This window comes from Pongo pygmaeus, chromosome 12 (assembly GCF_028885625.2).
Source record: "Pongo pygmaeus isolate AG05252 chromosome 12, NHGRI_mPonPyg2-v2.0_pri, whole genome shotgun sequence".
NCBI lineage: Eukaryota > Metazoa > Chordata > Mammalia > Primates > Hominidae > Pongo > Pongo pygmaeus.
Genome location: NC_072385.2, coordinates 44,546,440 through 44,834,797, shown reverse-complemented (window position 1 = coordinate 44,834,797; position 288,358 = coordinate 44,546,440). Strand labels below are relative to the sequence as shown.

Below are 288,358 nucleotides of genomic sequence, written 5' to 3'. Positions count from 1 at the left end.
GCTTGGCTGTTGGGATTTGACTTGGGACTGAGTGGCATGACCTCAGGTCTCCTTGCACAGGGACTTCACTAAACCTTTGGTGATTACAGACCTAAAGCTCTACTCATGACATTACTTTCCTGTAAGACTGTCAGTGGCACAGGCTCCACCCAGGAAGCCAGGAAGCAGTGCCTTCAACTCTGTGGTTCTTCACAAGAAACATATTTGGCCCCTTTTTGGATCCACATCATCAACTGCCATCACCACCACCAGCCACATCCCCACCCACCATAAGCCAAGGGAAGTTTATTGAACAATAGCTGACCTCTCCTGTGTTCTCTTCATGCTCCCATTCTTGCAGTCTGCCCCATCTCAAATTCTGAACTTTGAAAAATAAAACAGTTTACATCATCCCGTATTTCCTCAGTGATCTATGGAAAATATTACATCTTTAGTATACTGCATCTTCCAGTATATGCAGTTTGTTTTCACTTAAGATTGTGTATGACAGCAAAAATTTGCAAACAAACTAGTCATCAATAAGGGAAGAAATAAATTATATGATAAGTTGTAATAAGATCATACCACAGTTAAAAGAGATAAACTGTTGTGTCATATATCACTATGTAACTGTTCCTACATGTATTGGATAGTTCTTAAAGCATAATGTAGATTCATACAAGCAAATTTCACAACAATATTGTTATATTCTATAATATAAAAACACATGCAGTATATTAACAGATATTTTAAACTATATCTATGAAATGGAAAACTATATACCAAAATGGATAAATGGAGTAAAAGGCTATACACCTATGTTACACTTACTTTTGGGTGTGTGAGGAGATAATGGCCTGGGGGGAAGAGAGGATGATGATTAAAGTCTATATTAGCAAGATCTGCAATGTGCTTCTTTTCTCACAGTATCTGCTCTCAACCTTTTTCAATTTTATGAAGAATAACTATAGAAAGTTCCTACTTATTTCATTTAATAATTTATCAATTGAAGAGGCATTATTTTTTAAACAGACATTGTGATTGTACCTACTTATGGGGTATAATTTGGTGTTTTGATACATGCATATGTTATATGATGATCAAATCAGGATAGTCAGCATATCTATCACTTCATGCATTTATCATTTCTTTGTGGTGAAACATTCAAATACCTCTCTTCTAGCTATTTTGCAATACCTGAATGTTAACCATAGTCACCCTGCTGTGCAATAGAACACCAGAACTTATTCCTCCTACCCTGATTGTAACTTTGTAACTGTTGATGACCTCCCTCTTTCCTCGTCTTCAAAATCTCTGGTAATCACTGTTCTATTCTCTATTTTTATAAGATTAACTATTTTTTAGATTCCCCATATGGGTAAGATCATGTGGTATTTTTCTGCATCTGATTTCTTTTACTTCACATAACGTCCCATAGGCTCACCCATGTTACAAATGACAAGGTTTTACTCATTTTTATGACACAATAGTATTCGATTGTGTATATATACCAAATTTTCTTTATTCATCATCCATTGTTAGACACTTAGTTTGATTCCATATCTTGGCTATTTTGAATAATGCTGCAAGAAACATAGGAGTGTGGGTATTTCTTTGACATATTGATTTCACTTCTGTTAGATATATCCCCGGTAGTGGGATTGCTGAATCAGGTAGTAGTTTTATTTTTAATTTTTCTTTAATTATTATACTCTAAGTTCTAGGGTACATGTGCACAACGTGAAGGTTTGTTACATATGTATACATGTGCCATGTTGGTTTGCTGTACCCCTTAACTCATCATTTACATTAGGTATTCCTCCTAATGCTATCCCTCCCCCATCCCCCCACCCCATGACAGGCCCTGGTGTGTGATGTTCCCCACCTTTTGTCCAAGTGTTCTCATTGTTCAATTCCCACCTATGAGTGAGAACATGCGGTGTTTGGTTTTCCGTCCTTGGATAGTTTGCTCAGAATGTTGGTTTCAAGCTTCATCCATGTCCCTACAAAGGACATGAACTCATCCTTTTTTATGGCTGCACAGTATTCCATGGTGTATATGTGCCACATTTTCTTAATCCAGTCTATCATTGATGGACATTTGGGTTGGTTCCAAGTCTTGCTATTGTGAATAGTGCCTCAATGAACATACATGTATATGTGTCCTTATAGCAGCATGATTTATAATCCTTTGGGTATATACCCAGTAATGGCATGGCTGGGTCAAATGGTATTTCTAGTTCTAGATCCTTGAGGAATTGCCACACTGTCTTCCACAATGGTTGAACTAGTTTACACTCCCACCAACAGTGCAAAAACATTCCTATTTCTCCACAACCTCTCCAGCATCTGTTGTTTCCTGACTTTTTAATGATTACCATTCTAACTGGTGTGAGATGGTATCTCACTGTGGTTTTGATTTGCATTTCTCTGATGGCCAGTGATGATGAGCATTTTTTCATGTGTCTGTTGGCTGCATTAATGTCTTCTTTTGAGAAGTGTCTGTTCATACCCTTTGCCCACTTTTTGATGGGGCTGTTTGATTTTTTTCTTGTAAATTTGTTTAAGTTCTTTGTAGATTCTGGATATTAGCCCTTTGTCAGATGGGTAGATTGCAAAAATTTTCTCCCATTCTGTAGGTTGCCTGTTCACTCTGATGGTAGTTTCTTTTGCTGTGCAGAAGCTCTTTAGTTTAATTAGATCCCATTTGTCAATTATGGCTTTTGTTGCCATTGTTTTTGGTGTTTTAGTCATGAAGTCCTTGCCCATGCCTATGTCCTGAATGGTAGTGCCTAGGTTTTCTTCTAGGGTTTTTATGGTTTTAGGTCTAACATTTAAGTCTTTAATCCATCTCGAATTAATTTTTGTATAAGGTGTCAGGAAGGGATCCAGTTTCAGCTTTCTACATATGGCTAGCCAGTTTTCCCAGCACCATTTATTAAATAGGGAATCCTTTCCCCATTTGCTTTTGTCAGGTTTGTCAAAGATCTGATGGTTGTAGGTGTGTGGCATTATTTCTGAGGCCTCTGCTCTATTCCTTTGGTCTCTATCTCTGTTTTGGTACCAGCATCATGCTGTTTTGGTTACTGTAGCCTTGTAGTATAGTTTGAAGTCAGGTAGCATGATGCCTCCAGCTTTGTTCTTTTTGCTCAGGATTGACTTGGCATTGCAGGCTCCTTTTTGGTTCCATATAAATTTTAAAGTAGTTTTTTTTCCAATTCTTTGAAGAAAGTCATTGGTAGCTTGATGGGGATGGCATTGAATCTATAAATTATCTTGGGCGGTATGGACATTTTCACGGTATTGATTCTTCCTATCCATGAGCATGTAATGTTGTTCCCTTTGTTTGTGTCCTCTTTTATTTTGTTGAGCAGTGGTTTGTAGTTCTCCTTGAAGAGGTCCTTCACAACTCTTGTAAGTTGGATTTGTAGGTATTTTATTCTCTTTGTAGCAATTGTGAATGGCAGTTTACTCATGGTTTGGCTCTCTGTTTGTTGTTGGTGTATAGGAATTCTTGTGACTTTTGCACATTAATTTTGTATCCTGAGACTTTGCTGAAGCTGCTTATCAGCTTAAAGAGATTTGGGGCTGAGATGATGAAGTTTTGTAAATATACAATCATGTCATCTGCAAACAGGCACAATTTGAGTTCCTCTTTTCCTAATTGAATACCCTTTATTTCTTTATTTCTTTCTCCTGGCTGATTGCCCTGGCCAGATCTTCCAACACTATGTTGAATAGGAGTGGTGAGAGAGGGCACCCCTGCCTTGTGCCAGTTTTCAAAGGGAATGCTTCCAGTTTTTGCCCCTTCAGTACGATATTGGCTGTGGGTTTGTCATAAATAGCTCTTATTATTTTGTGATACCTTCCATCAATACCTAGTTTATTGAGAGTTTTTAGCATGAAGCACGTTGAATTTTTTCAAAGGCATTTTCTGTATCTATTGAGATAATCATGTGGTTTTTGTCTTTGGTTCTGTTTATGTGATGGATTACGTTTGTTGATTTGTGTATGTTGTACCAGCCTTGCATTCCAGGAATGAAGCCGACTTGATCATGGTGGATAAGCTTTTTGATGTGCTGCTGTATTCAGTTTGCCAGTATTTTATTGAGGATTTTCGCATCAGTGTTCTTCAGGGATATTGGTCTAATATTCTCTTTTTTTTGTTATGTCTCTGCCAGGCTTTGATATCAGGATGATGCTGGCCTCATAAAATGAGTTAGGGAGGATTCCCTCTTTTTCTGTTGATTGGAATAGTTTCAGAAGGAATGGTACCAGCCCCTCTTTGTACCTCTTGTAGAATTTGGCTATAAATTCGTCTGGTCCTGGACTTTTTTTTGTTGGTAGGCTATTAATTATTGCCTCAATTTCAGAGCCTGCTATTGGTCTATTCAGGGATTCAACTTCTTCGTGGTTTTAGTTTTAGGAGAGTGTATGTGTCCAGGAATGTATCCATATCTTCTAGATTTTCTAGTTTATTTGCATAGAGGTATTTATAGTATTCTCTGATGGTAGTTTGTATTTCTGTGAGATTGGTGGTGATATCCCCTTTACCATTTTTTATTGCATCTATTTGATTTTTCTCTCTTTTCTTCCTTATTAGTCTGCTAGCGGTCTATCAATTTTGTTGATGTTTTCAGAAAACCAGCTCCTGGATTCATTGATTTTTTGAAGGGTTTTTTTGTGTCTCTATCTCCTTCAGTTCTGCTCTGATCTTAGTTATTTCTTGCCTTCTGCTAGCTTTTGAATTTGTTTTGCTCTTGCTTCTCTAGTTCTTCTAATTGTGATGTTAGGGTGTCAATTTTAAATCTTTCCTCCTTTCTCTTGTGGGCATTTAGTGCCAAAAATTTCCCTCTACGCACTGCTTCAAATGTGTCCCAGAGATTCTGGTATGTTGTGTCTTTGTTCTCATTGGTTTCAAAGAACATATTTATTCCTGCCTTCATTTCATTATTTACCCAGTGGTCATTCAGGAGCAGGTTGTTCAGTTTCCATGTAGTTGTGCAGTTTTGGTGAGTTTCTTAATCCTGAGTTCTAATTTGATTGCTCTGTGGTCTGAGAGACAGTTTGTTGTGATTTCTTTTACATTTGCTGTGGAGTGCTTTACTTCCAACTATGTGGTCAATTTTGGAATGAGTGTGATGTGGTGCTGAGAAGAATGTATATTCTGTTGATTTGGGGTAGAGAGTTCTGTAGATGTCTATTAGGTCCACTTGGTGCAAAGCTGAATTCAAGTCCTGGATATCCTTGTTAACCTTCTGTCTTGTTGCTCTGTCTAATATTGACAGTGGGGTGTTGAGGTCTCCCATTATTATTGTGTGTCTAAGTCTCTTTGTAGTTCTCTAAGGACTTGCTTTATGAATCTGGGTGCTCCTGTATTGGGTGCATATATGTTTAGGATAGCTAGCTCTTCTTGTTGAATTGATCCCTTTACCATTATGTAATGGCCTTCTTTGTCTCTTGATCTTTGTTGGCTTAAAGTCTATTTTATCAGAGAATTACAACCCTTGCTTTTTTTTTTTTTGCTTTCCATTTGCTTGGTAGATCTTCCTCCATCCCTTTATTTTGAGCCTATGTGTGTCTCTGCATGTGTAATGGGTCTCCTGAATATGGCATACTGGTGGGTCTTGACTCTTTATCCAATTTGCCAGTCTATGTCTTTTCATTGGAGCATTTAGCCCATTTACATATAAGATTAATATTGTTATGTGTAAATTTGATCTTGTCATTATGATGTTAGCTGGTTATTTTGCCCATTAGTTGACACAGTTTGTTCCTAGCATTGATGGTCTTTACAATTTGGCATGTTTTTGCAGTGGCTGGTACTGGTTGTTCCTTTCCATGTTTAGTGCTTCCTTCAGGAGCTCTGGTAAGGCAGGCCTGGTGGTGACAAAATCTCTCAGCATTTCCTTGTCTGTAAAGGATTTTATTTCTCCTTCATTTATGAAGGTTAGTTTGGCTGGATTTGAAATTCTGGGTTGAAAATTCTTTTCTTTAAGAATGTTGAATATTGGCCCCCATTCTCTTCTGGCTTGTCGAGTTTCAGCTGAGAGATCTGCTGTTAGTCTGATGGGCTTTCCTTTGTGGGTAACCCGACCTTTCTCTCTGGCTGTCCTTAACATTTTTTGCTTCATTTCAACCTTGGTGAATCTGACAATTATGTGTCTTTGGGTTGCTCTTCTCAAGGAGTATCTTTGTGGTGTTCTCTGTATTTCCTGAATTTGAATGTTGGCCTGCCTTGCTAGGTTGGGGAAGTTCTCCTGGATAATATCCCGAAGAGTGTTTTCCAACTTGGTTCCATTCTCCCTGTCACTTTCAGGTACACCAATCAAATGTAGATTTGGTCTTTTCCCATAGCCCCATATTTCTTGGAGGCTTTGTTCATTTCTTTTTACTCTTTTTTCCTCTAAACTTCTCTTCTCACTTCATTTCATTAATTTGATCTTCAATCACTGATACCCTTTCTTCCACTTGATCCAATCAGCTATTGAAGCTTGTGCATGTACCACGTAGTTCTCATGCCATGGTTTTCAGCCCCATCAGGTCATTTAAGGTCTTCTCTACACTATTTATTCTAGTTAGCCATTCATCTAATCTTTTTTCAAGGTTTTTAGATTCTTTGCAATGGGTTCAAACATCCTCCTATAGCTCAAAGAAGTTTGTTACTACTGACCTTCTGAAGCCTTTTTCTGCCAGCTCATCAAATTTATTCTCCATCCAGCTTTGATCCATTGCTGGGGAGGAGCTGCAATCCTTTGGAGGAGAAGAGGCACTCTGCTTTTTAGAATTTTCAGCTTTTCTGCTCCGGTTTCTCCCTATCTTTGTGGTTTTATCTACCTTTGGTCTTTGATGATGGTGATCTACTGATGGGGCTTTGGTGTGGATATCCTTTTCATTGATGTTGATGCTATTGCTTTCTGTTTGTTAGTTTTCCTCCTAACAGTCAGGTCCCTTAGCTGCAGGTCTATTGGAGTTTGCTGGAGGTCCACTCCAGACTCTGTTTGCCTGGGTATCACCAGCAGAGGCTGCAGAACAGTAAATATTGTAGAAGAGCAAATATTGCTGCCTGATCCTCTGGAAGCTTCATCCCAGAGGGGCACCTGGCTATATGAGGTGTCAGTCAGCCCCTACTGGGAGGTGTCTCCCAGTTAGGCTACACAGGGGTCAGGGACCCACTTCAGGAGGCAGTCTGTGCGTTCTCAGAGCTCAAACACCATGCTGGGAGAACTACTACTCTCTTCAAAGCTGTCAGACAAGGACGTTTAAGTCTGCAGAAGTTTCTGCTGCTGTTTGTTCAGCTATGCCCTGCCCCCAGAGGTGAAGTCTACAGAGGCAGGCAGGCCTCGTTGAGCTGCGGTGGGCTCCACCCAGTTTGAGCTTCTCAGCCGCCTTGTTTACCTACTCAAACCTCAGCAATGGCAGATGCCCCTCCCCCAGACTCGCTGCCACCTTGGAGTTCGATCTCAGACTGCTGCGCTAGCAGTGAGCAAGGCTCCGTGGGCATGGGACACTGAGCCAGGCGCGGGATATGATCTCCTGGTGTGCCGTTTGCTAAGACTGTTGGAAAAGCACAGTATTAAGGTGGGAGTGTCCCAATTTTCCAGGTACCGTCTGTCACGGCTTCCCTTGGCTAGGAAAGGGAATTCCCAGACCCCTTGCCCTTCCCGGGTGAGGCGATGCCCCGCCCTGCTTCAGCTCGCCCTCTGTGGGCTGCACCCACTGTCCAACCAGTCCCCATGAGATGAACCAGGTACCTCAGTTGGAAATGCAGAAATCACCCGTCTTCTGCGTTGATCATGCTGGGAGCTGTAGACTGGAGCTGTTGCTATTCGGCCATCTTGGAATGCCTGCAGTTTATTTTTAATACCAACTTTCCAAATTTCAAGAACTCCCTATTTCCATCAGCAAGATTCAATTGTAATCAAAGAGTTTTAGTATTAGTATCTTGTGTCTGCTATGAAATTACAAAATCTATTTGACACTCACGACCAAGATGTTACTGATTGTCCTCAGCCAGCTCCCCCTGAGGAGAACTAGTGGAGAATTCTGTCTCTACTGTCTCATGGAGTGGAGGAGAATGGGAAATAGAACAAGCAGGAATTTAAAAAGTGGGAAAATACCAATTTTACATATAACCAAATATTTTCTTTAAAATTTACCAAAAATTGTTAAACCCTAAGATGTATTCAACATGTTATGCCAGAAATGATCAATTGTCTGGCTGTTTTGCTCAATAAATTTCAACAAATGTAGGCAAGGAAGGAGGATTCAGATGAGATTCCATTCTCCTTTTCCTTTTGTCCCAATTTTTTACTCACAGGGTCCTTGAACCTCTTCATTCTCCTGTTGCTTATGAGAGTGAAGGCTGTGTAAGGTGATAGGAACATAAACAGGGGCGCTGACCTGGCACAATGTTTCACACCTATACACTCAGCATGTTGGGAGGCAATGTCAGGTGAGTGGCTTGAGCCCATGGGTTTGACAACAGGCTGTGCAACATAGTGAAGTACCAATGCTACGAAAAATATAAAAATCAGCCATGCTTAGTGACATGCACCAGTCGTCCCAGACAGAGTCCTCAGAAGCATACTCTGACCTGATTCCTCCAACAGCCTCCTCTTCTGCAGGCTCAGAGACCCTGCTGAGCTGCTCCCAAGACAAGCAGGGCATGTGAGCAGCTGGGACACCCCAGCAGAGAGATTTCTGTTCAGGGCTGTACCACTGTGGGAGGAAGCTGTCTACTTTGCATGCAGTAATAAACTCCAACATCCTCAGCCTCCACCCGGCTGATTTCCAGTGTGAAATCAGTGCCTGACCCACTGCCAGTGAACCTGTCTGGGACTCCAGAGGCCCGGTAGGAAACAAAATAGATCAGGAGCTGTGGAGACTGGCCTGGCTTCTGCAGGTACCAATGCAAATAGGTGAATCCATGATCACTATCCATGAGGCTCTGACTAGACCTGCAGGAGATGGAAGCCGGCTCTCCAAGGGTGACGGGCAGGGAGAGTGGAGTCTGAGTCATCACAATGTTCCCACTGGATCCTGAAATAATAACGGAGAAGTGCATGGTTATATAGATCACTATGAGCAACTTTCATGATTTCCCTTAAGATTTTGATTTAGTTACATATTTTTTAAAGTTTTGATTTGTATCATAAAAAGTAGACTTTCTAAAATTAATCCAATATTTATTAGCCAGCAGGGAACCCTCTATTTTCAAGATCTTAATCAGAGCACTGGTCATTGTGCTCTACATTCACTACAGGAATAAGTGAATACTTATTCCTGACACAAAAATATGAATTCTGTTTTCTGGAGCACAGACCATGTGCCTGTACACATGGTTGAAATAAATATACGAAGCTGTGGAGCCACCAGAACTCACCCTCTCACCCCATTTTCCCACCCCATTTTAATCCTATCCTTACCAGGGACCCAGAGCATTAACAGCCCCAGGAGCTGAGCAGGGAGCCTCATTGTGAGAAGGTGACCTGTTGAATCCTGATCAGTCAAGGCGAGGCTAGAGCTGAGCTTTTATCTCAGACTCAAAGGGAAGGACCTCTCTAGGGGACAATATGCAAATCACCTGGTGGGTGCAGCAGTGTGGAAAAGGTTGATGGGGCAGGGAGAAGGTCTCTTCTGTGAACAATATGACATAAAATGTTTGTTGGAGCAAAACAAACATAGTTCAAGTCAAGTTTGCCTGCGGTCAAGGGAAGAAGGCTCTGACTGTGAAAGTTAGGACCTTAGGCAGGGACACATTGTGTAGTGCATGCCACACCGAGAAAGCACAAGGACCCTGACAATGTGGAAATGTGTTTCTAGGATGCATCTCTGGGAGGTGAATGCCATCCTGCATGGCCCCCTCCCAGTCCATCCAGAGAAGAAAACAGCCCCATTCCCACAAGCACTGACGGTCAGAAGGCCTGCAAATGAAAAGTGCTCCTGAGCCAGTTCAAGTGTTTCCTGGTATCTGCTGTTTCCAGGATAACTGTTCAAGATCTCGCAATGGAAGTGTTAGAATCTCCCCTTCCCTGGGATCTGGAAAGTTGGCCCCAAAAGAAAGCTCTGTCCAAGGGCCTCACAGGGAGAATAGTGTGGGTCTTTACGTTTAGAACCAAGAGCCCAGCATAAGTAAGAGGAAAGGGCACAAGAATGTTATGCCTCAGGCAGTGAATATAAAATTCCTGGTGACCAACTGTTCAATCTGGGATATATCCCATCATAATCATTTCACATATATATACAAGATTAACCAGCAGAATCTCATAGGTAAGAATTTCCTTGGCTAATGATACAGACCAATAAGAAATAACATTGCATGATGTTTTTCCTAGTGGTGCTTAGGAAAACTCTCCTCACACAGTCTCCCTGGTCATGTGGGATCAGGTCCTATCAGGGCTTCCAGGTTCTTGCCAACCCTGAGTGAGACCTGAATCACCCCAGCCTGGATGTGGTACAGCCACAGCCATGAGTCTGCAGTTGAGAAGGAAATTGTCTATGTGAGAAGAGCAAGGACTGCATCTACAGTTTTATGTCTTAAGGTTACCTGTACCTGAAAATGACATTTTTATGGTTTCATGTAAAGATGCTCACAGCTCAGGGATGTGAGTCTGCCCCACAGCGGATCATTACAAAAGGAAACAATCTCACATTTCTTCATTTGTTAGTGATGTGCTTATTATTTAATTGAACAGCTCCTGAATAATGGTGCCGACACCAAACACCATCACAAGGACAGTCACATTTCTGAAAAAATAAAATAAAAAATTCCGGGAACAATTGAATGACTAACTTGTAGTGCTTTGTAATCTTGAGTAATTTAACAGAAATTTATATTTAATTGCCCAAGAACGCAAACAAATTTAATTCTAGGTAAGATTCCAGAGGAAGGCTTGGTTTAAATATCTTCTGGGAAATCTACAAAAATAACATCTTTTCCAAGACTGGAAAAAATAATTGAGTAGCAATGATATTGATCCTTAAATATTGAACTCCATTGCAGTAATGTGGGTTAAGGAGATCGAATTGTACTTAAGAAACTGGATTAGAATAAAGGCTCATATTATACTATTTCAATTTTATTTGCTCTTTTCTCATTAAATTGAATAACTTTTGCCTACCTGATTTTTTCTTTTCTTATGTTATTAACCAATTCTAATCTGCTTCTAAGTTTTTAAAAAGTCAGACTTCTAATTAATGAAAATAGTGAAAAAAGAAACGTCAGAGGCAGAAGAAGAAAAAGAAAACACAAAACACAATCAGCCTAACTAAAATAGAATGAGATGGTGCATCTTATTGCAAGTTCTAAATAATTATTCTCAAAGGGTGTTAAAGGAAGAATCAGTTCTATCCATTATCCAATATGGAAACTTGAATTGCAGGAAAGTGAATAACAGTAAAAAAAATTGTCATGATTTCTTTTACTAAAAGTCAATTCTTTAAAAGGTTATTTTTGCAAAGCATTCTTTAAGGTGCTTGAATTTAAGATAGCTTTGCTATTTCCTGTGAAACTTGTGCCAAGGCTTTGACAACAGCAGACAAAGCTGGTCACTTCACAGTGGACACAGATCAGAAGGTGACAAAACAACCTCTATTCGGATCTAGGTGTAGATCCACAGGCCTCTGCCTCTGTGTCTCTGTCATGAACCAATGTCACCCGAATGAGGGAGGACTTATACAGGTGGGGTTTACTATGGCTGTGTCTCCTTCTCCTGATGCGGTTAGTTGTATGGGGTCCATAGAATTGGGAGCAACTGCATTATTCATAAGACTTGGGAAGAGAGTCTTAGAAGTGGAATTGTTTGTGTTCATGACCCTAGAGTCAGTGTTTGGGGTGGACACTGTGATCTGATTTGTAAGGGATTGGAAGGACTTGCAGGCTGAGCAAGGAAAAGAGATGGCCACAGGGGGCAGTTGCACACATGACTTTGTTGGGTGAGGCTTTGACAGGTTTGCAGAGACAAGTCCCTCCTAGCAGGAATCTTGCAGAGAATAAGGTGCCAGGGTTGCTTCTCAAAACAGATGGGTCACTGGACAAGGGGCTGTGTGTCTAGGGGATGCCGCACAGCAGCACAGTGGGGAGTTTCTGGTTTAAGGTTTTCATAACAGGGGTTTATCTTATTGCTGGCAGTTGTGGTTGAAATTTTCTGGACATGCAAATTAAGTATTTTCTAGAAGATTAAAAACATTCTTCCTTGGGGTGTTTTTAAAATAATTGCATTTAAAATTTGAGTTTGAAACAGGCCATTAAGAAGTAAACACAGTTTTGAAATAAACAACATAGGGGCCAGGGCACACAGGTCATCTTTAACTCATTTATATATCACTGTTTCCCATTCTGTAGACTTTGTTCTACAGATGGTATTAGTCAAATTGTCCAAACCAACACTACCATGGATGAGGTTGAGAAACACAGAGGCCTGTTCCCCACCTGGGGCACAGTGAAAGTTCTTTTTGATTAAAGGGGAGAGTTTCTCTTTGGTTAAGAATTAAGACCCAGCCACCTACTGAGCATCCCTTGGTGAAGCTGCAGACCCTGTGACTGGATTCCTGGCTGCAAGGTGTCTGGGGTTGAAGCTGTCTGCATTATCTCACTAACTGTAAACTGTCACTCACTGGAGCATAGATTCACAGATAAATACTCTGGAACACAGAAAGCACAGGGAATGAAGGCTCCGTGAATGTGTATCTTCTGCTTCTGAGAATCCAGCTCTCTGGCACTGGAAAAAACAGGGTTGTTTGTATGTTGCACCTTCAGGCCCTGTTCCAGACCTGTCTAAGCTGAACCTGTTTCCAAATGTTTGAAGTATTGTTCTTTACTTTTTCTCAGGAAAAAAATGATTAGAAATCCTGTAAAATTGTATGCACAGCTGTGGGATTAAGTGGTGAGCTTTTCCTCTGTGCTTGTTAACGTTTTTGCCGAGCCCACCTCACCCACCAACAAACTGCACAAAGTGAAGCAAAGATTCTGTTTCCTTCCTGAGAATTCTGTGTCCACGTCACTTCAATCTCTGTCTCTGTCTTCAAATTGCTTTCTCTTCTGCTGGGTTTGTAAAAATGTCTATCTCTACCTTATAAGGAAAATCTTGATGTCCTTATAATATGGAGAGAGGCAGATATTTAACAAAGAATTTTTATTGACCACCTGGGCCAAGGCCCATCTGGTGAATACACGATAATCTGCCCATTTCATAATCCTTAATTTACATGTTCGATTAAATTCTGATGAGAAAAGAAAATGGGCTAAAAACTTCATCTTGAAGGAAACATTCATGAAATGATGAATCAGCACAGAAACTGATCATGAAACCTGAGTTCTCCCTCCTCACCAGAGAGTTGGAAAAGCAGGAGGAAGAGGAGCAAAGCTGGGTCCCCACGTCCACGAGGGCCTCCTGAGGCTGCTCCTGCTCACAGAGGGTGGGGAAGGTGGATGAGTCAGTTTGCGCTGCCACACCAAAAAAACTGGACTGGATGGCGTAAACCACGGAATTTAATTTTCACATTTCTGGTGCCTGAATATCCCAGATAGATGCCCAGCAAGGTTTGTTTTCTGGTAAAGACCTTCTTTCTGGTTTTCAGATGCCACCTCTTCACCATGTCTCCACACAGCCTTTCCATAGAGTGTAAGGTGGTTAGAAAGAAAGAAGAAAAAGGAGAGCTCTCTGGATCTTGTAAAAACATAAATCCTGCTCGATCAGAGACCCTCCATTATGACCTCAATTGCACCTTGAGAGGTCCTAATTTCTACAGTCACATTGAAAATTAGGGTTTCAACATGAATCTGAGGACACAATTCAGTCCATAGCAGGTGAGACACAGCCCAGGCTGTGCTTCCAGTCTCAGAGCATGGGGCAGGTTCCCACAACTCAGCACACGGTGGCTGCTTCTAGGTGCCCAGGTCACAGGAAGGACCCGACTCTAACTCTAGGGCTCCCTGTTGATAATGGGACACCAGCGCTCCTACTTTCCCAGTGTTCCTGGGACCATGGTGCTGTCTTTTGTTTATTGTGGAGTGTGTTTGCCATCTTCAGGCAGGTCTTTGACATAGCAACTTACAGGACATTTGATTCTGTGATTGTGAAAACTAATTATTGATTAATTAATCATAAATAACAAATTAAACAACACATTGAATCAGAAAAAAAGGAGGGCCGAATGAAGAGCTTAAAAGAAGACAGTGTCTTAAAAAGACATATTTCTTTCAAACAAGAACAGTTAGAGTCACAGATTTTTTAAACAAATGACTTTTTAGCAGCAATTATGAAATAGTAAATGACAACTTCAAATAGGCAACCATAAATATAAGTTTATGGTCAAAAGTATTTTCAAGAATCATATAAACATATTTTCAGATTAAAACAAACAAACAATGAATGTGGGTTTATCAGCAGATCCACTCAATGGAAAATGTCTCAAATGTGTGATTGAGTCAAAACTACATTTGTCACTGATGGAAAGCTCGAGGTTTTATTTGTTTCTGTTTTTGTTTTTGGCCCTTGGAAGAAAGCAGCTTTCTCTCCACTCTGTTCCACCTCATGCTGCTGAGGATGACCGTGGGGGCAGTGACTGTGAGGAAGGAGGAAGGCTGTGTTCTCAGGGTGGTCGTGCCTCCGGCCCACTTGAGTGACCTCACGGAGCAGAGCCACCGACACCACCAAGGCCACCTGCCTGCTTCTGCACTGCCATGGCACAGACACAGAAACCTTGTCACATTAAGTCCACCATATTTTGAGGCTTCTTCATAATAAATTTAATTATGCTCTGATTCTCCTTGTATCTCTCCCCTTTCAGTTTCTGGAATCATTTATTTTTCACTATTTTGACTTGAGAATATAGACCTTTGGGATATCAGCATTATGTAGGTTGTACATTTGTTTGCTTTTCCTAAAAAATACATCTAACCACCTTGAATGGGTTTGGATTTTATCTCCTGTCTCACAGAAAAGCAGAAACTCAAGGTGACTAGGTGCTGTCAATCACAGGAGGGCTAAAGGTGACGATGGCATTGCTTAGCTCCTGCTCTTGCTACTTACATTTTATTTTCTTTTACTGCATTCTGTAATAGCATGTAGGCTCAATGATGCACTAATTAGTATTTTTGAATAAAATATTAAGTGTCTTATGTTTCTTAATGTGTGGGCTCCGGTCTGATAAATATCTATATACATTTTGCCATGGAACTTTTAAACCTAACAGAAATGACACATTGGAATTTTAATTGTACTTACTACGGAATCCATTATCTTGAAATAAATCATCTCAAGTATCAGGATCTTGTTCTATTGATTCAATCAGCCTTTTGTGTCTCTACACTGTATTATCACATGTAACAGACATCACTCTTTACTCAGATTCATGTGAATTTATTTCGTAGAAAAATCAGATCATGGATGTAGTAGATTAGTGGTAACACAAGTGGAATTCATGTTAGAAATGGCTGGTTTGGGGACAGTTTTCTACGTGATAACACTTGGTCATATTGGGAAATTGTTATCTTCCCACTTCCAAAACGTTCTCTCTCCTTTACCACTCACACGAAATTGCCCTGTCTAGTATTGTGATGGAGAAAGCACTATGGCTTTTTTAACAGAAAGCATTTCTGTTAGGTTTAAAAGTTGCATGGCAAAATGTGTACAGATATTTATCAGACCGTAGCCCTCAAATTAAAAAAGCATATAAATTTAGTGCACTATTCTCAATGGAATCTATTAAGGGCATAATTTTTCTATACATTTACAACTAAAAAGGGAAGATTCAGATTCATTTTCAGGAATAAAATAGTGTCATGTAAAAATAATGCATTTTTTCATTTTTTAAATCATTTTCTTATGACCACATAGCGCTAAATATTTCTTCTCTAAAATACTATGTCAGTAAAATACTTTTATAATTCTAAGAATTTGAGAAGGAAGTGAAAATCTCATGCAATTCTGCATTTTTCCTGTGGTATATTACGTAAACTTTATGTTTTCTACCTGAATTATTTTGTTAATTTTCAAACCCACTTTTGGAATTGCAAGAACTCCGTTTTCGGTCAGCAAAAGGTAATTGAGGCATGCCAAACTATTTTGGCATTATCATCTTATATTTGACATGGATTTAAAAAATCTGTAAGTGGAAAAAAAATCAAATATTTTATCTTATTATTCTTAGCCATGCTCCCCTGAGGACAGCTGATGTACAAAGCTTTCTCCATCATAATACTAGGGAGAGCAGGTTCGTGTGAGTGGTAAAGGAAAGAGAAAGTTTGGAAAGTGGGAAGATAGCAATTTCCCAACATGGCCAAGTGTTATCATGTAGAAAACTATCCCCAAACCAGTCGTTTCTAACATGTATTTCAATTGAGTTACCACTAACCTGCATCCATGATCTGATTGTTCTGCCAAATAAATGGACTCGACAAATGTGGACCAGACAGGGAGGGTGAGGATGAGCTTTCATTCACTCTCCCTTCATCAGAGTTGGTTGTTCCCAGAGCACATGGCCACCTGTGGCAGCTGATGGAGCCTTAACATGTGGGATTGAGGAGCAGCTGAGCCTCTCATGGGCCAGAGTCCTCATCAGCAAACTCTGCCCTGAATTCTCCAACAGCCTCCTCTTCTGCAGATTGAGAAACCCTGCTGACATGCTCCCCAGGCAAGCAGTGCATGTGAGCACCCCAGAAGGGAGGTTTTTGTTCGGGGTTGTACCACTGTGGGAGGAGACTGTACAGTTTGCATGCAGTAATAAACCCCAACATCCTCAGCCCCCACCCAGCTAATTTTCAATGTGAAATCAGTGCCTGACCCACTGCCACTGAACCTGTCTGGGACTCCAGAGGCCTGGTTGGAAACCAGATAGATCAGGAGCTGTCAAGACTGACCTGGCTTCTGCAGGTACCAAAAAAATAGGTGTTTCCATCACTGTAAACAAGGCTCTGACTAGACCTGCAGGAGATGGAGGCTGGCTCTCCAGGGATGACGAGCAGGGAGAGTGGCGTTTGGGTCATCATAATATCCCCACTGGACCCTGAAATAATATGAAAGAAGTGCAAGGTTATACAGACACACCATGAGCAACTTAAGTGATTTCCCTTATGATATTTATTTACAGTTACGTATTTTTTTCCAGTTTTCATTTATATCATGAAAAGTAGACTTGTTTTTAAATGAATGCACTGTTTGCTAGCCAGTAAGAAACTCTTTATTTTCAACATCTTAACCAGAGCACTGGTCATTGTTCCTTGGAAGAGGATCCTGATTACTCATAAGGCAAGAATATGAATTCTCTTTCCTGGAGTATAGACCATGTGCCTCTAACACACAGTTGAAATAAATACGGGAAGCTGTGGAGCCCCCAGATCTCAGCTTCCTACTCCATTTTCCCACCTCATTTTACCTCTATCCTTACCAGGGAGCCAGAGCATTAGCAGCCCCAGGAGCTGAGCAGGGAGCCTCTTTGTGAGAAGGTAAACTGAGGAGTCCTGATCAGTCAAGGCAAGGTTAGAGCTGAGTTCTTATCTCAGACTCACAAGGGAAGGTCCTCCCTAGGGGACAATATGCAAAATCTCTTGTGGGTGCAGTGGAGTGGAAAGAGCCAAGGGAAGGGTGAAGGGGCCTCTCTGGTGAGAAAAGTTCCTTAAATGGCTTCTCTGTTTGGAGGGAAACCAACAGAGATAAAATCTATGCTGCGTGAGTAAGATAAATTCCCTGTCCCTTTTGTCTCCTCTCTTAGATTTCTTGTCTCTTAGCACTTCCCATGGGGCATTTTTCACTTCTTAGTAAGGTTGAGATTCCATAAGTTATTGATAATTCTTCTTTCTTTGTTCGTATGTTTGAGTCTATAATTAGCTTTTTAAATTTTTTTTCTTGAGGTAATACACATACCGGGTAAAGGGCTGAAATGTTAAATAGGCAACTAAGTTTTATGTATGCTCTCCATCCCAGTGAATCTCTAGAGTATTTCAAATTCTCCAGATTCGTCCCTCGTGTACCTTCCCAGGCAACAGCTGCTTCCCCATTCCGATCAAGGTAACTGGAATTGAGATATTCATCACATAGCTTGGTTTTTCCTGGACTAGAGTTTCATATACGTTGAAGGAAAAACCTGTTTTTCTTTTGTTTTTCCTTGCTTCTTGCTCTTTTCTTTACTATTTATGAAATCTTCATTTATTTCTGTGCATTCAACTTACTATCTGCTCTCATTTCCTGTGATTCTGAAAAATTGCCTCTTGAATATATAGAGAGCATATCTACAAGAAATCATTTCTCTTCATTTTGTTCATAAATAAGTGTTTTTACTTTACTTTTACTTTTGAAGCATATTTTCACTGGATAATGAATCCTTGGTTGAGTCCCCTCCACCCAGCATGTAAATATGTAATCTCACTGTCTTCTTGCCTCTATTGGTCCCATAAACAGTTAATTGAGGTTTTATTACTGTTTCCCTGGTATAATGAACTAGTTTTTATTTTGATACATTTGAGATTTTCTCTTTGTATGTGATTTAGCATTTGAACTATAATCTGTATAGTGATGCATGTCGATGTTTATCCTGGATAAGTTCCATTTTTTTGATCTTATAGACTAATGTGTTTCATTACTCTTGACAGATTTGCAATATTTCTCAGGTCTCTCAGGTGTGCCACCTCCCAGAGATGCTTTCTGTGTGGTTATTCTCTGCATTTCACTCTACTGTGTTGCTGTACATTCTCTATTTATGTTATGTCTTAGGCAATTTCCAGAGCAGCCTCAGGGCCAGGCTCTGGAGTGTGGGTGCACTGGTGGTGACAGCAGCTCTGGGCCTGGGACGGGGCTGGTCCACGTGGAAGTGGCTCAGGATCTGAGTTGCCAACACAGGATGAGGTCCTGGAGCCTGGATCTGTGATGATGCAGAGTTGGGGCTGGGAGGCAGGCCCTTCCCAGGCCGCACTGAACAGTGGCTGCTGCTTGGGAGGATGTGGAGGTAAGGTATTGCAGCATCCTCCTCTCTGGGGTGATGTACGTGCCCATGGCTTCAGGTATTTTTAGTGCCAAAAACCACCAGTGTCCACTTTGGAGCAGGCTGCTGTGATCCTTATCGATGAACACTAAGAGACCTTCATCAGGAAAGTTGTAAAGTGGAGGCTGCCTGGGGGATACTGAGATCCTCAGCTGCAAAGGCTGCAGGGTCCTCCACAGAGCAGGCCATGGGGACTGCAGTGACCCTGCCTCCTGGCTGATAACAATTGCCTCCTGCTTCTTCGCTCCTAGATGTCTCAAAACTCAGGTTTGCCATCTCCCAGGAATTTTTTCTGTATGGTTATTCTGGGCTTTTTTGCCCACTGTGTTTCTGCACTTCTTTAATTGGACCCTTGAGCTCTCCAAGGGCTATTTTCCTTCTAATTGTAGATTTTGCTTTCTGTGTGTGTGTTTGTGTTTTTTTGGGGGTGGGCATGTGAAAACTGGTATCTCCTACTCTGTCATCTTGCTAATATCACTCCCCCAGGGCATCATGTTGAGGGTACCCTAACACTATCATGGCATAATACTTGAGCATGTGGATCTGAGAATCAGAGTATTTAGCATGTGGGAGGAATGTGAATTGCTTTGGTCACAGGGTGCACTGAAGCCTGTGGTATCCTCCAAGATGCCTGTGAGAAGAGCTCCCGTCATACAGTTCCTTCTAACAGTGTGATTTTGATGCTCCTCCCATTAAACCTACTGCCTTACAGTTCATTTCTGTTGACTCTTGGTGGGTTTTGGACAGTGGTAGAAGTAACACTATTTGCCTTCTGAGGCTATAAGATGCCATTTAGGGTACATAACTTCTGTCTATTCCTCTTAGGAAAATGTTGAGGAAACCAAGTCCCCGTATGAATAGGCAAAGAGCCCCAGCTGAGAACCCTATATCCAGCATCAGTCACCTTAGAGATGACACATTCCCCACCCACCCTCTGACTGCTTTCTTTGAAAAGCCTGGCAGAAAACTTGGTGAGCCCAGGCAACACCCAGAACCACAGAGATGATAGGCAGATGATTGCAGTTTACATGTGTCATTAAGTTTCAGAGTAGTTTGTATTGTTTCCATCAGTAGTACCCAGAATATCAACTTATAGAAAGAATATGGAAGTAGAAAGTCAACTGTTGATAGTTAAATGAATGTGAGTCCATTTTATATTTCTTATAGTTTTTTTGCAACTTGTTTCTATTTGACATAATAGTAAGATAAAAAGTTATAAAGAGAATGTGCAAATGTACAAAAGGTTATGGAGAAAGACTCGAGACACAATAAATGGAAAGTTACTTCATGTATATGTATTAGAAAACTTAATATTGTAAATATAAACCTCCCCAAATTAATTCAATACAGTGACAATCAAAATCACTGTGAATTTTGTTGAAATTTAAAAGATTTTTCTAATTAGATGGACAAGCAAAGAGGCAAAAAGCCGTGATGGTAATCTTACATGAGGAAAACAAGATGGAAGGATTAACACTTCTCACTACGAAATCCTATATTAAATAACCATACTGTGGCTGGGTGCAGTGATTCACACCTGTAGTTGCTGCAGTTTGGGAGGCTGAGGTGGGTGGATAGCTTGAGCTTAGGAGTTTGAGATCAGCCTGGGAACCATGGTGAAACCCCACTGCTACAAAAAGTATAAAAAATTAGCTGGGCACGGTCGTGCATGCCTGTGGTCTTAGCTACTTGAGAGGGTGAGGTCGGAGGATTGCTTGAGCTTGGGAGGCAGAGGTTCCAGTGAGCTGAGATCGCACCACTACATTCCAGCTTGGGCAACAAAGCAAGACCTTGTGTCAAAAAATAATTAATTTAAAAATTTAAAAATTATTGTTCTAATGAAGGGTGAGACAGATAACCTAGTCCAATGAATTAGAGAATCTGAAACCAACTCTGCATATATATAGTCACTCAATTTACAATAAAAGTCGTACAGCAATTGTCTCAAGGCACTTGTACTGAAAAAAAAAATTAGACTGGATAATTAATTAACAACACAAATTTATTTTCTCACGGTTATGGACACTGGGAAGTCCAGGGTCAAGGCACTGGCAATCTCAGTGTTTGGTGAGAGCTGCTCCTGCTCCCAAGATGGAACCTTGTGGCTGAATCATCACATGGTGAAGGTGGGAGGACCAAAGGGGTAACTTTATGTGAAGCCACTTTTATTAGGCATTAATTTTATTCATGAGTGCAGACCCCTCATAACCTAATCATGTAAAAGGTCCAACTTCTAATACTGTTGCCCTGAAAACTCACTTTGCACGGGAACTTTGGAGGGGACACAAACAATCAGATCATAGCAGTGATTTAGTAGAAAAAAAATTATAACTCAATTATATTGGATCAATTAGATATCCATATTAAATCAAAATGAATCTTTACTGGTATATTTTATGTATACATGGATACAAATATTAATTCTTAACGAATCATAACCTGAAATGTAAAAGTCAAAAATATGAAGCTTTTTAAAAATAGCATGAAGAGGTATTTCATGACTATACATGTAAAAACAGATTTCATAAAGAAGATACCCAAATCACTAAGCACAAAAAAATTAATCAACTAGTTCTCTGCTGAAAACTCAGAAAGCCAGGATGGTTTCTTTCCTCCAAATGACTGCATCACCTCTCCATCAAGGGTTCAGAACTGGGCTGAACATGAGCTGACTGAAATGACAGAAGTAGAAACAGGAATAAAGTTAATTGAGCTCCGGGAGTATTTTGTAATCCAATTCAAGAAAGCTAAAAATAATAAAAAATCATTTCAGAAGCAGACAAAACAGCCAGTATAGAGAAGCAAATAACCAGCATGATAGATCTGAAAAACACACTACAGGAATTTCATAAGGCAATCACAAGTATTAACAGCACAATAGACCAAGTGGGGAAAAGAATCTCAGAGTCTGAGCACTGACTTTCTGAGATAAGATGGGCAGGCAGGAGGAGAGAAAACATAATGAAAAAGAATGAACAAAACCCCTAAGAGATACTGGATTATGTAAAAAGACCCATTTTACAACTGATTGGCATACCTGAAACAGATGAGGCAAATGGAACAAACTTGGAAAATGTATTTCAGGATCTCATCTATGAGAACTTCCCCAACCTATCTAGAGAGGCCAACATTCAAATTCAGGAAATTCAGAGAAAACCAGTAAGATACTCCACAAGAAGATCATTCCCAAGACATATAACCATCAGATTCTCCAAGGTGGGAATGAAAGAAAAAATGTTAAATGCACCTGGAGAGAAAGGCCCGCTCACCTACACAGAAAAGCCCATCAGACCACCAGTGGATCTCTCAGCAGAAATCCTACAAACTGGAAGAGATTGTGGGTCAATATTTAACATTCTCAAAGAAAAAAATCCAACCCAGTATTTTATATCTGGCCAAACTAAGCTTCATAAGTGTGGAGAAATAAGGTCATTTTAAGACAAGCAAATGCTGAGGGAATACGTCACTACCAAACCTGCCTTGCAAGAGCTCCTGAAGGAAGCACTAAGTATGGAAAGGAAAGACCATTACCAGCCACTACAAAAACACACTGAAGTACTCAGACAAGTGACACAATAAAGCAACCACATAAACAAGTCTGTGAAACAACTAGCTAACATCATGATGACAGGATCAAACCCACACATATTCATACTAACCTTAGATGCAAATAGGCTAAATGCTCCAAAAAAAGACATAGAGTGGAAAGCTGGAAAAAGAACTAAGACTCTTTGGTATCCTGTTTTCAAGAGACTCATCTCACGTGCAAAGACACACATATGCTCAAAATAAAGAGATGGAGAAAATCTACCAAAGAAATGGAAAACAGAAAAAAGCAGCGGTTTCAGTTTCAGACAAAACAGATTTTAAACAAACAAAGATCAAAAAAGACAAAGAAGTGCAAAATCTTCAGGCTCCAGGCAGCTGATGGTGACAGTAAAGTCTGTCTCCAACCCATGACCACTGAACCCCTCTGGGATTCTAGTGGCCCTGCTGGATGTACCATAGATGAGAAGCCAGGGAGCCTTCCCAGGTTTCTGCTGATACAAGGCTAAGGAGCTTCCAATGTTCTGACTGCACTCACAGGTGAGAGAGTCTCTTTCCCTGAAGACAAAGACAAGGAGTCAGGAAACTGCATCTACACAACTTCTCTGGAGGTACCTGAGATTGGAATAAAACAGGAAAGTCACCATATAAACTGTATCAAGTGCACCATCCTCATAGGACAGCCACAGTCACTGATCTACATTGAATTATAATTACTGTTCTTGCTCAGCAGGGATGCCAGGTCAGAGGAACCAAGAAGGTTGAGAGAGTTTCAGTGCAGAGCCATTTCCTCTTCCTCTCACCTGGGAGCTAGAGTAACAGGAGGCAGAGAAGCTGAGCTGGGGCTTCCATGAATCTTTCTGGGTCCTAATTGAGTAGCTCTTCCCCTGAGGTCTGACCCAGGCATTGATATGTGCTCTCCACAGCAGCGTGGCTGGGAGGAACATGCAAAGAAGCATGGGAAGGTGCTGAGCTTCCAGCTACAGAAACCACCTGCCTCCTCTTCTTTTCATTGAGAAGCCCCTGCCCAGGTGGTCAAGTCAGAAAGGCTATTGACTTAGCATGGGGGTAGACCTTCTCCCCTCTGGACACACAATTTAATCCCTGTCCTCCTACCTCACCAATAACCCAGGCTCAGACAGATGGTGTGTAGTACAAACCTCTTGAAAGAAAAAATAAAAATCTATGGTTTCTTTTTCTCTTTCTTCCCACAACATGCCCATTCATCTTCCTTGCTGCATGATTGTACCTGGCTGAAGTCATTGATCAGAAATTCATCTTCTATACACACTTTTCCTTGGCAGCTTAGACATCTTTTCTATGAGCCCTGAAAACGTTCCATTCTATGGAAGAACTAGTAAAGGACATCACTTTGTTAGGCCAAGCACTGTGGGTGCATGAGCGACCACAGCTGCAAAGATAAGCACACTCCAGGCTCAGACTCATCATTGTGTGATTCCACTCCCTGTGCAGACAGATAATGGTGCATCCAGCTGGCCAGAAAAAATAGGGGTGGTATCTTATCTTCTCTAGAGCACTCCACTCTGCACAACACAGCCTTTCACCCAGACTCAGACTCTTCCCTTTAACAGTTTTGAAAACCTCTGTTCACACCACTGTTAGGAACAAGAATCTTATCTGGGGTTTTCTTGTTTTCCTCAGAATTGTGAACATGTAGTGGTGAATGAGGTTCCCCTGAACAGGCTGAGAAGCTCTTTAAATTACATTCCATTTAAAATTATTAATAACAATAGTGAAAACATGTTTTCTTATGTATATATCTAAGTAATGTATTCAGTTTTCTTTCTTTGCCAACAGACCTGAAATGTCAATTATCTGACTCCTGATATAATCTGATAAGTTTTGTCTTTTAAATGGAAAGTCAATAAATCTACTATTGTTATAACTTACATAGTACATATTACATGTCATTACATATTAGTATAATATAATCAATTAAGTATGATAATGTTATATTATTATTATATGTTTTCAGGAAATACAACCTAAAATACCACTTGAGACAAAGTATATAAGTTCTGAGAATTGTAATTTTCCTTATTTCCTAAAGACCGGGTAAGAAAAAGGAATAAAAAAAGGAAAAGGGAACATTGTCCGTATAACAAGCAGTTTAGTCCACTCTTTACAATCCTCCCCGACTTCTAGATATCAGACTCCTGGGAAGAGTGCCCCCCACTGAGCACCTACTGTTTGCCAGCTACTCCCATTACAGTGGGATGCAGCAATGCAAATAATAGACAATGGCCCCTGATCCCATGAAGCTCAAATTCCACTAGAGGGAGTCAGCCTATCAAGTGTAAAATCATAAGGAAATAAATTATATCATAAGTCAGAAGGTGAAAAGTGCTTCTGACAAAAGTGTGGAGTAGGGTGTCCTATGAACACATACAGAGGGATCATTAAGATGGGAAGCACAGGGTCGGCTTTGGGAGTGAGGGAAGGAACCCAAGGGTCTGGGGAAAAGCATCACACCTGAGGGAGCAGTGAGAGTAAAGCTCCAAGGGCGGGGCAGTGTGAGGCTTGTTTAGGGCAGAACCAGGAAAGCTGAGAGTTGGGAGCCCGGTGAGTCAGAGGTAAGAGCCATGAAAGGGTTTTTGTAATTAACAGGGAGGATTCAGGGAAAATGGGGCCAGGAAGGCATTGGAAGGAATTGGCCTTTTGCTCTGATCATTCTCTTTGGCTAGGTCTCTTTGGAACAGGACCCTTGCTGATCAACAGTTAAGCAGGTGCCTTAGAAAATCAGGCAGATTTTCCAGGCAGAGAGCATCAGCAGCCCCAAACCTGGGCTTCCCAGACATGTCTGAGGACCACATGATTGGCATTTATACCTTCTGAAGTGGCAGATACATTCTGGATTCACAGCGAGATCCAAAGAATCCCTCTTTTTTGCATTTGCATCTTTATTCTCATGCCACCAAGACTTTTAAAGACTGTAGTTTACACTCTCATTCCTGTTTTTAGAAAAAAAAATTCTACTTGGAATTCCAAGAGTGGTGCCTTCTTTATGATATTAATTCCAACTCACACCATAACTCAGACTTCGTAGGTGTAATCATCTCTGTTCTTAATGCAATCAGGAGAGGGTTTGCCATGTCTGTGCCACTGGGGATGAGGTGAAGGAAAGATAGTTCAGGTATAGAGTAGGCTTCATGGCACTTTCTACAGAAACTTCAAAGTGTGGATGCAATTTGGGAAATGTTCTCAGCAGATGGAGGCACCAGGAGGAGTAGCTAGGGCAGTGCAGACTCACACATTTGCTTCTCTGGGGGGTTTTTGTTATGGCTTGTAACACTGTGAACGAGGTAGCATAATCCTGTAGACAGTAATAAGTTGCAACATCTTCAGGCTGCAGGCTGCTGATGGTGAGAGTGAAATCTGTCCCAGATCCACTGCCACTGAATCGAGATGGGACCCCTGACTGCAAACTGGATGCAGCATAGATCAGGAGCATAGGGGCTTGCCCTGGTTTCTGCTGATACCAGGATAACTCATTGCTAATGCCCTGACTTGCCCGGCAGGTGATGGTGACTCTGTCTCCTACAGATGCAGACAGGGAGGATGGAGACTGGGTCATCTGGATGGCACATCTGGCACCTGAGTTTGGAAACATAAAAACAAACATCCACACAATCAATCATGTTATAAGAAGCCCTCCCTGAAAATCCAGCCAGTACTGAATACACCGGCTGAGTAAATTCCTAGTGTTCTCCTTCCTTACCTCGGAGCCAGAGCAGCAGGAGCCCCAGGAGCTGAGCAGGGACCCTCATTTCCATGCTGTGTCCTGGCTGGGACTGACTCCTGCACAGGGTGTAACCAGCCTATAAAATTCTTCAGGGCAGGGAGGGGGCTGTGCTCTGGGAACATGCAAATCAGCAGGGGATGGGGCCCACCGAGCACAGCTGCAGGGCTGGCTCATCTCAGTAACTCAGCACAAGGACAGTGTCCCCAGGGTCTCAGGTCGGACCAGGGCAACACAGATTTGTCTTTAATCTGTTTCTTGCTGGGGGTCAATTTGAAACGAAGAATATTTTTTGATAATTGAAATTTGAAATACTGCTGAGTACTTAGAGGGAGTAATGTATTCCATTGGCATATGGGGATTATTTGGGAGAAATTCTTCTCTGTAGGAAACTCAAAGTAAAGTTTTTAGAGTGTGGAATCAGCAGGTCTTCAAAATACTCTGAAAGGGAGGGGGGTAATTTGTGGTATAGTTACATTTCTATGAGTGTGTAATTGTTCCTTCTTAAAAAAAAGGAAAAATATCAAGATAATGCTAAATATATTTGTAAGTATTCTGTAATAACCTTAAACCATTCTTATTATCAGTATAAGGTCAAGCAATTCACTGCAGGTGCACAAAGATGGTGCTATAAGTCCTTAATGTGTGTATCACTTACAGTTCCACATTTATGCAAACCTATAGGCCTCAATAATGCCCAGAGATTATATGAGCTGCATCTTATTTTTGCTTTGGGGATCTCTATATTATACCTCCTTTCCTGTCATTGGGTATTTTCCCCAGGGTTTATCAGCAGAAAGGGCTGACTAGTGATGCCGGATCTGATTACTTCAAAAAAAGTTACTTGTTTCTTCCTCCAATTATAGGAGCATGGATTAAGATAAACTTGAAATTACCTAAGGATCAATTGTCTCTAAAGTAAGAAGACCAATACCATATCCACTGAGTAATGTTCTGAGCTGCACTGCCCACCAGCATGTCCCTGGGGGCTCTGGAGCCTGGATTTCTGGAGAACACGTAAAGGAGAGAACTTGGGAAAGATCAGGACAGTGAACCCTCTCTCCTAATGAGGGCAGCTGCTGCTCAGTGCATGTCCCTGCCTTGCACTATCAATGCCACTTTCCTCTTTCACTGTTTAGCAGTAAGTGGGGACATTCTGACCAAGATGCCAGCCTCCTCCTGTCTGACATCCAGGACAGAGAGTCTCCATCTCCTATCAAGCAAATGCCCACATATATGGAGAAATCACTTGGATTTGGATAAAACTGGACACAGATTCGGACTCATTATATCTCACATCATCTCAGCCTGGTTCAGCAGCAGAGGAGGTGGATCCACCTACAACAGCATCAGTGGCCTGCAGCCTGGGGTTCTGGAGAGTATTACTGATTCCTGAGTAGAAGTGGCCAAATCACTCTGGTGTAGCATCTGCACACACCCTCCTGCTGCCCATTCAGGGTCCTGAATTTTAAGGAAACTTGCTTGTGTAGGGTGAAATGTCAAAGTTTGATTTTGCCCTCTAAAGGTTTGCTTAAAATGAATGGACAAAAGACAAATAATACGAGAAAAAGGCAAAGAAATTTATTTAACATGCAGAGGAAAAAATCACAGGAGAGAGATTACCCAGATAACCCAGTGAGGTCCAGGTGCTTCTACATCCTTTATCGGGGAGAGGGAGGTGGGGACTGTAACCAACCTAGGGAGAGTAAATGATGTAAAATAAAATAAATGGATCCTCAAAAGAATAGGTAATAGCCTGACTGGATGAAATCAACTTCCAATCTCTTTTGAATTTATCTCCTAGTGCATGTTAATATTCCCTGATAGATCAACATTCCCAGGGAGAATTTTCTTTTTTTTTTTTTGAGATGGAGTCTCGCTGTTGCCCAGGCTGGAGTGCACTAGCGCGATCTCGGCTCACTGCAGGCTCCGCCCCCCGGGGTTCACGCCATCATTCTGCCTCAGCCTCCTGAGTAGCTGGGACTACAGGCGCCCGCTGCCTCGCCCGGCTAATTTTTTGTATTTTTAGTAAAGACGGGGTTTCACTGTATTAGCCAAGATGGTCTCGATCTCCTGACCTGGTGATCCGCCCGCCTCGGCCTCCCTCGGCCTCCAAAAGTGCTGGGATTACAGGCGTGAGCCACCGCGCCCGGCCATTCCCAGGGAGGGTTTTCATGACAGTTGGCTTCCTTCTGGAGTAACTGATGTAGGAAAAGAGCCTTTGTCCAATTGATGTTTTCTAAATGCTTTCAGTTTGAAATAAGCACCACACAAATGCAGCATATCCTGAGATGTTATTTCCCAGATCCCTTCTCTTGCAACTGACTTGCCAGGAAACACCATTCCAGAGGGATGCAACTCCAGGGGGAAAGTACAGGTGCTTTTTTCTGGATGGATGCATCTGTCCATGTCTGCATCCAGGACTTTTTCTTTCACTGTGCTTCTGCTGATTCCCCATTCCCATCCCTGCCCCTCACTGCTCTCTCTGAGAAAGGCAGCCCTGCCTGCACGCATGGCAGACCACAGGGCTTGGAATGAGCCTTCCCTCATCACTGTGTCCCCTCAAATCTATCTGCTGTTACCTTAATCCCCAAGGCAACAGAATTGAGAGACAGGGCCTAATGGGAAGTGTTTAATCATGAGGGCTCTGCCCTTATGAGTAGATATAAGCCACTATAAGCAGTGCTTATGTTATGAAAATAAACTGGATTTAGATCACCCAGTGTAGTATAACCAATTATCCACACTGAGTTTGCAGCAGGAGAAAGGAAGGCATTTATTTGCAGGGCATCAAGCAAAGAGGACCGGCAGCTAATGCCCAAGTCCTGACCTGCCTGATGGCTTACAGATAAGGGTTTTTAAAAGCAGAAATAAACTTCAGGAAATCAGAAGTTACAGGCAAAATTATAAATCATTATGTAGAGGTTACACATTGTTTTTGGTCTAAGAGGGCAGGATATCATGAAGCAGTGGGATATCTTACAAGACATCAGTAGACCCAAAAATTTTCTGATGTGCAATTGGTTTAGAAGAGAAGCTTTGTTTAAAAATTTGGAGTCAGCATAAAAGAATATTCGCTCTGGCCCATGGATGTGACTTTCTTAAGGCCCTTCAGGTAGAAATTTAAAACAAAGAACCAGGGTCAGAGTTCAGTCCCCAGTTCCCACTTATTTGAGATCTATGTGCTGGTAGATCCACTTGGTGGTGTTCTATGTTTCTGAAAAACAACTCAGAGATATATGCTAAGATGTATTCTTTAGTTTGTATATGGAAAGCAAACATCCCATGATTTTATCTTCTTTGGCTATTTTTTTAGGCTATGACTACCTCCTTGTTTCTCATGTTACTTTTTTATTTCTCAAGGCCAGCTAGGTGCCTGGAATTTCCTTCGAAGGGACCCAAGATTATCCTTTACTTCCATGCTTGGGGAAGATTCAGTTGCCCCTAAGAAGGGATCCCTGGTCTGTCTCACTTGTAGAAGTGGGCTCTCTCACTCTCTCTCTCTCTCTTTTTGTCTCTGTCTCTTTCTCTTCTGCTCTTCTGCTGTTCATTCCAGGCCATGGCCTTCCTTCCCTTTGAAGGACGCAGTGCTCAAAATTCCATCTTGAAAGCACAGATATTGGATGCTAAACTGCCAGTTCCTTGATCCTCGACACTTCCTCCAGAAATGTGAAAAAAAAAGTTCCTCTTTTTTATTAAGTACTCAGTCTCAGGCATTGTGTTATAGTACAAAACAGATTAAGACAGACAGCCCTCAGTGGGTAATGACAAGAGGACGCGTATACATACCCCAATTCCCTCTCCTCTCAGGTGAAATAGCTCAGAGGCCTTTCCCCCATATTTCCACATGGAGTTCATCTTTAGTCATCCTAAGAGTTAGGTAGCTTGTTGAGGTGACTTTTACTATCCATCTCTGGTCCCTGCCTCACTTTCCATCTTCCCTCCCAATGTAAATATGCTGCCTGCAAAGAAATCCTTCTTGCTGGTGGACACAACCCAAGACAGTGAACAAATTCCAACTCTTGAGAGGGCTGTATCTCTTGTGTGAATCCTTATTACTTCTCCCTTTTCGATGAGTAAAAAGAACAGGAAGCACTTAATTCCCTTTTGCCAATCTATCTTAGATTTAATTTATACAAAGAAAACATAGGCAATACCATTCAGGACATAGGCATGGGCAAAGTCTTCATAACTAAAACACCAAAAGCAAATGCAACAAAAGCCAAAATTGACAAATGGAATCTAATTAAACTAAAGAGCTTCTGCTCAGCAAAAGAAACTATCGTCAGAGTGAACAGGCAAACTGGAAAATGGGAGAAAATGTTTGCAATCTATCCGTCTGACAAAGGTCTAATATCCAGAATCTACAATGAACTTTAACAAATTTACAAGAAAAAACAAACAACCCCATCAAAAAGTGGGCAAAGGATATGAACAGACGCTTCTCAAAAGAAGACATTTATGTGGCCAACAAACATATGAAGAAAAGCTCATCATCACTGGCCATTAGAGAAATGTGAATCAAAATCACAATGAGATACCATCTCACACCACTTAGAATGGCAATCATTAAAAAGTCTGCAAACAACAGATGCTGATGAGTATGTGGAGAAATAGGAACGCTTTTACACTGTTGGAGGGAGTGTAAATTAGTTCAGCCATTGTGGAAGACAGTGTGGCGATTCCTCAAGGATCTGCAACCAGAAATACCATTTGACCCAGCAATCCCATTACTGGGTATATAACCAAAGGATTATAAATCATTCTACTATAAAGACATATGCACACTTATCATTATTTCAGCACTGTTTACAATAGCAAAGACTTTGAACCAACCCAAATGCCCATCAATGATAGACTGGATAAAGAAAATGTGGCACATATACACCGTGGAATACGATGCAGCCATAAAAAAGAATGAGTTATTGTCCTTTGCAGGGACATGAATGAAGCTGGAAACCATCATCCTCAGCCAAGTAACACAGGAACAGAAGACCAAACACTGCATGTTCTCACTCATAAGTGAGAGTTGAACAATGAGAACACATGGACACATGGAGGGGAACATCACACAGTGGGTCCCGTTGTGGGGCAGGGGGCAAAGAGAGGGAGATCTTTAGGAGAAATACCTAATGCATGAAGGGTTTAAAACCTAGTTGACAGGTTGATAGGTGCAGCAAACCACCATGGCACATGTATACCTAAGGAACAAACCTGCACGTTGCATATGTATCCCAGAACTTAAAGTAAACAAACAAACAAATGAAATGCAGTTATTCCTTTCTTCTGACTCACAAAATAAAGCTAAAAATTGATACATACCATGAAGACCACAGTAGAGGCAATGGAGTAAATTTCCCCCGCTCTTAAAAGCCACAGGTCAGAGGATCCCCAAATCACAAATTATTTCCAGCTCTCTTGCCTCATAAATCAGTCCTGTGAGTTTTCATTCAGCTTTAGGATTGGACAGTTGTGGGGATGATAAGAGTTATTTTAGGGACAAATATGGCCCCCCACACCAAAGATATTCATGTCCTAACATCTGAAATCCAGGAATGTTACTTTATATGTCAAGGAACTTGGCAGATGTGATTAAGTTAAGAAATTTGAGGCCAGGAGAGTATCCTGGATTATCTGGGTCAGACCAATGTAATCACAAGGGTTCTTATAATAGGGAATGCAAGACAGTCACAGTCAGAGAGGAGGTAGAACAATGGAGAGGGATGCTGGGGGGAGAAAGGATGGGGCCGTGGAGCTGGAAATGTGAAGGCATCTTGAACACAAAAGTATAGTATCTGATTCTCTCCCTTGGAGCCTCCAGAGAGAATATAGCCCTACTCACTCGTGATTTTAGTTCAGCAAGACTTCTGACCTCCAGAACAGTACAATAATGCATTTGTGTTGTGTGAAGCCAGTGAGGTCATATTTATTTGTTCCAACAATAATAGGATACTAATGTAAGAGAAAGACATGTCTTTTTTCTCCTGAGTGCCTGGGTGTTCTCTGTTCTCCCAAGAAAAGAGAACCTTGTCATCATTTGCCGTCAATTTTCACAAGAGACAGAACACATCCCATTGTGGGCTGCGAGGGAGGCAGGGGCATAGCACCAGAATGCTCCTAAGAATTCTCCTAAAATGTCTTGGGTCAGGTCCCTTGAATGGCTCTTGAACAAACTGGGTATCTGAGAGCCTAGTTGTCAGCTCTCACAGCACGCGAGAGGAGAGGGAATTGTAGGGTTTTTTATATATGTATATATATCAGGAGGGCAAATTAGACTTGCAGAACACATTCTGAGAGGGAGAGACTGACCCAGAGAGATTGGAAAAGAAACAGGAGATGTAGAAAGGGTCAGAGAAAAGAAAGAAGTGTTCTTCCTCACAAGTCCAAAATAAAATCATTCACAGTTGGTAAAGGCGTTGACAGACTTGTGTTTTTTAGAGGAAACTGCAGATGGGGCTAGCTTATGATTAAGGTCAGCATGGTGTGAGGCAGAGGCAGCAGGGAGCCCTGGAGTCCACACTGTCCCTACGGTGTCTTCTCCCTTCTTACAGCCTGTGGGCTCAACTATGAGATGAAAATGGCTACATGAAAGTAATATAAGGGCAGGCAGACTTGGGTGACATCCCAGCCACGCACTTGCTGATCATGTGACTTTGGGCACCCCACCCAGGAGGTCTGGTAATTGGTTTCCTTCCCTGTGAACTAGAGAACTATGCATATCATGGGGTGCCCTGAGGATTTAACCAGATGATGTACCTTGAAGTATATGTGTGCGAATGTGTGGAGATAAATATACATATATATGCATATACATATATGTACATATATTTATCAGATATGTATGTGTATGTATATATATTAACCTGATAAATGTATATAAGCTTATATATGTGTATATATGTATGAAGATTTTATATATATATTTTTTTATATATGCATGAAGCTTAGAGCCACTGCAGTCCTGCAGAGACCATGAGGCATTGAGCCAAGGCAGAAAATCCAATGTGGTCAAGGTGACAAAGCAGAAATGTGGACAGAATTGGGGCCTTTCTCCTGTCACCAAGCTGCTGTACCAACCCTAAATACTTCTTCCAAATTCCGAATATATATATATATCCAGTCCCCTTTTTATGCATGCTTGAATATCTTAGAATAAAGAGAGTATGTAAGATATTAGTAGCCAAATATCTTTTTCAAATCAAATTTTTAAATATTTATTCTACAACTACTAAGTGTTTCACTAAAAGCAATGAGGTTTCCTATACATTATTTTTACCATAAAAATTTCTACCTACCTTGTTATGTGTGGCATTAGAAAGATAATCAAAATGACAGTTGACTATAACACTTTTAGTCTGGCTTGTCCTTAAGCCCCATTTGCGTTACTCTTTGGCTCCAAAGGCTGTGGCCACCAGTCTGAGTTCTATGTCCTTTCTTCCCATATGCACAGCGTTTCCCAAAACACACTCTGGCCTCCTCCATGCTGACAATCCAGACTCAACCTCCAGCTACTCTGTTTTGAATCCAGCACTAACTGCCTGGAAGCCTTTCTTTGTAGTCCCTCCAAATGCAACCTCTGATAGAAAACTGATTGGAGCAGTCAGAATCTTCATTTCAGAAACACCGGAAAAAGAGGGGAATCCTGTAAACCTTATGGTGGTGTTGAGGAGATGCATAGACTCTCCAGACTTTATGTCTTCTCCAAGTGTTCTTGTCTCTTTCTTGACCACAATTCTAATTTCATGACCTTAATGGAAGGAGGAATTAAGGACAACAAGGGAATGTTCATGCTTAAGATGTAAAAAGAGAAATAAAGACAAGAAGAGAGCAGGATTTATAAACTCTGTAACGTTGTTGTGGTTTCCCTAGCCATGGACACAGAAGCACCAAGATGTCAGGGGAGGACATCACTTATTCTGGCTCCTGCTCTTCCTGCCTCTGACATCCACAAACACCCACATGCATAGTAATGCATTTCTTATTCTAAAGAGCAGGTTCATGAACCAGTAAAGCTCTTTCTCTTAAGTGTCATTTATAGATAAGTTAGGGTAATTTTAGAAACAAGTGAAAGAAAGAAAAGCAATGGTTTAAACAGTAAGATAAATTCTGAGAGTTGGAGCACTGAGGGTTGGTGCAGCAGCCTGCTGACAGCAGACAGCCTCCAGAATCTTTCTAGATTTCTGCTTTGTCACTTTGACCACATTGGCTTTTCTGCCTGGGGTCAATGCCTCATGATCTCAAGAGGGCTGCACGAGCTCTAAACTTCGTGTCCTCTGTTAACTGTCCCAGGAGTAAATGCAGGGCAAAGCTCTTCACCTTCCCTCTTCTATGAGGAATCACTGTTTTCTCCAGAAGCCCTGCCCATGCTTCACACTCCTGACATCTCACTGTAAAGCTGATCACATGTGCACCTAAAGGCTCTGTCCTGGCTGGGAGAGGCTCAGTGTCCTTGTCATACAAAACAGGACAGAGCCAGTGCCCTATGCGCTAAAAAAGGAGGGAGTGGCTGCTCTGTAGGTGTCAAAAGCTTTGCACTGCATTTTAAATTGCACTGTACCTCTAAGAAAAGTTGTATGAGGAGGAGACAATCTATGGGCATCTTCATCTGGCAGTATTAGAAGAATCCAGGCGCTGCTGATGAAAATAAAGTCAAATTTCAAATTCTCACATGACCTCATTAGCTTCAGCAATTGTGGAAACGTAGCCTATGCATTTAAGTCAGGAAAAGACTCTCAGTTACCGGAATAAATGAGGAGACATTTATGATAAGATCTTCAAACCAGGACTAAAGTCAGGCTTGCACTGCCTGAGAGCTGCTGGGCTTTGGCTCTGGGCTGTGGAGGAAGCAGTTGCCCTCCAGAGCAATGGGACTAAGGACCTGGGAGGAACAAAAGGCCCGGCCCATGGGGCTGTCTCAAAAGGGCTTCAGGGAAGGAAACTGCTCACACACTCACAGGTGCTGCGCCAAGCAGAGTCTACTGCCGGGGTGAAAGTCTCGGAGGCCAGGGCCTTAGGGCTGCACCTGGGCTCCTGGGGCCAGCTGCTCTTAGCTCTGTCCTCACTGGTCCTCAATGATCAGGACTGTGCTGGAGCCAAAGAGGTCAGTAAATGATCCCAGAGTCCCAGATTCTGTTAGTTAGAAGGAAAAATTAGCACATGCGAAATAAATAGTTATGTGAATATGTATATGTGTATTTGTAACAAATTTGACATATTAATTATATGTAAAATTTTAGATGTATGTTGTGTTGATATTTTTGTATATACTATGCATCTAAATTATGAATAAATATAATATTCAAATTTACATATAAATAGGTATCACTTTAATTGGTGGTATAAAGTACTTTGATCAATTGAGCATGAACAATGAAAACCAACAATGTTGTGCCACCCCATGGCCCCTTTCCCACCACAGAGCCCAACGGTCATAAAGCTGAGGATCCTCCCCAGTGTCCCTGCTGGGCCAACCTCTGATGGCCCAAGGCTGAGAATACTGAGTGACCCATGAGGGTTCTGAAGTGCTCAGAGGTGCAGGTGCTGGAGAGAGGAGTAGTGGATCTGGACCCCTAGGTGGAGGGATGTTTTATGCTGAGGATCAGCATGGGTAGTTCCTCTCCTGGGGACTCCTATCAGACAGAGCATCACAGGTGACTCAGTGACTGTGTTCACAGGAAGAAAACACTCCGCGGTTCATTGGCAGCCTCCCCTCTGACTGGAGAGACATGAGATCTCTCTGCCCAGCTATCATGGCTCACAGGACTGCCAGGACTCTATTTAGAATGAGCTGCCATTTAAAAAGCTCAGCTGCTGATGGACAGAGAGACGTCTGTCCAGATCCAGCACCCCTGACCCAGGCCTTGTGTACAGGGGCAGCACGAGCCAGCAGGAGCTCAAAGAAGGGCCCGTGTTCAGCTAGTGCCAGACTAGGACACTGTGAATACTCTAGCCATCCATGCAGGTGACAGTGACCCTCCCTCCTGGGACACAGAGAGAGGAGCTGGAGATGGGGTCCATACAATGTCCCCACTGACATCTACATGGAGACTCAATGTGAACATCACAAAATATTAATTGCAACAAGTCATTCTTGCAGTTTGAAGTAATTCTAATCAGAAACCAAAGCAGGCTAATTACCTGTTTGTGAAGGAAACATTTGTGTTTAATGCAACCAAACTGAGGATGAAGCCTGAGTGCTTTCTCCTCACCAAAGAGTCAGACAGCAGCAGGAAGAGGAACAAAGCTGGGCCCCTACATCCACCAGGAGACTCCTGATGCTGATTCTGCTCAGGTGGAGTGGGGATGGTGGATTACTTGGCTCCCCCTGCCATGCTAAGGTACTTCAGCCCAGATGGCTTAGACAATAGAAATTTATTTTAACATGTTTTGGTGGCTGGAAGCCCAAGATCAAGGTCCAGCAGGGTTCACTTTCTGTTAAGAACCTTCTTCTTGGTTCATAGACAATGATGGAGGGATGGGGATAAGGGTGGGAGCAAGAGAGAAAGAGAGAGACGGGAAGAAGAGAGCTCTCTGGATTTTATTCTGATAAGAACACTAATTCTGTTGGATGGGGTTTCAAGCTTGTGAACTCCTTTTAACCCATCTACCTCGATTATTTCCTGCAGCTACACTGGTGGTCAGGGTCTGGCTTCCAGTCTCAGAGCACGGAGCACAGAGCAGGGTGCCACAGCTCAGCACCCTGGCAGCTCCTTCCACATTTTCCAGGTCTTGCATATTTAATACATTCAAAAGTATTTTGTAGTGACCTTAAACATTCATTATTACCAGTATATTTTCAAGCAATTCCCTGCAGATGCACGGTAATGATGCTGTGATTCCTCAGTGCCTGTGCCATTCGCAGATCTTCCATTATCCAGAGCTATAGGTCTCTTAAATACCCAGGGTCTCAATGGGCAGCAGCTTCATCTTGGTTTGGGGCTCCCCTTATTCTGCCCAATTTCTGCCCTTGGGTGTTATTTCCCATAGGTCATCAGTATAAAGGGTTGACTAGTGATGCTAGATCTGTTTACTTCAAAAAAAATGTATCTGTTTCTTCCTCCAACTTTTGAAGGCTGAATCAGGATAAACTTGAAAATCTGGGTCAATCTAGACCCCCACATCAGTTGTCTCCAAAGGAAGATCGAGGTAATGCATCTTGCCTAATGCTCTGATCTGCTTTTCCCACCAGAGTGTTCATGAGTGTTCAGGTACAGCTCTCAAAAAACCTGGCTTTCTGCAGAGCAAGTGAGGGAGAGGCCCTGGAGAACGGCCAGGTCAGTGAACACTTTCTCCTCTGTGAGGGTGGCAGCTACTCAGTGCATGTCCCTGCCCTGCACTATCAAAGCCACTTTGCTCTTTGACTCTTTAGCAGTGAGTGGGGACATCATCCTGACTCAGATGCCAGCCTTCTTGCCTCACATCCAGGAAAGAGAGTCTCCATCTCTGGCCAAGCCCCTGCCCATGTACATGGAGAAATACTTTGAATCTGGATAAAACTTGGAAACAGATTTGAACCCCTATACATCACATGTCTGCCTCTGCCCAAGCATCCCAGCCTGGTTGTGCAGCAAGGGAAGTGGAATTAACTCCATGAATATGAGAAGACTAGAGCCTGGGGACTCCATGGAGGATTACTCATGCATCACTAAGAGTGACCAGACCACAGTCTGTATAGCCTGTACACAGATCTGCTGCTTTCCAGGGGCCTGAATTTCAAGGGAAGTTACTGGAAAACTGCTTGCTAAGATTTAGGTTCAGTGAGAAGCAGTTCTGGATTGAAATACACACTTTCGTGTGTGTGGGGGGGGAGGTGAATGTAGCAGTCACTCTTCCTACCCTTTTCCTTTCCCTTTTGTTGTACTTCTGCGGATTCCCGATGGCCATATCAGTTCCTCACTGCTCTATCTGAAGCTGGAGAAGACAGCCCTGCCTGCACACATAGCCTATCACAGCACCTAGAATGAACATCCTCGTGGAAAGCTCCAGATCAGTGAGGACAGGGGAGGTGTATACATACCCCAGCTCCCTGCCTTCTCAGGTAGAATGATACCAAGATATTTTCCCATGTTTCCACATGGGCTTGAGCTCCAGTCATCCTCAGCATTAGCTCCTTGCTGAGGAGACTTTCGGAGTCCCTCCTCTCTCACTGCTTTGTTTCCTCCCAGTGTTTCCTGTGCATTGTAAATATGCTGCCTGCGTGGGCATCATTGTCCCTGAAAGATCCAACCTAAGACAGCGGACAAACCGTCTTTCTTGGACAGTATGTTCTGAAGTCTTGCCAATTCTTTTTTTTTTTTCATGCATAAGGATATTCAGAAAATTCAGGACATATCTGAATTATATGGGAAAGACAGCATCATCACAAGGGTCTTTATAATAGGGAGGTGAGGGGCGGTCACAGTCAGAGAGGAACTGGGACAATGGAGAGGGATGCTTCAGTGATGAAGGAACGGGCCATGCAGCCCAGAACATGGATGCTTCAGTGATGAAGGAAGGGACCATGCAGCCTGGAACATGGGGCTATCTTTGAAGATGAAAAGCTGCGAATCAGATTTTCTCCCCTGGAGCTTCCAGAAGGAATATAGCACTACTGATGTCTTGATTTTAAATCAGTGAGACTTCTCACCTGCAGAACTGTGTAAGATGATCAGTAAGATCCTAGTAACTTGTTACAGCAGGAGTAGGAAACTAACACAAGGGGCAGGAGCGTCTTTTACCTACTTAAGGGCATGGTCGCCCTCTGTTCTTCCAAATAGTTCTATCTTGTCCTTTTTTAGTGTCAATTTTAACAAGAGACAGAACATTTCACTGTGAAGATGGCTAGCACCAAAATCCTTCCTGTGTGTAAATGCTCTTGGATAAATCATTTGATTAAATCTCTTAATCTCTGGATATGTGATTAATTCTTGTATGCTCTGGATATGAGAAAAGTAGGGGGCTATTTGTTCATTTGTTTTCATATTAGGGGGAGAAATCAGATTTACAAGACACAATTTGAGAGAGAAGGACTGGGTCAGAGAGATGAGGATGGTAGACAAGATGCAAAGTGTTCAGGGCAATGCAAGATGTGCCCCTGCCCTCAAATCTGGAAGAAAGACATTTAATATTTGTAAAGACTTTGAGGAAGTTTTGCTTTGTAGACAAAACTGCAGAAGGGCCTGAGTTTATAATTGGGGTAATCATGGCAAGGTGCAGAGGTAGCGGGGAGCTTGTGTTGAGAATTTCACACCACTTTTCTGGCTTTGTCTCTTCTTTGAGTTTAAAGGCCATTCAATCCTCTACGAAGAAAACATGGCTATGTGGAAGCAACATATTTAAGGTTATGCAGACCTGGGTTCCAAGCTCAGCTCTGACAATTGCTGACCACATATCTTTGGGCAAACCACCTCTGTGCTCTGATGACAGTTTACTCACCTGTGAAATGTATCACCGAGAGTATCAAGGGCTGTCCTGAGGGTTTCTCTAGTTGATGCAACAGGATATGTACCTGTACATATATATCTATGAAAAGACTACTTAGGGCCCCTTTGATGCAACCTTGAGTGTAGAATGAAAAGTCTGTATAAGATATTACTAGTCAGATGTCATTTTCAACTAAGAATTGGCATTATTTGTTCTATAACTAACAGATGCCCCTGCATACACTGTGGGGATTCCTGTGCAACATTTCCATCACAAAAATATTCTTCTAACCAGTTATGCATAACATGAGAGAATTGAAAGTGGAGACTGCAAATCATCATGGTATCTTTAGGCTGGATTTATCCTAAGACCCATGTGTATTAGTATTCTTGGGCTGCTATAACAAATTACCAGAACTTTGGCAGCTTAAAGCAACAAAAATATATTCTATTATAGTTCTGGAGGCCAGAAGTCGAGCATTAGTTTCAGGGACCAAGAACAGGCTGTCGTTAGACCAAGCTTCTAAGGGGACTCCATAGGGGGAGTCTATTTTTTTCTTCTTCTGGCTTTTGTTTGCTTCAGCTTTCATTGGCTTGAGTCCACATCACTCCAATCTCTGTCACTGTCTTCAAATTGCCTTCTCTCCTGCAGGCCTTTTAAAAATGTCTGTGTATCTCTAAGAACAATCGTGATGTCCTCATAAGATAGAGATAGACAGACATTTAACAAAGACAGGCCTCTTTAGGGCCCACCTGTTCAATATAGGATAATCTGCCCATTTCATAATTCTTAATCTACATGTGCAAAGGCCCTTTTCCTATATAAGGTACATGTATAGGCTCCATTGAATAGAACCTGATTATTTGAGCATCATACCCAGCACTAAACCATTACAGAACATACTCTCAGCATTGGTACTATACACACATCACCACCCTTCTCTCTCTCGCCTCCTCTCGCTGTCTCTCTTCCTTGTGATTATAAATCTCCTCACTGCCCTAAGTGTATCCAGCACTACCTACGTCCAGGACAGAGCGGCACACATAGGAGGGCCTTGCTGTGGTCTTGCTTATAGACCTGCTGTATCCCTCATTATCATTCAGAAAGAAGGACACAGCCAAAGACACCCCTCAGCCATCTGGGGAGAAGCTGTCCTTACAGAGGACAGTCACAGGCTATCATTCTCTGGACCTCTGCTTGTCTTCAGATGCCTGTGGTCCTCAGCCTTCAGTGAGGGTCTGTGTGGCCCCCGACTTGAGTAGGATCCAACAGGATCCTTATCAGAATATCTGGTTCACAGAAGGCAGCGAGTATAAGGTAGGAGATCATCAGGACTTGTATTTTGAGCACCAATCACAACATTGGTCATAACAATGCTGATCAAAACAGGATGTGGACAAAACAGATGCACTACAGAAACTGGCCCAAACCAGCTAGAACCAAGATGGTGACAAAAACGACCTCTAGAGCACAGTGTGAGTGGGTCTTCCCCCGGGGCTCCCGTCAGACAGGTTGGCTCCCATGGCTCAGTGCTGCGTGGTCATAGTATGAAACTCCTCCATGGTCTTTTCACAGCCCCCCTCTGACGGTGATGTGGGATTTCTCTGTCCAACTTTCATGGCTCAAGCAGCTTCTGGGACTCTGTTCACAGTGGGAGGTCATGAAGGTAGTTAGGCTGCTGATGGCCAGAATGACGTCTGTCCAGACTCACCCCCTTGACCCAGGCAGGAATCGTGTCCAGGGGGCAGTGGGAGCCAGCAGGAGATGAGTGCCAGCCTTTATTTCACACGGAGCTAGCCTAGGACACTGTTATTTCCCTGACTGACCCTGCTGGTGACAGTGACCCTTTCTCCTGGAACACAGGGAGGGGCCTGGAGATGAGCATCACACAATATTCCAACTGTCATATAAGTGGGGAACAAATATGAACATCCCTAAATACTAATTCTAAGTAAATACTTCATTCAGTTCTATTAAATTCTGTTGAGAAAGCAAAACGGGCTAAAAACTTCATCTTGAAGGAAACATTCATGTTTAATGCACAGAAACTGAAGACGAAGCCTGAGTTCTCCCTCCTCACCAGAGAGTTGGAAAAGCAGGAGGAAGAGGAGCAAACCTGGGTCCCCACATCCACGAGGGCCTCCTGAGGCTGATCCTGCTCACAGAGGGTGGGAAAGGTGGAGGCATCAGCTTGCACTGCTACACCAAAAACACGGGACTGGATGGCAGGAGCCACAGAATTTAATTTTCACATTTCTGGTGCCTGGAATACCCAGATGGATGTCCAGCAGGCTTCGATTTCTGGTAGACCTTCTTCCTGGTATGCAGATGCCACCTTCTCACCATGTCTTCGCACAGCCTTTCCATAGAGTGGAAGGCAGTTAGAGAGAGAGGAGAAAAAGGAGAGCTCTCTGGATCTTGTTAAAACGTGAATCCTGCTGGATCAGAGACCCCCTTCTTATGACCTCAATTGCATCTCAGAGGTCCTAATTTCTACAGTCACATTGAAAATTAGGGTTTCAACATGAATCTGAGGACACAATTCAGTCTACAGCAAGTGGAACACAGCCAAGGCCGTGCTTCCAGTTTCAGAGCACGGGGCAATTTCCACACAACTCAGCACACGGGTGGCTCCTCCCAGGTGCCCAGGTCACAGGGAAGATTTGACTTTAACTCTAGGGCTCCCTGTTGATAAAGGCACACCAGCACTCCTACTTTCTCAGTGTTCCTAAGATGGTGATGTTGTCTTTTGTTTATTGTGGAGCGTGTTCGCCATCTTCAGGCAGGTCTTTGTCATAGCAACTTATAGGACATTTGATTCTGTGACTGTGAAAATTAATTAATTGATTAATTAATCATAAATAACAAATTAAACAATACATTGAATCAGAAAAAAAGGAGGGCCAGATGAGCAGCTTAAAAGGAGTCTGAGTATCTTAAAAAGACATATTCATTTCAAACAAGAACAGTTCGAGTCACAGATATTTTTAACAAATGACTTATTTAGCAACAATTATGAAATAGTAAATGACAACTTCAAATAGGCTACCATAAATATAAGTTTATAGTCAAAAAGCATTTTCAAGAATCATGTAAACACATCTTCAGATTAAAACAAGCAAACGATGAATATGAGTTTATCAGCAGATCCACTCACTGGAAAATTTCTCAAATGTGTGATTGAGTCAAAAGTACATTTGTCACTGATGGAAAGCTCCAGGTTTTTTTTGTTTCTGTTTTTGTTTTTGAACTTTAGAAGAAAACAGCTTTCTCTCCATTCTGTTCCACCTCATGCTGCTGAGGATGGCCATGGGGGGCAGTGACTGTGAGGAAGGAAGAAGGCTGTGCTCTCAGGGTGGTTGTGCCTCCTGCCCACCTGAGTGACCTCATGGAGCAGAGCCACCCACACCACCAAGGCCACCTGCCTGCCTCTGCACTGTCATGGCACAGACACAGAAACCTTGTCACATTTGGTCAACTAGAAGTTTCTTTGTACCAGCCAATTCTGGTTCTCCTCGTATCTTCTCTCAGGTTTAGGGGATTGTTTACCTTTCACCATTTTGTTTTGAGAGTGTAGCCCTTTGTTATATCTGCATTATATAAGTTGTTTGTTTGTTTATTTGTTAAATATATCTAACCATCTTGAATGGGTTGGGACTAATCTTGTGTCTCACAGCACAGAAGAAATTCAAGGTCCTTAGATGCTGTCAATCACATAAGGGCTAAAGATGACAATAGCATTTCTTAACTCCGGGTCATACTACTTACAGTTCATGTCTCCCCCCGCAACGTTTTTTTTTTTTTTAAAAAAAAGACAGAGTCTTGCTCTGTTGACCAGGCGGGAGTGAAGTGGCATGATCTCAGCTCACTGCAACCTCCATCTCCTGGGTTCAAGCGATTCTCCTGCCTCAGCCTCCCTAATAGCCGGGGTTACAGACACATGCCACCACGCCTGGCTAATTTTTGTATTTTTAGTAGAGACAGAGTTTCACCATGTTGGCCAGGCTGGTCTTGAACTCCTGACCTCAGAGGATTCACCTGCCTCAGCCTTCCAAATTGTTGGGATTATAGGGGTGAGCCACCGTGCCCCACCACACCTTTGTGTTCTTTAACTGCATTCTGTGTAATGCCTTTTAAGCTCAATGATACATTTATTAGTATGTTTAAAAAACATGTTCTGTCACTTTTATTTCCATTTGAGGGCTCTAGTGTGATTGATATCTATATAAATATTGCCATACAATTTTTAAACCTAACAGAGATGGAACTTTGGAATTTTAATTGCACTTAACATGGAATCTGTTATCTTGGAATAAACAATCATCTCAAGCGACTTTATACCCTTAGCCTGAAGCGGATCTTCTTCTGTTGATACTGTCATTATTTTATGTCTATCACATGGTGTTGTGACATGTAGCTCACATGACTCTTTATGGGGTTCAATATTATCTAAAACACTATATTTAATAAAATCTGTGAAAAGCATAGATGGTCCATGCTTTACAACCGAAACATAGAATTCAGATTCATTTTCAGGTAATGATGTAATCATGTGAAAAGAATGCATTTCTGTATTCTTTGAAATCTTTTCTTATGAAAATACAATAATAAATTTCTACTTTAAAATAGTACTTAGCCTAAATACTTTCAAAATTTTTAGAATTTGGAAGATAAATAAAAATCTTACATAATTCTGAATGTTTCCTTTTGTACTTGAAATAAACTTTATATTTTCCATCTTTGAGTTTATGCAGTTTATTTTCAAAGGTCACTTTTGGAATTGTGAAAACTTGCTTTTCATTTGCCAAATAATCATTAGGAGTAATCAATCTTTTGACATTAGGATCTCATACCTGCCATGAGTTTACAAAGTCTATTTGAATAATCTAACATCAAACATTTTTACTCAGTGTCCTTAGCTATACTCCCCTGCACATAGCTTGTGTAGAATGCTTTCTCCTGTAAGACACTGGAGAGGAGGGTTTAGTGGAAGTCAGAGAGCAGAATTAGGGAGACGGGAGACTATGAGTTTCCCAATATGACTAAGTGCCATCGTGTATGAAATAAACCCCAAGCTGGTCATTTCCCATGTGTGTTCTGCTTGTGTTGTCACCAAACTGCATCCATGGTCTGGTTATTCTGACAGTTGCATGTACTTGACAAATGTGGGCAAGACAGGGAGGGTGAGGATGTGAGCTTTCATTCATTCTCCCTTCATCATAGCTGGTTGCTCCCAGGGCACATGGCCCCCATGAATTCTCCTCCTCCTGATGCCTTCCCCAGGCTGTGGCAGCTGGTGGGGATTTAACATTTGGGATCTGAGGTGCTGCTGAGGCTCTCATGGACCAGCATCCTCAGCAGCAAACCCTGGCCTGACATCTCCAACAGCCTTCTCTTCTGCAGACTCAGAGACTCTGCTCAGCTGCTCCCCAGACAAGCAGTGCATGTGGGCAGCTGGGCCAACCCAGCAGGGAGGTTTCTGTTCGACGACGTACCACTGTGGGAGGAACTTGTAGAGCTTGCATGCAGTAATAAACCCCAACATCCTCAGCCTCCACCCTGCTGATTTTCAGTGTGAAATCCGTGCCTGACCCACTGCCACTGAACCTGTCTGGGACTCCAGAGGCCCGGTTGGAAACCTCATAGATCAGGAGCTGTGGAGACTGGCCTGGCTTCTGCAGGTACCAATCCAAATAGGTGTATCCATCACTATCCAAGAGGCTCTGACTAGACCTGCAGGACATGGAGGCCGGCTGTCCAAGGGTGACGGGCAGGGAGAGTGGAGTCTGGGTCATCACAATATCCCCACTGGATCCTGAAATAATAACAGAGAAGTGCAAGGTTATATAGATCATTATGAGCAACTTTCAAGATTTCTCTTGTGATATTCATTTACAGTTACATTTTTAAAGTTTTGATTTATATCATGAAAAGTAGACTTTCTAAAATAAACCCATTATTTACTTTTTTTTCAAGTTCTTAATCAGAGCACTGGTCATTGTTCCTGGGAGGTGATTCATGTTTATTCCTGAGATAAAAATATGAATTCTCTTCCCTGGAGCATAGACCATGTGCCTGTAACACACGGTTGAAGTAAATATAAGAAGCTGTGGAGCCCCCAGATCTCACCCTCCCACCCCATTTTCCCACCTCATTTTAATCCTGTCCTTACCAGGGAGCCAGAGCATTAGCAGCCCCAGGAGCTGAGCAGGGAGCCTCATGGTGAGAAGGTGACCTGAGGAGTCCTGATCAGTCAAGGCAAGGATAGAGCTGAGCTTTTATCTCAGACTCACAAGGGAAGGTCCTCCCTAGGGGACAATATGCAAATCACCTGGTGGGTGCAGTGGTGTGGAAAAGGTTGATGGGGCAGGGGGGGAATGTCTCTTCTGTGAACGAAGTTATATAAATTGTCCCTTGGAGAAAAACAGCAATAGATTCAGTCAAGTTTCCCCACAATCAGGGAAGAAGGATCTGAAGGTGAAAGTTGGGACCTTTTGTAGGGATGCACTGCTTAGGGAATGACTTTAAGAAAGCACCAGAACCTTGACCATGTAGAAATGTGGGTCTAGGATGCATCTCTGGAAGATGAATGCCATCTGGCTTGACTTCCTCCTAGTCAATCTAGAGAAGGAAACAGGCCCATCCCCACAAGCACTGTTGGACTGAGAGCCTGCAAATAAAAAGTGGCCTGGAGCTGCTTCTAGTTCAAGGGCTGTCTGGTATCTGCTGTTTCCAGGATAACTGTCCAAGAATGTTCAACTCACATGTTAGAATCCACCCTGACCTGGCACCTGGTGAGTGAACCACATAAGAGCTCTCTGTCCAAGGGCCTCACAGGGAGAATGACATCAGCCTCTACATTAAGAGCCAAGAGTGCAGTATAAGGAAAAAGAAAGAGAGACAAAATTTTATGCTTCAGGCAGTGAATATAAAAGTCCTGGGGACAAGTTGTTCAGTCTGGGATCTATCCCAACCCGATCATCTCACATATAAAAAATTAACCAGAGGATCCTTTTATTTTAGTACAGTTGGGGTTTCACCATGTTGGCCAGGCTGGTCTTGAACACCTGACCTCAGGAGATTTGCCTGTCTTGGCCTCCTAAAGTGCTGGGATTACAGGTGTGAGCCACCGTGCCTGGCCCAGAGGGCTCTCTTAAGGGAAGACTCTTCTAGGTTAATGATACAGAACAAATAAGAAATAACTTTGCATGATGTTTTTCCAAATAGCGATTACAAAGTTCTTCCCATGCAATCTCCCTGGTCATGTGGAATCAGGTCCTGTCAGGGCTTCCAGGTTCTTATCAACTCTGAGTGAGATGTAAGCCTCCCCCAGCTTGGATGTGGCAAAGCCACAGCCATGAGCCAACAGTTCAAAAGGAAATTCTCCTTGTAGGAAGAGCAAGAACTGCATTCCCAGTTTTATATCTCCGGGTAACCTGTACCTGCAACTGATATTTTCTTGACTTTATGTAAAAATGCTCACCGTTTAGGGATGTGAATCTACTATACAGCTGATCATTAAACAGAAAAACAACCACCCTATTCTTTATTTGTCAGTGATGTGCTTAATATTCCATTGAACAGCTCCTGAATAGTGGTGCCAACAATAAATACTTTCACAAGGACAGTCACATTTCTGAAAAAAAAAAAAAAAATCCAGGAACAATGAAGGATTAACTTGTAATGTTAGGTAACCTTGTGTAATTTAACACAAAGCCATATTGAATTGCCCAAGAAAACAAATAAATGTAATTCTAGGTAAGATTCCAGAAGAAAGCTTGGTCTGAATATCTTCAGGGGAATCTATAAAAATATCATTTTTTAATAAGATCGGAAAAGATAATTGAGTAAAAATGATACTGACCTTCAAATGTTGAACTCCATGGAAATAATGTGAGCTGACAATATCAAACTGTAGCTACGAGGTAGGATTGGAATAAAAGCTTATATTTCACTGTTAAACTTTTATTTACTCTTTTCTCTTATTATTATTATGCAAATTTTGTGTACTTGACTTTTTTTCTTATGATGTCAACAAATTCTGATCTGCTTCTTGTGTTGAAAAGGACAGACTCTTAATCACGATAGTGAAAAAAGAGTCAGAAACATCAGAAGCTGAAGAATAGAATAAAGAGAGATAAAACATAGACAGCCTAACTAAAATAGAACAAAATGGTCCATTTTATTGCTAGTTTTAAATAATTATTCTGAAAGGGTGTTAATACTCAGTTTTATCCATTATCTAATACAAAAATTTGAATTTCAGGAAAGTGATTAACAGGAAAAAAATTGTCCTGTTTTCTTTTACTGTAAGCCAATTCTTGAAAATGTTATTTTTACACAGTATTAAGATTGCTTGAATTTAATACAGCATTGCAATTTTCTATGAGAATGAATGAACCATTAAGAAGGCTACCACTAGGATTTTTAATAAAAATCTCATGATTTGTCGCCTTACATGTCCAGAAAATATAAAAACTTGTACAAATCTTTTTTTAGTCGGAAAAGGGCTTCGAAATTACCCTATTTTACCCGCAGACTTAAAGAACAATATTAATAATTCTGAACATAAACCTCCCTCATTCATTGTAATGAATGTCTTTGTCTTTAAAAATGGAAGCCCCAAGTAGGACTTTTTTGGTTTCTGGAGGTTACATATTCTACCCCACGGAATGCAGGTTTGGCACACCTGGGGACATGTAAGTCTGTCAGTTGTGAGTGATACTCAGGGTAGAAAAGGGCTCTGCAGCAGGTCCAGGTTGCAGTGCAAACAGCCCTGCCCCTTGGGCCACCGCAGATACAGACAACTTGAACAACACTATCAACCATCTGGACAAGATTGATGCTTAGAGAACACTCCCCTAAACCACAGCAGATTCCATGGTCTTTTCAAAAGATTTGCTAAAGATACATTATATTTGGGACCACAGGATATTTCAATAAAATTAAGCTGATTAAGTCATACAAAATAAATTATTCATAACTGAGGGAATTGTATTAGAAATCAGCAACAGAAAGTTACCAGAAAGGGGTTGGTGGGAGAAAGAGGAGGAATGAAAAATTACCTCTTGGGGACAAGGTACGCTGTTTGGGTGATGGGTGACTAAAGCCCAGGGTTTACTACTATACAATTCATCAGTGTAACCAAAAATCGCTCGTACCCATAAAGTCACTGAAATACTAAAATTAATTTTAAAAAAATTTGTCAGTAAGAATCTAAATATTTTAAAACTAAGTAAAGTACTACTAAATGTAGTTTGGAGCAAAGAAACAACAAAAATGGAAATTACAAAGTATTTTGGTCTGAAAGTGAATATTGCACATCCAAATTTATGGGATTAAAAAAGCAGTTAATTTATAACAATATAAATGCATTTCAGCAAAGAAGTTTTCACATCAATCACTGGAAATGTAATTCTGACAAGCTAGAAAAAAAGAACAAATGATACTCAAAAGAAGAGTCTTTTATTCTTAGAAATGTGAGGATGTGACAAACACACATCTAGTATTCCACCATTAGAATCATATCAGTCTCAAAATGAAAACATCATTACATTAGCAGCTTCACAAGAAGAAAGTCTTAGAGTGGATGGGCAGAGTGGGTAACTTCAGAGAGAGTGAGGAACGAGGGAATGTTAAAATATGATTCCCATGTGATATTATTATGAGCTGCACAAACGTGAGACTACTGTGAGCTCTGACTTGCTCATGAGGCGAACATCGTGCAGTGCAGGCGGCTTTCCATTCTTCTGATGGTTGGTGAGAGTGGGGTCACTTGGCAAATTTGGGCCTGGAGAAGTGCCATGAAGGCCATCAGTGGCAGCTGATGAGAGGACACACTAGGTTCCCCTTACAGTGACATGACTGAGTATCCCTACAGCCATGAGAACAGCAGGGAACTTTAGTGGCTGCTCCAGAGACAAAGTGGCAGCCAACCCTGGAGTGTTTATAGGGCTTGAGCGCCCTAAGTCGGGATGAAAGAGGAGGCTTTGGAAGGTGTCCTAGAAGGCCCTGGACTTGTTCACATAGAAGAGGAGCCTGTGCCTGTGACTGAGGCCTCACGGCCTCTTCCTTCCTCAAAGGCTTTCCAGTCATCTCCCTGAGCCCTCCTGACTCCAACTGCTGGAGACACATCCCCTGGCATCGCACCTGCTCCTGCCACACTGAGAGGCTGAATTTCCTTTGAGGTTTGTGCTTGGGCCATCACAACGTGCAGGGACCTGGTGAGTGTCCTGCTCACAGGAGGCTGTGCAGCATTTCCAGGCTCCAAAGTGGTGTTTGTGATGGTGAAATCCCTAGAGTTTTGGCTAGATGTGTTTTCTCACTTGTGAATACTTTCTGTAGATCTGTAATTCTTTGTTTTACAAACTCTTTTCTGTAAATGATCTATTCTTTGATTTTGGACTTTTAGATTAAGAATGTAATTTTAATTCTACTATCTCTAGTCTCCACACTGCTGATTGCGGAAGTGAAATCAACAGATTTTTGGTTGGATGTGTGTTCTCACTTGTGAATATGTGTCAAAAAATCTGAAAACTTGTCTTTCTATGTGTGACAAATTCTTTCCTATATACCATGCTTTCATTATTTATTTTTGATATTTCTGATGGGGAATAGAATTTTAACTTCACTCACCATGGATTCCATCATCCTAGAACAGACAGTCATTTATGATGGGGTTCATTATTTTATCCTGAAAAAAGATATTTTGATATTTGGGTACAAAAAATTCTTTATGTTTATCATATCACCTCATGAAATATAACTGATTTGCCCATGATTATTTCATAAATATTTTTGAAGTGTTATTTTAAGTGACACCATGCAAAACATACTTTTTTCATTACCATCACTCTTAGAATATGAGAGTTAGATTTATTTTCATTTAATGATCATATCATGTAAAAATTATACATTTACTTATTTTAAAAACTTTATTGTTTTCTATGATAATTTAGTACCCAAATTGTCATTTCTAAATGACTAGTAAGTTTCAAAAGGAATCTTTCTATTCTGGGACAATGATGTAGGGGTTGAAAGGCTAAAAGAACCACTACAAGGGACTGGTTAGACAGAGGGTGCAGCCCAAGGAGAACAAGCAGAAGTAGAGTGGGGTGTTGCCTCACCCAGGAAGCGCAAGGGGTTGGGGAACTCCCTCCCCTAGCCAAGGGAAGCCGTGAGGGACTGTGCTGTGAGGAACAGAGGTATCTGGCCAAGATACTATGCGTTTCCCACTGTCTTCACAACCTGCAGACCAGGAGCTTCCCTCGGGTGCCTACACAACGAGGGCCCTGCTTTTCAAGCACAAAGCTGGGCAGCCATTGGGCCAGACACCAAGGTAGCTGCGGGAGTTTTTGTTCATACCCCAGTGGCACCTGGAATGCCATTGAGACAGAACCGTTCACTCCCCTGGAAAGGGGGCTGTAGCCAGGAAGCTGAGTAGTCTTGCTCAGTGGATCCCACCCCCACAGAGCCCAGCAAGCTAAGATCCACTGGCTTGAAATTCTCACTGATAGCACAGCAGACTGAAGTCTACCTGCGACACTCGAGCTTTGTAGGGGGAGAAGCACTCACCATTACTGACACTTAAGTAGGCAGTTTTTCCCTCACAGTATAAACAAAGCCACCGGGAAGTTTGAACTGGGCAGAGCCCACCACAGCGCTGCAAAGCTGCTGTGGCCAGATTGCCTCTCTAGATCCCTCCTCTCTGGGCAGTGCGTCTCTGAAAGAAAGGCAGCAGCCCTAGTCAAAGGCTTATAGATAAAACTTCCATCTTCCTGGGACAGAGCACCTGGGGGAAGGGGCAGCTGTGGGTACAGTTTCAGCAGACTTAAACATTCATGCCTGCTGGCTCTGAAGACAGCAGCGGACCTCCTAGCACAGCACTCGAGCTCTGCCAAGGGAAGACTGCCTCCTCAAGTGGGTTTCTGACCACTGTGCCTCCTGACTAGGAGACACCTCCCAGCAGGGGTCGACAGACACCTCCTACAGGAGAGCTCTGGCTGGCATCTGGCAGGCTACCCTCTAGGACAAAGCTTCCAGAGGCAGGAGCAGGCAGCAATCTTTGCTGTTCTGCAACCTCCATTGGTGAAACCCAGGCAAACAGGGTCTGGAATGGATCTCCAGCAAACTCCAGCAGACCTGCAGAAGAGGGGCCTGACTCTTAGAAGAAAAACTAAGAAAGTGGAATCAATAACATCAACATCAACAAAAAGGATGACCACTTTAAAACCCCATCTGAAGGTCACCAATGTCAAAGACCAAAGGTACACAAATCCACAAAGATGAGGAAAACTAGCACAAAAAGGCTGAAAATTCTAAAAACCAGAATGCCTCTTCTCCTTCAAAGGATCACAACTCCTTGCCAGCAAGAGAACAAAACTGGATGGAGAATGAGTTTGATGAATTGACAGAAGTAGGCCTCAGAAGGTGGGTAACAACAAACTCCTCTGAGTTGAAGGAGCACGTTCTAATCCAATGCAAGGAAGCTAAGAACCTTGATAAAAAGTTACAGAAACTGCTAACTGGAATAACCAGTTTAGAGAATAATATAAATGACCTGATGGAGCTGAAAAACACAGCACGAGAATTTCGTGAAGCATACACAAGTGTCAATAGCCGAATTGATCAAGCAGAAGAAAGGATATCAGAGACTGAAATCAACTTAATGAAATAAAATGTAAAGACAAGATTAGAGAAAAAAGAATGAAAAGGAACGAACAAAACTTCCAAGAAATATGGGACTATGTGAAGAGACAAATCCTATGTGTGATTGGTATACCTGAAAGTGATGGGGAAAATGGAAACAAGTTGGAAAACACACTTCAGGCTAGTATTCAGGAGAACTTCTCCAACCTAGCAAGACAGGCCAACATTCAAATTCAGGAAATACAGAGAACATCACAAAGATACTCCTTTAGAAGAGCAACCCTAAGGCAAATAATAGTAAGATTCACCAAGGTTGAAATGAAGGCAAAAATGTCAAGGGCAGCCAGAAAGAAAGGTCAGATTACCCACGAAGGGGACCCCACAAGACTAACAGTGGATCTCTCTGCAGAAACCCTACAATCCAGAATAGAGTGGGGACCAATATTCAACATTCTTAAAGAAAATAATTTTCAACCTAGAATTTCATATCCAGACAAACTAAGCTTCATAAGTGAAGGAGAAATAAAATCCTTTACAGACAAGCAAATGCTGAGGGATTTTGTTACCACCAGGCCTGCCTTACAAGAGCTCCTGAAGGAAGGACTACCTATGGAAAAGAAAAACCAGTACCAGACACTGCAAAAACATACAAAAATGTAAAGACCATTGACACAATGAAGAGACTGCATCAACTAATGGGCAAAATAACCAGCTAGAAACATAATGACAGCATTAAATTAACACATAACAATATAAACCTTAAATATAAATTGGCTAAATGCCCAATTAAAAGCACAGACTGGCAAATTGGATGAAGAGTCAAGACCTATTGGTGTGCTATATTCAGGAGACCCATCTCATATACAAAGACACACATAGGATCAAAATAAAGGAACAGAGGAAGATTTACCAAGCAAACAGAAAGAAAAAAAAAGCAGCGGTTTCAATCCTAGTCTATGATGAAATAGACTTTAAACCAACAAAGATCAAAAATTACAAAGAAGGGCATAACATAATCATAAAGGGATCAATGAAACAAGAAGAGCTATCCTAAATATATATTCGCCCAATACAGGACAACCCGGATTCATAAAGCAAGTTCTTAGAGACCTACAGAGAGACTTAGACTCACACACAATAATAGTGGGAGACTCAAATACCCTTCTGTCAATATTAGACAGATCAACGAGGCAAAATTAACAAGAATATTCAGGGCTTGAACTCAGCTCTGGACCAAGTGGACTTAATAGACATCTACAGAACTCTCCACCCCAAATCAACAGAATATACATTCTCAGCATCACATAGCACTTATTCTAAAATTGACCATATAATTGGAAGTAAAACACTCCTCAGCAAATACAAAAGAACAGAAATTATAACAGTCTCTCAGACCACAGTGCAATCAAATTAGAACTCAGGATTAAGAAACTCACTCAAAACTGAACAACTACATGGAAACTGAGCAATCTGCTCACACATGACTACTGGGTACATAACGAAATTAAGGCAGAAATAAATAAGATCTTTGAAACCAATGAGAACAAAGACAGACCATACCAGAATCTCTGAGACACAGCTAAAGCAGTCTTTAGAGGGAAATTTATAGCACTAAATGTCCACAGGAGAAAGCAGGAAAGATCTAAAAAAGACACCCTAACATTACAATTAAAAGAACTAGACAAACAAGAGCAACCAAATTCAAAATCTAGCAGAAGACAAGAAATAACTAAGATCAGAGCAGAACTGAAGGAGATAGACAAATGAAAAACCCTTCAAAAAAATCAGTGAATCTAGGAGCAGGTTTTTTGAAAAGATTAACAAAATAGATAGACTGCTAACCAGACTAATAAAGAAGAAAAGAGAGAAAAATCAAATAGACACAATAAAAAATGAGAAAGGGGATATCACCACTGATCCCACAGAAATACGAACTACCATCAGAGAATACTATAAACACCTCTACACAAATAAACTAGAAAATCTAGAAGAAATGGATAAATTCTGTACACATACACCCTCCCAAGACTAAACCAGAAAGAAGTCCAATCCCTGAATAGACTGATAACAGGTTCTGAAACTGAGGCAGTGATTAATAGCCTACCAACCAAAAAAAGTCCAGGACCAGACAGATTCACAGCTGAATTCTACAAGAGGTACAAAGAGGAGCTGGTACCATTCCTTCTGAAACTATTCCAAACAACAGAAAAAGAGGGACTCCTCCTTAACTCATTTTATGAGGCCAGCATCATCCTGATACCAAAACCTGGTGGAGACACAACAAAAATACAAAATTTCAGGCCAATATCCCTGATGAACATCGATGCGAAAATCCTCAATAAAATACCGGCAAACCGAATTTAGCAGCACACCAAAAGGCTTATCCACCATGATCAAGTTGGCTTCATCCCTGGGATGCAAGGCTGATTCAACATAAGCAAATCAATAAATGTAATCCATCACATAAACAGAACCAATGACAAAAGCCAATGATTATCTCAATAGATGCAGAAAAGGCCTTCGATAAAATTCAACAGCGCTTCATGCTAAAAACTCTCAATAAACCAGGTATTGATGAAACGTATCTCTAAATAACAACAGCTATTTAAGACAAATCCACAGCCAATGTCATACTGAATGAGCAAAAGTTGGAAGCATTCAAGGATGCCCTCTCTCACCACTCTTATTCAACATAGTACCTTCTGGCCAGGACAATCAGACAAAAGAAAGAAATAAAGGGCATTCAAATAGGAAGAGAGGAAGTCAAATTGTCTCTGTTTGCAGATGACATGATTGTATATTTAGAAAATCCCATCATCTCAATCTCAAATTTCCTTAAGTTGATAAGCAATTTCAGCAAAGTCTCAGGTTACAAAATCAATGTGCAAAAATTATGAGCATTCCTATACACCAATAATAGACAAACAGGGAGCAAAATCATCAGTGAACTCCCAATCACAATTGCTACTAAGAGAATAAAATACTTACGAATACAACTTACAAGGGATGTGAAGAACCTCTTCGAGGAGAACTACAAATCACTGCTCAAGAAAATAAGACAGGACACAAACAAATGGAAAAACTCATGGATAGGAACAATCAATATTGTGAAAATGGCCATACGGTCCCAAGCAATTTATAGATTTAGTGCTGTTCCTATCAAGCTGCCTTTGACTTTCTTGACAGAATTAGAAAAAAAAAACACTTTAAATTTCATACGGAACCAAAAAAGAACCTTAGAGCCAAGACAACCTTAAGCAAAAAGAGCAAAGCTGGAGGCATCACGCTACCTGACTTCAAACTATACTACAAGTTTACAGTAACCAAAACAGCTTGGTAGTGGTACCAAAACAGATATATAGACCAATGGAACAAAACAGAGGCCTCAGAAATAACACCACACATCTACAACCATCTGATCTTTGAAAAACCTGACAAAAATAAGCAATGGGGAAACTTCCATATTTAATAAATGGTGTTGGGAAAACTGGCTAGCCATATGCAGAAAACTGACACTGGACCTCTTCCTTACACCTTATACAAAAATTAACTCAAGATGAATTAAAGATTTAAATGTAAGACCTAAAACCATAAAAACCCTAGAAGAAAACCTAGCAATACCATTCAGGATGTAGGCATGGGCAAAGACTTCATGACTAAAACATCAAAAGCAATTGCAACAAAAGCCAAAGTTGACAAATTGGATCTAACTAAACTAAAGAGCTTCTGCACAGCAAAAGAAACTATCGTCAGAGTGAACAGGCAACGTACAGAATGGGAGAAAATTTTTGCAATCTATCCATCTGACAAAGGACTAATATCTAGAATCTACAAGGAACTGAAACAAATTTACAAGAAAAAAAACAACCCCATCAAAAAGCGGGCAAAGGATATGAACGGACGCTTTTTAAAAGAAGACATTTATGCAGCCAACAAACATATGAAAAAAAGCTTATCATCACTGGTCACTAGAGAAATGCAAATCAAAACCACAATGAGATACCATTTCACACCAGTTAGAATGGCAATCATTAAAAAAACAGGAAACAACAGATTCTGGAGAGGATGTGGAGAAATAGGAACAATGACACTGTTGGTGGGAGTGTCAATTAGTTCAACCATTGTGGAAGACAGTGTGGAAATCCCTCAAGGATCTAGAACTAGAAATACCACTTGACCCAGCAATCCCATTACTGGGAGTATACCCAAAGGAATATAAATCATTCTGTTATAAAGAAACATGCAGATGTATGTTTATTGCAGCACTATTCACAATAGCGAAGACTTGGAACCAACCCAAATGCCCATCAATGATAGACTGGTTAAAGAAAATGTGGCACATATACACCATGAAATATTATGCAACCATAAAAGAGAAGGAGTTCATGTCCTTTTCAGGGACATGGATGAAGCTGGAAACCATCATTCTCAGCAAACTAACACAGGAACAGAAAACCGAACACAGCACGTTCTTACTTGTAAGTGTGAACAATGAGAACATATGGGCACAGGGAGGGGAACATCACACACTGGGGCCTGTCAGGGGGTGAGGGGCAAGGGAAGGGAGAGCATAAGGGGAAATACCTAATGTAAATGATGGGTTGATGAGTGCAGCATACAACCATGGCACATGTATACCTATGTAACAAACCTGTACATTCTGCACATGTATCCCAGAACTTAAATAGTATAAAAATAGAACCACTACAAGAACATAGAGAGAAGACAATACAAAATTTTACATTAATAACATCAGAGAACAGTGGAAGAAATGAGAACTAAGTGACTTAAATTCCAAAGTGAAAAGAATCCTTTCTAGCTGAGCTGTTTATATGAATCTAAGTGTTTATATCCAGGCCATTTCTGTGAGGGTGACACAAGTTGTTATTCAATTGCAAGTAATTGCACCAATTATTTGGTAGAATGTAGGGAGGAAGTGGTGGTGTTGACAGTGTCGGAAATGAAGGGAGGAGGGCCTTGTTGAACATTTGTCCACCATGCATTGGCTAAAGCACAGCATTGAGGTTCAGTGTTTATGTTCCTATAAAAATAGGCACAGTACCTGTCTTGCACCTGTGTTGGTGAATTGCTGTTCATAATAATTTTATAGCTTTAGAAAAGTGGGCTGACAAAGGAGTAAAATATGGTATTAATAAATTTTGTTTTTTCTTTCCCTTTTTTGGCAGAATAAACAAGTCCTGGGAATTGGAAGTGGTTCTGCAATTGTCCATGCTGTGCAGCGAATAGGTATGCTCTCTCACTGTCTACTGGATGTTTTGTGTGTGATGATGGGGTAGGGAGGTAGAGGAGAGGGAGGAAGTGGCGCACAGGTTTAGCATTGCCCTTTTGGCTTCAGCAGTACAGAGCTGGAGAGAGGGACTATCTGAGGTCAGCTGAGTGTTTCTGCTCTTTTGTGGAGAGAGGGAGTCTTGGGCCTCTTTATCCAACTTTGAAGGATGCCCTTGCCTTTGTTTACTCTGCTCAGCTGGAGGGGAGGAGCTGACTTAGCTTGAGGTCCCAATATAATTTTAATCATGTTGATGGCATTCTACCATTGAGTTCTTTGCATGATCTCAGACTTCCTCAGGCAAATAACTGAGGCCACAGTGGGTTTGCCCTGTCCATGATCCTGGAGTGGATGTGAGACTCCTGCCATTGATGGCTGGTTCCTGCAGGTGCTCATTTCACACTGATTAGGGTGTCTCTATGCTTAGGAAAGGCTCAGAAATTATCAGCCCCTATGGCTGCTCAACAGGTTTTACTGCCCTGCTCTTTGTTCCTAAGAACAAAGCCCAGAAGAGAGGCCTGCCTGAATGCTGAATTCTTCTAGGTGCCAAGGGGCAGAGCCAAGGAGGGAAAGTCCAGGAACACCTTGTTATCAAGGAGCAGTTGTAGTGCTGGTGTGATGGATTCTGGAAGCCTTCTCATTGGCCAAATAGGAACTTTTGTGTTATATACCTTTCAATCTTAACCAAGTATCTGGAGAATACTTTCAGGGCACAGGGGTTACTATGGATTTTATAATAGTGGCACCCAAACCTCCCAAGATGCACTCAGTGATTAAAAAGACTTGAAGTTTTAATAAGACAGTTTTATCATGAAGCCTTTTTTTTAAAATCAAACTTCCCTGAGAGGTACAAATCCAAAATGAAAAAATAGATCTCCTTTAGCCACCCTCTGGGGCCTACAAATAAGTATATTTTTTACTAAAATGCAAAAGTAAAGTTCTGGCTTTTTCCTAGAACAGGCAATATAGGGGAGTTAAGACTGTGTGGCTACATGGCCTGGGATCATGTCCCAGCTGTGCCCCTTATTAGCAGTGTAACTACGGAGTTATGTTACCTCTCTGAACCTCAGTTGCCTTATCTGCAAAATGGGGAAAATAATTTAACTTACCTTTTGGGTTGTTAGGATTAAGAGTTCGTATATACGAAGTTCTTAGAATGTTGTCAGGCACATAACAATGGCAAACACTGACACTGCTTTCTGTGGTCAGTACTTACCTCTCCAGGCTTTCTTGTGTCCCTGTCTTCTGATGTGTGAGGTGCAGTCACCAGCTTTCCCACCAAGGAGGGGGACACAGGATGAAAGGCAGCTGTCTTTGGGAAACACACCTTCCCTTGTCTGTCAGATTTGAGCAAACACATGTGACAAGAAAAATAAAGTAAGGAGAGTGAAAAACTGCCAATATGGCTTTTGTTTCCACAGCTGAAAGGGTGAAGCAAGAGAATCTGAACCTCGTCTGTATTCCCACTTCCTTCCAGGTATGTCCTGCTTTCCATCTGCATCGTGACAGCTTCTGCTGTATCTTCTGGTTCCCTAGGGTTGTGGACCTATGGCCTTGTCTTGTACCTCAAGGTTGTTATAGGTCAGAGAGTCCAGGAATAGGAGAGTTTATTGACCAAGGATTCCTTCTTGGAATTGTAGCTTTAGGTGCATTTGTTTAATCACTCAGTGAATATTTCAGTGCATGTTGAGTTTAGGCACTACAGAGTATGCAGAGATGGCCATATAGTCTCTCTCCTCAAGGAATGTTATTCCTATTTATACGTGAAAAAAAAAATCAGGCTAGGCCAGGTGTGGTGGCTCACGCCTGTAATCCCAGCACTTTGGGAGGCCAAGGTAGGCAGATCACTTGAGCCCAGGAGTTCAATACTAGCCTGGGCAATATGGTGAAACCCTGCCTCTACAAAAAATACAAAAATTAGCTGGGTGTGGTGGCTTGTACCTGTAGTTCCAGCTATGTGGGAGGCTGAGGCAGGAGGATCTCCCTTGAGCCCAGGAGGTCCAGGCTGCAGTGAGCTGTGATTGTGCCAGTGCACTCCAGCCTGGGCGACAGAGTGAGACCCTGTCTCAAGAAAAAAAAAAAATCAGGCTAAAAGGAATTAAGCAATGTGTCAGTAATGCAATTATTTTCCCCATTTTGCATAAAATAGTAGGAGCTGATGGAGGAAACAGTGGAGCCAGTTAAATATATGGAAATATAAGGAAAGAGAGATTTTGGGAAGTGGAAGGGAAGACAGTTGCTCAGATGGAGCCAACTGTCATCCCTCATCTGGGCATTGCAGGGAGGAGTATGTGTATAATCTCTTATTGGATTAGTCAAGGTGATACTATGCACTGGGGTAGGAGATGAGATTTATGAGTGACTATGCTCCCAGAACTTTATGGACTTAGGCTTGGACAACTGGGTTTCTTAAGAAACCCTCCCAATCCTGGAGGTACAGAATGCTGGCAGCCTGCAGCCAGCTCTGGTGAAGGGAGAGAGGTTAAGATTCCTTCTAAACCAAACTGGCCTCAGCTTAATGGTAGGGAGTAAGGCAGAGATTCCAGGTAGACAGGTTAGGGAGTTGGATAGTGCATACTGTTGGAGCTTCCTTCATGTTAAATCTCTCGGAGACCTTAAACAAGGTGGATGGCCACCCAGGGGACTGAAGGCAATACCTTAAGTGTTTTATATTGCTTTTTTTTTTTTAATCCTGCTGTCTTGAGGAGACGCTTTTAAAGCCTCAGTGGCTTGTGGTGGATTTTCTCAGTCTTTTGAAAAGCTAAGTATCTAATTTTTCCAACTGACTTGATCATCAAGTATTTTTATTTCTTAGTAAATTACATTGGTTTTTATTTTTAAAGTTATATACGCACGTGGATTGAAGAAACAAATCATTCAAGTCTCTTTATTTAAAAGAAAAAAAGGCACTCTCCCCTCACCTTCCCCGATTTGACCACTACCTGGAAAGCGCACTCTTCTCACCTCCCACCCCGACCTCCACTATTTCTTGCTCTTTACATGGACATACTTTTAGCTCTTTTAGGTGATTGGATATTTGCTCCAGTATTTTGAAACTACATCCTTTTCTTGCTGTGTTGAAATTTTTCTCAACTAGGTTGACCCAAAAGGTTAAAATAACAGCCACTATAGATTTAAGTCAAAGTTAATTTTATTCTGAGCCAAGTTTGAGGACTATAGACCAGGGACACAGACTCAGAGCAAACTGGGAGTGTGTCCCTTTCTGCTGTAATTCAGTAGGTCAGAATTAGAGGAAAGAGTATGTTGGATAAAACAGACAATAGAAAACTACCTTACATACATTCTGTGGCCATTAGTTCAAATTGATGAGCTAACATAATTTTGGCTAGAGTTTTATTCTTTTGGTAACATTTTTGCAATATTTATAATATTTGTAACATACGAGTATTAGAAAAATAATTAACAATATGATGAGCAACTTAGAGGTCCACTGAGGTAAAGACAATGAAGTAAAGAAACAATTATCATAGAAAAGAATCTTGAACATAGATTTTGATAGTCAGTGATGACTAATTAAATAATTTTCCTCCCTTTGTATTTATACTTTATGATATCTTTGCATTTAGAACCGTAATTAGCTGATGATTTATAATGTCTTATTGCTTCTTCATTTTCTGCTGGGAGTACAATTTGAGGAGGGTTGAGTTCCAATTTTCCAGTTTTCTTCATTATCATACGTAGTATCTCATCATAAAAGTAACTTTCCTATTAAACCAGTATTGTACCAAATGGTAGTATAATTTAAATCAAATGTTGTCTTGTTGAAAATAAGATCTAAAAGAGCTATGGCCTCACTTTTCCTCCCTTTCCAACGAAAGCATCCTTTTCCCATTGTATTAGTCCATTTTCATGCTGTTGATAAAGACATATCTGAGACTGGACAATTTACAGAAGAATGAGGCTTAATTTGACTTACAGTTCCACATGACTGGGGAAGTTTCACAATCATGGTGGAAGGCAAGGAAGAGCAAGTCTCGTTTTACATGGATGGCAGCAGACAAAGAGAGAATGAGAAAGACACAAAAGCAGAAACCCCTGATAAAACTGTCAGATCTCGTGAGACTTACTCACTACTACGAGAACAGTATGGAGGAAACCACGTTCATGATTAAATTATCTCCCACCAGGTCACTCCCACAACACATGGAAATTATGGGAGAACAATTCAAGATGAGGTTTGGGTAAGGACACAGCCCAACCATATCATTCCAACCCTGGCCCCTGCCAGATCTCATGTCCTCACATTTCAAAGCCAATCATGCCTTCCCAATAGTCCCCAAAGTCTTAGCTCATTTCAGCATTAACTCGAAAGTCAACAGTCCAAAGTCTCATCTGAGCCAAGGCAAGTCCCTTCCTCCTATGAGCCTATAAAATCAAAAGCAACTAGTTATTTTCCAGATAGAGTGGGGGTACAGGTATTGGGTAAATACAGCCATTCCAAATGGGAGAAATTGGCCAAAACACAGGGGCTACAGGTCCCATGCAAGTCTGAAATCCAGGATGGACAGTCAAATCTTAAAACTCCAAAATAATCTCCTTTGACTCCATGTCTCACACCCAGGTCATGTTGATGCAAGAGGTGGGTTCCCATGGTCTTGGGCAGCTCCACCTCTGTGGTTTTGTGGGGTGCAGCCTCCCTCCTGGATGCTTTCATGGGCTGGCATTGAATGTCTGCAGCTTTTCCAGGTGCATGGTGCAAGCTGTCAGTGGATCTACCATTCTAGGGTCTGGAGGATGGTGGCCCTTTTCTCACAGCTCCACTAGGTGGTGCCCCAGTAGAGACTCTATATAGGGGCTCCAACTCAACATTTCCCTTCCACACTGCCCTAGCAGAAGTTCTCCATGAGAGCCCTGCCCCTGCAGCAAACTTCTGCCTGGACATCCAGGTGTTTCCATACATCTTCTAAAATCTAGGCAGAGGTTCCCAAACCTCAATTCTTGACTTCTGTGCACCTGCAGGCTCAACACCATGTGGAAGCTGCCAAGGCTTGGGGCTTGCACCATCAGAAGCTATGGCCCAAGCTCTCCATTGCCCCCTTTCAGCCATGGCTGGAGCAGCTAGGATGCAGGACACCAAGTCCCTAGGCTGCACACAGTTTGGGGACCATGGGCCTGGCCCACAAAACCACTTTTTTCTCCTAGGCCTCCAGGCCTGTGATGGGAGGAGCTTCCATGAAGACCTCTGATATGCCCTGGAGACATTTTCCCCTTGTCTTGAGGATTAACATTTGGCTCCTCCTTACTTATTCAGATTTCTGCAGCCAGCTTGAATTCCTCCTCAGAAAATGGGATTTTCTTTTCTATCACATTGTCAGGCTGCAAATTTTTCAAACTTTTATGCTGTTTCCCTTTTAAAGCTGAATGCTTTTAACAGCACCCAAGTCACCTCTTGAATGCTTTGCTGCTTAGAAATTTCTTCAGCCAGATACCTTAAATTACCTCTCTCAAGTTCAAAGTCCCACAAATCTCTAGGGGAGGGGCAAAATGCTGCCAGTCTCTTTGCTAAAACAATGAGTCATCTTTGCTCCAGTTCCGAACAAGTTTCTCATCTCCATCTGGACCTTATTGTTCATATCGCTATCAGCTTTTTGGGCAAAGCCATTCAACAAGTCTCCATACTTTTCCACATTTTCCTGTCTTCTGAGCCCTCCAAACTGTTCCAACCTCTGCCTGTTACCCAGTTGCAAAGTCACTTCCATATTTTCAGGTATCTTCTGAGCAGCACCCCACTCTGCTGGTACCAATTTACTCTATTAGTCCGTTTTCACACTGCTGATAAAGACATACCTGAGACTAGGCAATTTACAAAAGAAAGAGGTTTAATTGGACTTGCAGTTCCATGTGACTGGGGAAGCCTCACAATCATGGTGGAAGGCAGGGAGGGGCAAATCCCATCTTACATGGATGGCAGCAGGCAGAGAGAGAATGAGGAAGACCCAAGAGCAGAAACCCCTGATAAAACCATCAGATCTCATGAGACTTATTCACTACCATGAGAACAGTATGGAGGAAACTGACCTCGTGATTTAATTATCTCCCACCAGGTCCCTCCCACAACACATGGGGATTATGGGAGTGCAATTCAAGATGAGATTTGGATGGGGACACTGAGCCAAACCATATCACCTGTATACCATATATTATTTTGAGCAGGGAATATAAATTAAAGGTCATCTCTCTCACCACTCCTGTTCAACATAGTATTGGAAGTTCTGGCCAGGTCATCAGACAAGAGAAAGAAAGGGTGTTATTCACATAGGAAGAGAGGAAGTCAAACTATCTCTGTTTGCAGATGACATGATTCTGTATCTAGAAAACCCCACTGTCTCAGCCCAAAATCTCCTTAAGCTGGTGAGCAACTTTAGCAAAGTCTCAGGATTCAAAATCAATGTTCAGAAATCACAAGCGTTCCTATACACCAACAATAGACAAACAGAGAGCCAAATCATGAGTGAACTCTCATTCACAATTGCTGCAAAGAGAATAAAATACCTAGGAATACAACTAACAAGGGAAGTTTTGTTTTTTGTTTTTTGTTTTTTGTTTTGTTTTGAGACAGGGTCTCACTGTGTCACCCAGGCTGGAATACAGTAGCGTGATCATGGCTCACTGTGGCCTCGGCCTCCTGGGCTCAAGTGATCCTCCTGCCTCAGCCTCCTGAGTAGCTGGGACTACAGGTGCATGCCACCATGCCCAGTATTTTAAAAGTTTTTTGTAGAGACGAGATCTCACTATGTTGTGCAGGCTGGTCTCGCACTCCTGGGCTCAAGTGATCCACCCAACTCAGCCTCCCAAAGTGGTGAGATTATAGTTGTGAGCCACTGTGCCTGGCCAAGGCAGTTCTGAAAGCAAAGAATAAGAGGGTTCTGAAGGAGCAGGCAGAGGGGAGGAGGTGAGACAGTGGAAACATGAGACAATTTTTTCAGTCAAGAAACAGTTTCCAAGATCTTGTGGTTCCCCTCCTGTATGGAAGCAATTTTACCATTACTTCTTTTAGAAGCTTTTAAAAACCATTGTAGTAACTATCCCATTCTTTGTGTTTAATTTTTAAGCCACTCCTTCCAGCTGTGCACATAAATAAATCAATTTTGGGGTCTTGAATGCGCCCCACTTTGGCCAAGTTAAGCTAATTTCATTTTTAGTGATGTTGGTCCAATGAGTCAAAAAATTTATAACATGAGGTGCCATAATTTTTAGTCACAAGCCTAGCCTGTGTCTTGGAAGATGGTAACCTCCTTCAATAGCTTCAACTTCAGATGTCTTGTCTCTCCTCCCTTCTCTACTGTCTGCACCAGATTAAGAATGTGTTCAGGGTCAAAAATGTGTTGCTTATGATCTTTCCTCCTCAGGCTGTTATCCATGAGTTGGTCTGCTCTCTTACGTGTTTCAGGAGAAACTCGCCTGCTGACGCAGTGAGGTGCCCTGAACCCTAGGTGACCATGCCTATTATGAGAATTCCCTGGAGGAGCTATTACAACTTAAGTGTTTTTCTGTTGATGGTGAAGCCCTTTGGAACCACTGCATGTCATGAGGAATCTCCTCTGACCCTTCCACAAGGTTTTTTGTCACCTAAAAATACCTAAGATTCAGGCTGGTGGGTGCAAGCATCCTTTATATTCAGAGCAATTTTTATCTCTATTGCTCTTATATAGAATGTAAAGGATTGGTGCAGACAAAGGAGCTTTTGAAAAGAAAAATACTCAGCTAGTCAAAGAAACCACCACAAGGTGGTCAAGCTATAGCTTGGTTTTATACATTTTAGGGAAACATAAGACATCAATCAGTACATGTAACACGTACTTTGGTTCAGTCTGGAAATGTGGGACAACTTGAAGCTTGAGGGCAGAGTTGGGGCTTCCAGGTCATAGCTGCATTCAAAGATTTTCTGACTGGCAATGGTTGAAATAATTATTATCTAAAGACCTAGAATCAATCGAAGGGAATGTTTGGGTGAAGATAAGGGGTTATGGAGACCAAGATTCTTATTATGCAGATGACGCTTCTAGGTAGCAGGCATCAGAATAGATTGTAAATGTTTCTTGTTAGACTTAAGTGCCAGACTCTTTTTTTTTTTAGACAGTCTCGCTCTGTTGACCAGACTAGAGTGCAGTGGTGCCATCACAGCTCACTGCAAGCTCTGCCTCCAGGGTTCACGCCATTCTCCTGCCTCAGCCTCCCCAGTAGCTGGGACTGCAGGTGCCCGCCACCACCGCTGGCTAATTTTTTTGTATTTTTTTAGTAGAGATGGGGTTTCACCCTGTTAGCCAGGATGGTCTCGATCTCCTGACCTCGTGATCCGCCCGCCTCAGCCTCCCAAAGTGCTGGGATTACAGGCGTGAGCCACCGCGCCCAGCCAAAAAGTGCCAGACTCTTAATTAATTCTCCCCTTGGTCAAGGAAAAGACTTGGAAAGGGAAGGGGATTCTTTACAGAATGTAGATTTTTTTTTTTCCCTACAAGAGACAGCTTTACTGGGCTATTTCAAAATACGTCAAAGAAATACATTTTAGGGTAAAATACTTCCATTTCTTTCAGGACCTGCTGTCATGTGATTCTATACTAGAATCAGGTTGGAATTTGGTGTCTTATTGCTACAAATTGTTTGTTTTGTTCATCTTAAGATCTGTTTTAGCTGGGAGTGGTGGTTCATGCCAGTAATCTTAACACTTTGGGACGCTGAGGTCTGAGGACTGCTTGAGCTCAGTTTGAGACCAGCCTGGGCAACATAGTGAGACCCTATTTCTAAAAAAAGATTAAGAACAAAAATCTGTTTTAATGTTAATGCTTGTCAGTTGCGCCCAAATTCCAAAGGGAAGATGGTATAATGAGGCATATCCAACTCCCCTTTCCCATCATGACCTGAACTTGATTTTCAGGTTTTCTTTGGAACACCTCTGGCTGAGAGTAGAGATCCATCAGTCAGTTGGAAGGCATTGAATTTTGTTTCTGGTTTGCAATGTATATAGGGTAAAAAGTTAACCAGTATGCAGGTGTCTCAGGATCTGGAGAGAAATGATTGATTCTCTCCTGTCTTTGTGCATCATCTGACAGGTAAGAAGGTTACAGTCAGTGCATGTTAGTGAAATATTTGGCAAATTCCAGCCTTGCAAGTGAGAGTTCATCTTTAATTCATAGGCCTAGTTTCTTTTACCTGTGTTCAACCTGCAGCCATCTTGAGCTGCTTCTAAAATTCTTTCAGATTTTCTTTTTCTGACAACTTTAGGTAATTGTAATTCTGAATGGATAAATGGAAGATGAACATTTCCTTATTCTTTACTTTGCTCTCACAGTTCACCCTCCCTCTCCTCTCCTAATTGTCCCAGTGTGGTTACATTTTAGTTAGGTTTTGCTTGGTTTTTACAGAATTGTATTTGTGCAAGAACCACACAGTGTGTTATGTATGATTACTTTTCCTTGCCTGCCAAGTATTCCATTTTCCCCAAAGTGGTGAAATCTAAGATTTTTCCAGCACAGTGGGTATCCCACTCCATCAATTTCATCTGCTGTGTGAAGGCTGTCTGGGTTATCTGGGATGGTCGACTGTAAGCTGCTGTACTTTGCCGCAATCTTGGGGGTCTCCCTTCACAGTCAGGAAATTTCCTTCTTTTATCTCTTGTTTTGGATTGCCCTTTCTTTTATTGATTGATTGATTGAATGATTGATTGATTGAGATGGTGTCTTGCTCTTGTCACCCAGGCTGGAGTGCAATGGTGTGATCTCGGCTCATTGCAACTTCCGCCTCCTGGGTTCAAGTGATTCTCCTGCCTCAGCCTCCTGAGTAGCTGGGATTACAGGTGCCCGCCACCATTCCTGGCTAATTTTTTTTTTTGTAATTTTTAGTAGAGATGGGGTTTCACTGTGTTGGCCATGACATTTTGGATGTCTGAAAATATATATATATTATATATGTATAAAAGATATAAATATTATGTATATTATAAAATATATATAAATATATATTTCAAGCTATGAGTAGAACTTTATTTTATTGTTTTTTTTTGACAGTGTCACACTCTGTCACCCATGCTGGAGTGTAGTGGTGCCATCTCGGTTCACTGTGGCCTTGACCCCTTGGCCTCTAGCCATCCTTCCACCTCAGCCTCCTGAGTAGCTGGAATACAAATGTGTGCCTGCACACCTGGCTAAGAAAATATCTTTATGCGACTTTTCCTCGGTCAGTCATTTGACTCTGTAGAACACTATGCTAAATACTTAAGAATTTTGAAAGCATTTCTCTGTTGTCTTCTGGTTTTTAATTTGCTGTTGAAGAGGTTGATACCCTTCTGATTTGTGATCCTTTGTATGAAATCTATTTTTAATTCTCTAAGGATTCACATACGCTTTTATTATCATGTTTTTCTCCAACATTCTGAAAACACCAGATGTGTGTCTTGGTGTGGATCTATTTTCATCCAGTATGCTGGGCACTTGCTGGGACAGCTCATCATGCGTATTCACACTCTGCAATTTTGGGAATATTTTCCCTATTATTTATTTAATTTTTCTTCCCTCTGTTTTTTCTGGTTCATCTTTCTGGGACCCTTCTTGTGACTTTAGTGCTTGTGGACAGTCTTATTTTGTCCCTTTGCTTCATTTTTAGATTTGTCTTTTTCTGACCCTTTTATTGAGCTTTCTTTGTTCTCACGTGTTCAGTTCCGAATAGCTCTTTTTTGTTTTCTGAAAATTTTTCTTAGTAGGATCTCGTTCTTTTTTTTTTTTTTTTTTTTTTCAATTTCTTCTCTGAGGATGTTAATGATTTTTTGTTTAAGGGACTTCTTCTTGTACAAGTTTCCTCAGTTGTTTTTTCCAGTTCATGGGTGGTACACTTCACAGTAACATTCACTCCTTTTAAGTATAATTTTTAGTTTTGACAAGCACAGTCACGTAACAACCAACACAATGAAAATATTTTTGAATTGTTTGGTGTTTTAAATTATGTCTGTTCCCTATCTGCTCATTTTTTGTTTTTGTTTTTTGGTTTCATTTTTTTTAGACAGAGTCTCGCTCTATCACCCAGGATGGAGTACAGTAGCATGATCTGGGCTTACTGCAGCCTCCACCTCCTGGGTTCAAGTGATTCTCCTGTCTCAGCCTCCAAGTAGCTGGGATTACAGCATCTGCCACCACACCCAGCTAATCTTTTTGTATTTTTATATTTTTAGTAGAGACAGGGTTTCACCATGTTGGCCAGGCTGGTCTTGAACTCCTGGCCTCAAGTGATCTGCCCACGTTGGCCTCCCAAAGTGCTGGGATTACAGGTGTGAGCCACTGTGCCCAGCCCTTGTCTGCTCCTTTGAAGAGTGCTGGGCTGCTACCTGATTGTCAGCTAGCTCTCAGGATGAGGATTGTCTGTCAGGCCATTACCTTGGGGAACTCCTGAGGTCAGATCACTTGTCTTTCCCCTGGCTGGTCAGATGTCCTAGAGAAGGCTGCCCAGTTTCTTTTTGGGAGGTGTATGCATGGCTACGCATGGCCTCGGAGTCAAGTAGGTGAAAAGAACTAGAAGACATCTGTCAGTATTCTGGATGTAAACTTACTTTTAATTTTGTTGTTTTCAATACAATACCTGTGGTAGATGAGAAAAAGTGCCTACAACATTTTGCAGCATCTCCTGAACCTGGGCATGAACATGTGGCTTTTTTGTCAGCCACCGAGTTCTGGGATAGCTGCTGTGCAGCAGTAGCTCACTGATAGGGTACCCTTGTCCTCAAATGTGCTTGGCCACCCAGTCCTAAGACTAGCGTTTGACCTTCTCTAGAGAATCAGCATGCTGTTTTGGGAGTACAGAGGGAGGATTAGAGGTATAACAAGTTTTAAATTGCCTTTCAACCAATCTTCTCTTTTTTTACTCCTACTGTAACCACAATAGGTTCATTATTAATGCACACAGCAAGTCAATATGCAGAGACACTGGATTGCAGCAAAGAAAGATTTAATCATAGGGCCACCAATCAAGGATACAGAAGGAATCCTCAAATTCTTCTCCCTGAGTAGTTGGGGGCTGGGGATTTTAAGGGTTTTGGAATGGGTTGAATTGTGGAGATGATTGATTGGTGAAAGAGTGCAAGTGAAGTCAAGGGACAGGAGATGAAGAAACAGTATTTTCCTGCTGATTTTGTTCCTCTTCTAGGGGAAAGGAGGCTTCAAAGTGGTTGATGTCAGCTATTGAGCTGGAATTCAGGATCTGAAAAAATCATAAGCAATTCTTAAACAAAAGCCTTGTGATTCTAATGTCAGAGATTCCATCTATAAGAACAATGGGGGATGCAATTAATTCTTAAAAGCCCATGACTCTAATGTCAGAAATTCTATAGGAACAGTGAGGATACAAGTGATCAGTATCTAGAGCTACGTAACTTTTGGTTACAAGGAAGTGGGCCAAAGTGCAGCCTGATTAATGCCTAATTATAACTATATTTTTGTTCAGAATTCTTGTTAACCCTGTGAGGTTGGCTTCACATCCTGGAGTTGAAAATATCACTGCTTCCTGAAACTTTTGGGAGGTTCTATAATGTTTTAGTTACTTCTTAGCTTTCTTTAGTACTGGCCTAGGTTTTCTGTTTCTTATTCCTGCATTTACTGTTGTCCATCAGTGTTGCAGCTTTTAAAATTTGTTGCTATTTTCTCCTCTTTCATGAGGTTTATGCCTTTAAGAAAAAATCCTCTATTGTAGTTTCAGAGACGTTTTGAGAAGGAGCTGTGAAAGGAAAATAAATCTTGGGCCCCCAAATCACTAAGCCAAGGGAAAGTCAAGCTGGGAACTATGTCAGGCAAATCTGCCTCCCATTTTCTTTCTAAATAAGATAGCTACAAAATTAAAAAGCTGCATACCTCTCTCAAAATTTGCCCACAAGGAAATTCTTTGTGAACAAATGCAGACAGAACTCAAAGTCATCCCTCTGAGGCTCACCTGAGACAAATCCATATCTGATTGCTTCCTCTATCCTATTGTTTATGTAAAAATGCAGATTCTTTGAGCTAGACTAAATTGTGTATTCAGTGGATAGATGCTTGAGGACTCAAAATAATGCAGTCTTTTGTCTCTTATCTACTTACGACCTGGAACACCCCTTCGTCACCTCAAGTTGTCCTGCCTTATCAGACTGAACCTATGTACATCTGACACATATTGATTGTTCCAAATTTGGAACAATGGGGAAAAAAGAAGGAAAAAAAAAACCCTGAAAACATTATTTTGCAGGGTTGTAGCCAAGAAAAATTAGAATTTGGTTCAAATTGTATAAAATTATAAAATTGAAAAACATAGGCAAGACTAGAATCTAACAACAGGTGCACTATAGTTTTTGAAACAATTTTTCTCTAGTTTCCCATTTTTATTGAAGACAAATCATGGTAGGACTGATTTGCTTTATTATACTTGGCCTTATTATTTGTATACAGTACAGCAAGAATAATTATTATTCTTTTACACGGGCTTTTAAATTGGCTTTGATGGAACTTTGTTCCATAGAAGGAATCTCAGATAAGACTTCTTTTTTAAAGCTGAGCCCAGCCATCATGGATTTATACCATCAAATACCTACGAGTTGTGTGAATTCCTTTCCTCTTGAGGTTCCAAGATAAACTTGGGCCTCTTGGGCCTGTCAGAGAGTGACATTCTTCACTTAACACAGGTCAGGAACCCTGTACAGGGACTGTGTAGACGAAGGTATGAGGTCAGTTTTTCCAAGGGGCTTTTATTGGCTCCATAAGTCAGTTTGATTTCTTTATGGAAGACCCACCATTCAAGTTAAAGCCTTGGTAAAATAACCAGTTCCTTTAATTGTGCCCTGTTACAAATGAAAACAGATTCTTATTGCACTTATGAAAATAACTGTATTGTCATAAGGTAAGAATAGCCACAAATACTTCCCAAATTTTGTAGAAATCAGGTAGAGAAAAAAAACTATGCCCCAAATTTGGTTCATAAGAGTATACTTTACTAAATTGTTAAAGGCCATAAATAGCTTAAAAGTTTTTTTTACTCTGAAAAATAAAAGAAAGGATCAGCAACGTTTTGAGAAAAACGTTAAAAAGATTACTTCAGACTTCTTTTACTTTAGTCCATACAGTTAATTTCTGTTCTGCTTTATATTCATGAACATTTCAGCTCTCTGAGTCCTTAAACTTTTTTCTTTATTCCAATGTTACAATCTCCAAAGTTATGAGAAACTTGTACTCAAGAGCACCTGTTAGAGTTTTATAGCTGATTATAAAACCACCTTCTAAAGAGGACCAAACAAGACAACAATTGTCATGGATGACAAAAAGTTTTAGGGCAGCCATAGTCAAAGACACAATTGACAAGGAAATTTGTTACCTCTGTGGCACACAATAATTTAACATAACAATTATAATTATTCCCAATAACACACATTAAGTCATATGAGAACTATAGGAGTTTCCCCTTAATTTTGGAACACATGCCAATAACATTTATACGAATACAGCCGAATGAAAAGCAAACACCATTTCATATTTGACAATGCTTCCTGTGTAATTTTTATACCAAATAAGCCAAATTATGTCATTGTTTTGGACTTTAGGGAACCTGGTATCTTAAAGGATTAATTAGGTCAGAAAAAGACATAATTTATAATTTGATTTTGGAAATATTGTCAAATATCAAAAGTTTACAACACTTGATATCACAAAAGAGGATCACAGGTCATTGTAAAATAAGTCATGCATTTAACCAAAGTGATAACTTAAGGATTAAAAAAAAGTCAAAAACCTTTATTCTTTGAGAGAGGAGACTTAATTTTCCTAACAATAAACCCTAATAAAAACATGAAGCTAATTAAATTTGTTTTTCAAAATTTTATAAACAATTTATAAAATTTTAATCTTGAACATAAGATATAACTTCCATAAGCCTTTTATAGACTTTATAACCTTTATTAAGAAGTCAGTTAATGCCTTAAAATAACCTTGTTAATCTGACACAGGTGCCCATATGCTGGTCTTGCATCAGTGTGCTTTTGACATTAAGGATTAATTTATAGTGAAACTGAACTTATTTTATCTCTCAAAATTGGACCTTACAATCTCACACACCCATCTCTTCCATGATAGTCCCTTGGCCTTAAGGAGTTGAATAGCTTAATTTCTGGCCTGTGTCTCAGGAATGCAATTTATTTTGATTGGCATCTTCTATGGGGCTTGATGATGAAGCTTTAATTGCTGTCAGTATTTAAGATTTCACAGGACCTGGTATCCTTTTCAGACCCAGGAGTCAAAGCCATGTAACTTAATGTTACAAGAACTTTAAATGCATATACAGAAAGATACATGGATGTAATAACCTTAATTAAAAAAAATTAGTCTCCGTTTTTTTTTCTAAGCAAACCAAAACTTAATGCCATAGGAATTATTTCCATAAAATGTAAAATGTTTTAGGCCAGTTACCAAAAAGCAACAGGAAAGATCTTCTGCAGTGTACAGAATATTATGCTGGAAGAAAACATTTCCTTTAAACTTTTAAGAAATTATTGTTAGCATCAGGCCACAACAAATAGAACTTGATGGAAAAAAACTTATATAAGCTGAAAATGAGTTGAAGGAGAGCATTATTACTTTGCTTCTTTCTTTTTTTTTTTTTTTGAGACGGAGTCTCACTCTGTTGCCCAGGCTGAAGTGCAATGGCGCTGATCTCGGCTCACTGCAAGCTCTGCCTCCTGGGTTCTTGCCATTCTCCTGCCTCAGCCTCCCAAGTAGCTGGGACTACAGGCACCTGCCACCACGCCCAGCTAATTTTTTGTATTTCTAGTAGAGATGGGGTTTCACTGTGTTAGCCAAGATGGTCTTGATCTCCTGACCTCCTGACGGGTGATCCACCCGTCTCGGCCTCCCAAAGTGCTCGGTTTACAGGCATGAGCCACTGCGCCCAGCCCTTTGCTTTTTGTAAAAGGGGAGAGAAAACTGAAAATGGCGAGATGCAATAAATGTCAAACTTCTAAAACAAAATTTAAAAAATAATTTAAATTATTTTTAAATACATTATTAAATATATTTTAAATATATATTATTTAAATATATAGAAATATATTTAATAGTTATGAGATACCATCTCACACTGGTTAGAATGGCTATCATTAAAAAGTCAGGAAACAACAAATGCTGGAGAGGATGTGGAGAAATAGGAATGCTTTTACATTGTTGGGGGGGAGCATAAATTAGTTCAACCATTGTGGAAGACAGTGTGGCAATTCCTCAAGGATCTAGACCCAGAAATACCATTTCACCCAGCAATCCCATTACTGGGTATACATCCAATAATGACTGTATAACATTGTACTATAAAGACACATGCACACGTATGTTTATTGCAGCACTATTCATAATAGCAAAGACTTGGAACCAATCCAAATGCCCATCATTGATAGACCGGATAAAGAAAATGTGGCACATATACACCATGGAATACTATGCAGCCATACAAAAAGGTTGAGTTCATGTCCTTTGCAGGAACATGGATGAAGCTGGAAACCATCATTCTCAGTGAAGTAACACAGGAACAGAAAACCAAACACTGCATGTTCTCACTCATAAGTGGGAGTTGAACAATGAAAACACATGGACACAGGGAGGGGAACATCACACACCAGGGCCTGTTGGTGGGTGGGGGGCTAGGGGAGGAATAGCATTAGGAGAAATACCTAATGTAGATGATGGGTTGATGGGTGCAGCAAACCACCATGGCATGTGTATACCTATGTAACAAACCTGCACATTCTGCACATGTATCCCAGAACTTAAAGTATAATTTTAAAAAAAGAAGGAAATGAAAAAATTTAATAATTATACTTTAATATAATACATAAATATATAATTATATTAATAATATATTCATATTTTATTAATATAATAATTAGTATAATTAATATACAATATAGCATATTAGTATATTCTTTTATTACTACAATAAATTTATTGTTAATATAATATATAATAGGTATATATTTTGTATATATATACACACACATATACATGCACATGTATGTTTATTGCAACACTATTCACAATAGCAAAGACTTGGAACCAGCCCAAATGCCCATCAATGATAGACCAGATAAAGAAAATGTGGCGCATATACACCATGGAATACTATGCAGCCATAAAAAAGGATGATTTCATATAATATATATTATATAACTATAATTATGCATTGAAACAAGATTATATATTAATAACATTAAATGTATCTTTACATACATTTAAAAACATAATTAAAATCTCTAATAATTTATTAAGTCCCTTAAGAAATCAATCCCTTACTGTTCTAATAAATTATTTAGTGTATAAATGGTTTTTTTAAACCCAATCTCCAGAAAGACCATTATAATTTCCCTTTAATTATAGACAGCTTGATCATATAAAAGTTTTTTTTAATCCTTTTACTGTGCCTTAGACTCTTCATGACATGCTTGGACTTTCTGGTTTGTCCTGAACATACCTCTTTCTTAAACAAACAGTCATTTTATTCTAGGTCCAAATTAACCATACAAGATTTTTTCTTATATAAAATTATTTCTTTTTAAGCTTTCTCACCAAAAAAAAAAACTTTTATTTCTATAGCTTTCTTTACATCTCTCTTATTTCATGGTTCCTTTTACCTTGTTTTACACATAACCTTTAAATAAGCTTTGAATCAGACAAAAAGTGTTCACCTTTTTAAGAAGGATGCTTTTTCAGAATGTTTTCCTACAATATATTTTTATTGGAAAATACCCAAATAATGAAATAGCTATAATTTAATATAACTTTAGATTCTAAATTATGACGTTTGTCTACAAGTATTTATTACATTACATTTACCTATTTATTTTATTTTAATTGTTTATCTAGATTATTTATGAAAACTGTGATAGTCATTATTTAAAGTTATGAAACTCTCCATTGCAAAATTCTGAGACAGTGAAGAAGATAGGACCTAACTGACTCCATCTTGCTTCTAACCTTTGTGCTGTCTTTGTTCATTCCTGGTCTTTGGGAGGAACTTAGTTTGTAGTTTAGCTTTGAGACAAAGACAATAACACTCCTTTATCATGTCCACCATTATACAAGCCATGGTCAAATTCTCTCACAGTACAAAGTAATCTCTGGTACCCCCAAAGCCAAAGAGGTCAGGTCATGCAATACAGAAAAACAGAGCTTTAGACCTAAGAAGAATCTGCCCATGGCATCTAATTCATTTGAAGCCCTGTGTGTATTGCCCCTGATCACTTTCCTTGCCTTCCCACCATCTAATTAACCCCATTCCTGAATTTGGTGTTTGCCTGTACTGTTGAGCTTATTTACTTTTATTGTACTTTTTGACTCCTTCTTTCCAGGAAAGATTCGAAGAATCTCAGGGATCAGTGGCACAAGGGAATCCCCATCGAGGTCATCCCAATGGCCTATGTCCCAGTGAGCTGAGCTGCGAGCCAGAAGTTTGGGGGTGTGGTTGAACTTCGAATGGCTGTCAACAAGGCTGTGAGTGCCCTGGTTGGGCCAGGGGTGTGCTGGGTGCACTCAGGTTTTCAGTGTGGTGTCCTCCTTTCTGTTCCAGTTAGGTCCTCTGTGCCTCCACCAAGCAATTGGCTTTTATTTATTTTTAATTGATGTGTTTGTTTATTTTCAGAGAGTTGGCCTTGTTAGTTTCTGTATTCAAACTCATGTAGACAAGACCACACTTAATACAGTCGTGCATCTCCTCTGTACAGATAGGGGAATGATTCTTTCTCTGTGCCTCAGGTTCTGACATCCCACAGGTGATCTGACCTTTGTGCCTGAGGCCTGGAACTCCTCAGTTTACCCTCTATTTTGATGCTTGGATAATAATTGTCAGACATGTCGGCATCTAAATTCTTGCTAAATGAAGTTGTAGAATAAAAGTTAATCAGGAGAGAAAGCATTAAAGATGCTTATTTCTTTCAGAATTCCCTCTTCACTCTCAAGGTGCTCTTTAAAAATAGTTGCCTCACATATTGTTAGGAAATCTATTGTTAGGAATACTTTATTATCTTTTAATTTGGGTTATAGCTTTTGCACAAAACGGGCACTACATCTTAGCTGAGATCTCGATAGAACTAATTTTTGACATAATCCTTTAAAGCTCTCATGGCATGGATTAAATTTAGGAATAAAGATAAACAACAAAGTTAAGCAGAATTTCTGAAAAACACCTGCATATACCGCATCACATGTAAATGTTCTGTGGGTTTCACAGGCATTCGCACCTGTGATGGATCTGTAGTTCTTTTGAATGTCGATGTTAGGGTTTTCTTCTCTTGAAGAAAACGAAACACCTGCTATGCTTTAGGCACACATACAGCAAGGTACATTTTGACTAAAGATTCTTCATTAAAGCTCATTAAATGCGATCTTTCTGGGGAGTTAGATGGAATAAGTTAGATGGAAAAAACAATTTTGTCCTGTGACCCACATGCCAGTACATGTGCTTAATGATGAATCTCAGAGGCAAGGGTGAGCTGCAAGTTTGGTTTTTGGGAAATGTTTATAACCAAGGTAAGCAGTCACACTTCTGGATGGTATCAAAGGAGGAAAATCATTCCGATTTGAATAAAATCTATTCAATTTAGTTTCAGCTACAACCTCTCATTAAGTTTTTATATTCTTCATTAATCAGACTGTTTGAGCTCCCATCATGGGCCAGTTCCTAGTGGGCACTAGTGGGAGGGAGAGGATGGGACACAGATGAGTAAGATCCTCCTGTGCTCCAGGGGCTTCCAGCCTGGTGAGCCTGACAGGCACCTTGATGGAGGAATGATGTAGTGGAGGAACACAGTGGGCAGGTGGGCAAGAGGTGAGTCATGGGTGGGGAAAGTGGCTGACAGGTGAGTCTGGCAACAGCTTCCTACGTGGAGTCTTTGCTGGCTTTGACTCCATTAAAGCGCTTCTAATTAAAGTTAAATAAGCTGTCAGTTTATGGCAGAGAAAGAGGCCTGAATAGGATAAGTCCCTTGTCACAGACAGAGCTAGTTAGTGATTAAGCCAGCCCTGGAACCCCTGGTCTTCAGGTTGGGGGTTTTGTAGTGTCTGGGAGGATACTCTTATGTTGGTCTCTAGAAGTGCCAGAGATGGTGTGTTGTGACTTTTTATGGGAAAATTCTAATGGAGACAGGTGAGTTCCACAGAAAAGCTAAGTTTGGAGTAATTGTTCCAAGAAGCTACCTTATATTTCAGGGACTGGGCTTTGCTTTGATGTACTATTTTTATTGAGCTATTATATTTCAGTAGTTTCAAATTTTATCCTAAAGTGGCAAGGAGGGGAAGCAGGGAGCTATCATATTTGAACCTGAATGCGTGCCAGGCACTATTTGGGTTTTTGCCCTGTTAGCTCATGGCATCTTTACGGTGTTTGTTCTTATAATTTGCTGAGTGAGAAACTGAGGCTTAGCTTAAGTAACTTGTTCAGGCCACAGACTGGAAAGCGGACCAGTCTTCTCTGGCTCTAGGCGTTGTTCCTACTTCAAGGTGGTTATAGGGCTTTGAATAGCTTGTGTTCCTCAATTGTGTCCATAAGTTGTAACTTGCGTGACAAGTAATTTGTTAAAGTACTGGAGTTAGTGAATGATTGGGTTGCATGTGTAGGCTCTTGGTTAACCCTATAATAATCCATTTCTGTTTTCTGATGCACTTTCTTTGGTAGGAGGAAGGAGGAGAACATTGCACGTAGCCTCGGGTGGGCCGCAGGAAAGTGCCCTTTGTAGAAGTCATCTTTATTTGTCACTCTGAAATGGAACTTGACAACCATTTCTCTCTCTTATCTGTTTCCTTTTTTCCTCCTTTCTCCCTGTGATTTAGCCACAGTGGCTACCAGAAGCATTGCTAGCCTGCGAAGGGACATTTATGACTGAGGGCTGTTAATTCCTTTTAGCCAAAGACCATTCAGGAACACACACACAGTTGAACAAAGTTGGATTTATTTACCCATTGAATAAGGGAAATCACATGCCATGGGAAGCTGCAGTTATCTCAGTGTTAGGACTTAGAGTGTTCAGGCCCAAGGAAGCAGAGCTTAGCTCTGGATTGGATACCTTCAGGAAGTAAGGCTACTTCTATAACTGGATACCTTAACAATTCTTACCTAGAAAGTAAGAAGAATGGAGTGAACCTGAAGCTACCATTGGTAAAGAAGGAGCAGTTACTCATTAATGATGTTGGGCAATTTTTGTGATGTGGACAATATGTTTTGTCTGTGAGAAGACATGGTGGTTGCCAGGGGCTGGGGGAAGAGGGAAATGGGGAGATACTGGTCAAAGGGTAAAAAGTTTCAGTTATGCAAGATGAGTAAGTTCTAGAGATCTGCTGTACAACTAGGGCATATGATTAACAATATGATGTTGTATATTTAAAAACTTGCTATGGGGCTAGATCTTATGCTATGATCTTTTTGTTACCACAAAAGGAAAACAAAACAACACACACACACACACACACAAACAGAGATTGGAACGAAACTTTTGAAAGTGGTGGGTAAGTTTCTGGCATAAGATTTAGGTGATGGTTTCCCAGGTATATACTTAACCTACGAATACCTCTAGTTTATACACTAAATATGTATGGCTTTTTGTATGTCAGTCATACCTCAATAAAGCTGTTTTTTGAAAAAAAAGAAATTCTTTTTGTTTGTTTGTTTGTTTTTCAGACAGAGTCTCACTCTGCTGCCCAGGTTGGAGTGCTTTGGCACCATCTCAGCTCACTGCAACCTCTGCCTCCCAGATTAGGATTCAAGCGACTCTCGTGCCTCAGCCTCTAAAGGAGCTGGGATTACAGGCACACGCCACCACACCTAGGTAAGTTTTTGTATTTTTAGTAGAGATGGGGGTTTTACCATGTTGTTGAAGCTGGTATCAAACTCCTGCGCTCAGGTGATCCGCCCTCCTTGGCTTGGCTTCCCAAAATGCTAGCATTACAGGCATGAGCCACCACATCCGGCCTTAAAAAGAAATTCTAATGGTCAACACTAGTCTCAATCATCACATGTCATCATTCACACTTTTATAACTCAGAGCATGAACTTCACCAACTGTTAGTCCAGAAGTCTGTGTGGCCCCAGATTCTTCCAGACAGGTGCAGGTGCTGCTGCTGTGGTCCTCAGAGCTTCTCTGGAAGGGTTTCAAGAATGGGAAGAATGAGGCCAGGCTGACAGATCCAGACCAGGGCCCCTCAGCTTCCCACTCCAGCCCTTGTTATAATTCCCTGCAGGGTTCCTCACTGCGCATCCTTTTTTCCACATCATTGTCATCTTGTGTCAATTACAGAACCCAGCCTTTGATTGATTTACGACTAATATCTTTTCGGAATATCCTTTGACCCCAACAAGGTGACTGGTTTATTGAGGAGAGGAATAATTTGTGTTGCCTGCAGGATCTGTCCTTGTGATGGATTTAATAGGATCAGTTCCATGAATACCCATGGAAGAAGATTCACAGCCAAGACTCAATGGGACCCAGCATCTAAAATCCTCTAAGACGCTAAGTCACAAATCTGCCATTAGATGGCAGACAAATTCCACAATAAACAAAAGAGAGCTCCCTGCTCTTAGAAATACTAGCAAAGTAATATAGTAATAGTGTCTTATTATCACCAGGGAGTCCCTAAGGCTGGAATGGGTTCTTTGGTGTGACCTTCGACGCCTGGGAGGAGCTGCCAGTGTCGTGAGTTGTGCGGAAAACACGCTTTGTACCTTGAGACTCGAAGCCTGGCATTATCACTCTCCTCCAAGTTGGCTGTGTCCCCAGAGCCCATCCGACCCTCACAAGCAGGATCAGTCTCAGGAGGCTCCTTGTGGGCATGGAGACTCAGCTTTGCTCCTCTTCCTCCTGCTGCTCGGACTCTCTGGTGAGGAGGGAGGACTCGGGCTTCATCCTCAGTTTGTTGGCATTAAACAGGAATGTTTCCTTAAGGAATGAAAGCTGGACCACCAGGGGAAGAGCTGCCCATGCGGAGCTCTGGGTACAAAGTGTCCCTCCACTGGGGCCCAGACCCACTGCCTGTCCCCTTGACACCTTCTGCTCTGTGTTCTCCAGACCCCCTTCAGGTCACTCAGCATCCTCAGCAATGGGCTGGTCACTGCCTGGCCTACCAGGGACATGCGGCAGGGTCCTGAGCCTCACGACCCTTAGGCACTGTGGCGGGGAAGGGGCCATGGGGTGGTGCACCATTGCTGGCTTTAAATGTTTGTGCTCAATTTATCCAAATTTAAGTTAATAACTTGTATTAGTAATTAAAGTTGTATTTATTTATATAAATATTATGTTTATTTATAATATACATATGTAGCATATATAGATATGTATTTAATTCTCACACAGATTCTATGATACAAATGTTAGCAGTACTCTTATTTAGCAGGTGAGAAAATGAATTGAAAAATGTCTGAACTTGCCCAAAGCCATTCTGTTAGCAAGCATTGGAGCAGAAATTGGAACCCAGGACAAAAATTTAAAATCATATGTTGTACCAGCAATTAAAGCTATACATGATACTCATTTACAATATGGATATATAGTATTTGTAAACGTATATATTATAATGTGTATCTAAACTTACATATTACAAATACATTTATACATACACACATCTTTTTTTAAAATTATAGTTTAAGTTCTGAGGTACATGTGCAGAATGTGCAGTTTTGTTTCATAGGTATACATGTGCCATGATGGTTTGCTGCACCCATCAACCCGTCACCTACATTAGGTATTTCTCCTAATACTATCCCTCCCCTATCCCCCAGCTCCCGACAGGCCCCAGTGTGTGATGTTCCCCTCCTTGTGTCCATGTGTTCTCTTTGTTCAACTCCCGCTTATGAGTGAGAACATGCGGCGTTTGGTTTTCTGTTCTTGTGTTAGTTTGCTGAGAATGATGCTTTCCAGCTTCACTCATGTCCCTGCAAAGGACATGAACTCATCCTTTTTATGGCTGCATAGTATTCCATGGATACACAATCATTTTATGTTTATGTTTATTTAGCATGTGCTCATTTTCTTTCTAAGAAGAACAGCATTTGGCTGAATAAAGACTCTGGGGACATTTGCTGTTCCTCCCTTTTTGGCTCCAGTAGAGTCTCAATCATTCTGGACCAGTGAGGACAGAGCTGAGGACAGCTGGGCCCAGGCCCAGCCCTAAGGCTCTGGTTTCTGAGTCTTTCGCCCTGGCGGTGGGCTCTGGGCTTGGTGCAGTGCCTGTGGGAGTGTGAACAGTTTCTTTCCCTGAAGCCCCTGTTGGGCAGCCCGGTGGGCAGGGCCTTTGGTTCCTCCCAGGTCCTCAGCCCCATGGCTCAGGACAAAAACTGCTTTCTCCACAGCCCAGGGCCAGCACCCGGCAGCTCATGGGCAGCATAAGGCTGACCTTAGTCCTGGATTGAGGACCTCATTCCAGATCTCTTTCCCATTTATTATAGTATCTGGAAGTCTGTCCTGGTCTTAAACTCACAGACCACATTTTCACAACTGATGAAGCTAAAATTGTCATCTGGAAAATTAGAAAATTGACTTCATTGTCATCTTCAGTGCCTGGCTTGTTCCAATCCCACCAGATATAAAGGCTATTTGTATCTCCCCTCTCCATCCAATGCAACTTAGAAATATGATAAGATTGAAGACGTACAGCTCTTGGCCATCCCCCGGCCATCCCCTGCTCCTTTGGTGCATAGGCACCAGCTCTGTCCTGCTGCACATGGGGAGGACATGAGCCTCTCCCAGCCCAGGACAGGAGCAGGGATTTGGGGCATACGGGATCAGCTTCACAGTGAGATGTCAGGGGAGTGAAGGGTGGGCAGAATCTGGAAGGATTTTGGTATTTCATGAAAAAGAGGGAAGGTGAAGAGCTTTGCCCTGCATTTTTTCCTGGAACGGTTATGAGAAGACATGATGCTTAGAGCCACTGCAGCCCTCTTGAAACATGAAGCGTAGAGCCCAAGACTGAAAAGTCAAAGTGGTTCAGATGCAAAGCAGAAATACAGAAACAACCTGGGGCCTTTCTGCTGTCACCAAGCTGCTGCATCAGCCATAAATACTGCAAACTTCAAACATCTAGTTTTTTATTAAATCACTGCCATCGTTTCTTTTAACTGCTTCTAAGATTATTCTAACTTATCCAGAAAAGATACTTAAGAAAAAGAGCCTGGCTGGGCCATAGACCTAATCTTTAGGAGAAGAAATGCATTGTCATATGTGCGCGTGTTTGTGGGGGTCTAAGGAAGGAAGGGCAGGAACCTTAATAAGTGATGTCCTCTCCTGGCGTCTTGGTGCTGCAGCATCCATGGCTAGAGAAACCCAAACCACTTCAAAGAGCTTATAAACTTTACCCTCTTCCTGTCTCCAATTCTCTTTTTATTTTCTAAGCATAAAATTCTCTTGGTTCTCCTTAATCCTTTCATCATTTAATAAGTCACAAAAATAGAATCGTGCTTAAGTAGCGACAAGAAAAGTTGGAAAAGACATAAAATCTGGGAGTTATATCTCCTCAACAGCAAAATTGTGTTGTAGGTTTCCCCTCCTCCTCTGTGTTTTGTTGTATTTATTTATTTATTTATTTTTTTGCTTATTTATCCGAGAAAAATCAGGGGTTTCTGATAGAAAGATTCTGGCTGCTCCAGCCAGATTTCTGTCAGAGGTTGCTTTTGGAGAGTTTACAGAGAAAAGCTTCCAGGCAGTTAGTGCTGGATTCTAGAGGGTAGCAGGAGGGTGGGTCTGGTTTCCCGGCATAGAGGAGGCCAGAGTGAGTCCTGGGAAAGGCTGTGAGTGTGGGAAGAAAGGACTTAGAACTGAGGCCTGTAGCCACAGCCTCAGGAACCCATGAGTGGGAATCATTTATCAAAGAGCCAAGGGACCTGAGTTGGATTCTTAGCCAGGAAGCCCCATCTCATCAGTGGCCACCACCATCTGTGATACAAGTTGGGATTCACCTTCAATGGTGGATCCACATAACCCCAAAAGCAACGGCCATCAGGTCCTAGGTGGAGGATGCATGGACTAGTCTGGATGAAGGGAGCTTCATTCCAGGATGTGTGAGAGGAGCCTTGAGAGTGAGACACCAGAGTCCTTGATCTGAAGGAAAAATATATATATTATTAATGAAGCTTATTCCCATTGTACTAACATCCCTTCTAGCTTCAAGAGTCCCTCCACTTCCTGAGTCAATCTCCTCTGCAGTATTGAACTAATGCCTTGTCTAATTCTAGGCTGGCCATGAAGGTCAGTGTCACAAGAGATGTGTTTCTTCTTTCCTTTCCCTCCAGGTAGGGGCATCATTTGCTTTTTGGCCACTGTCAAAAGACAGAAAAGTTGTCTCCTTAATACTGCTGATTTCATCACAAGGGTACTGGGCCCACACTCAGGTCAAAACCTTACAACCACACAGGCCAAATGGGTCCTTGCCTTGATGCCTCTTTTTTGCCTGTGCCCACTTTATGCCTCTTCCCAGTCCAAGTCTCTATAAAGTCTCATGCCTCATGCACTATCCAGGCTCTGAGCATTGCCTGCCAGCACGTTCTTGGGAGCTCAGGTACAGCTCCTCTGGAGCCTGGCTTTCTGGAGGTCAGGTAAGGAGGAGGCCCTGGGGAAAGGCCAGGTCAATGAACCCTCTCTCATAAGTGAGGGCAACTGCTGCCTGGTGCATGTTCCTACTGTGCACCATCAATGTCACTTTCTTCTTTTACTCTTTGGCAGTGAGTGGAGACATCATCCTGACCCAGACGCCAGCGTCTCTGACTGCACCTCCGGGAGAGACAGTCTCCATCTCCTGCCAAGCCAGTGCAGATGTACATGGTGAAATATCCTGGAGCCAGATAAAACTTGGACAAAGACTTGAACCTTTTTATATGTCATGTCACTACCTTGGCCCCAGGTGTCCCAGCCCAGTACAGCAGCAAGGGAAGTGGTACCAGCTATGTCTTCAGCATCAGTGCCCTGCAGCCTGGGGACTCTGGGGAGTATTACTATATGCATGACTATGGGTGGCCAAGCCACAGTGGTGCAACCTGTGCACAAAATTCCCGCTGCCTGTCATGCAGCCTGATGTTCTAGGGCATCTGCTTGCAACTGACCAGCCAGGATCTATTCCAAAGAGATGTAGGACACATGGGCCCTCCAGATTTAACATACACACCTTTTCTCTGTGGATGTAGGAGTCCTTGTCTTTTCGCTTGGCCTTTTCCCTTCACTGTACTTCTGCTGACTCCTGAAGGCCATATCTACCCCTTGCTGTTCTTTCTGAAGCTGGGAAGGCAGCTCTGCTTGCACACATGGCAGATTTCAGGACTTGGAATAAGCATCCCATACGACAGCCCTCAATCAGTGGTGACAAGGGAGGTGTATACATACCCCAGCTCCCTCACTTCTCATGTGGAATAGCCCAGAGGCATTTTCCCATGTTTCCATGTGGGCTTGAGCTTCAGTTGTCCTTATGAGTAGCTTCTTGCTGATGTGCCTTTCACTGTTCATTTCCTTTTCCCTGCCCCACTTTCCTCCTTCTCTCTCAGGGGTTTCTGCAGGTTGTAAATGTGGTGCTTGCATGAAAATCTTTGTCATTAGAAACCCAACCTAAGACTATAGGCAAATCCTCATTTGTGGAGGTATCTTTCCTCTAAATTCTTGCCACTTTTCCTCCTATCATGGGTAGAGAAATTCAGAAGTTAAGAAACCATTTAATTTTCCTTTACCAGTCTCTCATAGATTGCGATTGAGTAGTGATTCTTTTCTTCTAGGTCACAAAATCAGAGGAGCCTGTAACAAATAACTCCACACTCTGATGTCCACATTTGAGCAGCAGTAGCAGAAGAATCCTCCAGCCCAGGAAACCCCCAGACCAGAGGGCCCTGACTCAGATCCCTCCCACTGTCTTGCTTTATAAAGCTGCTGGCTGCTCCCTTGTATCTCCTTCTCCCAGTCATGTGACTTTGGATCCTTCTTCCTTAGGGGAGGACAGCTGGGGGATGATAAGGCAGTTTGGTAGGCAGAGTAATGCACCCTCCCCTACCCCCCTAGAAGATATTTATGCCCTAATCTCTGTAACCCATAAATGTTAAGTTATATGGCAAAAGGAAATTGGCAAATGTGATGAAGGATCTTGAGATGGGAAGACTATCTTGGACTATATTGTGGGCCTCATGTAATCATAACTGTCCTTATAAGAGGGAGGCAGGAGGGTCAGATTTGGGGAGGATCTGTGACTATGGAGGGAGAGGCTGTGTGATGTGAGGAAAAGGCCATGGCCAGGGAGATACAGCAGCCTGTAAAAGATGGAAAAGGCAAGGAAACAAGCTCTTCCCCATGACGTACACAGGGAAGCTTGATTTTAGTCCAGTGAGACCTGTGTGAGATTTCTCCCTTCTTTAACTGTAAGGGAATAAATCGATGCTGTTTGAAACCAGTAAGGATGTGGCGATTTGTTACAGAAGCTAGAGGAAACTCACACACAGAGAGAGAATGCCATTTGCCTCTCTGAGGGGATGGTTTCTTTCTGATCTACCAACCCTTTCCAATTTGTCAGCGTTTGGTGTCAATTTTGACAAAAGATGGGGAAGAGTTTATCATGAGGAGAGCTAGCACAAGAATTCCTCTTAGGGAGAAAGCCTTCTGGGTAAACCCCTTGATTAACTTGTGTATATTCTGGGTATCTGAGAGCCGGGGGTTAGATCCCCCTGTACTGGAGAGGAGGGTAGGATTGCATAATAGGACAAATTAGATTTGCAGAACACAATCTGAGAGAGAAGGACAGGCTCAGAGATGGAAATGGATAGAAGACAGGAGGAAGGGGTTAGGGCAAGGCAAGATGTGCTCCTTCCCTTAAGTCTGAAAGAAAGATGTTCAGAGTTTGTAAAGGCTTAAAGAAAGTTGCATTTTGTAGAAGAAACTGCAGAAGGGGCTGAGTTTAATGTTAGGGTTCACATAGTATGGGGCAGAGGCAAAAGGAAACTGTGAATTTCACAGCATTCTGGTTTTGTCTCTTCTCCCATTTTATAGGCAGTGGGATCATCTGTGGGCTGGACTTGTCCATATGGAAGGAACAGACTTAACGTCAGACAGATGTGTATCCAAATCCCAGTCCCAGCATTTACAGACCATGTAACTTTGGGCAAACCACCCATGCCCTCTGATGAATGATCTTCTCATCTGTGAAGTGGAGCACTACAGATATCAAGGGCTGTCCAGAGGGTTTATCCAGATGATGTGCCATTAAATGTAACTTTATTTTTTTTTTTTTAGAGAAGAATACTCAGTGCTCTGTTTTATGTACCTCTGAATATCCTAGAATGAAGAGGCTGTGTAAGATATTACCAGACAGGTGTCATTTTCAACTAAAAGTCATCATTATTCGTTACACAAAATTTCCTCACTAGGGGCTACAGGTTTCACGTGCATTTCTTTCCACCATAAACTCCTCCACCAATCCACTTATGTGTAGCTTTAGAACATTGAACAAGGAAATTGCAAATGACCATTTCACCTTTAGTCTGGGCTTTCCTTGAGTACTTTTTCTGTATTTTTTAGAGCTGCTATAACTAATTCCCAAAACTTTGGTGGCTTAAGACAACAGAAATGCACAGTTCTGGAGGCCAGAAGTTTAGAGTCAGTTTCTCTGGGCCAAGATCATGGTGTTGGCAGCCAGGCTCCCCCAGAGGATCTAGGGGGAGACTGTTCTCGCCTCTTCCAGCCTCTGGTGGCTGCAGATTTCCTTGGCTGTGGCCACATCACTCAGGTCTCTGTCTCTGTAGTCACATTGCCTTCTCTTCTGTCTGTGTTAAATCTCTCTCTCCCTCTCTTATAAGGACACTTGTCTTTGCAGTTGGGGCCCACCTGGTTAATCCAGATAATCTCCTCATGTTAATATCCTTAATATACATCTGCAAAGGCGCTTTTTACAAATAATAATGACATTAATAAGTTCCAAGGAAGAGGATCTGACATTTTGGGGGCCTTACTCATGTATTAAACTGTGGAAGTACCAACTCTTTGTGTGCATACACATGCCACAGCCTCTCTCTATCCCCATCTCCCTTCCTTTTCCTGTTTCTCATGATCACAAGTCATTTCACTTCCTAAGTGAATCCAGTGCCACTTATGTCCAGGTCAGAGGATCACACACAGGACAGTCTTGCTCAGGGTTTGCTTAAAGAGCTGCTCTGTGGACACAGCCATAGACAGCCCTCAACCATCTGGGAGAAGCTATCTACACAGAGCATAGTCATGGGCTGTGATTCTCTGGTCCTCTGATTGTCTTCAGAGGCCTGTGTCCTCAGCCCTTATGGAGGGTTTGGATGGCCCCTGACCCAGATAGGATCCACCTTGGCTTACTATTTTACCCTTTCTACTCACTAGGGAAATATATTTGGTGTGGGCTGAGTGAGATGAGAAAATTGTCCAAAGTATAGAAATGACTATCATTTACTTTGCATATTTTTTAGTTAAGTTCACGAGGCATTTTTAATGTTTTGCAAAATGTATAACAATCAGCTTTCTAGTAATATCTTGCCTCAGTAGATGGGAGTAATCCCTAATTTAAGAATATCCAACTGTCTTTAGAATTGGGGATGCAAAAATCAAGTGTTGGCCTACTTGCCCCTCCCCTGGCCTCAGCTACTGCTGACGGCTGTTAGGAAGACCCACTTCCCTCCCACTTCTTGCATCTGTCTCCAACAGATTCCCATGGTGGAGGAGACCAGAGGGGCCCAGAGGCTCCCTGTGAATACAGGAGAGCTGGGGGCTCCTGGGATCTCTGACTGCCCTGTCTAGGCTCAGAGCAGCTGTTACCTTGGCATCCACTTAGAGCATAAAGCAGAACAAGCTCCATCTCCATAAGAATAGAATGTCCAGTGATCTTGCTGTAAACATCTGGCTGACTCTGCGATGACCTCTGTTCCAGCCTCTGGAGAGGAGCTCTGTGAATGGGGCAACATCTTGGCCCGGCTTAGTCCAGCTTCAGTCTCTGTGGGACCCGAAGCACCCCCATCATCTCCATCACCTCTTGGCAGCTGAGGGTAGAGTGAGCTCCCTGGAGAGGGGCTCTGGTTCAGGTCATCAGATATGCAAATTAACTCCATGAAAACCTGTGTTTATTTAACCCTGGAGGCAAGGGCCGTGCTTCTAGAGCAGCTGACAGGAACTACCTGCCTAATCACACACCCCTTGTCCTTAAGTCCAGAAGTAGCAGATCCCTGGACACTCCAAGATGGTCTTCCTGGCCTTGCTCCTCTGCCTCCTGGTGATGGGCTTTCAGGGTGAGTGCATTTTCCCTTGCAGATCATGAGCAGGGGCTTTAGCCCTGGACACAGGGATAATGAGCTCAGATGTGTTTTGGAAATTACAGTGTGACATGGAGAGGTGATATGCCTTAATTCTCATTAGGAAATGAAGGCAGAGAGCCCGAGGCTAACCATGAGGCAGAGGTGTCCACAGCCCTGAACCTGTCCTTTGCCTATCAGAAAACCTCTGTCCCTGCTCTCATCCCATGTCCACCTTTCATGAGAGCCTCCCCAAGGCACTGGTCAGGCTGTGAAGAATGGACCTGCCCATCGGCCCCTGAGGGTGGGGCTGCACTGTGCCATGTCCCGTTTCATAGCTGCCCTGGTCCTGAGGACACCTCCCCAGCTATTTCTATGTGGATTCCTGTACATAGGAAAGGGTGGGAAGGTCTAGGGGTGCTAATTTCTGTCACGTTTAAGCATGGCATGAGTCTTAACAGTGCAAGTTTCTTGTAATCCTTTGAGAAGTAATGCATTGTGCTGCCTTGATGGGGTGTCCTTGCAGGCTCCAGTGGGATTGTCCTGACTCAGTCTCCAGAGACCTTGGAAGCAACTCGAGGTGACTTTGTCTCCATCACCTGTAAAAGCAGCACAGATGTAGGCACCTCCATAGCCTGGTACCAACAGAGACGCCAGGAGGCTCCCAGGCTGCTCTTCTTTGGGGCTTCTGCCCGGGTTGCTGGAACCCCTTCCAGGTTCCAGGGAAGTGGCTCTGGCATTTACTTCTCTTTCTCTATCCATGGAGTGGAAGCCGAAGACGTTGGGGTGTTTTACTGCCAGCAGCATTTCAGCCAGCCTCTCACAGTGACAGGTCCTCGAACTAAATTACTCTTTCTGGGTGGATGACCCTCCCTTCGTGCACCTGCTTCCCACAAGGGGCGCAATCTGAGAGTGTGAAGGGTCCACACTGAAGATGACTATGTTCTCAGAGTCTGTGATTTCTCATCTGTTGAATCCAGGGCAGAGGAAGAGTCATTTCCTCAAATTTAAATAGAGGTACAGAGGAGGAGAGGCAAAGGGGAGTGAAACCAAGCTGTTTCCTAGACAGCTGCTTTACCTAGCCTGATTTGTTAATGTTTTCATTTTCTTGCAGCACATCAGAGCACTCCAGAACTTAAAAGACTGAAACCACAATTATTTGTTGTGATTCTATAGGCTGATTGGGAGGTTTTTCAGCTGCTTGGCCTGGGCTCCCTCAGGCAGCTGCAGTCAGCTGAGTCAGCAGGGTGGGCGGTTCCTGTTGGCCTCACCCACCTGCCTGTCAGTCAGTGTTTATGTGATGAATCACATTAATTGCTTTGCATATGTTGAACTAACCCTGCATCCCAGGAATAAAATGTACTTGATCGGGGTGGATAAACTTTTTGATGTGCTGCTGGATTTGCCTTGCCAGTATTTTGTTGAAGATTTTTGCATCAGTGTTCATCAAGGATATTGGCCTGTAGTTTTCTTTCTGTGTTCTGCCTCTGCCAGGTTTTGGTATCAGGATGATTCTGGCCTCATAGAATGAGTCGGGGAGAAGTCTCTCCTCAATTTTTGGCATAGTTTCAGTAGGAATGATACCAGCTCTTCTTGGAATGTCTGGTAGAATTTGGCTGTGAATCCATCTGGTCCTGGGCTTTTTTTGGTTGATAGGCTGCTTATTACAGATTCATTTTTGGAGCTCATTATTGGTCTATTCAGGAATTCAACTACTTCCTGGTTCAGTCTTGGGAGGGTCTGTGTGTTTAGGAATTCATCCGTTTTTTCTAGATTTTTCTAGTTTGTGTGCACAGGGGTGTTCATAATATTCTCTGGGGGTTATTTGTATTTCTGTGGGGTCAGTGGTAATATCCTCTTTGTCATTTCTAATTGCAATTATTTGAATCATCTCTCATTTTTTCTTTATTTCTTTATTAGTCTAGCTGGCTGTCTATTTTATTAATTTTTTTCAAAAAAAACATCTCCTGGATTCGTTGACCTTTTGAAGGTTTTTTTGTGTCTCAATCTCCTTCAGTTCAACTCTGATTTTGATCATTTCTTGTCTTCTGCTAGCTTTGGAATTGGTTTGCTCTTCCTTCTCTAGTTCTTTCTATTGTGATGTCAGTTTTTAAATTGAGATCTTTCTAACTTTTCTGTGTGGGCATTTAGGGCTATAAATTTCTCTCTTAACACTGCTTTAGCTGTGTTCTAGAGATTCTGGTATGTTGTATCTTTGTTCTCATTAGTTTCAAAGAACTTGTTGATTTCTTCCTTAATTTCATTCTTTACCCCAAATTCATTCAGGGACAGGTTATTTAATTTCCATGTAATCGTATAGTTTTGAGCAGAGTGCTGGCAGGCACAGGTCTGTGTGCGCCCTCTGTGCACCCTCAGGAAAAGCGGTGGCTGCTCAGGGTTGGGGAGGGTCCACCGTTCTCCATACCCAGTTTCACTCTGACGGCAGTGTTGGCACCAGGGTAGGGAGCTGGAATGGGCTGGGACGGAGGGTTCTGTGTCTGTCAAGGCTGTGACTGCAAAATGGTGGTATGGCGGGAAAGCAGGGGCAGTGTGCACTTTTGTCAGAAGCAGTGGCAGCACAGGGTGCATACACACTCGCGCGCTGGCGGAGTAAGGCCCCCAAAATCTCCTCGTGTGAACACGCACTGGCAGAATAATGCGGAGGGGGGCTGTGCGCCGGAGGAAGCTGCAGCTGGGGGAAGGAGAGGGCGGGTTGGTTTGGTGGCCACCGCTCTGGAGCTCTCCGCGGTCAGGCATGGTCCGCCAGCGCAGGAGATTTGACGCGGGCCCCCAGGGCCCCCGAGGGTGCAAAGCAAGCAGGCGCAGCTAGGCTGGGCCACAGGAGGGGAAAGGCCAGCATATCAAGGGGTGCTCAGGTCGGACTGGCCTCATCTGATGGGCAAGACCGCCCTGCAGAGTTCAGGTCCAACAGTTCCCCTAGGAGCAATGTCTCCTATAGAAGCAAGTAGAACCGAGGCGGGTGGATTACGAGGTCAGGACATCGAGACCATCCTGGCTAACACGGTGAAACCCTGTCTCTACTAAAAATACAAAAAATTAGCCGGGCGTGGTGGCGGGCGCCTGTAGTCCCAGCTACTCAGCTACTCGGGAGGCTGAGGCAGGAGAATGGCGTGAACCCGGAGGCGGAGCTTGCAGTGAGCCGAGATCACGCTACTGCACTCCAGCCTGGGCGACAGAGCGAGACTCTGTCTCAAAAAAGAAAGAAGCAAGTAGAACCTAGAGGGATGGGAGTCCCTGGCCTTGCTCTGCTACAGACCCTGTGGCACCAAACCCTCTGGGTTCCACACCAGTTGGTGTGCTGCCCCCCTACCAATTCTCTCTTTTTTTTTTTTTTTTTTTGAGATGGAGTCTCACTCTGTCACCCAGGCTGGAGTGCAGTGGCATCATCTTAGCTCACTGCAAGCTCCGCCTCCCGGATTCACTCCATTCTCCTGCCTCAGCCTCCCGAGTAGCTGGGACTACCGGTGCCCGCCACTTCTCTAAGCGGCTCTCCCCTCCAACTCAAACGAGAGGTGAGGAGGAGACAAGGGGTCTCCTCCCTCCTGGATTCCAGAGTCCTGTCAGGAGAGGGGTTTGCTCCATGTCTGTTCAATCCACCTGTTCCCTGGTAGTCACTGGGGGCCAGGAAGGAGTCCTAGTGCTTGGTAGCCCCGTGCAGGGTTCCTGGCTTCCTCCTGCTTCATCCCAGCTTCTATGTCTTCCGTCCATCCACTCTCCCTGCCTTCCCCCTGAAGATCTCTTAGGAATGTGTCTGTCCTGCTGGTCCCTCGGTGGCAGCTGGTCCAGGCGGCTGCATCTAGTCAGCCATCTTGCCTGAATCGCTCTATATTCTTTATAACTTGTCTTTCTTCTCCGTAATTTCTTCTATAAGTATTCTTCAAACAATATTATAAAATGTATTTGTTTGAAACTTTATGAAAATGAAATTGTTTGAGTGATAGCTCATTGACTGTTATTTTCCTTTGTGCTTTGTGCTATGTGTGTCTTCTTTAAGAAACCTTTTTCTTTACCTCTGTTCATCAATGATACTTCTATGCTATTTTCTACATGTTTTTGTTTTTATTTGCCTTTTATACTTCGGTTTATGATTTATTTAGAATTGACATTTGTATCAGTGTAGAGGTAAAATGCAGAGGCTAAAATTTATTTAGTATAATATAAATGTCAAATTGATTCAATACCATTCATTTATTATATATACTTTTCTACTAAATTGCTGCTATGATTTGAAAGTCTGTGTCCCCTCCTAAATTGATAATGAAACTTAATTCCCAGTGCAACAGTATTAACAGGTGGGGCCTTTGGGAGGTGATTAGGTCATGAGGATTCTGCCCTATGGAAAGGTATTAAAGCCTAATAAAGGTGACTTCACACAGAGTTGCCCCTTCTGCCCTTCCACCTCCACCATGTGAGGACACAGCCATCGGCGCCGTCTAGGAAGCAGGAGCAGCCCTCACCAGACACCAAGATTGCTGGTGCCTTGACCTGGGACTTCCCAGCCTTTGGAACTCTGTGCAAATAAATTTCTGCTGTTTATAACTTACTCAGCCTAAGCTATTTATTTATTTATTTATTTATTTATTTATTTTTGCAGCACAAATGCACTAAGACAATGACTGTAGCATTTTTATTGTTAGTTGCGTGACTACATATGTGTGGACTTCGTTTAGATTCTCTAACTAGTTGACTGGCTTATTTGTTTTACCCTCCACCAATAAAGTTTTATTTTTATTACTGTAATTTATCATAGGCTTTGATATTGAAATATACAGTTTACCCAGATCGTCTAGCATCAATAGATGACTTTCTACTTCTGTATGGCCTGTGTATTTAAAAGTTTGTATTCTAGGTATTCTATACAAAACAAATCACCCCCAAATTTTATGGCAGGTAAGAACTGCTGTTATTTGCCACTCATCTCTGTGGTTCTAGATGTTGCCTGGGCTCACCAATGTTCCTGCCAGGGTTTCTTTATGGACGCAGTCAGACGATGAGTGGAGTAAGATGTCATCTCAAAGGTTGCCGATGCCAAAGTTGGCTGGAAGTTGGCCAGACCTCAGCTGGGACTGTTTGCCTACCCATGTGACTGCTTGGTTCCCTCTACACTTCCCCAAGAGTACAAGGCAGAAGTTATGCAGCCTCAGTGGCCTCTTATAGCCTCAGAAGACAAATAGTATTACTTCTACCACAGACACATTCCCATCAAGATTCAATGGGAGAAAATACCGGACAGTAGGTTCAATGGGAGGAGAGTCCAGATCCCAGTTATATTGATTCTTATCAATATAACTGACAAGAATCCACCCTCTGGCCAAGGCAACTCACCTCCATTCCACATGTTAAATGCCCTAATTCTCACCCCAACATACCCAAGTATTAGTCCATGATAGTGTCAAGGCCAAGTCCAAGATCTCATCATTAAAATAATGTCCTGGGGCAGTGATGTCAACAAGATGACTGTGTAGGAGATACTAGCACTCCTTACCCCACAAAAAGCAACAATTTGACAGCTATCCAAGTAGGCAAATAGCCCTGTGAGGGGTAAGAGTCCAATTAAGAACGTGCAGCAACACAAAGGAGTGAAAAGCTGAGAAGAACCACACAGAGAGGAACTCTGGGAGATAGTATACCTGAGAGTTCTGAGAATAATGGCAAAAACTTTTCAGAAGCAATGAAACACATTAGTCTATAGATAAAAAAAATCAATAGTACTTATTCAGGATAATCACGATGATACTCATATCATGCTATTCTGTTCATAATTATAGTAAAAATGCTGAACCAAAGACAAAGACAAAGAGAAAATCTCAAATGCATCCAGAAAAAAACTGGGTAACTATATACAGGGGGACAATAATAAAGCCTTTATCTAACTTTTCCTCAGGACCAGTGGAGGCTAGAAGACAGAAGAATTACATATTTAAATGCTAAAACAAAAGCACTCAACCGAGGATTCAATATCCAGCTATAGTATGCTTAATAGGAGATATACCTAATGCTAAATGACGAGTTAATGGGTGCAGCACACCAGCATGGCACATGTATACATATGTAACTAACCTGCACATTGTGCACATGTACCCTAAAACTTACAGTATAATTTTAAAAAGGCAAAGTAAAAGCTTTTCTTGATTAAAGTAAAGATAAAATATTATTTGCAGACATGCTCTACAAAAAATTCAAGAGGAAATTCTTCAAAATCACAGGAAATGACAGCTGACAGTAACTTAGATCCACAGGAAGAAACGAAGGCCTCAAAAATAGTAAAGAAACAAGAAAGAAGCTAGAAACAACCAAACAACTTTATTTCCATTTACATGAGGCTCTAGTCCAGGGAAAACCAAATTATTGTGATAGATGTCAGAATGCCAGTTACCTTGATTGGGATAGAGGAGCCACGGCTGACTGGGCAGGTTTATGAGAGAAGAATCTGGAGAAGTTGAAATATTCTGCTATTTCATTTGGATGCAGGATATACGTAAAACTTTATTCAGTTGCACGTTTAACATTTCTGCACTTTATGTGTTTAATCTCAACTAAGAACTTTTAAAAGAGCAGATCTGGACTTTAAATATTTATGGAAACTCAACCTTATAAAGGAGGCTTGTAAAATGTACCTGAGAAGTACTAAGAAACACTAAATCTGTTAGAGAAGATAGAAGGAAATACTTAAATTTCTTTCAACTTGGCAGCATAGATTTTATGCCTATTGGTTTCCCTCAGGACAGAGGAGAAGATATTTAAGTTATTTTGCTCACAAGCAAGGTCCCCACCGTCCCCAAGGCTCTTTCCACATAACTGTGCCCACCAGGGGATTTGCTTATTGTCCCCCAGGGAGGACCTTCCCTTGTGAGTCTGAGATAAAAGCTCAGCTCTAACCTTGGTTTGACTGATAGGACTCCTTAGTTCTCCTTCTCACAATGAGGCTCCTTGCTCAGCTCCTGGGGTTGCTAATGTTCTGGGTCCCTGGTGAGGACAGAAGGAGATGAGAGAGGAAAATGGGGTAGGAGGTGAGCTCTGGGGGCCCCAGTGCCTCCCATGTATGTTCTTCCCACGTGTTAGATGTGCATGTCTTGTGCTCTAGGATGGGGCATGTGATGTTTACATCTGTGAGAGTGAGGAAGATTCCAGAAGGACGAAGGACCTGAGCTCCAGAGAAGAATCTGATTTAGAAACAGAAAGAGGATGTAGGAGAATTCTGGACACCCTTTTGTGCCTTGCATCCTTTGGGTTCTTTTTTGAAATTGGATATGTTTGGAGTATGAATCAAAATTGCAGAAACATTATATAGGCTGAAACAACAAATGAACAATTATGAAAATGATACATAACGTTTTTGCATAACCTTGTACTTCTCTCTCATTATTTCAAGATCCTGTGGGATCCTGTGGATATTGTGAAGACCCAGACTCCACTCTCCCGACCTGTCATCCCTGGAGAGCTGGCCTCTATCTCCTGCAGGTCTAGTTGAAACCGCCTTTGCAAAATTATGACTGAGACAGTGAAAGAGGTCTAACTTAATCTACTCCATCTTGCTTCTAACCTCCAAGTTGTCCTTGTTCATTCCTGGGCGTAGGCTGAACTAACTTTGAGAGAAACTTAGTTTATAGTTTAAACAAAGACAGTAACAGCCCTTTCCCAAAGCAGACCTCCTTCTTGCCTGGGGACTAGATTGCCTTTGTAGGACTAACATTAGCCACAAGATTGGAAATTCTGGTTTAGGAGTCATGCGGCTGGAGGCTACAAGATTCTGACCCTCCCTAAACTGCTCCTGAGATCAGTGTTTGAGATATGTTGCAGACCCTGCACTTGATGGATCAGCTGGCACCACCCAGATCAATAAACTGGCTCATCTGATCTTGTGGCCCCCTCATCCAGGAACTGATTCAGCACAAGAAGACAGTTTCGACTCCCTGTGATTTCATCTCTGACCAATCAGCACTCCTGGCTCACTGGCTTCCCCCCACCCAACAAGTTATCCTTAAAAACTCTGCTCCCCGAATGCCCTGGGAGACTGATTTGAGTAATAATAAAACTGTAGTCTCCAGCACAGCCTACTCTGCATGAATTACTCTTTCGTTATTGCAGTTCCCCTGTCTTGACGAATCAGCTCTCTCTAGGCAGTAGGCAAGGTGAACCCCTGGGGCAGTTACATAGTCAGAGCCTCCTGCTTAGTAATGGCATTACCTACTTGAGTCAGATCCTGCTGAGGCCAGGGAAGCCTCCACAACTCCTGTTCTATTTGATTTCCAATCGGTTTTCCGGGGCCCCAGACAGGTTCAGTGGCAGCAAGTGGGGCAGGGACAGACTTCATGCTTAAAATCAGCAGGGTAGAGGCTGAAGATGCGGCATTTATTACTATATGGAGCATACACATATCCCTCTCACGGTGGTACAGCCCCAAACACAAACCTTCCTGCTAGGGTGGCCCTGCTGCCCACATGCACTGCTTCTCTCAGGAGTAGCTCAGCAGGGTCTCTCAGTCTGTGTAAGGAAAAGATGCTGAGGAACCAGGAAATAGTTTCTCGCTGAAGACTCTAGACAATGTGTGTGTCAGCTACACTGCAGATACCGGCAGTTTATGTCCCTGTCACCTGTAACAGCCTTGACTCTCATAAGTAATAAGAGATGAGGGGAGCAAGTGCCCTGTGAGTAAAGAGGCAGGATGGAAGGGAGAGGAGAATGAAAGCTCCTCCTAACTCTACCTACATTAGTTAATTAAACGTAATCAGCAAAACAGCCAGACCTCTGACACAGATTGTGGCAATACATGTTGAATATATCTTGGGGTTTAAGAGTTTTTGCTATATTTTAAGATGTTTCATTACATTTATTTTTTATTTTGATTTTGATTTTTTGAGATGGAGTCTCCTGGAGTGCAGTGGCACAATCTTGGCTTACTGCAACCTTCCCCTCCCAGGTTCAAGTGATTCTCCTGCCTCAGCCTCCCGAGTAGCTGGGATTACAGGCCTGCACCACCATGCCCGGCTAATTTTTGTATTTTAAGTAGAGACGGGGTTTCACCACGTTGGCCAGGCTGGTCTCAAACTCCTGACCTCAGGTGATCCACCCACCTTGGCCTCCCACAGTGCTGGGATTATAGGCATGAGCCACCATGCCCGGCCTTATTATAATTAAAATAAATATTTTTCCACTTTTCTAACTTCTTACTTCTTCTACTTCCCGCTTAATTCCCACTCCATAAGGTACTAGATACAGCATTGTATGCTAGTTATTCTCAGAGGGGCTGGCTGGGGAAAATCAGTAAAAATTTTGCTTTTTGAGTGTCAAACAGGTTTTGTAAATTCATAGCAGATACAAGATTCTAATGCTAAAACTCTTTGATTAGCCTCAATTACTTCTTGCTGATAGGAAAAAAACCGTTCTTGAAATTCCAACTTCTGGTTTTAAAAATAAAGAGCACATACTAGAAGATGTACACATAGAATTTTCCCATACATGAGCGGGAAAATACAGAATGGTGTGAAATTTTTCATTTCCCAAAGTTAAGAATTTAAGACCGGCCAGACTGCTGGACTGTGAGCATGAAGGAAATGCAGGAAAAGTCAATTTCAATTAAACTCTCTTGGCCTATGGTGGGTAGAAATGTGGCTGCTGGTGGGGTTGGCAGTTCATGATGTGGACCCAGAAGGAAGTCTCATGTGTTTCTTGTGAAGAACCACAGAGTTGAAGGCACAGCTGCCAGGTTCCCTGGGTAGAGCCAACACCACTGCAAGTTTCATGGGAAATAATGCCTTGAGAAGGGCTCTAGGTCTGTAATCACCAAAGGTTGCACCAGTAAAGTCCCTGTGCGAGGAGACCTGAGATCATGTCACTCAGTCCTAGTCAACCCAACACAGCCGAGGAGAGCTTCTGAAACTCATTCTGCCCCTAGTGGAAGTCTAGCAGAGACCACTGGTTAGGTTGGGAGATGTCACAGGCACCGACATGCTGAGCAGAAGGCCCAGCAGGGTCTACACCAGCAGAGGGGCAGTGGGGATGGAGGCTGGTGTCCATGACTCAGACATGTATTTGGGATGCTCTGTGCAGCCTTGGCGATTGGGGGAACACCCTATGTGGGAGTTTTATGTCTTTCTTAGCCCAGCAACCTCAGCCTGCCTGATGACTCACACCTCAGCAAATATCCTATGGAGAACACGGGCCATATAGAGATGCTGCCCTGTGCAACTCCTGAGGCTCAGCCAGATTCTCCTTTCCCAGTAGAGTTCCTCTGCCTGTGCCAAGTCAGGGCTTGTGTCCACATGCAAACCTGGCAGATATGGCAGGAGGACAAAAAGTTAGGTGAGCGTCGGCTCAATGACAAAGGGTATTTGTCACCCTGGAATTTAAATCATCTACTCCCCTTTCACTACTTCTGAAGTAAATATTATATAACTTTAATCTTTTTATTGTTTTAAATTTTTTGTACCTTTTGCAGTGGTTGTTCTGGCCTTTCCATTCCTACATCATTGTACCTGGGAATGAAGGTTCCTTTCGTTTCTTTACTGAAATAAAAGTGACTATGTTAGTAAGTCATCATAAGAAAAATGTTTTCAAACAATAAGTGAATGCATTATTTTTACAATTAGTGATTTGTATATGAACATAAATCTGATTTCTACATTCTGTAAGTAATGGTATAGAAAATATTTTCTTTCAATATAGTCTGCTTAAAAGTTTGCTCTAAGAATATTTCTGAGTTAATACTGAGTGTGTCAGTTATATGCCATGGCTCGGTAAGAAAGTAGTAAAATAATGTTTGAATCAACAGGATAAGATAATCTTAATTTTGATTAAGGAAGTGAGTTACATTAGAGATGATTTTCTATTCCAAGATAATGGATTCCACGGCAAGTGAGATTACACTTATATTCTTAACTAGACAGACCAAATTTAAAGGGAAAAAGTGGTTTATATCAAGTGATTTGTAGCACATGAGATAAATGACAATTCTTCAGTGTATTTTTACACATATTAACAAAGAAGGCACGCAAATCCAATCAAAATTCCATCCATTTCACTATCACAGTCACCAGTTGGGAGCCTGGAGATATGGCACATCCTCCTGTGAGCAGGACAATCACTGGGACCCTGCACAGTGTGATGGCCCCCAAAACAAACCTCACAAGGAAGTGCAGCTTCTCAGTGCAGCCCGATCAGCTGCAGTTCCAGGGGATGCATCCCCAGCAGGAGGGCTTAGGTGGAGATGGCTGGAGAGCCTTTGAAGATGAGGCCGTGAGTCCTCACTTGCAGGCATGGGCTCCTCTTCTGTGTGCACAAGGCCAGGGCCCTCCAGGATGCCTCCCAGAGCCTCTTCCTTCCTCCTCGACTTAGGATGCTCAGGCCCCACAGACTCTCCAGTGAGTGGCTGCCACATCCCTTTTGGAGCAGCCCCTGATGTTTCCTGCTGTCCTCATGGCTGTAGGGGTGCTGTTATGTTATCGGGAGAGGACCCTAGTGTCCTCACCGGCTGCCATGGAAGACTTTCAGGGCACTTCTTCCTGCCTTTGCCAAGTGACCTCACTCTCACCAACCACCAGGAGGATGGAAAACCACGGGTACCGCATGATTTTTGGCTTTTGAGAACGTGAAAGCTCACGGGAGTCTCACATATGTACGGCCTATAATAATATCATGGCTATTTTGACTTTCCCTATCTCCCAGTTCTCTGAGAAGTTACGTACTCTGCCCATTGCCTTTCAGGCTTTTCTGTTGTGAAGCTGCTAATGCAGGTTTTTATTTCCAGAAGTGTGTGCATCACATTTCCACATTTTAAAGGATCAGTATAATTTGCTCTTTTTTTACTGGTATGTCAGAGTGGCAGCTCAGGTGGTTTAAAAACTTCTCTGCTAAAATGCATGAATACAGCTGTGATTTGGGGACTATAAATTGATTTATATTTGAAAATAGAAACTATAAAAGTATTTTGAACTGAAAGATAACATTGCATATGTAAATTTGTGAGATTCCTTTTTTTGAATCTTACAAATTTGGGTCTATAATGTTTCCTTTCAGTTCAAAATACTTTTGTAATTTCTATTTTTGTTTCTTCTTTGTCTCAAGCTTTATTTAGTAGTGTGTTACTTAGTATCCAAATATTTGGATATTTTTCTTTCTTTTCCCAATTTCTAATACAATTCCTTTGGTTTCTGATCATTTATTTTGTATGGTTTAAATTCATTTAATTTCTTTAAAATATCTTGGGGCCCAGAATATAATCTGTGTTAGAAAATGTTTTGAAATGACACTGGAATTGGCTGCATGGTGGAGCATTCTCTAAGTGTCAATGACATCTGCATGGTTGATAGTGTTGTCTATATCTTGTCTGTATCTGGACTGGCCCATGTGGCAGGGCCGCTTGCAGTGTGGGTGAAACCTGCTGCAGAGTCCTTTTCTGTCTTGGCTCCCTCTACTAAAGTCTAGCCAATTTCCACGTCACTTTGCAGGTGGACAAGACCAATATTCCAAGGTGTGGACTGTGTAGTCTCCAGAACTCAAAAAGATCTATTAGGGGCTCCGTTCTTTTCATGACAAAGCTACTCACTAAACACACTGGAATGGAATAGGCATTCTTTTCTCCTGAACTCTGACTCTCTCTGTCTCAGAGCTACGACTGCACCACATCCAGACTGGGGGAGACTCAGGTCTCACTCAGAGTTGACAAGAACCTGGAAGCCCTGACAGGACCTGATTCCACACGACCAGGGAGACTGCGTGAGAAGAGTTTCCCTGAACACCACTCAGAAAAACATAAGGCAAAGCTGCTTCTTGTTGATTCTGGGTCATTATCCTCCGAAATTCTTCCATTAAGAGAGCCTTTTAGGCCAGGGATGGTGGCTCACGCTCGTAATACCAGTGGAGTTTGCAGTGAGCCGAGATTGCGCCACTGCACTCCAGCCTGGGTGACAGAGTGAGATTCCGTCTTAAAAAAAAAAAAAAAAAAAAAAAAAAAAAAAGGCCAAGCGCGGTGGCTCACGCCTGTAATCCTAGCACTTTGGGAGGCCGAGGCGGGCGGATCATGAGGTCAGGAGATTGAGACCATCTTGGCTAACATGGAGAAACCCCGTCTCTACTAAAAAATACAAAAAATTAGCCTGGCGTGGTGGTGGGCGCCTGTAGTCCCAGCTACTCGGGAGGCTGAGGCAAGAGAATGGCGTGAACCTGGGAGGCGGAGCTTGCAGTGAGCCAAGATCAGCGCCATTGCACTCCAGCCTGGGAGACAGAGAGAGAGACTCTGTCTAAAAATAAATGAATTAATTAATTAATTAATTAAATAAAATAAAATAAAATAAAGCCTTTTAGTCAATCTGGTGTATGTGAGATGATTATGATGGAATTTATTGAACAACTGGTCACCAGGAATTTTATATTCACTGCCTGAAACATAAAATATTTCCCCCTTTCCTCTTACTCAAGCTGGGCTCTTGGCTCTCAATGTGGAGACTCACACCATTCTCTCTGTGAGGTCCTTGGACAGAGCACTCTTTTTTTTTTTTTTTTTTTTTTTTTGAGACAGAGTTTCGCTCTGTTGCCCAGTCTGGAGTGCAGTGGCGCGATCTCGGCTCACTGCAAGCTCCGCCTCCCGGGTTCACGCCATTCTCCTGCCTCAGCCTCCCAAGTAGCTGGGACTACAGGTGCCCGCCACCGCGCCCGGCTAATTTTTTGTATTTTTAGTAGAGACGAGGTTTCACCGTATTAGCCAGGATGGTCTGGATCTCCTGACCTCGTGATCCACCCGCCTCGGCCTCCCAAAGTGCTGGGATTACAGGCGTGAGCCCCTGCACCTGGCCGAACAGAGCACTCTTGTGGGGCGCACTCACCAGGGTCCAGGGGAGGGCAGATTCCAACACGTGCATCGGACATTCTTGAGCAGCTATCCTGGAAGCAGCAGATAGCAGACAATTCTTTAATTGGCTCAAGGCTGCTTTTTATTTATTTATTTTTATTTCTCTGTCCACCAGTGCTTGTGGGGATGCGGCTGTTTCCTTCTCTGGATTAGCTGAGCAGGAGCTAAGTAGGATGGCATTCACCTCCCAGAGGTGCATTTTAGAGACACATTTCCACAACGTCAGTGTCCTTGTGCTTTCTTAGAGTCACGCCCTACATTGTGTGTCCCTGCCCAAGATCCCAACTTTCCCTGTCAGATTCCTCTTTCTTTGGCTACAGGCAAACTTGCCTTGATCTCCACTTGTTTCCCTCTAAGAGATATTTTACGTTACATTGTCCTCAAGAAAGACACCCTCCCCCCAGTTGGTTCCACACTGCTGCACCCACCAGGGGATTTGCATATTGTCCCCTAGGGAGGACCTTCCCTTATGAGTCCGAGATAAAAGCTCAGCTTTACCCTTGCCTTGACTAATCAGGACCCCTCAGGTCACCTTCTCACAACAAGGCTTCCTGCTTAGCTCCTGGGGCTGCTAATGCTCTGGCTCCCTGGTAAGCACAGAAGGAGATGAGGAAAGAGAATGGAGTGGGAGGGTGAGCTCTGGGGGCCCCACATCCTCCCATGTCAGTTCTCATCATGTATTATGATCCTTTGGTCTATGCTTCAAGAAGCGGAATTAGATATTTTTTCTTGATAATTAGAAACCACCTAAAAGGAACAATGACCAGTGTTCTCACTAAGAGTTTGAAAAACATAAAACTCTCTTGTGCCTTATAAATATTGTGTTCATTTTGGAATGTTTATTTTTTATGGTATGAATCAAATTTTTTAAAAAAAAGACTAACTTGAAATGAATGACATAAGAGAAATCATAAAAATTACTAATAATGTTTATATATAACCTTGTACTTTTCTCTCATAATTTCAGGATCCAGTGGGGATATTGTGATGACCCAGACTCCACTCTCCTTGCCCGTCACCCCCGGAGACCAAGCCTCCATCTCCTGCAGGTCTAGTTAGAGCCTCCTTCATAGTGATGGAAACACCTATTTGTATTGGAACCTGCAGAAGCCAGGCCAGTCTCCACAGCTCCTGATCTATACAGTTTCCAACCAAGCCTCTGGAGTCCGGGAAAGATTCAGTGGCAGTGGGTCAGGCACAGATTTCACGCTTAAAATCAGCAGGGTAGAGGCTGAGGATGTTGGAGTTCATTACTGCATGCAAGGTACACAAATTCCTCCCACAGTGATACAGCCACTGTTGGAGTGGCTCAGCTGCCCACATGCGCTGCTTGTCTGGAGAGCAGCTCAGCAGGGTCTTTGAGTGCGCAGAAGAGGAGGCTGTTGGGGAACTCAGGGACAAGGTTAGTTGCTGAGAACTCTGGCCCATAAGAGCCTCAGTTGTGCCTCAGTCCCATATGTTAAGGCCTCCTCAGCAGCCACAACCTGGGATGGCATCGGCAGTAGGAGAAGTCAGGGAGGCCGTGTACCCTGGAAGCAACCAACTGTGATGAATGGAGAATGAATAAAAGCTCATCCTTACCCTCCCTGTCTTTCACACATTTGTCAAGTACACTTAGTTGGTAGAACAACCAGACCATGGATGGATATTAGAAGAAACACATATGGAATACATATTGGAAATTACCAGCTTAGGGTATGTTTTATTCAAGATAAACCTTGTTCATGTTGGGAAATTGCTATTTTTCCACTTTCCCCACTCCCTGTCTTCTTTTCCACCTCCACTAATCTGTCCTCTCCAGTGTCATGGTGGAGGAAGCATTCTACACAAGCTGTCCTCAGGGGAGTGTCACTAAGGATAATTAGTAAAAATGGTTGAAGTTCGATTATCCAAATAGATGTTGTAAATCCATGACCAATGTGAATTCAAGATCCCAGTGCCAAAGGACTTTGATTTGTCTCAATTACCTTTGTCCAGTGGAAAGGGAGATCTTGCAATTCCAACAGTGGGCTTTGCAAATAAACAGCATAAACTCAAATATGGAGAATATAAAGTTTACTTCGTGTACCACAGGACAAATGCAGAATTGTAGGAGATTTTTCTTTTTTTCCTGAATTATGAGAATTTTAAAAGTGTTTAACCAAAGTACTATTTTAGAGAGGAAAAGTTTAGAATTATGCTCTCATAAGAAAAAATTCAAAGAATACAGAAATGCATTATGTTAACATGACACCATCATTACTTGAAAATGAATCTAAATCCTATATTTTAGTTGCAAATGTATAGGGAGTCTATGCTTTTAAGAAATTCCATGGAAAATAGTACTCTACATTTATATCAAACCTAGTAATGAGTGATGCTGGTTACATGTGATCATACGGTGTGACAGACACAAAAGAATGATTGGATCAACAAAACAAGCTCCTGCTTCAGGCTAAGGGTATAAGGCGTATTTGAGATTTTTGTTTATTTCATGATAACGGATTCCATGGTAAGTTCAATTAAAATTCCAATGTGTCATTTCTGCTAGGTTTAAAAGTTGCCTGGCAAAATAAATATAGAAATCAATCTGACTATAGCTCTCAAGTTAAGAAACTGAAGATACTTAATTTATTATCTTAAAATACTAACAAATGCATCATGAAGCCTAAATGTTATTACAAAATGCAGTGGGAGAAAACAAAGCATGAGTAGCAAGAGCAGGAGCTAAACAAGGCCATTGCCGTCTTTAATCCTCACGTGATTGACAGAGCAAGGCCATCGCCATCTTTAGTCTTCACGTGATTGACAGCACCTAGTGATCTTAGATTCTGAGTTGATGTGAGACAGGAGATAAGGCCCAAACCCACTCAATGTGGTTGGACACATTTAAAAAACAAACAGCCTACATGATGCTAATATCCCAAGGAGCTATACTCTCAAAAAAAAGTGGTGGAAAATAAAGATTTGTGAAACTGAAAGTGGATACGGAGGAGAATCAGAGCATAATCAAATTGGCAGTTACAAAGAAACCTCAAAATATGATGGACTAAATGTGACAAGGATTCTGTCTGTGCTGTGGAAGTGCAGAGGCAGACAGATGGCCTTGGTAGTGTGGGTGGCTCTGCCCCATAAGATCACTCAGATGGGCAGGAGGCACGACAACCCTCAGGGCACAGCCTTCCTCCTTCCTCACAGTCACTGCCCCCCATGCACATTCCTCAACAGCATGAATTGGAGCCAAGTGAAGGGAAAGTTGTTTTCTTCTAAAGAAAAAAAGAAACTTGAACTTCCCACCAGTGGTAAATGCTCTTTTGACTCAATCACATGTTTGAGAAATTTCCCATTGAATGGATCTACTGATAAACACATATTTTTGTTTTTTTTAATTTTAATTTGAAAATGTATTTACATGAGTCCTGGAAATAATTTTTTGAGCATAAAATTATATTTGTGGCAGCCTGTTTGAAGTTGTCATTTACCATTTGATAATTATTGCTAAAAGTCATTCATAAAAGAAATGCACGGGTGACTGTCTTCCTTTGAAAAAAATCTTTTTATCTCCTCAGACGCCTTTTAAGCTCTTCAATCAGCCCTATTTTTTACATATCAAATGTATTAAGTTTAATTTATTATTTTTGATAAATTTAATTATTAATACATTTATTTTCAGTATCACAAAATCAAAAATCCTATAAATTGCTATGTCAAAGACCTGCCTCTAGATGACAAACACAGTCTGCAATAAACAAAAGAGAGCACCACAGTCTTAGAAGCACTGGGCAGGTAAGAGTGCTAGTGTCCCATTAGGAACAAGGAGCCTCTAAAACTAGGAGGGTTTCATGTACATTTTTTCCACCATAAAGTCTTCTACCAGTCCATTTATATGTAGCAGTGGAACACTGAACAAGGTCCACAGGCCCCTAAAGAAAATAAGAGGTCCAGAGAATCACAACCCGTGACTGTCTTCTGTAGAGACAGCTTCTCCCCAGAGGGCTGAAGGCTGTCTTTGGCTGTGTCCTTGTGTGTCCTTCCCATACAAGGTACATTCATAAGCTCTATGGAAAAGAACTTGAGAATCGGGGATCATACTCAGTACCAAACCCTCAGTGTTGGTCCTATACACACGTCACGTGGGCTCTCTCTCTCTCGCTCTCCCACTGATGCTCTGCTTTTCAACTTTAAGATGCTCCCATGTTCCCGGCACCATGGACTCTTCTTGCAGCAGCCCTTTCCATTGTCCCAGCTCCCCTCTGACTGTGACCCTCCTCCTATCCTGTAATAAGGGCCCTGTGATTATAATGGTCTCACCCAGAAAACTCAGGATACTCTCCTGACCTCAAAATCCTTAACTTAATCACACTTGCCAAGTTCCTGTTGACATATAAGGTAACATTCACAGGTTCCAGTTATTAGGACATGGATGTCTTTGGGGGAGATATTATTCACTCTACCAACAACTCTCATCATCCCCACAACTGTCCTCCCCTAAAGTAGAATAAAAAATCACAAGGCCAATGTACGAGGCCACAGAGCTGGAAGAAACCTGAGACTCAGGGATGCTGATTTTGGTTCTGCTTCTCTAATGTGGACTCCATGCTGTGTAGATATTTGTTGGAGCCTCCTTTGATTTTGTGACCTAGAAATAAAGAATCACTGGTTAAATCCAATCTGAGAGAGATTGATAAAGGGAAAATAAATGTTTCTAAAAATTTGTGAATTTTCCTATGCATTAAAAAAGGAAAAGTGGCAAAAATTCAGATCATACTGTCCAAGAGTGAGGATTTGTCCACAGTTAACAAAGGACAGGAAGCACTAGGGGGAAATAAGGAAGTGAGAAAGGGAAGACAGGAGACAGAGTGAAAGACTTCTCGGCAAGAAGCTACTGCTATGGACGATGGGAGCTCAAGCCCACATGGAAACACATGGGAAATGTTATTCCACCTGAGAGGTGAGGGAGCTGGGGTATTATACACCTCCCCTATCCTCATGGATTGAGAGCTGTCCTAGGGGATGCTCATTCCAGGCCCAGTGGTCTGCCATGTGTGCAGGCAGAGCTGCTTTCCCCAACGTCACAGACAGCAGCAGAGGCAGATACGGCCATGGGAAGTCAGCAGAAGTATAATGAATGGAGAGTGCCAGAGGAAGCAAGGGTGACTGCTACGTTCACCCAGGAAAAATAAAAAGATGTCCTACATTTCAGTCTAGATCTGCTCTCTCTGAACGTGGATCCTGGCAGGTTGTTTGCTAGCAACTTCCCTTGAAATTCAGGCGCTTGGCAAAGCAGCAGGAGGACTGTGCACAGGCTGCACCATTGTGGTCTTTCCATCCCTAGTCGTGCATGAGTAAAACTCCCTGGAATTCCCAGTCTCCAGTCTGCTGATGCTGTTATAGTTGGTTCTGTATGAACCAACTGGATGCCCTGAGCAAAGGCAGAGGTGTGAGAGGTTCAAACCTATGTCGAAGTTTTACCCGGATTCAAAACATTTATCCATGTACAAGGGCAGTGGTTTGGCAGGAGATGGAGACTGTCTCTCCTGGATGTGAGACAAGAGGCTGGCACCTGGGTCAGGATGAAGTTCCCACTAACTGCTAAAGAGCAAAAGAGGAAAGTGGCATTGATGGTGCAGGGCAGGGATATGCACCGAGCAGCAGCCACACTCACTTAGGAGAGATGGTTCACTGACCTAGCCTTTCCCCAGGGCTTCCCCTCACCTGCTCTCCAGAAAGTCAGGCTCCAGGGCAGCAAGGTGTTGGGCGGGTGGCTGCATCTGAACCTCCAGGAAAATGGCGGTGGGGAGTGCAGCTCACAGCATTATCCAGGGGATGTGACCTTAGTCTTGCTGCTTTGGAGACAATTGGTCACGGATCCTAGAATGATCCAGGGTATCAAGTTTTTTCTAATTCATGTTCCTGTAGTTTGAGGAAAAACAGAGATTTTTTGTTGCTGTTATTGAAGTAAACCCATCTGGTATAACTAGTCAGCCCTTCATACTAATGACTTGTGGGAAATAATACTCAATGACAGAAAAGGGGGTAGAATATGGGGGCCCCCAAACCAAGAATAAGCATGCCACCTATTTAGTCCCTGAGTATCAAAGAGACCTTATAGCTCTGGATAACAGCGAATCTGTGAGTGGCATGAGCATTGAGGAATCATTGTATCACCTTTGTGCATATGCAGTGAATTGCCTGACATTATACTGATAATAACAATGGCTTAAGGTCATAACAAAATACTTTTGAGTATGTTAAATATGCTTCTGGAAACAATGTGACAATCACAGAGAGGTTGTTAGTATAGCAAAAGGGCTGGTTATCCCCACCAAATCCATTTGAGTAACTTGAAGATCTGATAGCCCCACCCTCTAAGATTTTATTAGGCATTTCCTACAAACAAAAATACTCTCCTACATAATCCCAATACAACTATAAAATCCATTATTTCATCTAGTCCTTAGATCAATATTAAATGTTGTCAATTTTTCCACAAAATATCTTTTGTAACAATAGGGCCTCTATAGAGAAATATATTCCCTCTACACAAATTTGTGCTGCCCTAGTCTGACCTGGGACCCTGGGGACACTGACCCTGTGCTGAATTACTGAAATAAGCTAGCCCTGCAGCTGTGCCCAGCCTACCCCATCCCCTGCTGATTTGCATGTTCTGAGAACACAGCCACCTGCCCTGAAGACTTCTTAATAGGCTGGTCACACCCTGTGCAGGAGTCAGTCCCAGTCAGGACACAGCATGGACATGAGGGCCCGTGCTCAGCTCCTGGGGCTCCTGCTGCTCTGGCTCCCAGGTAAGCAAGGAGAACACAAGGAATTTATTCAGTGTGCTCAGTACTGCTTGGCTATTCAGGCAAACTCTCTTATAACATGATTAAGATCATGGATATTTGTTTATATATTTCCAATTTCAGGTGTCAGATGTGACATCCTGATGACCCAGCCTCCTTCCTTCCTGTCTGCATCTCCAGGAGACAGAGTCACCATCACTTGCCAGGCCAGTGAGGACATTAGCAATTATTTAGCCTGATATCAGCAAAAACCAGGGAATCCTCCTAAACTTTTGATCTATGCTGCATCCAGTTTGGAATCTGGGATCCCATCGAGGTTCAGTGGCAGTGGATCTGGGACAGATTTCACTCTCACCATTAGCAGCCTGCAGCCGGAAGATGTTGCAGATTATTACTGTCAACAGCATGACAGTTTCCCTCCCACAATGTTACAAGCCTGGACATAAACCCCCCAGGGAAGCAGATGTGTGAGGCTGGGCTGCCCCAGTTATTCCTCCTGGTGCCTCCATCTGCTTAGTGTTTCTCAAATTGCAGTCATGCTTTGGAGGTCACTGGAAAGTTTTGGAAGAGGGAGCAGGATTGTTCCCCTGCACATTCATTTTCTTCCTTTCTTCTCATCCTCAAAAATAGATGCATGGCAATGACTCTCCTGATTTCATTACGAACAGAGGTGATTACACCTGAGGAGTCTGAATTATGGAGCCAGTTGGAATTTATAAAGCAAAGGAGAAGCCACTCTAGATATTTCAAGTAGGATTAAAAACAAACAAACAAACAAAAACAACAATGAGAATCTAAACTACCTCCTTTAAAAGGCCAGTGGGAATGGTAGCCAAATATGCAAATACTAGAAAAGGGGGATTATCTGGTTCTATCCCAAAATCCATAGTGCATCTGACGCAGAAGGTATAATTCCCTAATGAGGTGGTCCTCAGATCTGCCTGAGAAGCCCACAGGTTGGCGGTGCTGATGCTCTCAGCTGCCTGCAGCACCTCTCCAGGTGATTCTCCAGTCTTCACCTCTGTCCACGTGTCTTCCTGCAAGTTATGATGGATGGTAATGAATCTTCCTCTTCTGACTTTCAAATCTCAGAGAGGGCCCTCACTGGGCAACTCTACAGGAAACCAGAGAGGAAAAAGTGTTCCTGGCAAATGTGCTTCCAGAATGATAGTGATGAGGAGAAGTGAAAGCTAACATCCCAGTGTAGTCACTATAACTCAATTCAGAATTTTGTTGGTTAGGTAATGGTCCCAGAATACACTTGGATGTGATGCCAAATATTATTGTCTGGAATCACAACAAGAAAATTTCATTAGGTCATATGATAAAAGTAGAAATTACATTAAATATATAAGGTAATCATTTGATAAAACATTTCTTGATCATATACATATATATACACACACACACACACACATTTAACATTCTCTTTCCTTAATATTAAAAACCTTGCTACTCAAAATTTCTCCTGAAGCCAGCAGCATCACTAACAGCATGTTGCAAATGCAAAATAGCAAAACCACCTTAGATCTACTGAATAGGAATCTGTATTATAACAAGATAACAAAGGTTCTATAGAAGGTTTAAGAATCTATGTTTTAGGGAATGTTTACTTCACTAAGGAGTTTTGGTTACTGTTGTATTTATCCAATGAGGCTATTTAAGGAAATTTATTTAAAGTAACATGTTGAAAACACGTGAAATAAGCTATGTAATCAACACTAAGAGGGCGGCAGGACAAGGTATTTCTGGTAGCTAGTGGCAGGGCTGCTGTCCTTCTGGGGGCAGTAGTGAGAGGATTAGCTCTTCTCTCTGCATGAGGCAGCTTGAATGGGGAGCCACAGGCAGCAGGGTCTCCTCTACAGGCTACATCTGCAGTGTGATTCCTGGAAATGTTCTAGAGGCTTTGTCTGGATCCTGTTCCTTAAGGCTTCCCAACAAGTTGTGAGTAATTTAATATCCCGTAGTAAATGCTTAGTGGATTTGACATTTGCAACCAAGAACGATGAGCAGTCTACACTGAGAGCATGATCACAGCCTGCTTTTTTGTTGCTAAACGTAATATTTTCAGGTGGACCTGCCAGAAGAAGCCAACATAAATAATCTCCAGGTCATCAAGAGTGCAAGACAAAAAAGCTCAGGGGAGCCTCTGGTTCTTGGTCAGCTCACTTTGTGTCATGTACCAAAGCCTCGTGTCTTAGTGTAGTTGACACTGCCTTTGATGCAAGAATTTATATGCATATACAAAGTTTATAGTGCTAAAATCTCCAATTTTGTCCTCAGAAACTTCTTGGGATCACTACTCCCCATATCTCAAGTAAATCAGGTTTTATTATATGGTCAAAAAGGCCAACCTCACATTCAAACAGTGGAAAAAGTTCTTAAGCTTCCAGGCAAGCTGTGGTTTTACGGAGCCTTACTTTTTGAGGACAGAGGCCCCAGTCTTCAAGGATAAGAATTGAGAGGGGACTTATAAGGCACAGAATGCTCAGGGAAGCAGCAGAATCATTGCTTCACTTTGTGTAGTTAGATAGTGGGTGAGGTGAGAACTGCAGAAAGATTAGCATGCATAGAAGATATGTCCACCACTGAATCTTACAGCTCAGTGTGTACTTTATAGGATTTTTTTTTCACATTTTTTCCATGAAAAAAGAAAGACAATTCAAACATTGGAAACAGATTCAGATTAAGCAAATCTCAAATTGGGTCTGGAGATTCAGAAAGGTCAAACATTTAAACATTCCAGTTTCTGCCAGTGTTGAGAGAGAGGGAGTCTCAGAAGCAGAAGATACACATCCATGGAACATTCATTCCCTGGACTCTCTGTGTGCCCGGTATTTATCCATAAATCTGTGCTCCAGTAGGTGACTATTTACAATCAGTAAGATAGTGCAGACGGCTTCAATCCCAGGTGGCTAGGAGTCAGGAATCCAGTCTAAGGGCCTGCAGCTTCATAGAGGGAAGTTTCCTCTGTGGGTGCCTGGGTCACAATTCTCAGCCATAGACAAACTCTCACCTTTAATCAGAAAAATTCTCCATTGAGGTCAAGGTGGGAAACAAGCCTGTATATGTCTCCAATTTCATCCAAATCAGTGGAAGTTTGCACTCTTTGGGCCAACAAAGTCTGTAAAACAAAGTCTACAGAATGTGCCACAGTGTTGTATGAGTAAATTATGATATCCTGTGTCCTGGCACCTATGTTGTTTATTGCTAAACTGAAGGCTTATTTCTCCATGGCCTGTGCCAATCTCAGGTTCAGCTATGTAGAAGTATTGAATTTCGGTCGTTCCAAAAATAGCCCAAAGAAGCAGATTTTTAACCATTTTGAGAATGCTAACTTTGCATATCCCAGAAAACCTCACCCACAACTGCAATAGGTAAGATAAGCTCAGGTTATGAAAACCCCAAACCACTACTGCCCTCTGGAGCTCTCTGATGCAGAGACTCCCCACATGCTGCTGTGTGACATACTCTAGAAACTTAGCCCCTTCTCCAGTAGTTCCCTACTCTTCCCCTCTGAGAAGCAACCCTGACACCTTAGCCTCTGGTCAGACTCCTGCTGTGAGGGACTTTTCCCTGCAAGCCTGTCAGAGCTTCACCCAATAAAAGTTATTTTTGCTACTGCCCTCATGTAGTCATCTCTTCCATTGATCAGCCTCCAAAACCCTTGAACTCCATATAAACAGGATGACAGTCTCCACCCCACAAATATTTTCTCCAGTGTAATGGACAGAAACAAATTCTACTTTTAAGGCTCTCTCCCCAAGTTATAAAAATCATATGTTTGCTTCCAATTTTTTGGACCCCAAACTAACAGCACCAGGCAAAGGAGATGCAACCACAATAAAACGCACCTATATAAGTCTGTCCTTACTCAGTTGACCAAGGCCCAGGTTAGAGACACACAGAGACCTGCTCTACATGGATCCAAATGGAGGCTGTTCTTACACCTTCTAATCTGTGTCCAGTATGAAGCGGACAGCTTTTTTCCTATTGAATAAGCTTTGGCATACTGTGTTAACATATGGGAGAGAGAGACTTCTGTCCTGAATTAGGAATATTATTCTTTAAAGTCTATAGATAGCACAGGGTAAATTTGAAACTTTTTTCTGGGCAAAAAAAATATATTACAACATTTTATATATTCTGGATAGGTAAGGCAGTAGATTATAAGATAAAAAACAATCACAATGGTAGACTTTTAAAATATTTATCATTAAATTTCACAGGAAATAGCAATACTCCCTTAAATTTAAGCATTTTAATGAATGCCTTGTAAAAATAACATTTTCAAGAATTAACTTAGTAAAATAAAGATACGACAAATTTGTTACTGTTAGTCATTTTCCTGAAATTTAAGTTTTCATATCAGATAATGAATAGAATAAATTCTTTATTTAACATCCCTTCAGAATAATTATTATAACTAGCAATAAGATATATCATGGTGTTCTCTTTCAGTTTTGGTGTTTATGTTTTGTGTTTACTTGTTTTTTTTTTCAGCTTTTCATATTTTTGGCTCTTCCTACTCTCATAATTAATTAGGAGTCAGACATTTTCAAGACTCAGAATCGTATTTGTTTTGGTTAGCATCATAAGAAAAAAAATCATACACAAAATTTACAAAATATAACAAAAGAGCAAATAGAAATTTAAATAGTGGTATATGAAGCATTTATTCTAACCCTACCACTTAACTGCAATATATCATCAACCTACAATATCGCCATGGCTTTCAACATTTAAAGGTCAATAGCATGTTTACTCATAACTTTTCCAACTTTGTTAAAGAACCTCATTTTGGCAGATTTTCCAAAAGATATTCAGACCAAGCTTTATTGTGGAATCTTACCTAGAATTGCATTTATTTGTTTGTATTCTTTGGCGATTAAATATGACTTTGTATTTAATTACCGAAGATGACATAGCAATACAGGGTTGTCTTTTAATTATTTCCATTTTACATTCAGAACAGTGACTGTACTTGTGAGGGGGTTGGATGTAGGCAACATTCTTCAGGAGCTGCTTCATTCAACCTTAAGCACATCACTGACAAATCAAGAATACTCTGGTTGATTTTGTATATTAATGATCAGCTGTGAGGTAGACTCACAGCCCTGCAATGTGATCATCTTTACATGAAAGCCTATGGAAATCTAAGCTATAAGTTTACCTTGTCTCAGTTTATTCTGAGACAAGAAAAATGTGGATGCAGCTCTAGCTCTTCGTACATAGAAAATTTCCTTTTTGTATGTGGACTCACGGCTGTGGCTGCACCACATCCAGGCTGGGGGAGACTCCGGTCTCACTCAGAGTTAACAAGAACTGGAAGCCCTGACCGGACCTGATCCCACATGACCAGGGAGACTGTGTGGGAAGAGTTTCCCTAAACACCACTCAGAAAAACGTAACGCAAAGTTATTTATTCTTTCTGTACCATTATCCTAGGATATTCTTCTCTTAGGAGCTCCCTCTGGTTAATCTGGTATAAGTGAGATGATTATGATGGCATATATCCCAGATTGAACAATTGGTCAGTAAGAATTTTTTATTCACTGCCTGAGGCATAAAATTCGTGTCCCCTTTCCTCTTACTCAAGCTAAATGTAGAGACTCACATAATTCTCCCTGTGAGGCCCTTGGAGAGAGTGCTCTTATGGGGCTCATTCACCAGGTGCCAGGGGAGGGCAGATTCTAACACTTGCATCGAACATTCTTGAACAGCTATCCTGGAAACAGCGGACACAAGATAACTCCTGAACTGGCTCAAGACTGCTTTTTATTTGCAGACTATCTGTCCAGCAGTGCTTATGGGGATGAGGCTGTTTCCTTCTCTAGATCAGCTGAGTAGGAGCTAAGCAGGATGGCATTCACCTCCCAGAGATGCATCCTAGACACACATTTCCACATTGTCAGGGTCCTTGTGCTTTCTTAGAGTCATGCCCTACACACTGTGTCCCTGCCCAAGACCCCAACTTTCACAGTCAGATTTTTCTTCCCTTGACTACAGGCAAACTTGACTTTATCTGTGTTTGTTTTTCTCCAAGGGACATTTTATATCTCATTGCTCATAAAAGAAACATACCTCCACAATATTGGCTCTTTCCACACCACTGGACCCACCAGGCTATTTGCATTTTGTCCCCTAGGGAAGACCTTCCCTTATGAGTCTGAGATAAAAGCTCAGCTCTAATCTTGCCTTTGCCTATCAGGACTCCTCATTTCACCTTCTCACAATGAGGCTCCCTGCTCAGCTCCTTGAGCTGCTGATGCTCTGGGTCCCTGGTAAGGACAGAAGGAGATGAAGGAGGAGAATGGGGTGGGAGGATGAGCTCTGGGGGGTCCTGCAGCTTGCCATGTTTTTACCAACCATGAGTTAGAGGCATATGGTCTACACTCCAGGGAAGGGAGCTTATTATTTGCCCTGTGAATAATTAGGAACCATCTAAAAAGAAAAATGACCAGTGCTCTGAATAATATCTTGAAAACATATAGAGATCCCTTGTGCCTAGTAAATAATGGGTTCATTTTAGAAAGTCCATTTTTGATGACTCAAATCAAAATTTGAAAACAAATTTAAATCAATATCATAAGGGAAATCATGAAAGTTGTACATAATCTTGCACTTTTCTGTCATTATTTCAGGATTCAGTGGGGATATTGTGATGACCCAGACTCCACTCTCACTGTCCGTCACCCCTGGAGAGCCGGCCTCCATCTCCTGCAGTCTAGTCGCAGCCTCCTGCATAGTGATGGAAACACCGATTTGTATTGCTTCTTGCAGAAGCCAGGCCAGCCTCCACGGCTCTTGATCTATTTGGTTTCCAACAGGGCCTCTGGAGTCCCAGACAGGTTCAGTGGTAGTGGATCAGGCACTGATTTCACACTGAAAATCAGCCAGGTGGAGGCTGAGGATTTTGGGGTTTATTACTGCATGCAACATCTACAAATTCCTCCCACAGTGCTACAGCCCTAAACAGAAACCTCCCTGCTGGAGCGACCCAGCTGTCCAGATGCACTACTTGTCTAAGAGCAGCTCAGCAGTTTCTCTGAGTCTGCAGAATTCTGATTAGGATGTTGGAGATCTCAAGGGCAGAGTTTGCTGCTGAGGGATCTGGTTCCTGAGCGCCTCGGCTGCGACTCAGTTCCCACATGTTAAGGCCCCATCAGCTGACACAGGCTGGGAACTGAATCAGCTGTAGGAGAAATCAGGTGGCCACATGCTGTGGGAGCAACAGGCTATGATGAAGGGAGAGTGAGGAAAAGCTCATTTTCAGCCTCTGTGTCTTGCATACATTTGTCAAGTACATTTAGTAGAGAGAACAACAAGACCATGGTAACAGATGAGTGGCCACACAAAGTGAAATACATGTTGGAAATTACCTGTTTGAGGTTTACTTTATGTAAGATAACACTTGGCCATACTGGGAAATTGGTATTATCTCACTTTCCCAACTTGCCGTTTCCTTTGCAACTCTCACTCAACTACCCTCTCCAGTGTAGACATACGCTATCTTCAGGGGATATGGCTAAGAACGATTAGTAAAAAATGTTTGATTTTTGAGTATTCATAGACTTTGGCAGATATCCAAGGCAGATATAATATCCTAATGCAAAAAGCCTTCAATTTTTCTCAATTATGAGAAAAGAGAAGAAAGGGAAGTACTTGCAATTCCAAAGGTGAGCTTTGAAAATCAACAGCAGAAACTGAGAGATGGGGAATGTAAAGTGTACATTATATACTGTAAGAGAAAGGCAGGATTATATAAGATATTTTAATCTCTCAAATTCTGAAATTTTAAAAGTATTCAACCAAAGCACTATTTTAGACATGGCAAATTTGGTACAATGTTGTCATAAGAAAATGTTTCAAAGAATATTTTAAAAAAGCATGATTTTCACATCACATTGTGATTACCTATAAATGAATCTGAAAACTGTATATTCATTGTAAATGCATAGAAAATTTGTGCATTCAGTAGACTTCATTTAAAACAATGCTCTATGTTTATATTAACTAATAGTGAGTCATGTCAGTTACATGTCATAACAAGATGTGATACACAACAAATAATGATTGAAGCAACTCAGCAAGATCTTGCTTCAGGCTGAGAGTTTAAAGTATATTTGAAAGGACTGTTTATTCCAAGATAATGGATTCTATGGCAAGTGCAATTAAAATTTCAATATGTCATTTCTGTTGGGCTTAAAATATGTATGGCAAGATGTATACAGAAATAAATAAGACTGAATCCCTCAAATAAAGAAACATGAGACGCTTAATGCGTTACTTAGAAATACTAATACATGCATTAGGGAGCTTAAATACTACTACAGAATGCAGGAAGAGAAGAGAAGTGTGAGTAGCAAGAGCAGGAAGGAGCTCAGCAAGTTTATTAAAGTTCATTAAAAAGTCTTTAGAACTGGAAAGAAAGGAAAGAACACTTGGAAGAGGTACAAGTGGGTGACTTGGAGAACAAATGCAATGTTTAACTGTGATCCTAGGCTGCCACCTCATGCCCCTTTGCTGTGATTCTTCCTGTAGGGTGGGCTGCCGGCTTGCACAGTGCCCTCCTTACTCTTGGGAATTGAGCATGCACAGGGTGTTTAGGAAGCTGTACACATGTCCATCTGCGGCTTCCTTCCCTTTTCTGGTGAAGTGCCCTGGAATGTCATACTCCACCATTTTGTCTCTTAATCTGAATGCCAAGGCTGACTCACCCAAAACCTGAGATTTTACTGGAAGCCCTTTTTGCTTCTCCTTGGCCAGCATTTAATTAACACCTTAATGTTAACAGTTGTGGATCGTCAAGAGCTTGTCTCTCTCTGGCTAAGGCTGCCACATTATCAGTTTTAGAAAGGCAATGTGACAATTGTTGAACCTTCACCTGATCATTGCCTGACATTCCTGGCAATTACATTCCTAGAAGACGGGGTGGGAGCCCTTTCCTGCCCTACTCATGCCTATCTAATTACCTGTAACAATATCTTACATAGGCTTTAATTCTGTGATATTCAGTGGTGCATAAAAGGAAAACTGGGGGCTGGGCGTGGTGGCTTGTGCCTGTAATCCCAGCACTTTGGGAGGCCAAGGCGGGTGCATCACCTGAGGTCAGGAGTTCAAGACTAGCGTGGCCAATATGGTGAAACCCCGTCTCTGCTAAAAATACAAAAATTAGCCGGGCGTGGTGGCGGGCGCCTGTAGTCTCAGCTACTTGGAAGGCTGAAGCAGGAGAATTGCTGGAACCCAGGAAGTGGAGGTTGCAGTGAGCCAAGATTGCACCATTGCACTCTAGCCCAGGCTACAACAGTGAGACTTGGTCTCAAAAAAAAAAAAAAGAAAGAAAAAAGAAAAAGGAGAACTGGGTTAGAGCTCATGGGAGGTGCACCCCAAAGTCATATGGTCATCATGTACGGGGGCTGGGGTTTGAACCCAGGTGTGTCTGACCTTAGTATGTTCCTTTTATGTGGCCACTTTAGTCCCATAGATGAGTTCATGGCCTATAAGTGTGAGGAAACCATAAAGACTGTGAAATTCACAGCTCCCTATTGCCTATGTCTCATGCCATGCTGACCCTGATCTTAAATTAGCCCCTTCTGCAGTTTTTTTTTCTCCAAAACACAACTCTCTCAAAGGCTTTGCAAACCGTAAATGACTTTATTTTAGATGTGGGAGCAGGGACACATCTTCCTTTCCTCTGATGCCTTCCCCATAACCTCTTTCCCTTCCAATCTCTCTGATTCAATCTTTTCCTCTCAGATTATGTCCTGCAAATCTAAATTGCCCTCCTAATATGAAAACAAACAAAACAACAGTCCTCCTCTCATGTACTGTGCTCTGAGAAGTGACCCCTAGGCTCTCAGATACTCAGACTATACAAGAGACAATCAAGAGATTTGACTCAAGAGATGTCTGTCTTAGAAGAATTCTGGTGCTACCTTCCCTGACAATAATAAGTTCTCTGTCTCTCATCAAAATTTACACCAAATGATTGCAAAAGGTGGAAATATTTGGGAGAACAGAGGACAACTATGCACTCAGGAGATAAAAAAAATCTCCTCCTGTTATATTAGTTTCCTGTTGCTGCTGGAACAAATTACCATGACCTTGCTGGCTGCACACAACCCCACTTTATTATCTTGTATTTCTGAGGTCAGAAATTTCATCAAGCTGAAACCAAGGAGTCAGTAGGTCTGTATTCCTTCTGGAGGCTCCAGGGGAGAGAAACTGATACCACACTTTTTATCTTCAAGATGCCTCCCCATTTCTGGCTCTGTGGCCCCTTCCTCCATCACTCCAGCATTCCTCTCCATTGTCCCAGTTCCTCTCTGACTGTGAGCCTCCTCCCTCAGTATTATAAGAGCTCTTGTGATTATATTGTCTCCCATATAATCCAGGATACTCTCTTCACCTCAAAATCCTTCACTTAATTACAGCAGCCAAGTTCCTTTTGACATCTAAGGTAACATTCATAGGTTCCAGGTATTAGTAATACAGAAGTTATTGAGAAATTACTTCTAGGCAGCTAGGAAGGGTAGAAGAGTTTTCGGAGGAATTTTCCTTTTATAAAAAGCAGCCCCAAATCATTTCTTTTCTGACAGAAAGCAACCTGAAAAGTCAAGCTGCAAGTATACCTATGCAAACTAGGAGCTTTCATATGTAAATGCAAGCAGCGGTAACTGGAAGCCAGGTACATTCTATATGGTGATTCCTGCTCCCTTTTCCTTGTCACCATGTGTGTGTCATGGCGACCACCACATAGAAGCAGCATTTGCATAATAAAAGATTAGGGTGGTAGGGGCAGTCTTTTTGCAGGCTATTTAAATGGAACACCTGGTCAAACCAATCCCCTGGGCCCTAAGTAAGTCAATCACAGCCTCCTCAAGCCTCTGTACAAAACTGATTGCATTCCACCCCAAACCCTGAAACCCTCTCTTGGGCAACCTGCTTTCTCAGCATGAGGAAGCTTTCTCTCTCTCTCTTCTTTTTTGTCTATTAAACTTTCCACTTCTAAACCCGTTCCTCACATGTGTCCATTTTTTGAATTCTTTCTCAGCCCAAGACAAAGAACCACAGTATATCCCCAGACAATGGAGCCATTTCATTAGGTCACAAATGTCTTTGGGGGTGGGGAGTGGTTTATTTATCCCCAAAACAACTTTTATAATCCCTAAAATTGTCCATTCCTAAAATAGAATGAAAACTCACAAGGTACTTTATTAGACAAGAAATCATGAAAACGTTTGAGACTTGGGGACCGTATGACCTGTGGGCCTCAAAAGTGGAGGATAGTTATTATGCTGCCTCTAATGTGGACTTCATGGTACCTAGATATTGCTACAGGCTCCTTTTATTTTGTGAGTCAGAAGAAAGGGATTACTGTATAAATCAAATCTAGGATAGATTGGGAATAGGGAATTAAGTGTTTCCCGAATTTTTTTATGCATTGAAAAGAGAAAAGGGATAAGAATTCAGAGCAGAGATACCCCTCCCCAAGAACTGGTATTTTTTCCACTGTCTTAAGTGTCTTAAGTTGGGTCCACCAGTGAGAGGGATTTCTGTGCAGGCAGCATATTTACGCTGGGAGGGAAGGAGGAAAGTGAGGCAGGGAATAGAAAATGGATGGTAAAAGTCACCTCAAAAAGCCACCTAACTCTCAGGATGACTGAAGCTCCATCCCATGTGGAAATATGAGGAAAATGCCTCTTGGCTATTTCACCTGTAGGGGAGGGAAGCGGGGTATGTATACACTTCCTTCTGTCACCACTAATTGAAGGGTGTCTGTCTTTTTCTATTTTGCATGGCTATAACAGAATACCTGAGACTGGGTAATTGATAAAGAACAGAAAATTATCCTCTCAGATTTATGGAGGATGGAGAGTCTAAGATTGAGGAAGATCAGGGTCTAGCTTCTCTGCTTTCAAGATGGCATCTTGAACACTGAGTCTTCCTGAGGGAAGGAGGTCATGTCCTGGCATGACAGAAGAGCAGAAGTGAGAGAGAGCACCCACTTATACAAGTGAGACAAAGCAGGGACCCCCTATTAGCAACTTGTGGGTCCTCCTCATGTATGGGAATGAAGAAAAATCTTGAGTCTCTTCAAGGGAAATTCTAGGCACCTAGCTAGCCTTGAGAAGTAAATAAGTAACTTGATAAGCAAGAGGGTAATAGTGGCCTAAAACAAATAGTCAAAGACCTTAGAATCTCAGTATGTTTTGGTCCCCTGTAGAAACTAAAGAGAATATGTTAACATATGATTCTGAGTTGATTTTTAGAAACCACAACTCCAAATGAATCTGCCAGCACATAGACCTCACATAGGGGGAATGGAAGACCACAGTTCTTTGTTCTAAATATTTCTCCTTGAGGGGCCGGCAGAAGGTCACACCCATGGGCCAGAGCCAACACTCTTTTCTCCTGACCCCGATTTTTAGTTATTTTTTTAAAATTTTTTTAGTTTTTTTTTTTTTTTTATACTTTAAGTTCTAGGGTACATGAGCACAACATGCAGGTTTGTTACATATGTATACATGTGCCTTGTTGGTTTGCTGCACCCATTAACTCATCATTTACATTAGATATTTCTCCTAATGCTATCCCTCCCCACTCCCCCCACCCCATGACAGGCCCCAGTGTGTGATGTTCCCCACCCTGTGTCCAAGTATTCTCATTGTTCAGTTCCCACCTATGAGTGAGAACATGTGGTGTTTGGTTTTCTGTCCTTGTGATAGTTTGCTCAGAATGATGGTTTCCAGCTTCATCCATGTCCCTGCAAAGGACATGGACTCATCCTTTTTTATGGCTCCATAGTTTTCCATGGTGTATATGTGCCACATTTTCTTAATTCAGTCTATCATTGATGGATATTTGGGTTGGTTCCAAGTCTTTGCTATTGTGAATAGTGCCACAATAAACATACGTGTGCATGTGTCTTTGTAGTAGCATGATTTATAATCCTTTGGGTATATACTGAGTAATGAGATGGCTGGGTCAAATGGTATTTCTAGTTCTAGATCCTTGAGGAATCACCACCGTGTCTTCCACAATAGTTGAACTAGTTTATGCTCCCACCAACAGTGTAAAAGCATTCCTATTTCTCCACATCCTCTCCAGCACCTGTTGTTTCCTGACTTTTTAATGATCGCCATTCTAACTGGTGTGAGATGGTATCTCATTGTGGTTTTGATTTGCATTTCTCTGATGACCAGTGATGATGAGCATTTTTTCATGTGTCTGTTGGCTGCATGAATATCTTCTTTTGAAAAGTGTCTGTTCAAGACATGGTCCCCCAAATGATGGAACTGGACGAACTAAGCAATGGGACTAACCACGCTTACCCATGCAACCTCAGCTTATCCGCCTTATATGATTTCCCTTTGACTTCCTAAACCTGTGTGATTTGCCTGGCTCCCTGAAAAGCAGATCTCTGGAGAGACAGTGTCGCCTTTGGGCAATGCTCCTTTAATGGAGGCAATGTGTTACATTGCCTGCTATTACAGCCCCTGCTGAAGCACTTACCCTCAAAAAAGATGGTTCTGGGTAACTTCTGAACTTAAAATTCCCTTACTAATTAAGGACTATCTTAATGGAGACAGAATAGGCCACTTAAAAGACCGTAGGAAACGAATGGCCATTTTTCTACTGATGGTACAATATCGGGACTAAAATCTGGCTGCAGAAGACATTTCACTTCTATGTTGAAAGCAGAGCTCTCCCGTCCACAGAAGTAGCAGTAGAAAGGCACAAAATGGAAAAGTTGTGAAGCTGTAATGTACTGCAGAGAACCAGCAGTGTGTCTCATAAAGAGAATTTCTATTTCCACTAGGTGGCGCTCTTAGTTTAGAAATCCCATGTGTTCACCGGCGTTAGCAGCGAGTAACCTCATTGTGGGAAAAAGGGGAGAAGAACTCTGTTCCTAGAAGATTGCAATGGCATTTTCCTGAGCTATATGTCGGATCTACAGCATTTCCTGTTGCCTAACAGGATTACTTCCCTGGCTGTAAAAATTCCTGTATATTTGACACACACAGAGAGAGTAAGAGACTGCAGATAGAGAAAGAAGGAAAGAAAGTTTTTTGATAGGATAGCTGGAAGAACAGCCTTGAGATTAAAGGACAGATTTGAGGCTGAGATTTGTTCCATACTCACCACTCCGATGAATGAATTCCCTGCCCATGCACCAAAATGATATGGCTCTGATGACTGGAGAGGTCCAGGGTCCTTTGTTTCACGCCAGTTTAGATAAAATGACACAGATGCACATCAAGGGCTTTTAAGGAGCCGAGAGTTTATTAGGCAAGAAAGAAAGAAGGGAGAAACAGTTTCCCCATACGGAGACAGAGGGAGGGGGAATTTGAATAAAGAGAAACCCCATGTATGGCAGAAAAGTGGTTGCTTATATTGGGATGCTGGAGGAGACAGTGTCTGGTTTGCACAGGGCCCAGGGGATTGGTTTGACCAGGTTTGTTATTTACATAGCCTGTGAAAAACCTGGCCCTTGCACTTTGGCTCTTTAATATGCAAATGTGTGTCACCATGATCTTCTGAACAGATGGTATTATTTGGAGGCAGCCATTACACCTGGCACACATGGTGACAAGAAGTAGGCAGGAATCGCCGTACTAGATGGACCGTTTCTAATGTCCGGCATTTGCATATCAAAGCTTGCCGGCCTGGCCCTTCAAGCCATTTTTCGTTAAAAAAGAAATGGTTTGGGGGTTGCTTTTATTAAAAGAAAAAGCCTTACCAAAAACTTATTTTACCTTCTTTATCTGCCTAAAAAATATTTCTTAATAACTCCTCTATTAATTAGGCCACCTTTAATCAGACATCGATAATATCCCTGGAGTCCCCTAGACTCCAGGACACTGATGCTGGTGTAATTGGGCTCACTTCCCTTGCTGCTGAACCAAGCTTGGATGCCCTGGGTCAAGCTGGAGATGTGAGATATAATGGGTGCAAATCTGCCTCCAGTTTTTTTCTAGATTCAAGTGATTTCTCTGTGAACATAGGCATTTGCTTGATAGGAGATGGGGCCTCTCTCTTGGATTTGAGACAAGGAGGCTGGCATCTGGGCCAGAAAGATATCCCCACTCACTGTTAAAGAGTAAAAGGGGAAGGTGACATTGGTGGTGCAAGACACAGACATGAACTGAGCAGCAGCCATTCTCATTTACGACAAAGGGTTCACCAACCTGGCCTTTCCCAGGGAGTCTTCCCCTCACCTTCTCTCCAGAAAGCCAGGTTCCAGGGGAGCTGCACCTGAGCCTCCAGGAACATGTCAGCTGGAAGTGGAGCTCAGAGCATTACCCAGGGGATATGATGTTGATTCCTGTACTTTGGGGAAAATTGATCATTGGAGCCTGAACTGATGCATAGTTTCAAATTTATCCTAATCCAGGCTCCTATAATTGTAGGAAGAAACAAGTTTTGTTTTTTTTTTAAGTAATCTGATCTGGCATTACTTGTCAGTCTGTCACACTGAAAAACTGAGGAAATAATACTCAATGGCAGAAAAGAGGGTAGTACATGGGGGTCCCCAAACCATGAATAAGGTGCAGTTCATTTAGTCTGTGGGTATTAAAGAGACCTATAGCTTGGGATAATAGTGGATCTATAAGTGACACATGCATTAAGGAATCATGGTATCACTTTTGTGTATTGGCAGTGAATTGCTTGACTTTATACTGGTAATAACAGTAGCTTTGGTAATTACAAATTGCTTTTGAATATATTAAAATGTTTTCATAAAATCTTTTTTTCATTTTAGAAAAGGAAATAATTTCACACTGACAGAGATGTTAATAATGCACAAAAGATTTTTATGCCTACCTAATCCGTTTGAGAGTAATGTGAAGATCTGATATATCCACCCTCTAAGACTTTGTTATGCATTCCCTACAAACAAGGATTCTCTCCTACATAATCCCAGTACAATGATTAAATACATTACTGTATCTAGTCCTTAAATTTCGACAATTGTCCTCCAAATCTCTTTTGCAACAACAGGGCCTCTAGAGAGAAATACATTTCCTCCACACTAATCTGTCCTGCCCTGGTCTGACCTAGGACCCTGGGGACACTGCCCCTGTGCTGAGTTACTGAGATGAGTCAGTCCTACAGCTGTGCCCAGTCTACCCCACACTCTGCTGATTTGCATGTTCCCAGAGCACAGCCCCCTGCCCTGAAGACTTCTTAACAGGCTGGTCACACCCTGCGCAGCCGTCAGTCCCAGTCAGGACACAGCATAGACATGAGGGCCCCCACCCAGCTCCTGGGACTCCTGCTGCTCTGGCTCCCAGGTAAGAAAGGAGAACACTAGGAATTTACTCAGCTAGCAGGCTCAATACTGCATGGACACTCAGGGAAATATTCTTATAATGTGATTAATAGTTTGAATATTTGTTTTTATGTTTCTAATTTCAGGTGCCAGATGTGCCATCCAGATGACCCAGTCTCCATCCTCCCTGTCTGTATCTGTAGGAGACAGAGTCACCATCACTTGCCGGGCAAGTCAGGGCATTAGCAATGAGTTAGCCTGGTATCAGCAGAAACCAGGGAATTCTCCTAAGCTCCTGATATATAAAGCATCCAATTTGCAGACGGGGTTCCCATCTCGGTTCAGTGGCAGTGGATCTGGGACAGATTTCACTCTCACCATAAGCAACATTCAGCCTGACGAGGTTGCAACTTATTACTGTCAACAGGAGTATAGTTACCCTCGCACAGTGTTACAAGTCATAACCTAAACCCCCCAGGGAAGCAGATGTGTGAGGCTGGGCTGCCCCAGATGCTCCTCCTGGTGCCTCCATCTGCAGAGAGCATTTCTCAAATTGCAGCCATACTTGGAAGGTCACTGGAAAGTTTTGGTAGAAGGGCCATAAGACCTTTTGTATATCTTAACTGTCTTTCCTTCTTCTCATCCCTAGCGGCACAGACATGGCAATGCCTCTCCTGATTTTATTAAGAACAGACATGATTACACCCGAGTCTGAGTTATGGTGTGAGTTGGAATTAATGGCACAAAGGAGAAGCCACTCTTGGAATTCCAAGTAGAATTTTTTTCAAAATACAGGGAATGAGAGTCTAAACTACAGCTTTTAAAGGCTTGGGATCATGGTAGTTAAATATGCAAATACTGGAATGGAAGGATTCTTTGGATTTCCCCAAGAATCCAGAGTTTATCCACCACAGAAGGATTAATCGCCAATCATGTGGTCCTTAGACCTGCCTGGGAAGCTCAGGATTGGGGGTGCTGATGTTCCCAGCTGCCTAGAGGACTTTGCTAGGTGATTCTCCAATCCTCACCTCTGCCCATGTATCTTGCTGCAGGTGCTGATAGATAGTATTGAATCCTCCTTTTCTGACTTCCAATCTCGGTGAGAGCTCTTCATTGGTCAACTCTACTGAAAACAGAAGAGGGAAAAGGGTTTCTGGAAGACGTACTTCAAGGATGATAGTAATGATAGGGAAGTAACAGCTGACATTTCAGTGTAGTCTTTACACCACAACTCTCCAGGGTTTGTCAGGTGATGGCCCCAGAATACACTTGGAAGTGCTTCCAAATACTATCACAAATTTGAGATAATAGCAAGGAAATTTTATTAAGTCATATATTAAATAAAAACTTAGAAAAATAGCAATTGCATTAAATGTATATAGCAATCATTTCAAATAAACTTTGTGGGCTACATATATGTGTGTGTCTGTTTGTGTGTGTGCGTGTGTGTGTCATACACACAGAAATGTAACATTCTTTGTCCTTAATATATAAACCTTGCTACTCAAAATTTTTCCAGAAGCCAGCAGCATCACTAAGACCATGTCATAAACGCAAAATAGCAGACCCACCTTTGATCAACTCAGTGGGAATCTGCATTTTAACAAGATAACAGATCTATAGAGGTTTAAGAGGTTATGTTTTAGGAAATGTTTACTTCAGCTAAGGAGTATTTGTTTTTATTCAATGTGGCAATTTAAGAAAATTAGTTTAAAGTTACATGTTATTAATAAAAACACATCCAATTTTATTTTTAACACCATTTGATTTAATTTAATTTGACTTCAATTTGCTTTTTTAATGCTAAGGGTTGAAAATCAACCTCATTAATTATTTGTCAACAACATGATCAAATACCTTGAAAATTAAAACGAGAAAAGGACTTAGAAACTTGAAGAATTACTAAGTCTAAAGAATAAATCCATGTTTTTTGTATTTGTGTTGGAGATGTTGGGACTTAAATTTGCTTCTGTAGCTTGACCTCAGGATGTTGGTCATTGTCCTGAATGATTACTGCTCCTTCAGACTTGACCCCAGAACAAAGAAAATCCATATATTAGAGATAAGCTCAGCAACCTACAGCAGAACCACCCAGCTAAGCCCTGTCTAGATCAGCTGAATTATTATTATTATGAATATCTGTAAACATGAAAATAAATACAAGTATTATAAGCCACTGTATTTTGAGTGATTTGTTACAAACCATTACTGTTGAAAACCTAATTACATTATTGAATATCCACACATATAGATATATACATTTTATGAAAATCAGATAAATATGAATACTTAGAAAACCATTCATAAGGAGATAGAAAACCTAAAAGAAATAATATTTGAATAAATAGACTACAACTTAGCTCATTTATGGAAACATCTAGCAGGAACGGTTAGTAGAGTTTACCCATATGATATGGTTTGGCTCCATATCCCCACCCAAATCTCATCTCAAATTGCAATTCCCACATGTTGAGAAAGGGACCTGGTAGGAGGTGGTTGGATCATAAGGGTGGTTCCCCCCATGTTGTTCTCATGATAGTGAGAGAGTTCTCACAAGATCTGGTTGTTTGATAAGTATCTGGCATTTCCCCTGTGCATGCTCTCTCTCTCCTGCTACCATGTAAGACAGGTCTTGCTTCTCCTTCACCCTCAGCCATGATTTTAAGTTTCCTGAGGCCTCTCCAGCTATTCAGAACTGTGAGTCAATTAAATGTCTTTTGTTTATAAATTGTCTCAGGTAGTATCTTTATAGCAGTGTGAAAACAGACTAATATATCATATGTAGCAGTACTTAACAGAGGAATCAGAATGAGACTTTATATATATGATACAGGTTTACTGAAAATAAGTTCACACTTTATAAATAAAACATGTATATACATATATACATTTATATGTGATATATATGCATACATATTTAGATATTGCTTGCATAAACTTATCTATACAGATAGTCATGTTTTAACAAAGTTATATGACTATGTTTATGTGTATATACACACATACACATACAACACATACACATGTACAAAATTACCAGGGTGCCAAGGAAATGTAGCTTAGCCTTTCCAGGCCCTATCTTACAGAAGGAACCCAGAGGGTTAGAGAATATAAATGAAACAAATTCTAAAACATCATGAGGCATGTGTACATTTTGTTAAATAATTTCCTTTTTTACATTCATCATTTTCTTTAAAGTTTTATAAAGTGCTGTTTTCTGGTCACCTTTGTAATTTAGATTTTAGGTTAAATTTGTGACCCATGAGAGATGGAGGCTGCTGGACTGAAGGTATTTGGATTTCACCATTGTTTAGGTAGAGGTGATTGTACTGTTATTTGTAAAGGAAATGTTTGCAATATGTTAGGTGGTAACACATTGCTCTCAATGTGTTGAAAAAGGAGTTCAAGCGTGGGAAAGTGTGTATTGGTGATGGAAAGCCACAAAGGCAGATTGGGATAGAACAAGCCCTGGTACCCATGAAAAGAGATGAATCTGAAAAAGGCTAAAATAAGGGATGTTATCAACACAGTGAGAGCCGCAGGACAAGGATTCAGATTTCTGGTAGCTGCTGGCAGGGCTGCTGTCTTTCTAGGGGCAGCAGTGAGGGGAACAGCTCTTTTCTCCCCAGGAGGCAGCCTGAATATGGAGCCACAGGCAGCATGTACTTCTCCACAGCCTGCATCAGCAGTGCCATTCTTGGAATTTTTCTAGAGGCTTTGCCTGGAGTTAAGGCTTCCCAACAATTTGTGAGCAATTTAATATGCTATAGTAAATCCATTTTTGCTTAGTGGACTTGACATTTATAACTGATAACAATGAACAGTTCACACTAAGTGCATGATCACAGCCTCCTCTTTTCTTGCTAAATATAATGCTTTCCAGATGGGCCTAAGGATGCCAAAATAATATCTCTGTCATCAAGAGTACAGGACCAATAAGCTCAGAGGAGCCACCAAGTTCTCATCCAGCTGCACCATCTCATGGCACAAAAAGAGAGGACTGAGGAGTCTTTCTCTAATCCTTCAGCTGTTCTTTCAGCAGCCTTGGGTAGGTTCTCCACGTGCATGCACTCATCAGTGCTCTAGAACACTGAGGGAGGCCTTCTGGGGATAGCCTGGGCTCTCTCTGTGGAGCTCCCTTCTCTGTTTCTGTTTCCACCTTTCTAGACCACCAGCTCTTCTTCCTCTATTCAGGGATACTCCCAGGGTTCTGCTAGGGAGTATTCCTGAACAATTTTCAAAAAAATTCCTCAACAATTTTCTGGAAACTTCCTCAGGGTGTAAGATGGATCAATTTAAATCTCACCTCCTCTGGTTTCCAATCCGCTGGGACAATTGTCTTTGATTTCTAATGTCCAATGACTTGAAAATACCTGCTTCATGTATTTTGTGCTGTGTTTTAGTTAATCCAGAGAGGGCTGTCAATCTGGTCTATGCTGATCTGTTTTGGATCCAGATTGAATCTCTGGAGGTGACGTGTGAATTTAGAATTTTGCAGTCTTTGGGGTTCTGTATCAGAATCTAGCAGTGCAGGAATAGCAGGTCCTAATCTGGGGTCGCAATTAGGCCCTCACTGCCATTTTCTCATCTCCTGCCCTATCCCACACCACACCCGGTCTCCTGCACACAAATACAGTTACTTCACACACATCTTCACACCATCCTTATATCACCCTCCGAGCAGCAACCCCTTGGCCTCACATTGCACCTAGGGAGTAAACACCTTTTGTGTAGCCACTCTCAAGAGAATGGGCCCATGGAGGAGGACAGTGTAGTCTCTGGGAATTAGGCTTGGAGTATTAAATTTGAAAGTTCAGGGTCCTGGGAACCTAGAGAGTGATGTTGTGGAAGAAAATTGGCTCTACATTAGCACAATTTCTCTGTGGGAAAGACTGGAGGAGAGCCAGGTGACGGACTTTCACTTCTGGGGCCCAGAGCAAGAGGCCTCTCTTGTTGGGTGTGACTGTGGCTCTGGTTGATGCATTATTGCTGTGACACTCTGATAGCCCCATTAAAATACAAGATTGGAAGCCTCCAACCATGATGCTGTCAGTGTCCACAGGGCCCCTTTATGATTCAGCAGGTTGTTGAAGACTCCCTGGCTTTGATGTGCTCGCAGCAGGGCTGGCTTTGTCTCCACCCTCATCCTCCCTTCTTTCATGTCTTCCCTGAAACTCAGTGCAATTTCCCAGGGGATGTGATCTTGTCTTCATCCTACTTTGGAGAAAATTGATCCCCAGGGATTCTGGGCTGTTTCAGCAATCTAGATTTATTCAAACTTAGGCTCCAATTCATGGGCCACCTTGTTTTGTTAAAGAAAGAAAAGTATTTTTTTTTCTTGGAAGCAGTTTTGACGTCCCTATTCAGAAGTTTCATGCTGATGTGCTGACAGAAATAAGGCCACATGTCTCAAGGAGGTAGACTATGGAGGCCTCCAAACCAAGAACAAAATGCCCATTTAGTCCACGAGTACTAAAGAGGCTGTTGGCTTTGTATAATGATTTGTCTGTGAGCTACACACCTTCGAGAATGCACAGTGTTATGCATTAGCAGTGGATTTCTTGGTCTTAAAATGGTAAGAAGGATGGCTCAATGCCGTTACAAAATGCTTTATAATTCCTTGGGTATACTCTTAAGAACTGCCATTGCTATTTTCTTTTTACAAAATTGTAACAATTTCACACTCACAGAAAAGTTTTAAGTGTAGCACAATGTATCACTTTTTTTCCACTGGACCATTTGAGAGTGACTTGATGACCTCATAGTCCCACCCTCTAAGACATTCTCCTACATAACCTAATACAAGTGTGGATTCTGGGAATCAGCATTAATACATCACTCCATCTAGCCTCAGGTACATTTCAAGTTTTGTCAATTGTCCCAATAATGTCTTCTGTAACAAAATAATACAGTCCAGATTCATGTGTTGCCTTAACTGGCCCATGTCTCTGTAGTGTCCTTCAGTCTGGAACAGGTCCTCAGTCATTACTTGGACCTCATGACTTTATTCCTTTTGAAGATTAAACACCAATTACTGTGCAAACTGGTTCTCAACTTGAATTTGATTGATTTTCTGGGGGATTAATTCTGCTAGTGCTTCTGTGACAGGAATATCCAGAAGTGATGCTGTGCTCTCACTGCAACCTATCTGGGGGTGCGTGATTTCCATCTGCCTGCTCCATGACTGATGAGGTTCAGTTTGACTCCTGCTGAAAGGGGTGTCTGCCTGGCTTCTCCCCTGGACCTTCAATCTTTTTCACTTAGAAAGTAAAAAGAATGTGTGGAGAAGTTCTTTCATACTTTGATACTTCATGAATATCCCCATCCTAATCAAAATTTGGACTCATGGATTCGGTTTCTTCAATGGGTTAAGACTAGGCTACCTTCATTATTTTCATAGTCAACACTCCCTGGATTTGTCAATGGGAGCCTCATTCACTCTTATGCCTACTGCCGATGGCTGGCTAAGTCATGGTGGTGTGACCTATGAACAAAACTCCTGCTGGCTGTCTTGGGGTCTGATGTTCTAGGGCATCTGCTTGCAACCAGCCAGCCAGGATCCTATTCCAGAGAGAGGCAGCAAACGTGGGTGATCTAGATTTAAAATGCACATATTTTCTAAGTAGATATGATGGTCATTGGCTTTCCCTTCACTGTACTTCTAGTGACTCCCCATGGCCATATCTGCCCCTGCTGCTCTCTATGAAGCTGGAGAAGACAGCTCTGCCAGCACACATGACAGGCCTCAGGGCCTGGAATGAGCATCCCCTAGGACAGGTCTCAATCAGTGAAAAGAGGGGAGGTGTATACATACCCTATCTCCCTCACCTCTCAGGCGAAATAACCCAGAGGCATTTTTCCCATGTTTCCATATGGGTCGAGTTCTAGTTGTGCTCAGCAGTAGCTGCTTGCTGATGTATGTCTCACCATCCATCTTCTCTTCCCTCCCTCCCTTTCCCCCTTCCCTTCCAGGGTTTCCTGCAACTTGTAAACATGCTGTCAGCATGGAAATCCTTATTGCTAGAAATCCAATCCAAGTATATACACAAATCCTCATTTGTAGAGGTATCTCTCATCTAAGTTCTTGCCACTTCTTCTTTTTTGATGGGTAGAAAAATTCAGAAAATTCAGGAAACAGTTAATTTTCCTTTACTAGTCTTTCTTAGATTGGGCTCAGGCAGCAAGTCCTTTCTTCTGGGTCACAAAATCAGAGGAGCCTCTAACAAATAGCTCCACACTGTGAAGTCCACATTAGAGTGGCAGCAGCAGAAGAATACTCCAGCCCAGGGAAACCCCAGACCAGAGGGCCCTGACTCAGATCCCTCCAGCTCTCTCACTTTATAAAGCTGCTGGCTGCTCCTTCTTTTCTCCTTCTCCCAGCCATTTGACTTTGGATTCTTCTTTAGGGGAGGACAATTGGGGGATGATATGGTTTGACTATGTGTCCCCATCCAAATCTCATCTTGTTGTACTCCCATAATTCCCATGTGTTTTGGGAGGGATAATTTGAATTATGGGGGCAATTTCCCCCACACTGTTCTCGTGGCAGTGAATAAGTCTCACGAGATGTGATGGTTTTGTCAGGGGTTTCCGCTTTTGCATCTTCTTCATTCTCTGTTGCCTCCACCATGTAAGAAGTGCCTTTCATCTCCTGCCATGATTCTGAGGCCTCCCCAGCCACGTGGAACTATAAGTCCAATTAAACCTCTTTTTCTTCCCAGTCTCAGGTATGTCTTTATCAGCAGCTTGAAAATGAACTAATACAGGAGATGATAAGAGGGAGTTGGTAAGCTGAATAATCCTGCTCTCCCCACTTAAAAGAGGTCCATGTCATAATTTCTGGAACCCATGAATGCTGCCTTATATGGCAAAGGGAACTTAGCAGATGTGATTAAAGATCTTTCTATGGGAAAATCATCTTGATTTATCTTGTGGGTCCCAGATAATCACAGGTGTCCTTATAAGAGAAAGGCAACAGGATCAGATTTGGGGAGGAGATGTGACTGTAGAAGGAGAGGCTGAGTGATGTGAGGAAAAGGCCATGGCCAAGGAGAGATAGCAGTGTCTAAAGGCTGGAGAAGACACAAAAACAAGTTCTTCAAGGGAAAGATGACTTTAGCCCAGTGAGACCTGTGTGAGATTTCTCCCTACCAGAATTGTAAGAGAGGAAACCAATGCTGTTTGAAGCCAGCAAGGGTATGGAGATTTGTTATAGCAGCTACAGGAAACTTATACACAGGGAGAGAATGGGATTTGCCTCTCTGAGGGGATGTTTTTCTCTGATCTTCCAACCTTTTCCAGCTTGTCAGCCTTTGGTGTCAATTTTGACAAAAGATGGAGCACTGTTTACTATGAGGAGAGCTAGCACAGAATTCCTGTTAGGGAGAAAGTCTCCTGGGTAAACCCCTTGATTAACTTTTGTACATTCTGAGTATCTGAGAGACTAGGGGTCAAATCTCACTGTGCCTGAGAGAAGGGTGGCTTTGCCTAATAGGAGAATAAATTAGATTTGCAGGACACAATCTGAGATTGAAGGACAAAGTCAGAGATAGAAACAAATAGAAGAAAGGAGGAAGGACTCAGGGCAAGGCAAGATGTGCTCCTGCCCCCAAGTCTGAAATAAAGCCATTTAGAGTTTGTAAAGGCTTGGAGAAAGTTGCATTTTGTAGAAGAAACTGCAGAAAGTGCTTAGTTTAATGTTAGGGTTGCATAATATGAGGCAGATGCAACACGGAACTGTGAATTACATAGCATTTTGGATTTGTCTCTTCTACCATTTTATAGGTTATGGGATCATCTGTGGCTGGACGTGTCCATGTGGAAGGAACCGACTTAACATCAGAAACCCGTGGATTCAAATCCCAGTCCCAGCACTCGCTGACCATGTGACTTTGTGCAAATCACCCATGCCCTCGGATGAACAATCTTCTCATCTCTGAAATGGAGCCCTATGGATATCAAGGGCTGTCCTGAGGGTTTAACCAGATGATGTGCTGTGAAATTTTTCTTTCTTTTTTTAGAGAAGAGTACTCAGTTCTGGGTTTTATGCACCTCTGAATCTCCTAGAATGAACAGGTTTTAAAAGATATTACTAGTCAGGTGTCATTTTCAACACAAAGGCATCATTATTAACTCTACAACAGGTGCCCCACTGTAGGCTATGGGTTTCATGTGCATTTATTTCCACCATAAAATCTTCTACCCATCTATTTATGTGTAGCATTAGAAAATTGAACAAGAAGATTGCAAATGACTATTGTACCTTTAGTCTGGATTTTCCCTGAGCATTTTTTATGTTATTTTTCAGGGGCTGCTATAACAAATTGCCAAAATTTGGTGTCTTAAAACAACAGACATGCATTCTCTTATAGTTCTGAGGTCAGAAGCCTAGAATCAATTTCACAAGGCCAAGATCATGGTGTTGGCAGCCAGGCTCCTCCAGGGGCTCCAGGGGAGAGTCTGCTCTTGCTCTTCCAGCTTCTGGTGGCTGCAGCTTTCCTTGCCTGTGACCACGTCACTCCAGTCTCTGTCCCTGTGGTCACTTTGCCTTCTCTTCTGTCTGTTTTAAATCTCTCTCTGCCTCTCTTATAAGGATGGACACTTGTGATTGCATTTAGGGCCAATCTGGTTAACCTCTCCATCTCAATATGCTTAATTTACATCTGCAAAGGCCCTTTTTCCAAATAAGAAAGACATTCACAAGTTCGAAGTAAGAGGACCTGGCATTTTGGGGACCATACTCAGTGTATTAAACTATTAAAGTGTGCACTCTTTGCGCACACCATACTGCCTCTCTCACCTCACCCCACTTCTTTTCCTTTTTCTCATGATCACAAATCACGAATTCACTTCCATAAGTGCATCCAATGCCACCTATGTCCAGGTTCAGAGTTCAGAGAGGCACCCACAAGAGGGCCTTGCTCAGAGTTGGCATAGAGACCTGCTTTTTTCCCCAGCATCATGCCCAAAGAAGGACACAGCCAAAGGCAGCCCTCAGCCATTTGGAGAAGCTGTCTCTACAGACAACAATCATGGGCTGTGACACTGGAACTCTGATGATCTTCAAGGGCCTGTGTCCTTGGCCCTTATGGAAGGTTTGGGTGTCTACTAACTCAAATAGGATCCACCTTTGCTCCCAGTTACCCCTTTCTACTCCCTAAGGAAATATATTTGGTGTGGGCTGAGTGAGGCAACAAAATTGTACAAAGTATAGAAATGACTATCATTTTGTTTGTATTTTTCTGAGTTAAGTTTATGAGGTATTTTGAGATGTTTGCAAAGTGTATGAGAATTAGATCTTGACCCAGTAGTTGGAAGAAATTCCTAGTTTAGGAGTATAATGTCCAATTGTTTCTAATACTTGGGACACAAAAATCAAATGTTGGCCCACTTGCCCCTCCCCTGGCCTCAGCTACTGCTGACTGCTGTTAGGAAGATCCACTTTCCACCCACTTCTTGCATCTGTCTCCTAACTGATTCTCACGATGGAAGATGCCAGCAGGTCCCAGAGGCTCCCTTTGAACAAAGGAGAGCTGGGGGGCTCCTGGGATCTCTGACTACCTAGTCTAGGCTCAGAGCAGCTGTTTCCTTGGCACCCACTTAGAGCATAAAGCAGAACAAGCTCATCTCCAAAGGAACACAGTGTCCAGTGACCTCTCTACAGACATCTGGTTGGCTTTGGGGTGACCTCTGCTCCAGCCTCTAGAGAGGAACCCTGTGAACGGGGGCAGCATCGCTGGCCCTGCTCAGTCCAGCCTCAGCCTCTGTGGGACCTGAGGCACCCCCATCACCTCCACCACCTCTTAGCAACTGCAGGTGGAGTGAGCCTGACTGCCCTGTGAGGCTTCTGGAGAGGGGCACTGGTTCAGGTCATCAGGCATGCAAATTGACTCAAAGGAAACCTGTGTTTATTTAACCCTGGGGGCATGGGCCCTGCTTCTAGAGCAGCTCTGACAGGAACTATCTGCCCAACCACACTTCCTTTGCCCTTAGGTCCAGAAGCAGCAGGTCCTCTGGACACTCCAAGATGTGCTTCCTGGCCCTGCTCTTCTGCCTCCTGGTGACATGATTTCAGGGTGAGTGCATTTCCCACTGCAGATCATGAGCAGAGACTTTAGCCCTGAACCCAGCAATAACAGGCTCAAACATTCTTTGGAAATTACAGTGTGACATAAGGAGGTGATTTGCCATTACTCTCTGTTAGGAAAATGAGGCATAGAGTCCAGGGCTTACCATGAGGCAGAGGGGCCCACAGCCCTAAATTTGTCCCGTCTCCCTTAGGACCACAGAGACTCTGTCCCTCCTCCCATCCCATGTCTACCTCTCTTGAGAGGCTCATTGGGGTCCTGGTCAGGCTGTGAAGAATGAACCTGCCCATTGGCCCCTCAGGGTAGGGTTGCACCATGCTGTGTGCCCTTTCATAGTTGCCCTGGTGCTGAGGACTCCTCCCCAGCCATTTTTATGTGGACTCTTGCACACAGGAAAGGTGGGAAGGTCTAGGGGTACTAATATCTGTCATGCTTAAGCATGGCATGGGGCTTTTAAGGGCAGTTTCTTCCAGTCCTTTGGGAGTAGCAATGCATTACACTGCCTGAACAGGTTGTTCTAGCGGGATGGAGGGGGCAGATCATCCTGACTCAGTCTCCAGAGACTCTGACAGCATCCAGAGGTGAGTCTGTTGGCAGCATATGGAATTGACTTTTTCTCCATCACCTGTAGAAGCAGCACAGATATAGGCAGCTCCATGGCCTGGTACCAACAGAAACTCCAGGAGGCTCCCAGGCTGCCCAGCTTTGGGGACTCTCCCTGGGCTGCTGGAATCCCTCCCAGATTCCATGGAAGTGGTTCTCTGGCTTTTACTTCTCCCTTGCCATCCAGATTGAAAGCTGAAGATGTCGGGGTGTTTTACTGCCAGCAGCACTTCAGCCAGCCTCTCATTCTTTGTGGATGGAAGACTCTGCCCTGCTGCAAAGACACCTGCTTCATGCAGGAACCATAACCTGAGAGTGTGAAGGGTCCACATTGTAGATGTCCATGTTCTCAGAGTCTGTGATTTCTGATTTGTTGATGCAGGGGCAAATGGAAGAGTTATTTCCTCACATTATACCAGATCTACAGAGGAGAAGAGGCAAAGGGGGAGTGAAGCCAAGTTATTTTTCTAGACAGTGTTTTACCTGGCTTAATTTATTATTTTTTCCATTTTCTTGCAGTGTATCAGAGTACCACAAAACTTAAAGGAGTGAAACAATTTATTATTTGTCATGACCTGCCACCTGCCCTGGGCTCCCTCATGCAGCTACAGTCAGCTGGGTCAGTGGGGTGGACAGTTCTTGTTGGCCTCACCCACCTGCCTGTCAGTCAGTGTTGGCTGTGGCTGGGAGCCTGGGTTCTCCTCTTACTGACATGGGAGGGTGGTGGGAGCACTGCAGCTCAGCTTCAGGTATTAAAGGTGAATTTTTATATTAATAATAAAACTGCTTCTTGCTACCAACATATACTGGCAATTCCAAAAAATATCAGAGATAAAATACCTCTTTTTCTAGATATGGCCATTTTCACTGCCCACCCTTCACTAACCACGTGTTATACTACTGACAGCTTTACCCATATCCGGTAGTCAGTGCTGGCTGTTGCCTGGCACCTGGGTCTCCTTGGTGACATATGACCTCTCCTCCCCAATAGACTAGATCAGTTTTACATTCCAAGAGGGAAGTTGGAAGCTGCAAGCCTTCTTAAGGCCTGGGCTCTTGGGCACAGCATTGCATTCAGCAAATTCTAGTGGCCAAAGCAAAGCCAGAGCCCAGCCTAAATCCAAGTCATGGGGAAATAGACCCTACTCTTCATGACAGAATCATGTGGTGATGTTTTTCTAATCCACCATAAATGTCTTGAATTATAAACTTAACAAAACAACAAAGATCAGGATGCATGCAATATACATGAATATGTGTCATGGATTGAGCTAAGTCTTTATGTAAGGAGTGTGCTTACAATCCTGCCAGGATGACATATGATCACAGAAGGCAGTGAGGGGTGTGAAAACAGAAGGAGTCTGCAGAGCTATCTGGATGGAGCACCCTGTGAGAGGCTATGGAACTGCTGCTGGAGAGTGGAGTGGTCCCCATGCGACTCCCTGAGCCCATGGTTTCATCTCTTAACACCATTTTGTAAGTTCATTGATCTTTCTGGAGGTAATTAGTGTAATTAAGATAGCATTTTTAATAGCTAGGAATAACAGTACAAGTGTGTTATTTTATCTCATTGCTTAGAAAATGACAAAGAAATGAGAAAAATAACATGAAGGTAAAAGAGAAAACCCTAAACTGAGACCTTTGGATGAGAGGTTGAGAATCCCAGTGGTGGAGTACATGGGGCATCTCCTTTCAGATGATGAGAACACTCAGGAAAAGGAAATGTGAAATGGAGCAAAATCTTGGTTACTGATATGATTTGGCTCTGTGTCCCCACCTAAAGCTCACCTTGAATTGTCATAATCCCCACTTGTCAAGGGTGGGACCAGGTGGAGATAATAGAATAATGGGGGTGGTTTCCCCCCTGCTGGTCTCATGGTAGTAAGTTCTCATGAGATCTGATGGTTTTATAAGGGTTTTTCCCCTTACTCACCTCTCATTCTCTCTCCTGCCGCCCTGTGAAGAGGTACCTTCTGCCATGATTGTAAGTTTCCTGAGGCCTCTGTAGCTATGCAGAACTGTGAGTCAGTAAAACCTCTTTTCTTTATAAATTATAAACAAAAACAAAACAAAACAAAACAAAAAAAACAAAAAACAAGCAAGAGGACTGAGATATTGCATGCTCAACACATTGCACAGAACACCTTGTAAAAAACAGAGGTGGAGCCAATGAGTCCAGACCTCAGATGTATCCCATATCTCACCCACCCCTCCCTCAGCTTCAGTCCCACTGCCCCACCCCGGTGCAGGCTTCATCATATTCCTCTGGACTACAGCCAGGTTCTCCTCACAGATCACACAGTTTCTCCCCTCACCCACTTGCAGTCTACTCTCACGCCAGCAGCCAAAGTGACAAATCAGTCTTCTCCTGGGCCAAAATCTTGCACAAGATTCCCCATCCCACAGAGTAAACGCCCAAGTTCTTCCATTGCCCACAAGGTCCACCTGCCCTGCACCCTCCCTGCTACCTCTCCAACCCCATTTATGACTTCATCCTCTGACTCACTGGGCTGCAACTTCCCTGGTTTCTTGGCTGTGCCCCTAACAAGCCTCACACAGTCCTTCTCTTGAAACTCTACTCTCATTCATCTCTCATCGGTGATGCTTTTCCTCCAGAGTCATATTGGGCTCATTCTCTCACTGTAAAAGTTGGCCCAGGGCCTCCCTCCTCAATGATTTCTCTGAAGGCGTTCAAAGGACACCCTGCTCTATGCTTCCGTTGGAAGCACTTTTCACATTCTGACTTTACTATGTATTTATTTCTGTATGATTTTACACTCGATAGGCTGACTCTCTGTAGTAGAATTTAAGTTTCATGGGGTCAGGGGCCATTGTCTATTATTTGCATTGCTGTATCCCAGTGTAATGGGAGTAACTGGCAAACGGTAGGTGCTCAGTGGGGGGCACTCTTCCCAGAATTTTGAATATCTAGAAGTCTAGGAGAGTTGCAAAAAGTGGATTAAACTGCTTGCTTTATGGACAATGTTTCCTGTCTCCCCTCACTCCTTTTTCGTACTCAATCTTCAGGAACTAAGGAAAAATCACAATTCTTAGAGCTTCACTCTCATACTTTGTCTCAAGTTATAATTTAGGTAGTGTTTCCCAAAAGCATATAATAATATAACATTACTATACTCAATTGATTATATTATCTATATGACATGACATATAATAATATCTACATTAGTTGTAATTATAGTAAATTTATTGACTATTTAAAAGACAAAATTTGTCAGATTATATCAGGAGTGAGATAATAAATATTTTGATTTGTTAGCCCAGAAGCAAAACTGAATACATTATATAGGTATTTAGATACGAGAGAAAACAAATTTCTGCAATTTTTATTAATGAATTCAAATAGATTGTAACCCAAAGAGCTTCTCAGCCTGTTTGGGGGTATGTAACTCACTACCACATGTTCACAATTCTGAAGAACACAAGGAAACCCCAGATTAGATTCTTAGGTCAAGAGTGTGAACAAAGGTTTCCAAAACTGTTAAAGAGAGAAGGGACTGAGTCTGATCGATGGATGTGTTGCACAGAATGGAATGGCATGGAGAATGGAGGATCTCCCAAGGAATGGTTCCTGGTCTGCTGAACAGCACCATCATCTGTCTGCCAGGAATGGAATCACACACACTGAAGGGTTTGAACCCAGGGCCCGTTCATCTATGCAGCTGTGATTGTCCTCACACCCACAGTGCTGGGCCTAATTGACTGTTGTCCATTACTGTTATTCCAAAGAATGGGGTGGATTCAGGGTTCATAGGAAAAATGGCTAAGCTGCAAAGGAGTGGTGTGTCTGAAAGATGAATTTCTGATCAATGACTTTCAGCCAGGTACAATCATGCACCAAGGGAGATGACTAGGCATGTTGGGGAAGAAAGATAAATGGAACCACAGGCTTCTATTTTGTTCTCAATAGCAACAGTACCTAACGCCTGGCCCATGGATCAGAATAAGTCTTCACAGCAGGAGATGAGCAACAGGTGAGCCAGCAAAGCTTCATCTGTATTTACAGCACTCCCCATTGCTCGCATTATCACCTGACTTCCACCTCTCGTCAGATCAGCAGTGGCATTCGATTCTCATAGGAGCACAAGCCTTCTTGCTAACTGGGTATGCAAGTGATCTAGGTCGTGGACTCTTATGAGACTCTAATGCATGATGATTTTTCACTGTTTCCCATCACTTTCAGATGGCACCATCTAGTTGCAGGAAAGCAAGCTCAGGGATCCCACTGAATCTGCATTATGGTGAGCTGTGTAACCATTATATATTACAATGCAATAATAATAGAAATAAAGTGCATAATAGGGCCAGGCGTGGTTGCTCACCCCTGTAATCCCAGCACTCTGGGAGGCCGAGGCGGGCGGATCATGAGGTCAGGAGATCGAGACCATCCTGGCTAACATGGTGAAACCCCCGTCTCTACCAAAAATACAAAAAATTAGCCGGGTGTGGTGGCAGGTGCCTGTAGTCTCAGCTACTCGGGAGGCTGAGGCAGGAGAATGGCGTGAACCCGGGAGGCGGAGCTTGCAGTTAGCCGAGATCGCGCCACTGCACTACAGCCTGGGTGACAGAGCGAGACTCCATCTCAAAAAAAAATAAATAAAGTGCACAATAAATGCAATGCACTTGAATCATCTAGAAACCTTCCCCACCCCCCAGTTTGTGGAAAAATAGTCTTTCACAAAACTGATCCCTGGTGCCAAAAAGATTGGGGACCTCTGCTCAACATGCTTGTGCTAAACACCATCTGGCTGAGTGTAGGTGACTGGTGAGGCAAGAGGACAGGGATTAAATTCTGTAGCCACAGGGAAGTTCTACCCTCAGGCTGAGCCAATGGCCTTTCCTGACCTGACCACCTGGGCAGGGGCTACTGAGTGCAGAGAGGAGGAGGCCGGTGGTCTCTGCAGCTGGAAGCCCAGTGCCCACCCCAGCTGCTTTGCATGTCCCTCCAGGTTGCCCTGCTGATCAGAACCTGTATCAATGCTTGGGTCAGAGCTCAGGTGAAGAGCTGCTCAGTTAGGACCCAGAGGGAACCATGGAAGCCCCAGCTCAGCCTGTCTCTTGTTACTCTGGGTCTCAAATGAGGGGGACATGGTGAGGAGAGGAGGAAGTGGTGCTGCATGTCAGTGAAGCTCTCTCAACCTTGTGAGTTCCTCCGACCTGGCAACATTGCTGAACAAGAATCCTAATTAAAATTCAGTGTAGCAGTGATTCTGGCTGTACTGGGAAGACACTGGGTTGGATGCAGGTTATATAGGCGACTTTTTTGTTTTATTCCAATGTCAGATAATACTGGAGAAATTACGTTGACTCAATCTCCCACCTCTCTGTCTTTGTCTCCAGGGGAAAGAGCCTCCTTCATCTACAGGATCATTCAGAGCACTGGCTGCTCTGACTGACCAGCAGAAACCTGGGCAGGATCCCTAGCTGCTCGTACATAGTGCATTCCCTAGGGCCACTGACATCCCAGTGGGGCTCAGTGGCTGTGAATCTGGGAGGTACTTTACTCTCACCAACAGTAACCTGTAACCTGAAGATTTTGTACTTGATTACTCTTACCTGTAGAGTAGTTGGAATTTCACAGTTATTCAACATAAAACAAAACCTTTCGAAACACCATAGGTACTTTTTTTTTCCTCAAACCAGCTGCTTCCTTCATGAGTAGCTGCTTTAGTGGTCCCTCAGTTGTAGTATCTTTGCCTTTATTTGGAAACTTTGAAGTTCTGAGGTGTAACTTACTCAGAACTTATTTTATTTTATTTTTTTAATTACTTTATTTTAATTCCTGAATTTTTCTCAGACTTAGTTGCACAGCAGGCTTTTAGAACAATTTTATTGTCAACAACATTTGATCAGACTCATGAGAGTGAGTGCTTAAGAAGACATACTTCTCATGCTTCATGCAACAAGGCAACAGCAACAAAAAAAAACCAAAAAATAAGAAGTGAAAAGAAAGAATTAAAACTATCATGATACATAAATAAAAAGATTATGTACAGAGAAAATTCCAAATTATGTTACAGAGAAAGTAGTTATGACCTGAATGTTTGTGTTCTTCCAAATTTCATGTTGAAACTTAATCCTTAAAGCAATATTAAGAGTTGGGCCTTCAAGAGATAATTAGTTCATGAGGTGGTCTCACCTCATGAATGAGAGAAGTGCCCTTATAAAAGTGCACAAGAAAGCCTGCTAGCTTATTTTTTGCATTTCTTCCACGTGAGGCCGCAGAGAAGGCAGCATCTACGAGGAACAGGCCCTCACCTGACACCAAATATTCCAGTACCTTGATCTTGGACTTCTCATCTCCAGAACTATGAGAAATAAAATTCTACTGTTTGTAAATTACCCAGTCTAAGTATTTTGTTATAGCAGCAAGAATTGGCTAAGACAGGAATTGATACTGAGAAGTGGGGTGCTGCTGTCACAACCCCTACACAATCCCTAATGTAGAAGTGGCTATGGGTAGAGGCTGGAAGAGTTTGGAGATATGTGCTGGCAAAGCCTGTATTGCCATGAACAGACCACAAACGGTGACTCTGGTGAGGGCTTAGAGGAAAAGCAGAGCTGAAGAGAAAGCTTCAATCTCCTTAGGGACTGTCTAATGGTTGCGAAGAGAATGTTGGCAGAAATATGGACAATAAAGGTCATTATTTTGAGGAATAGAGGGGAATGAGGAACATGCTATTGGAAACTAGGGGAAAGACATTTCTTGTCATAAAGTGGTAAAGAACTTGGCAGAATTGTGTTTGTGTCCCAGTGTTTTGTAGAAGGCAGAACCTAAGAGTGATGAAGTGGGATGTTTGGCAGAAGAAATCTCTAAGCAGCATGGCTTCTCTTGACTACTTACAATAAAAGGTGAGAAGAAAGAGATGAATTAAAGACACAATTTATAATTAAAAGGGAAACAGAACAAAGTTTTGAAAATCTCTCAGCCTGGCCAGATTATAAAGAATGAAAAACTTGTTTGAGGGAGAACATCAAGGATGTGGCCAAGCGAACATTTGGTAAAGAGAATCATAGGGATTTAAGAACTGCAGATGCTATTCATCAAGACAATGTAAGAATGATCCTGAAGAAGATTTACCAGGCTGCCACTCCCATCATAGGCCCAGCATACCAGGGTCTTGAGAGTGGAACAGTTTCAAAGGAGGACACAGGGCACCTGTGTGATTTGGGGGCTCTCTGCCCAGGACTATAAGAAGGGAGGTGGGTACTTGGGGACTGCCAATGTTATGTTTCATGGTATGGTTGATGGTCATTCAGGTGTGTTCACTCTGAAAATTCATTAAATAGTTCATATATGATTTGTGAGTGTACATGCGATATATGTGTTATGGTTTGTGGATATATATGTATATGTGAGATTTACTCTATCAAAACTTTACTAAATAATCTATAAAGCATAATCTCATTTCAACTAATTAACCACAAATGAATTTTTTTGCAGTCCCATCAAATTATATTTAATAATAATATGGGTTCATTTTCACATGTCATATATAAGCCAGTCTCATCAAACGTAAGAGGTTCTAGGGTAACCACAAGTTCCACAACATCTTAATGACCCCAGGGACACATGAATCGCCGCCCTCTTTTTTGTCCTGGAAAGAATCAAAATTCCAGCCTGCTGAAAATGAATTGAGCTAACAATGGTTCTTAGAAAAGCTTCCAAGCAGTTAGTGCTGGATTCCAGGGAGGATGGCAAGAGGTTGGGTCCCAGCATGAAGGAAGCCAAAGTGATTCCTGGGAAAGGCTCTGCGTGTGAGAAGGAGGAACTTAGAACTCAGACCTGTGGCCATAGCCTTAGGATACCAAGAGTTGACAATAACACAAATGGGGCTCCAGGACAACCCAGAATAAGAGTGTTATAGTCAATTGTCATCTTGCTTATCTTTCTCATGCTATACAGCAAAGATAGGTAGAAGTTTCTATGATGGAAATGAGGCAGGAAAATAAGGTCTGGAGGTAGGGAACATCAGGCTGATTCACACTTCAGCTATGATAGGAAATATTGTCTCCATAGGGCTTACACCAAGTAAATGACTTTGTAACTTTACTCCCTCCTCTTCATTTACATGGGGCATATACCAAGTAACCAATGGAATCCTCTAGAGGGTATTTAAACTCCAAAAAATTCTGTAATGGGGCCCTTGAGCCCCTATGCTCAGGCCCTCTCCCACACTGTGGAGTGTACTTTTTTCAATAAATCCCTTAATTCCTTCCTTGCTTTGTTTGTGCATTTTGTCCAATTCTTTGCTCAAAATGCCAAGAACCTGGACATCATGCACCGGTAACAGAAGCAATGTGCATGAAACCTTACTGTCTTTAGTGATGTACTTGTTAGTTGTAGAATAAATGTTGAAGAATTTGATTTGACATCAGGGTGATCACAGCTTTGAGTCATTGATTAAAAACAGGTTGTCACACCAGACTAGCTGCTAACTTGATCTGAGTGTAGGCTGAATAACTCATATTTCACCAAACTTCTGAGGAGCTGGTGAATTCTAAAATCAGGATCTTACTGATTTTTGACATTTGGGTAACTTCAATGTCATCAGGCTGAGGTTCTCCTGGTAATCTGGTCTCTGCCAGCTTTTTGGGTAAGTACTCCAAGATGAAGAATTTGATTTGAAATTGACACCTGACTAGTAATATCTTACATGACCTCTATCTATGTATTTATTGATTTACAATTTTGTCTATAACTTCTGATTTACTGAAGTTTACCCCTGCTTTTAAAAACCCTTACCTGTAAGGCATAAGGGAGGTCAAGACTTAAGCATTGGATGCCTGGTCCTCTTTGCTAGTTGCCCTGCCTTCCTGTCTTCTGCTGCAAACTCAGTATGGATAACCGGTCTTGCTGCACCAAGTCAGTCAAATACAGTGTGGATCCATAACACAAGCTCTGTTTATACTGGCATTAATACATTCATAAGGGCAGAGCCTTCATGATTAAACACTCCCCATTAGGCCCCACCTCTCAATTCTCTTGCACTGGGGATTAAGTTAACAGCAGATAGATTTGAGGGGACACAGTGAAACCATAGCACCATCCAAGGGAAGGCTCATTCTAAGCCCTGTGGTCTGCCATGTGTGCAGGCAGAGCTGCCTTTCTCAGAGAGAGCAGTGAGGGGCAGAGATGGCCATGGGGAATCAGCAGAAGCACGGTGAAAGGGAAAGGCATGGAATGCAGACAGGGACTGCTCCAACCATTTAGAAAAAAGCACCTGTACTTTCCACCTGGAGCTGCATCCCTCTGGAATGGTGTTTCCTGGCAGGTCAGTTGCAACTGAAGGAATCTGGGAAGTAACATCTCAAGATATGCTGCATTGGTATGGCGATTACTTCAAACCGAAGGTGTTTAGAAAAAAGCAAATGCACAAAACGGCTTTTCCTAAATCTCCCTTAGCTTCCTAAAGGCAGATCCTTCAGAAACAAGCCAATTGTCATGAAAACCCTCCCTGGGAATGTTTATCTACCAGAGAATATTAACATGCACTAGAAGTTAAATCAAGAAGAGATTTGAAGTCGACTTCATCCAGACAGGGTTTTACGTATTCTTTTGAGGATCCTTTTCTTTTCTTAGGTCATTTACTCTCCCTAGGTTGCCTATGCTCCCTACTTCCCTCTCCGCTGTGAAGGATATATAAGCACCTACACCTCACTGAGTTATCTGGGTAATCACTCTTCTGTGATTTTTTTTCCAAGCATGCAAAATAAATGTATTTGCCTGTTTCTCCTGTAATTTGTCTTTTTTCTATATTTTCAGCAAACATTTAGAGGACAAAAGAAACTTTTCCCTCTACACAATATATTTCCCAAGATAAAACCCAAGCCTATGAATAGGCAGCATGAGGGTGTGTGCACAGGCTACACCACAGTGATGTGGCCATTCTTAACTCAAGCATCATTAATACGCCCCAGAACCACAGGCTGCAGCCCACTGATGCTGATGTAGTTGAATCTACTTCCTCTGCTGCTGAACCAGGCTGAGATGCCCTGGACCACACTAGAGAGGTGATATAATGGGTACAAATCTGTGTCCAGTTTTATCCAGATCCAAGTGATTTCCTCATGTACTTGGGCATTTGCTTTATAGGAGATGGAGATTCTCTCTTCTGGATGTGAGACAGGAGGCTGGCATCTGAGTTAGGGTGATGTCCCTACTTACTGCTAAAGAGTAAACGAGGAAAATGGCATTGATTGCTCAAGGCAGGGACATACACCAAGCAGCAGTTGCCCTCAATAAGACAGAGGCTTCAATGTCCTGGTCTTTCCCAAGTTCTCTCCTTCACCTGCTCTCCAGGAATTCAGGTTCCAGAGAAGCTGCACCTGAGCCCCAAGGAACCTGCTGGCAGGGAGTGCAGCTCAGAGCATTACCCAGGGGATATGATCTTGGTCTTCATACTTTTAAGATAATTGATCCTTGGATAATTTCAAGTTTATCCTAATCCAGCCTCCTAAAATTGGAAGAAGAATTAAGTGTCTTATTTTGAAGTAATCAGATCTGGCATCACTAGTCAGCCCTTCTTGTTGAGGAACCCTGGGAAATAATACCCAATGACAGAAAAGTGGGTAGAATATGGAGGTCCCCACGCCAAAAATAAAATGCAACCCATAAAATCCCTGGCATTAAAGAGGTCTATATATTTGTATTATGGTGGATCTGTGAGTGAAACATACTTTGAGGACTTACAGTATAATCTTTGTGTACCTAGAGTGAATTGCTTGATCTTGTAGTAATAATAATGAGAATGGCTTAAGGTCATTACAAAATACTTTCAAATATATTTAGCATTATCTAATAAATTTTCTTTTTTTTTCAGAAGGAACAATTTTACACTCACACAAAGTACCCCCCTCCCTATCAGAGTATATTGAAGACCTGATGATCCCACCTTCTAAAACTTTACTATGTGTTTCTGAAAGGGAAGGATATTCACCTATATAATTGCCATACACCAATGGAATACATTACTCCCTCAAGTACTCAGGAGTATTTCAAATTTTGACAAGTATCACAAAAATGTTCTTCATTACAAAATGGCCTCCAGGAAAAAACAGCTGCTTTACAGACAAATCTGGGCTGCCCTGGTCTGACCTGGGACCCTGGGGACACTGCCCCTGTGCTGAGTTACTGAGATGAGCCAGCCCTGCAGCTGTGCCCAGCCTGCCCCATCCCCTGCTGATTTGCATGTCCTACAGCACAGGCCTTGGCCCTGAAGACTTCTTAATAGGCTGGTCACACCCTGTGCAGGAGTCAGTCCCAGTCAGGACACAGCATGGACATGAGGGTCCCCGCTCAGCTCCTGGAGCTCCTTCTTCTCTGGCTCCCAGGTAAGGAAAAAGAACAAAAAGAATTTACTCAGCTTTTACTGTCTGGGACTTCAGGGAAGTTTTCTTACAAGATGATTAATTGTCAGGACATTTGTTTTATGTTTCCAATCTCAGGTGCCAGGTGTGACATCCAGATGACCCAGTCTCCAACCTCCCTGTCTGCATCTATAGGAGATAGTGTCACCAGCACTTGCCAGGCGAGTCAGAGCATTAGCAATGAGTTAGCCTGGTATCAGCAGAAACCAGGGAAAGCGCCTAAGCTCCTGATCTATAGGGTATCCAGTTTACAAATGGGGATCCCATCTCGGTTCAGTGGCAGTGGATCTGGGACAGATTTCACTCTTACCATCACCAGCCTGCAGCCTGATGATGTTGCAACTTACTACTGTCAACAGGAGTACAGTTACCCTCCCACGGTGTTACTACAAGTCATAACATAAACCATCAAGGGAAGCAGATGTATGAAGCTGGGCTGCCACAGATGCTCCTCCTGGTGCCTCCATCTGCAGAAAGCATTTTTCAAATTGCAGCCATGCTTTGGACATCACTGGAAAGTTTTGGTAGAAGGCACCATGAAGCCTCTTCAATACATTAACTGTCCATCCTCAGCAGCACAGACATGGCAACACCTCTCATGATTTTATTAAGAAAAGATATGATTAAACCTGAGTCTGAGTTATGATGTGAGTTGGAATTAACAGCACAAAGGAGAAGCCACTCTTGGAATTCCAAGTAGGATTTTTTTTTCTAAATATAGAGAATAAGAATCTAAACTACAGCCTTTAAAGGGCTTGGGGGCATGGTGGTCAAAGATCCAAATACTAGAAAAAAAAAAAAGGATTCCATTGATCTCCCCATAAATCCAGAATGCATCTGCCACTGAAGGTATAATTGCCAATCATGTGGTCCTTAGACATGTCTGGGAAGCCCAGGTTTATGGGTGTTGATGCTCTGCCTGGAAGACTTGCCTGATTTTCTAGGGCATCTGCTTACAACTGACCAGTCAAGGTCCTATTCCAGAGAGATCTAGCACAAGTGAATGATCCAGATTTTACATCCACACCTTTTCTGCCTGGATGGTGCAGTCTGTCTTCACCCTCAGCCTTTCCCCCTCACTGTACTTCTGCTGAACTCCCATGGCCATGTATGTGCCTCACTGCTGTCTCTGAAGCTGGGGAAGCAGCTCTGCCTGCACATGTGGCAGACCTCAGGGTCTGAAATGAGCATCCTGTAGAACAGCCCTCAATCAGCAAGAAAAGGTGAGGTATATAAATACCCCAGCTCCCTCACATTTCAGATGTAGTAGCCCAGAGATATTTTCTCGTGTTTCCCCTTGGGCTTGAGCTCTAGTGGTCCTCATGGGTAGCTGCTTGCTGATGGGCCTTTCACCATCCATCATCTCTTCCCTCCCTCACGTTCCACCTTCTGTCTCAGGGTTTCCTGCAGCTTGTAATTAAGGTACTTCCATGGAAATCCTTGTTGTTAGAAACCTAACCTAAGACTATAGGCAAATCCTCAATTGTGGAGGTGTCTGTTGTCAAATTCTTGCCACATCTCCTTTTATAATTGACAGAGCAGAAGCATCGTCATCTTGGACAAACACCACCATTTAAAGTTCCAGCTCCCTTTCTAACCTCATGCATTTCAAGGAAATCACTTCTCTGGTTCAGGTCATCAGACATGCAAACTGACTCCAAGACAGTAAAACACAGATAAGACAGCTTGGGCACAGAAGGAGGTGGGAAAGTTTCTTGGGTAACCACCAAATTTCACATTCATATACTGGGCCCTAGTAAAATGGTGGGCCCTAATAAGCACATTCCTTTCCCTTTTGGTACACTAAGAAAGGGATGCTAAAAGCAGACTTGGGGGTATGCCTGCAGCTGCAGGAAGATGCATGGGAACAGACACAAAAACTCTCCCTCCCAGATAGGCAAGACAAAGAGACACAGAAACATTCCAAGCCTGTGATAAGCTCTCCCGCCCTGAACCCTTAAATACTCTTAGTCTGTAAGAGAGAGTGCTCCTGACCTAGCTTGACCAGATACCTCTCTCAGGCTTATTCTCCAAAATAAACCTGTCTTTGACTGTTGAGCCACTTTTTGTGTTTCTTTCTTCCTTCTTCAACTCTCACAATAATGAGTAGAGAAAATCAGAGAACTTAAAAAAACATTTAATTTTCCATTACCAATCTCTCATAGATTCTGATTAAGTAGCAATTCCTTTCTTCTGGGTCACAAAATCAGAGGAGCCTCTAACAAATAGCTCCACACTCTGATGTCTGCATTAGAGCGGCAGCAGCAGAAGAATCCTCCAGCCCAGGAAACCCCCAGACAAGGGGGCCCTGACTCAGATCCCTCCAGCTCTCGCTTTATAAAGCTGTTGGCTGCTCCCTGATCTCTCCTTCTCCCAGCCACGTGACACTGGATTCTTCCTTCGGGGAGGACAGTTGAGGGGTGATAAGGGGGATTGGTGGGCTGTAAAGGACTCTGCCTCTCCCATCCCCATTAAAAAATTTACATGTGCTAATCTCTGGAACTAGCGAAGGTTGCCTTATATGGCAAAAGGATCTTGGCAAATGTGATGAAGCAAATGTGATCAAGACAAAAATCACTGAAAAAATAATTAAACTTATTCAGGATAAATGCCATGCATTATCCTAAATGGTAGTGTAACCATTCAGGATAAATTCGGCTGGCCTGCCCCATCATGGGAATCAGGATAAACTACAATTATACATATTATATAAGTATACATATTATATAATCATTATATAATATGTATGTATGGGGCAGGCTGGGCACAGCTGTGGGGCTGGCTCATCTCAGTAACTCAGCAAAGGGGCAGTGTCCCCAGGGTCCCAGGTCAGACCAGGTCTGATAGATTTGCCTGGAGGGAATGCATTTCTCTCTAGATCCATTGTTTTGACAAGAGATATTTTGGGGAAAAAAAATCAAAATTTAATACAAACCTAAGGACTCCATCTTGAAAAAAAAAATGCTGTGCCTAGCAAAGCTGTCCTGTAGGAATGAGGGAGAGGGAGATATAAAAACCTTTCTATACAAAAAAAAACTTAAAAAGTTTATAATCAATATCCCTGACTGATCGGAATTACTAAAGGAAGAGCCTTACATTGAAATAAAAGCCTAAATAGTAAGAAAAAAACATAAAAGTAAAAAGCTTCAATGCTATCAGTAATACACAGTCATGCTCAAAATGCTCTAATATTCTAAGAGTGGTTGGTAAAGCAATTTTATCCCTACTAGTAGGGTTAGCAGAAAAAGCTATTGAAAATAACTGTAGCTACAATAAATTGTTAAGGTATATAAATATGAAATAAAAGTGTAAATTTTGACATAAAATTGTACAATTATATGGGAGAGAGAATGAAAATGTAGACTTTTGGATGCAATTAAAGAGAAGTTGTTATCAGAAGTTGTTAGAGTAGCTTGTTATAAGAATATGATATTTTATGTAAGTTTCATGATAACCACAAAACAAAACCTGTAGTAACTGCACAAAATAAAAAAGTTTATTTTGCAATTTATCCAAAATTTTAAAGCATACCACCACAGAAAGCCATCAAGCTATAAAAAAGTTCAGCAAGAGAGAAAAAGGGAACAAAGAACTTATAAAACAATCAGAAAAAAATTACAAAGTGGCAGTAGCAAGTCCTTCCCTATAAATAATTACCTTGATGATAAGTGCATTACATTGTCAAATAAAAGGACATAGAGCATCTCAATGGATAGAATAAAAAACAAAATTCAATCATGTGCTGCCTACAAGAGACTCACTTTACTAATCAAGACATATATAGGCTGCAATTGAAAAGATGAAAAAAGATATTCCATGCAAATGGAAACTAAAATAGAGCAGGGGGAGCTATACTTATTATTAAAAGAAATAAACTGAGTCAAAACCTATAAAAGAGATAGGGTTCACTGCATAATGATAAAGGAGTTAATTCATCATGAAGACATAATACTTGTAAATATATATGCACTCAAGGTCAGAAGACCTAAATTCATAAAGCAATTATTAAATAATCTGATGAGAAAAATATACTGCAAAACTATAATAGTAGGAGACCTCAATACCCCAATTTCAACAATGGAAAGATCATTTAGAAAGATAATAAATGAAGAAACATTAGATTTGAATTACACTTTGGGGCAACTGGATCTAACAGATATACCCAGAACATCCTATCTAACAGAAGAAGTGTACATGTTCTTCTGAAATGTGGGTGGAACATTCTCCAGTATATATCGTATGTTAGGCCACAAAACAGATCTTAACAAATATTAGAGAATTGAATTATAGAAAGAAAATTTTTGCATCCCAAGGGCATAAAGCTAGAAATCAGTAACAGAAGAAATCTTGAAAAATACATAAAATGGCAAAATTTAAAATATTCATAAATGGCCCATGAGTTACAGAAAAAATAAAAAAAAATTAAGACACACAAACATGAAAACACGACATACCAAAACTTATAGAATGTAGTTAAATCAATCATTATACCTCAATGAACTAGATGAGAAACAAAGCCAAGAAGTAGCAGAAATAAGAAAATAGCAAAGATTAAAGTGGAAATAAATAAAATAGATATGAGAAACCCAATGGAAAGAATTAATACTGAACTTTTTTTAAGGCAATAAACAAAATCAATCCATATCTAGACTAACTAGAAAAAAGACTATTCCAACAAATAAGATCAGAAATGAAATAGGAGAAATTACAACTTTTAACTCTAAAATACAAAGGATTACAATTGTTCATATAATGAACATTTGTATGCCAACAACTTGGATAACATAGAAGAAATAAAAACATTTCCACAAATATACAACTTACTAAGACTGAATCAAGAAGAAACAGAAAATCTGAATGGACTAATAAATAATAAGGAAATTGAAGCAGAATTTTTTTTTTTTGAAGCAGAGTTTTGCTTTTGTTGCCCAGGGTGGAGTGCAATGGCACAATCTCAGCTAACTGCAGCCTCTGCCTCCCAGGTTCAAGCAATTCTCCTACCTCAGCCTCCCAAGTAGCTGGGATTACAGTGCCCGCCACCACGCCAAGCTGATTTTTTGTATTTTTAGTAGAGACAGGGTTTCACTATGTTGGCCAGGCTGGTCTTGAACTCCAGACCTCAGGCAATCCACCTGCCTCAGCCTCCCAAAGTGCTAGGATTACAGGCGTGAGCCACCACGCCCAGCCTGAAGCAGAAATTAAAAGCCTCCCATGAAAGAAAAGCATAGGACCAGAAGGCTTCACTGCTAAATTCTGACAAACCTTTAAAGAACTAATACTAATTACTCTCAAACTCTTCCAAAAAAGTGAAATAGAGGAAATACTTCCAAACTCATTTTATTAGGCTACCATCATTCTGATACCAAAGACAGACAAGGACACTACAAGAGACGAAAATACTAGGCCAATGTCAGTAATGAACCCTGATGCAAAAATCTTCAACAAAATATTAGAAACCAAATTTAAGAATATATGAATGGAATCATTCACCGTGATCAAGTGGGATTTATCTTTTGGATACAAGATGGTTTCAACATATGCATATGAATACATGTGATAAAATGCATGAACAAAGTCAAAGAAAAAATCATATGATTCTCTCAATACATGCAGAAAAAGCACATGACAAAATTTGAAACCCTTTCATGATGAAAGCTCTCAACAAATTAAGTGTAGAGAAAATGTATCTCGACACAAAAAAGAACCATGTATGACAAGCTCTTAGCTAACATTATTCTCAACAGTGAAAAGTTGAAAGATTTTCCTCCATGTTCAGGGACAAGACAATGATGACCACTCTCACCACTTCTTTTCATCGTAACAGTGGAATTCCTAGGCAGAACGATTAGACAAGAAAAGAAAAGCATCCTACTCAGAAAAAAAATAAGTGAAATTATCTCTAATTGCAGACAACATGATCCTGTATACAGAAAACCCTAAATATTCCACCAAAAACTGTTAGAACTGATGCATGAATTCAATAAGGCTTCAGGATACAAAATAAACTAACAAAGATCAGAAGTGTTTCTGTATACAAATAACAAACTATCTGAAGAAATTTTTTAAAAATCCCAAGTACAATAGCAACACAAATTAAATACTTAGGTGTAAATTTAAGCAAAAAATTAAAAGTCCTGTACATGAAAAACTATAAAACACCAATGAACAAAAATTTTAAAACACAAGTAAATAAAAAAAAATTCATGCTTGTGGGTGAGATGAATTAATATTGTGAAAATGAACAAAATACCAAAAGCAACATATTTGATGCAATCACTATCAAAATTCCAATGCCATTCTTTTACGGAAATGGAAAAAAAATCTTGACATTTGTATTGAATAGACCTAAAATAGACAAAATAATCTTGAGCAAAAAGAACAAAGCTAGAGACAGCATGCTACCTAATTTTATTACATATTGTAAAACAATTGTAATCCAAATAGCATGGTAGTGGCATATAAAGGGAAAAATTGGCTAAACAAAATGGAAAACCCAGAAATAAACCCACACACAGTCAACTTATTTTTGACAAAGGTGCCAAGGACATACAATGGTTAAAGGATAGTCTGTTCTACAAACGGTGTTGAGAAAACTGAACATCCACAGGAAAAATAAAGTTAGTCCCTTAACTTACACCACATACTAATATCAACTCCAAATGAAGATTTAAATAGAAGGCCTGAACTGTAAAATTACTAGAAGAAAACACAGAGTTAAAGCGCCACAACACTGGTCTCAGCAATACTGTTTTTGATGTAACCCTGATAGCAGTCAACAAAAGCAGAAATAGACAAATTTGTTGTGGCTTAGTTTTGAATTTCTGGTCATTTACTCAATCTGGTCATTACTTTCCCACACTTCATGGTTACAAGTACCAGCCAAGAGGTGGATCCACCTTCCTACTGCAGTATCTGAAAATCACTGTCTGTTCTATCCTCTGCCTGACCCTCTCTGGCATTCTCGGGATCTACATTTTGATGGAAATGTAATGCTCTGGAACCCTAGGCATATATGAACCAGAAACATGTATGCAGACTCTACTTACAGACAGCAACATAGTTGGAAATATAGTAATCACAGTTGGATAGGAACAAATATTTTATATCTGTTTCTCAGAGATCTGGATTCCACTAAAACTGATTCATGGGTGTCAGGGCATTAGGGGTATGGACTGATAACAAACCCCTCCCTTTTCAGTGCCAAACCAACTTAGAAATAAAAACAAGAGGTCAGATCAATATCCAAATACATTATTCCTTGTAAAGCTGATTTAGAAACTATGGCTTAATGTTGACCAAAAAAGACTTCCAATATTTCCCCCTAGCCTTGACTTTAGAACCTGAACAAAAAAAAGTTCATCTGAAGAACAGTCAGTTACCCACCCAGTGTAGGGAGGGTCTTCACCTGCCTTCCACTTCTCCTGTTCAGAATCCAGAGGAGAAAGAGAGACTAGATGTACTCATTGATCACTGAGTAAGTTTGCCTTACTAATAGGCAAACATGGACCAATGGATTTGATGGGACCAATGGATAAGATTTCCCATCCACCAAATAAGTCACATTTTCTCCTGGCTCTGGGAATGAGCCAGATAAAGGTGAAGAGTAGGCAGTGTTTCTACTCAATATTTGTGAGAAGACCAAAGGTGTTGTCAATGCATAGACAGAAATGGAATGAGGTGGGAAAGTTTTACTCATTTGACCAACTTCTTTTCATTCACGTAGTATATGCTGAAGGTAGCCGCTAGAAGAATTGACTTCTGGAAAGATAATTCCCCTCACAATTGCTTGATCTTGAGTATTTTTATTTTTGTGTTAAAGAACTGATGTTGGTTTGTGTACACTGAAATAATGGGGGGAAGTTCTGTGTGGAAGGAAAAGAAAGTTTCCTTTCTTTTCTAGAGCCTTATATTCAGGCTATCTGAGTATCCCTATTCGTGGGATGAGTGTCCACAACAAACTCCACAATCCCGTGTCTGGTCATTGGAGGTTTGTATCAGAGTGACACTTGGAAGCATGGTATAAAGAGGAAATATGCATTTGTCAAATGAAAAATTAAAACGTAAAAAAAAAAGTTTAAAAGGGAAAAACAGAATGAGAAGGGCAGGGACTTGATTAGAGTTTTGTCAACTGGGACAAACATTGCAGTTTTAGCCAAATATTTGCCATCTTTGTAGTGGAAGACTTTGACATGTAAGTTCTAGATTATAATTTCATTTATAAATAACTGTGTAGCTTAATGAGATGGCCCCTGTTAGTATCTTAGGCCATCTATTGAAGGTTTACTAAATTCTTCCAAGGCATGTGAGTCAGTGCTCCTCAGCAAAGCAGTGACAAACCTGCTTTTCCCTGGTTTCCCCAACTGTGTAAAACCTTATTAAAGAATTCCCGAACAATATAAAGTTCCCTCAGCAAGACGGAACTTCCCAAGCTCTTGTCTCAGGAGAGAATGTGGATTATAGAAAGATTGTGGGTGTGAGTGGAGTGGGAAGTTATTTAGGTAATACGATTTTCAGGCTCGGCGCAGTGGCTCACACCTCTAATCCCAGCACTTTGGGTGGCCGAGGCGGGCAGATCACAAGGTCAGGAGATGGAGACCATCCTGGCTAACAGGGAGAAACCCCATCTCTACTAAAAATACAAAAAAAACTAGCCGGGCGCCTGTAGTTGCAGCTACTCGGGAGGCTGAGGCAGGAGAACTGCGTGAACCCAGAAGGCGGAGCTTGCAGTGAGCCAAGATCGCGCCACTGCACTCCAGCCTGGGCGACAGAGCCAGACTCCGTCTCAAAAAAAAATAATTTAAAAAAAAAGTTAAAGAGGCCAAAAAACATCATTTAAAACACGATATAAATTTTCATCAGACATAAAAGATACAAAAATATTTTCATTTAATAAACATCTTTGCATGTCACACATTTAATGGGAAACAAAATGTTAACAGCCTAGTGATACAATTTTATTATCTTTTAGATTTTTTTTTGTCAGCACTTACTCTTTCTGTTTTGTTTTGCATTTGAGATGGAGTCACTCTGTCGCTCAGACTGGAGTGCAGTGGCACGATCTTGGCTCACTGAAACCTCTGCCTCCTGGGTTCAAGTGATTCTCCCACCTCAGGCTCCCGAGTAGCTGAGACTATAGGCATGCACCACCACACCCAGCTAATTTTTGTATTTTTAGTAGAGACAGGATTTCACCATATTGGCCAGGCTGGTCTTGAACTCCTGACCTCAAGTGATCCACCAGCACTGGCCTCCCAAAGTGCTGAGAATACAGGCATGAGCCACTGCAGTCAGCCAGCACATATTCTTGTTATGCTTTTAAAACTAATTATTGATTTAGATTTTACTCATTAGTAGATTCTAGTGCAGAAGCTACAGAGCCCCAGTCCCCAGCCTTTTTGGCACCAGGCACCAGTTTTGTGAAAGATAATTTTTCTACAGATGGGGGTTTGGGGGATGGTTTCAGGATGATGATTCAAGCGTATTACATCTATCGTGCACTTTATTTCTATTATTACTACATTGTAATACATAATGAAATAATTACACAACTCATCATAATGTAGAATGAATGGGAGTCCTGAGCTTGTTTTTCTGTAACTTGATGGTCCCATCATGAAGAGATAGGAGACAATGACATATCATCAGGCATTAGAGTCTCATAAGGAGCATGTGACCTAGATCCCTTGAACGTGCAGTTCACAGTAGGGTTTTCACTCCTGTAAGAATCTAATGCCTTTGCTGATCTGACGGGAGGCAGAGCTCAGGTGATAATGTGAGCAACAGGGAGCGGCTGGAAATACAGATGAAGCTTCACTCGCTTGCCTGCCACTCACCTCCTGCTGTGCAGCCTGGTTCCAAACAGGTCGTGGACCTGTCCGTGGCCTGGGGGTTGGGGACTCCTGCTATAGAGGATTCAGATTTAAATTCAGAAGTTAGAATGAAAAAGAATTATATTCTTTATCTAAATGATTTCACAGTTAACTAAGAGAAAGTCAGTATAAGCTGAAAAGTTTATCAGTGTTAATAAGAATGAAAAATATGTACAATATGCAATTACTATTAAATATAATTTGCCCATAGTTGCACACTGAATTCATTATCACGGCGGTTAAGTATCAGAGCTTCTGGTTTCTCACTCTTCATTCATGTATTCAGCAACCATGTGCTAAGGTACTAGGACAAGCACTAGAATTACAAGATAAAGATGATACGGTCCACCCCTCAACAACTGTATGCTATAATCTGAAAAAACAAACAGGCAATTCCCATACAGAGTCATACATACAATGACAGGCATAAGACAGCACTTACTGGAAGACTTAGAAGGGATACGAGCCCCAGGTTTGTGTCAATATTGTAGGCTTTTTGGTAGAGGCAATTCATAGGTTGATATCTGAAGGGGAAGGAAAACACAGGTAGGATAGAGGGAAGAAGTAAATGCAAAGGGCTGGAGGTGAAGACGATCACTGTGGAGCTCCATGTAGTCTAGTTTGGCTGGATGCTAGAACAAAGGTGCAGAGTATGGTAAGTGGCGAAAGATAAGGCTGAATAACTTGACAAGAACCACACTGATGTGAGAGTTTTGATTCCAGGCTAAGGAATTTTCAACTTTTCCCGGGGCAAAAGTAAACCAATGACGAAGTCAATGACTAGAGATTTAAAATGTCACTGGTCAAGTGACTGCTTGTGACCTGTAATTGCTTAACTAATTTTTATCACATGAGTGTGGGGGCTGTTAGCCTTAAATCACTGCCGTAACCTTGAGAAGTTGATGATGCCTTTGTTTTCTGAGAACAGTTTCAGTGTGCAGGCTGACAGTTCTATAGGGGTGGCAGAAGAAAAGTGTAGGGCCAGAAAAAAAGAGATATACAGACTTCTTGCGATTTTTTTAAAGCTATGGAACATGATGAATTAACAAGGCATAAGTATACTCTTCACTATGAATGTTTATGTTTTCACATCTTTCACTAGATGTGTGTAAGAAAAAATATTTAACGTAGCATTTATTAACCAAGCAATTGAGAGGAATACCGTTCACTACTTAGAGTTTATTTCAGAAATCAATGATTTGAATTTAATTCATAAATTTTGGCAACATACCTTCATCTAGCTCTTGAACACCTGCAGCATCTGAAATAAATCAAATATTACTTATAATGTTTCAGTCAAACAAGAGACATTATCATGTAAACCCACTGTAAGTCAAGGAGTACTGTAGATTGATTATCCCTAATCTAAAAATCTGAAATCCAAAATGCTCTACAATCTGAAACTTTTTGAGCACGGACATGACACCATAACTGCAACGTTCCACACCTGACCTCATGTGACAAGCTCTGGTGAAAACAGTAAAAACTTTGTTACCTGCAAAAAAATTACTGTAAAACATTGTAGAGAATTACCTTCAGGCTATGTGCATAAGGTATATATGAAACATAAATGAATTTCATGTTTAGACTCAGGTACCATCCCCAAGATATTTCATTAGGTATATACAAATATGCCAAAATCTGAAAAAAATCTACTTTTGGTCCCAAGCATTTTGGACAAGGGATATTTAACCCGTCCTACTGGAAAAATAAAATTCCTTTTCAGTATGACAGAAATTAAGAGATCAGCTTACCAAACTTGAACGCTGCAGGATTTTCTCAAGCCTCTCAATTTGGTCATCCTGTTTTTTAATAGTTTTTCTCATCATGGCATTTTCTACTTCAACCCTAAAATGTGCATTTTGAAATAATTACTCTCACACATAATTTTTTTAAAATCATGTAAATTCTAAACAAACTTCTGAAGGTATAATTACACAAATTCTTAGCAATCGCAAAAGTAGATGATTGGCCTACTGTGTCATTTTTCTACCTGTGTTTTGTTGATAATATGCAAAATTTAGGAATAATGTAGAAAAATGATGTATTTCAATATAGCTCACAAATGAAACTTTTTTGGCTTCACAAAGACATACTTATTATCATAACTGATACAATTTTCAAACTACAGTGCTCTTTTGCTTTATAAATACTCAAGTTATTTTGTGTGCTGCTTCAAATTTTACTTTTGTACGTCGCCTTCCATCTCCTTAGTACATCTTATAGTAGCTGTAAAAGTTGATCCTGTATTTCTTGAAACTAAAACAAAGAATTTAAAAAAATTACATTTGAAATGACCTAAACGTCCATCAGTAGATGAATGAATCAACAAAATATATATAAAATATTTTAGACTATCACAATCTTTTCTATTTAAAAAAGGTCATAATCTAGGAGAAATCATCCCATTACCTGTTTTTTGTAATTAATTTTAGTGGGACACTGCTACACCCCTTCACTCTGCATATTGTTCATGGCTACTTTTGTACTATAACTGCAGGGCTGAGTTATTGCAACAAGGATCTTATGGCTCACAAAGCCTCAAATAATACTATCTGGCCCTTTACAGAAAGTTCACAGACCCCTGCTCTAGGACTAAAACACAACATTCTTCTTGCTTTTGAATTACATTTTATCAGTTAAATACTCAAACTTACAAACTGGTAAAATGTGGAAAGATAAAGGATTACCTCATGCTAAGCATTTATATTTTGAATTCCAAACACTACCGCATCAACTATAATTTTATTTTTTGTATGTATGCATTTAGTTTTATTATAGCAAAGCAACTTGCACATTTTTAAATATTTAAAACTAAGCGTCATCTTTCCTTTCTAGGGAAACAACAAGAAAATTTAAAAACAAGAAGGAACAAAATTAAAATCGACAAAGTCAGTTTCAAATAAGATCCTACAGGATCTTATTGACTCTCCCATTGAATAGCAGGACTCAAGTCATCATTAGGAGAGAAGTAATTTAAAAGCATCATCTTAAACTGCAAAGATGTCCATTAAACATGCCAAAGGAGAAGCCTTGTTGTCTAAATGCCCACTTAACCAACCCAAACATCTCAAACCCATCCTTTGCTGACCTTCTATACCCCCCTTTTTAGTTTAGCTTTTTCTATAAATAAGAGAAAATAGATACATGTTGGCAAATGCTAACTGTCCATATTCATATAGAGACAGTATGCTCTCTCAGCCCAATACAAAGAGAGTAAGGATTTTCATTGAAATAAAAATTTATTCAGTAAAATGGCCTTTCTGAACAAGTTAACCTGAAATCTATGAAATAAGTATACACAGGTTCTTTATACACTCAGAAAAGTAGAGACTAAAAATAAGATAATTTTCTGAAACATTCCATTAGACATTATCCTCTGAATTAATCTGGCTTGCCTCACCACGCCAATAGAGAAATCATTAAAAATAGACTGTTTAACAGGAAAAAAAACTCTCTCAACTTCTGTGAGAAATGATGCATAATTCTCAACTTTCCTAAGGTTAAATATTTAAGAAAAAAATACATTTATAAAAAATGGCAGAGTGAAAGCCAGAGATTAAGATATAGGTGTGTTATAATAAAATTTTAATAAATTAATAATAAGGAAAATATAAAAGAAAGCCATCCACTATAAAATTTTAATAAAATTAATTATAATAAAAATACAAGAGAAAGCCATCCACTAAAATTAGTACCCCAAAACACTTTATATTGGTTAACTAGCTACAGATTAACAGTTGTTGGTGTGCAAATTTTCATACATACTTGACTTCTCATCTGGTCTAATTTCTTCCTTGAATCCTGCATCTCATTTTCTAAATAGATGCAGTGACGCGATGAAGCATCCAGCAAAGCTTTTGTTGCTGATTATTTGTTTAAGACATCATCTCGTTTTTGTTGAAGCTGTCTCACAGCTACCTGATAAGATGTTATTTTTGTTACTGATTTTACAAATCACCTTATTATTAAACCATTAATAATATTTAACTCTGAAGTATACACTTTGAAAAATACCACCACACAGACCGATTCACCTTCTTTTCCTCATGTGTACACATTCCTGTGTATTACTGAATCCCGCTAAGGATACAGAAGGTGTTATCTTCCTGCCAAACTGGTATTGTTATTCACACAACATATTCAGCCCACTAGTCATCCCTCCCCTGATGAATCTGCAATGCTTAAAAACCTTCTGAAGTCTCAAAAAGAAATGAGTACGCGGGTGAGACTGATGGTAGTAAATTATACATTGTGGAATGATTTCCCTCTTTTCTTTTATTAGAAACTCAAATCAACCTCAGAGTTCCTCACATTAAATCATCTGCTTAAATCCTTCCAATAGATGTCTATCTCAGAAGAAAAGTAAAATTCCAGTGGCCTTAGATGCTCTAAGTAACCTGCCCTCCACCTCCCGCCCTGACTCAGCTGCTGTATCTCTCCTCCCTACTCACTCCATTCCTACTCTACATGAATCCTGCCACTCCTCGTTAGTCTGAAATCCTCCTTAGTCTGAAAATGGGGATCCAGTGTCAAACTAATAAATCACAGATAGCTATGCCTCTCTTTGTCCTGGACAAAGTTATATCCAAATGATAGTAATTGAGCCTTGAAATAAAAAGTATGAGCAAATTTTTTATTTAAAAACTGAAAGTAAATTATAAATGCCAGTGGGAAGATTAAATCAAACATGATTTGGCTAAAATTTACTGCATTTTCCACATATTATAATATAAGTAAAATTAGATGCCTTTAAAGAATAGAATGATCATATCTATACATAATTTGAGATTGAAATAGTTTCAGATTTAAGTCAAATTGACATGAAGAAAAACAAAATTTTACCAACTAAGACATTTAAAGCTACTGAAGAAAAGTAATTATGAAATAGGGAATACACTTCAGTTCATCTAGGAAATCTGAAATTAACTGTCAAAGTACCCCACTTAATTGAATCAATTTCAAAATACCATTTTAGGTATGAGCATTTCCATATATCTGATTTATCATGGTCTTAAAATGTTGCAACATAAATACATTAAAATTATTATTTCCGCAGTATAAGACTACATTATTAATATTAGTCTATATTAACATCTTGTAACTTAAAATTTTATAAGTGACACATTGACTTTAATCAGAGGAAAGCATCTCTCAGTTCTAACTTTGACTTGCTGGAAACAAGGAATGTTTCTAAGCTGATATAGCAGATATATTTATCATATGTATCCTTTTTTATATTCAACTAGATCCAACATTCAGCTGTAACCAAATATTACTTAAAATTTTACTTCAGGAAGTTCGAAAAATACTTATTTTTCTTGATACTTTCTTCTCTTTCTGCTTTCTCTTTTTCATATTGGCGTTCTTTTTCTTTCAAATGATTCAATTCATTGACCAACCTTTTATTGTCTTCTTCTAGTAAAACACATCGCTTTCTGCACTCAGCTTGAAGGTTTTGTACTCTAGCATCACATCTGGCTTGAATATTAAGTATTGCTTTTTCTTGATTGTCAGCTTGGTTGCGAGCATCATCCAGTTGCTGTTGAAGCAACATATTTTGTTTTTTTAGTTGACAAAATCTTTCCTGCTTTTCTATGCATTTTTCCATTGTATTGTATTCACTTTGGTACATTTTTTCAATGTCCTTCATTTGACTCTGTTTTTGCTTTAGCTCACTTTGCACGTGTTCAAAAACCAAAGCCTTTTCTTTCAGAGCCTCTCTTGTGTAATGGAGCTCAGTTTCGAGGACTCTGGACTTACTCTCAGCTTTAGAAAGTTGCTGAGAAAGAATCAGAACACAAGAATTCAAATTTTCCTGTAAATGACACCATTTATCTACTGTGTCCTGGAAAGCAAGCTCTTGGTCTCTTTCTGATGAGTGACTTTGATCATGATCACATAGCAGCATTCAGTCTACAACAGTATGATTGCATTTCTGTTTCCAGTCTTTGCCTGCTCTGTCTTTCCTTCTCCAGCTTGGAACGGAGCGTTGTGTTTTCATCCGTCAGAGCAGCAAGCTGTCCACTATAACAGGCTATCATTTTTGCTAATGTTTCCCCGTTCCGTTTTAGAGCCTTTTGAAGGTCTTCATGCTTTCTTTTCATAACTTCAAAGTCTTTTAAGTATTTCTTTTCCAGGTTTTGGTTTTTTATTGTGTCTATTTCCAGCCTGAGCCTGGCAATTTCATCTTGCATCAAGCGGTTTTCATGCAGCAGGTCTTCTTCTTTTTCATCAGTTTCAGAAATCTAAGTAAAACAAAGAAAACTTATAACTAGTATCCAATAGGATAACATTGTGATTGCTACTGAAATTAAATAATAACCTGCACATTTATACAATGAGAGGTTGCCATAACTGGATATCTAACTGGGAAAAAAGAAGTTGAGTCAAAACCTCAAACCTCATACAGCATAAATTCCCCAAAGTTCAAAAGTTTATTTGAAGACAGTGAATCCATGAAAGCAAAAAAGAAACCACTAGATAATTTTTTTAAATTTCAGGATTAAAAAAGGCTTTTACTGAATTACAACAAATTGCAAGGCATAAAGAATTAATAACTATGACCACATTAAAAAATTGGGTTTACACTCTAACATCTAAACTATACCTCTCCCTACAGTGAGAGCCTTAGCTTGGCAGATATTTGGACAGATGAATCATATTTTCCAAATTCTTTAAGTTCCCTTTTTCTGAAATATTGTATAGATATTCTACTTTTCTAATATTGTTATGGTCAGTTTTAAGAATGACATTTATTGATAAATGATAAGTCTAGGCATTGTACTAAGCACTTTTACATGCACAAATCAATGAACTCATTTAGTTATAATTCTATAGCAAAAGGTTAAAAATATAAGCAAGCTGCAGGATTTTTCCCAGCTTTTCTGACTCTACTCCTAGTGCTCTTCCACCAAATCAGTAACTTCTGTGAGGTAGATATATACATACAAAAATAATCTTCTATTTCAAGACACCAAAAGTCAAGAAAGTTAAATTTATAAAGCTCTTCTTAGAAAATCATGAGATTATTTGCTATTGTGATAACTTTTATTTCTTTTCCATAACATTTGAAATGTAATTGACATGAAATAGGGGAAAATATGCTGAACTATGTCACTAGGAACAAAATACTTACAATATCATTAAGTATATATTATAGAATAGCATTGTTTTCAAAAGGCCTTTGAACTAAAATAAAATATTTCAAGATTTATTATAAATAATTGTAGCTATAAATGCCATGATTCATTTTTAAGATGAAATAAAATTTGGGGATTGTTTAGGCCTAAATAATATACATTAAAGAGATATTATAAGTAATATTAATAAGAGTTGAAATATGAAGTTTTACCAAACATTAATTTACCTGATTTGAATTATTTCCTCCTGTCTTCAATTCCACCTCCGCTGATTTGAGAGCCAGTTTAATTTGTTTTGTCACATCAGCTTCTATCCTATATTGATCTTCTGTTATTCTTAACTTTTCCCTAACTTTTTGGTGCAACTCTTCAACATTTCTTCTTTTTTTTTTCTTGCTGTATGGCAAATCTGTAAACATACTTATCTTAGAATTTATCTTATCAGTGAGGACTAAGCTGTAATTTTTTATCTTGCCCAAATTCCTACCTAAGGGGTCCAGGGAGTCATGCCCTACAAACCATGGATTCTCATCAGATGGGTTTTATTTGACCCTGTGACTTGCTTTTCAATCTGACTCTGGCATAACATTATGAGACAAGGAAGAAAATATTTAATTCAAAATATATTTCCTTGCCATGCCTTGAAATTGCCCTGCAAAGTCTCTTGTGGGAAAATCTACATTTTATAGAGAACCCCCTTTCCCCTTTGTTTTCCTTCCTTTCTATACAGATCCAGGGCATAATCAGCTAAGAGCCAGGCACCCTTTTGGGTCCAATAAGAAACATTTTACAACCTGCTGTCTCTGAAGTCTGCTGAGAGATTCCTCTGCACAATAAAACTTGATGCCCACAATCATTTATCTTAACCTGAACATTTATTTCCATTAATCCCAGGTCTTCAAATAAATTCAACCAATTGTCAACCAGAAAATGTTTAAATTTACCTATAGCCTGGAAGCCCCAGCTTTGAGTTGGCCTGCCTTTCTGAACAAAACCAATGTATTTCTTAAATGTATTTGATTGATGTCTCATGCCTCTCTAAAATGAATAAAACCAAGCTGCGCCCCGACCACCTTGGGCACTTGTTCTCAGGACCTCCTGAGGGCTGTGTCGGGGGCCGCGGTCACTCATATTTGGCTCAGAATAAATCTCTTCAAATATCTTACAGAGTTTGACTCTCTTTGTTGATATTAGAAAATAAAACATTCACACATTGGTTTATTATCCTAATAAAGTTTCTATGTTCTTAAATACTATTTTTCTTTCTAGTTCTCATGTTTTTAATTTCTCACCTCAATCTCATCCAAAGGACATGTATAAGTTGAAATGTATTGATAAAAGAACATCCTGCATAAGTTTCTGTTACTAGCAACTCTAGCAAATATTATGAAAAAGGATGTTGAAAATTATTCAGTAAAGTTACAAGATAAAAATTATCTTTTCTTCACACAGTAATTACTCCTCAATTACGATGAATCATTTAGAGTTAATTAACATAAAGTTACTTTTTATAAACAAGCTGATACATTCACTAGAAATACATTTTCATCTTCATGAAACATTCATTGCAAGTATCCCTAAACATAATTTACATTGTAAGACAGCATTTTTGATGTCTTTATGAAACATATATCAGCAGATTACTGTAATCCAAGACGAGGTTAAGAATGTAATACGTTACCCTACACTTTTTAAGATTGTTTTTTGGTAACACTTTCAGTCTATCCTGTTGATTAGTATGTATTTTATAACCAATTTTAAAATCGGTTTTGGAACAACACAAGATCTAATATTTAATTAAACAATAAAGAATAATACATGTCTTCAGCATAAAACTGAATTAATTTTATCTACATAGCAGAGAGAGAGATATTGAATAAGCTAATCAGTAATCACTTTCCATTTTACTTTTTATTCCCTGCATATTAAGAATAAAACTGGATATTTTTTTTTTTTTTTTTTTTTTTGAGAGGGAGTCTCGTACTATCGCTGGGCTGGAGTGCAATGGTGCAATCTCAGCTCACTGGAACCTCTGCCTCCCAGGTTCACGTGATTCTCCTGCCTCAGCCTCCTGAGTAGCTGGGATTACAGGTGCAACCACCACACCTGGCTAATTTTTTGTATTTTTAGTAGAGATAGCATTTAACTATGTTGGGCAGACTGGTCTCGAACTCCTGACCTCGTGATCTGCCCACCTCAGCCTACCAAAATGCTGGGATTACAGGCATAAGTCACTGCACCCGGCTGATAATTTTTAAAATAATTATTCTGGGTAAAGAAAAATATCTGTTTTATACTCTGTTGGTTGAATTATAAATTAATATAAACTTTCTTAAGAACAATTTAGAAATATTGATCAAAGATCTAAAACAGATCTAAAAAAGTTTCTATACTTTAACCAGAAGAATTTATCCAAAGTAAATAATTAGAAATGTAGAAAACTATGTGTATATAAAAGATGTTCCTTGTAGCATTATTACAAAAACTTTTTAAAACCTAAAATTCAATTCATCAATTAAATAATGAGATTTCCAAAGGGTAAAATTCTATACAGCCATTTAAACTATGATTTAAAAGAATATGCATTTAATTATTAGAGAAGTATTCGCAATTAAGAACTTGTGATATTATATCCAATAATTTCACACTCCATAAGATTAAGAAGCTTTCTTCCCTGTTAAATCCTAGAAGGAAAGTTTGCAATTACAAAACTTCTCCTTATACGTCTTTAATATAAAACAATAGTTCAAACATTTATTTAAAATTAGGTCATACTTCAAAAGAACCTACAGAGTTCTTTTTCCAATTCAAGTCTTTCATGCTCTAACTGCGATTTTATTTCTTCTTTTTCAGATAGTCTCTTTTGTAGTACACTAGCCTTATTTTTCATTTTTTGAATTTTTACTCTAAGTTGCTCACAATGATTATCTCTAAGTTCTATTGATCTTTTACATAAACAAAATGTATTTTTAATTTTCAATAGGTGAACACAATCTGTAACTGAGAAAAAACAAAGTAGAGATAAAATACATGAGTAGATTTTTGGATATAAAGGACTGTACATTTTTAACATGTATTCATTCATACATTGAACAAATATGTACATATTGAGTGCCTACAAGGTGGAAGATATTATAGTAAACTCTGCAGATAAGACAACACCTCTGCTATTGTTTTAGCTTAAAGTATAGTGAAGAACCAAGATAAAAAGGTGACAGTTATAAACTCAGATAGGTCCCGTAAAAAAAAAAAAACAAACCATAGTTACATGATTGCATAAGATAATTTGATCTATACTTCACCCAGGGAAGATTTCCCTGAGGAAGAGATGCTACACTGAGAAATGAAGGATGAGAAAGAAGCAGTTAAGCAAAGAGGAAAGCAAAGCACTCTGGCCAGTTTGCAGCATGTGCTGTGCTGAAGCTCTGCTGCAATCTGTTACTAGCTCTGATGGAGTAACAGATACTGATTTTTCATCTTATCTGAATGAATAAAAAACAAAACAGACAAGATACATTAAACAATGATTTTCAACACAGTGGACTTCAGGCAATGAAGATGGTAGGTGATCACTGAAAGACAGAAAACAAATATAGCAGGCCTTACAAATGTCCCAGCTCTTTTGACAGAGTTTTGAGGCCATGACAAAGGGAGAAAATCTGACATAGAGCTGGGGTGATGAAGCTGAGAGGCTAGTAAAACTAAAGCAGATAGAGATCACAGGACAGAAAACTGGAGAGAAAAAAGCAGTAAAGGAAACAAATCCTGGAGATGTGCAGAGATTCTCTCTTGGGTATTTAGTGGAGTAATGAAAAGTGCTTGCGTGCTAGGAAACTTCCTAAGAACAATGGAAAATAAAATTAAACAAAAATGGTTAAAGAAAATTAGCAGAAACTACGTCTGGGGTTCACACAATGACTGGAAGAGGGTCCATTCCCATGAGCCAGGCCAAAATACCACATACTTCACAGGACAATGACTATTCAGAAAGGTCTTGCCTCAGGAGTGAGGGATTACCCCAAATCTAAAAGCAAGAATGGAAAGATTATAAGTAAATCTCTGTACTCCAAATAAAACTCAAGACAATAAGTGAAGGCAGGGAAGGTTTTTTTAAAATAAAAAACAAACCATACTTGTAGAGACGCAAATTACATTGTCAGAAGTAAAAACTATAGTGGCTGGAAATAAACACAAATTAGAGATAACAAAGGGAAAATTCCTAAATTTGACATGATAAACTGCAAGAAACTTTCAAGCAGCTAATAGATAACTCCCCAAATAAAAAAGAAGAGGCAGAAAAAAAATTAAAGAGAAAATGGCCAAAAATATTCTAACCTTAATACAAACCATAATTCCACAGATTCAGGAAGGGTCTAGGACAGAAAAAAATGAAAACGTATCATTGTCATTTTTTATACTATCTATGATGTATAATATTACTGAAGGTGAACTGTGATAAGTTAAAATTATATACTAAAAATCCTAAACACTAAGATAGCAAAACAGTTATCACTAATAAACTCAAAAATATATATAAAATTGAATCATAAAAAACAGTTGACTAATCTAAAAGAAAGCAGGAAAAGAAGGGGAACAAAGAACAGTTGGGACTAATAGCAATCAAACAGCTACTAGACAAACATAACTATATCAATAATCACATTATAAATGACACTTGTCTAAGAACCTCAACTATAATACAGACTGTCAGGCTCAGCAAGAAAGCAAGACCCAACTACAGGCTGCCTAGAAGAAATGCACTTTAAATGTAAAGACACAAATTGGTTGTAAGGATGGAAAAAGATACATGCTAACAGTTGCCAGACGCAGCTGAGCAGGAGTGGCTGTATTAATACCAAAGTAGATTTCATAGCAAAAAAAAAAAAAAAATCCAGCAATAAATAACAAAAGGTCATGTCACAATAGTAAAAGGTTCAGTTAATCAACAAAACATAACAATCCTAAGTCTTTATGCCCCTAATAACAAACCAGCCTCACAATATATGAGACCAAAGTGGATAGAACTACAAAAAGAAACAGACAATTTCTAAGTAATCTGAGGTTTCAATACCCTTTACTCAATAAGTGATAGAACAAGAAGGCAGAAAATCAGTGAGAATAGACTTGAACAACACTATGCTTTTCAAGTACCCACGGAACACTTACCAAAACAAACCATATTTTAGGCCATACAACAATTCTCAATTAAAGGATTGAGTCAGAAGGATTTAAGTCATACAAAGTGCCCTGACCACAAATCAATCAGATTAAAGACCAATAACAAAAATAACTCTGGGAAATACTCAAATATTTGGAAACTAAGTAACACACATCTAAATAACCCTGGGTCAAACAGGTAATGAAAATAGAAATAGAAATTAGAAAATATTCTGAACTGAATAAAAATTTGTCAACCAGAATTTGTGGAATGCAGTTACAGCTGTACTTGAAGACAAATTTTTAGCACTGCCGAATGTCTATATTAGAAGAGTCTTAAATCAGTGACCTTGACTTCTACCTTAAGCAACTAGATAAAAGAAGAGTGAATTAAACCCAAAGCAAGCGGAGGAAAGGAAATAATAAACATCTGCTGTGGTCTGAATGTTTGTCTTCCCCAAAATTTATATGCTGAAAGCCAATCACAGATGTGACGGTATTAGGAGGGGGATTTTTACAGGTAGTTGGTCGTGAGAGCCAAGCCCTCATGAATGGGATTAGTGCTTAGTGCTCTTATGCAACAGACCCCAGATCTCCTTCACCCCTTCTGCCAAGTGAGGGAGCAGAGAAAAAGAATTCATTCATGAACTAGGACGTGTTCCCTAACCATACACCAAACACGACAGCATCTGGATCTTGGACTTTGCTGACCCCACAACTGCGAGAAATCAACTTCCGTTGTTTGAAACAGTGTATGGTATTTTGTTATACTGTTGGTTCCAGAAGAAACAATAGAAAAAAATCAGCAACACAAAACACCTTGAGGAGATCAATAAATGTGATAAAGCTCCATTTAGCCAGGCTGCTCAGAAAAAAAGAAACAATACAAATTACTAATTTCAGAAATAAACAATGTGACATTATTATAGATTCTACAGATACTAAAAATGTAACAAGATATTATAATTTCTATGTAAGTAAACATGACAACTTAGATAAAATTAAGAAATTCCTTTAAAAATGAAAATTAGCAAATCTCAATTAAGAAGCAATAGATAACGTAAACTGCCCTATATCTATAAAAGAAAGTTAAGTTATAGTTAAAAGTCTTCCTAAAAGAAAACTCCAGACCCAGCTAGCTATGCTGGTGAATTCTACAAAACATTTCTGGAAGAAAATAATACAATTATACATAAACTCTCCCAAAAGAAACAGAAAGAAGGAGTATATCTCAACTCAGTTTGTAATGTTAGCTTTACCCTGAATCAAAACCAGAAAATATTACCAACAAGAAAATTCCCTCATGAGCACGAATGTAAAAATTCAACCAATTTATGATGCAACGAAGACATCCTCCAATAGCGGAGTGAATAAACTGTGGTTACACAGCCATACAGTGGAATATCACTCTACACATAAAGAAATGAGCAATCAATTCATGAAATTATGTGAAGGAAACTTAAATGCATATTACCAAGTGACATAAGCTAATTTGAAAAGGCTACTTACTGTATGATTCCAACTATATGATCAGGAAAAGGCAAAACTATGGATAAAGTAAAAGGGTGCCAAAGGGTAAGAGACAGCAGGAACAGATACATAGGCAGAGCACAGAGGATTTTTAAGGAAGTCAAAATAATTTATATAACATGGATACACATCATTGTACATTTGTCCAAATCCATACATGTACAGTACCAAGAGTGAACCCCAATGCAAATTATGGGCTTTGGTTGATTGTGATGTGTCAATTTAGGCTCATCTATCATAGCAACTACCACTATGGTGAAGGATACTGGTAATGAAGGTGGCTAAACATGTATTGGGTTGGGGGTATACAAAAAAATATCTGAACCTCCCTCTCAATTTTGACAGGAACATAAAACTGGTCTAAAAAATAAAAGACTTTATAATAAATTGTAAATGAGACTTTAGCAAATTGAATCCAACAGTATAATAAAAAGGTAATACACCATAAACAAATGGGGTTTATTCCAGAAATGGAAGGTTGGCTTAACATTGAACCATCATCATTATTTACCATAAAATGAACTAAAAGAGAAGACCCATAGGATCATCCCAACAGATACAGGCATCTGATAAAATTTACTCCTGATGTTTCAAAGAAGAAACACTCTCAGCAACATAAGAATCTAAGGGAAGTTCTTCAGCATGATAAACGTCTATGATGAATCTACAGCTAATGTGCATCATAGTGAAAAACTGAATGCATTTCCCATAAGATGAGGAAGAACATAGGAATGTCTGCTTTCACTGCTTGTTTGTAGCATTGTTCTGAAGATTCTAGTTAATGCAGTCAGGCAAGAAAAAGAAATAAGAGGCATCCAAGTTTAAAAAAAGAAATAAAATTGTCTTTATACACAACCATCACCATACAATAGGTATGGGTAAACCCCAACCTGTGGGCCAGCTTCTTGTCTGATAAGCTTTTATTGGAACACGGCTGTGTTCATTAATTTATGGATGATCTATCGCTGCTCTTATACTAAAATGGCAGAGTTTATCAGCTGCAAAAGAGACCCTTTTGCCACAAGTCGAAAATATTCACTATTTTTAGTAAGAGGGTAGTTTGAGAAAGAAAGGTTTAACAACCTTTTGTCTATGAAGAAAATCTGATCAAATCTACCAACAATGTGCCAGAACTAATAAGTGAGTTTAACAAGATTGAAGGATACAAATTCAATATAGAAAAATTAACTGTATTTCTATATGCTAGCAGTAAACAATCAAATGAAAATTTTAAAACTATCATTTTCTATAGTTTTATTAAAATGTATATTTGGATCAGAAATGCTCAACCTGTATAAAGAAAGTCAAATACATCTACACTAACTAAACTATCATTTACAACTTCATCAAAAATGAAATACAGACAAATCTGATAAAATATGAAAAGACTTACACACTAACAATGACAAAATAGTACTGAGAAAATTAAATACTACCTCTATAAAAGCAGACATACACTTTATTGAGGAGTAGATTCACTATTGTTAAGATGTCAATTCTCCCCAAATTAATCTATACATATGATACAATCCCAACTTAATTTCCAACAAGCAAGCAGTCTTTATTTTATTGATAAGCTGATTCTAAAGTTCATGTGAAAATGCAAAGGATCTAGCATAGTCAAAACAGAACAAAGAACAAAATTGGAGGATTCATTTCAAGAATTACTATAAATCAATAGTAACCAAAACAGTGTGCCACAGGTACAGGCTGAGTATCCATTACTCAAAATGCTTCAGACTAGAAGTTTTTCAGATTTTGGATTTTGGAATATTTGCATATACATGATGAGATATCTTGGGGCTAGGACCCAAGTCTAAACACAAAATACATTTATTTTTCATATTTACCTTATACACAAAGACTGAAGGTAATTTTAAACAATACTTTTAATAATTTGGGGCATGAAACAATGTTTGTACACATGAGGTCGGATATAGAATTTTTCCACTGTGGTGTCTATGTTGGCAATCAAAAAGTCTGGGGTTTTAGAGGATTTCAGATTTGGGATATTTAAATTAGCAATGCTCAATCTGTATAAAGAAGGTCAAATACAGACAATCCCCAACTTAAGGTGGTTTGACTTATTGACTTTACAGTGGGTTTACTGAAGTATTAAATTGCTTTTGACTCAAACATTGGGTTTCCCACAATTTGGGGAGCATCTGCAAATTAATAAAACTCAATAGACAGTCCAGAAATAGATAACACATATGCAACCAGTTTATGACTGACAAAGGCAGGATGGCAATGCAGTGAAGAAAGGACAGCCTTTTCAACATGTGGTGTTGGAACAACTGGCTGTCCATACTCCCAAAAAGTGAACTTGAATCCATACCTCACCTCACTCCATAAACAAAAGAAAACTCAAAATGGAGCATAGATTTAAATGTAAGATCCAAATCTATAAAATTTCTAGAACAAACATAGGAAAAATCTTTGTGACCTTGTGCTAGGCAAACATTTTTTACATATGACACAAAATGCAAAATCTGTAATTCAACAAACAATGAAATTGGACTTCATTATGATTAAAATCTTCTGCTCTTCAAAAGATACTACAAAGCTAGTGAAAAGTCAACCCAAAAACTGGAAAAAATACCCTTGTAAAAAAGTAGCTAAAAAGTAATAGTATCCAAATACATACAGAATTATTAAAACTCAACAAGTAAGAAAACATCAACCTACTTTTTTAAATGGCAAAAGATTTGAAAAGACAGTTCAACAAAGAAGATGTACAGATGGCAAATAAACACATGGAAAGATGCTCAACATTTAATCATTAGGATCGTGTACATTAAACCCATAATAATATACATAATACACCCATCAGAATGACTAAAATTTAAAAAAATAAATACAGCAGTAGTGTGACAACATAGCAACTAGAATGGTCATTTACTGCTGATGAGAATAGAAAACAGTATAAATATTTTGGAAAACCATTTAGCAGCTTTTAAAAACAGGAACATAAATGGCCATGAGGAGACGTTAGTGGGTGATGGATATATGTTGACTATCTCGATGGTGGTAATAGTTTCACGTGTGTACATCTGTTAAAACTTATCAAATGGTACCTTTTACATGCGTGCACTTTATCACATATCAATTATATCACACTAAAGCTACTGATTGTAGGAGCAAACACCTAAGGCACTGGCTGTGGCACAGAGAAGGGTATGCAATGATGCAATATAAAGCTCGAGGACTGAGATCCATACCTTATAGCAATAAATGGCAGCTGGGTTTTCAGCAAGCACGTAACATGATCAGGTGTGATTTTTTACAACTATATAATTATGATTGCAGAACAGGCCATGGTTTTGGAAGGTAGAATAGTAGGAAAGACAGTTAGAAGGTTATCACAGTATTTCAGGTGGGAGGAAATGGTAACCTGACCATGGGTAAACGAGTAATGGCATAGAAGAGAAGCAGAGTAAACAAACACATTGAGGGTGCCATTCACACTGAGAAAAGTACAGTGAAATGATCATAGCTCTTTGGCTGAGAGGGTACAAGATATAGTAGTTTTCATTCTATTTTAACATAAGGCATATTTCTGAGATGAACATTCTTGTAACATATCAGTACTCTATGGTACAGTGCTAAGCAATGTGTGCATACATTGCTATAGGATTTTTAAAAAGCCTTATATTTATGCATTGGTCCTACCTTTACACTTCATTTCATGTTGATCAATGAGTAACATGACTTTCTTACAATTAGAGCAAAGCGAGTCATCATCCTCTGAGGCTATTTGAGATGACTGAATTATGTCATCAAGGTCATCCCTAGAATGTATTTGGTTTTTCACCTACAAAATAAATAACACTGTTTCAAAATGTCCCCAAAATATTTATAGCATATACTAAATGTACAGAAGTGGGAATTACCCATCTGTTTATACAAGCACAAACACAGGTACTTGTTCTGTACTTTTTTTTTAAGCAATTTCCTTTATGTTGACTCTAGTTCAGAAGACCACATGGTCTATGGATAAATTATTTTCCAGTTCCTATGCCATTTAGAAAACTGACAGAGAGACTTGGGTTAATTAAGGAACAAAGATTAAGAGAATGTCTTCCTGAGCTTGAATTATTTTAATTGCAAAAACAATCTATTTATACATACAATTATGTATTTAGATAACCCCATTTTACACAAGAGATTTTCATAAGTAAAATATTCAAATGGATCAAATAATTGGTGAAGAGAAAAACCAGAGTAGCAGCAAGTGGCCCTCTAAGTCTTTTTGAAGTTGAACTTTCTCCAAAGCCAGGAACTCTACTTTACTTGTAATATGCTTACCTCATTCTTAAATCTTTGCATAGATCACTTAATTCCACTTCTAGACATACTGCTGATGTTCTGTCACCATGTGGTGGAGAATAATGCACATTTTCTAATTCAAGTTTTATGCTTTCATACTTATTTGCACTGCAGTTGTCATATAACAACTTCTGGAACACATTCTGTGTTGGTTTTATACTGTTGTGTTTGTAACAAGAGAAACACCATAATCTTTTTTTTTTTTTTTTTAATCACATGCTTCATTTCTTTGGAGCAGGTAAGCCACATATCTAAAAGGCTTTTTGAATCACTAAATTGAGGCATATGTCCGATGTTTAATTTCCAATCAGTGGTGTTTTGGTTTTTTGTCATTTGCCTAACAAACTATTTGTCTTCTTTTATTTCAACCATAACTACTTCTGGGTTTCTTGCTTTCGTACTTTCTGCATCACTATAACAATTTTCCTTGCCTGGGTTAAAAACATGTTCAGTATCTGGTTTGTTGTCATTTTCACAGTCTACTTTATTTCTATTTAAATAAAGCTCTGAAGGTGACTGGCAAGCATATTCTGGGGACCCAGAGTATGAATGAGATAGAAAGGCATTTTTGAGACTGGGTTATTTTTGTTCAGGAAATATCTAGACTACTACAGAGACAGACATGCCAGATGCATCACTTTCCTGACAATCAGGTGAATCATTTGTCAAATTAGAGGGTATTTACTTAAGTTTGTTCTTCCTGTAGAGTTATTATGTAGTTGCTCTTCCTCCATACAAGCAGTTTTGTAATTTTCACAAATTTCACCGAAACTCTGCTTTAACTTGTGATGAATTTTAAAGTTTTTTTACCCTAATTTGTCTTGTTTGATCCACATTCTCTCATACTTTTGTGCACAAGTAAGTCCTGCATATATAAAGAGGTCTTTTCTATCACAACACTTTCTCACTACTAGTTGTTGAGACAATTTTTGCACATGCAAAAGTGGAAGATAAATTTGCTAGTTTTGTTCCTCAGATGTCTTTTCTGTCAGAGTACATGTTTTAAAAATAACTTTATCTTTAAATAATCAAGTGTAAAAAGAGAAAAATTAAAAAATAATTAAAGTTTAATATTAAACTTCTTAATCTATGTTTACCAACTCCCAAATCACTGGATTGTAACTAAGAAGTGAAAAATAATTTGCATTAGCCTAAAATAAGTGAAAAACATAAACCACGAAACTTTAATTTGTCACTGTTTGTTTGGACTAAACTTGACTAATTCATTATGTGTTAAATTTCCCAAAAATGAATTAGGAGATGACTTGTGGTACTATAAAGGCACCATCACTTTAAAATATTTTATCACTATATATACAGTGTACACTTGAGTGCTTTTTCCAAAGATTACTAACTAATTATTAGGCAAACTTTAAGTTATTAGGAACCAAAATCAACACCAGTCAGTAAGAAAAGCAAATTCTTACATTTTAATGCAAATTACATATTGTAATATGATTGACAGTGTTATATATTTATATAGATTATAGGCTTAAGTTCTAAGGTCTACTAATGACAGTGGATTTAATGAATTTAACAATATTTATAGATTTTCTGTATTGAAATACATTAGGCAGTTATTGTTTGTACCCTAATACCAAAGGTGCCATTCTGCAAGGTATAATTCTCTTGATAGCCAGTTGGGTTGATTTTATGACCCGTTCTCTCCCTGAACATAGAAACTGAAGTCAGAGATCAAAAGGGAAAATAAATTCTTAACCTTGGTATTAGTGACTGGCAATAAAAAAACTGCAAAGTTTGAACCACTAGCAATAATTACTCCTTTATCTGAATCCAATACAGTGGTCATCACTGTTAAATTGTTCATAATTTCTATTGCTTAAAATTGTAATTCAATATTTGATGTTACCTTCTTTATTATAATAGGAAGTTATAAAAATAGAAGTGCAAACAATATCAGGAACTTTTTAATTCAATTCCAAGGGTAAAGATTAGATGTAAGTTGCTATAGATTCCAACACTATTTTAAGTTTTATAACTAGTTAAATATTTTTAAAATGAAATATTAAATTATAATCAACTGATACTAAAAGGCTAATCCAAAGGTAAATTCATTACGAATATGCTGTATTACCAAAGCAAGGAAAACAAGATTAAACCAGAAATTTGATTTTAAATTTTTACATACCCGTGGCTGGTTATTTTCATATTCTTCAAGGCTCTTTTGCTCTCCATCTGATGCCATTTCTAAGACTTGTTCTGCTAAAAAAATTATATATTTAGTTAAAATGAGCTACACAGAACAGTTAGATAAAAGCCATGGTCAGCCAGGCACGGTGGCTCACGCCTGTAGTCCCAGAACCTTGGGAGGCCAAGGCAGGCAGATCATGAGGTCAGGAGATCGAGACCATCCTGGCTAACAAGGTGAAACCCCGTCTCTACTAAAAAATACAAAAAATTAGCTGGGTGTGGTGGTGGGCACCTGCAGTCCCAGCTACTTGAGAGGCTGAGGCAGGAGAATGGCATGAACCCGGGAGGTGGAGCTTGCAGTGAGCCGAGATCACACCACTGCACCTCCAGCCTGGGCAGCAGAGTGATACTCCAGCTCAAAAAAAAAAAAAAAGCCGTAGTCTTTCTAAAACCAGAAAATAAAAGTGTTTAAACGAAGCTTAATCTTTACTATAATATTTACTTCTTTAAGAAATGCTTTTAATCCTCCAAAACTTCAGCAAACCACTTGGGGAGGCACTAGATGTCACCAGGTTCAAGCCATGCAAACATGGTCAAAGATTCACTCACAAATTCATCCACCCAACATCAATGAACAAAATCATCAGAAATAAAACAAAATGTAAAAATCCAATAGAAACAGATAAAGTAACAGCACACTGTTCTTTACTTCACAATAGTACCTTTATAACAGCACATTGAGCCTGCTGTTCATTATTAATCATTTCCAAAATGACTGCTACCATTTACACTTTCATCAATGTGCAGTCTCTTCTTTATATCTAAAATATTTTCCTCAACTATTCTGACAAATTTCTTTCATAATTTAAGACTCAGACAGCTATGTGAAGTCTTTCTTGATTCTGGCTATCTTTCCTCAGATAAACGGTTTTATTTAATACAGGTTTTATAAAATATGTAGTTAAGGTTTCAAAAGTGAGATTATGTCTCAACTAACTATAATTAAAATAGAAGAGTGTATCTGTTCCAATATAAACATGTTGACTGATAATGAGAAAAATGATCCTTATAAAGAATAGCAAATCATGATCCTGAGAGAGTAAGTGTCAAAGCTGACGGGAGGATACTATGGCCTATCTTTAATGCAATACATCAGATTCAATTACACCATTATACTACAAGCATTTATCATGTCCAACTATTTTTCCTATTATTTAGGAAGTACAAAGTTGTGAGGACACGTCCAATAAATATACAATTTATTTCTCTTTTTTTTTCTTTTTTTTTAATATACTTTAAGTTTTAGGGTACATATGCACAATGTGCAGGTTAATTACATACGTATACATGTGCCATGCTGGTGTGCTGCACCCATTAACTCGTCATTCACATTAGGTATATCTCCTAATGCTATCCCTCCCCCCTCCTCCCACCCCACAACAGTCCCCAGAATGTGATGTTCCCCTTCCTGTGTCCATGTGTTCTCATTGTTCAAGTCCCATCTATGAGTGAGAACATGCGGTGTTTGGTTTTTTGTCCTTGCGATAGTTTACTGAGAATGATGATTTCCAATTTCATCCATGTCCCTACAAAGGACATGAACTCATCATTTTTTATGGCTGCATAGTATTCCATGGTGTATATGTGCCACATTTTCTTAATCCAGTCTATCATTGTTGGACATTTGGGTTGGTTCCAAGTCTTTGCTATTGTGAATAGTGCCGCAATAAACATACGTGTGCATGTGTCTTTATAGCAGCATGATTTATAGTCCTTTGGGTATATACCCAGTAATGGGATGGCTGGGTCAAATGGTATTTCTAGTTCTAGGTCCCTGCAGAATTGCCACACTGACTTCCACAATGGTTGAACTAGTTTACAGTCCCACCAACAGACTGTTGGCATTCCTATTTCTCCACATCCTCTCCAGCACCTGTTGTTTCCTGACTTTTTAATGATTGCCATTCTAACTGGTGTGAGATGGTATCTCATTGTGGTTTTGATTTGCATTTCTGTGATGGCCAGTGATGTTGAGCATTTTTTCCTGTGTCTTTTGGCTGCATAAATGTCTTCTTTCGAGAAGTGTCTGTTCATATCCTTTGCCCACTTTTTGATGGGGTTGTTTGTTTTTTCCTTGTAAATTTGTTTCAGTTCATTGTAGATTCTGGCTATTAGCCCTTTGTCAGACGAGTAGGTTGTGAAAATTTTCTCCCATTTTGTAGGTTGCCTCGTCACTCTGATGGTAGTTTCTTTTGCTGTGCAGAAGCTCTTTAGTTTAATTAGATCCCATTTGTCAATTTTGGCTTTTGTTGCCATTGCTTTTGGTGTTTTAGACATGAAGTCCTTGCCCATGCCTATGTCCTGAATGGTAATGCCTAGGTTTTCTTCTAGGGTTTTTATGGTTTTAAGTCTAACGTTTAAGTCTTTAATCCATCTTGAATTAATTTTTGTATAGGGTGTAAGGAAGGGATCCAATTTTAGCTTTCTACATATGGCTAGCCAGTTTTCCCAGCACCATTTATTAAACAGGGAATCCTTTCCCCATTTCTTGTTTTTGTCAGGTTTGTCAAAGATCAGATAGTTGTAGATATGCGGCATTATTTCTGAGGGCTCTGTTCTGTTCCATTGATCTATGTCTCTGTTTTGGTACCAGTACCATGCTGTTTTGGTTACTGTAGCCTTGTAGTATAGTTTGAAGTCAGGTAGCATGATGCCTCCAGCTTTGTTCTTTTGGCTTAGGATTGACTTGGCCATGTGGGCTCTTTTTTGGTTCCATATGAACTTTAAAGTAGTTTTTTCCAATTCTGTGAAGAAAGTCATTGGTAGCTTGATAGGGATGGCATTGAATCTATAACTTATCTTGGGTAGGATGGCCATTTTCACGATATTGATTCTTCCTACCCGTGAGCATGGAATGTTCTTCCATTTGTTTGTATCCTCTTTTATTTCCTTGAGCAGTGGTTTGTAGTTCTCCTTAAAGAGGTCCTTCACGTCCCTTGTAAGTTGGATTCCTAAGTATTTTATTCTCTTTGAAGCAATTGTGAATGGGAGTTCACTCATGATTTGGCTCTCTGTTTGTCTGTTATTGGTGTATAAGAATGCTTGTGATTTTTGTACATTGATTTTGTATCCTGAGACTTTGCTGAAGTTGCTTATCAGCTTAAGGAGATTTTGGGCTGAGACAATGGGGTTTTCTAGATATACAATCATGTCATCTGCAAACAGGGACAATTTGACTTCCTCTTTTCCTACTTGAATACCCTTGATTTCCTTCTCCTGCCTAATTGCCCTGGCCAGAACTTCCAACACTATGTTGAATAGGAGTGGTGAGAGAGGGCATCCCTGTCTTGTGCCAGTTTTCAAAGGGAATGCTTCCAGTTTTTGCCCATTCAGTATGATATTGGCTGTGGGTTTGTCATAAATAGCTCTTATTATTTTGAGATACGTCCCATCAATACCTAATTTATTGAGAGTTTTTAGCATGAAGGGTTGTTGAATTTTGTCAAAGGCCTTTTCTGCATCTATTGAGATAATCATGTGGTTTTTGTCTTTGGTTCTGTTTATATGCTGGATTACATTTATTGATTTGCGTATATTGAACCAGCCTTGCATCCCAGGGATGAAGCCCACTTGATCATAGTGGATAAGCTTTTTGATGTGCTGCTGGATTCAGTTTGCCAGTATTTTATTGAGGATTTTTGCATCAATGTTCAGCAAGGATATTGGTCTAAAATTCTCTTTTTTGGTTGTGTCTCTGCCTGGCTTTGGTATCAGGATGATGCTGGCCTCACAAAATGAGTTAGGGAGGATTCCCTCTTTTTCTATTGATTGGAATAGTTTCAGAAGGAATGGTACCAGCTCCTCTTTGTACCTCTGGGAGAATTCGGCTGTGAATCCATCTGGTCCTGGACTCTTTTTGGTTGGTAAGCTATTGATTATTGCCACAATTTCAGATCCTGTTATTGGTCTATTCAGAGATTCAACTTCTTCCTGGCTTAGTCTTGGGAGAGTGTATGTGTCCAGGAATTTATCCATTTCTTCTAGATTTTCTAGTTTGTGTAGAGATGTTTGTAGTATTCTCTGATGGTAGTTTGTATTTCTGTGGGATCGGTGGTGATATCCCCTTTATCATTTTTTATTGCATCTATTTGATTCTTTCTCTTTTTTTCTTCATTGGTCTTGCTAGTGGTCTATCCACTTTGTTGATCCTTTCAAAATACCAGCTCCTGGATTCATTAATTTTTTGAAGGGTTTTTTTGGTCTCTATTTCCTTCAATTCTGCTCTGATTTTAGTTATTTCTTGCCTTCTGCTAGCTTTTGAATGTGTTTGCTCTTGCTTTTCTAGTTCTTTTAATTGTGATGTTAGGGTGTCTATTTTAGATCTTTCCTGCTTTCTCTTGTGGGCATTCAGTGCTATAAATTTCCCTCTACACACTGCTTTGAATGTGTCCCAGAGATTCTGGTATGTCATGTCTTTGTTCTTGTTGGTTTCAAAGAACATCTTTATTTCTGCCTTCATTTCGTTATGTACCCAGTAGTCATTCAGAAGCAGGTTGTTCAGTTTCCATGTAGTTGAGTGGTTTTGAGTGAGTTTCTTAATCCTGAGTTCTAGTTTGATTGCACTGTGGTCTGAGAGACAGTTTGTTATAATTTCTGTTCTCTTACATTTGCTGAGGAGAGCTTTACTTCCAACTATGTGGTCTATTTTGGAATAGGTGTGGTGTGGTGCTGGAAAAAATGTATATTCTGTTGATTTGGGGTGGAGAGTTCTGTAGATGTCTATTAGGTCCACTTGGTGCAGAGCTGAGTTCAATTCCTGGGTATCCTTGTTGACTTTCTGTCTTGTTGATCTGTCTAATGTTGACAGTGGGGTGTTAAAGTCTCCCATTATTATTGTGTGGGAGTCTAAGTCTCTTTGTAGGTCACTCAGGACTTGCTTTATGAATCTGGGCGCTCCTGTATTGGGTGCATATATATTTAGGAGAGTTAGCTCTTCTTGTTGAATTGATCCCTTTACCGTAATGTAATGGCCTTTGTCTCTTTTGACCTTTGTTGGTTTAAAGTCTGTTTTATCAGAGACTAGGATTGCAACCCCTGCCTTTTTTTGTTTTCCATTTGCTTGGTAGATCTTCCTCCATCCTTTTTTTTTTTTTTTAATTTTTTTTTCCCTTTATAATTCTTTTAATGCAACAAATGTTTATTGAACATTTACTGCTTCTAATCTTTGACAGACATAAAGATGAATAAACCATGCCACGATTTTTAAAGGAGCTCACTATATCATAAGAAAGCGGATTCACATGGACAACTCTATAAGATAAAGTGGTAAATTTAGGCTGGCCTGTGAAACAAAGGATTATAGGTATAGTTAAGAGGTGGAATTTATTTTACTTGGAGAATTTCAGTTACCTTTATAATCTTTGTCTAACCTTTCATGTTTCTCTTTCTTCAGAAACAGAGCACCTTTTTCCTGACACATTCATTTCCCCCTATGGAGTAGAGCAGTTGTTTTCTTTTTTTTTTTCTTTTTTCTTTTTATTATTATTATTATTATTATTATTATTATTATTATACTTTAGGCTCTATGATACATGTGCACAACGTGCAGGTAACTTACATATGTATACATGTGCCATGCTGGTGCGCTGCACCCACCAACTCGTCATCTAGCATTAGGTATATCTCCCAATGCTATCCCTCTCCCCTCCCCCCACCCCACAAGAGTCCCCAAAGTGTGATGTTCCCCTTCCTGTGACCATGTGTTCTCATTGTTCAATTCCCACCTATGAGTGAGAATATGCGGTGTTTGGTTTTTTGTTCTTGTGATAGTTCACTGAGAATGATGATTTCCAATTTCATCCATGTCCCTACAAAGGACATGAACTCATCATTTTTTATGGCTGCATAGTATTCCATGGTGTATATGTGCCACATTTTCTTAATCCAGTCTATCATTGTTGGACATTTGGGTTGGTTCCAAGTCTTTGCTATTGTGAATAATGCTGCAATAAACATACGTGTGCATGTGTCTTTATAGCAGCATGATTTATAGTCCTTTGGGTATATACCCAGTAATGGGATGGCTGGGTCAAATGGAATTTCTAGTTCTAGATCCCTGAGGAATCGCCACACTGACTTCCACAAAGGTTGAACTAGTTTACAGTCCCACCAACAGTGTAAAAGTGTTCCTATTTCTCCACATCCTCTCCAGCACCTGTTGTTTCCTGACTTTTTAATGATTGCCATTCTAACTGGTGTGAGATGGTATCTCATTGTGGTTTTGATTTGCGTTTCTCTGATGGCCAGTGATGGTGAGCATTTTTTCATGTGTTTTTTGGCTGCATAAATGTCTTCTTTTGAGAAGTGTCTGTTCATATACTTTGCCCACTTTTTGATGGGGTTGTTTGTTTTTTTCTTGTAAATTTGTTGGAGTTCATTGTAGATTCTGGCTATTAGCCCTTTGTCAGATGAGTAGGTTGTGAAAATTTTCTCCCATTTTGTAGGTTGCCTGTTCACTCTGATGGTAGTTTCCTTTGCTGTGCAGAAGCTCTTTAGTTTAATTAGATCCCATTTGTCAATTTTGGCTTTTGTTGCCATTGCTTTTGGTGTTTTAGACATGAAGTCCTTGCCCATGCCTATGTCCTGAATGGTAATGCCTAGGTTTTCTTCTAGGGTTTTTATGGTTTTAGGTCTAACATTTAAGTCTTTAATCCATCTTGAATTGATTTTTGTATAAGGTGTAAGGAAGGGATCCAGTTTCAGCTTTCTACATATGGCTAGCCAGTTTTCCCAGCACCATTTATTAAATAGGGAATCCTTTCCCCATTTCTTGTTTTTGTCAGGTTTGTCAAAGATCAGATAGTTGTAGATATGTGGCATTATTTCTGAGGGCTCTGTTCTGTTCCATTGATCTATATCTCTGTTTTGGTACCAGTACCATGCTGTTTTGGTTACTGTAGCCTTGTAGTATAGTTTGAAGTCAGGTAGTGTGATGCCTCCAGCTTTGTTCTTTTGGCTTAGGATTGACTTGGCAATGCGGGCTCTTTTTTGATTCCATATGAACTTTAAAGTAGTTTTTTCCAATTCTGTGAAGAAAGTCATTGGTAACTTGATGGGGATGGCATTGAATCTGTAAATTACCTTGGGAAGGATGGCCATTTTCATGATATTGATTCTTCCTACCCATGAGCATGGAATGTTCTTCCATTTGTTTGTATCCTCTTTTATTTCCTTGAGCAGTGGTTTGTAGTTCTCCTTGAAGAGGTCCTTCACGTCCCTTGTAAGTTGGATTCCTAGGTATTTTATTCTCTTTGAAGCAATTGTGAATGGGAGTTCACTCATGATTTGGCTCTCTGTTTGTCTGTTATTGATGTATAAGAATGCTTCTGATTTTTGTACATTGATTTTGTATCCTGAGACTTTGCTGAAGTTGCTTATCAGCTTAAGGAGATTTTGGGCTGAGACAATGGGGTTTTCTAGATATACTATCATGTCATCTGCAAACAGGGACAATTTGACTTCCTCTTTTCCTACTTGAATACCCTTGATTTCCTTCTCCTGCCTAATTGCCCTGGCCAGAACTTCCAACACTATGTTGAATAGCAGTGGTGAGAGAGGGCATCCCTGTCTTGTGCCAGTTTTCAAAGGGAATGCTTCCAGTTTTTGCCCATTCAGTATGATATTGGCTGTGGGTTTGTCATAAATAGCTCTTATTATTTTGAGATACGTCCCATCAATACCTAATTTATTGAGAGTTTTTAGCATGAAGGGTTGTTGAATTTTGTCAAAGGCCTTTTCTGCATCTATTGAGATAATCATGTGGTTTTTGTCTTTGGTTCTGTTTATATGCTGGATTACATTTATTGATTTGCGTATATTGAACCAGCCTTGCATCCCAGGGATGAAGCCCACTTGATCATGGTGGATAAGCTTTTTGATGTGCTGCTGGATTCAGTTTGCCAGTATTTTATTGAGGATTTTTGCATCAGTGTTCATCAAGGATATTTGTCTAAAATTCTCTTTTTTTGTTGTGTCTCTGCCAGGCTTTGGTATCAGGATGATGCTGGCCTCATAAAATGAGTTAGGGAGGATTCCCTCTTTTTCTATTGATTGGAATAGTTTCAGAAGGAATGGTACCAGCTCCTCTTTGTACCTCTGGTAGAATTCGGCTGTGAACCCATCTGGTCCTGGACTTTTTTTGGTTGGTAAGCTATTGATTATTGCCACAATTTCAGCTCCTGTTATTGGTCTATTCAGAGATTCAACTTCTTCCTGGTTTAGTCTTGGGAGGGTGTATGTGTTGAGGAATTTATCCATTTCTTCTAGATTTTCTAGTTTATTTGCGTAGAGGTGTTTGTAGTATTCTCTGATGATAGTTTGTATTTCTGTGGGATCGGTGGTGATATCCCCTTTATCATTTTTTATTGCATCTATTTGATTCTTCTCTCTTTTTTTCTTTATTAATCTTGCTAGTGGTCTATCAATTTTGTCGATCCTTTCAAAAAACCAGCTCCTGGATTCATTTATTTTTTGAAGGGTTTTTTGTGTCTATTTCCTTCAATTCTGCTCTGATTTTAGTTATTTCTTGCCTTCTGCTAGCTTTTGAATGTGTTTGCTCTTGCTTTTCTAGTTCTTTTAATTGTGATGTTAGGGTGTCAATTTTGGATCTTTCCTGCTTTCTCTTGTGGGCATTTAGTGCTATAAATTTCCCTCTACACACTGCTTTGAATGCATCCCAGAGATTCTGGTATGTTGTGTCTTGGTTCTCATTGGTTTCAAAGAACATCTTTATTTCTGCCTTCATTTCGTTATGTACCCAGTAGTCATTCAGGAGCAGGTTGTTCAGTTTCCATGTAGATGAGCGGTTTTGAGTGAGATTCTTAATCCTGAGTTCTAGCTTGATTGCACTGTGATCTGAGAGACAGTTTGTTATAATTTCTGTTCTTTTACATTTATTGAGGAGAGCTTTATTTCCAAGTATATGGTCAATTTTGGAATAGGTGTGGTGTGGTGCTGAAAAAAATGTATATTCTGTTGATTTGGGGTGGAGAGTTCTGTAGATGTCTATTAGGTCCGCTTGGTGCAGAGCTGAGTTCAATTCCTGGGTATCCTTGTTGACTTTCTGTCTCGTTGATCTGTCTAATGTTGACAGTGGGGTGTTAAAGTCTCCCATTATTAATGTGTGGGAGTCTAAGTCTCTTTGTAGGTCACTCAGGACTTGCTTTATGAATCTGGGCGCTCCTGTATTGGGTGCATATATATTTAGGATAGTTAGCTCTTCTTGTTGAATTGATCCCTTTACCATTATGTAATGGCCTTCTTTGTCTCTTTTGATCTTTGTTGGTTTAAAGTCTGTTTTATCAGAGACTAGGATTGCAACCCCTGCCTTTTTTTGTTTTCCATTTGCTTGGTAGATCTTCCTCCATCCTTTTATTTTGAGCCTATGTGTGTCTCTGCACGTGAGATGGGTTTCCTGAATACAGCACACTGATGGGTCTTGAGTCTTTATCCAATTTGCCAGTCTGTGCCTTTTAATTGGAGCATTTAGTCCATTTACATTTAAAGTTAATATTGTTATGTGTGAATTTGAGCCTGTCATTATGATGTTAGCTGGTTATTTTGCTCGTTAGTTGATGCAGTCTCTTCCTAGTCTCGATGGTCTTTACATTTCGGTATGATTTTGCAGTGGCTGGTACCGGTTGTGCCTTTCCATGTTTAGTGCTTCCTTCAGGAGCTCTTTTAGGGCAGGCCTGGTGGTGACAAAATCTCTCAGCATTTGCTTGTCTGTAAAGTATTTTATTTCTCCTTCACTTATGAAGCTTAGTTTGGCAGGATATGAAATTCTGGGTTGAAAATTCTTTGCTTTAAGAATGTCGAATATTGGCCCCCACTCTCTTCTGGCTTGTAGGGTTTCTGTTGAGAGATCCGCTGTTAGTCTGATGGGCTTCCCTTTGATGGTAACCCGACCTTTCTCTCTGGCTGCCCTTAACATTTTTTCCTTCATTTCAACTTTGGTGAATCTGACAATTATGTGTCTTGGAGTTGCTCTTCTCGAGAAGTATCTTTGTGGCGTTCTCTGTATTTCCTGAATCTGAATGTTGGCCTGCCTTGCTAGGTTGGGGAAGTTCTCCTGGATAATATCCTGCAGAGTGTTTTCCAACTTGTTTCCATTCTCCCCGTCACTTTCAGGTACACCAATCAGACGTAGATTTGGTCTTTTCACATAGTCCCACATTTCTTGGAGGCTTTGCTCATTTCTTTTTATTCTTTTTTCTCTAAACTTTCCTTCTCACTTCATTTCATTCATTTCGTCTTCCAGGGCTGATACCCTTTCTTCCATTTGATCGCATCGGCTCCTGAGGCTTCTGCATTCTTCACGTAGTTCTTGAGTCTTGGTTTTCAGCTCCATCAGCTCCTTTAAGCACTTCTCTGTATTGGTTATTCTAGTTATACATTCTTCTAAATTTTTTTCAAAGTTTTCAACTTCTTTGCATTTGGTTTGAATATCCTCCCGTAGCTCGGAGTAATTCGATCGTCTGAAGCCTTCTTCTCTCAGCTCATCGAAGTCATTCTCTGTCCAGCTTTGTTCCGTTGCTGGTGAGGAACTGCGTTCCTTTGGAGGAGGAGAGGTACTCTGCTTTTTAGAGTTTCCAGTTTTTCTGCTCTGTTTTTTTCCCATCTTTGTGGTTTTATCTACTTTTGGTCTTTGATGATGGTGATGTACAGATGGGTTTTTGGTGTGGGTGTCCTTTCTGTTAGTTTTCCTTCTAACAGACAGGACCCTCAGCTGCAGGTCTGTTGGAGTACCTGGCCAGCCATGTGAGGTGTCAGTCTGCCCCTGCTGGGGGGTGCCTCCCAGTTAGGCTGCTCTGGGGTCAGGGGTCAGGGACCCACTTGAGGAGGCAGTCAGCCCGTTCTCAGATCTCCAGTTGCGTACTGGGAGAACCACTGCTCTCCTCAAAGCTGTCAGACAGGGACATTTAAGTCTGCAGAGGTTGCTGCTGTCTTTTTGTTTGTCTGTGCCCTGCCCCCAGAGGTGGAGCCTACAGAGGCAGGCAGGCCTCCTTGAGCTGTGGTGGGCTCCACCCAGTTCAAGCTTCCAGGCTGCTTTGTTTACCTAAGGGAGCCTGGGCAATGGCGGGCGCCCCTCCCCCAGCCTCGCTGCCGACTTGCTGTTTGATCTCAGACTGCTGTGCTAGCAATCAGTGAGACTCCGTGGGCGTAGGACCCTCTGAGCCAGGTGTGGGCTATATTCTCCTGGGGCACTGTTTCCTAAGCCCGTCGGAAAAGCACAGTATTCGGGTGGGAGTGGCCCGATTTTCCAGGTGCCGTTTGTCACCCCTGGAAAGGGAACTCCCTGACCCCTTGCACTTCCTGAGTGAGGCAATGCCTCGCCCCTGCTTCGGCTGGTGCACGGTGCACTCACCCACTGACCTGCACCCACTCTCTGGCACTCCCTAGTGAGATGAACACGGTACCTCAGATGGAAATGCAGAAATCACCCGTCTTCTGCGTCGCTGGCGCTGGGAGCTGTAGACCGGAGCTGTTCCTATTCGGCCATCTTGGCTCCTCCCCCCATCCTTTTATTTTGAGCCTATGTGGGTCTCTGCACGTGAGATGGGTTTCCTGAATACAGCACACTGATGGGTCTTGACTCTTTATCCAATTTGCCAGTCTGTGTCTTTTAATTGGAGAATTTAGTCCATTTACATTTAAAGTTAATATTGTTATGTGTGAATTTGATCCTGTCATTATGATGTTAGCTGGTTATTTTGCTCGTTAGTTGATGCAGTTTCTTCCTAGTCTCCATGGTCTTTACATTTTGGCATGATTTTGCAGTGGCTGGTACCGGTTGTGCCTCTCCATGTTTAGTGCTTCCTTCAGGAGCTCTTTTAGGGCAGGCCTGGTGGTGACAAAATCTCTCAGCATTTGCTTGTCTGTAAAGTATTTTATTTCTCCTTCACTTATGAAGCTTAGTTTGGCTGGATATGAAATTCTGGGTTGAAAATTCTTTTCTTTAAGAATGTTGAATATTGGCCCCCACTCTCTTCTGGCTTGTAGAGTTTCTGCTGAGAGATCCACTGTTAGTCTGATGGGCTTCCCTTTGTGGGTAACCCGACCTTTCTCTCTGGCTGCACTTAATATTTTTTCCTTCATTTCAACTTTGGTGAATCTGACAATTATGTGTCTTGGAGTTGCTCTTCTCAAGGAGTATCTTTGTGATGTTCTCTGTATTTCCTGAATGTGAATGTTGGCCTGCCTTGCTAGATTGGGGAAGTTCTCCTGGATAATATCCTGCAGAGTGTTTTCCAACTTGGTTCCATTCTCCCCGTCACTTTCAGGTACACCAATCAGACACAGATTTCGTCTTTTCACATAGTCCCATATTTCTTGGAGGCTTTGTTCATTTCTTTTTATTCTTTTTTCTCTAAACTTCCCTTCTCACTTCATTTCATTCATTTCATCTTCCATCACTGATATCCTTTCTTCCAGTTGATTGCATTGGCTCCGAGGCTTCTGCATTCTTCACATAGTTCTCTAGCCTTGGCTTTCAGCTCCATCAGCTCCTTTAAGCACTTCTCTGTATTGGTTATTCTAGTTATAAATTCCTCTAAAGTTTTTTCAAAGTTTTCAACTTCTTTGCCTTTGGTTTGAATTTCCTCCTGTAGCTTGGAGTAGTTTGATTGTCTGAAGCCTTCTTCTCTCAACTTGTCAAAGTCATTCTCTGTCCAGCTTTGTTCCGTTGCTGGTGAGGAACTGCATTCTTTTGGAGGAGGAGAGGTGCTCTGCTTTTTAGAGTTTCCAGTTTTTTTGTTCTGTTTTTTCCCCATCTTTGTGGTTTTAACTCCACTTCTGGGGGCAGGGCACAGACAAACAAAAAGATAGCAGTAACCTCTGCAGACTTAAATGTCCCTGTCTGACAGCTTTGAGTAGAGCAGTAGTTCTCCCAGCATGCAGCTGGAAATCTGAGAATGGGCAGACTGCCTCGTCAAGTGGGTCTCTGACCCCTGACCCCCAAGCAGCCTAACTGGGAGGCACCTCCCAGTAGGGGCAGACTGACACCTCACACGGCCGGGTACTCCTCTGAGACAAAACTTCCAGAGGAATGATCAGACAGCAGCATTCGTGGATCATGATATTCCGTGGTTCTGCAGACACTGCAGCTGATACCCAGGCAAACAGGGTCTGGAGTGGACCTCTAGAAAACTCCAATAGACCTGCAGCTGAGGGTCCTGTCTGTTAGAAGGAAAACTAACAAACAGAAAGGACATCCACACCAAAAACCCATCTGTACATTACCATCATCAAAGACCAAATATTTCTCATCAGAAAAACTGTTTAAAATTAATCAGCTTAGATAGACAGTTGTAGAATAAAAATTAATAAAACTATTCATTTTTTCATTCCTAGGTAGGCTACTGCTATGTCTACATTGCTTGTATCCTGCAGTTTGGCCCTGTCAAGAAGTTTCTGAATCCACTCATGCAAGAAGATATGTAAACCACATCAAAAATAGTGTATAGGCTGGGTGTGGTGGCTCACGCCTGTAATCCCAACACTTTGGGAGCCTGAAGTGGGTGGATCACAAGGTCAGGAGTTTGAGACCAGCCTGACTAACATGGTGAAACCCCATCTCTACTGAAAATACAAAAATTAGCTGGGCATGGTGTCATGTGCCTGTAATCCCAGCTACTCAGGAGGCTGAGGCAGGAGAATCACTTAAACCCAGGAGGTGGAGGTTGCAGTGAGCCGAGATTGTGCCATTGCACTCCAGGCTGGGAGACAGAGTGAGACTCCATCTCAAAAAAAAAATGTGTATAATAAGCTTTCAATGTGTAAATAATTGTCAAAAATGAAAAAATTAAATTTCCACAGACTTATTAATAACATTTTATACTTCAAAATCAGTGCAATGTTCACTGAATATTTTGGTTTTGTTATTCAAAGAATGAATGCTATAACTTTTTGTTTCTAAAATTAGTTTGATTTGATATACCATGCTAATCTCGAAGGCACTTTCATAGAACTGTGATCTTATTAAAAAATAGGTTTCTTAGTAAAATCAGTCAAAGTTTCTTAGTTCAAATAAATCTCATTTGATTAACTAATATCAGCACTTCTATATAGCTCTCATAAATTATTCCCACCACAAATAAAGAGGAAAGCCTCTTTATTTAGCAGTAGTATCTTACACGTATAATTTCTATTTCCTAAATTTGTGTTCCTTTCCCTCTGGCTAGAAACATGCTCAAAAATAGTAGCAAAGTGACACTGTTTTGTTTCAAACTGCTATCAGATGGCAAACAGGTATATGGAAAGGTGCTCAACATCACTGATCATCACAGAAATGCAAATCAAAGCTACAATGAGGTATCTTCTTACCTCAGTTAAAATGGCTTTTATCCAAATGGCAGATATTATGAAATGCTGGTGAGGATGTGGAGAAAGCGAAACCCTCGTACACCATTGGTGGCATTGTGAATTAGTACAGTCACTATGGAGAACACTATAGAGTCCTCAAAAAATTAAAAATACAACTACCTACATGATCCAGCAATCCCATTGCTAGGTAACTACTCAAAAGCAAGAAAATCAGTATTATAAAAGAGAAATCTGCCCTGACACGTTTATTGCAGCACTTTTCACAATAGCCATAATTTGGAATCAACCTAAATGTACATCAACAGACAAATGGGTTCTAAAAATGTGATACATATACTGCTCAGCCATATGAAAGAATAAGATCCTCTCATTTGCAATGACATGGATGGAACAAGAGGACATTATGTCAAGTAAAATAATCCAGGCAAAGAAAGGAAGGCTTCACATGTTGTCACTCCTTTGTGGGTGTGAGAAATTTAAAAAACAGAGCTCATGGAGGTGAAGAGAAAAATCACCATTACTGCAGTCTAGGAAGGGTGTGGGGGTGGTAGGAAATGAGGATGCTTAATAAGTACAAATAACAAATAGTTAGATACAATGAATAAAATGTAGCATTTTATAGCACAAAAACATGACTACAGTCAGCAATAACTTGTTATACATTTTAGCATTTCTAAGGAAGTACAAATTAAAAGACAGCACAAAGAAATGGTTAATGCTTGAGGTGATGGATAACCCATTAACCATGATGTCATTATTACATATTGTATGCCTGTATCAAAATATCTCATTTACTCCATAAACATAAACACCTGCAATTTACTCATTAAAATTAAAAACAAAAAAAAAATAAAGTAACACACACACAGACACAAAGTGTGCTAATCAGAACATCCGATTGGCTTAAGATAATAAGTGTAACAAAATTGACCAGAACCAATAAAAGTTAAAACAAAACAAATATGTTACCAAATAAAACATTTCATTAGCTAAAAGCCATAATTTGAATTGACTTTTAAAGCAAAACAAATACTTTACAGTATCAAAATTGATCTCTTTAAATCGCTAAAAACTACTGAAATTCCAAATTGGAAACTTCACAGTATCAAAATGTAAAAGTAGAAACATCTGAATAAAACTTATATTTTTAGGCTGGGCACGGTGGCTCACGCCTGTAATCCCAGCACTTTGGGAGGGCGAGGCGGGAGGATCACCTGAGGTCGGGAGTTCAAGACCAGCCTGACCAACACGGAGAAACCCTGTCTCTACTAAAAATACAAAATTAGCCAGGCATGGTGGTGCATGCCTGTAATCCCAGCTACTCGGGAGGCTGAGGCAGGAGAATCGCTTGAACCAGGAAGGCGGAGGTTGCGGTGAGCTGCAATTGAGCCATTGCACTCCAGCCTGGGCAACAAGAGCAAAGCTCTGTCTCCAAAAAAATAAATACATAAATTAATTAATTAAAACCTTATGTTTTAAAAATATATTTTCCTTATGCATGTAAATCTCATTTTTGAAAACATAAATAAAAATAATAACAGCTGCATTATTTAGATGAAATCCTGAAATAAAATATAAAAAGTGAAATAATTGAGAATAGAAAGACTATGAGCATTACAAATCGATTAATGTACTTCTTTCCAGAGTTAAATCTGCATTGCAAAGTTTACCTGGTGTGGATGTTTGTACATCCTTCATTTTGGTGGCTGTATTCAGGACAGAATCTTTGTTTTCAGTTGTAGCCTGAATGGGTTTTAAAACAAAATGATTAGCACATGATGTATATTAGTATAGGATATGCAGTTAATAATTAAAAAATAAATGTAAGAGTAATTACCTTCAAGGTGGGAAGATTCTCAGGATACTCTAACAAGGAAAAGAAATATATAGTCAATCATATGTAAATATGGTAAGGCCAACCATACATTCATGGAGTGTTAGCATCAAACTGAATACTCTTGCCTGTATTAGTGTAGGGTTTCATGTTTTTCTAGTTTGTTTCTTTGGGACAGTAACATGATAGAAATGCAATGAAGAAAATAGGAATATAGGCTTCAAACAACATACAGGTACAAGTTAAAAAGTGAGATTATGCGCCACATCTGTTGTTAAAAAAAAAAGTGTTAATATCAATGTGGATATGCTGATTAACAAGGAGAAATGTGATCTAAAATCAGAGGAGCAAATCATAACCCTAGAAATAAGTGTAAAAGCTGGTGCTAACTGTGACCGCATGACTTTCATACAAGACATCAGAAGGATTTATACCATTATAACACAAATATTCATCATGCCCTTTAACTTGTCCGATAACTGAGAAGGTACACAATTACAATCACACTTCAGTTGAATGTACACTTCATGTCTCTTCAGTGGAAGTGTCCTGAATTGATCTGCTTGGATATATGTCTGGTGAATCCTAGTATTTAATATTCATTATTTATCATGCCCATGTGGTGTAATAATCTGCCTACATTTCTTATATCCTCTAGTTTAGCCTTCAGAAAGTTTCTTCATCCACTAATGGCAAGAAGGTATAATATATAAACCCCATCAAAAAGTATAATAAATTATACATACTTATACAAAATGGAATTGCTCCAGGCATTAGATATTAATAAACTTATACATTTGGAAATCGGTCCAATATTCATTGAAAATAACCATTTTAGGATTCAATTAATACATTCAACATTATTTTTGTCTGTAAAATTAGTCTGCTCTGGAATATCACTTTACTATAAAGAACTTTCATTGAATAGCTATTTTAACAAAAAAGGCAGCACATTGGAAAAAAGCTGAATATTCATTAAATTTTAACTCATTTGAATAACTAATAAAAAATATATGTCTGATGTCTGATAGTAATAAACATGAATAATGAGGCACTGTGGTTTATCCCAATTCTAGCACTCCTTCCTGATTCCAGTAGTCTTCGGAGCAGTCAGAAATCAAATCTTCTGGTATGCAAACATTCTAAATGCATCTGAAGTGAGTTCACTCAGGTTTCCTCAGCAGAAATCCCAAAATTACCGAAATAACTTCTTCCTTCCCCTTTTTCTTGCCTTGCAATCCCTCTTTCTTGATGAAAATAATTACTACATCAGTGGTCAGCTTGCTCCTCATTCTCCAGTGTTTATGGGTTATTATGACAACTTTCTCCCTCTGGTTTTAGCAGTACCATCTGATATCTATAATTTCTATTACTTTTTTCTCTTTCTCCTTCCCCTTTCCACAGAAACATGCTCTGAAATAAGAGCAAAATTATGCTGTCCCCTGATCCTCTTATGTCTTGAACTGCTTTCCAGTGGTTCTTCTACACAATTTCAATGTAGGGAACTCCATAAGCTTGTTACTAAGATCATGGCCAAGGACCAACAGCATCAGCATCACCTGAGAACTCACTAGAAATGCACAATCTCAGGCCTGCTGAATCAGAAAGTGCATTTTCAATGAGCCCCCCATTGATCTATTCAAGGGTGTGACGTTGTCTTCTATCTTGAGTGCACATGACATTAAATGTGCATTGCCAAATTACCTGTTCTAGATTTCCAACCACCTGTTATTCTTGTGGCAATATTCAAAATAGAAACTTTCTTTTTAATTGTAACCTGAATTGAATGAGAAACAAAGTAGTCAATACATAATATATATTTCATAGATTATGCAATAAATAATTCAAAATATAAATGAAAGAGTAACTACCTTCCAGGCTGATTGTTTCTGAGGAGACACTGAAATGCAAAAGAAATATGTAATCCGTCATATGTAAATATGATAAAGTTATCCATACATTCATGCAGTGTTAGCATCAAGCTGTATCCTCCTGCCTGTACTAGTGTAGGATTTGATGTTTTATAGTTTGTGTCTTTGGGACAGGAACATAAGGAAATACACTGAAGAAAACAGGAATACAGGCCTTCAGAAAATATACAGTCAGAAATTACAAAGAGGTATTATGCGTCATGTGTGTATTACTGAAATAAAAATGTCAATATCAATGCGGATATGCCGAATGATGAAAAGAAATGTGATCTAAAATCAGAGGAGCAACTCAAACACCCAGGAATCAATGTCAAAGAAGGTAGTAAATGCTACTGCATGTTTTTCACGCAAGACATCAGAAGGATTTATACCAGTATACTGCAAGTATTCATCATGCTCTTTAACTTGCCTGGTAATTGAGCAGATACACAATGACAATGACACTTTAGTAGAATGTACACTTCACAAGTCCTCAGTGGAAGTGTCCCAGCTTCATCAGCTTGGATATAGGTTTGGATAATTCTGTATATAATATTCTTTATTTCTTAAACCCATTTGGTGTAATAATGTGCCTACATTTGTTATGTCCTCTAGTTTAGGCTACAGAAAGGTTCTTCATCCACTCATGGCAACAAAGTATAATATATAAACCATGTCAAAAAGTATAATAAATGATCAAATTTGACATACTTACACAAAATAAAGTTGCTACAAGCATTAGATATGAATAAACTGTTACATTTGGAAATCACGCCAATGTTCATTGAAAATAATTTTAAAAGTCAACTAATGAATTCAACATTAATTTTGTTTCTAAAATAGTCTGGTTTGAAGTATCATGATATTCTCTAAAGCATTTTCATTACATTGCTATTTTATCCAAAAGTTAGCTAACTGAAAAGCAAAGCCAACATATGCATATTCATGTTTATCTCATTTGAATAACTAATATCAACAAAACATATATCTCTGATGCCCAATAGTAACGAACACGAGTAATGAGTTACTGTGGTTTATCCCAGTTCTACTACTCCTTCTTGCTTCCACTGGTTCCTAAAGCAACCAAATTCAAATCTTCTTTTAGGAAAATATTCGAATATGCATCTGAACTCGCGTTTCCTCAGAAGAAACAACAAAATTACATAAATAACTTCTTATTTTCCCTCCTTCCTGCCTCACAATCCCTCTTCCTTGAGGAAAGTAATTGCTGCATCAGTGGTCTCATTAGTTCTCCTTCTACAGTGTTTTATGGGTTATTATGATCACTTTTCAGCCTGTTTTTAGGAATACGATGTGATGTCTTTAAAACCTATACTTCATCTCTATCTCCTACCACCCTTGGTGAAAACATGCTGTAGAATTAATGCAAAATTATACTGTCCCCTGAGCCCCTTATGTCTTGACCTGCTCTCCAATGTTTCTTCTTCTCAAATTCAATGTGGGGAAGTCTATAATCTTACTGCGAAGATCATGTCCAAGACCAGCAGCATCAGCATCACCCAAGAACTTACTACAGATGAAGAATCTCAGGCCTGCTGAATCAGAATGTGCAGCTTCGATGACGCCCCCACTGATTTATTTGGGGAAGAGAAGTTCTTTTCTATCTGGACTGAACATGACATTAAATGTGTTTTGCAAAATTACCTGTCCCAGATTTTTCTCCATCCTTTATTTCTGTGGCTATATTCAAAACAGAATCTTTCTTGTCACTTGTAGCCTGAATGGAATTCGAAACAAAATAATAAATAAATAAAGTATGTTTCATAGACTATACAGTTGCTGGTTCACAATATAAATGAGGGTTTAATTACCTTCAAGGCTTCTTGTTTCTGAGAAGACACTGAAAAGCAAAAGGGATACATAATCACTCACATGTATGTATGATAGTTATTCATACATTCATGCAGTGTTAGCATCAAGCTGTATCCTTCTGCCTGTATTAGGGTAGGATTTGATGTTTTCTACTTTGTGTCTGGGGATTGGAACATGTCAGAAATATGCTGAAAAAAAGTAATACAGGCTTCATGAAAAATATACTTACAATTTCAAACATGGTATGATTTGTCATATGTCTAAAACTAAAATAAAACCATGTCAATATCAATGTGGATATGCTGAGTGATGAGGACAAATGTGATCTAAAACCAGAGGATCAATTCATACACCTGAGAATCAATGTGAAAGCAGGTGCTACTTGATCCCACATGTCTTTCATGCAAGAAATCAAAAGTATTTACACCATTATACTACAAATATTCATCATGCTCTTTAACTTGCCCAATAACAGAGAAGGTACACAATTACAATGACACTTCAGTTGAATGTACACTTCACATCTCTTCAGTGGAAGTGTCCTAAATTGATCACCTTGGATATATGTTTGCTGAAACCAAGTAGATAATATTCATTATTCCTTACATCCATGTGGTGTAATAATTTGCCTAAGTTTCTTGTATCCACTAGTTTAGCCGTCCGAAGCTTTCTTCATCCACTAATGGCACCAAAGGATAATATATTAGCCTCAATAAAAATATCATCAATTATCAATTTTGACATACTTCTACAAAATAAAACTGCTACAAGCATTAGATATTAATAACTTTTACATTCAGAAATCACTCCAATATTCATTGAAAATGACCACTTTAGGAGTTAATAAGAACTCCACATACTTTTTTTTTCTAAAATAGTCTTGTTGGGAGTATCATGCTATTCTCTAAAGAAGTTTCATTCAATAGCTATTTTATCCAGGAGTTAGCTCCTTGAACAACGAAGCCAATGTATTCATATTCAAGTTTATCTCATTTTTATAACTAAAATCAACAAAACAGGTTTCTCTGATGCCTAATAGTAACAAAGAGGAGTAATAAGTCAGTGTGCTTTATCCCAACTCTAGCATTGTTTCCTGCTTCCAGTAGCTCTTGGAGAAGCCAAAATTAAATGTTCTTTTATGAAAATATTCCAAATTTATCTGAAGTGAGTTCACTCAGGTTTCCTCAACAGAAACCCCAAAATTACATAAATAACTTCTTCTTTTCTCTCCTTCCTGCCTCACAATCCCTCTTCCTTGAGGAAAATAATTGCTACTTCAGTGATCTTGTTAGTTCTCATTCTACACTGTTTTTGGAGTATTAGGATCACTTTTCCCTCTGTTTATAGCAATATGATCTGACGCCTATAATATCTATCACTTTATCTCTTTCACCTTCCTCTCTTGATGGAAACATGCTGTAGAATTAAAGCAAAATGACGCTGTCCCCTGAGGCTGTTATGTGCTGAACTGCTCTCCAATGGTTCTTCTTCCCAATTTCAATGTGGGGAAGTCTATAATCTTACTACTCAGATCATGGCCAAGGACCAGCAGCATCAGGGTCACCTGATAACTTATTACAGATGAAGAATCTCAGGTGTGCTGAATCCAAACATAAAGCTTCAATGAACCCCCCGCTGATTTATTTGGGGAAGTGAATTTCTCTTCTATCTTGATTGGACATTACATTAAATGTGTATTCCAAAATACCTGTCCCAGATATTTGTCCATCCTTTATTTCTGTGGCTATATTCAAAACAGAATCTTTCTTGTCACTTGCAGCCTGAATGGGATTTGAAACAAAATAATCAATACATAAAGTATATATTCATAGACTATACAGTTAATAGTTCAAAATATAAATGAGAGTTTAATTACCTTCCAGGTCGGTTGCTTCTGAGAAGACACTGAAAAGCAAAACGGATACATAATCACTCATATGTACATATGATAAAGTTATTCAAACATTCATGCAGTGTTAGCATCAAGCTGCATCTGCCTGCAGTTATTAGTATAGGCTTTGATGTTTTACACTTTGTGTTTTGGGACAGGAACATGACAGAAATACACTGAGACAACAAGAATACAGGTTTCAAGAAATATGTACTAAGTATTTCAAATGTAATATGATTTGTCATATGACAAAAACTAAAATAAAACAGTGGCAATTTCAATAAAGATATGCCAAGTGATGAGGAGAAATGTGGTCTAAAATCACAGAAGCAACTAATCACCTGGGAATCAATGTCAAAGCAGGTGGTACATGCACCCACATGTCTTTCGTGCAAGATATCTGAATGATTTAGACCATTATACTGCAAACATTCAACATTCTCTTTAACTTGCCCAATAACTGAGAAGGTACACAATTACAATGACACTTCAATTGAACGTACACTTCATGTCTCTTAAGTAGAAGGGACCTAAATTGATCAATGTGGATATATGTTTCCTGAATCCGAGTAAATAATATTCATTATTTCTCACACCCATGTGCTGTAATAATTTGCCTAAGCTTCTTGTATTCTCTAGTTTAGCCTTTTGAACATTTCTTCATCCACTCATGGCAACAAAGTATAATATATAACCTCAATAAAAAGCATCATCAATTATCAATTCTGACATAATTCTACTAAATAAAACTGCTACAAGCATTGGATATTAATAAGCTCTTACATTTGGAAATCATTCCAATATTCATTGAAAATGACCACTTTAGGAGTCACTTGATGAATTCAACACTATTTTTGTTTCTAAAATAGTCTTGTTAGGAGTATCATGCTATTCTCTAAAGAATATTCATTAAATACCTATTTTATCCAAGAGTCAGCTCTTTGATCAATGAAGCCAATGTATTCATATTCAAGTTTATCTAATTTCTATAACTAAAATCAACAAAACTTGTAAGTCTGATATCTAACAGTAACAAAGAAGAGTAATTAGTGAACGAAGTTTATCCCAATTCTAGCATTCTGTCCTGCACCCAGTAGTTCCAGCAGCTGCCAAAATCAAATTTTCTTTATGCAAATATGCTAAATGCCTCTGAAGTGAGTTCACTCAGGTTTCCTCAGCAGAAACCCCAAAATTACATAAATAACTTCTTCTTTTCCCTCCTTCCTGCCTCACAATCCCTCTTCCTTGGGAAAAATCATTGCTATATCAGTGGTATTCTTAGTTCTCATTCTACAGTGTCTATGGGTTATTAGGATCACTATTCTGTCTTTTTTTAGCAGTACGATGTGACGTCTGTAAAATCTACACTTCATGTCTTCCTCCTTCTACCCTTAGGGAAAACATGCTGTAGAATTAAAGCAAAATTATGCTGTTCCCCCGAGCCTCTTATGTCTTGAACTGCTCTCCATATTTCTTCTTCCCAATTTCAATGTGGGGAAGTCTATAATTTTACTGTGAATATCATGTCCAAGACCAGTAGCATCAGCTTCACCCAAGAACTTATTAAAAATGAAGAATCTCAGGCCTGCTGAATCAGAATGTGCAGTTTTGATGAGCCCCGCACTGATTTATTCAGGGAAGAGAAGTTCTTTTCTATCTGGACTGAACATGACATTAAATGTGTTTTGCAAAATTACCTGTTCCAGATTGTTGTCCATCCTTTATTTCTGTGGCTATATTCAAAACAGAATCTTTCTTGTCATTTGTAGCCTGAATGGAATTTGAAACAAAATAATCAACACATAAACTATGTTTCATAGACCACACAGTTAATAGTTCACAATATAAATGAGAGTTTAATTACTTTCAAGGCTGGTTGTTTCTGAGAAGACATTGAAAAGCAAAAGGGATACCTAATCAATCATATGTAAATATGATAAAGTTATCCATACATTCATGCAGTGTTAGCATCAAGGTGCATCTTCCTGACTGTATTAGGATGCGCTTTGATATTTTCTACTTTGTGACTGGGGACTGGAATATGACAAAAATACACCGAAAAAGGGGAATACAGGCTTCAGAAAATATACTTACAATTTCAAACATGGTATGATTTGTCATATGTCTAAAACTAAAATAAAACCGTGTCAATATCAATGTGGATATGCCGAGTGATGAGGACAAATGTGATCTAAAATCAGAGGAGCAACTCATACACCTGAGAATCAATGTCAAAGCAGGTGCTACATGATGCCACATGTCTTTCATACAAGAAATCAAAAGGATTTACACCATCATACTAAAATATTCATCATGCTCTTTAACTTGCCTAATAACTGAGAAGGCACAAAATTACAATGACGCTTCAGTTGAATGTACACTTCACATCTCTTCAGTGGAAATGTCCTAAATTGATCAGCTTGGATTATGTTTGCTGAAACCTAGTAGATAATATTCATTATTTCTCACACCCCTGTGGTGTAATAATTTGCCTAAGTTTCTTGCATCCACTAGTTAAGCCTTCTGAAAGTTTCTTCATTCACTCATGGCACCAAAGGATAATATATTAGCCTCAATAAAAATATAATCAATTACCAATGTTGACATACTTTTACAAAGTAAAACTGCTACAAGCATTAGATATTAATAAGTTTTACCTTCAGAATCACTCCAATATTCATTGAAAGGACCACTTTAGGAGTTAATTAGAATTCAACATAATTTTTGTTTCTAAAATAGTCTTGTTTGGAGTATCATGCTATTCTCTAAAGAAGTTTCATTCAATAGCTATTTTATCCAAGACTTAGCTCCTTGAACTATGAAGCCAATGTATTCATATTCATGTTTATCTCATTTTTATAACTAAAATCAACAAAACATGTATTTCTGATGCCTAATAGTAACAAACAGGAGTAATGAGTCACTGTGGCTTATCTCAATTCTAGCATTGTTTCCTGCTTCCAGTAGTTCCTGGAGAAGCCAAAATCAAATCTTCTTTTATGCAAATGTTCCAAATGTATTGAAGTGAGTTCACTCAGGTTTCCTCAACAGAAATCCCAAATTACATAAATAACTTCTTCTTTTCCCTCCTTCCTGCCTCACAATCCCTCTTCCTTGAGGAAAATAATTGCTACATCAGTGGTCTTGTTAGTTCTCATTCTACAGTGTTTTCGGGGAATTAGGATCACTTTTCCCTCTGTTTATAACAATACGATCTGATGTCTATAATATCTATTACTTCATCTCTTTCTCTTTCCCCTCTTGATGGAAACATGCTGTAGAATTAAAGCAAAATGATGCTGTCCCCTGAGCCTGTTATGTGTTGAACTGCTCTCAGATTGTACTTTTTCCCAATTTCAAAGTACAGACATCTATAATCTTAGTACTTACATCATGGCCAAGGACCAACAGCATCAGGGTCACCCAAGAACTTATTACAAATGAATAATCTCAGGTGTGCTGAATCAGAACATGAAGCTTCGATGAACCCCCTGCTGATTTATTTGGGGAAGAGAAGTTCTCTTCTATCTTGATTGAACATCATATTAAATGTGTTTTGCAAAATTACCTGTCCCAGACATTTGTGCATCTTTTGTTTCTGTGGCTATATTCAAAACAGAATCTTCCTTGTCACTTGTAGCCTGAATGGAATTTGAAACCAAATAATCAATAAATAAAGTATGTTTCATAGACTATACAGTTAATAGTTCAAAATATAAATGAGAGTTTAATTGCCTTCAAGGCTGCTTGTCTCTGAGAAGACACTGAAAAGCAAAAGGGATACTTAATCACTCATGTGTACATATGATAATGTTATTCATACATTCATGAAGTGTTCGCATCAAGCTGTATCCTCCTGCCTGTATTAGTGTAGGCTTTGATGTTATCTACTTTGTGTCTGGGGACTGGAACAAGACAGAAACACACTGAAGAAAAGTATACAGGCTTCATGAAAAATACCCTTACAATTTCAAACATGGTGTGATTTGTCATATGTCTAAAACTAAAATAAAACAGTGTCAATATCAATGTGGCTATACCGAGTGATGGGGACAAATGTGATCTAAAATCAGAGGATCACCTCATACACCTGAGAATCAATGTCAAAGCAGGTGGTACATGATCCCACATGTCTTTCATGCAAGAAATCAGAAGGATTTACACCATATACTACAAACATTCATCATGCTCTTTAACTTGCCCGATAACTGAAAAGGTAAAAGATTAAAATGACACTTCAGTTGAGCGTACACTTCATGTCTCTTCAGTGGAAGTGTCCTAAACTTATCAGCTTGGATATCTGTTTGCTGATACCTAGTAGATACTTTTCATTATTTCTCACACCCATGTGGTGTAATAATTTGCCTAAGTTTCTTGTATTCTCTAGTTTAGCCTTCCGAACATTTCTTCATCCACTCGTGGCAACAAAATATAATATATAAACCTCAATAAAAAGCATCATCCATTATCAATTTTGACATACTTTTACTAAATAAAACTGCTACAAGCATTGGATATTAATAAGCTTTTACATTTGGAAATCACTCCAATATTCATTGGAAACGACCATTTTAACAGTCAGTTGATGAATTCAATATTATTTTTGTTTGTAAAATTGTCGTTAGGAGTATCATCCTATTCTCTAAAGAATATTCATTAAACAGCTATTTTATCCAAGAGTTAGCTCTTTGATCCAAGAGGCCAATGTATTCATATTCAAGTTTATCTAATTTTTAAAACAAAAATCAACAAAACATGTAACTCTGATGCCTAATATTAATAAAGAGGAGTAATTAGTCAATGTGATTTATCACAATTCTAGCATTCTTTCCTGCATCTTGTAGTTCCTGGAGCTGCCAAAATCAAATCTTCTTTATGGAAATATTCCAAATGCATCTGAAGTGAGTTCACTCAGGTTTCCTCAGCAGAAAGCCCAAAATTACATAAATAACTTCTTCTTTTCCCTCCTGCCTCACAATCCCTCTTCCTGGGGAAGAATCATTGCTACATCAGTGGTCTCCTTAGTTCTCATTCTACAGTGTCTATGAGTTATTACGATCACTTTTCTGACTATTTTTAGCAGTACGATGTGATGTCTGTAAAAATCTATACTTAATGTCTTTCTCTTTCCACCGTTGGTGAAAACATGCTGTAGAATTAATGCAAAATTATGCTGTCCCCTGAGCCCCTTATGTCTTGACATGCTCTCCAATGTTTCTTCTTCTCAATTTTAATGTGGGGAAGCCTATAATCTTACTGCAAAGACCATGTCCAAGACCAGCAGCATTAGTGTCACCCGAGAACTTATTACAAATGAAGAATCTCAGGCCTGCTGAATCAGAACGTGCAGCTTCGATGCATCCCCCACTGATCTATTCAGGGAAGAGAAGTTCTTTTCTACCTGGACTGAACATGACATTAAGTGTGTTTCGCAAAATTACGTGTCCCAGATTTTTCTCCATCCTTTATTTCTCTGGCTATATTTGAAACAGAATCTTTCTTGTCACTTGTAGCCTGAAAGGAATTTGAAACAAAATAATCAATAAATAAAGTATGTTTCATAGACTATACAGTTACTAGTCCAAAATATAAATTAAAATTTAATTACCTTCAAGGCTGGTTGATTCTGAGAAGACACTGAAAAGCAAAAGGGATACATAATCACTCATATGTAAATATGATAAAGTTATCCATACATTCATGCAGTGTTAGCATCAAGCTGTATCCTCCTGCCTGTATTAGTGTAGGCTTTGATGGCTTCTACTTTGTGTCTGGGGACTGGAACATGACAGAAATACACTGAAAACAGGGAATACAGGCTCCATGAAATATACCCTTATGATTTCAAACATGGTATGATTTATCATATGTCTAAAACTAAAATAAAACCTTGTCAATATCAATGTGGACATGCCAAGTGATGAGGACAAATGTGATCTAAAATCAGAGGAGCAACTCACACACCTGAGAATCAATGTCAAAGCAGGTGCTACATCATCCCACATGTCTTTCATGCAAGAAGTCAAAAGGATTTACACCATTATACTACAAACATTCATCGTGCTCTTTAACTTGCCCAATAACTGAGAAGGCACACAATTACAATGACACTTCAGTTGAATGCACACTTCACATCTCTTCAGTGGAAGTGTCCTAAATTGATCACATTTGATATCTGTCTGCTGACACCTAGTAGATAATATTGATTATTTCTCACATCCTTGTGGGTGTAATAATTTGCCTAAGTTTTTTGTATCCACTAGTTTAGCCTTCCAAAAGTTTCTTCATCCACTCATGGCACCAAAGGATAATATATTCGCCTCAATAAAAATATCATCAATTATCAATTTTGACATACATCTACAAAGTAAAACTGCTACAAGCATTAGATATTACTAAGTTTTACATTCAGTAATCACTCCAATATTCATTGAAAATGACCATTTCCAGAGTTAATTAGAATTCAACATAATTTTTTTTCTAAAATAGTCTGGTTGGGAGTATCGTTATTCTCTAAAGAAGTTTCATTGAATAGCTATTTTATTCAAGAGGTAGCTCCTTGAACAAGGAAGCCAATGTACTGATATTCAAGTTTATCTTATTTCTATAACTAAAATCAACAAAACATGTAACTCTGATGCCTAATAGTAACAAATAGGAGAAATGAGTCAGTGTGCTTTAGCCCAATTCTAGCATTGTTTCCTGCTTCCAGTAGTTCCTGGAGCTGCCAAAATCAAATATTTTTTATGCAAATATTCCAAATGCATCTGAAGTGAGTTCACTCTGGTTTCCTCAGCAGAAACCCCAAAATTATATAAATAACTTCTTTTCTCTCCTTCCTGCCTCAAATCTGTCTTTCTTGGGAAAATAATTGCTACATCAGGGGTCTCCTTAGTTCTCGTTCTACAGTGTCTATGGGTTATTATGATGAGTTTTCTGTCTTTTTTTAGCAGTACGATGTGACGTCTGTAAAATCTGTACTTCCTCTCTTTCTCCTTCCAACTTTAGTGAAAGCATGCTGTAAAATTAAAGCAAAATTATGCTGTTCCCCAGAGCCTCTTATGTCTTCAACTGCTCTCCATATTTCTTCTTCCCAATCTCAATGTGGCAAAGTCTATAATCTTACTGTGAAGATCATGTTCCAGACCAGCAGCATCAGCGTCACCCGAGAACTTATTACAAATGAAGAATCTCAGGCCTGCTGAATCAGAATGTGCAGCTTCGACGAGCACCCCGCTGATTTATTCGGGGAGGAGAAGTTCTTTTCTATCTGGACTGAACATGACATTAAATGGGTTTTGCAAAATTACCTGTCCCAGATTTTTCTCCATCCTTTATTTCACTGGGTATATTCGAAACAGAATCTTTCTCATCACTTGTAGCCTGAATGGAATTTGAAACAAAATAATCAATAAATAAAGTAGGTTTCATACACTATACATTTACTAGTTCACAATATAAAAGAGTTTAATTACCGTCAAGGCTGGTTGTTTCTGAGAAGACACTGAAAAGCAAAAGGGATACATAATCACTCATATGTAAATATGATAAAGTTATCCATACATTCATTCAGTGTTAGCATCAAGCTGTATCCTCCTGCCTGTATTAGTGCAGGCTTTGATGACTTCTACTTTGTGTCTGGGGACTGGAACATGAGGGAAATACACTGAAAAAAGGGAATACAGGCTCCATGAAATATACCCTTACAATTTCAAACAAGGTATGATTTCTCATATGTCTTAAACTAAAATAAAACCATGTCAATATCAATGTGGATATGCCGAGTGATGAGGACAAATGTGATCTAAAATCAGAGGAGCAACTCATACACCTGAGAATCAATGTCAAAGCAGGTGCTACTTGATTCCACATGTCTTTCATACAAGAAATCAAAAGGATTTACACCATCATACTACAAACATTCATCATGCTCTTTAACTTGCCCAATAACTGAGAAGGCACACAATTACAATGACACTTCAGTTGAATGTACACTTCACATCTATTCAGTGGAAGTGTCCTAAATTGATTACCTTGGATATCTGTTTGATGATACCTAGTAGACAATATTCATTATTTCTCACACCTGTGTGGTGTAATAATTTGCCTAAGTTTCTTGTATCCACTAGTTTAGCCTTCAAAAGTTTCTTCATCCACTCATGGCACCAAAGGATAATATATTAGGCTCAAAAAAAATCATCAATTATCAATTTTGACATACTTTCACAAAATAAAACTGCTACAAGCATTAGATATTAATAAGGTTTACATTCACAAATCACTCCAATATTCATTGAAAATTATCACTTTAGGAGTTAATTGGAATTCAACATAATTTTTTTTCTAAAATACTCTTCTTGGGAGTATCATGGTATTCTCTAAAGAAGTTTCATTAAATAGCTATTTTATCCAAGATGTAGCTCCTTGAACAAGGAAGCCAATGTATTCATATTCAAATTCATCTCATTTCTATAAATAAAATCAACAAAACTTGTATCTTTGATGCCTAATAGTAACAAAGAGGAGTAATGAATCAGTCTGCTTTATCTCAATTCTAGCATTGCTTCCTGCTTCCAGTAGTTCCCAGAGCTGCCAAAATCAAATATTTTTATGAAAATATTCCAAATGCATCTGAAGTGAGTTCACTCTGGTTTCCTCAGCAGAAACCCCAAAATTATATAAATAACTTCTTCTTTTCTCTCCTTCCTGCCTCACAATCCCTCATCCTTGAGGAAAATAATTGCTACATCAGTGGTCTCATTAATTCTCGTTCTACAATTTTTACTGGTTATTATGACCACTTTTCTGTCTGTTTTTAGCAATATGATGTGACGTCTGTAAAATCTATACTTCAACTCATTCTCCTTCCACCCTTGGTGAAAACATCCTATAGAATTAAAGCAAAATTATGCTGTCCCCTGAGTCCCTTATGTCTTGATCTGCTCTCCAATGTTTCTTCTTCCCAATTTCAATGTGGGAAAGTCTATAATCTTACTGCAAAGATCATGTCCAAGACCAGCAGCATCAGCGTCACCCAAGAACTTATTACAAGTGAAGAATCTCATGCCTGCTAAATCAGAATGTGCAGCTTTGATGAGTCCCCTGCTGATTTATTCAGGGAAGAGAAGTTCTTTTCTATCTGGACTGAACATGACATTAAATGTGTTTTGCAAAATTACCTTTCCCACATTGTTGTCCATCCTTTATTTCTGTAGCTATATTCAAAACAGAATCTGTCTTGTCACTTGTAGCCTGAAAGTAATTTGAAGCAAATTATCAATAAATAAAGTATGTTTCATGGACTATACAGTTACTAATACAAAATATAAATGAGAGTTTAATTACCTTTGAGGCTGGTTGTTTCTGAGAAGACACTGAAAAGCAAAAGGGATACATAATCACTCATATGTAAATATGATAAAGTTATCTATACATTCATGAAGTGTTAGCATCAAGCTGTATCCTCCTGCCTATATTAGTATAGGCTTTGATGTTTGTGTCTGGTGACTGGAACATGACAGAAATACACTGAAAAAAAGAAATACAGGTTTCACAAAATAAACCCTTACAATTTTAATAATGGTTTGATTTTTCATATGTTTAAAACTAAAATGAAACAGTGTTAGTATCAATGTGAATATGCCCAATGATGAGGACAAATGCCATCTAAAATCAGAGGAGCAACTCATACACCTGAGAATCAATGTCAAAGCAGGTTGTACATGATCCTGCATGTCTTTCATGCAAGGTATCAAAAGGATTTACACTAGTATACTACAAACATTCATCATGCTCTTTAACTTTCCTGATAACTGAGAAGGTACACAATTACAAATGACACTTCAGTTGAATGTACACTTCACCTGTCTTCAGTGGAAGTGTCCTAAATTGATCAGCTTGGATATACGGTTGGTGAATCCTAGTAGATAGTATTCATTATTTATCATACCCATGTGGTGTAATAATCTGCCTACATTTCTTGTATCCTCTAGTTTAGCCTTCAGAAAGTTTCTTCATCCACTAATGGCAACAAGGTATAATATAGAAACCTCATCAAAAAGTACAATAAATTATACATATTTATACAAAATGCAATGGCTCCTGGCATTAGATATTAATAATCTTTTACATTTGGATATCAGTCCAAAATTCATTGAAAACAACCATTTTAGGATTCAATTAATGCATTTAACATTATTTTTGTCCGCAAAATTAGTCTGCTCTGGAATATCATTGTATTATAAAGAATTTTCACTAAATAGCCATTTTAACGAAAAAGCCAGCACTTTGGAAAAAAGCTAATATATTCTTATTAAATTTTAACTAATTTGAATAACTAATAAAAAATGTATGTCTGATGTCTGATAGTAATAAACAGGAATGAGGCACAGTGGTTTAACCCAACTCTAGCACTCCTTCCTGATTCCAGTAGTCTTTGGAGCAGTCAGAAATCAAATCTTCTGGTACACAAACATTCTAAATGCATCTGAAGTGAGTTCACTCAGGTTTCCTCAGCAGAAACCCCAAAATTACCGAAATAACTTCTCCCTTCCCCTCTTTCTTGCCTTGCAATCTGTCTTTCTTGATGAAAATAATTACTACATCAGTGGTCACTTTGTTTCTCATTCTCCAGTGTTTATGGGTTATTATGACAACTTCCTCCCTCTGGTTTTAGCAGTACCATCTGATATCTATAATTTCTATTACTTCTCTTTCTCCTTCCCCTTTCCATAGAAACATGCTCTGAAATAAGAGCAAAATTATGCTGTCCCCCGATCCTCTTATGTCTTGAACTGTTTTCCAATGGTTCTTCTATCCAAATTCAATGTAGGGACGTCTATAAACTTGTTACTAAGATCATGGCCAAGGACCAACAGCATCAGCATCACCTGAGAACTTACTAGAAATGCACAATCTCAGGCCTGCTGAATCAGAAAGTGCATTTTCAATGACACCCCACTGATCTATTCAGGGGTGGGACGTTCTCTTCTATCTTGAGTGCACATGACATTAAATGTGTATTGCCAAATTACCTGTTCCAGATTTCTGACCAACCATTATTCTTGTGGCAATATTCAAAATAGAAACTTTCTTTTTAAATATAACCTGAATGGAATGAGAAACAAAATAGTCAATACATAATATATATTTCATAGACTATGTAATAAATAATTCAAAATATAAATGAAAGAGTAACTACCTTCCAGGCTGATTGTTTCTGAGGAGACACTGAAAAGCAAAAGAAATATATAATCCATCATATGTAAATATGATAAAGTTATCCATACATTCATGCAGTGTTAGCATCAAGCTGTATCCTCCTGCCTGTACTAGTGTAGGATTTGATGTTTTACAGTTTGTGTCTTTGGAACAGGAACATGAGGAAATACACTGCAGAAAATAGGAATACAGGCTTTCAGAAAATATACAGTCAGAAGTTACAAAGAGGTATTATGCGTCATGTGTGTATTACTGAAATAAAAACGATCACTATCAATGTGGATATGCTGAATGATGAAAAGAAATGTGATCTAAAATCAGAGGAGCAACTCAAACACCCAGGAATCAATATCAAAGAAGGCAGTAAATGCTACTGCATGTTTTTCATGCAAGACATCAGAAGGATTTATACCAGTATACTGCAAGTATTCATCATGCTCTTTAACTTGCCTGGTAATTGAGCAGGTACACAATGACAATTACACTTTAGTAGAATGTACACTTCGCAAGTCCTCAGTGGAAGTGTCCCAGCTTCATCAGCTTGGATATAGGTTTGGATAATCCTGTATATAATAGTCGTTATTTCTCAAACCCATGTGGTGTAATAATGTGCCTACATTTGTTGTGTCCTCTAGTTTAGGCTACAGAAAGGTTCTTCAGCCACTCATGGCAACAAAGTATAATACATAAACCTTATCAAAAAGTATAATAAATGATTAAATTTGACATACAAAATAAAGTTACTACAAGCATTAGATATGAATAACTTTTTACATTTGGAAATCACTCCAATATTCATTGAAAATAAGAATTCTAAAAGTCAATTAATGAATTCACCATTATTTTTCTTTCTAAAATAGTCTGGTTTAAAATATCATGTTATTCTCTAAAGCATTTTCATTAAATTGCTGTTTTTATCCAAAAGTTAGCTAATTGAAAAGCAAAGCCAATATATGCATATTCATCTTTATCTCATTTGAATAACTAATCTCAAGAAAACGTATATCTCTGATGCCCAACAGTAACAAAGAGGAGTAATGAGTCACTGTGGTTTATCCCAGTTCTAGTACTCCTTCCTGCTTCCACTGGTTCCTAAAGCAGCCAAAATCAAATCTTCTTTTAGGAAAATGTTCGAATGTGTATCTGAACTCAGGTTTCCTCAGAAGAAACCCCAAAATTACATAAATAACTTCTTATTTTCCCTCCTTCCTGCCTCACAATCCTCTTCCTTGATGAAAGTAATTGCTACATCAGTGGTCTCTTTAGTTCTCATTCTACAGCGTTTAAGGGTTATTACCATCATTTCTCCATCTGTTTTTAGCAATACGATGTGATGTCTATAAAATCTATACTTCATCTCTTTCTCCTTCCACACTTGGTGAAAACATGCTGTAGAATTAAAGCAAAATTATGCTGTCCCCTGACTCCTTATGTCTTTAATTGCTCTCCAACATTTCTTCTTCCCAATTTCAATGTGGGGAAGTCTATAATCTTACCACAAAGATAAGATCATGGTGAAGACCAGCAGCATCAGTGTCACCCGAGGACTTATTACAAATGAAGAATCTCAGGCCTGCTGAATCAGAATGTGCAGCTTCGACAAGTCCCCCGCTGATTTATTTGAGGAAGAGAAGTTCTTTTCTATCTTGACTGAACATGACATTAAAAGTGTTTTGCAAAATTACCTGTCCCAGATTGTTGTCCATCCTTTATTTCTGTGGCTATATTCAAAACAGAATCTTTCTCATCACTTGTAGTCTGAATGGAATTTGAAACAAAATAATCAATAAATAAAGTAGGTTTCATAGACTATACAGTTACTAGTTCAAAATATAAATTAGAGTTTAATTACCTTCAAGGCTGGTTGTTTCTGAGAAGACTCTGAAAAGCAAAAGGGATACATAATCACTCATATGTAAATATGATAAAGTTATCCATACATTCATTCAGTGTTAGCATCAAGCTGTATCCTCCTGCCTGTATTAGTGCAGGCTTTGATGGCTTCTACTTTGTGTCTGGAGACTGGAACATGACAGAAATACACTGAAAAAAAAAAGGAATACAGGCTTCACAAAATATACCCTTACAATTTCAAGCTTGATATGATTTGTGATATGTCTTAAACTAAAATAAAACCATGCCAATATCAATGTGGATATGCTGAGTGATGAGGACAAATGTGATCTAAAATCAGAGGAGCAACTCATACACCTGAGAATCAATGTCAAAGCAGGTGGTACATGATCCTGTATGTTTTTCATGCAAGAAATCAAAAGGATTTACACCATCATACTACAAACACTCATCAGGCTCTTCAACTTGCCCAATATCTGAGATGGTACACAATTACAATGACACTCCAGTTGAATGTACACTTCACATCTCTTCAGTGGAACTGTCCTATATTGATCAACTTGGATATATGTTTCCTGAAATCTATTAGATAGTATTCATTATTTCTCACACCTGTGTGGTGCAATAATTTGCCTAAGTTTCTTGTATCCGCTAGTTGAGCCTTCCAAAAGTTTCTTCATCCACTAATGGCAACAAAGGATAATATATTAGCCTCAATAAAAATATAATCAATTACCAATGTTGACATATTTTTACAAAGTAAAACTGCTACAAGCATTAGATATTAATAAGTTTTACATTCAGAATCACTCCAATATTCATTGAAAGGACCACTTTAGGAGTTAATTAGAATTCAACGTAATTTTTGTTTCTAAAATAGTCTTGTTTGGAGTATCATGCTATTCTCTAAAGAAGTTTCATTCAATAGCAATTTTATCCAAGACTTAGCTCCTTGAACAACGAAGCCAATGTATTCAATTTCAAGTTTATCTCGTTTTTTATAACTAAAATCAACAAAACATGTATCTCTGATGCCTAATAGTAACAAAGAGGAGTAATGAGTCACTGTGGTTTATTCCAATTCTAGCATTGTTTCCTGCTTCCAGTAGTGCCTGCAGCAGCCAAAATCAAATCTTTTTTTATGCAAATATTCCAAATGCATCTGAAGTGAGTTCACTCAGGTTTCCTCAGCAGAAACCCCAAAATTATGTAAATAACTTCTTTTCCCTCCTTCCTGCCTCACAATCCCTCTTCCTTGAGGAAAATAATTGCTACTTCAGTGATCTTGTTAGTTCTCATTCTACAGTGTCTTTGGGGTATTAGGATCACTTTTCCCTCTGTTTATAACGATATGATCTGATGCCTATAATATCTATTACTTCATCTGTTTCACCTTCCTCTCTTGATGGAAACATGCAGTAGAATTAAAGCAAAATGATGCTGTCCCCTGAGCCCCTTATGTGCTGAACTGCTCTGCTATGGTTCTTCTTCCCAATTCAATGTAGGGAAGTCTATAATCTTACTACTCAGATCATGGCCAAGGACCAGCAGCATCAAGGTCACCAGAGAACTTATTACAAATGAAGAATCTCAGGTGTGCTGAATCAGACCGTGCAGCTTCGATGAACCCCACGCTGATTTACTTGGGGAAGGGAAGTTCTCTTCTATCTTGATTGAACATGACATTAGATGTGTTTTGCAAAATTACCTGTCCCAGATTTTTGTCCATCCTTTATTTCTGTGGCTATATTTGAAACAGAATCTTTCTTGTCACTTGTAGCCTGAATGGAATTTGAAACAAAATAATCAATACATAAAGTATATTTCATATACTATACAGCTAATAGTTCAAAACATAAATGAGAGTTTAATTACCTTCCAGGCCAGTTGATTCTGAGAAGATACTGAAAAGCAAAAGGGATACATAATCAATCATATGTATATAGGATAAAGTTATCCATATATTCATGCAGTGTTAGCATGCAGCTGCATCGGCCTGCCTATATTACTGTAGGCTTTGATGTTTTATACTTTGTGTCTTAAGACAGGAACATGACAGAAATATGCTGAAGAAAACAGGAATACAGGCTACATGAAATATAAACTAACATTTTCAAACATAATATGATTTTTCATATGTCTAAAACTAAAATAAAGCAGTGTCAATATCAATAAGGATATGCCGAGTGATGAAGACAAATGTGATCTAAAATCAGAGGAGAAATTCAATCACCTGGGAATCAATGTCAAAATAGGTGGTACATGTACCCTCATGTCTTTCTTTCAAGATATCTGAATGATTTAGACCATTATACTGCAAATATTCATCATGGTTTTTAACTTACCCGATAACTGAGAAGGTACACAATTACAATGACACTTCAGTTGAATGTACACTTCACGTCTCTTCAGTGAAGTGTCCTAAATTGATCAGCTTGGATATATGTTTCCTGAATCTGAGTAAATAATATTCATTATTTCTCACACCCATGTGACATAATACTTTGCCTCAGTTTCTTGTATTCTCTAGTTCAACCTTGTGAACAGTTCTTCATCCACTCATGGCAACAAAGTATAATATATAAACCTCAATAAAAAGCATAATCAATTATAATGTTGACATACTTCTACAAAATAAAACTGCTACAAGCATTGGATACTAATAAGCTTTTACATTTGGAAATAACTCCAACATTTATTGAAAATGACCATTTTAGGAGTCAGTTGATGAATTTAACATTATTTTTGTTTCTAAAATAGTCTTGGTTGGAGTATCATGCTATTCTTTAAAGAATTTTCATTAAATAGCTATTTTATCCAAGAGTTAGCTCCTTGATCAATGAAGCCAATGTATTCATATTCAAGTTTATCTAATTATTTTTATTGTACTTAAGTTCTACGGCACATGTGCACAACTTGCAAGTTTGTTACATATGTATACATGTGCCATGTTGGTGTGCTGCACCCATTAACTCGTCATTCACATTAGGTATATCTCCTAATGCTATCCCTCCCCCACTCCTCCATCCCAGGACAGGCCCTGGTGTGTGATATTCCCCACCCTGTGACCAAGTGTTCTTATTATTCAATTCCCACCTATGAGTGAGAGCATGCAGTGTTTGGTTTTCAGTCCTTGTGATAGTTTGCTCAGAATGATGGTTTCCAGCTTCATCCATGTCCCTACAAAGGACATGAACTCATCATTTTTTATGGCTGCATAGTATTCCATGGTGTATATGTGCCACATTTTCTTAATCCAGTCCATCACTGATGGGCATGTGGGTTGGCTCCAAGTCTTTGCTATTGTGAATAGTGCCACAATAAACATATGTGTGCATGTGTCTTTATAGCAGCATGATTTATAATCCTTTGGGTATATACCCAGTAATGGGATTGCTGGGTCAAATGGTATTTCTAGTTCTAGATCCTTGAGGAATCGCCACACTGTCTTCCACAACGGTTGAACTAGTTTACAGTCCCACCAACAGTGTAAAAGTGTTCCTATTTCTCCACATCCTCTCAAACACCTGTTTTTTCCTGACTTTTTAATGATCGCCATTCTAACTGGTGTGAGATGGTATCTCATTGTGGTTTTGATTTGCATTTCTCTGATGGCCAGTGATGATGAGCACTTTTTCATGTGTCTGTTGGCTGCATAAATGTCTTCTTTTGAGAAGTGTCTGTTCATATCCTTCACCCACTTTTTGATGGGGTTGTTTGATTTTTTCTTGTAAATTTGTTTAAGTTCTTTGCAGATTCTGGATATTAGCCCTTTGTCAGATGGGTAGATTGTAAAAATTTTCTCCCAGTCTGTAGGTTGCCTGTTCACTCTGATGGTAATTTCTTTTGCTGTGCCTTAGAAGCTCTTTAGTTTAATCAGATCTCATTTGTCTATTTTGGCTTTTATTGCCATTGCTTTTGGTGTCTTAGTCATGAAGTCCTTGCCCATGCCTATGTCCTGAATGGTAATGCCTAAATTTTCTTCTAGGGTTTTTATGGTTTTAGGTCTAACATTTAAGGCTTTAATCCATCTTGAATTAATTTTTGTAAAAGGTGCAAGGAAGGGATCCAGTTTTAGTTTTCTACATATGGCTAGCCAGTTTTCCCAGCACCATTTATTAAATAGGGAATCCTTTCCCCATTTCTTGTTTTTGTCAGGTTTGTCAAAGATCAGATGGTTGTAGATGTGTGGTATTATTTCTGAGGGCTCTGTTCTATTCCATTGGTCTATATCTGTGTTTTGGTACCAGTATCATGCTGTTTTGGTTACTGTAGACTTGTAGTATAGTTTGAAGTCAGGTAGTGTGATGCCTCCAGCTTTGTTCTTTTTGCTTAGAATTGTCTTGGCAATGCAGGCTCTTTTTTGGTTCCATATGAACTTTTAAAGTAGTTTTTCCCAATTCTGTGAAGAAAGTCGTTGGTAGCTTGATGGGGATGGCATTGAATCTATAAATTACTTTGGGTGGTATGGCCATTTTAACAATATTGATTCTTCCTATCCATGAGCTTGGAATGTTCTTCCATTTGTCTGTGTCCTTTTTTATTCATTGAGCAATGGTTTGTAGTTCTCCTTGAAGAGGTCCTTCACAGCCCTTGTAAGTTGGATTCCTAGATATTTTATTCTCTTTGAAGCAATTGTGAATGGGAGTTCACTCATGATTTGGCTCTCTGTCTGTTATTGGTGTATAGGAATGCTTGTGATTTTTGCACACTGATTTTGTATAATGAGACTTCGCTTAAGTTGCTTATCAGCTTAAGGAGATTTTGGGCTGAGACGATGGCGTTTTCTAAATACACAATCATGTCATCTGCAAACAGGGACAATTTGACTTCCTCTTTTCCTAATTGAATACCATTTATTTCTTTCTCCTGCCTTATTGCCCTGGCCAGAACTTTCAACACTATGTTGAATAGGAGTGGTGAGAGAGGGCATCCCTGTCTTGTGCCAGTTTTCAAAGGGTGTGCTGTCAGTTTTTACCCATTCAGTATGATATTGGCTGCGAGTGCATCATAAATAGCTCTTATTTTGAGATACGTCCCATCAATACTTAGTTTATTGAGAGTTTTTAGCATGAAGTGTTGTTGAATTTTGTCGAAGGGCTTTTCTGCATCTATTGAGATAATCATGTGGTTTTTGTCTTTGGTTCGGTATATATGATGGATTACATTTATTGATTTGTGTATGTTGAACCAGGCTTGCATCCCAGGGGTGAAGCCAACTTAATCGTGGTGGATAAGCTTTTTGATGTGCTGCTGGATTTGGTTTGCCAGTATTTTATTGAGGATTTTTGCATGGATGTTCATCAGGGATGTTAGTCTAAAATTCTCTTTTTTTGTGTGTCTCTGCCAGTCTTTGGTATCAGGATGATGCTGGCCTCATAAAATGAGTTAGGGAGGATTCCCTCTTTTTCTATTGATTGGAATAGTTTCAGAAGGAATGGTACCAGCTCCTCTTTGTACCTCTGGTAGAATTTGGCTGTGAATCCATCTGGTCCTGGACTTTTTTTAGTTGGTAGGCTATTAATTGTTGCCTCAATTTCAGAGCCTGTTATTGGTCTATTCAGGAATTCAGCCTCTTACTTGTTTAGTCTTGGGAAGGTGTATGTGTCCAGGAATTTATCTATTTCTTCTAGATTTTCTAGTTTATTTGTGTTTATAGGTGTTTATAGTATTCTCTGATGGTAGTTTATATTTCTGTGGGATCGGTGGTGATATCCCCTTTATCATTTTTTATTGAGTCTATTTGATTCTTCTCTCTTTTCTTCTTTATTAGTCTTGCTAGTGGTCTATCAATTCTGTTGGTCTTTTCAAAAAACCAGCTCCTGGATTCACTGATTTTTGGAAGCATTTTTTGCGTCTCTATCTCTTTCAGTTCTGCTCTGATCTTAGTTATTTCTTGCCTTCTGCTAGCTTTTGAATGTGTTTGTTCTTGCTTCTCTAGTTCTTTTAATTGTGATGTTAGGGTATCAATTTTAGATATTTCCTGCTTTCTCTTGTGGGCATTTAGTGCTATAAATTTCCCTCTACACACTGGTTTAAATGTGTGCCAGAGATTCCAATATGTTGTGTCTTTGTTCTCATTGGTTTCAAAGAACATCTTTATTTCTGCCTTCATTTCATTATGTACCCAGTAGTCATTCAGGAGCAAGTTGTTCTGTTTCCATGTAGTTGAGCAGTTTTGAGTGAGTTTCTTAATCCTGAGTTCTAATTTAACTGCACTGTGGTCTGAGAGACAGTTTGTTATAATTTCTGTTCTTTTACTTTTGCTGAAGAGTGCTTTACTTCCAACTATGTGGTCAATTTTGCAATAAGTGTGATGTGGTGCTGAGAAGAATGTTTATTCTGTTGATTTGGGGTGGAGAGTTCTGTAGATGTCTATTAGGTCTGCTTGGTGCAGAGCTGAGTTCAAGTCCTAGATATCCTTGTTAACTTTCTGCCTCGTTGATCTGTCTAATGTTGACAGTGAGGTGTTAAAGTCTCCCATTATTATTGTGTGGGAGTCTAAGTCTCTTTGTAGGTCTCTAAGGACTTGCTTTATGAATCTGGGTGCTCCTATATTGGGTGCATATATATTTAGGACAGTTACCTCTTCTTGTTGAATTGATCCCTTTCCCAAGATGGCCGAATAGGAAGAGGTCCATTCTACAGCTCCCAGCATGAGTGACACAGAAGATGGGTGATTCCTGCTTTTCCAACTGAGGTACCGGGTTCATCTCACTGAGGCTTATTGAACAGTGGGTGCGGCACACGGAGTGTGAGCCAAAGCAGGGTGGGGCATCGCCTCACCCAGGAAGTACAAGGGGTCTGGGAATTCCCTTTCCTAGCCAAGGGAAGCTGTGACAGACAGTACCTGGAAAATTGGGACACTCCCACCCTAATACTGCACTTTTCCAATGGTCTTAGCAAATGGCACACCAGGAGATTGTATCCCACACCTGGCTCAGAGGGTCCCATGCCCACAGAGCCTCACTCACTGCTAGCACAGTAGTCTCAGATCGAACTGCAAGGCAGCAGTGAGGTTGGGGGAGGGGTGTCCGCCATTGCTGAGGCTTGAGTAGGTAAACAAAGGGGCCGCAAAGCTCGAACTGGGTGGAGCCCATCGCAGCTTAAGGAGGCCTGCCTGCCTTTGCAGACTTCTCCTCTGGGAGCAGGGCATAGCTGAACAAAAAGCAGCAGGAACTTCTTCAGACTTCAATGACCCTGTCTGACAGCTTTAAAGAAAGTAATGGTTCTCCCAGGACAGAGTTTGAGATCTGAGAACAGACAGACTGCCTCCTCAAGTGGGTCCCTGACCCCCGAGTAGCCTAACTGGGAGACACCTCCCAGTAGGGGCCGACTGACACCTCATACAGCTGGGTGCCCCTCTGAGACCAAGCTTCCAGAGGAAGGATCAGGCAGCAACATTTGCCATTCTGCAATATTTGCTGTTCTGTAGCCTCCGCTGGTAATACCCAGCATACAGGGTCTGGAGTGGACCTCCAGCAAACTCCAACAGACCTTCGGCTGAGGGCTCTGACTGTTAGAAGGAAAACTAACACACAGAAAAGGACCTCCACACCAAAACTCCATCTGTACATCATAATCATCAAAGACCAAAGGTAGATAAAACCACAAAGATTGGGAAAGACCAGAGCAGAAAAGCTGAAAATTCTAAAAAGCAGAGTGCCTCTTCCCCTCCAAAAATGCAGCTCCTCACTAGCAATGGAACAAAGCTAGATGGAGAATGACTTTGACAAGTTGACAGAAGTAGGCTTCAGATGATTGGTAATAACAACTTCTCGAAGCTAAAGGAGGATGGTTGAACCCATCATGAAGAAGCTAAAAACCTTGAAAGAAGATTAGATGAATGGCTAAATAGAATAAACAGCATAGATAAGACCTTAAGTGACCTGATGGAGCTGAAAACCACGGCATGAGAACTACGTGATGCATGCACAAGCTACAGTAGCCGATTCAATCAACTGGAAGAAAGGGTATCAGTGACTGAAGATCAAATGAATGAAATGAAGCAAGAAGAGAAGTTTAGAGAAAAAAGAGTAAAAAGAAATTAACAAAGCCTCCAAGAAATATGGGACTATGCGAAAAGACCAAACCTACATCTGATTGGTGTACCCAAAAGTGACAGGGAGAATAGAACCAAGTTGGAAAACATTCTCCAGGATATTATCCAGGAGAACTTCCCCAACCTAGCAAGGCAGGCCAACATTCAAATTCAGGAAATACACAGAATGCCACAAAGATAATCCTTGAGAAGAGCAACTCCAAGACACATAATTGTCAGATTCATGAAAGTTGAAATGAAGGAAAAAATGTTAAAGGCAGCCAGAGAGAAAGGTCAGGTTGCCCACAAAGGGAAGCCCATCAGACTAACAGCGGATCTCTCAGCAGAAACTCTACAAGCAAGGAGAGAGTAGGGGCCAATATTCAACATTCTTAAAGAAAAGAATTTTCATTCCAGAAACTCATATCCAGCCAAATTAAGCTACATAAGTGAAGGAGAAATAAAATCCTTTATAGACAAGCAAATGCTGAGAGATTTGGTCACCACCAGGCCTGCCTTACAAGAGCTCTTGAAGAAAGCACTAAACATGGAAAGGAACAACCGGTGTCAGCCACCCCAAAAACATGCCAAATTGTAAAGACCATTGATGCTAGGAAGAAACTGCATCAACTAATGAGCAAAACAACCAGCTAACATCATGACAAGATCAAATTCACACATAATAATATTAACCTTAAATGTAAATGGGCTAAATGCTCCTACTAAAAGACACAGACAGGCAAATTGGATAGAGTCAAGATGCATCAGTGTGCTGCTTTCAGGAGACCCATCTCACGTGCAGAAACACACATAGGCTCAAAATAAAGGGATGGAGGAAGATCTACCAAGCAAATGGAAAACAAAAAAAAGCAGGGGTTGCAATCCTAGTCTCTGATAAAACAGACTTTAAACCAACAAAGATCAAAAGAGACAAAGAAGTTTATCTAATTTTTATAACTAAAATCAACAAAACATGTTTCTGTGATGCCTAACAGTAACAAAGAGGAGTAATGAGTCAGTACGGTTTATCCCAATTTTAGCATTCTTTCCCACATCCAGTACTTCCTGGAGCTGCCAAAATCAAATCTTCTTTCTGCAAATATGCTAAATGCATCTGAAGTGAGTTCAGTCAGGTTCCCTCAGCAGAAACCGCAAAATTACATAAGTAACTTCCTCTTTTCCCTCCTTCTTGCCTCACAAATTCCTTTTCCTTGAGGAAAATAATTGCTACATCAGTGGTCTCATTAGATCTCGTTCTGCAGTGTCTACAGTTTATTACAATCACTTTTTCATCTGTTTTTAGCAGTATGATGTGACTTCTGTAAAACCTATACTTCATCTCTTTCTCCTTCCACTCTTGGTGAAAACATGTTGTAGAATTAAAGCAAAATTACGCTGTCCCCTGAGCCTTTATGTCTTGACCTGCTCTCCAATGTTTCTTCTTCCCAATTTCAATGTGGGGAAGTCTATACTCTTACTGCAAAGATCACGTCCAAGACCAGCAGCATCAGCGTCACCCGAGAACTTATTACAAATGAAGAATCTCAGGCCTGCTGAATCAGAATGTGCAGCTTCGATGAGGCCCCCACTGATTTATTCAGGGAAAAGCAGTTCTTTTCTATCTTGACTGAACATGACATTAAAAGTGTCTTGCAAAATTACCTGTCCCAGATTGTTGTCCATCCTCTATTTCTGTGGCAATATTCGAAACAGAATCTTTCTCATCACTTGTAGCCTGAATGGGATTTGAAACAAAATAATCAATACATAAAGTAGGTTTCATAGACTATACACTTAACAGTTCAACATATAAATGAGAGTTTAATTACCTTCTCAGCTGGCTGTTTCTGAGAAGACACTGAAAAGCAAAAGGGATACCTAATCACTCATATGTATATATGATAAATTTATCCATACATTCATGCAGTGTTAGCATCAAGCTGTATCTTTCTGCCTGTACTAGTGTAGGCTTTGATGTTTTCTACTTTTTGTCTGGAGACCAGAACACGACAGAAATACACTGAAAAAAAAAGGAATACAGGCTTCACAAAATATACCCTTACAATTTCAAACATGGTATGATTTATGATACATCTAAAACTAAAATAAAACTGTGTCAATATCAATGTCAATATGCTGAGTGATGAGGACAAATCAGAGGAGTAACTCACACACCTGAGAATCAATGTCAAAGCAGGTGGTACATGATCCCGCATGTCTTTCTTGCAAGAAATCAGAAGGATTTACACCATTATACTACAAACATTCATCATGCTCTTTAACTTGTCCAATAACTAGAAGGTACACAATTACAATGACAATTCAGTTCAATGTACACTTCACATCTCTTCAGTGGAAGTGTCCTAAATTGATCACCTTGTATATATGTTTCCTGAAATCTAGTAGATAATATTCATTATTTCTCACACCCATGTGGTGTAATAATTTGCCTAAGTTTCTTGTATCCACTAGTTTAGCCTTCTGAAAGTTTCTTCATCCACTCATGGCAACAAACGACAATATATTAGCCTCAATAAAAATATCATCAATTACCAATGTTAACATACTTCTACAAAGTAAAACTTCTACAAGCATTAGATATTAATAAGTTTTACATTCAGATATCACTCCAATATTAATTGAAAATGACCACTTTAGGAGTTAATTAGAATTCAACATCATTTTTGTTTCTAATATAGTCTTTTTGGGAGTATCACGTTATTCTCTAAAGAAGTTTCATTAGATAGCTATTTTATCCAAGAGTTAGCTCCTTGAACAAGGAAGCCAATGTATTCATATTCAAGTTTATCTCAGTTTTATAACTAAAATCAACAAAACATGTATCTCTGATGCCTAATGGTAACAAAGAGGAGTAATGAGTCACTGTAGTTTATCCCAATTCTAGCATTGTTTCCTGCTTCCAGTAGTTCTTGGAGCAGCCAAAATCAAATCTTTTACGCAAATATTCCAAATGCATCTGAAATGAGTTCACTGTGGTTTCCTCAGCAGAAACCCTAAAATTACATAAATATTTCTTCTTTTTCCTCCTTCCTGCCTCACAATCCCTCTTCCTTGAGGAAAATAATTGCTACATCAGTGGTCTTCTTAGTTCTCATTCTACAGTGTTTATGGAGTTATTAGGATCACTTTTCCCTCTGTTTATAACAATACGATATGATGCCTATAATATCTATTACTTCATCTCGTTCTCTTTCCCCTCTTGATGGAAACATGCTGTAAAATTAAAGCAAAATTATGCTGCTCCCTTAGCCTGGTATGTGTTGACCTGCTCTCCAATGGTTCTTCCCAATTTCAATGTAGGGAAGTCTATAATCTTACTACTCAGATCATGGCCAAGGACCAGCAGCATCAGGGTCACCTGAGAACTCACTGCAAATGAAGAATCTCAGGTGTACTGAATCAGAACGTGCAGCTTAGACGAACTCCCCACTGATTTATTTGGGGAAGGGAAGTCCTCTTCTATCTTGATTGAACATGACATTCGATGTGTTTTGCAAAATTACCTGTCCCAGATATTGGTCCCTCCTTTATTTCTGTGGCTATATTCGAAACAGAATCTTTCTCATCACTTGTAGCCTGAATGGGATTTGAAACAAAATAATCAATACATAAAGTAGGTTTCATAGACTATACAGTTATAGTTCTACATATAAATGAGAGTTTAATTACGTTTCCAGCTGGTTGTTTCTGAGAAGACACTGAAAAGCAAAAGGGATACATAATCAATCATATGTAAATATGATAATGTTATCCATACATTAATGCATGGATAGCATGTTAGCATCAAGTTGTAACCTCCTGCCTGTATTACTGTAGGCTTTGAGATTTTATACTTTGTTTCTTGGGACTAAACATGAAGGAAATACACTGAAGAAAATAGGAATACAGGTTTCAAGAAATATACACTGACAATTTCAAATGTGATATGACTGGCTCCATATGTCTAAAACTAAAATAAAACCATGTCAATATCAATGTGGATATGCTGAGTGATGAGGACAAATGTGATCTAAAGTCACAGTCCAACTCATACACCTGGGAATCAATGTCAAAGGAGGTGATACATGCACCCGCATGTCTTTTATGCAAGACATCAGAATGATTTAGAACATTTTACTGCAAACATGCATCATGCTCTTTAATTTGATCTATCAGTGAGAAGGTACACAATTATAATGACACTTTAGTTGAATGTACACTTCACATCTCTTCAGTGGAAGTGTCCGAACTTAATCAGCTTGGATATATGTTTGGTGAATTCTAGTATGTAATATTCATGATTTCTCACACCCATATGGTGTAATAATGTGCCTACATCTCTTGTATCTTCTAGTTTAGCCTTCCGAAAGTTTCCTCATCCACTCACGGCAACAAGGTATAATATATAAACTTCATCAAAAAGTATAATAAATTACCAAATTTGACATACTTATACAAAATAAAGTTGCTACAAGCATTAGATATGAATAAGCTTTTACCTGTGTAAATCACTCCAATATTCATTGAAAACAACCATTTGGGAGTCAAGTAATGAATTCAACATTATTTTCACTTCTAAAATAGTCTGGTTGAAGTATCATGTTATTCTCTAGAGAATTTTTATTAAATTGCTATTTTATCCAATAGTTAGCTCCTTGAAAAACAAAGCCAATGTATGCATATTCACGTTTATCTCATTTGAATAACTAATATCAACAAAACATATACCTCTGGTGCGCAATAGTAACAAAGAGGAGTAATGAGTCACTGTGGTTTATCCCAATTCTATCATTCTTTCCTGCTTCCAGTAGTTCCTGGAGCAGCCAAAAATAAAATCATCCTTTATGCAAATATTCTAAATGCATCTGAAGTGAGTTCACTTAATCTTAAAGTCATAATTTAAAAAATTATTTTCTTTATACTCATGAAGACTCCTGATGTTTTTACATTTCCTAGATTCAGCAGTTCGGCCTTCTCACTGTCTCTTCGTCCATTTTTGCAAAAACATACACGTCAATGAAATAATGTGTAATCAGATTCCTATGAAAATAAACTAAACAATGTTTCTAAATCACTAGAGACTTCTTATAAACAACCAACCAATATGACATAATGCATATATATATATATGTCATGATTGTCATGATTATTGGCAGTTATCTGTTTAGTACTCTAAAAATGCATTCTTTGATTCCTTTTTTCTAAACCTAGTTTCATATGATACACCATAGGGGTCTCTCAAGTTCTTTTATGAAATAACTACCTCAGCAAACACAGCTTTCCAAAAAAAAGAAAAAAAAAAAAAACACTTTTTCTAGATTAAGCTGCATCCCAATATGCTGACTGATGTGAACGAAGCACGTGTCATGGATGTGCAAAACTTCTAGGGAGAAGAAATGAGACCCTGTGGGTCACCCTCATCCTTCTAACTTCTGCTTCTGCTTTCCATTAAGTGACTTCCCACAAGTCTCCTCATCAGAAACCTCCAAATTATCTAAGTAGCTGCTTTATTTGTTTACACCTGTCTGATTTGACATACACTCTTTTTCGTTCATAAATCTAATATCCATATTGGTGGACTTGATTCTTTGACCTCCACATTCGTTTCTTCATTATTTTCACTACCACTGTATTGTGACATCTGTACAATCCCATTCTGACACATGTGAAGATAAGGTTTTGCTTTATTAAAATGTTAAATGTGTCAGACACTTGACTAATATGTACAAATTCCTTCTTCCCGAAAGCAGCCCCATGGCCTCCTCTCTCCCATAGACACTGTTTCACAGCTGTTCTTCACTCACATCGGTTTGAGTATCTATCATCTCTCATTTTGTCTCTATGCTTTCACCTCATATTATGAGTTATTATCATAGGCTCAGCAGCCTATCTTACCTATTTTCCTCTCCAGGAGACAGTACTGAGCAGTAAATTAGAATTTTCCAGGATATGAACACTTTTATGTACACAACACTTCGTGGAGCTATTTTATGTTTACCCATAACACCTCTATGTCTATGCTTTCCAGAGGAACAAGCTCTGAAATGTTATTGAATATAACCTATTTAAAAACTTATTTAACTACAATGACAGTCTCTCCTTGATGCACCAACATCTTCAGAAATAACTTGTGAAGACTTGAAAATATGTTAGTAATTGACATGAAAAATGAAGCATTGACATAATTTTTTGCAGGTATAAATAAGACAAGCTGAGATCCTTACTAGATCCCAGAAGAGCAAAGTACATCAGACAGGAAATAAATATGGAACAGAAACATTTTCATTTGTAATGAAAATTCCTCTATTTACAGTTTTCAGGAGAGAAAAAACTACACACACACACACACATTCACACACAAAAGCCAGAGCAATATGGCTTTACAGGGTGTTTCTTCATCAAAGGCCTACTTGTCATTTGACATCTGGGAACACTGATAGGGATCAACAAAGGGGTTCTAAATTGTGATCTGCATAGTTTAGAGTTTAACATTCATGAAGGGGAGCCGAGAGGACAAGTAACACTTTGACCATTGGCCATTTCCACTCCTTACTGTTATTCTCTGAAAAGAACACACTGGATTTTCTCAGAGTCAGGACATGTCAAAAAGACATGCTTTAAGGGGGAAACAGTTGCAATCAACACAGCCATGGGAGAGATACAGCTATGCTTGCTAGGATTTCCAATACTTCTGTTTCATTTCTAATATAGTACAAATCAATAAAAGCAACCACGTAAGCATATCCATGTTGGTATGTCATCATATTTAAGTCCATATGGTATCAGCATGAAGACAGCATAATTAAATATGCTGCAGTCATCACATGGCATATCATGAGATCATACAATGAATCAAGAAATACTTCACTGGGTCAATGTGGATAGATCTGAAATATATATCACTGATTTTACAAGACCAAGCTGCATTCATTAAGTGCACTGCCTGAACTTTTCTACAAGTTTTTAATACACAAAATCAAGTTCTACATGTTATCTATGAATGTGCACATATGTTGTAAGAGGTTTTTAATGTGCATTTGGGTGATTTCTTTTTTTTAATTAATTCAAGCTCTTGGTTACATGTTGGCAGTAAGCTTTAGTATTATAGAAAACCCAAAATCATAACAGCTCAGAATCACTGTCTTAAAAGGCTGTGTCTACCAAAGAGTCAGGAAAGCATGACTACTTACTTTCTTCATTTTTAAAACTCAGAGGTACCTCATGCACACTCCCAAATAAAACTGCACAAGTTCCTTAGTTGAATTAGATCCCATTTGTCAATTTTGGCTTTTGTTGCCATTGCTTTTGGTGTTTTAGTCATGAAGTCTTTGCCCACACCAATGTCCTGAATGGTATTGCCTAGGTTTTCTTCTAGGGTTATTATGGTTTTAGGTCTTACTTAAACATTTAAGTCTTTAATTTATCTTGAGTTAATTTTTGTATAAGGTGTAAGGAAGGGGTCCAGTTTCAGTTTCCTGCATAAGGCTAGCCAGTTTTCCCAACACCATTTATTAAATATGTAATCTTTTCCCCATTGATTGTTTTTTGTCAGGTTTGTCAAAGATCATACGGTTGTAGATGTACGGTGTTACTTCTGAAGACTCTGTTCTGTTCCATTGGTCTATATCCCTGTTTTGGTACTCGTACCATGCTGTTTTCATTACTATAGCCTTGTAGTATAGTTTGAAGTCAGGTAGCATGATGCCTCCAGCTCTGTTCTTTTTGCTTAGGATTGTCTTGGCTATATGGGCTCTTTTTTGGTTCCATATGAAATTTTCAGTAGTTTTTTCTAATTCTGTGAAGAAAGTCAGCGGTAGTCTATAGCATTGAACCTATAAATTACTTTGGGCAGTATGGCCATTTTCATGATATTGATTCTTCCTATCCATGAGCATGGAATGTTTTTCCATTTGTTTGTGTCCTCTTTTATATCCTTGAGCAGTGGTTTGTAGTTCTCCTTGAAGGGGTCTTTCCCATCCCTTGTGAGTTGTATTCCTAGGTATTTTATTCTCTTTGTAGTAATTGTGAATGAGCATACACTCTTGATTTGGCTGTTTGTCTTTTATCGGTGTATAAGAATGCTTGTGATTTTTGCACACTGATTTTGTATCCTGAGACTTTGCTGATGTTGCTTATCAGCTGAAGGAGATTTGGGGCTGAGATGATTTGGTTTCCTAAATATACAATCATGTCATCTGCACAGACAATTTGACTTCCTTTCTTCCTATTTGAATACCCTTTATTTTTTCCTCTTGTCTGATTGCCCTGGCCAGAACTTCCAATACTATGATCAGAGTGAACAGGCAACCTACAGAATGGGAGAAAATGTTTGCAATCTCTCCATCGGACAAAAGGCTAATATCATCCAGAATCTAAAAGGAACTTCAACAAATTTACAAGAAAAGAACAAACAACCTCATCAAAAAGTGGGTGAAGGATACGCTCAAAAGAAGACAATTATTCAGCCAGTAAACATATGAAAAAAAAGGCTCATCATCACTAATCATTAGAGAAATGCAAATCAAAACCACAATGAGATACCATCTCATGCCAGTTAGAATGGCAATCATTAAAAAGTCAGGAAATAACAGATGCTGGAGAGAATGTGGAGGAATAGGAACGCTCTTATATTGTTGGTGGGAGTGTCAATTATTTCAACCATTGTGGAAGACAGTGTGGTGATTCTTCAAGGATCTAGAACCAGAAATACTATTTGACCCAGCAATCCCATTACTGAGTACATACCCCAAAGATTAAAAATCATTCTACTATAAAGACACATGCACATGTATGTCTATTGCAGCACTATTCGCAATAGCAAAGACTTGGAACCAACCCGAATGCCCATCAGTGATAGACTGGATAAAGAAAATGTGGCATATACACATCATGGAATACTATGCAGCCATAAAAAAGGATGAGTTCACGTCCTTTGCAAAGACATGGATGAAGGCTGAAACCATCATTCTCAGCAAACTAACACAGGAAAAGAAAATCAAATGCCACATTTTCTCATTCGTAAGTGGGAGTTGAACAATGAGAACACATGGACACAGGGAGGGGAACATCACACACCGGGGCCTGTCAGGGGGCTGGGGTCCTAGGGGAGGGACAGCATTAGTAGAAATACCTAATGTAGCTGATGGGTTGATGGGTACAGTAAACCACCATGGCACATGTATACCTATGTAAAAAACCTGCATCCCACTACTGGGTATATAACCCAAGGACTATAAATCATGCTGCTATAAAGACACGTGCACACGTATGTTTATTGCAGCATTACTCACAATGGCAAAGACTTGGAACCAACCCAAATGTCCAACAATGATAGACTGGATTAAGAAAATGTGGCACATATACACCATGGAATACTATGCAGCCATAAAAAATGATGAGTTCATGTCCTTTGTAGGGACATGGATGAAATTGGAAATCATCATTCTCAGTAAACTATCGCAAGAACAAAAAACCAAACACCGCATATTCTCACTCATAGGTGGGAATTGAACAATGAGAACACATGGACACAGGAAGGGGAACATCACACTTCGGGGACTGTTGTGGGGTGGGGGGAGGGGGGAGGGATAGCACTGGGTGATATACCTAATGCTAGATGACAAGTTAGTGGGTGCAGCGCACCAGCATGGCACATGTATACATATGTAACTAACCTGCACATTGCACACATGTACCATAAAACCTAAAGTATAATAATAATAATAATAATAATAAAAGAATCCAAAAAAAAAAAAAACCTGCATGTTCTTCACATGTATCCCAGAACTTAAAGTATAATACAAAACAAACAAACCAACATTAATTCAGGTTGTTGGTTACCTGTAGGCAATGAATTGTAGTAGTATAAAAGATTCTAAGGCTAAAACAGCTCAGAATCATTGCTTTAAAACCCTGTATCTTCCAGAGTCACTAAAAAATGACTAATGACTTTATTCATTTTCCAGAATCAGAGGTATCACACACACCCAAACTCACAAACGAAAGCACACAGGCACATACACATGCAGAAATTCAAGCTGGTAATCAGAGCATGTGATTGGGTGAAGATTCGAAGGTTCTCAGTGTGACAACACCGACATAAAGAAGTTGAAGTTCTAACACAATTGTGATGTCAGCAGGTATAGCTTTTCTCTAGGTAAAGGACGGTATTGCAACCAGAAATTGAAGCACTGAAAAATATTTATAGTTTCAAAATTCACCTCCTTGAACCCCTAACATGCATACAAATTCCACATTGGGATCTTTATCACAACCTAAAAGGAAAAGCATCTGAGCTAGAGCTCACATTTTTAAAATTTCTTTTCCTTATTCTTCTAAATATCATTTTGTAAGCATAGACACTAACAACAGCATCAGCATCATTTAGATCAAATCCTTCTATTTCATTGGGGTAAAAGAAGTAAGAATCAGAAGACTATGAACATTTCCAATATATTCATGTCCTTCTTTCCAGATGAAATTTGTATTGGCAAATTTACCTTTTGCTGGAGGTGGTGAATCCTTCCTTCTTATGGCTACTTTTGAACTGGGATCTGCTTCTTTCAGGGTAAGCTGAATGGGTTTTACAACACAATGATTAATATATCATGTATATATCACAAAGTATTTTGTTAATTAAAGATGAAAATATATTTGTTTACCGTGGATAAAGGAGGTCGCTCAGAAGATTCTACAAAGCAAAAGGGACACATAATTAAGTACACGTAAATATGACACAGCCCACCATTCACTATGTAGTGTTTGTATCCAGCTGAAATCTTCATGCTTGGTCTTGAAACTGTTACCTATTAGGCTCTGGGTTGCTTTTGCTCTTGTTTTGGTTAGCATACAGACATGACAGGAATATACACATGGAAATCACAATATAGGTTTCATAAAACATGTAGTCCAGATTTCAAGAGAGAGATTAGGTTTCACATGACTACAACTAACACAGAAAAGTACTTCCACCAATGTGATCCTCTTAACTGAAGCCAAAAAACGTGATGTCAAATGAAAGGACCAAATAGGACCCCAGAGGATAAATGTCAAAGCCCATGGTAGAAAGCTATGGTGTACCCTGAAGAAATCACCTAAGAACCATTTATACTATAATACTACAATAGTTCTCCTGTTCTTCATTTTGTCCTCTAACTTAAAAACTATCAATTTCATTAAAATGTATCATTCACTTCTGCTTGCAGGATGTATTCTCAGTTCATTAGTTCAGATATCTACATACAGAAGCATAGTTAACAAAAATATTCATGTTGTCCACAATGATACAGGCTTCTGGTGTTTTTCCATTTCCTGGATTCTCAACTTTAGCCCTCCTGCCATCTCTTCATTCACTTATGCAAAAAATGTATACATTCCACTCCAAATACCTAATGTGTAATTAGATTCCCATAAAACAAATCTAACCAAAATATTTGAAACATCAGAGGCTTTTTTCATGTTAATCACCTTTTATATATCAAAATATTTGCCATGATTATTGACAGTTACATTTTAACAAACCTGCACATTGTGCACATGTACCCTAAAACTTAAAGTATAATAATAATAAAATTAAAAAATAAATAAATAAATAATACTTAAGAAATACATTTCTTGATTGTTTTGCTTCCATAGTCATTTTGACGTGCAGTGCATCGCATTTTGCTAACATGAAGCACCTGTCCTATTGTTGATGTGTGACCCCTACAGAGAGAAGAATTGAGTCCCTGTGGTTTACTCTCATTCTTCCACCTTCTGCTTCCAGTAAGCTCTGAAGCAACAATAATCCAATATTCTGTTTGAGTGCGAATATACCAGGTCCACATAAAGTGAGTTTTCTCAGGTTTCCTCATCAGAAACCCCAAAACACCTAGCCAGTTGCTATCTTTATTTACACCATCCCACCCCACTTGCACTCTTTTTTGTTGATAAATCTAATCTCACTATCTGGTCTTCATTCTTTGCCTTCCACATTTTGTTCTTCATTATTCTCACCACCCCTGTGATCAAACCAGTAAAATCTCATTTTTATAAATATGAAGATATGGTTTTCCTTTATTAGAATATAAAAGTTACAGAAAATGGACTAACTTGTAAAAATTCCTTCTTCACAATAGCAGCTCCACATCCTCCTCTCTCCCATAGACACACTGTTTCATAGTTTCTACTCACTCACATCATTTTCATTGAGTATCAACTCTCATTTTATCTTTATGGCTTCATTTTACATTAGGGGTTATTATCAAAGACTCAGCAAACTATGTTACATATTTTCTCTACACGAGAGATTACTGAGCAGTAAAAAAGAATTTCTTTGGATATAAACACTTTTATGTACACAAACTTTTTGTGAAGCTAATTTATGGTTAAATACACATTACACCATTATGTGTTATGTGTTCCAGAGAAACAGACTCTAAAATTTTATTAAACATATTTAATTTAAAAACTTCTGCAATTACAATGACATAGTCTCTGCTCAATGCAGCACCATCTTCAGAAATCACTTGTGAAGACTTGGGAAAATGTCAGTCATTTACGTGAAAAATGAGAGCATTAAGTGACAACACTGCTTGCTGGTATAAATAAGACAAGGCTAGATCCTTACCAGATTCAAAGAGATCAAAGTGCCATGAGACAGAAACAAATATATAAAACAGAAAGATTTTCATTTCTACCAAAAATTTCATGTATTTAAAGTTTTCAGAAAAGGACAAAATACAAGAAAACACAGCGGTGAGGCGTTATAGAGCATTTCTTCATCTGGAGACTATTTATCATTTGACATCTGGAAACCCTTTATAAGGCCCAACAACGGGGTTCTAAACTGTGATTTGATCATTCCTGGAGTTCAACATCTATGTAAGGAAGCCGAGGTACCAAATGATACTTTGGCCATTTCTCCTGTCCAACGTCATTCTCTGAAAAGCATACACTGGAGTTTTTCAGAGTCATAACATGATGGAAAAACATGGCTCTAAGGGGTAATGAATGTAGTCAATACAGCTATGGCAGTGTATATAGCTATACTCAGGGTATCTGAAATACTTCTATTTAATTTCTTACATAGTACAAATCAATAAAGGCAACTACATAAGCAAATCAATGTTGGTATGTCATCATATTTATGTTCATTTTGTATCAGCATGAAGAGACTTTAATCAATTGTGGTGTAGTCATAAAATGGCATACCACAAGACCATACAACAAATCAAAGATGACCAAATTGTGTCAACCTGGATAGATCTGAAATATATACCACTGATTAGAGAAGCCGAGTTGCAGCTATTATGTATGCTGTGTGAAATCATATAGAAGACTTGATACTTGGAAACAGATTCTACATATTACCTATGAAAGTGCAAGTATCTTGTAAAGTATTTTTAATGTGCATTGCAGTGATTTAAAAGTAAAAAACGTTAATTCAGGCTGTTGGTTACCTGTAGGCAATAAATTGTAGTAGAAGAAAATATTCTAAGGCCAAAACAGCTCAGAATCATTGTTTTAAAACACTGTATCTACCAAAGAGTTACAAAAGAATGATTAATCACTTTATTCATTTTTAATCAGAGATACACATACACTTGCAGAAACTCAATCTGGTAATCAGAAGATGTGATTAAGTAAAGATTCTCAATGTAACAATACTGACATAAAGGAGTTGAAGTTCTAAAACGATTATAATGTCAGCAGGTATAGCTTTTCTCTAGATGAAGAAGAGAGAAGAGTATTGCACTCAATTTTGAAGCACTGAAAATATTTAGTGTCAAAATACACCTCCTCAAATCCCTAACATGCACAGGAATTCAAAACTGGGATCTTTAGATGATGACAACTTTAAAGGAAAAGCATTTGGGCTAGAGCTCACGGTGTAAAATGTCTGCCTTATGCCTTAAATATCATTTTATAAACAAAGATATTAACGAGACCATCAGCATATTTACATCAAATCCTTCCATCTCATTTGGAAAAAAAGTGGGAATCAAAAAACTATGAGCATTTTCAATATTTTCACCTATATTTTCTAGAATGAAATTTGTAGTGGCAAATTTACCTTCACTGGAAGTTAGTGAATCCATACTTCCTAAGAATCTAGTTGAAATGTCATCTCTGTCGTTCATCCTATGCTGAATGGGTTTGACAACATAATGATTAACATATCATGTATATATCACAGAGCATTTTGTTAATAATTAAAGAAAATATGTTTACCGTGAATAAAGGCGGTTGCTCAGGAGACACTACAAAGCAAAAGGAACACATAATTGACTACAGGTAAATATGACACAGCCTACCATCAAATCATGCAGTGTTTGTATCCAGCTGAAATCTTCATGCTTGCCCTTGAAATTGTTACCCATTAGGCTTTGGGTTGCTTTGCTCTTGTTTTGGTTAGCACACAAACATGACAGGAATATACACATGAAAAATCACAATATACATTCTATAAAACATGCAGTCCAGATTGCAAGGGTGAGATTAGGTTTCACGTGACTACAAGTAACATAGAAAAGTATTTCTACCAATGTGAATCTGCTGGATGAAGCCAAAAAAAGTGACGTCAAATGAGAGAACCAAATGGGACCCCAGAAGAATAAATGTTAGAAACTATGAAGTTGCAATGAGAGTGCATGAAAATGTATCATTCGCGGCCGGGCACGGTGGCTCACGCCTGTAATGCCAACACTTTGGGAGGCCGAGGTGGGCAGATCACGAAGTCAGGAGATCGAGACCATCCTGGCTAACATGGTGAAACCCCGCCTCTACTAAAAATGCAAAAAATTAGCCGGGTGTGGCAGCAGGCACCTGGAGTCCCAGCTACTCGGGAGGCTGAGGCAGGAGAATGGCGTGAACCCGGGAGGCAGAGTTCGTAGTGAGCCAAGATCGCGCCACTGCACTCAAGCCTGGGTGACAGCGCGAGAATCCATCTCAACAAAGAAAAAAAAAAGAAAAGAAAATGTATTATTCACTTCTGCTGGCAGGAAGTGCTCTCAATCATTAGTTTAGATATCTACTTGGAGAAAAATCATTTCTAAAAATACTCATGTTATCCACAGTCATGAAGACTTCTGATATTTTCAACTTCTGGATTCTCAACTTTCGTTCTCTTGCCATCTTTTCATTCACTTATGCAAAAAATGTATGCATTACACATCAAGTAACTAATGAGTACTCAGATTTTCATTTACAAAATGTAACCAAAAATCTCTGAATCACCATTGACTTTTTTTCATAATAATCAACTTTTTTTTTTTTTTTTTTTGACATGGAGTCTTGCTCTGTTGCCTAGGCTGGAGTGCAAGTGGCACAATCTCGGCTCACAGCAACCTCTGCCGCCTGGGTTCAAGTGATTCTCCCACCTCAGGCTCCCTAGTAGTTGGGACACATGCCACCACGCCTGGCTAATTTTTTGTATGTTTAGTAGAGATGGCATTTCACCATGTTAGCCAGGATGGTCTCCATCTCCTGACCTCGTGATCCTCCCGCCTCAGCCTCCCAAAGTGCTGGGATTACAGCTGTGAGCCACTGCACCCGGCTTAATCATCTTTTACATATTAAAATCTTTGCCATGATTATGGACAGTTACACTTTTGGTACTCAAGAAATAAATTTCTCGTTTGTTTTTTTCTAAAGTCAGTTTGATATGCTATAGCATAGCAGCCTCTAAGATACTTTTATACAATGGCTATTTCATCAAAAACAGCATTGCTTTTAAAGAAAACCGCCAATGTTTTGACATCCAAGTGCATCACAGTTCACTAACAAACATGAATGAAGCACATATCATTGATGTGTAACCCCTACAGAGAGAAGAAATGAGTTCCTGTGGTTTCCTGTGGTTCTTCTACCCTCTGCTTCCAGTAAGCTCCAAAGCAGCAATAATTTAATCTTCTCTTTGAGTGGGAATATACTGAGTCTACATAAAGTGAGTTCCCTCAGGTTTCCTCATCAGAAACGTCCAAATTACCTAGCCAGCTGCTTTCTTAATTGACACCATCCCGCCTCACATTTTTTTTGTAAATCTGACGTCCATTTCTCAACAACGAATATTATATTTTGATCTACAAGTTTAAATGTTCACCAAAGTTTTAAGAAAAAATATGTTTAAATTAAATTATATTTACTATTAAAAATTAATAAATTATATTTATAATTTAAATAAAATTAGGCTTATAATTTAATGTAATTTAACAATTAATTTAATTTCAAATTTATTTTAAATTATATTTAAATTACTTATATTTATTTTCAAAAATTTTATTAAAGCATAGAAAATTATTCAGCTATATTCACTACCTCACCACCTTTTTTTTATTATTATTATTATTATTATACTTTATGTTTTATGGTACATGTGCGCAATGTGCAGGTAAGTTACATATGTATACATGTGCCATGCTGGTGCGCTGCACCCACTAACTTGTCATCTAGCATTAGGTATATCACCCAGTGCTATCCCTCCCCACTCCCCCCACCCCACAACAGTCCCCGAAGTGTGATGTTCCCCTTCCTGTGTCCATGTGATCTCATTGTTCAATTCCCACCTATGAGTGAGAATATGCGGTGTTTGGTTTTTTGTTCTTGTGATAGTTTACTGAGAATGATGATTTCCAATTTCATCCATGTCCCTACAAAGGACATGAACTCATCATTTTTTATGGCTGCATAGTATTTCATGGTGTATATGTGTACACAAAAAATAGCATTATCATTATTTGATTGCTCTCATGGAGCACTTTTTATAACACCAATACCATTTGCTGTTTGTCCAGTTGCTGGTAGTGCTTTTCCTTCCTATTTAAAAAAAAAAAAAAAAATCTTCAGAAAATGTTTTATTTACTACTCAATCAGTCAGTAATTCAAGAAATATTTTCTGTGTCTATAAATTCATAAGGTCTATCCTGGAAAATCTGATAATATGAATAAAATACTAATTTTATTTATTTATAAAGTGAAAAAAGAAATTTATAAAAACAAACAAAAGCAGAAAGACACAACTCATTATTTCTGCAATTCAAGTCAATAAAATACAGTGACAGCACAAAGGCAATAACAATTATTTCTACTTGGGAAGCTTCTGAGACACTGCAAATTTAGGGTTCTATTTTTAAAACAGACAAGTGAAGAGTAAGAGTGTGAAGTGTTTCTAGTGAGGGCAGCATGTGCAAAAAAATAAAGCATGAAACAGCATAGCCAATAAGAAATACCACAATAACGTGGTAAAACTTGGGGGACACAGACAGAGAAAGCGGGGTGGAGAGATAAAATGGGAGAAACAGGCCAAACCGCAAAATAAGCGTTATGCTATAATGTAAATGTTTCCTTCATGTAATGAGGATCCAGCCATAAGCAGATGAGTTAGATCAAAGTAAGCATGTTCAAGAAAGGTCACCCTGAAAGACATATATAGATAGATAAACATGGGGAGAAGAGAGAAACAAAAACGAACATTCCGAAAGTATAGGGCAGACAGTGTATTACAGTAATAAGATATGAGAAATGGTTAAAGGTAGAAAATACAAAATTTGGTGAGTCACTGGATTGGCAATGTGAGGGAAACCTGGAGTGCAGTTTTTCTGCTTCAATGTTTCATTCTACTTTCTTGGTGTTATTTAGTATAATTGGGAAGCCAGATGACAGAGTAGATTACAAAGAGGAAAGAATTTGGAAGGCAGTTTGAGACCCATCAAATTTGAGGCACAAAGGGGACTTAGAAGAAGAAGAAGAAGGGTAAATACATTTGGAGTAGAAATAGATGACCTTACTCAAAAAAACCATATGTTGTTGAGAAGGTCAACATTTGTAAAATATACTAAACTGATAGGATTCAATAATTTAAATCTATGAAGAACTCTGAAGTTTTGAAAATAAAAAGAAAACAAAACATGAGACTCAAAATTTCAATTATATATTTCTATACTGGATTAAAAGATATAAAATATATTTTCTTACTGTATGCAGATATTTATTTCTGGAATATTATGGTCATCTGCATTTTTGAACTTAATGAAAACAGTTATCTAAACCAGTAATTCAAGGTATCCTAAGAAAGCTCATTTTTAAAAAATCATGTTAAAAGTTTTTAACTTGTAGAAATGTTTATTCTATTATAGAATTATGAGGCATTTTAAGTACTACTAAAATATAAGAGAGAAACGTAAAACCTTATTTTAAAGTTCATATGGTTTTCTGATTCTCCTGTAAATGATATACTAATAGCTCTAATTGCCTACTTATGCCATAAAGATGATAGTTAAAAATCAGAGAAAGGATCAAGTAAAATAATCATATGACTATGCAAACTGAAGATTTACATGTCTTCAAATACACTATGCCTGTCAATCAGGACCCAATACTCACATGAAGAGAGAAGAAATTTATTTTAAAAATCAAGTCAAAAGGATTCCTGAGTTTTAGAGCTGAATAAATTTATGTGCAAGGTATAACAACTATAAATACTAAAGTTAATAATGCTTCCACAGAATAATACACGTAGATGAAATGCGTGTAATTAAGAATCAATAAATAATGCTTCCAACTGTAGGAGATAGTTTTAAAAGTAAAAAGTAATATTCCAGAGATAATTCTGCGTACTTTGTTGGCAATATTTCTTTCCTTATGATTCTATAAAAATAGGTACTTTGATTAGAAAACAATCATGAGTGTTAATTGCATTCATCACATGTGTGTTCTTAAGTACAGATGTTATCAGCACAAGGTAAGTCAGACTAGCTCCAGAAACAAGTAATAATTTATTTCTTTAAGAGGGTTCCAGGTTAAAAATATATTTTTTCTCATTCAATGAATATAAATTAAAAACCTCCTTTAAAATTAACCAGAAATGGCCGGGTGTGGTGGCTCACGCCTGTAATCCCACCACTTTGGGAGGCCGAGGCCGGCAGATCACGAGGTCAGGAGATCGAGACCATCCTGGCTAACACGGTGAAACCCCGTCTCTACTAAAAATACAAAAAAAACTTAGCCGGGGGTAATGGCGGGCGCCTATAGTTCCAGCTACTCGCGAGGCTGAGGCAGGAGAATGGCGTGAACCCGGAAGGTGGAGCTTGCAGTGAGCCGAGATCGCCCACTGCCCTCCAGCCTGGGCGACAGAGCGAGATTCCGTCTCAAAAAAAAAAAAAAATTAACCAGAAATTTTAATTTTTATTAATTTTTATTTTGTATTATTTAATTGCTTATTTATTTTCTCTCTTATTATCAAAAAAAGGCTAAAACAAATGCCAAAATTCTGTAAAAGTGAAATAAATTAGTTAAGCAACTTAGGAATATACCAAATATTACTTTAAAAACCTTTTAACAAGAGTCAAAAATTAATGATTCATTCAAAATCTGATATAGCCTAAAACAGATTTTACTTTGCATTATCTATGAACACAGCATTTACTAGATAAAATATAAGACATCACTTTACTGAAATTTAAGAAAGTGAGGATTAAATTTTCTTTCCATTTAGAATTTTTAAATTAATAAATAGTTGCATATATTTTCAGTGTACATGTGATGATTTGATCCATCTATGTAATCTAATGAGAGTAACAGAGATACACATTACCTTAAATATGTATGTTTTATTTAAACTAGAAATATTCAAGTTATTCTCTTCTGGCTATTTTTAAAGGTAAAACAGAATGTTAAATATAGTCACCCATAAATTTTCTTTCAATCCTTTATTAAAATCACCTGTAAGTCACTCAGAAGAATCTGAGCATTTTTTTAATTACTTGGCTTTCTTTTCTTAATCTGTATTTAAAATAATTCTATAATATGGAGACATTCTACTCTCATTTAAATTCACCATTTTTGAGGTGTTTTATACTAATCTTTGTCATCTTGACACTCCTATTCAACCTCTGTGTTCTTACTTCTTTCCCCTCCTCACCTTTGTATTTGTATTTGTGGAGCTGTTCTTTCAGGTTGCTTTCTACTTCTTTCCTTCCCTAATGGCAAACCTAAGAATCATTTACTCCCACCACCTTCTAGGAATCCTAGTCCCATGCATATATTTCCCTTGTTGTTACACTTCTTTTCTGTTATTATCTTGAGAACTTCCATTCCTTTATAGGATCCTTGTCATCATTATAAAGACAGGGAGATGGCAATGAATAAAGCATGGGAAAAATATTTTCCAAATAAAACAATTTACCCTCGTAAAATTAGAGATCATTAACAGATAAGAGTGAGTTGGTGAACAGGACTGGACTCTGATTATTCTATGTTGGCTTTGAACCACATCTTCATTTACCTTATCAACATTTTGGTCTTCAAACAAGGTTCCATTTTCTGTTTTTTCAATGCCACATGCAGCATCTACTACAGTAAAAACAAAGTCAGGAGTAGATGAAATGCGTGTAATTAAGAATCAATAAATAAGAACCAGGTGTGGGGACTCACAACTTTAATCCCAGCACTTTGGGAGGCCGACACAGGCAGATCGTATGACGTCAGGCATTCAAGACCAGCCTGGCCAACATGGTGAAACCCCATCTCTACTAAAAATAAAAAAATAGCCAGGTGTGGTGGTGCACACCTGTAATCCCAGCTACTCGGGAGGCTGAGGCAGGAGAATCACTTGAACCCAGGAGGTGGAAGTTGCAGTGAGCCAAGATCACACCACTGCACTCCAGCCTGGGCAACAGTGAGTAACACTTTGTCTACAAAAAATAAGAAAGAAAAAGAAAAAAAAAAGAAGCATCAGTAGATAATACAACAGTCAGGTTTCAAACGGCTTACAATTTTCTGCAGATTGTTGAGAAGTAGTCCTTCTGTTTGTAAAGTATGGTTCTGAAATATTCTAGAAGAAAGACACAATAGGTTTAAGAATAACATGCAGCAAGTTAAAATAATGATAATTGCCACCATTACTACATGACCTAACACAAAAAGGATAGACGTTGAAGTCACTCATATGTAGATTCAAACCTCAAGTCTGCCATTTACTTATCTACATATTCACATGGGGTGATGGTTATGATTGGTGATACAGATATTCCCAAATATTACTCCTTTCAACCCCAGTTGATTATTAGACAAATACTATGATATCCATTAGTTTCTTTTATTAACCACAACAAACTAGGACAAAAATTTACTCATATATAATTTAGAGTATTACTGAATAAAACTAACAAGAAAAAAAGTAAATTAATCACATTATTTTTCAAAATAGATATGCATGATATATATTTGTCTGAATTGCATTTTGTGGGAAAAAATCTGAGAATGTAGTTTTTAGTAGCACTATATTTAAATGGGTTGGCATCAGAAACAGTACAAGTTGCTTCCATTCTGTGTGTCAAAAGCTAAAAACAAATTATTGTATAACTTCAGCTCCTTCCAAAATAGACAGAACAAGGCAACCATCCACCTTATGGAGTAATGATTGATGAACGAAGTCCACACATAGCTACTAAATAGAAAGCTGAAACTAAGTATCCTGACAATAGAAACAGAGGTGAAATGAAAGAATAGACACTAAAGACATGTGGTCTGCAAGGAAAAAGTTAGACTGAGGTAAATCATTTTTAAACAAAGGGGAAGGAGGGAGAAACAAACAAAAAAAGAGACATGACCAGTCAATCAAATATGAGCTTAAAAGAAAAGCTTGTGTTCATAATATATGCCTAATAATACTGGTTAGCGTTTACTCGACAATTTGTTTTGTGTAAATACTTATGTAATAAAGAGTTTAATTTGTTTACCATAAAATAACACATCCCAAGAGTTAAACATGATCATTCACCTGAAAGCTGAAACATTCTTACTACAGAGACAGAGAGAGAGAGAGAGAGAGAAAAAGACAGGAAAAAAAAACAATAAAATTCCAGCAACTTAACACCTCGAGAAAGAATTTTTATTCAGAATTCAAAAGAGTAATGTATGTCCTGAAAAATATGTATTTAATAGAACATGGTTGGGGATTTAAAAATTTAAGAAAATTTAATATAAAATCCTAATCTAAGCTTCCAGTTGGAAGATATTAGAAAACACACTGTATCCACCTTTCCTATTTCCTTTCCATATTTTCCAATTTTCATTTTCTTCTATATGACATATTTTCTCAACATAACTCACCTCAAATTATACATTCTCAACACTAGAAGAAAAGATAAATTCAAAACATTCAAGATATTTAATAGATTTAATTATTAGATATCTTATGCATAATATGTTACCTGTAACATTCCATTAAAAAAAAAAAAGCCCATTTGCCTGTTTGCTGATTCACATTAAAAACTATTAAAATGTTTCTTACATGCAAGACCTTATTCTGGGTACTCCAGAATACATACAAATAGGTTTTCTAGTTTCAAGTGGCTCATAGTAATGCAGGAGCTTTACAATTATTTTTTCAATAACTTAGCACAAAAGCCTCTGACATTTAAAATTTAGAATGAGATACAAAGACCCTGAGTGGATTCTTTTTAATTACAATGCACAAACCTTGTGAAATTAAAATCTGACCTTAGGAAAATGAAGAGTCTCTGCTTATCAAACAGGTTGTTATTTTAAACAAAATGCATATTCTTCAATTAGATAAAGAGTTTAAAGTATACTCTTAATAAAAAAGACTTGGAAAACACAATGTAAACCCTCTCTAATACAGATTTGAGAACAGAATTTAAATTTCTAGTCTTCCACAACTTGTTTAAATTAGAGATAAGGTCTTGCTATATTGCCAAGGTTGGTCTTAAACTCCTGGGCTCAAGAAATTCTCCTGACTTGATCTCTTGAATAGGTGGGACTACACGGACATGATACCATGTCTAGTTAAATTTCCACAATTTCTAATATTATTTTACTCTAATTATATAGAGCCAAGAATAAAAATAAATAAATAGCTCTCTGCAAAAATACTGTATGATGTCAAAATAGGTGTACAAGAAATAAAAAGAAACTAGATGCTACGTGTAACAGGGTGATTCCATGATTCCCATAATAAGTCATCTGATGTAACAAAGATTCATTTAAACAGAGGTGTTATTAGTCATACTCATATGATATACAACTCAAAGTAAAAACACTTACTCAGATAAGCCTAGACCAAAATTTGTATCTCCTCTAGTGGGAAAGCGTTCCCAAACAACATTTTTCTGTCACTATGTATTTTCCACCAATTTTTTTTTCAGGTCACACCTCTCAAAGTATTTATCAACTATTTCTTATTTGCCAAAGTAAAAAAAAATTAAAATTAACCCCTCCTATTTCTTTAAAATGGTTATCTCTAATAAAATTTTTATACTAACATAAAACAATGATATGTAGACAACTGCTAAGTTTTAGAAGAAAATAATATAAAAAATGAGATTCAGAGTGAGAAAATTAATTTCACAAGAGAGTACTCTACCTCAGATTCCAAAGCAAACTCATCCTTTGTCACAGGCTGTGCAACCCTATCCAGTAAGTAAAGACACCTACAGAGCAAAAAGATACAACAAAAATGAGCACACTCATTTCTTAAAAGAAAATAAAAAGTGTCAGTCTATACATGCATGTCCCGTCCAAAAAAAATGGTAAAACAAAGTCTGAGGAAGGTCAGTTATCCTTATATTAAAGAATATTTCTGGTATAATTAAGATATGGCTTCCATTATAGAAAACATTTCAGTTACCTATTTCTGCTGCCACTTTTCCCAACCTGTGAAATATCCAATAAAGACCCACCCTTAAACCCGTAATGAATAGTGACAGATGATATAATGGCACAGCCAGACAATAATTTGTCCTTATAAATTATCTACCCTAAAGAGTAAACTGAAAATCCAATTGATATCTGACACAACTTTTGTTACTGAACTGGAGTAAACCTGATAACCTAAAACAGGTAGAAAAGGCACTGTCTCTTCTCCATTATCTATTTCTGATTCAAAGACTAGTCTGTGTCACCGGAAAATGGGAGTCTTGGATCCTCAGCATGTAAGCTAGATTGCCCACTGATTCTCTTTACTCTAGAACACTACAGGGAGTCCCCTGAAACCCTGCAAATGTTTCAAAGCTGAGTGTACCAAAGTCAAAGTGTAAACGTACTTTTGGAATATTCTTCACAGAAGGTTAAAACATTAAAAATTTTAAAATCCAATTATTGTCATTATATAGATCCTGCCTTATTCAGATCCACAAAAACCAACAAGCTTAAGAACCTTCATATACACTCAGATACTCAAGAGAGACTGCTGGAAAAGTCTCACTCCTGAGTACTTACAGCTTCATTTCATTCATCACTATCTAAATATCTTCCTTCCTATGGGCTCCCACTTTTGGATCCCTGTTCTGCAGGGATCCATGGCAATCTCCAATCTACATCTTCAAATTAGGCTGTCCCCTACAAATTCCATTCTTATCCACCTTCATTGGGTTCAACAGCTCATTCCATTCTCATCCTCTTCCACTGTGTTCACTAGAGCCACTCCCTCTTTCTAAAACTAAAATCACTCAGTGACAGAATGAAGTAAAAGAAGACTGGGTTTTGAATTAAGTAACCTGAGTGCAATTCTCATTTCTCTGATTTATTGTATCCAAATAATTTTCTCTCTTTGAGTTTCAGGTTCTCCACCTGAACGACCACTTGATCAGGATGTTAAGCAAGGATTCAAGTACTAGAGGTTATTTTGTTTAGTCTCTAGGATTTCTTAACATTCTGAAATTCTATGCATCTCTGATTTTGCCTATAGGAAAATGGGGAATACTTAGCTGCCTTAAATGAATACTATAATAGAAGATCATAAACCCTAAGAAAAGCAGAAGAGAAAGTAAAAAGAAATCAAGAAAATATTATTAAAATGTCACAAAAGGAAGAAAAAGAATCCAGAAAATAAGAAAAAGCTTCAGCGAACTAGGCAGGGTACTCACTTAAAGAGAACACCAAACTGGGTAGGCAGTAAGTAGAGAAATGAATTAGAAATATCCTTTTAATACATGCTAAATATAGTTAACATAACATGGACTATATTTAGATATTCTCCAAGCACAGTAAGATAATATTTTTCTAGGACTGGCCTGGTCTTGCTTATGAAAAACTTAGGGTCCTGTGGCCACATATAACTGATATCTTCCTTTAAAACATTGATGGTTAAAAAAAAAAGTAATATGGTTACTACTGCCATTTCAAAATATTTGGACAAATTTTTGAGTAGCCAGGCTTCTAAATAACACTCTAAAGAGAGTTAATATATAACAAAATGTGACTTTCTGAATTGATCTGATGTAAATCAGTACTGTGATCCCATTGCTGCATAGGTCTCTATCCATCTACGCTTAGGGGCAAAAGAAGTGATTAGAGAGCCAGGCTGGATGATGGTTTAATCATGGGTTGGCTACCTGTTACTGTGGAATCATGAGCCAATATTTCAACCTCTTTAAAGCAGAGTTGCCTAATTAATAAAAAAGCAATAATAGCACATATAGTTTGTAAAGCTCTGTAAAGATGACATGACATGATAAATGTTAAGCATGTAATATGGTGTCTAGCACAGAGTAGAACACTAAACAGATACTAGTTTCTATTCTCTCTATTCACTTAGTTAACATATCACTTTAAAAAATCTGTGAAATCATACCTGTCAAAACACTCTTCAACAGGAGGAAGCACTATTAAACAAAAAGTAAAATGCATTTTAAGTCAACAGTAGAAAACTACAGAATACTAAAAACATAAAAGAACACAGTGCTTTGTTCCTATAACCCCAGCTACTCAGAAGGCTGAGGCAGAAGTATCACTTGAGAACCCCAGGAGTTTGTGACCAGCCTGGGCAACATAGCAAGACTCTATCCTTATAAAAATAATAATAATAACAATCAACAAGGCCTGTTGTGGTGGGTCACGCCTGTAATCTTAGTAGTTTGAGAGGCCTAGGCAGGGGATCACTTGAGGTCAAAAGTTTGAGACCAGCCTGGACAACATGGTGAAACTCCGTCTCTACTAAAAATACAAAAATTAGCCAGGTGTGGTGGTGTGCACCTGTAATCCCAGCTACTCGGGAGGCTGAGGAAGGAGAATCACTTGAACCCAGGAGGTGGAAGCTGCAGTGAGCCAAGATCGCACCACTGCACTACAGCCTGGGCTGCAGACTAGTAAGACTGTGTTTCAAAAAGAAAAAAAGAAAAAGACATGAAGAATCAGCAAATAACACAATAGGCAGGCTTCAAATAGCTTACCATCTTCTATAGATTGTAGAGAAATAATCTTTCTCCTCGGGATGTATAGTTTTGAAATAATCTAGAAGAAAAACACAATAGGTTTAAGAATAACATGCAGCAAGTTAAAACAATGATAATACCCACCATTACTACATGATCTAACAGAAAAAGTATGGACGTTGAAGTCACTCATATGTAGATTCAAACCTCAAGTCTGCCATTTACTTATCTACATATTCTCATGGGGTGATGGTTATGACTGGTGTTACGGATATTTTCAAAATGTTACTCCTTTCAACCCTAGTTGATTATTATACAAATACTATGATATCCATTAGTTTCTTTTATTAACCACAACAAACTAGGACAAAAATTTACTCATATGTAATTTAGAGTATTACTGAATAAAACTAACAAGAAAAAAAGTAAATTAATCACATTATTTTTCAAAATAGGTATGTATGATATATATTTGTCTGAATTGCATTTTGTGGGAAAAAAATGTGAGAATGTAGTTTTTAGTAGCACTATATTTAAATGGGTTGGCATCAGAAACAATAAAAGTTGCTTCCATTCTGTGTGCCAAAAGCTAAAAACAAATTATTGTATAACTTCAGCTCCTTCCAAAAAAGACAGAACAAGGCAACCATCCACCTTATGGAGCAATGATTCATGAACGAAGTCCACACATAGCTACTAAATAGAAAGCTGAAACTAAGTATCCTGACAATAGAAACAGAGGTGAAATGAAAGAATAGACACTAAAGACATGTGGTCTGCAAGGAAAAAGTTAGACTGAGGTAAATCATTTTTAAACAAAGGGGAAGGGGGGAGAAACAAACAAAAAAAGAGACATGACCAGTCAATCTAATATGAGCTTAAAAGAAAAGCTTGTGTTCATAATATATGCCTAATAATACTGGTTAGCATTTACTCGACAGTTTGTTTTGTGTAAATACTTATGTAATAAAGAGTTTAATTTGTTTACTATAAAATAACACATCCCAAGAGTTAACCATGATCATTCATCTGAAAACTGACACATTCTTAGCACAAAGAGAGAGAGAGAGGAAAAGAAAAAACAATAAAGTTCCAGCAACTTAACACCTCGAGAAAGAATTTTTATTCAGAATTCAAAAGAGTAATGTATGTCCTGAAAAATATGTATTTAATAGAACATGGTTGGGGATTTAAAAATTTAAGAAAATTTAATATAAAATCCTAATCTAAGCTTCCAGTTGGAAGATATTAGAAAACACACTGTATCCACCTTTCCTATTTCCTTTCCATATTTTCCAATTTTCGTTTTCTTCTATATGACATATTTTCTCAACATAACTCACCTCAACTTATACATTCTCAACATTAGAAGAAAAGATAAATTCAAAACATTCAAGATATTTAATAGATTTAATTATTAGATATCTTATGCATATTATGTTACCTGTAACATTCCATTAAAGAAAAAAAAGCCCATTTGCCTGTTTGCTGATTCACATTAAAAACTATTAAAAGGTTTCTTACATGCAAGACCTTATTCTATGTATTCCAGGATACATACAAATAGGTTTTCTAGCTTCAAGTGGCTCATAGTAATGCAGGAGCTTTACAATTATTTTTTCAATAACTTAGCACAAAAGCCTCTGACATTTAAAATTTAGAATGAGATACAAAGACCCTGAGTGGATTCTTTTTAATTACAATGCACAAACCTTGTGAAACTAAAGTCTGACCATAGGAATATGAAGAGTCTCTGCTTATCAAACAGGTTGTTATTTTAAACAAAATGCATATTTTTCAAATAAATAAAGAGTTTAAAGTATACTCTTAATAAAAAAGACTTGGAAAACACAGTGTAAACCCTCTCTAATACAGATTTGAGAACAGAATTTAAATTTCTAGTCTTCTACAACTTGTTTAAATTAGAGATAAGGTCTTGCTATATTGCCAAGGTTGGTCTTAAACTCCTGGGCTCAAGAAATTCTCCTGGCTTGATCTCTTGAATAGGTGGGACTACACGGACATGATACCATGTCTAGTTAAATTTCCACAATTTCTAATATTATTTTAGTCTAACTATATAAAGCCAAGAATAAAAATAAATAAATAGCTCTCTGCAAAAATACTGTATGATGTCAAAATAGGTGTACAAGAAATAAAAAGAAACTAGATGCTACGTGTAACAGGGTGATTCCATGATTTCTATGATAAGTCAACTGATGTATTAAAGATTCATTTAAACAGAGGTATTATTAGTCATACTCATACGATATAAAACTCAAAGTAAAAACACTCAAATAGGCCTAGACCAAAATTTGTATCTCCTCTATTGTGGGAAAGCGTTCCCAAACATCATTTTTCTGTCACTATGTATTTTCCACCAATTTTTTTTTCCAATCACACCTCTCAAAGTATTTATCACCTATTTATTATTTGCCAAAGTAAAAAAAATTAAAATTAACCCCTCCTATTTCTTTAAAATGGTTATCTCCTATAAAAGTTTTAACACTAACATAAAACAATGATAGGTAGACAACTGCTAAGTTTTAGAAGAAAATAATATAAAAAATGAGATTCAGAGTGAGAAAATTAATTTCACAAGAGAGTACTCTACCTCAGATTCCAAATCAAACTCATCCTCTGTCACAGGCTGTGCAACAGTATCCGGTCTGTAGAGACTCCTATAGTACAAAAAGATACAACAAAAGTGAGCACGTTCATTTCTTAAAAGAAAACAAAAACCGTCAGTCTATGCATGCATGTTACCTCCAAAAAAATGGTAAAACAAAGTCTGAGGAAGGTCAGTTATCCTTATATTAAATAATATTTCTTGATATAATTAAGATATGGCTTCCGTTTTAGAAAACATTTCAGTTACCTATTTCTGCCTCCACCTCTCCCAACCTATAAAATATCCAATGCAGACTCACCCTTAAACCCATAACAAATAGTGACAGACAATATAATGGCACAGCCAGACAATAATTTGTCCTTATAAATTATCTACCCTAAAGGCTAAACTGAAAATCCAATTGATATCTGACACAACTTTTGTTACCGAACTGGAGTAAACCTGATAACCTAAAACAGGTAGAAAAGGCACTGTCTCTTCTCCATTATCTATTTCTGATTCAAAGACTAATCTGTGTCACCGGAAAATGGGAGTCTTGGATCTTCAGCATGTAAGCTACTTAAAGAGGGCCCATTGACTCTCTTCACCCTAGAACACTACAGGGAGCCCCCTGAAATACTGCAAATGTTTGAAAGCTGAGTGTACAAAAGTCAAAGTACAAATATATATGTTGTTATGTTGTTATTGGGAATATTCTTCAAAGAAGATTAAAACATTAAAAATTTTAAAATCCAATTATTGTCATTATATAGATCCTGCCTTATTCAGATCCACAAAAACCAGCAAGCTTAAGAACCAAGCTCAGATACCCAAGCTCAGATACCCAAGAGAGAGATACCCAGCAAGCTCAGATACCCAGCAAGCTCAGATACCCAACAGAGAGACTGCTGGAAAAGTCTCCCTCCTAAGTACTTAAAGCTCCATTTCATTCATCACTATCTAAATATCTTCCTTCCTATGGGCTCCCATTTCTGAATCCCTCTTCTCCAGGGTATTCCATGGCAATCTCCAATTTACATCTTCAGCCTAGGAAAGCCCAGATTCCTCAAAAGATGGACTAACATAATTGAGAGTAGGAGCTCTCTATTCCTCTGCTTCTGGAAAGTAAGTAAGTCTCAGTCATCCACCCCAAGCATACGCATGTTACCAACTACCCAAATGAAGCTTCATTTCTGATTTGCCAGCCAATCCTACATTTGTCCTACCCTATGTGTACATGAGAGAATTCAGAAAAGAGTCACAAAAAAAGAGACGTCCATCCTGGGTCACAGATCTAAGTACTTAAGCAATCTCCAGCTCCCTAGTTCTTGAGGGATTCTAAACCCTCTGTAAGCTGGGATGGAAGATGATACCACATTCCTATCTGCTCTGGAGACTCTTTCCAGTGGCTCAAATTCTTTTAACATTTTTCAATAAAACCTTGAAATTTGTCAGTTCCTCCAGTTAAACAAACAAAAAGGCAGCAACCTCTTCAGAACTCCTTGAACACCATATTCTAATATGCCTTTCTTGATAACTCCCAACATCCTGTGTTTTCAATTCCCTTATCTTTATCAAATTGTAATAAGCCAGATATTCAGATTTTTTCCTAAAACCCTCATTTCTATCCAACTAAGTCTTTGTTTCTCTTCAAATTTGGCTGTCCCCTGCAAATTCCATTCTTATCCACTTTCATTGGGTTCAACAGCTCATTCCATTCTCATCCTCTTCCACTGTGTTCACTAAAGCCACTCCCTTTTTCTAAAACTAAAATCACTCAATGACAGAATGATGTAAAAGAAGACTGGGTTTTGAACTAAGAAACCTGAGTGCAATTCTCATTTCTCTGATTTACTGTATCCAAATAATTTTCTCTCTTTGAGTTTCAGGTTCTCCACCTGAACAACCACTTGATCAGGATGTTAAGCAAGGATTCAAGTACTAGAGGATATTTTGTTTAGTCTCTAGGATTTCTTAACATTCTGAAATTCTACGCACCTCTGATTTTGTCTATAGGAAAATAGGGAATATTTAGCTGCCATACATGAAAACTATAATAGAAGATCTTAAACCCTAAGAAAAGCAGTGGAGAAAGTGAAAAGAAATCAAGAAAATATCAAAATGTCATAGAAGGAAAAAAGAAGAATCCAGAAAATAAGAAAAAGCTTCAGCGAATGAGGCAGGGTACTCACTTAAACAGAAAACCTAACTGGGTGGCAGTAAGTAGAGAAATGAATTAGAAATATCCTTTTAATATATGCTAAATATAGTTAACATAACATGGACTATATTTGGATATTCTCCAAGCACAGTAAGATAATATTTTTCTAGGACTGGCCTGGTCTTGCTTATGAAAAACTTGGGGTCCTGTGGCCACAGGTAACTGATATCTGCCTTTAAAATTTTGACGGTTTAAAAAAAAAAAGTAATATGGTTACCACTGCCATTTCCAAAATATTTGGACAAACTTTTGGAGTAGCCAGGTTTCTAAGGAACACTCTAAAGAGAGTTAATACATAACAAAATGTGACTTTCTGAATTGATCTGATTTAAACCAGTACCGTGATCGCATTGCTGCATAGGTCTGTATCCATCTATGCTTAAGGGCAAAAGAAATGATTAGAGAGCCAGGCAGGATGATGGTCAAATCATGGGTTGGCTACCTGTTTACTGTGGAATCACGAGCCAATATTTCAACCTCTTTAAAGCAGAGTTGCCTAATTAGTAAAAAAGCAATAATAGCACAAATAGTTTGTAAAGCTGTGTGGAGATGACATGACATGATAAATGTTAAACATGTAATATGGTGTCTAGCACAGAGTAGAACACTAAACAGTACTAGTTTCTATTCTCTCTATTCACTAAGTTAACATATCACTTTAAAAAATCTGTGAAATCATACCTGTTTAAACACTGTTCAACAGCACGAAGCACTATTAAACAAAAAGTAAAATGCATTTTAAATCAACAATAGGAACCTATGGAATATTAAAAACATAAAAGAGCACAGTGGCTTGTTCCTATAATCTCAGCTACTCAAAAGGCTGAGGTAGAAGTATCACTTGAGAAGCCCAGGCATTTCACACCAGCTTGGGCAACACAGAAACACTCTATCTTTATTTTTTAAAAGTTAAAAAAATTTTTAAAAAATCATGTAGGCAGGGCTCGGTGGGTCACGCCTGTAATCCCAGCTCACTTGAGGTCAGGAGTTCGAGACCAACCTGGCCAACATGGTGAAAGCCAGTCTCTACTAAAAATACAAAAATTACCAGGTTGGTGGTGCATACCTGTAATCTCAGCTACTCAGGAGACTGAGACAGGAGAATCACATGAACCCAGAAGGTGAAAGTTGAGGTGAGCCAGGATCGCGCATGTCTTTCATACAACACATCAGAAGGATTTAAACCATTATACTACAAATATTCATCATGGTCTTTGACTTGCCTGATAATTGAGCAGGTACACAATGACAATTACACTTTAGATGAATGTACACTTCAAAGCTCCTCAGTGGAAGTGTCCCGAATTGGTCAGCTTGGATATATGTTTGGTGAATCCCATTATATGATATTCATTATTTTTCATACCCATGTGGTATAATAATGAGCCTACACTTTTGTATTTTCTGGTTTAGCCTTCAGAAAGTTTTGTCAGTCACTCATGGCAATGAGGTATAATATTCAAACCTAATCAAAATGTATTTAAAATTATCAAATTTGATATACTTACACAAAATAAAGTTGCTACAAGCATTAGATATTAATAAGGTTGTCCATTTGGAAATCACTCCAATATTCATTAAAAATAAGTATTTTAGGAGTCAATTAAAGAATTTAACATTATTTTTGTTTCTAAAATAGTCTGGTTTGAAGGATCATGTTATTCTCTAAAGTATTTTCATTAAATTGCTATTTTATTCAAAAGTTAGCTCTCTGAACAACAAAGCCAATGTATACATACTTACATTTATCTCATTTGACTAACTGATAACAACAAAACATATACCTCTGATGTCCAATAATAACAAAGAGGGGTAACCGGTGACTGCGGTTTATCACAATTCTAGCACTCTATCCTGCTTCCAGTAGTTCCTGGAGCAGCCAAAATCAAATCTTCTCCTATGCAAACATTCTAAATGCATCTGAAGTAAGTTTCCTCAGGTTTCCTCATCAGAAACCCTAAAATTAAATAAATAACTTCTTTTCCCTTCTTCCTGCCTCACAATCCCTCTTCCCTGAGGAAAATAATTACTACATCAGTGGTCTCATTACTTCTCATTCTATAATGTTTATGGCTTATTATGATCACTTCTTCCCTCTGGTTTTAGCAATATGATCTGGCGCCTATAATTTCTAGTACTTCATCTTGTTCTCTTTCCCCTCTTGATGGAAACATGCTGTAGAATTAAAGCAAAATTATGCTGTCCCCTGAGCCCATTACATCTTGAACTGCTCTCCGATGGCTCTTCTTCCCAATTTCAATGTAGAGAAGTCTATAGTCTTACTACTTAGATCATGGCCAAAAATCAGCAGAATCACCGTCACTCAAGAACTTATTACAAATGCAGAATCTCAGGCCCGCTGAATCAGAAGGCGCAGCTTCAGTGAGCCCCCTGCTGATTTATTCGGGGAAGGGAAGTTCTCCTCTATCTTGAGTGTACATGACATTAAATGTGTATTGCAAAATTACCTGTCCCAGATTTTTGTTCATCTTTTATTTCTGTGGCTATGTACGAAACAGAATCTTTCTTGTCACTTGTATCCTGAATGGGATTTCAAACAAAATAATCAATACATACAGTATATTTCATAGGCTGTACAGTTAATAATTCAAAATATGAATGAGAGTGTAATACCTTCAAGGCTGGTTGTTTCTGAGAAGACACTGAAAACCAAAAGGGATACATAATCACTCATATGTAAATATGATAAAGTTATCCATACATTCATTCAGTGTTAGCATCAAGCTGTATCCTCCTGCCTGAATTAGCGTAGGCTTTGATGTTTTCTACTTTGTGTATTGGGACAGGAACATGACAGAATTACACTGTAGAAAACAGAAGTATAGTCTTCACGAAACAAACACTTTCAATTTCATATGTGATATTATTCTTCACATGTCTATTACTACAATAAAACAGTATCTATGTCAACGTGGATATGCCGAATGATGAGGTCAAATGTGATCTAAAATCAGAGGAGCAACTCATACACTTGGGAATCAATGTCGAAGCAGGTGATTAATGCTCCTGCATGTTTTTCATGTAAGACATCAGAAGGATTTATATCATTATACTACAAACATTTATCATGCTCTTAAACTTGCCTGACAATTGAGCAGGTACACAATGACAGTGGCACTTTAGTTGAATGTACACTTCCCAAGTGCTCTGTGGAAGTGTTCCGAATTGATCAGCTTAAATATATGTTTGGTGAATCCTAGTATATAATATTCTTTATTTCTCACACACCTGTGGTGTCATAATGTGCCTACATTTCTTGTATCCTCTAGTTTAGCCTTCAGAAAGTTTCTTCATCCACTCATGGCAAGAAGGTATAATATATAAACCTCATCAAAAAGTATAATAAACCATCAAATTTGGCATACTTACACAAAATAAAGTTACTAAAAGCATTAGATATGAATAAGCTTTTCCATTTGGAAATTGCTCTGATATTCATTGAAAATGACCACTTTAGGAGTCAATTAATGAATTCAACATTATTTTTGTTTCTAAAATAGTCTGGTTTGAAGGATCATGTTATTCTCTAAAGCATTTTCATTAAATTGCTATTTTATCCAAAAGTTAGTTCCTTGAAAAACAAAGCCAATGTATGCATATTCATGATAATCCTATTTGAATAGCTAATACCAACAAAACAAATATCTCTGATGCCCAATAGTAACAAAGAGGGGTAATGAGTCACTGTGGGTCATCACAATTCTAGCACTCTTTCCTGCTTCCAGTAGTTCCTGGAGCAGCCAAAATCTAATCTTCTTTTATGCAAATATTCCAAATGCATCTGAAGTGAGTCCCACCAGGTTTCTGCAGCAGAAACTCCAAAATTACATAAATAACATCTTTTCCCTCCTTCTTGCCTCACAATCCCTCTTCCTTGATAAATAATTACCACATCAGAGGTCTCCTTAGTTCTCTTTCTACATTGTTTATGGGTTATTCCAATCACTTCTTCCTTGTGGTTTTAACAATATGATCTGATGCCTATAATTTTTATTACTTAATCTCTTTCTCCTTCCCTTTATGATGGAAACATGCTGTAGAATTAAAGCAAGACTATGCTGTCCCTTAGCCTGTTATATCTTGCACTGCTCTCCAATCGTTCTTGCCAATTTCACTGTGGGGAAGAATATAATCTTACTACTCAGATCACGGCCAAGGACCAGTAGCATCTGCATCACCTGAGAACTTATTACAAATGCAGAATCTCAGGCCTGCTGAATCAGAATGTGCAGATTCAATGAGCCCCCTGCAATTTATTCAGGGAAGGGAAGATCTCTTCTATCCTGAGTGAACATGACATTAAATGTGTATTGCAAAATTACCTGTCTCATATTTTTCTCCATCCTTTATTTCTGTGGCTATATTCAAAACAGAATCTTTCTTGTCACTTGTAGCCTGAATAGGATTTGAAACAAAATAATCAATACATAAAGTATATTTCACAGACTATATAGTTAATAGTTCAAAACAGAAATGAATGTGCAATTACCTTCAAGGCCAGTTGTTTCTGAGCAGACACTGAAAAGCAAAAGGGATACATAATCAACCATATGTAAATATGATAAAATTATACATACATTCATGCACTGTTACCATCAAGCTGTATCCTTCTGCCTATATTAGTTTAGGTTTTTACGTTTTATACTTTGTGTCTTGGGACTGGAACATGACAGAAATACACTGAAGAAAACACCAATACAGGCTTCATGAAATATACACTTACAATTTCAAACGTGACATGATTTGACATATGTCTAAAACTAAAATGAAACAGTGTCAGTATCAATGTGGATATGTGGAGGGATAAAAACAAATGTGGTCTAAAAACAGAGGAGCAACTCATGCACCTGTGAATCAATGTCAAAGCAGGTGGTACATGCTCTCACATGTCTTTAGTGCAAGAGATGAGAAGGAAATACACCATTATACTACAAACATTCATCATGCTCTTTAACTTGCCCGATAACTGAGAAGGTACACAATTACAATGACACTTCAGCTGAATGTACACTTCACATCTCAGTGGAAGTGTCCTAAATTGATCAGCTTGGATATATGTTTGGTGAATCCTAGTAGATAGTATTCATTATTTCTCAGACCCATGTGGTGTAATAATTGCCCAAGTTTCTTGTGTTCTCTAGTTTAACCTTCTGAAAGTTTTTTCATCCACTCATGGCAATAAGGTGTAATATATAAACCTCAATAAAAAGTATCATCATTTATCAATATTGACATACTTCTACAAAATAAAACTGCTACAAGCATTATATATTAATAAGCTTTTAAATTTGGAAATGACTCCAATATTCATTGAAAATAACCATTTTATGAATCAATTAATGAATTCAACATTATTTTTATTTCTAAAATAGTCTGGTTTGAAGTATCATGTTATTCTCTAAAGAATTTTCATTAAATTGCTATTGTATCCAAAAGTTAGCTCCTTGAAAAACAAAGCCAATGTATGCACATTCATGTTTATTTCATTTGAATAACTAATATCAACAAAATCTATGTCTCTGACTCCCAATAGTAACAAAGAGAAGTAATCAGTCACTGTGGTTTATCTGAATTCTAGTACTCTTTCCTTCTTCCAGTAGTTTCTGGAGCAGCCAAAATCAAATCATCTTTTATGCAAATATTCTAAATGCATCTGAAGTGAGTTCAGTTATACTAAGAGTCATAATTTAAAAAATCATTTTCTTTGTACTAATGAAGGCTCCTAATATTCCTACATTTCCGAGATTCAGCAGTTCAGCTCTTTTGCCATCTCTTTTTCCACTTTTGCAAAAACATACATGTCAAAGAAATAATGCATAATCAGATTCCCACGTAAATAAGGTAAACAAAATCTCTAAATCACCAGAGACTTCTTTTCTTATTAATAACCAACCAAATATATATATATGTACATATATATATATCATGATTGCCAAGAATATTGGTAGTTTTTTTTAGTACTCAAGATATACATTCCTTTATTACTTTGTTTCTAAAGCTAGTTTGATATAATATACCATAGGGGTCTCTCAGGTCCTTTTATGAAATAACTACCTCAGCAAACACAGCTTTCCCAAAGGAAAAAAAAACAACACTTTTTCTAGATTAAGCTGCATCCCAATATGCTAACTGATGTGAACGAAGCACATATCATTGATGTGCAAAACTTCTAGGGAGGAGAAATGAAACCCTGTGGGTCACCCTCATCCTTCTAACTTCCACTTTCCATTAAGTGACTCCTCACAAGTCTCCTCATCAGAAACCTCCAAATTACCTAGCTAGCTGCTTTCTTTGTTCTGCCCAATTTGACATACACTCTTTTTCATTCATAAATCTAATATCCATATTGGTGGACTTCATTCTTTGCCCTCCACATTCATTTCTTCATTATTCTCACCACTACTGTATTGTGACATCTGTACAATCCCATTCTGACACATGTGAACATAAGGTTTTGCTTCATTAAAATGTTAAATGTATCAGACACTTGACTAATGTGTACAAATTCCTTCTTCACAAAAGCAGTCCCATGGCCTTCTCTCCCCATAGACACTCTGTTTCACAGCTGTTCTTCACTCACATCGGTTTGAGTATCTATCATCTCTCACTTTGTCTCTATGCTTTCACCTCATATTATGAGTTATTATCATAGGCTTAGCAGCCTATCTTACCTATTTTCCTCTCCAGGAGAGACTACTGAGTAGTAAATTAGAATCTTCCAGGATATGAACACTTTCACGTACACAAGACTTTGTGGAGCTATTTTATGTTTAACTATGCATAAAACCACTATGTCTATGCCTTCCAGAGAAACAGGCTCTGAAATGTTATCGAACATAACCTATTTAAAAACTTCTTTAATTACAGTGATACTGCCTCTCCTCAATGCACCAACATCTTCAGAAATAACTTGTGAAGACTTGAAAACATGTCAGTAATTGACATGAAAAATGAAGAATGATGTAATTTTTTGCAGGTACAAAAAAGACACGCTGAGATCCTTACTAGATCCAAGAAGAGCAGAGTGCCATGAGACAGGAAATAAATATGGAACAGAAATTTTTTCATTTGTAATGAAAATTATTCTATTTACAGTTTTCAGAAGAGAAAAACACACACATACACACACAAGCACACACACACATTCACACACAAAAACCAGAGCAATACGGCTTTACAGGGTGTTTTCTCTTCAAGGGTCTATTTGTCATTTGACAGCCGGGAACACTCTATAGGGATCAACAAAGGGGTTCTAAATTGTGACCTGAGTAGTTTAGAGCTTAACATTCATGAGGGGGAGCCGAGAGGACAAGAAACACTTTGACCATTGGCCGTTTCCTCTCCTTACTGTTATTCTCTGAAAAGCACACACTGGATTTTCTCAGGGTCATGACATGTCAAAAAGACATGCTTTAAGGGGGAAACAGTTGCAATCAACACAGCCATGGGAGAGATACAGCTATGCTTGCTAGGATTTCCAATACTTCTGTTTCATTTCTAATATAGTACAGATCAATAAAAGCAACCACGTAAGCATATCCATGTTGGTATGTCATCATATTTATGTCCATATGGTATCAGCATGAAGAGAGCATAATTAAATATGCTGCAGTCATCACATGGCATATCATTAGATCATACAATAAATCAAATACCTCACTGGGTCAACGTGGATAGATCTGAAATATATATCACTGATTTTACAGAGACCAAGTTGCAGTCATTGTGTGCACTGTCTGAACTTTTCTACAAGGTTTTCATACACAAAATCAAGTTCTACATGTTATCTATGAATGTGCACATATGTTGTAAGAGGTTTTTAATGTGCATTTGGGTGGTTTCTTTTTTGTTTTTTTTTTAAAAAAAATTAATTCAAGTTCTTAGTTACATGTCGTCAATAAGTTTAAGTAGTATAGAAAACCCTAAGACCATAACAGCTCAGAATGACTGTCTTAAAAGGCTATGTCTACCAAAGAGTCAGGAAAGCATGACTACTTACTTTCTTCATTTTTAAAACTCAGAGGTACCCCACACACACTCCCAAATAAAACCGCACACAAGTTCTTTAGTTTAATTAGATCCCATTTGTCAATTTTGGCTTTTGTTGCCATTGCTTTTGGTGTTTTAGTCATGAAGTATTTGCCCATGCCTATGTCCTGAATGGTACTGCTAGGTTTTCATCCAGGGTTTTTATACATTTAGAACTTATTTTTAAGTCTTTAATGCATCTTGAGTTAATTTTTGTATAAAGTATAAGGAAGGGGTCCAGTTTCAGTTTCCTGCATAAGGCTAGCCAGTTTTCCCAACACCATTTATTAAATAGGGAATCCTTTCCCCATTGCTTTTGTCAGGTTTGTCAAAGATCAGATGGTTTAGATGTATGGCATTAATTCTGAGGCCTCTGTTCTGTTCCATTGGTCTATATATCTCTTTTGGTATAAGTACCATGCTGTTTTCATTACTGTAGCCTTGTAGTATAGTTTGAAGTCAGGTAGCATGATGCCTCCAGCTTTGTTCTTTTTACTTAGGATTCTCTTGGCTATATAGGCTCTTTTTTTGGTTCCATATGAAATTTAAAGTAGTTTTTTTCTAATTCTGTGAAGAAAGTCAATGGTAGCTTGATGGATATAGCATTGAACCTACGAATTACTTTGGGCAGTATGGCCATTTTCAAGATATTGATTCTTCCTATCCATGAGCATGGAATGTTTTTCCATTTGTTTGTGTCCTCTTATTTCTTTGAGTGGTGGTTTGTAGCTCTCCTTAAAGAGGTCCTTCAAATCTCTTGTGAGTTGTATTCCTTGCTGTTTTATTCTCTTTGTAGCAATTGTGTATGGGAGTTCACTCATGATTTAGCACTCTATTACTGGTGTATAGGAATGCTTGTGAATTTTACACATTGACTTTATATCCTGAGACTATGAGGAAGTTGCTTATCAGCTGAAGGAGATTTGGGGCTGAAACCATTTGGTTTTGTAAATATACAATCATGTCATCTGCAAACAGAGACAATTTGACTTCCTTTCTTACTATTTGAATACCGTTGATTTCTTTCTCTTGCCTGATTACCCTGGCCAGAATTTCCAACACTATGATCAGAGTGAACAGGCAACCTACAGAATGGGAGGAAATGTTTGCAATCTGTCCATCTGACAAAGGCCTAATATCTAGAATCTACAAGGAACTTAAACAAATTTACAAGAAAAGAACAAACAGTCTCATCAAAAAGTGGGCAAAGGATACCAACAGACACTTCTCAAAAGAATACATTTATGCAGGCAACAAACATCTGAAAAAAAGCTCATCATCACTGATCATTAGAGAAATGCAAATCAAAACCACAATGAGATACCATCTCACGCCAGTTAGAATGGTGATTGTTAAAATGTCGGGAAACAACAGATGCTGGAGCAGATGTGGAGAAATAGGAATGCTTTTACACTGTTGGTGGGAGTGTCAATTAGTTCAACCATTGTGGAAGACAGTGTGGTGATTCCTTAAGGATCTAGAACCGGAAATACCATTTAAGCCAGTAATCCCATTACTGGGCATATACCCAGTGTGTGTATATATATATATATATGTACAGTGGCTTGTTCCTATAATCTCAGCTACTCAGAAGGCTGAGGCAGAAGTATCACTTGAGAAGCCCAGGAGTTTGAGAACAGCCTGGGCAACATAGCAAGACTCTTTATTAAAAAAAAATCATGCAGGCTGGGCACAGTGGCTCATGCCTGTGATCTCAGCATTTTGGGAGGCCAAGGTGGATGGATCACGTGAGGTCAAAAGTTTGAGACCAGCCTGGCCAAACATGGTGAAACTCCATTTCAACAAAAATACAAAAAAAAAATTAGCCAAGTGTGGTGGCACACGTATGTAATCCCAGCTACTCGGGAGGTTGAGATAGGAGAATTGCTTGAACCCAGGAGGCAGAGGTTGCAGTGAGCCGAGATTGTGCCATTCCACTCCAGCCTGGGTGACAGAGTGAGACTGCATCTCAAAAGAAAAAAAAAATCATGAACTTTTGTACATGCTTTAGACCTTGTGGGAAAAAAAGTATATGACCTTGATGCTTTATTACAGAGACTCTCATGATTTGTTACAAAGCAGTTCTTTAGAAACATACTTGGAGGCTATACTAAAATTATTATTTATACTATTTGTAGGCAACTAATGAATTAAGAACTCTTATTTCCTTTCTTATGTGCTTAGCATATATTTATCAAATGCGAAGAAGAATATATTATCAAAATTTGTTACAAGTGAATTGCAGTATAAAATAGTCATAATTCTAACAGAAGCATATCAGACTGACAGAAAATGGCATCATTAGTAGAATCAATATAATGAGCAGGCATTGTCAAAGAACATGATTTCTGGACAAATGAACCAGGAGTAGCTAGAACACAGTATACAGCAGTCCCCCTTATCTGCTGTATGTTGAGAAAACACATATTCAACATGATGTTCCTCTTCTCTCACACCGCAACAACAATCATCAACACAGAAGATTTCTGTGACCAAATACGTATTTTTCCCCAGCAACAAGCAAACAATCAATTCCAATGGGTGCCCTCTAATTCTGACACTATCTACTTGGGGATTGTGTCAGATCCCACAGGTTGAGGGCTCAGTACCACAAGGCTATTTCCCCACAGCAGTTACAAGTCTGGGCCTCCAGAACTTCTAATCAACTTCCAGTTGGACTTCAAGTTGGGTTTCCCAGGACCCCCTCTTTGGTTTGATTAATTTACTAGAGTGGCTCAGAGAACTCGTGGAAACACATTTACCAGTTTCTTATAAAGAATATTAAAGGCTACAGATAAAGAGATGCATAGTGCAAGATATGGGGGGAAAGTAACATGCTTCCATGTCCTCCCAGGGCACTCACCCTCTGGGAACATCCATTTATTCTCCGTACGCCTTCATGTATTGGAGAGCTTCCAGGTAGCTGAACACAGCTACCTGGATGCTCTCCAAATCCAATCCTTTTGGGATTTTATGAAAACTTCATTACATAGGCACCACTGATTAATTGAATATTCAGCCCTTCTCACATCCCAGGAGGTGAGGGGTGGGGCTGGAAGTCCCACCCCTCTAATCACACCCTGATCTTTCTGATGATGAGCCCCACCCTGAAGCCATCTGGAGGCTGCCTGCCATAAGTCAATCATTAGCATACAAATGGTATCATGTTGGAAATTCTGAGGATTTTAGGAGTTGTATGACAGAAAATGGGGTTGAAGACCAAATATATATTTCATAATATGACATTGGTGGTTTTATTGACTGCAAATTCAGTTACCCATGGTCAATCATGGTCCATAAATAAAATTCCAGATGTATATACATCATAAGTTTTAAATTGCATAAGATTCTGAGTAGTATGACAAAATTTGAGCCATTACATCCCAGTCTGCCCAAGATGTGAATCATCTCTCTGTCAAGTGCATACACATTATATATGATATCTGCTCATTAGTCATTGACATAATCTGTTCCTAACATCCAACCAGCAATATCATCATGGCTCACGGATCCAAGATCACATGAAGCAGATGATCTTCTTTCTGACATATAGTCAAATAGAAGGTCAATAGTAGCCTAAGACTACATGGCAATGCCTACTGCATTCACCTCACTTATCACATAGCCATTTTATCATCTCACATCAGTGCAGAAAGTAGGGTGATTATAGTACATGATATTTTGTGAGCTCACATTCACATAACTTTTATTACAGTATATTGTTACAATTGATCTACTTTACCATTAGATATTATTAATCTCTTATTGTGCCTAATTTATGCATTAAATTGTATTATAGATATATATGTATTTTTAAAAATTATTGTACACATACAGTTCAGCACTATTCATGTTTTCAGGCATTCACTAAAGGTCTTGAAATGTATCCCCCATGTATAAGAGGAAATTACTGTACTTATTTTGTTGAAACACAACAGTTTCTCCACCTCTTCAGTTTAAACTATTTAGGACAAAGCTCTCTAATTCAAAAAATCTAGGTCTATGAAAACTGTACTCTATTCTATGGCAAAACACAGGATACAGACCAGGATCAAGGATCCCTGCAAAGACTTTTCAGCTGCCAGTGCAGAAGAGCCTAAGAGAGATCAGTGTCCTTACTCTCACTAATCCTCTCCTAGGGAAGATTCTGGTAAGTTTGCTTAGTTCTAGCTATTCATTCACCCTATTTAGGGCACAAACAATGCTTAAATTCAGCTTTCATTTTAGCTCCTTCAAAAAAACACACATAGAGAAAATATCACTCCCTTAAAAGCTTATCCAATCTGAGTCTTGTTTCCTTGTCAGAGAGAAGCTTATAAAGAAACACTGGGAATGGTATGGCAAGTTGCCAGGGAGTACTTTCTAATATATAAAATATATATAAAGGAACCATAAACTCACTGGAGCTACCAAGATGTGCCAACAGTTGTCCCACTACCTAGTGGGAAAAACAACAACAACAAATCTTTGTCACTTTATGTAAACAAAAATAGTATGACTCTCTTGGCATTTTTCATGATGGAGAACCTAGTTATAAGTGAGTCATGTTATAATAATATAGACTGTTTTCAAACTGATCCCACAAAGAAAGAAGGTCAGTAAGAAACATATTTGTATGCCTATAGTATTCACTAGCTGGTCTTATTTCCAACTGCAAGGTAAATAGGAGAGACTTTCTGGCTCCAGTTTTATGAAGTACAACCTCTTGAGATTGTCCCTTTCCACTGCTAGTCTATCTGGACCCATCTCACAGAGAGGGATGATCCAGTTAGTGCTGTGTAGTACACAGCATGAAGTCATTTTCCTCAACCCTCCCCATTATGTGGCAAATGTCTATATAAATTATGCTTTTTCAACATGTAAAGCGTATGCCATTAAATCCTACATTAATAAACTAAAAGCAAAAAAGCACAATGGATAGCTTAATTGAATACATTCAATTATCTTGGAAATTTATGTTTCGTAATATTGAAAAAGATATCCACTATATTATCCTTAATATATGACTATGCTGGACATATCAAAACTATGGAGACAGTAAAAATACTAGTAGTTGACAGGGGTTAGTTGGGAAGGAGGAATAAAAAAAGAGAGATGAATTTCAGGGCAGTGAAAGTATTCTAACAGCGGGTACATTTATTATACATTTGTCCAACTATGTAGAAGGTACAATACCAAGAGGGAACTTAAATATAAACTATGGACTTTGGGTGATTATTATGATGCATCAATGTAAGCTTCTCCGTTGTAACAAATGTACCACTCAGGTGGGAGATATTGATAATGCGGGGAGCTATGCACTTGAGGGGGGATGGCATATATGAAAAATCTCTTTAGGTTCTTTTCAATATTGCTGAGAATATAAAACTGCTCTTAAAATAAAGTTATTAATTTTTTAAAAAGATTTTCACTGAATCTTCTATTACTAATATATTACTATAATATATTACCATATATTATAGCAAGATGTACTCAATTTGAAACACAATATGAATATTCTCTCCAGAATTATAGTATATAAAAGTACATAAAGCAAATAACTGTATTAACAGGCAAGAAAATAACTGATAAATGATTGATTTTTTAAATTTCATAATTATAAACAGAAATTTAACAAAATATAAAACAAAACTGAACCATCTATATAATTAAAATGAAACAAATTTTTTATTTTAATTTTAAATCAGAAATCATTACTTATTTTATCTAACCATTTTACTGAAAGGTTAATTGAATAAGAATAGATTATAATTACCTAATATTGCCATAGTAACTTCTGTATAGAAAACTGTTAAATATTCACCAAAATTCCAAAATCTAACAGCACAGAAACTTAATATTTCATATTAAGTTGCAACTGATGCAAATGAAATAAGCACCATGCTAAGTTATATCACCATGTTATTCACTATTAAATAGAATTTTTAAGACACTAAAATTAAGTTGGGGCTGTAACTGCTGTGAAGAAAATATCCATATAACAGTCATAAGACTGTCATTCTTAGAAAGGCTTACATGCAAAACTGGCCCTTCGCTGGTGTTTGGAAATTTGCATTTTAAAGGTTTGTCACCATTTCCTGAGAAAAGTAGCTCACTGTACCTAAACTGTTTGCATAAACAATGTGCCTGACTCTGAACAGCTGCTTTTCTTCTGGAAGTGTGGAATTTGTGTGTATGTGAGAGAGAATGCCTATGCAACCAGCTTCCATAAAAACCTTGGACACTGTGTAAGTCTCTAGTCAGACTCACACTGGTAGACAACACTGCCCATGTGCTGTCAAAATTGGAAGCTGCAGGAATTCAGCACATCCTGGTGACGCCACAGGAGATGGCTCCCGGAAGCTTGTGCCCGGCTTCCCCAGGACTTGCCACATGCCCCTTTGCCCTGAGCCAATTTTACTTTGTATTCTTTCACTGTAACAAATCAAAGCCCAGAGTAGGACTGTTTGCTGAGTCCTTCCAAGTGAATCACCAAACACAGAGGTGGTCTTGGGAAACCCTGACATAATGGCATTATATGAAATTAGTTTTCTTTAAGGTGATGTGACCTGTGACTACAATCAGAAGACTGTTTATAGAATACCTTTCTGTAATCTGTTTTCCTTAACAGTTGCCTTTGAGATTCCTGTATTTCTGCATGAATAAATCCATAAACGAATAGAAATAATTATGCCAAAAAATAATGAAAAACAAGCAGCAATCCTATTTTAACCAGAATAAAAAATTGAGAATATGGATGATTAAAAATATATCCCATAGTATGAAAGCTTCTAGAAGAGAAACAAAAAGGTCACAGCCAATTGTCTTCAACTCACCAAGGTTTCTTTTATAATAATTGGGGATCAGGCCAGGTGCAATGACACGCACCTGTAGTCCCAACTACTCCAATGGCTGAGGCAGGAAGATTGCTTGAGATCAAAAGTTCGAGGCTGCAGTGGAGATTGTGCCTGTGAATAACCATTGCACTCCAGCCTGGGAAACAGAGTGAGACCCTGTCTCTAAAATGTATTAGTAGGCTGGGGGCAGTGGCTCATGCCTGTAATCCAAACACTTTGGGAGGCTGGGGTGGGCGGATCACAAGGTCAGGAGATGGAGACCATCTTGGCTAACACGGTGAAACCCCGTCTCTACTAAAAATATAAAAATTAGCTGGGCGTGGTGGTGCACGCCTGTAGTCCCAGCTACTTGGGAGGCTGAGGCAGGAGAAGCGCTTGAACCCAGGAGGCAGAGGTTGCAGTGAGCTGAGATCGTGCCACTGCACTCCAGCCTGGGTAACAGAGCGACTCAGTCTCAAAAAATATATATATTAATAAAAACATACGTAAAATAATTTGCATCATTCAGGTCATTGTGATAATTATAGAAATATATGTAGCCATTGGATATAATACTGTACTATCGATTATAGAGCTCATTTAATTTGTTTCTAATCTTTTTTCTTAAGTTCTTATAAAACTAAAAATATCTATTAAAACTAAAAATCATCTGTTAAAGGCAGTTCTTCACAGAACAGGTCAAAAAGTCAAAAACCACATTTAAAATGTAGAATGAGTTATCCATTTCTCCTCCCAAACAGTGGGTTTTTATTATTAAGGGCCAATAGGACTTTAAACTCATTTTGGGGAATAAAGGAAGTTATGGACCAGCATTATGGCTCATGACTATAATTCCAGCACTTTGGGAAGCTGAGGCAGAAGGATCACTTGGAGCCAAAAGTTTGAGACTGGCCTGGGCAACAGAGAGAGACCCTTGTCTCTAAAAAATAAAAAATAAAAAAGTTAGCTTGGTATTGTGGCATATGCTTGTAGCAGTCTCGGCGACTTAGGAGGCTGAGGTAAGAGGATCACTTGAACCCAGAAGTTTGAGGCTACAGTGAGCTATGATCACACTATTGCACTCCAGCCTGGGAAACAGCAAAAGACTCAATCTCAAAAAAAAAAAAAAAATCAAGGAAGTTATATATAGATGGTTAAAGGTGTGGTAATCCAACTGACCAAATATTCCAGCTAAGTAACAGATTACCAATATTTGAAGAAATATAATACCAGAAAAGTGTTTTACATTAAAACTATGTCAAGTTTGAAAATTTAAAAGACACCTTAAGTGCCTTAACTTAATTTGAAAATTTAAAAGACATTTAAAGTTTGAAAATTTAAAAGAAACTTAAAATCTTAAAGGACCAGCATCACTTACACTGTCATTGTGCTAAAGATATAAAGAAGTTTAGCATTAAAGATTAATAGAATACCAGATATAATTTAGAATAGGTAGCTAATTCTCTTAAAAGAAAATCATACATAGTTGTCAAAAATACCTATGTTAGAAATGTGTTCTAATAATATTTTCTTTAGGGATGAAATTCAAAAGAAAACAGTAAAAGCAGAGATATTAGAAGAGGCCATGAAAAGGGAATTGCACTAAAACAAAGTGTCCCAGAACACAGAGACTTGGTATACTCAGCATATCACCTTATATTTTTCTCCACGACATTATACAAAAGATGTCAGCTTCTCCAAACTGCTCGTCTGTAGACTACTTCCTATTGAAACTTGAAACTCTCGAAATGCGGCTGTGTTATGATTCCATGTTGGAGGGAGTCGGGATGTATGTGCTTTGCACAAGCTGGTTCCAGTTACTGCTGCCAGACTTTTGTTTCAGAATGCATCCAGAAGAACTTATCAGGGATTTCAGTACAAACTAAGTATTTCCACAAGGAGCAGATAAGAAGACCACAGTTTTTCTCACACATTACCCTTAGGTTTTGACAATTCTGTAAAAGTGTGGGCACATGTACTCAGAAGTCAAGACCATTTTCCCTGACCCTGTGCACATAGCTTCTGCAGTTACAAAAGAGTTACGTAGGATCTTGGTATATTTGTTCCTCCATATTTGGGCACCAGACATGCCAATCACATCAACAGCACACATCACACCTCAAAAATGGTTCTTTTGAAAAGGGTACCACCAAAGAGCTTTTAAAAGTTAAATCTAATTGGCTTTTTAGTAATCTTACTTGTTAGAATTGATACTCCCTCCTTAAAATTCTCACATTTTTTATTTTTGCAACATCACTTCCTCTGACTCCTCTCCTACTTTTCTCTAGCCACTGCTCATTCTCCTTTACCAACTCTTTTTTTTCTGAGGGTGGGAGGGAATGTTGACATTCGCAGGGTTTTGTCACTGGATGCCTTCTCATTCTACATCTGCATCATGGACAGCTCATTGAGATCAATGACTTTGCCTAATAATTATAATAACATCATTCTGCGTCTGCATCTCCAACCTCAGAGTTGGACGGGAGGGAAGTTACTCTTCCCTGTTGACCAGCTGTACTTCTCCGTTCAGTGAACACATCCTACTCCTTTCTCATGTGCAGTATAAAGGCCAGTACACAACCTGGAAACCTATGAATGATCCAAGATTTCTCTCTCCCCACTAATGTTTTACATTCAATGCTCACTAAATCATATTAACGGTACCTCTTTTCTGCTTCTGCTTTATATTTCTACTGCTACCAAATAAATATGTTTATATTTCCTAGATCAACATGGCCTCTTCACTGATGGTTTTCACAGGAAAAAAAGTCCCTACCAACTATTATTGTTCTTTTATAAATAAAAAATTAAGTAAAACAAATGAAGAAGGCATAAGGGCAAAAAAAAGACCAACATTTTAAAATGAGTAAATGGAGTAAATTTACTTTATTTTACCATGGATGGGTGAACACCTTACACTGGATTGACAGTAGTTCAACCATTGAACTACAAGGAAACTACAGCTTTAACTGCTGCAAAAGCTTCCTTTCTCTAGCTTAATTTCTTGTACTCAGAATACAATATATAATATATATAACATCCCAAATATGTATTTTCATCAGCATGGGGATTGGCAGCACTAAATCCCATGTTGTTCAAGGGCCAACTGTAGTTATTGATTCATTTATTAACTGCAAAGAATTTATTTTACAAATTAAATAGAAGTTCTAATTATATAAAAAGTCTAATTCATTATTATGTGACTATAAAAAACATGCAACATAATAACTTAAAAATTCTTATTTACACAAAAAGATCATCTAGAATATTAGGAACCATAATTAAATAATAATTTTTTTCAAACAATACTGAGATTATAAACTACCTTCAATTAACTTTTTAAATAATTATAAAATCTAGACTACTAAGTATTTTTTAAATGTGTGCAATTTAAACAGTGATTTTTTTAAACTGTTTTTTGTAATCAAAACATCTTCTTTTTTATCTATGGTAGTACCATCAAGAGTAATTCACTATCAGAAATCTTACCTGGATTGCTATTTATAGAAAGCTCTTCAGATTTCTTTTTTTTGTATTCAGAAATTAGTCTGAAAATGCTATGCATAAAAATAAATGAAATTAATATTTTAACACTATTATCAAAAACATTTGCCAAATATACTAAATTATTAGAGTATCTTAAACAATATCAGGATGTCAATTATCCTATATACTTCTCTTCTGTAAGCTCTACAAACTTCTTAGTACCTTTCTAATTAAATAATAAAAACAGGTGAAGTACTCATGAAGTGAAGGCAGTATAGCTCAGCAAACTGTCTCACATCAGCTTGATATAATGGAAAGTCACCTTCCTGGCTCTTACTGGAAGGTCCTGGCTCTATAGCCAACAGGCATTTGCTCTTAAACAAGTTGCTTCTCTTAGGCACAATGTCTTCTTCTAGATTTTACTATCTTCTTTCACTAGGTTGTTATATAGGTTTAATGAAGTAGCATTTTTAACATTCATAGAGAAATAGTAAAGCAGTGGAATTTGTTCTTGAACTTTATTGCTGAAACTATTTTGAAATCCCAAATCAAACCCAATGTGTATTTTTTCATAGGTTCTAATATTCAAATGCTTCAGTTTAAGAAAAATGTTAAGTCCTAATTTTGCTTATTGTTCTATTATTTGTGGCTTATAATTCAGGGCATCTCAGCTATTTCATAATTCGTAAATAAATTAATTTATGAATACATTATTTCATTAAAATAGGTAACATGATTGTTCACTATTATTGAGCTCATCAATTCCAAGGGCAGAAAAGTAATAGATGTCAAGATCTGGCTTGGGCTAACACTATTACTTCTCTACAGACTCTAACTGAACCAGCAGATGTTTGCTAGAATGATGGTTAATCTCCATCAGTGATGTTATCTCCAACTGACATGGAAGACAAAACCCTACTTTCATTTTTTTAAGTTCCATGAAGTAGACGAAAGTTGACATTTTCTCATTTCCAAGATACATACTAACAAAATATTTACACAACACCCCATGTGTTACTTATCTCCATTCTCAGTTTATAGATCACCTTACACAAATGTTTTTGTAGTGAAAAATCACAATTCTAATATAAGGGTCTACCCATTTTGTTTTGATTCAAACTATGACTTAGCTAGCTAGCAAACAGCCAAATGACCTTCCCGTGACTGCAAAATATGAAATGTTTCACCATGCTAATTTTCTCTGTATTGTTCCAATTTTAGTATTTGTGCTGCCAAAGCAAGCACAAAGCCTTACTTTTACATATAAATGCTGATAAGTCATGGATGAGGGTTAGCTCTGTTAAATCTAACTAACCAACTTGAGACTTAGATAATTCCGATGAATGGCTTCCTGTGAGGTAGAATCTGAAAATATTTTATAAACTTGAGATAGCGATGCAAGCAGCTTGAGAGATCTTCATTATTATAGAAAACAGATCACTTGAGGGGCCAACCGCAAGTCGATGCCTGCTACTCTAAGGAAGGATGGTATAGAAGCTTCCACTACCTGAGAAAAGCTCTTACACTGTTTATTTAAAAAGTATCAGAGTACAGATCTGGTAGCAATAAAGAAAAAAACTGTGATCTCTTTCTACAACATTATTTGAATATCTCTGACAATTTAGAACTATCCCAACTAATATTTGCTTTGAAGAGAAAAAAAAAGGGACTCAAAAAATAACTCACCATAAAGGTCTAGAAGCCCAGGTTAAAATGTGGGCTTTACATCAGGTTTTGAGTGTGGGTGAAAGTGTCAATTTGCTCAGTATGTATGTTGATAAAGTTAGAATATCCAGCTAACAGAGCAAGGTTCTGCTGTTTTGGAAACAATGGCTGAGCATATAAGTATGTGCAAGTGAATTAAAAAAAATAGTTGTAACTTTGAAGTCTTTTTATGGATCAACATGAAGATTGAGGGATCTCAAACAGAAAGAGCATCCTGGTGGCAAAGGTTAATCATTACCAGACTGCAAGAGTACTTTCAATGGCAAGAAAGCAGCAACAGAATCAATGAAAACAAAGCAATCATTACAATGTCCTTTCCCCTTCTCCTTCTGACTTGTAGACACTGATTGTCTTCCTTGGACTTAGGGAACCCCTTAGGTTCTTGAAAAATTCAATGATCAGGCTATAGTAGATGGTCCCCAGTACACAGCACAAGATTTTTTGATAAACTGGCCATTTTGAGGCCCAAATAACTAATTAGAAAAATCAAAGATGTGAAACTACTTTATCCTATGCATAGGGGTTATACTTGAAATAAAATGTACAACATTGGAATCCCTAAGGAGAAAAGTCCTAAAAGTTTCAATGTCAAGAATCCTGCACCTACTGCTACTTATCTAGCCTTTTGCTTGATTTCTGGCTGACGAAGTTGCACAACTCTCGAAAACTTAAAAACCTGAAAATTTGTCACTTGAAAACTACTTGAACCAAACTATGAAATCTCACCTGATATATAAGATGCAATTATTACAATTATTTTAAACTTCAATTTAGTGTTCACTAGCCTTTTTATGTAAAGACTTACACTCTATTCCTAGCCTCAATGGCGTAATCTTCTGCAGTCTTTCCATACGCATCTCGAGAAAACACATCAATATTGTGCTGCAGAAGAAGAATGACTATATCTTTTTCTCCAAGAGTAACAGCGAGTATAAGGGCTGATCTAAAATAACAGAGAGGTAATTAAAAAATTTAATGACATTTTAAAAGCTAAGTTTATATACTTTATCAACTTAATATGTTGCCTGTCTGTGTAGAATTAACCCAATTACATGTACTAAGAAACAAGCATCTTGGGTGCTCAAGGGTTTATCTTTGCAAGTTACCACAAAGGTTAAAAGCAAGGAACAAAAAGGAAGTCTCTTGTCCCACTGTGGTATGACATAAAGTTGCTAACTTAAAGTCCTTTGATGGGCAAGAAACTATGCTCAGGCCACCTATCTACAGTAGGCAAATTTAAGTGAAAAATTATTCATTTCTTCCCTAGTCTGATACTATGTATTGTAATACAAAATCAGCTAAAGGGTCAGATAAGAGAGCTATCTACAGGCTTAAAACAATAATATTAATAGGAATCCTAATAGTAGTAGTCGTAGCTTCAGTTAATGATGCAGATGAGCATGTGCTAGGCATTTAATTAAATACTATATATATATGTATGTATGGAGGATAATAATATATCCTTCAAGGGTGGTTGTGTATAAGTAACATCATATATATATATAAAAAATATATATTGTATATAATATATTATCTATAAAATATATATTGTATATATTATATAACATATATGATGTTACATTATATACTTACACATTACAATGTGTATATATAATATTATATACACACACATATATATGTGTGTGTATACATATATATATATATATATATATATATATATAAGCACATACTTCTATGCTCAGCCATTGTTTCCAAAACATCAGCACCTTGCTCTGTTAGCTGGACATTCTAACATTATATATATATAATGTTACTTACACACAACCGCCCTTGAAGGATATATTATTACCCTCCTTTTCACAGAAGAAAACATACTTGGTGATAAGTAATGTTACCAAGGTCACACATCCAGCAAGTGGGAAAGCTAGGGATTAAACCCAGTCCTGTGTGAACCTAAAGCTTGCCTTCATTAAAATAAAGTTTTATCCATTTAAAGCTATCTTTTCTCCCTCTCCCCATATCAATTAAAAACAACATCAAAACACAGTAGAAATGAAAAACTAACATGAAGCCCCTTTAGCTAACATAAGATCATACAATCAAAAGCATCATATTATTACATTATAAATAACACCACATCATATTACAAATAACAAACATCTATCAATATACGGAGCTTTCTATATATAGAAGCCTTTTATGTGTATAATGTCTATATAGAGAGACGAATCCTGCTATACACTGTTCTTTATGTTACTCAGTCCAAATAATTGTTTTTCTACCTAAGTGATGATCTGTGTTATTTCTCACTATATCCCAATAATTAAAAGTTAGTCTTCTTATTAATGTAATATTTCTGACTTGAGTGACCATTACCACTTTAAAATGACTCAGGTTTAAAAACAACACAATAAGAACTAAAGTCTGTACCTGCTAAGATAATCAATTGCATTTACATTTGCATTTTTCTTTAATAAAAACTCCACCATTTTCACTTTTCTTCGACTCACAGCAAGTAAAAGTGGTTGATATTCATACTGTAAAACAACAGCAGCAATTTATAATCACAAAATTACATATTTATCAACTGAACTGAAAACCTTATGTAAGATCCTGTGAGCTTAAATATATACAATTGAAAGGACATAAGAGGTAGTCCCTTTCTTTTCACTCCTCGGTGCTTTTCTGTGTTCTGCTCCTTCCCCTGGAAACAACCTCCTCTGCCTCACCACAAGAACTCTGGTCATCTCCAAAACTCACTTCAAACATTTCCCAGTTCCAAGAATCTTTGCTTCTGTCACAGCATTTAGCATGGCGTGTTTCAAGGGTTTTATTGTTTCCCACCTGAACCAAGAGCTTCTTGAGGGCAGCAGCTGTATTTTTTTCTCTATGTCCTCAAACTCTAAGACACAGTAATAAATGTTTCAGGCATTTTTATTAATGATCTAAATTATTATCTATGGAGCAGTGTTTCTTAAACTATTAATATATTCCAAAGGATATTTACTTTACCAGAAGTTGAACATTATACCCCAAAAGAAAGACTCCATGATCACCCATGTTTGAAAAATGTTACAAAACTGTGCATTATGTGTCTAGTATCTGAGAAATCTTTTGAACTTCACCTAATCCCTATTTGTAAATACTTATTTTGGAGAACATTAACATTTGAGAAATGAGAGTTTCAGGGATACAATTATGAGAGCTTACCAGTAAAGGTGGAGGTTTCCTCTGGGTGATACACACTTGCCTCATTCTCTATTAATGGTGTTAGAATCTCAGATGACAATGTCAGGTGCTCCTGGGACATTGTCATCTGAGATTCTGACATGATTGACAGTTCATTTGAAGCCTATCTCTTTTTAATTCAGAGGGCCGGGTTCTGAATTAATAGAGATAGGCTTCAAATGAACTTTCATTGCTTATTATTAAATAGTCCATAAGTTTTCTCTAGTAATATTTTTATCTTAGCTGTCAGAAAGCTCTGTATGAAATGTTATTCTCAATTATAATCTTAGGACCCTGAGGCAAATATTTATGTAATTATAATCTTAGGACCCTGGTACATAACTCCTTTAAAAATTTATTTGTATTCTAGTTTCCATATTAATTTTTACTTAACTTTTTTTATTTTAGGTAAAATATAAATCAGAAATAAAAATACAATGGCTTATCAATTAAAGCTCTAATAATGACCTATATGTATTCTCTGTATTCTAACTAACTTCATGGTGTTCAGTGTTGAAAACTGCTATCCTGATTATGCCATAGTTCTATGTACTTAACTGACATACTGAGGCAGTCCATAATAGAGCTTCAGCTTTAAAAAAGGTTTAGAAATTTTTACTATTGTAATTGAGAGAACTCTGCTTTTAATAATCACCAGAATGATAACAAAGAGACTCAGAGTCCTGAAAGAATCAGTCTCTACTTATTAAAAGAGTCCACAATAGCAAATTCCTAACGACCCTATGAATGGCAGCGAATAAGTGATGGTGGCAAAGAAAAGGTGTTATTCTTACGCTGATAGATATTGCAAATAATAGTCCTTTTAACTTCCCAACCACAGAGGTAGAGACAGATAAAGGTCAGGCTAATATTATTGGAAAGGAGAAATTTAAAGGAAGCAGCACCTATCATCCAACCCTTCTAGAGATTTTTTATGTGTTTGAGATATGGGAATTTATATTACACTTATCTGTTCAGTGGTTCTTAACAAGCAGCGTATCAGAGTCTCAAGAAATTTTTTATTGTTGTTGTTGTTGTTAGGGACAGTGTCTTATTCTGTTGCTCTGGCTAGAGGCACCACCATGCCCAGCTTCAAGGAAATATTTTTAAACATACATGTCCAGTAATATTTAATAGTAAATATTAGATCTACTATATTAAAATCTTCACGGGATATCCTAGAGATTTGCTTGTAATTTCCCCAGGTTACTGTCATGCACAATTCTAACTGTGAACCAGCACAGTTGATAATCACTTCAGTCTCATCTCTCACCCACATGACAAATTCCCTTTATCATTTGAGATTTGGCCAAAAAGAGGAAAGAGCAAAAGATAGAGCCATTCACAGAAAACTTCATTTACTTTTCCTGGGTAGGGGTAGAGAAGAGACTAGTAAACTCAAAATCCAACTTGATTTCACTATTTTTAAGCTCCTTATCTCCCACCTGCCCATCAAGACATTCTGCACTTGAGAGAAGAGTTTAGATGCTTATCTAAGTGGCTGTTTCTGCCAGAATTGAATAATGTCCATTAATTATGTGTTCTTCTCTCTGATGAACTGTGTGCCACTTCATCACCACTATTCACTGCCAACCTGGTTTCCTCAGAGTCCTACCAAAATTGATCCCTAGGCAATTTTACAACTCACAAACTCTTTCCCAAAGTAAGAATAATCATCCCCAAAACTGAAGCGATCCTTGCCTAAACATATAAATTGAAAACAAACAACAAAACGCACAAAAACCCTCTCCACAGTATTTTCCCTCATTACCTAATTTCCAAATTAGCTGGTGCATTTCTGATTGCTCTCCTTTTCTTCATTTTTCCCTCTTAAGCCTTTCCACAGAGGAATCACTTTCAAATGAAATCACCTTCACATACAATACTTGTCAACACAACAAGATGTACATTTATTGTGAAATGCTTTAATTTTCTTTGAAATTTAAAATAAAGCCTATTTATAAGGGCCAATTTTACTTTCCTGTGTCACTTCACACTGATTAGAAAAAAAGTAATTTAGTGGAAAAACACTTAACTATTACCTTTCCCAAATTCAGTTGTCATGAATTATAAATTTATTGTAATTCATTTGTTTTTATAATTATTTACCATAAGTGCGTGAAAAAAAGCTGTACCCTATAATGCTTCTTTAAAAGTTCCAATATTTAAAGTAAAATCTTAGACAGTTAAGGCATTTCAAAATATTTTCATTCAAGGAATGTTTGAGCTCCCAAATATGAAAAATTGACCCTTACATGTGTCAATGTTAAAATAAATGCATTTCAGATAGTTTGAAAATAACATTGGTTGACCTATACCTTGCCGCATTCTTCAATATTTGTACCATATAAAAGAAGTTTTTCTATCATGGATGTATCTTCACTATACACAGCATAGTGTAGAGCAGTCCTTCCAAAGAAATCCATAATATTTGGATCGGCGCCATTTTGCAGCAGAATAGTTGCACAAGCCTCCTGCCTCAGTTGTACAGCCTGTCAGTATTAGACCGAGAAACATGCAAATACTGAAAAATCAAAATAAACACTCCATAGGATTTACTAACTAGTTATATAGTGGTATTCCAATGAGATAAATTCATTTTATCCTATGTACTTAAACCAAATCCATCTCATGCTCAAAGAGTCAGCTACTATATACCTTGATCAGAGGTGTCCTGCCTTCACGGTCGTAGATGTTAAGCTCACATCTTCTGGACACCAGAAGAAATACCATTTTCGGTTGGCCAGTGGCACAGGCCAAATGTAGGGCAGTCCTGTGAGAGTGACAGGACTTTTTAAAACATGTAACTGTAAGCATTAATTAGCATGTTATTTCTCTGTCTTCAAAACAAATATGTAATTTTCTTGTGAAGAAAGTACAATATTTGTTAGCGCTTATTACTCGCCACATTAGTGAAAGAGCAGGCTATTCAATAGAAAAAGCTTGGCTTTTGGATTCAGTTTAATTGGGGCTTAAAATTTACTGTAAGCTCTGTCACTTAGCTGTTATTTAGCCTTTCTTTGCTTCAATTTCCTTATCAATAAAATATATAAGAGAATAGTAGCTATCCCACAGAACACTGCTGTGATGCTTACATAAGAATCTACGTACAGCATTTAGAACACTTTCTAACACAAATAACAGCTCAATAATTTTTAGATATTACTACTTACAAAGACATTTTAATTCAGTAAAATGATACAATCATATCTACATTGAGGTATCTATTAAAGATTAGATGTATCATTGTATTTCAGTCATTCTCAGATGCTCATTTTCTCACTATTCTCTTATATATTAACATCTCCTGACATTGGAATACTGTTTACAATTCATTATTTACTACAGTTATAACTGGCAACATTTTAAACATTATCTTATTGATATATAAAGTTATGTGGCATCACCCAATCTGTGATGCCTTACATTAAGTGGGATACAGTACATAGAACAGGCAGTTCTACTCATATAATTGGCACATAAATAAAGTACGGTGGAAAAAGAAGGCAAAAATAAAACAACAAATTTTTAAAACGAAGTAATTCTTACTTCAATTTTCAAAAAAAAAAATCCAAAGAAAACTCAGTATTCAAATGAATAGGTACAGCTCATTTTTTTCAATACTTACAGAATGTTACATAAATTAGATATTTGCAATGATTAATAGTAGTATTTGAGACTGTCATAAGTTTTTGAAATGGCAGTTAAAGGTTATCTTTCACTATTTTCTAACTTCAGAATTGCTTTTGTTTAAAAAAAAAAAAGGAATAAAAGATCCAATTGGGATTCAGTCCTAATGCTTCCATTTTAAATCTCTCAGCTTGCTCAGGCTGGTCAGGTAAACATGAAGTTGTTAAGGGTGGAGGAGTCCTGAGAGACGGTGGAATGTGTCTGCTACATAATAGGTATTCAGGTGATGCTTGATGAATAACTGGATTGAAAGAATGCATACATACAGTTGGGAAGTTTATTATGAAAAAAACTATAAATTAAAGCAGTGCTTTTGGAATAGTGATAATCACTTATATTTGCTCGTTTTCATTTTCATGAGGACACTGATAAACTAAAATAATTAATTTAAAATTGTTTGCATATATGTAATAAAACTATAATAAAAACCTATTTATATACTGAAATCTATGCATAATAAAATAATCAAGCACAAATAAAAATATTCCCTCTGCCTCTGAAGAGGCTAAAAGTTCACAGAAGATACCAATAAACAAAAAAATAAAAATAAGGCCAGGCACAGTGGCTCACACCTGTAATCCCAGAACTTTGGGAGGCCAAGGTGGGGGGATCACCTGAGGTCAGGAGTTTGAGACCAGCCTGGCCAACATGGTGAAACCCCATCTTTACTAAAATATACAAAAATTAGCTGGGCATGGTGGCACACACCTGTAATCCCAGCTACTCAGAAGGCTGAGGTGGGAGAATCACTTGAACCTGAGAGGCAGATTGCAGTGAGCTGAAATCATGCCACTGCACTCCAGGCTGGGCGACAGGGCAAGACTCCATCTCAAAAATAAACAAACAAACAAATAAATGAATAATAAAATAAAATAGGAAGTGAGAATTATTTTTTTCTTTGCAAGATTTATATTTCTTCTTTTCCCAAGGATAATTTCATTAATAAAAAACATTTACTAGAAGTTTTAAACATACTGATCATTTATACATCACAGATAAGAAAAAATATCGCAATACACCTGGCCAGAAAAGAAGAAATGTTATATTTTGTACACATATTTGGCTTACAAATACCACAGACTGTTTGTGTGTATGTATAATCAAACCAACTTTTTTTCAAAGTACATCTTCACACCTCAACATACATCTGTATCTACTGACATCTGCAAAGCTCCCATATTGTCCCATCCTATGGATGCACTGAAATTTATTGATAAATTTATAAAATTTATAAAATCCATTATAAGCGGTTTTCCAAATACATTGCTATTTTAAGCAGTGCTGAGAAAAACAAATTGCATGCATCTCTATTTCCTAGAGATATTTTAGTATCATGGAATTGATGGGTGAAGGGCACATACATTTTTAAAGTGTGATACTTACCAACAAAGTGTCTATTTGAAAAGTCATCAGAAACATAAACTTTAAACAGCAGTATATGTACTGCTACTCTTTACCCTCACAAACTTGTCGATAGAAAACAGTATTTCATTCCTTTTTTAACTTAAATATCTTCTCCTCCCAGGAACACTAAATATTTTTTCCTATGTGCATAGGTTGCTTGAATATCTGAAAAAAAAATGCTTTCCTCTATTTTAAATGAGAGTTCTTGTTTATTTGAAGAATTCTCTGTAAAATGAAAATCACTTTTTTATCTAATATGTATATACACATATTGTCTTTTGTTAATTTTTTCTTATAAACTGGATGTTTTTTTATTTTGCTAAATCGACCTTCAGAATGTGTGCTTGTGATATTTGTAGGAATATAAACATGTGTAAGTAGGCATTTGTGTTTTTTTCTGTTATCTTTCTTATTTTGTGCATTGAAAATTTTTAATCTACATTCCATAATGAACTTATTTCTGTGACATAAAAATCTAGCCAGATTTCTCCAAATAGTTAGCAGGCACTTCATTTATGAGTAATTCATCTTTTCCTACTAATATGAAATGTCACCATTATCCAATTCTATTAGATTGGTGCAAAAGCAATTGCATTTTTCGCCATTACTTGTAATTGTGGCAAAAACCGCAATTGCTTTTGCACCAACCTAATAAATTCTTACACATATTGGTGGGTTCCTGGATTTTCTAACCTGTTCCATTCACTGATTTGTTGTTTCAGCTGTTAGTAAATAACTTGTGGAAATTAACAGCACATTTTCATATCTAGAAAGGCAAGTCTTTTTTGACTCCATTTCAAAAGTTTTCTTAATGTCATCACAATAGTAAAAGACAGCATGAGTAATTCAAAAATGTTAACACTTTGATAACTTTATTTGGATTATGTAAAATTTATAAACACAGAAAGAGCTCAGAACTTTAGAAAAATGTGTCTATTGAAGAACACAAACCATCTTCCCACTTCAAAGTTTCCCTCTAAGGTCCCTCAGTGAAAATCACATTGACATAGGTGTTCACTGATATCAAATAAATATTGGATTTTTATCCAAAGAATTTTTAGTCAGGAAGTTGATTTATTATGGAAATGATTTCTCTCATTATGCACCTTTCCATAATGTATGTAACATTATGCTTTAAAATGTGTACATTAAAAATAAAATGCTGTACATGCTGAATTTTATTAGTGAAATCACTTTAAAATGATTTATAAAGAAGCAGCATGTTGAGTGATTGGAAACCAGCTGAAGTTTTGTTTTTGTTTTGCTGCTCGTGAAAATGGCCTGGGTGCTCGCCCCCGCCAAGGTTTCCACATCCCAGGTGCGGCTGAGCCTGCCAGGAAAGAAAGTCCAGCCCCTTTGGTGACAGGACTCGCCCCCCTCACTTCTGCACCCCTTTCCCCCACCCCATTCACCCCCACACCTCACCCCCACCTCCAGTCCTCTATCCCATTGAACCCTCACCCCATCTCCCACCCCACACCGTCCACGCCCCTACCCCCCAAGCCTTCATTCCATCCACCTCAGCCCATTCACACCCCCACCCCATGCACCCCCTACTCCCCACTCCCATCCCCCAACTCACTCCACACCCGCCACCCCATATACCCCCACTCCCCAGGCCCCGCTCCACTCACTACCACCCCAGCCAGGCATCCCCTAGCCCCCGTCCATACCCCGAGCCCCGGACCATCCGCCCCGCAGCCCTCAGCCTGGAAGGGGGTACTTCTCCACATCCACAGGCCTCCTCCCGCAGCCCGGGCTCCCGGCCCCCATTACCTTTCCTCCTTGTCTCTCTCATTGGCGTCATGATACTTGAGCAGAAGGTACTCCAGTTTCTCCAGATTACCATAGAAGACAGCTCTGTGGATCCTCCTCAGATGAGACGATTTAATGTGGTATTGGGGAAATGAGAAGCCATCCAAGCACAAGCGCTCCCTGAGGGTGGGCCACCTCTCCAGCTGGTAGTCTTCCATAATCGTCCGGCTGCAAATTGTAGCCTGGGAACGCTCCAGCCGTATTTCAGCTCGCCTTCCGGGATCGCGGCCTTCGGGGATCGCGGCCTTCGGGGGTCGCCGCCTCCGAAGCGCAACAACAAGCAGTGCAGTCTGTCCACGGACCTTCGCACAGACTCTCAGCGCCTCCCGCCTCTCAGCAGAAACGCCCAACAGAACCGTTAGGACCAGTGAGCACGCGCACCTTAGCCGGCCCCGCCCAACAGGCCCGAAGTGGAGAAACCGCCCTAACGGCTCTCTCCTGGCGCCACGTGCAGGCGGCCGTTGCTGCGCAGGTGCCGCGGGCTGGCGGGGCTCCCTGGAGCGCGAGGCGCGCTCTGCCCCAGGGCCTGTATGACTGTGGCCCGCGCGCTCTTCTCCTCTTCCACCGGCTCCCGACGCTCGGAGCCCCCCGCGCTGGGCCCTCTGCAGCCCAGGGGTGGGGTTTGAGTGGTGCTTCTCCGCCTGGTGCCGCCGCTGGGCCCACAGCCCGACTTCGCCACCGCGTCGCCCCCGGGGTCCGCGCTGATGGGCGCGAGGCTGGAGGACGGGATCCGGGGTTGCCACCGCTGCAGCCAGCGCACCACTTACAGGTGGCAGCTGCAGCTCGGGCTCCGGCGGGGGCTGGAGGGGCTCCCCTGGGATGGCCTCCTGGGCCCTGAGTGCGCCGCCCATCTGGCCGGAGGGTGCGCGCCTCCTGCACCCCGGGCCAAAGCCCATGCCTGGCGCTCCTGCTGCAGACTGCCTGACTTGCCGCTGCCCGGCTGGCCCCGGGGTCCGCGCGGCTGGAGGCGCAGTCCTGGTCGGGGATTCCCAATCCTCTGCGACCCCTGCTCCATGTGCTGGTGGCGGCTGCAGCTGCAGCGCCCGTGGGCTGACGTGGCTTCCCGGAGCTGCGGCCGGCCGCGCCCAAGGGCCCCACAGGCTGCGCTGCCCTTGCCAGCTGCTCCTGACCCGCGCCCAGAGCGCAGGACCTGGCGCTTGGTACTCTGCAGCCACGGGGATGAGGCTGAGCGCCGGTTCTCGGCCTCGTGGCGCCGCTGGGGCCACAGCCTGACTTCACCACCCCGTCGCCCAAGTCGTGTGATGGGCACGTGTGAGGAGGGGCAATCGGGTTTCCCAAAGCTGCTGCCTGCATGCCACTCCCTGGCCACTAGGATAGGGCTGAGGAGCCGCCAGGGGATGAGCACGTCGTGGCCATCGGGATGGGACTGAGAGTCTATCTTTATCCTTATGCACCTGCCCAGCCGTCTTCCCGACAGCCACTACCGCAGCGTCCTGTCAGGGAGTCCTTGCTGTTGGGGCGGGGATGGGGAAGGCATGGAGAATCAGGGATGGTCTGGCCATTGCTGCTGGTGCCTGACGTGCAGGTGGCAGCTGCACCTAGGGCACGGGCTGGTAGGTCTTCTCTTTTGGATGGTTTCCAGGTGGCCCATTGCGCCCTGGCCAAGCCGGAGGGTCCACTCCACTTTAGCCCACACTAGGAGTCCAAGGGCCACAGGCGTGGGTACTGCGTGGCCAACCAGAAGGGGCTCAGCAGCCAGTTCAGGTTTCCTGCCTTTGCAGGGCCTGGTTGACAGCAGTGGCAGTGTCTGGCGCCAGAGTCCGTGGTTAGGGTCCTGGTTGGGGAAAGGGGTGGGCAGATGGGGATTGCCTGGCCACTGCAGCCCAAGGGAGACATGCAGGTGGCAGCCGCACTATAGGTGCAAGAGCGGGCTAGCAGGGCTCCACTGGGATGGTCTCTGGGTCACTGAGTGTACTGTCAACCTGGCTTAAAAATCCACTCCTACTCGACCCTTGCCTGGAGCATGGACCTTGGCACTGGGCACTCTGCAGCCATGCGCATGGGGCTGAGGGTTGGTTTCCTGGGGTGGAGCCACAGATGGTTGGACAGCCTGACTTCATGCCATGTGAATAATTTCATTAAATGTAAATTAAGCACATATATTAAAAGAACAAAGCTGGAGGCATCACACTACCTGACTTCAAACTATACTACAAGGTTACAGTAACCAAAACAGCATGGTACTGGTACCAAAACAGATATATAGACCAATGGAACAGAACAGAGGCCTCAGAAGTAACACTACACACCTACAATCATCGGATCTTTGACAAACATGACACAAACAAGCAATGGGGAAACGATTCCCTATTTAATAAATGGTGTTCAGAAAACTGGCTAGCCATATGCAGAAAAATGAAACTGAACCCCTTCCTTACACCTTATACAAAAATTAACTCAAGATGGATTAAAGACTTAAACGTAAGACCTAAAACCATAAAAATCCTAGAAGAAAACCTAGGCAATACAATTCAGGACATAGTCACGGGCAAAGACTTCATGTCTAAAACACTGAAAGCAATGGCAACAAAAGCCAAAATTGACAAATGGGACCTAATTAAACTAAAGAGCTTCTGCACAGCAAAAGAAACTATCATCAAAGTGAACAGGCAACCTACAGAATGGGAGAAAATGTTTAAAATCTATCCATCTGACAAAGGGCTAATATCCAGAATCTACAAAGAACTTAAACAAATTTACAAGAAAAAAACAACCCCATCAAAAAGTGGGCAAAGGATATGAACAGACACTTCTCAAAAGAAGACATTTATGCAGCTAATAAACATACAAAAAAAGCTCATCATCACTGGTCGTTAGAAAAATGCAAAAAAAAAATTAGAATGGTGATCATTAAAAAGTCAGGAAACAACAGATGCTGGAGAGGATGTGGAGAAATAAGAATGCTTTTATACTGTTGATGGGAGTGTCAATTAGTTCAACCATTGTGGAAGACAGTGTGGCTATTCCTCAAGGATCTAGAACTAGAAATACCATTTGACCCAGCAATCCCATTACAAGGTATATACCCAAAGGATTATAAATCATTCTACTATGAAGACACATGCACACATATGTTTATTGTGGCACTGTTCACAATAGCAAAGACTTGGAACCAATCCAAATGTTCATCAATGATACACTGGATAAAGAAAATGTGGCACATATACACCATGGAATACTATGCAGCCATAAAAAAGGATGAGTTCATGTCCTTTGCAGGAACATGAATAAAGCTGGAAACCATCATTCTTAGCAAACTAACACAAGAAGAGAAAGCCAAACACTACATGTTCTCACTCATAAATGGGAGTTGAACAATGAGAACACATGGACACAGGGAGAGGAACACTACACACTGGGGCTTGTTGCGGGGGTGGGGGGCTAGGGGAGGAATAGGATTAGTAGAAATACCTAATGTAGATGACGGGTGGATGGGTGCAGCAAACCACCATGGCACGTGTATACCTACGTAACAAACCTGCATATTCTTCACATGTATCCCAGAACTTAAAGTATAATAAAAAAAGTTTTTAAAAAAGAAGACATAAGAATTCTAAGTGGGTACATACCTAACATCTGAAATTTAACATATATGAAATAAAAATGGTTAGAACTGAAAAGAGAAACCCACAAACCCACAATTGTAGTTGGGGCCTCCATTATAGTCAGAGAGTTTAACACTTCTGTCTCAGTAATATAAGACGAGCAGACAGAAAATTAGTAAGGATATAAGAGAACTGTATAACATATTAACAAACTAGATTAGACTGATATTTACATAGCACTTCACCTCAAAATAGTAAAATACACATTCTCTTAAGTACATATGAAATAGTCACCAAGATAGCCGGTCCTGGGTCAGAAAACAAACCTAGATAAATTTAAAAGAATTGGAATCATACAATATGTGGTCCTTCATTACGTGAAATTAAATTATAAATCAGTAATAAGAAAATAAATGTAAAAATACTTAAATACTTGGAAATTTAAAAACTACTTTTTTTTTTTTTTTTTTTTTTTTGAGACGGAGTCTTGCTCTGTCACCCGGGCTGGAGTGCAGTGGCGCAATCTCAGCTCACTACAAGCTCCACCTCCCGGTTTCACGCCATTCTCCTGCCTCAGCCTCCCGAGTAGCTGGGACTACAGGCACCCACCACCATGCCTGGCTACTTTTTATGTATTTTTTGTAGAGACAGGGTTTCACCATGTTAGCCAGGATGGCCTTGATCTCCTGACCTCGTGATCCGCCTGCCTCAGCCTCCCAAAGTGCTAGGATTACAGGCGTGAGCCACCACACCCGGCCCTTTCTCCCTATTAAAAGCCAGCATTCGCACAGTTGTGAAAAGCTGAGGCCACTCCCTCACAGGGTAACAGGGATACCTTTATTAACATCCCCACCTCATCTCCTGGCTGCCAGGCCAATAACTAATGTTAAATGGTAGAATAATGTAGCTACCAATATGCTGGGCATAATAAGGGAGAAAAGGGACTGTGCCCAAAGAGTAGCAAGAATCAGTTGCTATGTACAAGCAGGAATATGGGGAGGTCCTCACAGAATGGATTTTGAGTGCACTGACTTAAAGGAGATGGGACATAGTATTGGATAAGGGGAGTTTATTCATTTAGGAGCATGCTCCTGAGATATAAAATTGAACTCCCTGGCAAGGATTCACAGGGATTGTGCAAACTCATGGCTAGAAAACCTCCTAAGAGACTGGAGAAAAATGATGGTCCACAAAGAACAAAGTTGAAATACCTGAATTGTCATGGCAGATCATGGAGGAATGGACTAAAAGGCTAAGGAAAACGGGCACGCTGGAATAGATATATTATGTGAAGCCAGAAGACTCAGCAGAGGATATATTCATGGGATGACCCAGAGGACAATACCATTCAACTAGGTCATCACGAATGCCCTGGGGAGAGGGGCACCAGAATCACTAAGGAGTTCACAAGTGGCTCTCCTCTGCAAAACAGAGCAGGTATTGACAGTCAGAGAAGCAGTCACAGGGCATGGCTCACTATATCAGTGATGGGGCCCTGAAGCAGAAGAGGCCAAAAATAATGCTTCACTGCTAGAAACCAGGACTTGCAATTATGCTAGTTATTTTTTTTAATTATTATTATACTTTAAGTTTTAGGGTACGTGTGCACAATGTGCAGGTTAGTTACATATG

General features: G+C 39.3%; 3 protein-coding genes, 1 long non-coding RNA gene, 4 pseudogenes and 4 gene segments (V, D, J or C); 4 read left to right on the top strand and 8 right to left on the bottom strand.

The window, feature by feature from the left end:
* Window positions 1-10,638: 10,638 nt before the first annotated feature.
* LOC129029989 (immunoglobulin kappa variable 2-30-like) lies at window positions 10,639-17,438 on the bottom strand. The segment is given in 3 exon segments: window positions 10,639-10,728; window positions 16,844-16,989; window positions 17,371-17,438. Coding segments are annotated over 3 exon segments (252 nt in total).
* A 7,992-nt stretch (window positions 17,439-25,430) lies between these two features.
* On the bottom strand, window positions 25,431-26,309 carry LOC129030388 (immunoglobulin kappa variable 1-6-like). The segment is given in 2 exon segments: window positions 25,431-26,121; window positions 26,246-26,309. Coding segments are annotated over 2 exon segments (576 nt in total).
* An 18,866-nt stretch (window positions 26,310-45,175) lies between these two features.
* LOC129030307 (immunoglobulin kappa variable 2D-26-like) lies at window positions 45,176-45,909 on the bottom strand (annotated as a pseudogene).
* Window positions 45,910-109,453: 63,544 nt separating this feature from the next.
* LOC129029987 (immunoglobulin kappa variable 1-9-like) lies at window positions 109,454-110,149 on the top strand (annotated as a pseudogene).
* A 5,591-nt stretch (window positions 110,150-115,740) lies between these two features.
* LOC129029986 (immunoglobulin kappa variable 2D-29-like) lies at window positions 115,741-124,871 on the top strand (annotated as a pseudogene).
* An 863-nt stretch (window positions 124,872-125,734) lies between these two features.
* Window positions 125,735-126,253, top strand: LOC129029985 (immunoglobulin kappa variable 1-6-like). The segment is given in 2 exon segments: window positions 125,735-125,806; window positions 125,931-126,253. Coding segments are annotated over 2 exon segments (372 nt in total).
* Window positions 126,254-136,025: 9,772 nt separating this feature from the next.
* Window positions 136,026-139,973, bottom strand: LOC129024855 (uncharacterized). Its single transcript, XR_008497129.1, has 3 exons — window positions 139,794-139,973; window positions 139,408-139,476; window positions 136,026-137,895 (listed from the first exon to the last, which is right to left on the bottom strand). It is a non-coding gene; the product is annotated as an uncharacterized LOC129024855 (long non-coding RNA).
* An 8,798-nt stretch (window positions 139,974-148,771) lies between these two features.
* On the top strand, window positions 148,772-149,266 carry LOC129029984 (immunoglobulin kappa variable 1-39-like). The segment is given in 2 exon segments: window positions 148,772-148,826; window positions 148,941-149,266. Coding segments are annotated over 2 exon segments (381 nt in total).
* Window positions 149,267-159,549: 10,283 nt separating this feature from the next.
* On the bottom strand, window positions 159,550-162,792 carry LOC129029983 (ankyrin repeat domain-containing protein 36B-like; annotated as a pseudogene).
* Window positions 162,760-204,531, bottom strand: LOC129024844 (ankyrin repeat domain-containing protein 36C-like). Its single transcript, XM_063648570.1, is given in 15 exon segments — window positions 162,760-164,634; window positions 164,636-164,979; window positions 166,101-166,282; window positions 176,233-176,374; window positions 179,039-179,112; window positions 195,093-195,165; window positions 195,260-195,288; window positions 196,961-197,033; window positions 197,128-197,156; window positions 198,832-198,904; window positions 198,999-199,027; window positions 200,708-200,780; window positions 200,876-200,904; window positions 202,588-202,660; window positions 204,459-204,531. Coding segments are annotated over 15 exon segments (1,860 nt in total). The 5' UTR covers window positions 204,480-204,531; the 3' UTR covers window positions 162,760-164,018.
* Window positions 204,532-204,599: 68 nt separating this feature from the next.
* On the bottom strand, window positions 204,600-275,650 carry LOC129024840 (ankyrin repeat domain-containing protein 36A-like). The gene is made up of 35 exons (XM_054472088.2): window positions 275,454-275,650; window positions 273,868-274,005; window positions 271,341-271,408; window positions 257,498-257,526; window positions 257,331-257,403; window positions 255,622-255,650; window positions 255,456-255,528; window positions 253,669-253,699; window positions 250,770-250,836; window positions 248,174-248,234; window positions 247,576-247,606; window positions 245,368-245,434; window positions 242,754-242,814; window positions 242,266-242,333; window positions 238,760-238,799; window positions 236,217-236,245; window positions 236,059-236,131; window positions 232,667-232,695; window positions 232,505-232,577; window positions 225,696-225,724; window positions 225,530-225,602; window positions 223,835-223,863; window positions 223,668-223,740; window positions 215,840-215,868; window positions 215,673-215,745; window positions 213,963-213,991; window positions 213,796-213,868; window positions 212,091-212,119; window positions 211,924-211,996; window positions 210,236-210,264; window positions 210,070-210,142; window positions 208,366-208,394; window positions 208,201-208,273; window positions 206,499-206,527; window positions 204,600-206,404 (listed from the first exon to the last, which is right to left on the bottom strand). Exons 1-35 carry the CDS (start codon window positions 275,510-275,512, stop codon window positions 206,309-206,311), a joined length of 1,938 nt encoding a protein of 645 aa, XP_054328063.1. The 5' UTR covers window positions 275,513-275,650; the 3' UTR covers window positions 204,600-206,308.
* A 2,913-nt stretch (window positions 275,651-278,563) lies between these two features.
* LOC129024850 (ankyrin repeat domain-containing protein 36B-like) lies at window positions 278,564-283,448 on the bottom strand. The gene is made up of 3 exons (XM_054472112.2): window positions 283,122-283,448; window positions 278,910-279,024; window positions 278,564-278,743 (listed from the first exon to the last, which is right to left on the bottom strand). The coding sequence occupies exons 1-3, from the start codon at window positions 283,316-283,318 to the stop codon at window positions 278,564-278,566; spliced, it is 492 nt and encodes a 163-aa protein (XP_054328087.1). The 5' UTR covers window positions 283,319-283,448.
* Window positions 283,449-288,358: the final 4,910 nt, after the last annotated feature.

Excerpts from the sequence above, each read along its gene's own strand:
- LOC129024840 (XM_054472088.2), bottom strand. The coding sequence starts at position 275,512 with ATGGTGGAGTTTTTATTAAAGAAAAATGCAAATGTAAATGCAATTGAT. Across the intron at positions 257,527-271,340 it reads TTCTATAAATAGCAATCCAG|TGTCTGCTCAGAAACAACTG; the intron begins GTAAGATTTCTG and ends TTTGCTTTTCAG. Across the intron at positions 225,603-225,695 it reads AGAAACAACCAGCTGGAAAC|GCTACAAGTGATGAGAAAGA; the intron begins GTAATTAAACTC and ends AATCCCATTCAG.
- LOC129024850 (XM_054472112.2), bottom strand. The coding sequence starts at position 283,318 with ATGGAAGACTACCAGCTGGAGAGGTGGCCCACCCTCAGGGAGCGCTTG. Across the intron at positions 279,025-283,121 it reads GAGAGAGACAAGGAGGAAAG|GACTGCCCTACATTTGGCCT; the intron begins GTAATGGGGGCC and ends TCACTCTCACAG. Across the intron at positions 278,744-278,909 it reads GCAGGACACCTCTGATCAAG|GCTGTACAACTGAGGCAGGA; the intron begins GTATATAGTAGC and ends TAATACTGACAG.